The sequence below is a fragment of the Dermochelys coriacea genome, chromosome 14 (assembly GCF_009764565.3).
Source record: "Dermochelys coriacea isolate rDerCor1 chromosome 14, rDerCor1.pri.v4, whole genome shotgun sequence".
In the NCBI taxonomy this organism is placed as follows: domain Eukaryota; kingdom Metazoa; phylum Chordata; order Testudines; family Dermochelyidae; genus Dermochelys; species Dermochelys coriacea.
Genome location: NC_050081.1, coordinates 17,717,190 through 17,963,287, shown reverse-complemented (window position 1 = coordinate 17,963,287; position 246,098 = coordinate 17,717,190). Strand labels below are relative to the sequence as shown.

General features: G+C 44.1%; 1 protein-coding gene and 1 non-coding gene across 12 annotated transcripts; both read right to left on the bottom strand.

Moving 5' to 3' along the window:
* Positions 1-26,382: 26,382 nt before the first annotated feature.
* SEC14L1 (SEC14 like lipid binding 1) lies at positions 26,383-153,540 on the bottom strand. Of its 11 annotated transcripts, none has more exons than XM_043497623.1 (20): positions 153,382-153,540; positions 151,423-151,529; positions 145,252-145,319; positions 132,231-132,282; positions 94,190-94,281; positions 64,949-65,098; positions 64,719-64,850; positions 62,369-62,497; positions 61,888-62,122; positions 61,176-61,285; positions 60,177-60,366; positions 56,124-56,212; positions 54,831-54,901; positions 53,402-53,573; positions 52,948-53,082; positions 50,688-50,822; positions 49,067-49,318; positions 46,475-46,653; positions 45,743-45,844; positions 26,383-26,440 (listed from the first exon to the last, which is right to left on the bottom strand). In XM_043497623.1, exons 5-20 carry the CDS (start codon positions 94,250-94,252, stop codon positions 26,398-26,400), a joined length of 2,187 nt encoding a protein of 728 aa, XP_043353558.1. In that variant the 5' UTR covers positions 94,253-94,281; positions 132,231-132,282; positions 145,252-145,319; positions 151,423-151,529; positions 153,382-153,540; the 3' UTR covers positions 26,383-26,397. The 11 variants fall into 11 exon arrangements, with proteins under 11 accessions (XP_043353558.1, XP_043353557.1, XP_043353562.1 ...); XM_043497622.1 differs by lacking the exon at positions 153,382-153,540 and adding an exon at positions 151,668-151,954; XM_043497625.1 differs by lacking the exons at positions 26,383-26,440; positions 153,382-153,540 and adding exons at positions 129,702-129,869; positions 151,668-151,942 and having other exon boundaries at positions 43,130-45,844.
* On the bottom strand, positions 151,131-151,312 carry LOC119843423. The gene has a single exon (XR_005288949.1).
* Positions 153,541-246,098: the final 92,558 nt, after the last annotated feature.

The window sequence follows — 246,098 nt, the reverse complement described above, 5'->3', positions numbered from 1 at the left end:
ACCCTTGGATCTTACGAACAATGAAAAATCAATCAGGTTCTTAAAAGAAGAATTTTAATGAAAGAAAAGGTAAAAGAATCACCTCTGTAAAGTCAGGATGGTAAATACCTTACAGGGTAATCAGATTCAAAACACAGAGAATCCCTCTAGGCAAAACCTTAAGTTACAAAAAGACACAAAAACAGGAATATACATTCCATTCAGCACATCTTATTTTACCAGTCATTTACCAAAAGAAAATCTAATGCATTTCTAGCTAGATTACTTACTAACTTAACAGTTTCTGAGACTGCATTCCTGATCTGTTCCTGGCAAAAGCATCACACAGACACACAGACCCTTTGTTCCCCCCGCCTCCAGCTTTGAAAGTATCTTGTCTCCTCATTGATCATTTTGGTCAGATGCCAGCGAGGTTATCTTAGCTTCTTAACCCTTTACAGGTGAAAGCCTTTACCTTGCCTCTGGTCAGGAGGGATTTTATAGCACTGTATACAGAAAGGTGGTTACCCTTCCCTTTATTTTTATGACACTCCCACAGAAAAGTGTTGCTAACTCTTGCAATTTTATCGCAAATCTCACAGTAATTGGAGTCTTTCTTAAAGCGCCATCTCCTACACATCTTAAAATCTCATGGGTTTTTTAAGGCAAGGCCAGTCTCTTGATTTTGGGAGCCCTGACTCATGATATTTGAATGCTTGGGGTTGGTAACACTTGGATCCCTTTTGCTTGCTTGCTCAGCTGTGCCATGCTAGATTGCTGTTCCCCTGGCGGTTGTTACTTATGGGGCAGTCACTTGTTCATGCCGACCATTCACCTCTCCCGGTTGCAAGATAAAGAATGGTTAAGACCAGTGTCCATTTGATAGAGTTCCAATATGTGTGACCGTATCTGTCTAGAAATGTCCCTAAACTTCTCTTCTCCCAGCCACTGTCTGACTTACACTGGGCTGCAGTGTCCTCGTTAGCCTTTCGTGGTGTAATTCAAAACCCACTGGCTCTCTCCATGCAGTGGTGCATGGAGAATGGACCTTAGTGGCACACCAACAAAATCCCCAGTTAAACTGTGGCAAGCTCATACATTGCTTGGCTTCTAGCTAATCTGCAACCTAAAAATAAGGGTTGCATAACAGTCCTCAAAGGCAGCTCATTACATTCTTCTTAGCTTATTTATAGTCACTTGTAGGACTTCCTATTAAACCCAGACGATGCTTTGTCTCTTGAATTAGATACGTGCGCAGTGAAGCTGCTGCAGGTTTGCTGAATCTATTATGCTGCCACAAGAGACTCAAGGTGCGTGATCAAACCACAATAGCTCTATGGAAATTGGAGTACTGTAGGTTTTCATTCACAGATCTATTTTTATCACACACTCCTTGCACCTATTTAACTGCATAACACACATCTTTCTCCCTCAAAAAGGAAGTGTTTTGTATGCTACTGAGGTACTTCCACTTTGGACACGCATTTCATTCGGTATCACTTTAAATGGGATCTGTGACTATTTACACTAACTAGTTCATGTCCCATTTCAGTTTCAGAGGCTACTTACAGTAATGGAGTCCTTTCGCACCATAGCTACGGAAATGAATAAAGCAGTTTATGTGACAGTGGTATTTAATATTCTATATTCTAGTAGTGCCCTGAGGCCCTTATGAAGATTCAGGGCCCCATTTTACTGGATATTGTACAAACAACCACACCACACGATCCACTGTCTATAGCCAAGCTCTACGATACAACCGCATTTGCTCCAACTCCTCAGACAGAGACAAACACTTACAAGACCTCTATCAAGCATTCTTACAACTACAGTACCCACCTGCTGAAGTGCAGAAACAGATTGTCAGAGCCAGAAGAGTACCCAGAAGTTACCTACTACAGGACAGGCCCAACAAAGAAAATAACAGAACGCCACTAGCCATCACCTTCAGTCCCCAACTACAACCTCTCCAGCGCATCATCAAGGATCTACAACCTATCCTGAAGGACGACCCATCACTCTCACAGATCTTGGGAGACAGGCCAGTCCTTGCTTACAGACAGCCCCCATACCTGAAGCAAATACTCACCAGCAACCACACAACAAAAACACTAACCCAGGAACCCATCCTTGCAACAAAGCCCGTTGCCAACTGTGTCCACATATCTATTCAGGGACACCATCATAGGGCCTAATCACATCAGCCACTCTATCAGAGGCTTATTCACCTGCACGTCTACCAATGTGATATATGCCATCATGTGCCAGCAATGCCCCTCTGCCATGTACATTGGCCAAATTGGACAGTCTCTATGTAAAAGAATAAATGGACACAAATCAGACGTCAAGAATTATAACATTCAAAAACCAGTCGGAGAACATTTCAATCTCTCTGGTCACTCAATTACAGACCTGAGAGTGGCTATTCTTCAACAAAAAAACTTCAAAAACAGACTCCAACGAGAGACTGCTGAATAGGAATTAATTTGCAAACTGGATACCATTAAATTAGGCTTGAATAAAGTCTTTGAGTGGATGTGTCATTACACAAAGTAAAACTATTTCCCCATGTTTATTTCCCCCCCTACTGTTCCTCACACGTTCTTGTCAACTGCTGGAAATGGCCCACCCTGATTATCACTACAAAAGGTTTTTTCTCTCTCCTGCTGGTAATAGCTCACCTTACCTGATCACACTCGTTACAGTGTGTATGGTAACACCCACTGCTTCATGTTCTCTGTGTATATAAAATCTCCCCCCCCTGTATTTTCCACTGCATGCATCCAATGAAGTGATCTGTAGCTCACAAAAGCTTATGCTCAAATAAATTTGCTAGTCTCTAAGGTGCCACAAGTACTCCTTTTCTTTTTGTAGAACAACAGGGGCTCCTGCAGATCAGAAGAGAGAGATATTAATTAACTGAGCTGTGTCATGTCCTAGCCCCAGCCCTGTTCTGCTATGCAATGGATTGGCTCCTTGAACATATCTCCACAAATGTCAGTATTAACTGTCAGTTCAACCTCTTTTACCAACCTGGATTAATGCAGATGATTTCATCCTCTTTGGTCAGGATGCAAACGATCTCAAAGATGTACTAGAGAGCTTCTAGCACAAGGCAGCTCCCCTTGGACTTAAGAGCTTCTTGGGCAAAAACAAAAATCTAGAGTGCCAGTGCAGAAGTTTTGATAGACAAGATCTGTGCTTCTGGACAAACTGTGGAAGTGGTGGATGACTTCATTTATCTAGGCAGTAAACTGTCTTCAAACAGACACATCCAGCCAGACACCCTAAGAAGAATTAGTTTAGCAACCTCAGCTGTGAAGGACCTACCTAGGGTCTGGAGCCAAAAGAAGATGAAACTACATACAGAATACAGATGTATCTAATCTGTGTACTTCTGATCCTCTTCTATGGATTTGAAACGTGGATGTTGCTTAAACAAGATATCAGGAATCTGGAGGCATTTCATATGCATTGCCAGCAGCAACTACTGGGTATAAGATGATTTGATTTTATCAAAAGGGATGCATCCCTGAGAACAAGCCTCGAGAGGACTGAAGTTATCATTGGCCGCTGCCAGTTGGCCTCTTTTGGTCATGTTGCCTGCCTCAGAGAAAGAGCCCCCCACATTGAGCTCTGAAGATAAGATTTGAGGTCAGGAGGGGACACTGCCCAGTCACAAACTGGCAGTGGTGATACAGTTGCCCACTCTTAACCTAGCTGCGCCAGATAAGCAATAATCCTGTGGAGCTCTTAGACATCTGGAATAAAGCTGTGCAGTGTGGTCATGGACACTCAGCACTATGGACCTCTGCTGTCTAAGCATGTTGCTGTTGTTGTTGTTGTGGGGACTCCAGGGCTGGAACAGCAAGAAGTGCGTACCAAGTTAGGAAGAGCTATAACAGAGCTGTGAGTAAGAAATTGTGCTTGACTCAGTTAGGGCTTGACCCAAAGCTCACTGAAGTCAGTGGAAAGACTCCTATTGACTTCAGTTGGCTTTGGATCAGGTCCTTAGGCTTTTACTTTCTTAAGAAAGGTAATTGAAACCAACACAGCATAATACTAAATGTAGACCTGCAGCCCTAACAGATTTAATATAGGATTTTAATCAGGGTCTATCAACTGACAAGCTTACATTTTTCTCTGACAGTCACTGCAGCTAAAAGTGTGTTTGCTTCCACTAATCTCTCTAATATTGATTCATATTTTTGTCATCAGAACACAAAATCAGTTTTACTGCAACAGAAACTTTGAATTTAATATCAATTATCTATCCAAGGTGTTTCTGTAGTGTGCATCACCACTATAGCTAGGTAAGGAACAAGTTAGGTTAGAGCTGCAAAATTTTACCATTAAAAGACTTAGTTGTTTTACTCATAGCCTTTGCTTGTTCCAAGTAGCTCTGTTTTGTTGGGAGGGCAAGTGTACATGTGTAAATGTTCTGTTCTGTCAGGAAGGTTTTGGTTTAGAAGTGTGTACTGAAGACCGACAGCTTTGGCATAGTCTTCTCCTCAAGTAGTTCATGCCAAAGAGGAGTGCCCTTCACTGAGAAGTTTATTTCTGGCTTTTGCAAATTTCATTCTAGGCTTTGTTAGCTGCATTGTGTCAAAAAAGTACAACTGTCTCTCTGGGGCTGGTGGATGATGGTTGCATGCAAACAGTCTGGGTAGACTTGAAACCTCCTCAGTAGACTAGAGCTGGGACTAGCAAATCCCGTTAGACGCTGCAGGAGTTGGAATCTGGGTATGAACTGTAAAGGTCAGGCCAATCTTTTTTCGGCTGAAGGACACACCCAGTCCAACTGATTCAATAGTTTTAGTGTTACATAATTAGAAACAGCTCTTTGGGCTGATCAGATAGCTAATAAATACACCCCTAGGAAATAATTTGCCCTCTCTCTCCCTCTCTCTCTTTCTGTCAGCTGTAATTTTAACATTCACAGGAACTTTGTTCTCTGCTCCTCAGATGTCTCTCACCAGACTTTGATTAGCGTTAATGTGCATAGAACTCTAACCTTGGTTTTTGGTACAGGATTTCAGTGCCCCTAGCAAATCTGCCAAACTGTCCATTATTTATGTACAAGAGTTGAAATAATTCTGTGCATTTTGATGATGCCACTTATCTGAGGGTCTTGGGACACACTCAGCCATGCAGCAGCCACACAGGGTTAGGGGGGTGGAGGGATTGCTGTGCCTAGACTGCATGTACAGCATTTCCAAAATGTGGGACAGTAGTGGGAGTAGTTGTTGGATTGTTTTCAGTTTATCTGTATCTGTTTCATGTACCACCTGCTGGGTAATAAAGACAGGATGCCATATTTTGAAAATTAAAGTGGCTTTTTAGTAAGAGAAGTACCTACAGACATATTACTACAACTAGCATTCCAGCCATGTGCACACAGTCTGACTTTCTGCTGCCTCCTCCAAACTCTTCCCTCCTGCAAGTTGTGCTCTTCCTTCCAAGTTCCATACAAGTTCCTACAGCATCCACACTGGCACTAAACCAGTTTGAATTGAGCCCAGTGAATTTTAACCAGCTATTAAACCTGCTGAAAGGTAGTCTGTTCTAACTGGTTCTTAAGCCCTCTGTAGCTAGTGCAGGGCAAGTTTGTGTGTTAATGTCCTGCCAATGTGCTGAGGACTTAAGCTGGTTTAATTTTTCTAGTGTATACAAAGACCTCAATATAGCATAGTGTGTTCGTGACTCCCCTCTGTAATGGACGGCATTCAAATTAAGCACAAAATGGCAGCTGCCTCAATAGTGTCCTAGAAATGTAAAGGTGCAGGACACAGAAAACAGTTCATAAGTTACACAGCTACATATCTCACACTGCTCTATATGGATCTTCTGGCTAGTGATTACATGAAACACTGCCAGAATTCGGTACTATCTTTGGACCTGAGCCTCCAATCCTTTCACGCATGAATGAGGACTCCTGGCTCAGATCCTTTGAGTTTGTTCCTAATTAGACATTCTTGTCATTATTGGAGAGGATTTTCATTTTCTTTGCATTTTATTTTTCCACGGTTCTGCAAAAGTAAAAAAAACTTCACTGCCTGTAGGGGGAGAGGGGAGAGAGAGGCTAAGGATATATTTATTTCTGTCTGGCATATAGTAGAGCATTACATATCTTCAAAGTGAATTATTTATTGCAGCAGTTCCAACTCTATAGGCATAAATGAATTCTTGCAACAAACACAAACCCTGTAGTCAGAAAAAGAGGAGGAAGATTCTCTGAGGGGCAGGGTATCAAGTCCTCTTTCTCCTGCCAGCAGAACTGATCATGTTGATGGACGCCTCTTGTCACCATCAATTATTTAAACTACTACCCAGCACTGCTGCATTCATCCAGAAAACCAGAACATACGCAAACTCCTTCTTGTCCCTCCATGGCAGTACAAGGACCTTATGTGTGTGTAATGTAATTACCCAGACCTATTTTGGAACTTCCTTAGAAGTTCTGATTTGGTTTGAGTTTGGGTGATTAGCCAAGAGGAAGGGTAAGGAAAAGGAGCAATTTGTTTTGTGTGAACTGGTTCATCCATCCCCTACTGCAATCCCAGCCCCTTGCCTGCTGCTTTCACTGGAAAAGAGGGATGACGTTAACCTTGACTGAAAGCTGCTAGCAGCTTCATCTCTTTTATTCCAGTGCCTGAATTGATTGTAGTTGCAGCACTCTAGCATGGTGGGAGAGATGTGGCCTGTCAAGCTGGTCCCAAGCCAGCTAGGGCTTTATAGGTCAAAACACCTTTTAAATGCTATCAGGAGGCCAACAGGCCATCCATGCCAATCCAGAGCACTAGCGTCATTGCACACAGCAAGATAACCACCTGCCAAGTAGACTGTTGCCTTCTTTGCCAGGTTCAGTTTCCAGGTCGATTTTTAAATTGTAGTCCCATGTAGGGAACAGTACAGTAGCTTGCTCTCAAGGATACAAAGGCAGCAAAGCCCACATCTAAAAGAAACAGTCACAACCTTCTGGTAAGAGGAAGATGAGAAAAGTCTGTTCCAGCACTGCTGCTGTATGATTTTATGACAGCAGGTGGGTGTCCATTAAAGTCTAGATTCCAAAGTCTGGTGAACAAAGTGCAGGGAAACACTTGCAATTATAGGGGAAGCTATGGTCTCCACCATGGCTTTGAGCTGCTCCTTCCCTGTGCTACCAATATCATATCTGTGTCATTGGATTGAACCCCAGCCAGCTAATCCCCATCCATGCCTCGCACGGTAGGAGGTTAGTGGATTAGCAGTACATCTCCTGGACTAAACCTCAGGATGGAGGACAAAATCCATTTTCATTGTCAGGAAGTGAATCAAAAATCCTAGTGTGAAAGGATGGTGCATTAATCCTTTGCACCAATTTGTCACCTAAGCTCCACGCTACCGCCTTTGGGAGCATAAAACTAGCCTATGATGACAATCCTGCAGTTCTGACAAGTAATAAAGTGTCTGGATGTTGACAGGCAGAATAGCAACCATTACGCAAATTTATTTCTCTCCGCCCCATCCCCAGTTCTTCCTTTATTTGGGCAGCATGAGGGACCCTGGTATCCAAACCAAGCCATTTGAGACCATCTGTTCATTCTGAATCCCTGGAGCTGCTGGACCTTTGACTCATCCAGCTAGAGTTCTGGGGCAAACCCCAGGCATGAGGCATTCCATGTCTTGGACAAATGAGCTCCTAGGAAAAGCTGAAAAAAACCCTCATTTAATTGGTCTATGAGGAAAAGCAGCTAACTAGGCAATGCCACTGGCAAACTAGAGAGGGGCTATGGACACGTGCTAATAGTGCAGATGATCCTTCCCTGTAGTGTGGACAGAAGTGGACATGATGTGGCCTAGTGTTTGTAAAAAGAGGCTCCAGCAGACTACTGGAAGCTAGTTTATGAATATGCATGTTCTTTTCCCCAGGGGCTTGCTCTACAACACACTGGGGAAGGGAGCGGAAATCTGAAATCATCAATTTAAGGGCCAGGCTGAAAGTTTGACAGAATGAGAGGGGCAAGCTGCCGAAGTGGGGAAGGGCTGAGCAGAGATTAAAATAATTGGAGGAACAAAGAGCCTTCTCCAGTACAGGGGCATGAGAAGTGAGGAGAAGCTGAGAGATGCTGAAGGGCCAGCAGTGTTAGCGTGGGAGAGAAGGGATCCAGGGAGTAAAGAAACAGCAGGAACTGGAGAGTGCCAGACAAGCACCATTCGGAGCACAGTTCTAGCTAAGTGGTATGATTTCTGTGGCATACTCTAGGTAATATAGGATAGTAAAGCACATCCTGTCCCAAGCAATTCCGTGTCCTCTGTAAAACCATTAACTGGTTCCTTCAATAACCTCTCTTCTTGCTTCTCTCTCTTCAGTGTGCTGAAGACCCTTAGTGAAGAACAGCAGGGGTCATTTTAGCCCATTCCCCTGTCTTGCTGCCCTACATGTTCATAAGCTGGTGGAGTGACTCAGCGGCGGAGGACAAACCTTTTCTCCCAAGGCTAATGTCTTCATCTGGGGGCTCTGCCTAGTCCTGTGTATAGAGCATGAGCTTCCCAAAGGCTCTCTCCTAACCAGCCATGCTAAAAGCCCCTGAACACAGAGAGGGGGAAGCTGAACCAAAGTTAACCTCTTGCTGACTGGCCACAGTGCAGCGCGCCTGTGCCCTCTCTCCATATCACTTTCTATTGCCATGCTTGGGTTTGGGGACTTGAGGACTCCAATTTGATTCCATGTCTTGGTATCTCACCCCCGTGCTAGCGGAAGCTGGGAGCGCTACAGAGATGGCATGGTCATCGCTGGGGACAGAAGGGTGTGGCTCATCACACTGAATAGACACACCTCCAGCTAGTTAAAACAAAATACTGATGGGCTCAGAAGAGAGTCCCATACAATTCTCCTTAGCCTTAGACGGAAACAGAAATCTAGGGTATCAATTGTGGGCAAAATCATAACTGGCATGATGGGGTTTTGCCAGGAGCACAGACGAACTCTTAGCTGTAGGCAGAGAGCAACCTGGCCTGATTGCTGAAAAAGTGGCCAAGTACGTTTATAATTTCTTTGTGTTTTGCTCCTGAATAGCTCTTACCTCTGTGGTGTCTCAGTTCCTCTCACCTTCCTGGTAGCTATATGAGTTGTGACTGGAAACTCCCATCTGCTCACTGGGGCCTAGTGAGACAACAGCAAAAATTTGAGCACAGGGTCTATAAGGACATGTGGAAAACACCCACATCCTCTCTCTCTAGCCCAAGACTGGTTCATGTTGTCAGTCATTGCTGATGGTGCTAGTGACTCACAGAGCCTATTGTGGATAGCGTAGTGTCTCTCCATCCTGACGCTTTCCGGTCCAGCGCTCTCTCCACTAAGCTCCACAAGGAGATTTTGCAACAATCTTTGGGGGTTTTTTGAAGGACAAATAGACACTCAACTCTGTTGCTGCTTGCAGCGTGCTTGAGGCAGCAATAGAATCATGCCGGTGTGTCCTATTTTATCCTCGAAAAGAAGAGGAACATAGCCAGCTCATTAACGAGCTTATTAAAGTCTGTGATGAAACAGTCCATCCCATAACACTTTCTGGCTCAGGAATGTGGCATTGCTAAAGGGACTTGAAAAAAGAAGGAGTTTGATGGGAGCTAGTGATAGGTTAAGTGCTGGGATCCATTCCAAGCTAGGGTTTGGAGTATGGGTTGGGTTTAAGCCCTAACTAGGGCTAGAATTTAGGGAACTGTTGTGATAAAGACCTTGACCCCAAATAGCAAAGGTCTGGCCGAATCTGCTCGCTACCCTCTCAAAAGTCTCCCTTGACTGGATGCATTGTGGTCCAGTGGATAGGGTACTGCATCTGGAGTTAGGAGAGATGTTCTAGTCCCAGCCCTGGCACTGATTTGCTGTGGTATCTTGGCTAAGTCACTTAAGTTCTGTGCTTCCTTCTCCCTATATGTGAAATGATCTAATGAAACCTAGCCTTCCTTTGTGCAGGGTTTTGCAATTCTCTGAGGAAAAGGGGTCTATAAGCACTCAGTACTTTTATTGTAGGGAAATGTTATGAGGTCAGCTGTTTACATAAGATTTCTGCCATCCTGGGTCATTTAAAATGGGGTGATTCTGATCTCACTTGGGCATAAACTAAGAATGACTCTGCTGAAATTCTTGGAGTTTCACCAGTATTAAACCCAGCTGAGAGAATTTTACAGATGAGAAACTAAGACAGAGAGAAAATAAGTGACTTGCCCAAGAGTAGGAAACTGAACTGAGATGTCCCATGATCTAGACTAACCACTGGAACATCTTTCCTTTCAGATTGGAGCCCCTCTCTTTGCCCTATGAAATTCATAAGGAGTTCTGTTTATGAATCCTGCTTGTGTCATTTTCCCTAATTAATGTCGGGTGACTTCTTTCATTAAAAGTTTATTTTCTAAACTCAGACTCTGTGCTTGCAAGTGGGGAAGTATTGTCCCTCAGAGGGTTCCAGGGGCGGTGTGTAATTGTCCCAGGTTACTGGGTGAGAGCTCGAGCTGGTTCTGTGTTGTATTGATGGAAAGGAACCCCTAGATATTGAACCCTGACCTGGTTGCTGCCAGCTTCACCTGGCAGAAGGGTTACACTCGCATCCTCCAATCTCTGCTAGCCTGGGTGGGGGAGAAGGGACCTGGATCTAAGCTCAGGTTCTCACCTAGCTGCTTAAAATGCTGCTGACATTGAGCCACTGTCTGCTTGGGAAATCAGCATTCTAGGGGCTGATCCAAAACCCTCTGTAGGTAAAGGGAGCCTTTCCATTCACTTCTGTGGGGCCTTGAATTTGCCACTGGTGAGTGATACCCAGTAGGAGGCTTGAAGTCTTTAATTTATCCATGACAACGCATCCCCCTGCTTTTTCTGCCCTCCCGTTCTCCAGTGCATGGGAAGTAGCTAATCATCTCCCTGTGCCTTGGGGATGGGTTTCTAAAGGATAGGATGCTCATTGGTTGGCCTTTTCCCTGTGCCCAGACTTTGATAGGTTCCCGGATCTGTGTAGGCCATTGCTGTGCTGCCCCTTGTCCCATTCAGAAGGGTCCTTATTCCCCCCATCCATGCATAGTTCACCCAGCTCTAATGCAGAAGTGTTAGGCGCAGCATGCTCTCTATGTCTTGTAGCATCCAAATGCTGGCTGACATTCAGCTCCCCCCATTCTCAGCATGGAGCTGTGCAATCTCTTGGTGGCTTTGCATCATGAGTTTGGGGCAAATGCAACTTCATGTTGATTCCCTCATCTTCCATCTCAGCTTTACCTGTCCCTTAGTCCCAGCACCTCTGGGCTTGGCAGTTCATAGCCCTGGCATCCCTGCTTGCTGCATCAGATACACGACACTCAGCAGCCAAAGGAACATCCTGAGCCCCAGCACCTCTTCCATTACAAATTAAGTGTTGTCCCTCTCCTCCCCTCCCAGTTTACAGCAATTGCTTTCAACCCAGACATGCTCTAACCGCTGCTGCTAGAGAGTCACAATTGGCTGGGTTTGTTTGGTGGAAAAGAGGCTGGTTTACTCTGGGCCAGCTGTGAATGTGCCTGAGCAAAGAGGGATGCATCTTGACCTTTCCTAATGGCTCCTTCAGTGATATTTGCAGACTGCTATTCAGGGCCACTTGAGGATTTCTCAGCTTGATTAGCCTAGAAGATTCAAACTGATATAAGGAGAATTTAAAGAACATTTGAAAAATGCACATGCTGGCATTTTTTCTGTTCAGCTATTGCCGCTTTCCTTTCTACTCAATTCTGCTATTCTCTTTGTACCGCCTCGTGACACATGAACCACTGGAACTAGGAAATACACTGTCCAGCCATGACTGCTTGTGAGATATCGGACCTTTTAAGGCTGGGGTTTTCAAAGATAAAGCAGTTAGCTTTCGATCAGAGCTGGGCATCTATATTGCCTTTTTCCCACTCATTTAGCTTCTAATGTGATTTTAGTGGCTGCTGTCTTGTACTGTTAGAGAGAAACCAATTCTTTATACTGGTGTTCTCAACCTATTTACCATTCTGGGCTGCATATGCAGCAATTTGTGTTATGTGGGCTGCATCCACACAATATATATGCTACCTTTATGGCCCTGAGCATTTCACAAGGGCGGCAGCTGTGGGCTGATTGGGCCGCAGGCCATGGGTTGAGAACCATGCTTTATACCATCTGATTGCTGATGTAAGCAAGGATTAAATCAGTTTAAGTGCATCTACATTAGAAATTTGCATGTATTGAACTAATTTTTTCTAGTTAACTTGTGCAACTTATTTGCCGGTATTCCCTCTCCAGCGAACTGTGAGAAGCTGGACCCTCTGTTGCTACTGATGTCACACGCTGCTTCTGTTTGAATGTCCAAGAAGTGCGTAACAGTTCAGCAAAGAGGAAAGAAATACTGGATGGTGGTGGCGGGAAAGGTAGCGTAATCTGATTTTATCTTTGTGGTAATGCATCCATTTACCAGCTGGGCTAAAGGCCTTTAGGAAACACCCAAGGAAGGCATTTGTCAAGTGTTGACCTGAAAATGTATATGACTAAAAGTAGAGTCTTGTGCATGATGGCCAGCTGACTTAACCCACACATGGCGCTGTGCAATCTCTTGGTGGCTTTGCTTCATGAGGTTGGTGCAGATGCAATTTCACGTTGATTCAAACCTTTGATCTTCCACCTCAAATGGACCCCAAAACTCGGAGTGAAACAGAGTCAAAACTGCCCAGTTCGCCAGGATTTGAATTTAGATTATGTGAATGCACTAATCAGGATTCCCATTGACTTTGGTGGGAGCAGAGTTAGGCCACCATTGCGTGCTTTTGAAACCCCATCCGTATATTTTATTTTCTATAAAAGAGAGTGATTGAAATTTACTTGCCATGAATAAAGACCCTATCCCTAACTCAGGTGAGTAGTCCTTACTCAAACAAGTTGTCCAGATGAATCAGTGGGACTGACTACTCTTGTGAGTAAGCCTTGGCTGGATCAGCCTTTACGATTAACTGGCAATGATTTTTGAGAGCCTGTTTGGATGGAGACAAGAGTTAGGGACTGTTATGAGTATATACTGATATTGCAGTAAAGTTAGCTACTGTTCACTCTGTAACTCCTGTATTCTGGGACAGGAATAGGACATGATGCAGCTGCTCTGTTCAGCAGAAAAGGCAAGTATAGTTTTGGGCACAACACTTTAGGAAAGAGGTGGACAAATTGGAGAATGTCCAGAGGAGAGCAACGAAAATGGTAAGAGATTTAGAAAACATGACCTTTTGAGGAAAAGTTGAATGAAATGCATGTTTAGTTTAGAAGAAAAAAACCCTGAGGGGGCAACCTCTTAACAGTCTTCACATATGTAAAAGTTGTTATGATCAATTTACATCCACATCCCTGAGCAACATACTTGTATTGACCTAATCACCAGTGTAGAGAGCACTATGTCAACAGGAGGGCTTCTCCCATCAACATAGCTACCACCTCTCAGGGAGGGGAAGTACCTACACCAATCTCTTGGGAGAAGCTCTTCTGTTGGCTTAGGTAGAGTCTTCACTAAGCACTAGAGTGGCGCAGCTGCACCGGTGCAGTGCTGTAAGTGTAGACAAGCCCTGAATCGTATAATTTGTTTGTTTCACCTGAGACTTCAAAATGGGGATGCGGGGGATTAGCCAGAAGGCCTCAGCCAGAGGGCTGAGAATACCACCACTAGACTGACATGGGATGCTCCACTAGAAGGACCAGACTTGTGAGTGTGTGCTTGCCAAGTAATAGCCAAAGGGAGCACTCTGATGGGGACAGATCCTTGACTCCTGCCTACACCATTGCTACTTCTGGTGGAGGTGCACTGAAGCTAGATCAATGGTGGAGAAAGGGCTAGTTTAGATTCACCCATGACTCGGTTTAATAGAATCCTACTGAATGTGGCTGTGAAATGCAGGGGCAATACTTAGCAGTGGTACCTTGCAAAGCTACAGGTTTCTCCCTCCCTCCCTCCTATAGCAGCATCAGAAGCAAGTCAGGGTCAACTAACTGCCTGTGAAGGGAAAAAAAGAGATCACATGCAAGTGTAAATGATGTGGGACTGGTTGCTATGCACTTGTGAAAAGCCCTATCTCTTTCTGAGCCATGTGCACTGCTCCACAATAGCAATTAGCTGAATTTAGACCTCACTGTGGAAACATCTTGTCAGGACCAAAGAACACACAATATTTGTCCTCATAAATATAAATATATATATATATATAAAAAGTAAAGACTCTAATGAGGTGAAGCTTGAACTTCTGACCCATGCCGGCAAGAAGCACAATTCCTGCTGGAGCTGCCCAAGAGCACATGACTGCATTGATGGCTGATGCAGACTGTTTACTCAGGATCTACCACTCGCATCCTAAGGGCTGTAAAGGGGCAGCAAATGTCAAGCCCAAAGCTTCTGTATCAGGTTTCTTTTTTTTGTTTTGTTTTTTGGTTTAATGTTTTGGGTGAATGTGATTAATTATGGAGTTAGTGCTCAGGATAGTGAAGGGCTGAAGCCAGGCACAAGGAAAGCAGATCCTGTCTGTGCTTCTCGCTGTCCTCTGCATCTATGTTTCCACCTGGAATGTGTCGTGCTGCTGTTCCCTGGCACTCCTGAGAAGAGACTGACATCTGCACGCTGAATTGCCTGGTGGTTCATGAGGTGACTAATCGATTAAACAGAGCTTACTGTGCTTGAGACAAGTGCTGAATTTTCACCCCACATCCACAGAGGAGCAGGGTGCGGTAACCAGTCTGCTCTAGTTCACCTGCTGTTACCGTACACATCTGAGCCCGGGAATGATTTCCAAGGCACCCATTGTACTGCATGACATTTCAGAGGGCTGCAAGGGCCTTGTTTTGACCATCCATGGTATCCTGTTTATGCTGCTTTCCCAGATGTGCTGAAGGCCCATATAACACTGAGCAGACCCAGGAGGGAGCTAGGAGTTTCATCCTGGAAAGTGTTGAGGAGATGAGTGCTGTCCTTTCCTATTGCCCTCAGTGGGAGCTGGGGAGATGACTTCCCACAAAGTGCTCTAGCCCTGGCAGTATGATGAACTCTCTGCTAAGAATACTTTAACGGAAGTCCTGCTAGTTGAATTGCCTGAAGCTTTTTATAGCCCTCAAAGAGCTTGAGGCCCAGTCCCAACCAAGGTTGTGTGTGTGTGTGTTAAACACATGCTGGTCTCATCTGACAGGATGAGACATTCCACTAAGTGGCTACATTTTTCTCAGACTCTCTGAGCCAGATGATGGTGTATTGGTATGCTCTGACTGCTAAGCACTGCCCTGGTGACACAAAGAACCTGTAATGTACCAGTGAGCCTAGCCCTGTTTGGAGGACAGTTGAATGAATCAGTCCAGCCAGGTGTCTGGATTCATGCACAAACCGAATCTAGACTGGCAGCTTGTCCCATCCATGCCCTCCTCCTATCTGAATCATTAGCCCTTCAGAGACAGCACAAAAGCTAAGGCCTTGGGACAGACAAAACCAAAGGTTCTAGGGTCCTACTGGGTTTTAAATTAGCAGCCTGTGCTGCCTTTGCCACCTACTCTGCTCCCTTTCTCAGGCTCAGCTTGCTTTCAACTTCCATACCAGTCTATACTTCAGCACTTCAGAGCTGATGAATGTGGATGTAAGAGGGGAAGAGGGAATGTTCACAAGGCTAATTACATAGATGGGCTTTGACTTTCCTAACATCCCTTCTGTGGCATTTCTTCAAAGTCTGATCTTCCCATGGGTGAAAGGTACTATGGATAAAATTTTCAAAAATACCTAAGACACAATGAGATTTAGGCTCTGAAGCTACTTAAGCACTTTTGAAAATGTTACTCTTTGAGTAAGCGCAAAGTACTATTGTGTTTATATAGGCATTTGGTGTTATATACGGACATGTAGGCAAGATGAGTGTCATTTAGCATGTGGCAAATGTAGTCCATTGAAAGGCATATTTTGTTTCTGCCATTTTCACATGAGTGGGGTTTACTACATTTTCCAGAGAAAACAATGCCATGTTTGAACAGTCTTGTGCATCTAAGTTATAGTAATTGCACTACTGCCTGCATAGGGCTTCTGTTTGTCAGCGTTTATTAACTTCATTTTTCTGCATGTATTTTTAGCAATTTTAAATTTTATGTAGATGTCCAAATACTGGGTTTTACAAGGCTTTTGCTTTGTATATATTGTAATATATATTATATACATTACTAATTACAGTAATATATACTGTAATGAGTAGTCTCCTTGAAATGTTGCCTACTGCACTTAAATGTAGTACTGTTCCAATCAGCACTATGTTAAAGCACACTAGGGAACCTTTAGAGCATAGCAGCATGGTCTACACAGACCAATTAATATGCAATGTGTTAGCACAGATTAGTAATCACACATCCATAGTGCACGTTTCTGTTCCATATAGACATGCCCTTAGGTAAAAGTAACTGTTTTTGATATTTTTCTAATGTTTATTGGATAAACACTAATTTTTACTTTTTTTTATTTTATTTTATTGTATCAGGGGTGTTTTATCAGTGTTTGTCTGTTGAAACCTAAAATCAGAAGCCTTATCCATACAGACGAAAACCAGATGAAAAGTCCTAAACTTGGGATGGTTTATTGCTGATGATTGTGTGTTCCTGTGCATGAATTGTAACATGTAATTAGGCATGTACCCTCTCCTGTATGAATTACTTTTCTGAACAGTTTTGCTTTGTGAGGTAGAGGCAATGAAATGAATTTATTAAATCCTGTGTTAATTAACCTCTTCAGAGTTGAGCCATGTTGAGTCCCATGTATAGGACCTAGGTACACTATTATCAGTGCCTAAAGGGCAGGGTCCCATTATTCTGGGCACTATCTAAACATATAACAAAGAAATGGTCCCTGCCCTGAACAGCTTACAGTTGAAACCTATAAAATCCGGGACAACAGATGGATATGACAGACGGATGCGGGGGAAGAGCTAAAGAATGGTGAGACATCTATAAGCAGTATAATAAGCAGCAGCCACCGCGCACCAGCTGGGTAACTATTGACAAGTGTTTTGTAGACATCACTGAATAGGTGGGTTTTTGGGATAGATTTAAAGGAGGATAGTGTCATGGCAGTTTGTGTGGATTATTACAGAGGGCTCCTTCCATGCATAAGGGATGATGGCACAGGAAAAAGCATGATAGTGCTTATAGAAAATTTGACAAATGGGTAACCAAGGGCAGCATTATTCATGTATAATAATAAATGATGCTATCAGCCCTGCTTATATTCAGCTTGCCTGGCATTTTCTTTGGCAAACTTTAAACATTTGGGCTTCAGAGTAGCAGCCGTGTTAGTCTGTATTCGCAAAAAGAAAAGGAATATTTGTGGCACCTAAGAGACTAACAAATTTATTTGAGCATAAGCTTTTGTGAACTACAGCTCACTTCATCGGATGCATTCAGTGGAAAATACAGTGGGGAGATTTATATACATAGAGAACATGAAATAATGGGTGTTACCACACACACTGTAACCAGAGTGATCACTTAAGGTGAGCTATTACCAGCAGGAGAGCGGGGGGGCAGGGGGACTTTTGTAGTGATAATCAAGGTGGGCCATTTCCAGCAATTGACAAGAGGAACTGTCTGAGGAACGGTGGGGGGTGGAATAAACATGGGGAAATAGTTTTACTTTGTGTAATGACCCATCCACTCCCAATCTCTATTCAAGCCTAAGTTAATTGTATCCAGTTTGCAAATTAATTCCAATTCAGCAGTCTCTCATTGGAGTTTGTTTTTGAAGCTTTTTTGTTGAAGAATTGCAACTTTTAGGTCTGTAATCGAGTGACCAAAGAGATTGAAGTGTTCTCCAATTTGTTTTTGAATGTTATAATTCTTGACGTCTGATATGTGTCCATTTATTCTTTTACGTAGAGACTGTCCAGTTTGACCAATGTACATGGCAGAGAGGCATTGCTGGCACATGATGGCATATATCACATTGGAAGATGCGCAGGTGAACGAGCCTCTGATAGTGTGGCTGATGTGATTAGGCCCTATGATGGTGTCCCCGAATAGATATGTGGACACAGTTGGCAACGGGCTTTGTTGCAAGGATAGGTTCCTGGGTTAGTGGTTCTGTTATGTGGTTGCTGGTAAGTATTTGCTTCAGGTTGGGGGGCTGTCTGTAAGCAAGGACTGGCCTGTCTCCCAAGATCTGTGAGAGAAATTTTCCGTGCTAGGTGTCTGCCTCAGGCTGATTTTAATTTCAGAAAATTCTGGTGACCTTTTCTTTGAGAAGCTCTTGTACCACCAGGCATTGGATCAGGGACTTGAAATTTGGGGGGGTTGGTTTCCACCCCTGGTGCTGGGTTGTGCCTTTTGCTAATCCTGGGGTAATCCATCGAAATTTAACCAAGATACAAGCTTTTGAAAAATCACTTTGCACATGTTTAGCAGAGACTTGCTAGAACTTCACAGCTAAAAACTGAAATTCTGTCTCCACTGAGCAGGCCCCAGACTGGTGCTGCAGGGAGCTGAGCTGGACTTTCCCTACAATTGCAGCTCTGGGCTGTGGCGGGCCAGGGCCTGGACTGGGCACTGGAACTGAGAGCAGGGAATCCATCTCTCCTGTGCTCTCAATGCCATCCCCTCCGCTGTCCCAGACAGTGTGGAGGATGAAGCTGCCTGATCTGATTGCAGAGACCCCTGTCAGGGTGGGACAGGGAGCCTTGGGAGGAGACAGATGGGCTGGGACTTGATGGTGCTCACTTAATGAGCAGCTATTCAATATTGCATCCAATGAAATGAGCTGTAGCTCACGAAAGCTTATGCTCAAATAAATTTGTTAGTCTCGAAGTACTCCTTTTCTTTATTCAATATTCTGTTTTCTCCTCGTTGTTCAACATGTGGCCCCAGGCCTTATTTACTGCATGCCATTCAAAGCCTGCTCTTCCGTCAAATGCTTGACTTTTCAACCTTTTCCTCGGCCTTATGCTCAGCTCAGTTTGTCTGTCTGTTTGACTACATGTGTCAAGAGCAGAGAAGATGAGTTTGCAGTACTCACTCTGTGAGATCGTTAGGGCTGGGATGAGAGTTTTAGCTGTGTGCATGGAGAGGAAAGTACAGGAAGTGGGAAGACGCATGGATGTAGGGAGAGGGCTGAATCAAAAATGATCCCCAGGTTACAGGCCTGAGGGGTGTTGTCTACAGTAACTTAGGAAGAGGGAAGAGAGGAGGGTTGGGGAGAGAGCTCAAGAGCTCAGTTTTAGCCAGAGGAAAATGTTGAGTTAGCCACCCTTCCCCCCAACCAAATTGCTATGAGGACAGGTCTAGTGGGTAGAATGCTGGGACTCCAGAGACCTGGAGTTTATTCCCAGTTCTGTCAATAGTCTATTCCTCAGTTTCCCCATCTGTAAAATGGGGGTAATGACAGTGACCTCCTTTGTAAAGCGCTTTGAGATTACTAACAAAGAGCTCTCGATAAGAGCTAGGTGGCATAGGGATAGAGTGGAGGGGGATGGAGGTCCCATTAGAATGTGTCGATTTTTCTTTTGAAGAATTTGTGAGTTTCTGCTAGAAGAGGAAGAGAGGGGGCAGGAGGTGGGAAGCGTTAAAGGAGGAAACTGAAGGTGGCGGCCGGGCTGTTGTAGGGGGTGGGCATGCTGATTTACAGCCGACCCCCTGAGTTCAGCAGGGTGATCTTGGCCTTTCAAGGGCTTTCACACTGTTACTTGTCTGAGCCATTTTGGGGATCAGAGTCCTGCACTGAGAATGTTCTTCTAATAAATACCTGCCACCGTGCCCTCACCAAAAAAGCATGCTGCAAATTTGCATGATTTCAAGCACAAACCCTGTACTTGTCTTCCCATTTTAAAGATATGGTATAGTAACACCCAAATGCAGAGAGACTTCTGTGCATCTGTGGGGGCTCTAGAGTGTTAGAAGAACGGGTGATGAGATTTTCCAGCTGGGCAAAGGAATCCAAATGGTGCATTTCTTTTTTGCCTGCAAGTCTTTGCTTTCTTGACTTAGTGAATAACCTGAACAATTCCATTGCGAATACAGAAAGTTCTCAGAGCAAATTTCCAGCTCAAAGAAGATGAAATGAGAAATGTAGAAGTCTCCTAAAGAAATATTTCCTTAAAATCATGACTTTTTCGATAACTTAAGGAAATAGAAGGTGACTTTGAAATATTGCAGGATCAGGGCTAGTAGATAACATGTACAACTCATTCTCTAACCTCTTATTAAATCCCCAGAAAAAAACAAAGATTAATCAAGTTTCCCCATACGCTAGAGGAGGCACCCACTCCATGCTGTCTCTTTGTTTCTTCTTGCTTTGCTGTGTTCTCTTCTTCTTGATTGTCATTCAAGCTGAAAGTACGTGGCTACTCTTTCTAGAGCAGATCAGGATTTTTTTTGACAAAACAGCTTTTTGTCAGAAAATGCTGATTCATTGCAAGTGTCGATTTCGACAAAACATTCATCCAAAAGGTGTTTCAGGCCCAGGATGGAATTTCTGGAATGGGGGGTGGGGAGAATGGGATCCACAATAATGAATAACTTACTGGTTTGAGCACTCACCTGGTATGTGGCAGACCCAGTTTCAAATCACTGATTCGAATCAGACAGACCAGCGATTTGACCCCATCCTAGGTGAGTGCTGTAACCACTGGGCTCTTGGTTATTTTGGGATGGATCTCTCCCTTTTGCATGGTGTTTCACAAAACAGTTTGAAAGGTCTAGTTTTTATTCAGATGCAGAACAAACAAATGTTGAAACCTCTGATTTTTTTTAATGAAACAGAAATCTTGTTCTCCAGCCAGCCCCAGCTCTTTCCAAATGGAAAACACAACATTTAGACTAGAGCTTGCAAGGCACTACAGAAATGCCTATCATTACATCACGCTTTTAGAGTGGAGGTAGCCTCGGGGAGATAGCCTCTCATGTCACTTGTAGCACACAACTAGAAATGCAAAGTACAATGTTAGTCTTGCTCCAGCTTCCTTGTCCTGAGCTGCTGCTGTTCTGTAATATATTCCAGGGCCAACTCTTTTGCAGCCTCACTTAAACTCATAAACAGCTGTTGATAAATACCACTGTTGCTAATGCAGAGCAATTAACATTCAGGTCTGCTTTCCTCTAATGCAAATTTTTATAGCTTCTTTTCAGATGATACAAGCTCCAACTCTGCTTCCAAGGCAGCAGCAAGGGCTCTCCACGGAAAGCCTTCCTCTTTGATACTGAGTTATTGGCCAAGCACAAGCTCTTTGCACATTGCCATAGCAACTAGCAAATGCAGGTAGGCACTAGGATGAAAACGGGGGCAATCCTCCATGAATGACCAGTTTCTGTCTAGGTTGCTTTAGCATGATACCATCTCCTCTTCTCCACTGCCTGGCATCTTATGTCATTTTACCCTGCTGTTAGTAGGAATTAGCCATTCGTTTATGCAAGTTGGTAGCGTTTACACGCAGTTTTCACTGGCTACTTAAGTTGCAAGTCAGTAGCTAGGGCCCTGGACTAGGTACTGGGGAAACCTGGGTTCTATTCTTGGCTGTGCCACTGACTCACTTGGTGACCTTGGGCAAGTCACTTCCCTGCTTTGCCCCTTAGTTTCTCCAACTGCATAACTGGGATAAATGTATTAACTACAGCTGGTGGGAAAATGAGATTGAGAGGGTTCTACAGAACATTTAGATTGTTCACCTAAAACTGTTTTCGGTTTTCAGTTTTCCATTCTTGTAGGTCAATGGCGACAAGGGCGCGAGGGTCTGCCTGCATGGAGCACATTGTGGAGCTGAGGCCTTAGATTATAAGCTTCTCAAGGTAGGGACTCCATCTTCATGAGAGTTCAGCCAGCACATGGCATGATGGAGCTCTGATTTGGATTTGGGTCTCTAGGTGCTGCTGTGCTATAGATGTTTAATAATCAATCAAATGATCTATCAAACTGTGGAGCTGTCTCCCACAGGAACTGGTGGAAACCTCATAGTTCCAGCTGTTTTAGAACTAGACTGGACAAATGAAGAGAGCACAGCATGGAGAATGATCCAGTGTTGGTCTCAGGGCTAGGGTGCAGGCTAGATGCTCTACAGCTCTCCTCTCCCCTCTTCCTCTCTCACTAATAACTTTAGACTATAGCGAACTCTAAACTCCATCCACCTTTTGTATGTGATTCACCTGCTTTTAAAACAGCCCTCTCCAAAAAGACACTACTCTCCAAGGGCACGATGCTTCAAGAGCAAGTCACAACTCCACTGGAGATTGTAATATGAAGTGCCCTTTTGCATCACACTAGACAAAGCAATGGGGATGGGCAGGCCTCCCAGGCTGCCTATGCAGTGTATTTGTTTCAGTCACCTGGGAGCCTAGCTCACTTGCTGCTTTATCATCTCCAGAAGTATGTAACTCTCCCAGCTCTGTCAAAGCCAGGAGCATAGGTGACATGTTGCACTGGCCGTCAATATGAGGCACTTCACTTTTATGAGCTGGTTATCCCCAGCCCTCTGGAGAGAGAGAGAGAGAGAGAGAGAGAGAGAGAGAGAGAGAGAGACTGCTTTGGGCAGTGGGATAACTGCAGTGGTAATGGCTCATTCCATAATGAACATTTTGGGATGGGGAAATGAGGGTTTGATGGGCGGAGGACACCCATAGCTGGGTTAGGAAGAGGGTAACAGAGAGCACTGGGACAAGGACGAAACCTGTGGCTAATTAGAAAACGGGCAATAAAAGGCACAGGCTTAAGTCAAGGGAGGCCTGGATTTCCCTGCAGCCTGTGTACCTCAGGCTACTGAGCCCTGAGGCCTAGAGTCAGCAATAGAGGCCACTTGACCCTCTGTAGGAGATAACTAGAAAAGGGACCAAGTGCCCTAATTAGCCCCAAATGAAAACGGTGCCTCTTTTGCTTTCCCTGGAACAAAAGGCAAGGGGGTTAAGTTTTTCTTTTCTCTTCCAAAGATGACAAGGTTGCTTTTATTGTAACAGCCAATATTCTCTCCTCTTGTGACAAGCAGGGGACTCTCTGTGCACAGGGTGGGGGGACCACAGATGCTGTTGATGGCACCTGTTCACTAGGGCTGTCAGCTTATTACCAACTCCTCTCATGTAGGCTGTCTCAGAGCAGTCAGAAGGTAACCACTGACTTTTGATTACTACTGACCTCAGCTGGATTTGAACCCTAACCTAGAAGGGTTGCAATTACCGATGCCTGGAGCCATGCAGTCTCCTAGGAGAGACACTAGCTTCATTTGTTCTTGTCCATCTGATCCTTACTGATCAGGGTTCTTTGCCTGAAACAAAAACACTTTGCATGAAGTTAGAATCAGGGTGTGACTCTTTGACAGACATGCAATGGGCTGGGGCGTTTAGCATCCAAGGTGATCGGGTGCACAGTGTCTAGCCTGGAAGAATCATTGCCGATGCTGAATGAGTGCCAGCTCTATTTACTGCATATGCTCCGCAGTTGTAAGGTGTTTCAGCTGTGTCACTGTAACCCATAGCTGGTGTCATGCCTATACCTGATCCACAGAAGATATGAGTCTGTTACTGCTGGGAGCTAGTAGGTTGAGTCTGTTTTCATTGCAGAGTTAACTTGAGTTATCTACACTCAAATTACTGCTCTGGATTTAGCTGAGCTTGAGTGAGGCTATGTCTACACTTAAACGGCTGTGCCACCGTAGTGCTTCAGTGTTGTCACTCACTACAGTGACAGGAGAGGTTCTCCCGTTAGCGTAGGTAATACACCTCCCCAAGAATCAGTACAGTAGTTAGGCTGATGGAAGAATTCTTCCATCGACCTAGCGCTGTCTACATGGGGGGCTAGATCAGTTTAACCATGTCACTCAGCCGGGTGGATTTTTCACACTCCTGAGCGATGTAGCTGGGTTGATCTAACTTTTTAGTGTAGATCTGGCCTGTGTGTGTCCATATGGCAAAATGATACCTGAGCTGCTGTGTCAGCACTGGCTCTATGCTCACTTGTGTGTGGGCCTAAGATTTCTGGGAGGCAAAACCAATGGTTCTTTGCACTACAGTAAGCTGGGCCTCTCTATGAATTCTTTCCCATTGTTCATCTTTTCTGAGCCCATGGTGGAATGGTGGGGAAGCATTGGAAGACTAATGGCACTTGAAAGAAGCTAGGTTTCTAATGAGTTGTACTCACTACAGCTGCAGCCTATGTCCCCAGTGGGCCAGCCAACTTCTGTTAAACACACCATTACACTGGACTTATTGGGTTTTGTGTGTGGATGGGACTTGAGTTCTGGGCAACACTTGAGTTACAACTCAAGTTAACTTAGTGCTTTAGCTCAAGCTGTAGCATCTTATGCTATTGCTTTGAAGATCCTGATTTCAGTCTCAAGTGATCACTAAGACAATCGTCAATATAGCATTATGAGAACCAGAATGTTTCAACCCTTTAATTAGAAGCTTCCACTTGCTTCTATCATATTGTGTATCTGGTTGATATTTTCACTGGTAATTTAGTAACTATCCAGTCAGAAGGGAAAATGACTTGGTGATGGGGCTTTTCATCACGAAGTTGGAGGCAGGAAACTGGGAGCCAGAGCACCTGGGTTCTGTTGCTCAGATCTGCCACTGAACTACTTGTTACCGTGTATTGCATAACTTGCAGCATGAATTGAGGTGATGGGCATTAACAGAGGTCTAACAACTAGACCGCAATGTCTATGTTATCGATGCTGTGAATTCGTAGAAGACTCTAGCCACAGACTGTGGCTGACTTCTTTAGTCCGCTTTGAAAAACCTCAGCCTTGGGTTCCAGGATTCAAAACCCTTGTAGAATTTCTCTTATGCTCACAGGGGAATGAGGAGCTGGGGTGTGTCTGAGCAAGGAGCATCTTGGGAGTGTGGGGGGGAACATAATAAAAGTTCTAAAATTTGAAACCTGCCCTATCTCTTCTATCCTGTCTTTGCTGTCACTGTAGGACACAGGGAGAAGGCTACTTTATGATCCGGACAGTGGGTATAGGATTCCAAGAGGGTATTGTTGTGACTTGGAAACTTTAATGATTATTTTTATTGTTTGTATTACCATAGCACCTAGGAGCCCTTGTCACAGACTAGGATCTCATTTTGCTAGGCGCTGTACAAATACAGAACAAAGATCCCTGCCTAAAAAAATTATAAGCTAAGTATAAGGTAAGAGACAATAAATGGACAGATGGTGGAGTACAAGGAAACAATGAGACATTATTGATCAGCATGACAGGCAATGGTTCTTGAGTTCGACCCTGTACACCAATCTTCTTTCCACTGCTTATGCAATTTGCCCCCTCCCCTCAGGGGTTTTCAGGCTCTGATTGCAGACAGCAGTTGCCATATAGTCTGATCGCTGATGGCTGTTTAAAATCTGGGGTCTCTGGGGCAGAATGAAGGGAAAGTGTTGCCATTGTGTGTTATGCAATTATTACAGTCTCACCCATCAGAGACGACCTGGGCCTTATCACTAACACACACACACAGACACACACACGCACAATTGATTTTTTTCTAATCCTTTCCTTTTGTGCCCATTATCTTGTTTAAATATTGTTGTTCTTTTTCCTTTCCTGGAAACCACCAGGGCTCTGATAGCCCCTTGGGTGATTGCATAAAGGATTCTTGGCTCCTAGCTCTGTGCAGTATTCTTGCAAGGACAGGGAAAGCAGAATGTCTATGTGTTACTTGCTTGTGTGTTCATGTTGTGGTGTTCCTTCTTACCTCAATTCAGACCCCGCTGGCGATATTGGCCACTCCCTTGTTCTGCAATGGCTAGAGGATCAGCCGTAATGTGTTTAATTAAAAGCTGCCTTACCAGTGCTGCAGTACCAGATGTTAAGTGTTCAGTTCATGGTGCTTTAACCTAACCAAAATGAGTGTCCACACAGCATTTAACACTAAATGGATCTAAAAACTAATTTAAGTTAAACTGGTGCAACGTGTGTATGTAGACACAGCCTTTGGGTGTCATTTTCTTGGAGGGGCAGCAGATTTTGTCAGCATTTGGTTATTGATTGGTTCAATTTGGCAAAAACAGGACAGCTCTGGAAATCTGTCTGTCCTGCTGCTGCTTTGAATGTTTCTAATTCTTACAAACCACCCTGTGTTCCTAGGATCCTCATTTGGTTTAAGGGTGAGGCAAAGTAGCTATCAATGCATTGTCGGTGAGCTTGCACAGAACCAGGCGAGGTTTGTTTCTGCTCAGTTATGGTAGGGATGCATTTGGCCTGTTCTGTCCTGGCACACCGAGAATGGCTGCTGTCTCTTTTTGTCCTGCCAGCTGCACTTGATGCTCCATGGACATTCAGCTCCCTTCTCTTCACCCTCCAACCACAGAACGTGGGCTCCAGGGTTTGGGCTCAGAGCCGGCTCCCCAGACAGGGCTCTGCTCAGCTTCAATTAAGCTGTGCGCCTGTGGGCAGAATGTGTCACACTGAAGCTGCTTTCCACTGCTTTGATTTCAGCATTCAAGGTACAGGCCTGTGCTGTAGACCAGGAAGGAGGAAGGCTCTGAAACACACACAATGAAAGACATTCATTGTCTTTCTGCTTTGTTTTTCCTGTGGTGTGTGTTTGCTACGGGGAAGCCCCAGACATCGGGGATCAAAGTCTCGGATCCCCTGCTATAATAATTTGAAAGTTTGAGGGGTTGTTTTCTGTATATTCACAGGCAAAGTTGACTGATGCACCCATAGCCTCATACAATTGCAGTGAAGCATAGATGTTCACCTGCTAGCAAATACACTATGATAGTGTGGGCAACTGGCCAAACGGACTTTGAACAGAAATAGCAGGGAGCAGGGCAGGGGCGGATGGGGTGCATCCTAATTGTATCCGGCATCAGTGGGAGATTCACTTTAAACAGCCCCTGGCATTACATACCTGGCCTACAGACCACAGCTACAGCAATAAGAAAAGGAGTACTTGTGGCACCTTAGAGACTAACAAATTTATTTGAGCATAAGCTTTCGTGAACTACAGCTCACTTCATCCGATGAAGTGAGCTGTAGCTCATGAAAGCTTATGCTCAAATAAATTTGTTAGTCTCTATGGTGCCACAAGTACTCCTTTTCTTATTGCGAATACAGACTAACACGGCTGCTACTCTGAAACCTGTCAGCTACAGCAATGTCATTCTTCTCTTTCCATGGAGTGAGTCAGGCACCCCAGGACTCTGCCAAGCAAAATTGTATTTACATTGGTATCAGACTGCAGATCAGAAATTGATGTAGCCAAGCACAACACAGCCAGGGGAGGGGCAGCAGCCTTAATTGGCTCCTCATCAATTGCCCTGCACTTGAAGCTGTTTTTGAGAGTTGTCAAGTATCAGGGGGTAGCCGTGTTAGTCTGGATCCACAAAAACAACTAGGAGTCCGGTGGCACCTTAAAGACTAACAGATTTATTTGTTTTTTTACGAAAGCTTATGCCCAAATAAATCTGTTAGTCTTTAAGGGGCCACTGGACTCCTTGTTTTTGTTTTTGAGAGCACTCTGATGGCCGTTGGCAGGATGCACATCGGCAGGATGAACCCAGGGCTGCAGCACAGATCAGCTGTTAGCCTGTGGCTGCAGTCTGTCTACGATAGCATGCTCTGCCAGGCACACTTGTGCTTTGTGAGCATCCCTGACCCTCCAGGGAATCTAGTTTACATACACACACACACACACACACACACACACACACACACACACACACACCTCCCCCATAGAGGGCCCCTTCTCAGGGCAGGATTTATAATGAAGACTGATTGATTGCTGTGGAGAGCCACGGAGGTTACTGAAGATGGAATAAGCTGTCTCCCTGGAGGAGGACTGGGACAATAGATTTAGTAAGTCTTAATACTGCAAAGCTAAATTAATTTCTGGAGCGGTTTAAACAAAAGTGTGTGGATCTCAAGCAAATCTTCATCAGGGGCGAGAAGGGGAACTGAGCAGAAGGATCTTCCAGGAGCTGCCTGGTTCAGAAGGGCAGGGGATGGATGAGGTACATGTTGGTGACTTGGAAGGCTGGTCTGTTGAGGGGATTGGCTCTTGCTTTAAATACATTTATATAGTAATATATAAATTCTCACAGTGCCAAGAGCGAGCCTTGGAGAAGGGAGCCCTCTATTTATCCCCAGAAGAGGCACAGCATAGGTGCTGGCCATAGGAACATCCCGCTCTCAGCCCTACCCCTGGTTTAGAAGTGGTGCCTCCAGAGGCCAGAGTTGAGTTTATTTTCCAGGCCCATTCAGGCTCTGGCCCCTCTGCTGAGCCTGCTGGGAAGGGAGGACAGTTTGGCGATTTTCTGTGGTGTGAAGAGAAATGCCTCCCTTTTTAATGAAATGCCGCGGAGCCAGGGCCAGCTTAGTCTGTACTTTACGTGAGCTGTGAATTACCTGCATATAGCCTCTTTGTGCATGCCGTAACAAAGATAACTCCTGCAGTTTTAAACATGTCACCCTCACCCACCTCACTAATCCCGATGAGGCATGCACAGAGGGCCCTGGAGCGGAGTGTAGACCTGGTGAAACACTGAGGCTATGTCTCCACTGTGCCACAGTGCAGACTACAGGGGTGTGAATTGCAGAAAGCACCAAAAGGTTGTGCTTTAATTGTCCTGTGTGGATGCTGCTGACATGGACTAAAAGGTACTTAGTTTGGGTTAGCACTATGTTCTTTAAACAGGACTACATTAATGCGAACTAGGTACCTTTTAGCTCATGCTGGCAGCATCCACATACCACAGTTACACCGCAACATTTTAGTGTGCTCTAAATTCACACCCCCTAGGCTGCACTGAGACGAAGTGTAGACAAGCTCTGACTGATTTGTGTCCTCTAGAACAGCGGTTCTCAAACTGAGGTCTGCGGATCCAGGGGTCCGCGAGTCATGTGCGGGGCTGCTGTTCAGCCACGCACAGGAAGTGCTGGGAGGGAGCAGGAGGAGCGGGGATGGGGTGAGCTCAGGGGAGAGGGTGGAAAGAGGCAGGGGGGTGGAGTGGCAGCGGGAAGAGGTGGGGTGAGGTGGGGCCTTGGGGACAGGGCTGCCAACAGTCTAATCACACAAACCCAAACACCCTTGCCCTGCCCTCACTCTTTCTCCCAGGCCCGGCTCATTGCATCCCTCCTCCCTCCATCACTCGCTCTCTCCCACTCTCTTTCACTGGGCTGGGGCAGGGGGTTGGGGTGTGGGAGGGGGTGAGGGCGATGGTCGGGTGGCGCTTACCTCAGCGCAGCAGGGCTAAGGCAGGCTCCCTGCTGGCCCTGGCCCCGTGCTACTCCCGGAAGCAACTGGCACATCCCTGCGGCTCCTGTGGGGTAGGCAGGTGGCTCTGCGCTCTGCTCCTGCCTGCAGGCACCACCCACGCAGCTCCTATTGGCCTCAGTTCCTGGCCAATGGGAGCTGTGAAGTCAATGCTCGGGGTGGGGGCAGCGAGCAGAGACCCTCTACCACCCCCAGGGGCCAGAGGGACATGCCGGCTGCTTCTGGGAGCAGCGTGGGGCCAGGGCCAGGGCCAGGGCAGGCAGGGAGCCTGACTCAGCTCCACTGCGCCGCCAGACTTTTAGCACCTAAAATCTCCCGTTTTGGCTTCAGTAGCCTCCAGGAGATACAGCCTGATTCTGGGAGACTCCCGGTGAAATCGGGAGGGTTGGCAACCCTACATTGGGGAAAGGGGTGGAGTGAGTGTGGGGGCTGGGGCTGAGTGGGGGTCTGCAGCTTGCGGGTCTGCGAAAAATTTTAAATCAAAATGGTGGGGGTCCTCAGGTTGTTTAAAGTTTGAGAACTGCTGCTCTAGAAAATCAGCTTACCTTTTCAACTCTTATTCCAGTCCTGCCCCTTTCCACAGGATACTGCCAGCTGTGACTGATAATGCCAGTCAGCCTGTATGGTCCCTGTAGGAATGGATGCAATGGGATGGAAAGAAACACAAGAAACCAACTCCTCAACAAAATAAGAAGAGGAAGGGCTACAAAACAACAAGGATCACCTAGTTTAGGGAGAACAAAGAATGCAAAAACAGGACCTGAAGTGCAGGTCCTGGGGCAAAATGAAGGAACCAGAGGGGAACATTAAGCAGAAAACCTTGACAACTCCCATTGTTCCATGAGAGACAGTGGGCAGCCAGACAGTCAGGAAGCTCTGTGAAGGTTATGCAGAATGGCCAGTAACTTAGCAAGGCAGCCCTGCCTCTAATACCTAGAATGCTAGCTCCATCTAGTGTGTGCTTCGAACACCCGCCAATTGTCATGAGAATCCATGCACCCAGTTTCCTGCTCACTATGCTATTTGTAACTCAATTTACGTCACTGGAGTTATTCCTGACTTATAATCCCCAGTGTAAGCAGAAGAGAAACAGGTCCTAGTTCTTCTCCCCTAGATCTCAATTCTGTCAGCTAGGCTCTATTTTTCTGCTGGTAGTATTCATTATCATTCTATATCCTGTGTCTTTGGAGGGGAAAACATGGTGTTCAAGAAATGAAGCTGGTTCTAAGGACCAACCTGAAATATATGAGAAGACCCATAACACTTCCTGTTGCAGTCATTGCCTCTCGCATTTTCCTGTGGATGAAAAGTTTAGAGTGGAATTTTGCTACTGACATGTCTGCCTAAAGCCCCAGTGCAGCAGACGTCCTGCTATGCTATGGCTTCTTCCGTGCTGGGGAAGGAACACGGTCATGTTTTCAGGCTTTGAAGAGCTGGCTGCCATTTCTCAGCATGTCCAAACCAGGAGGTTTAATGCAGGCCACTCATCTGACAGGTGCCCTACTGTACTAAGGAGGGCAATTTCATTGCTTACTCTGGGAGTAGTAGGGTTGTTGCCATCTCTTGTGATCTTAGAGTCTCAAAATGGTTTCCTAAAGCCCCAGCTCCTGGAGCCGTGTGAATATGTGAGAATCTCAGTTTTCATTAAAAATAAAATAAAATAGAAGGAAGCTTCTATCCCTTGGGTTGCAGAGAGAAGTTTGGAAATGGAACCCAAGGGCACCCCAAAGACTCACAAGCCAGAAGATAGAGAGAACCCAGAATGTATTATTTTTTAAAAGCTCATGATTTTGGGGAGTCTGGCTAATTCCTGAATGCTTGGAAATATCAACTTTGCTTTGCCCACTCTTGAACTGAGGAAAAAGCAGGACTGGCAAACTGTTCTCATGCTGTCAAGCACAGTTCAGCATTGGCTGGCTGGTGCCAGAATAGACTAATGAGTGATTTCCAAAGGTGTAACAGTACCTAACTGCTCAGGCCCTAACTCCCATTGACCCTCAGTAGGAGTTGGGTGCCTAAATTCCCTTTGTGCCTTTGAAAAATCTTCCCCAGGTGTCCCAAATAGGGTTCTCCATCTCTAGCTGCAGCTTTTGAGAGACTCCTTCACCAGTGGACCCTTGGGGTCAGATGGAGTGAAGCTGCACTTGAATACACCAGCTCTGGAGTTAATGGAGTGCTGCTCCATCCCTCGCAGCTCTGAAACCCCTCCTTTTCCATAAATTAAACCCGGGTCTTGCTAGAACAACTTTACACTCCCTGCTTCAACTGCCTTCCCTTGTAATTTATGGCCTGCTCTAGCTCCCACTGAGGTTATTAGCAAAACTCCCATTGACTTCACTACAAGGCAGTCCAGGCCTACATCCCCTATGTTTATTCTGAGAAGCAGTTGACTCTTGTTTTTGTCCTCCCTTAGGTAGGGCCTTGGTTTGCTGATGTCCTTGCCAGCGTACACAATATCCCCTTCTCCACTTCATTGACTCCTTTCATGACATGCAAACATCTGTGAGGGTACCTCAAAGTTAGGGGCATGGGCAGGGACTGGGTGTTGTGTGTTTCAGGGCTCAGTTTAACACTTCAAGGAGATATTGACAAGATGTGATCAAGCCGTAGGGCTTCGGATGGTGAAAATAACATAAGAAAATCACATTGCTTGGTACTTTGGCCCCATCAATGGCTCCTTGAGGCATTAAAAGCACCCAGGATAAAACTAAATCCAAGCAAACTATGAGAATTGGGTTTACATCATATTCCCCAAGTATTCTTGAATCTGGGCTCCTGCTGGAAATGAATGCTTAGTTGCATGGTCTCCATGTTTCCTGTGGGATTCAGCTGACGTTCTCATATCCTTTCCTCCTAATTTAGGTCCTACTTCAGCTAGGCAATTAAGCGTATACTTAAAGTTAAACACTTGCTTTCTCGGAGTCAAGAGGGTTTAAGCATATATTTAAAGATAAGTGCCTGCTTACGTGCTTTGCTGAACCAGGGCCTTAGATTCTTCAGACCTTTTTCTCATCTTTATGTTGTTCCCTTCCCAAATCAGCTATCACCTGCTTGTTGTATGGTAATTGATATAGCAGCAAATGTTCCCAACCCAGGTCTAACAAGTGTTTTGTATACAGAGGAAGGATTATCCAATGGTTAGAGCATTAGCTGAGGATTGGGGAGACCTGGGTTCACGTCCATTTTCTGCCACAGACTTCCTGTGTGACTTTAAGCAAATCACTTACCCTCTCTGTGCTTCGATTACCCCTTAAAATATGAATAATAGCACTTCCCTGCCTTGTGGGGTGTTGCGAAGATAAACACATTGCTCAGATACTAAGGCAATGGGGACTATACAAGTACCTGAGATATTTGTGTACAATAAGAAGGCGGCTTGTCTTGTTTCAGATATTTCCTTTGTCCTCCTTGAAGAAAAGGAGTACTTGTGGCACCTTAGAGACTAACAAATTTATTTGAGCATAAGCTTTCGTGAGCTACAGCTCACTTCATCGGATCACGAAAGCTTATGCTCAAATAAATTTTAGTCTCTAAGGTGCCACAAGTACTCTTTTTCTTTTTGCGAATACAGACTAACACGGCTGCTACTCTGAAACCTGTCCTCCTTGAGTGGCTGCGGCCTGTACTTTCACCAGCACTGCTACTGAAAGTGTCAATGTTTCATGTATAATAGTTTATCTGGAAAAACTAAACCCTGGCCCGAGTAATTCAGCTGAGGGGGATGGCTGCTTCTGAATACTTCCTATGGCTGTGATTGTGCTACCCAGAGACGTTACCTCTGCATTCTCTTAATAAAGATTCGGAACACAGTACAGGTGTTGTGCCCATGCATGTATCTCTGCATTCTCTTAATAAAGCAGCATAAAACTTACACTACACAGCCCGTGAGCCAGAGGTGTCAAGAAAATATTGGTCTAAAGCATCACTAAAATGTTGATTGATTGCTTTCTGTTAATCTGACTCATTTTTAAAGCTAACACATTTATTTGATGCATCCGATGAAGTGAGCTGTAGCTCACGAAAGCTTATGCTCAAATAAATTTGTTAGTCTCTAAGGTGCCACAAGTACTCCTTTTCTTTTTGCGAATACAGACTAACACGGCTGCTATTCTGAAACCATTTTTAAAGCTAGGGCTGTTTGGTTAAGATCACTGTACTGGTGGTATTGAAGCAGCAGTTCCAAGATGTGACCAGAAGGGGGAGGGGTGGCAATGGGACAACTGAAAAAGGCATCTCTGCTGAACTACATTCAACAAGTCCCTCAAAAAAGCGTTTGGAGTATGCAGCATCTATACATGCGCACATCAGACGATTGACACGGAACCAGTGCAAGAAAAAGCATCGGATTCTTCCTCTCAGACCTGGCCATAATGACCCTTGCTTTTGTAACTTCTGGGTGTTTATTTTTTCTAGCAATGAAGCCACAAGCCCTTAAAAAATCCTGCTGGTACAAAATGCAATTGTTTGTCTGCTTTCTCCATGTATTTTAAGTCTAAGTGAACTTGATGCTTATGAAAGTGAGTCCTGGCAGCTAGGGCCAGAAATAGAAGGGGCAGGTTCTATGTAAGCCTCTCTCCTAGCAGTCTACCACTGTGCTCCGTCTTGATCTGTAATGCTTCGTGCTGTCCCAGGCTAGGACCTGTACCCACTTCTGCCCAGGACAGTGGATTCACCTTGTCCTCCCTTTCGGGGTACAGTTAACTGTCATTTCACAGTCAAAAGCACCCCAGGATCAGTGACTGACTAGGATCCACGTTAACTTCACTGGATTTCTTTCTGTGGAGGTTCAACCAGTCTCATGGGCTGATAGTGGAGTTCCCATCATTGCTGAGCAAGGCAATTTTTCCCTGGGGCGAGGTACAGAGAATGTCCAGCAAGGAATGTTGAGTTTCTGTGTCTCCTCCTTTGCAAAGCTTCTGTGATCCCCTTCATAAGGTCTTGGAAGGCCTTGAAATTATTGACATAGGATGGTGGTTGGGGTGTGGGGTGTGATACAAGGTTGCGGCTTGTTAGGAGATGCCCTTGTTATCCCTTGGCCATGTATATTGCTATGTGTTTATCCCCCGATGCTATTACTACTCAAAGTCCTGAACAAGTTGAAATAGGAGAAATTTGTAGCCATCCTCACAGCACCACTGTGGCCAAGGCAGGCTTGGATCCCAGAGCTGGTTCACACATCCCTGGAACTGGCTCATTCTGACAGCCGATCTCCTCCCCTAGGCGCTGGGATCCATCGCCAACCCCAGCTGCTCATCATTTTACCTCAAGGCCTAGCTCCTAGTTGGCTCTCTGGCCTAGAACAAGACTGCTCCCCAGAAGTCCAGCTCAATAGTAGGAAACCCACTATGAGGAAAAACAGCCTAGAGAAGTGGAAATGTTATCAGGTTTGGTGCGGCCACTGATCTATGTCTCCTCTCAGATATTCTTCCCTAGCTGGTGCTTGTGCCTCTCTAGGTTGCTCCTATGGAACAGGACCGAGAGTCAGTGGTTGCTGCTCTTGATGTGCTTTCTTATATGAGCCCTTTAGAGGGCACCATAGAGGGCACCCAAGTTCCAATAAGCCTACTGTGGCATGGCATATGGAAAGGGGACAAAACCCCATGGTTGTCCTTGCCAGGAGTATCTCCTGATTGGAGTTTCTTCCTCTCGGGGTCCATTTCAAGGGAGGGAGGCTGCAAAGGGAAGGTGGAGGAGCCTTGTATGGATATCTCAGAGTCAGATGAAGTATCATCTTCCTTGTCCATTGAAGGGACATGCAGTGCTGGTACCCGTGGTCATGTTGGTACAAGGGGCTGGTGAGGGGCTAGTAACCTGCTGAGGCTGAGATTTTGCAGGCGGATAAGTCAGTTCCGGAGGATAAGTTGGTATCTCTCAGGGGAGCTTGTTCAAAAGGTCTGTGCAGGCCCATTGACCATATCAGTACTGGAGGATGTTATCCTAGTAGAGTGGGATAAGACTGGAGGGTAAGAGGATTCTGGAAGTAAGGCAGCACTGGTGGGTGGGAGGATGGGGATGTCTCTTGGTAACCCTCAGCAAAGGTAACTCAGGATCCAAAGATTCAGGTGGAGAGGAGCCTGGGTGGTAGCAGGAAGTCTGGGGTCCTCAGGAGTCAGCACATCACAGGTACTTGAGATAGTGCTGAGGAGTAGCTGGGTGCTTTCTTCCATGTTCTCCAAGAAGACGATACCAATGATGATTTGGCCTTGTTCTTAGAAGAGTCCTTGTGCTTTGGAGGCACAAGTCCAGTGCCTATGTCAATGCCACTCAAGGTTGGTTACTGGATGTACATGGCAGCCCGGGTATGATCTTTTTAACTGGTGCCCAGGTCTCGGTACCAGAGGGAAGTAGATACCTCAGAGGTACCCACGCTGGGACATGAAGTCTCCTTACACCTACTCTTCCTTGGATTCTCATTCTGGAGAATGGGATCTCTTCTTTTTAGACAGTTTGGACAACTCTGAAGGCCCATGACTCTTTGCTTACTGAAGCAGGAATAGTCACTAAGACTCTCTGAGCAGTCAAAGCTGATTTATAGGGGGCTTGGACCACAGGGATCTTAGAGAATGCTCCATCACCAATAGATTTAGTCTGTCCCTCCTCCCTAAGTTTTCGAGATCTGCTTTTGAAACATGAGCAGACCTTACGCTTGGAAGGAATGTGAGTCTCTCCAATACAGGGGTTGCAGCTTGAATGCCTGTCCCTGAGGGGAGAAGACCTGTGGTAGGTCTGCCAGGGTTTGAAGCCTAGGATATGGGGCATAACCCATTAGGAGAGGCTGCAGATGGCGACCCGAAATAGAACAAAGGCTCAACCTGAGCACAATGATGAAGGGAAGGGGTGAATTCCATCCAAAGCAAAAAACTGATTTAATAGTGAAAAAATTAAAAAAAAAATTAAAAAATCATAAGAGAAAAAAGCAGCAAGCCTGTGCCTGTAACAGACAGTCTCAGGTTCCAGGCAGTTGAGAAGGAACTGGAGCGGGGGGGGGGGGGGGGTGATCCGCCCCTCCGTATCTACCTTCCTATCAGAGCATGAGGATTTGTAGGATGCAGGCACTGTCGTTGCCAATGAAAATCTCCAGGAGGGAGTGCTTGCATCCTGACATGGAGTTCCCATGGAGACAAGAGCTTGAAATAAAACAGAAGGAACTTGATTTAGCTGATCAGAGATCAGACTAAGTGACAATGTGATCGCAGTCAAGGAACGAAGTCTCTGATACCGCGGGGGGGGAGGGGGGTGTCACTGCCTTAGCAGATAAAGACAGAACAAGATCCCATAGCTGGAGCCTGCAGTCAGCAAAGTTCAAAGTGGAAAAAAGTTGCACATGTTTAACAGTGAGGGTAATTAGTCACGGGAACAGCTCCATCAGATAAATCTGTGACTGCAGTAGCACAGGCCTTCATTATACTTGCCCTAGGTCTAAGTAATAATGTTGGTTAGCCATCTCCTCTAGGCCAAGGCTGCAGTAAAAGGAGATTCAGTAGCTTAACCAGTGTATTTTAATAGCTTTATATCCTCTACCAAGTGATTTTCCTAGGTTCTTAAGCAGTGCAGTTACAGGGGTCAGATAAGAAGCTAGCTTGTTAGAAGTAATGGCTGAGATTCTCTGATAAGCAGGTCTTGTTAAGGTACCTTATAGCTCCCCTCCTCCCCCTGCACTAGTCACTCTGGAAAATCTTGGCCATTTTAAAAAAGGGACGTATTGATTGATGAAGCTTCTAGCTTGGCATTTTCTTGCTGCTGCCATTTGCCATGGCATTTATAACTGGTGTAGAGACTTCCTCTGCGTCTGTAGCAGAAGAATGCTCCTGGCTCCTAGCGAGTAGGTGGATGGGAGAGAAGCATCCTGTCCTCTTTCTACTAAGCCACTCCCTGTGATGTGTGTACTAAGCTGTGTTTACAGGAATGGCTTTCAGTCCCTCTTTGGATCAGACATTCGTCTTAGTTTTGAAGTGCTGTAAGCCAGGGCTCTGGCACTCAAAAGCCAGCCTGTGCATCAGCACAGCTGCTTAGGAAATGTGAGTGAGGAGAGGGGAAGCTCATTGCCCTAGTAGCAGGAGTCACAGCCCTCATACAAACATCTTACTCCAAAGCTCCTTTTGAAACATACGTGGAGATGAAAACTACAGCTGTAGAAAGTAGCAAACATAGAAAGGCAAGGCTGGAAGGGCGCCTGAGAGGTCAGCTAGACCATCCCTGGGTGCTGAGGCAGGGCCAAGAATACCTAGACAAGCACTAAGCGTAAGCAGCAAGCACATGTGAATAATGCAAAGTTTGTTGTCTTTGTGTCTCCCCCCCCCCCCCCGCCCCAACAAATTAATTACTTTTAAATGGGGAAATCTCGTCACTAGCTACGTTAATCGACTTCACTGAGCACCTGTATCCGCCCCTCATGATCGGAAAAAAAAAGGCTCCGTAGAGTCGGTTAAGTTAAAGCAAACAGGCATAGCAAACTCGGGAAGGGGCAAGATGGCTTCTCTCAGCCCGTTTTGCAAATGGAAGCAATGAACTGAATAATATCCAGTTACCTAGCTGTAGAGTACAGCCAGCAAGAGATCCGTGCCCAAACAAAGGGACATCGGTATGAGTGGAGGCTTAAATTAAATTCCTCTGGGATTTTTTTTCTCTCACAAAAGTGGGTCAGTCAGAATTAGGCTGCTGGCCTCAAGCCAAAATATGCACAGAAGATTAAAAGACTAAATCAAATCTAAACCACTGTGAAAATAAATGTTTGATTTTTTTTTTTTCTGATTAGTTTCACATGTGCCCTTTTCTGGCCTTCAGCTTTGCTGCAAATTCCAATTTGGGCAAGAGCTGATAAGAATTGTTACCCATATCAAGTTCTATCAAAGGTACTTGTAATGCCTGCAGCACTGTCATTGCAGAGCAGCTTGCAATCTCCGGTGAGGGAGGGCCATTTGACAGGTGAGGAAAAGTCCCGAATCAGGCACTTACATGCGTGCGAGACTCTGAGCTAAAGCAACTTGCCCGAGTTCACACAGGATGCCTGTAGGGAAATACAGACTTGAACCCAGCTAGCCCAAGTTCTAGATTAGAGTCTAACCCCTGGACAACCTTCTGCTCCAAAAATCTCTCAGTCACACCCATCCTTTATAAAACACTGCCTAGAGAAAGGATGGTCGCAGTCGTGCTCGGTCAAGGTCGGAGCTGACAGTGGGGGTGTTTTGGAATGCCTAAGGAACAGATTAGGGAAGTCCTTGCAACGTTACAGCCTCATCAGATTTATTTCTAATGCTAGCAGGTGTGTGGCTTAGTTACCCCCTAGACAGTGGGAGGGTCTGGTCCTGTCTCAGACAACCTGGCTCAGTGCACAAACCTGTTGAAATTGCCACGTTGTTACTGAACTTTCGTTAGCTGATGCTTGTTGGTCTGCCCAAGAATGTGCTACCCATAACAGTGGTCAAATATGGTTGCTAGCAATGTTTGACTGAGGGAGTTTGTTTATTGCTCAGAACAGCTGCAGCTTGGTTTCATAACATTATTCTACTGCCTTCCTATAGCATTGTGAAGAAACTCCAGGTCAGACAAGGCCAGATTAGACCTATGCAAGTAGTAGCCCTAAAGTGTGATGAGTCTGCTATCAATCAGTGAGCCCATGTGTAATATTAAGCCAATATTACTTCCAACCTACACGTGTGCATAATAGCACTAGAACAAATATCCCTTAAGAACTGTTGGGTTTAAAGGTAAGCCAGACCTTTGTATAATACACTTGTAAGAGCATGAACACTGTATGTGGGAAGTGATTGTGCATTGCCCGGGGCGGAGGGGGGGGGAGTGAAACAACCATTTACTATACACACCTAATGTGCAAACAATGAGCAGGAATACCCCAGCTGTTTGACTTTCCTTGGGCCGTGCACCATCCACGTTACAGCTTGCTGATGAAAACATCTTACTTGATTCATAACACAAGAACAAGGAAGCATTTAAAGGTGGCATATTCTAAACTGATAAAAGGAAATACTGTTTGTTAACTCATTGCCACAGGATGTTGTGATTAGCAAAATCTAACAAACTTAAGGGATAGTTAAGATTAACTGTTGTAACTAAGCTAATCTTAACAAATTTGAAAGGGCGGGATATGAATCCCTTTGCTTCAGGACTTAGAACCTGTCTTTGCCATGCAGGGCTCCTAACCTCGCATAGTTGTCACTTTATCCCACAGCTAGTGGGGAGGTGTTACGCTGAAGCATTTGCTGGGGGCTATTGTAAGAGCCCTTGTTTCCATAACCATGACCTTGCCATACTTGTAGCAAAAGCAGGCCTCACAAAGTTATTTGAAAGGGCTCAGTGGAAGAATTTTACTTTTACCATCAATTAGCCTTCATTGCTTTGTCATTAATAGCTGCAAAAATTCCAACTAAGAGTGCAATGAGGACAAACCCATGAGCTGGCGTTTGGGAATGTAATACAGCTGGTTGCTGGAGCCTGGGCAACTAGTGCCTGTGGCCTGATTTTAATGTGGAACATTACACGCAGACAAAAGCCAATGCTTTGGCAATAGTGGCTTTAAATGAAGGCGTGATTGTGCTGTGCACCAGCAGGTGACACCACAGTTGCAACAGGGAGCATAGCGAGCTGTTCGTTCAAGCTCCAAGCACAGTCACGCATACCCCCCTCCCCAAACAAGGCAGGTTATACCCAACAGCCCCCTCGCTCCCTTAAAGGATAGGGCTGCTGCACCAAATGGAGCTCAAGGCTGCCCCCCCTACCTCTTAAGATCAATCAGCAGGGCTCAGAACACTCAGTCTTGTACAGCACCAAGTATGTTGTTAGCACATTAGTAAACAGGCAATTCTCCATCTTGACATAAATCAGTCATCCTCTCCTGAGCCTTGTAATTATTGTGGGCTATAGCGCCCTGTTAAACAATGGGCCTGGCCTGTGCTCCATTTAAGAGGCTCTTGATGGGGGACTTTTGAGCACCCCTGTTATGGGAGATGGAATAGCAGGGTTCTAGGGCAGAGAGCCAGAGTCTGTCAAACCCCTTCTCCAGCATTTTCCATAAGCCAGGTCCATACATGGGTCCCATCTGGAAAAGGGTAGCCTGGGATTGTCCAGCATCAGGAGTCCACTATACCGCATAGGCCCAACTTTCAAAGCTGCTGAAGTCACTGCAGGGCCAGGTGCACAGCACCGCTGGCTGTCCCACAGGGTATGGTTACACACCATTCTGCACCTGAGCTCCAGCCCAAGTGGCAACTTCAGAGCTCTGTCTATACAGCTGCGGGCTTGCACAAACCCTGCGTCTCTCACCCTGGCCTGGGAGGTATGCTCCAAAATTCTGTGTGGCCATATCTAGAGTCAGTGAACATCTAGCTGTGTAGCAGGAGCAAGGGAAGCTGTTTCAGTTAAAGGGTGTTCAAGCTCCCCTACCCATTAGTTACACTAAGTAACTAAGCTTGTGGTTCAGCCTGAGCTGTGACTGGTATAAGTGGGAAATCAGGTGGCCTATAATGCTGACCAAGACAGTCGTAATTTTTATGATCATGTTGGTTTACAATTGTGAAAGGGATTAAGGGGAACCCATATGATGAAATTTCAGTTATAGCAGGATTATTAAAGCAACCTTTGCTTTGGGCAGACAGGTGAGGGTGTGTCTCTCTTTCCTGTTTTTTGAATGTGAACACTCAAGGGGAAACACAAGATCATAAGTAGACAGGATCACTCCCTTGTGGTTTCATGCACCAGGATGGGTAGCAGCTGTGTAAGACACAGTCTTGCACCAGAGTTTGTGAGATTTATGACCAGTATCACAGCCCCCCACCCTGCAATTTAGCACAACTCACTAAGTGCCTTCCACAACAACTGGAGCTTGAAGTGTTTTTAGGTTGTGCCAATACTGTCAAAGACTTTTGTACACGTGCGTGATCAGCAAAGAGGTAGTTCATACTTAGGCTTGCATGAAAATATTGGCCGCACTTTAAATAGGTCAGGCAGCTGTCTGTTTTTTACTAATAGAAATTCATAGCTCTTAAAGATGCTATTTAGAGGCTGTACAGGTTTGTATAAAAATCTGAATGACTGAAAATAAATGGACACTGGCGTCTATGACAATTCTTCACCAAAAAGGGGATTGTTTTTAAAACAATGTGGAGTTTCATGTTTATTAGTGACTTGATCTGTCAATGTACCAACATGTTTTCTTCTTCCAACTGTGCACCGAACTGGGGAAGCCTAGGTTACCTCTTGCTTATGCACTGCACAGGCAAAACTGGCTCAGCAATTTTGTGGCTGCACAGGCCAGCAAGGACTGCCACTTACTCTAATGCTAACATGGTGAGCCTTAGTTAAAAACATAGGCCTTCTCTGTACTTGAAGCATTTCAACACGCGTATGCATTTATATTGGTACAATGGTGCTTTATAGCACTCAAGGGGAACAACTGTACTGGTGTAAGTTACCTTTATATCGGAATAACCATTTTAGTGAAAACTCAAATCACATTCCTAATCAAACTTTTGGTAAAAATCTTAGACCAGCTCTAAGTTTACCACTTGGCTTACCTCCAGGTGGCAGGTAAGAGATATTCTTTGCTTTAGAATCTTTATTTAAGTTTACCTCAGCTTTTGCAAAAGACTTGTCATTACAACTGATGAATGACACAGTCTTCATAGGTCACTCGTGACAAAAACGTGCAGGGTGGTGAATGGAAGAAACTCCTATTACCGAACTTGTACAGGTAGCAAACAATTGAAGGTTTCAGAGTAGCAGCCGTGTTAGTCTGTATTCGCAAAAAGAAAGAGTACTTGTGGCACCTTGGAGACTAACAAATTTATTTGAGCATAAGCTTTCGTGAGCTACCAATGAAGTGAGCTGTAGCTCACAAAAGCTTATGCTCAAATAAATTTGTTAGTCTCTAAGGTGCCACAAACAATTTAAGTTTGTGATAAAATCAGCCGCAGTACTTAGTTTTGTTTCTTGAATGAACTCTGGCTCAAAGAAAGCCTTTTGTGAGCCACATCTATTACATCAAAAACCACAGACTATATTGCAATGCATTGGATCTGCTGATAGAGTAGCTACTGCTCCAAACCTGAATCAAACGATTTGGAAGCCATTTTCTCTCCAGTGAAAGCACAGAAGTGGTTTCTTTATATAGTGACAGATTTATTAGCACTGTTTTATAACATGATATCCAGCTTTAACCGTCATGGTTCCTCTTGGCTATTCACAAATGTGGGTAGTTTGCAATACCAGAGGAAAATGGGCTGTGGGGTAATTCCTCTGAGAAGCTGGTTCCTATCGCACCATGTGAATTTCCGTTTGGAAAAAAGTCAACCCCTTCTTTCCAATACACCTTGTCCTTGCTCTCTAGGTCCTATGCTCCGCTTGGAAAACCCCATTAGTTTGCAATGACCATGCCACATCTTGAAATAGGAAAGGTAAACCACAGCAAGAACTGAAGACTACTCTTTTTGGCAGGCCTGCAGTAGCACTGCAGAACCCCACTGGGAGACACTTAGACCCTTCAGCAGTTTCCACTGTACATTACAACTGATTCCAAAGATTGCAGTGGGTATAGAGTCTGAATTTTTTGTTTTTCAAACAGTTCACATTTATTATTGATAACAATAAAAAAATCTTTTAAAGACTGTTGTTTCTTATTACCAGCAGTGAGGTAATATGTTTACAAAACATTTACAGAATTTGATATGCAATTCATGAATATAGACAAGAGAACATGGAAAGGACATTTGTTACACAGGGGAGAAAAGCCAACAGAATGGTCAGTGTGTTGGCAGAAAAGAAGAACAGCAATATCACATGAAAAAGAGGAGACCAAGAGTTTTAAAATTAATCAGGTCTATTTCAAACTGCATAAGTAAGTCCTATTTGCCATAGCACTTCACTAAGAGGAAACTTTATCTTGCTTTTCTGGTATATTAACCCCTCAACTGTTTGTGCTATCATGTGCTTTGAGTTTTTAAAAGCTGTATTAGACTTTGAGAAAACCCTCAAGTGTCACTAATTAAAAAAAAAAAAAAAACAAAACCAAACAACCCAAGAGATCTTCAGCCTTGAAAAGTGGCTGTAACTCAAAGGTCTACAAAGCCAGACACCTCAGGGCAGTTGTGGATTGTTGAATGAAGCGGTTTCTTTACAGCTGTCAGCAAAATCGCCATCTGAGAGAGAGAGAGAGAGAGAGAGAGAGAGGGGACCATCTTCAAGGTAGAGCCCTTAGAACAGGGGAAGTGCCCTTTGGCAAGAGGTACAAATGTCACCAAGTGAGTTAATGGTATAGTGCTTTTTCTGGCATTAGCTCCATTGTGTCTGGGAACACTGGCTCCTGTGGATCAAGTATCAAACTACCTCTCTTCAGAGGAAATATCAGTAAGCAGGATTATAGGTGGTTTATACAGTATAGTCCATATACAGTACATACACTGGGTATGGACCTGTTTAACATCTGGGTGGTAGAGTCTGTTTGCCCCAGCACTAGTTTGCCAATATTCTTGGCTGCCAGTGAGAGAACCCCACCCTGCCTTGGATTTTAAAGCAAATTTTACCTACTGCAAGTTGAAGGTGCCTGATTGGGTTGATCAAGTGCAGTAGGGCATGTTTTTCAGCATAGTTAATCTGATTTATTAATACTGAGCTTTTTATCATCTTTGTTAGTCACACTCCAAGCTGACATTGGCTTGCAAGTGTTGTGCTTCACATGCTGCACATCAGTTTGTTTTTTCCACAAACTGGGATGTACAAATATTGTGCATTTTAAAATGTTTACTTGGAATTTCTCAGGGCTCAGCTTTTTTCTTAAATAAACGCTTAACACGCAATACTTCGGCAAATGTTTCCCCATGAGCAAAAACAAGGCTATTGCAGCCCTTGTAAGATCCTAACCAGCCAGCTATTAACGATTGTAGCAATACAGCAACGTACTCCAATTGGATGAACAATTTTGTTTTCTAGCAGGGGAAAGGCCTTCGACCAGTGGTCTAAGCAAGCAACTTGTGCTGGGTTCCAAGCTGTAATCTCTTGTACTGCAGTGCAATGCCAGGTGGCATATTAACATTCTGAATGCTATGTTTTTAGCTCACTTATCAAAAAAGTGTTTACTCAACATTTACATCTTCTGTGTGCCTTGGGGATTCAGTAGCTAATTGCTTTGGGGTAAAGAAGCTGAGCTAACATCAGGTAAGTCCCCAAGCAAGCAGGACAGCTTGGGACCTATGTATTAAAGCGGAAAAAGATAATCCAGACAAGAACTTCACCACTGGTGATTGCAACAATGAAAGCAGTAGCCTAGGCAGGATTAGATGTTTTTTATGGTGATAAAGATCCTACTGCCTTGTTTATGTTATTTACCACCCATGGAAGCTGTCAAGTTCTGCTTTTTACTAGTGTACATGAGGCCAGAAAGGAGAATTTGAGGAAGAGCAAGTGCAGGAAAGGTTAATTGCTGTAGCCACGCTGCCTCCTGACTGATTTAAGGAGCAAGCCTAATTCTGCTTTGAGGAATGTGTTCACCTACACTCCTAGCATAAAGCAAATCCCAGTAAAATGAGCGCTTGTAGAGTGTAACAGGTAAGTGCAGTGGGTAAAAGGTGACTCCAGAACGAAGTGAGAAATAAACCAAGAACCCAATCTGGACCAGCCTTTGGGTCATGGTGAGGGAGAGCCTGCTCTCTGCCTCTCTCCTCCCCACCATTAGTGCTTAAAAAATAAAGTTCAAGGAAAGGGCTACATTTGCTTTTAGCCCCTAAGAGTATGTCTACACAGGGATAAAAAACCCGCAACTGACCCAGATCAGTGGACTTGGCCTTGAGCCCAAGAGCTGGGACCCTCTGCCCTCCCAAGGTCCCAGAGCTCAGGCTCTAGCTCGAGTCCAAACATCTACCCAGCAATTTTTCAGTGTGAGAGCCTGAGCTAGCCACGGGTTTTTTATCTCCGTGAAGATGTATCCTAAATGTCCAGAGTTGGGTTGCCCCAACAATATGCTCATGCAGAAGGTATTAGTGTTAATGGCTTGCCCGCAACTCTGCTGTAATGACTTTCCATGTGCACAGGTCAATAGCTAGGAACTGCTTTCCTTGGTCTCTTAAACAGCAGTGCGAGTGAGTGGCAGTGGCAGGAGAGCTTGCAGCAGCTGGAAGATCACAGTCTATTCCATAATGTGGCAAGAAGGCAGGAGCCTAATGTTTGCTTTCTAATGCACTATGGAATATTTTTGGTAGGATTGTTTTTGCTTTACCATCTACAGGCAATTTTTTAAAAAAATAATTCTTAATCAGCACACTGATCACTCTTTTCTTTCCAAGAGAGCCCTTGTATTTTACAGTTAGGATTTGTGCAAGCACGCTTACAAAAATCTATGGCTGAGTTACGGGCTAGAGTTAAAGTTAAAGTTAAAGAGACTATCTGTCAGCTCTAACTTGAACAGAAACACAACGTTTAAAATTCAAACAGCTACTTTACTATCTATAAAAGGTTTTTGTTTTTTGCAAATGCCACTTGAATATGCTGTATTGCCGTCAGCTGCCAGAGATGAGGGTCCAGCCATGTCATCCATTTGCTTTTCATATGCTGTGGCACTACCTGGAAATCATGGAGCTGGAGTGGGAGTGGCTGGAAGAGGTTGTGGCAGCGCTGAGCTGGGAGAATCCACTGTGGCTTGATTCAAGGCTGGTCATAGATCCTCTGCAATGGGAGAGAAGTTTTAGGCTTCAGAAGAGAAGATTTAAGTTCTGCTATGCATCTTTAAGTGCTATTAACTACTCAACCTAAAGAGCTTTCTATAACCTTAGTGTCAGCATGCAGAGGCTCTCGTGTGTAACAAGAAAAAATACCATCTCTGGGCACCATAATTATATTTTCAGAGAAATACGATACACTTGATAGTGAGACTTAGAAGAAGTCTCAGCTAAGCATAGTACTGGCGCGTCCTTTAGTCTTAACTTGCATCAACTTTTAAGTAAGAATCCAGCAAGTCTGCTAAATCAAGTAGTGTTTTTGTGATATGGGTTAAGTCTTCAATAGCAACTAAGATGAGACCAACCAATTCACTTTCTTTTGTGGTGTAAGCTAGTTATTTTCCAGGGCTACCTTCTATTTATTCTCATCGGGCTTTATTTGCTTTATAGATTCTTTAAGTACAGTACAAGTCCACACAGCGTGCTTTCTAACCAAAGCAACTATAGCAAAGAATTTTGATTTTTCTTTAGTGGACTTGGCTTCTGGTATTTGTACCAAGGTATTATCAAGCCATAAAGCTAAAAGTAAGCTGGCCACAAAAAGAATGCTTGACACTGAGACCTTGACCAGACATACCTAAAATCTTCTGATCCTAGCACTTCTGTATAGTACATCACTTTGCACTTATGAGAGGAAACCTGTAGAGATGCCAATACATCATCCACACGAGGCAGGTTGGTTGTAGCACAGGCAGGCATGCTGTGAAATTTCCATTGAAGAATATAGAAACCAGGCCATCTGGTCACATGAGACCCCTGGAAGAAGCAACAACAAATGGAAATAAACTTAATACAATGTCAAGCATTTGCATGTTGGAGTGAAATTCATCGTTCAGACAGCAGGAGACTGCCAGCATGCAAGTGTTTTCAAATGCTGACATTGCAGCTCCTCTGCCAATTAATGTTACTGGCCAGCCAGACTTTCCTGATACAAGGGGCCAACAAAAGTTACATTAGAAATTACAAACAGACCTTCTCACCTCTCTACTGCTGAGGTGTTAAAAGTAAAACACAAGGAACTTAAAATCAAGACCTCAACTCTCACGAGGTAAATTACTTGGGACCATCATGATCTAGTCTGACCTCCTGCACATCACAGGCCACAGAATCTCACCCACACACTTCTGTAATAGGCCTATAGCCTCTGGCTCAGTTTCTGAAGTCCTCAAATCTTGATTTAAAGACTTCAAGTTACAGAGAATCAACCATTTACTCTAGTTCAAATCAGCATGTGACCCAGGCTGCAGAAGGCGGCGAACCCGCCCCCCCCCTTCCAATCTGACCTGGGGGGAAATTCCTTTCTGACCCCAAATATGGTCATCTGTTGGACGCTGAGCATGTGGGCAAGACCCACCAGCCAGACACCTGGAAAAGAATTCTCTGTAGTGATTCAGAGCCCTCGCCTTTGTCATCCCTGGCTGATAGAGATATTTGCTAACAGCAGTCACAGATGGGCCATATGCCATTGTCGGCTATATCATACCATCCCCTCCATAAGTCCCGTCTTAAACAAGTTAGGTTTTGCCCCAACTACTCCCCTTGGAAGGGTGTTCCACAATGTCTCTCCTCTGATGGTTAAAACCTAAAACTTATGGATGGCCAGTTTACATTCATTTGTTCTTGTGCCCACACTGACCCTTAACTTAAATAACTCCTCTCCCTCGCTGATGTATAGATAGCAATCGTATCTCCCCTCATCCTTCGTTTGGTTAAGCCAAACAAGCCAACCTACTTAACTCTCCTCTCATAAGGTAAATTTTCCATTTCTTGGATCATCCTAGTAGCCCTTCTCTGCACCTCTTTCAGTCTGAATTCACCTTTCTTAAACATGGGAGACCAGAATTGCGCACAGAATTCCAGATGAGGTCTCACCAGTGCCTCGTATAATGGTACTAACACTTCCCCATCTCTACTAGAAATACCTTGCCTGATGTATCCTAGCATTGGATTAGCCTTTTTTCATGGGTGCTTCACATTGGCAGTTCAAAGTCATCCTGTGATCAACCTATATGCCCAAGTCTTCTCCTGTCACATCCAGTTTAATGCAAAAAAAAATGTGTTGTTAGTCTCTAAGTGCATGACCCTGAACTTTGTACTATTAAATGTCATCCCATTTCTATTACTCCAATTTTCAAGGTTTTCCAAATCATCTTTTCTGATATTATGGTCCTCCTCCATACTGGTAAAAAGAAAAGGAGTACTTGTGGCACCTCAGAGACTAACAAATTTATTAGAGCATAAGCTTTCGTGAGCTACAGCTCACTTCATCGGATGCAGCCGATGAAGTGAGCTGTAGCTCACGAAAGCTTATGCTCTAATAAATTTGTTAGTCTCTGAGGTGCCACAAGTACTCCTTTTCTTTTTGCGAATACAAACTAACACGGCTGCTACTCTGAAAGCTCCATACTGGTATTATCTCCCACCTTTGTGTCATCTGCATATTTTATTTTAGTGAGCAGGTGTCTCTCAAAGCAGCGAAGCTAACCATCCCTGCAATGTTCCCACCTTACAGGCAAAATTGAGGCACAGAAGAGGTTAAGGCCAGTATTTTCCAAATTTGGACACCTCAAGTAAGGCAACTTGAATAAGAAGCCTGATTTTCAGAAGAAATCAACACCCACAGCTTCCAGTCAAAAGCAGCTGTGGGGGCCCCATACCTCTGAAATTCAGGCCACTTTGTTTAAGTACATAAATATAGCATTAGCAGCCTAAAGTTTGGACCCAAGTGTCACAGCCCAGGGGAGTCAGGAACAGAACCTCTGAGTCTGAATTTCCAGGCCCCATCTCTGATCAGAGAATACCTCAATCCCCCAATGCAGACACACATTGCTTGGCGATCCTCATTTCAGAAAGCAACACCATCAAGGCTGCTAGATGAAGGATGTGACTTACTGGCTGCTTTTGGATTCATGTGCATTTACGGTTTATATGTATTCCTTCAGTCTTGCTTGTCAGCTTGGTATATGGGATCAGCTACTAGGGAATAAATATCTACCCTTCCCTCTCCACAACCCCATCACAAGGATGCAAACAAACATGCCAGGCAGACAATGAGCCCAGTTGCTGATGGTCTGCATTGTTACAATAAGGCATCTGCTGGGACCAAAAGGTCAGATTTAGAAAGATAAAGCCTTGCTCTAACAGCATAATTAATTAATGATGATCTTACCTGCACACTCTCCCCTTCCTTGCAGATAAGTGGGGACTCCACCATACTGTAATCACGCCCTAACTGCCAGACTTTATCGATCAGCTGTACATTGTTCCCCCCAGGAGATGTAATGCTGTGAGTGCCCAGAGAGTCCTTTTTAGGAGGCTGTGGCACTCTCTTGGAGTGATAGATGTTAAAACCAATGTCACCTTTGCACACATCAAAATCCCATGTGATCACAGATGAGGCATCCACAATCTGAATGAAAATCTAGGGAGAGGAGAAGTGTTAGATTAGACAATAGTAATATAATCAGTAAAGGCTGAAATTCTTACCAGGAAAGAGAAGCTGCTGTAAGTGGGCTCTCGATTTATTTTGACTATTAAGAGTGCTCTAGAATAGATACAAATTAACTCTCATTTATCATCATATCACTTTCTTTGAGATCAGAACTGTGAGAGCTTTCATGAGCAGACAGAGCCTATCTTCTCTCTTTGTGGCCTTTATTGAAAGCCTAAGGTTTTTTTTCCTAAAGCTATGTACTCATAAGCAGAGAAACAGATATCCATGCTCCTCTTTCAGCAACAGGACTTTTGCGGAATGGGATCTTCAGTAACAAAAGCACTGATACCATCAGAGCCATCACATTTGCACTTGGTTAAGCAAGTCAAAAGTGCTTGTTTATGATGTACAGAAGGCCCCAAAATCATCTCCCCTCCTCCCATCACATTTTGAAAGCCTTCAAGAAAAGAACGTGCAGGATAACAAGTGAAATCTAATTGAAAGGGGAAGTGACTTATTCAGATCATTTTCGCATTGTTTTGATTAACTAGTATTTAAACACAAATGCTTGAACAAAATGCTAACGGAAAAACTCCTCTGTTGAAGATAAAACTACCCATACCCCTTCTATCAGGGTCTAAGAGACTGCATTCCACATGTCTGGGTCTTCCTAGAATGATTTTTTTCCTGTTTTGCCAGAAAGCGAAGTCTCAATCCTGATATTTCTACGGTTAAAGAGAGACTTTAAAACCTTTCTGGCTCATTTATACATATTAAATCACCAAGAGAGGGCACAAACAGCTGTTTTCTATTTGCAGTTCATATATTAAAAATATTAGTTCACTTAGTGAAACTCATTGCGATGCAAAGCTCAGGCTATCTAAAGTGCCTGGTTCTTTAAAGGTCTTGAAAGGAAATGGAGTAACTTGTTCAATTCCGAGTTTTTAAAATCTATATTACATGAAGGGGGAAAAAAGTCATCCCACTCATTAAGTGGATAGAGCCAGTAGCATTTTTATAAGCCAATAATAATGGTTCATGGGCTCTGGTCAGGGAATGCAATAGAGTAGCCAGTCAGCTTACCTCCTCCATACAAGAGACAGGGAGTCTTAAAAATACCAACACTTACTTCTTCACAAGTTACCAAGATCCTGATTTTGGCTTGCATTACTCATGGCTTCAAGGAGAGCTCAAAAGAAGCTTTTGAATTCTGAGTGTTTAGGGAGACCCAAATATCTGCTCTAAACCATTCAAACTGAGTGATCAGGTTCTAATCTGCTTTCATTTTATACAAGCAAAAAAAGACACAGGGTGCTAGACCAAGATGAAAGAAGAGGAGTGAAGACTGCAGTTGTACCTCGTGTGGAGCTCCCTTGAAGACGCTTGCAGACTGATAGATTGTTTCAGTCCACAGCTTTAAATCTTCATTTTCCAACTCTTCCGCAGTCCGGTACAGAGACTTCGGAACTAGTCCACCTTCTGGAACGTCACACTGGAGATTTAAAACAAAGCCATGAAAGCAATACAAATCTCCTCCTCCTCCCCCACGTTTCAGAATTTAACACATCCTTAAAGCCATGTTCCTCATACTGGCACACCCAGAAATAACTCCAATTCTGCAACAACACTGGAGAACACAGAGCTGGATAATATAGGAGCGTGACCCTACCTGAACTTGGCCATACAAACCATCTTACAGTTATCAAAGGTATTCTTCAATAAATTCACTACTAAAATTGGTCTATTTTTAATTCTTTGCTAATTTATAAGGATCATCATATCAGAAACAGGTAAAGACCTTGTATATGCAACAATGCGATATCAAAAACAGCTGTGCAGCTTCTATGTTTATTTATATTCTTAATCACTCAGATTTCATCCAGAATTAACCAGAACAAAGAAGAATATTGCACTGTTGTCTGCAACAGAAAGGAAGTGTTCAGCATTTTGATTTATCTTCTGGTAAGTCACTTTTGCTTATTTAAATAGTGGATTTTCCCAGGTTCATGAATGACTTGTAGTTTTAAAATTACATAGAGCAGACTCCCTTCAGTGAAAGCTCCTGCTACTGTAAGTATCAGCCAGTTGAATGTAAACACTCTGGTCCAAAATGCCTAGTACATGGTCTTTAAATGGATGACCAGAGCTGCTCAATAGAATTTCCATGAAAGGCAGAGGAGTAAGTTAATAACTATTTACAGGGATTTATAAAGTAAACCTAAAAAGGGAAATGCTTTTACACAACCGATTAATCAAATTCCAGCACTTACAAGTTATTGTGATATATTCTATAGAAAAAACGTTGGGAGAGAGAGCACCTATTAAACACAGCAGAATCCACGTAAAGACAAATGCACTGGCATGTGATATCAGATTGATATATTAAGAAAATCCAACCACATTTTTAGGAGAGATGTTAGAGCTATGAATACAAGTGATTCCCACAATCAAAAAGGAACAACACTGTTTTATGAAGCAAGCAAGGACTGAGAACTGATTTTTTGAGATTCAATACTTGGCTATGCTGGTAAACTGCTGACTTCCTATGTACGTGGCCTCAGTTTCTCCAGATATAAAATGGGAATAAATGCTTCCCTATCACACAGGATACCACAAGGCTTTAAGGACTATACATTGCTCTAAGTTCCCAGGGGAAGTTGTTATATTGAAAGGGTCCTGCTATTGCAATGGTGATTTGAAGAAGGGACAGGAGAGAAGGATAGCAGGACTGGATTCACGTTTCATGAGGCAAATTATGAGTAGGAGAGATCTGGAAACACTAAATTTGGTCTCATCTTTGTCCTCCACATTTCCCTCATGGAGTTGTGGCTCATGATTCAGTTCTGGTTTTCAAATACAGTCTCCAAAAATCTGGACTGGGGGCAGGGCAGGGGGTGGTGGGGCTCAGAGAGGACTATGACAAAATAGTGTTCAAGTACCATAACTGAGGAGTTTAACTTGAATCTTTATAGGTGATCTGAAATAAATTTTCTTAAAAATATGAAGCTAGAAAACCTAAGTCTTTAATATGCAGACAAATATTTTAATTTTAAAAAGACTTCAAAAACAAGTTCAGGCTTCTAAATGGTCAGTTTCTCAAGCAACAGTGGAGAATGTCACAAATGATGCAGAAACGAAGGATGTGTGATTCTTTGGTCTATGATATGCAGGAAGTCAGACCTTGTGATAATGGTCCCTTCTGGCCTTAACATATATGGATCTATGAACCTAAACAATGTGAGGAATGCATTTCTTCCCTGGGATAAGCAGTATGTGACACAGTGCTACTGCCTTGAACTTGAGTCTTGAGATGTAATGGGGGGGGGAAGACGGTTTTAAAATGCATTTATTTATAGGTGCAGGGTATTCTGTTAGTGATTTATGATCTGTTTTACAGAAACATTCTGTTTCTGTTTCTCTTTTCAAGGTGGATTGCAAAGGCTGCTACTAAAAAGAATCACTCCAACCTCAGAGTCATACAGAAGAACCAGCATGAAAATGCTTTATAGCAGAACGAGACCACACTTAAAGATTATACTTGGCAATCTTTGTTTTGGAGGGTGGGGGTTAATGTAAGAGGGAAACAAATCATTACATTCATAATTTAAAATTCCTACCATACACTCTCCACTAAGGAAATCTGGGATAATTTCTTTATCAATGTAATCCAGCAGCCCTCCAGGCCCTTGGTAGTCATTTCCTGCATAAATAAGGAATTTCTTTCTGGTGTTGTCATCAATGAATGGACTAACCTACAAACAAAGAAAAACAGAATTGGTCAGGTTCCCAGGTCCTTGAGTAACTTCAAAAGAATTATATTTTGTTTTATCCCGTGTTATGTAAAGTACACACAGTAAATGAGTTAAGTTATTCATTTGGCTAAACATTTTTCCTTTTAGGAATTTTTGTTCTAAATTCCATAAATAAAGTGTTTTATAAAAATGGAGTTTCCAGGAGGCAACATTTCCTGTTTATAGCACAGTGAACATCAGTTTTCAAGAGAGCATATACATGTAAAGTGCATACCAGTATCCCAAAGTAGATGTACAGATACTAGAAGCACCAACATACCAGTGTCCAGAGGACTGGAAATACTCTGGGCGCTCTCAGGATAAGAAGGCGACCCAATGTTTCAGGGTAATTGGCTTCAACCACTTCAATGATTCTTAGTAAGGCTTTGACACCAGGTCTCCATAAATGTCGCATATTCAAGCCCTCCAAATCCACCAGACAGGTCCAGGAGCTGTTAATTTTAAAAAGTTTTTTTAAGAATCCAATTGGAATCATATTTCATTATTCACACCACAGCATTTGATAGTTTGAGATGTGAGCACTCAGTTTTGTAACATAGATCTACAAGTTTTGGTTGGTTTTGCAGTTGCCACACTCTTCCTTCATTACACAGCTATAGCTCTCCCTCCCACATCATTGCCACAGTTTGTACTGCCTGTAGATGCAGGACATTGTAAGATCTTTGGAGCAGGACATTTTTCTTAACTATAAAGTGCCATACATGCTTATGACACTATGTATAACTATCACTGTGCTCATTCTCTGATATAGGGCAGGCACGTCACATCACCAAAGGATAGACAACCATTTCAATCTCCAGTTGAAGGTTCCTACTAGCAAACACAAGACACCCTCATAGTGCCTAATAAATCACTGCTGGGGGGTGGGGGGAATTGGGGGGGAAAAAGAGTACTGGTTCTACACTGGAAGTTTAATATTCAGCATGCATGTTTCCTAACACAAGCACATGTTTTAAAAATGCCACTGCACTTTAAGTCCGCATTTCAGAATTTAGGACTCATTTCAGGAAAACATTCCCTACACAGGACATAAATGTCAAGTCAGCAGGATTTAGTCACGTGTTTCAGTACTTTCTTAAAATCAGGCCCACATCAAGGGGTATGAATTCAGAGCTCATCTTTGTATATTCACAGCTATGTTGTACTGACTGATTCTAGGCCATTGGAATGACTCCCAAAAACGACACATGAATCACAGCATTTGTTTGTTTTTTAAATAAGTGGGTGTTATGTATTTCATTGCTGCCTCTTTCACATTTACCATGTAAGCATCCTTGGGCCACACAAGGCCATAGCAGTACACAGGAAACCCAAGTCTTACACTTGGCTTTTCACTCCTCAAGTCAGCTGGGACTGGGAGTTCTTTGCAATGAGAAGATGAGAAATGGGAGTGCCATACACTGGTAACCCTTTGGAGATTAAGAGGTGGAATCAATAGGCTCTGAAGAGAGTCAAATGCTTTATGACAGAAGGATGATGGCTTTATTATGAAGTCAAATATTGCAGTCATTCCAAATCCTGAATTCCTTTTTTGGAGCTGGTAAGAGATTTAGTGAGCAAATCCTATTCCAAACTGGAGCCTGAAAATAAAGCAACTTTGTAGCCAAACTGAAGAATACCTACATTGCTACATACAAATCCAGACCTCATGTTATTTCTGAAAAGTAATAAAAATTCTCATGTTTCACCTTATAGGCCTGCCAAATACTTTTGTATTCTCTTCACATCGCCTCAGTCCTTCTTCATTTATAGAAAGAACCTACACAAAAGAAAGAGAGTGTTGTTTTAGAGAATGTTCTAAAACTGTCGGTTTGTGGGACTGGGGAGAAAATGCAATCTTCAGAACCGGAGTCTTACAGCAACCCACACTAGCCTCAGACCAGTGTACAAGGACATCTAGTGAAGACATGCAACAGTGGATTTAGGAGTAGCATTGAGTGAAATATCTTTTAGGAGAGCTATAAGAATAAGATCACAAAACATACTACCATCCTGTTTTAGTGTTTGAATACTATGGTGAAGAATTCTGTACAAAATCTTAGGGTCCACCTTTTCCCTCAGGGGCAAATGAACATCAGAAAGGCATTCAGTATATTTTGTGGAGTAGGACACTTCTCTTTAGTTGATCAGTGTCAACAAATTCTTTATTTCTATGAAGACACCATTGTTTGTGCAGGATTTTCACTCTTAGGTCTCAGATTTTTTGGCATAAGAAACTCCCATAGCTCCTCCCTAAACCCCCACATTCTGCCATTTGAACCTTTGTTTAATTTCTGACTGAGTGGAAAGCAAAGACTCCCCTCAGAAAAATTAAGATAAATTACCAAAAAAGACTTGGGGAAAAAAAAAAAAACAACAAACAAAAAACACACATGGCCTAAAGTACATGGATATAGCATCACCAGAAAAAGTGTGCAACCATCAGAGGTGGGGGCTAGCTTGTGATCATGGCAATTACTGCTGTCAGTATGCTTCTTTAGAGCTTGCCTGTTCTGTACTATTTTGAAAGCTGGGTACATCAGCAGTGAGAATCCCACTGAATTCTTCAGAGAAACTGAATTACAGGCTAAACTAAATTACATTTTCCTTTAAAATAAATATTGCATCCAAGACTATGGGCGGGGTGTATTTTATAAATAAAAAATAAATAGGATACTCATACAATACCTAGGAATGCATTTCTCTGTGTACATGTGGAAGCTTAAGTTTCAAGCACTATACAAACGAGGTAAGAACCTATGATAATGTCTCAGCCCGGAACTATAGTAACTGTCATACAACTGACTTTCTGCCATCAGTCCGCAGTTTGAAAGAATATTAAAATGAACCATTCAGGGAGGTTTGATCTGTTCAAACTGAGAACAGATTGCTAAAGCTTACAGAAAAATATCTACTATGTGCTGATCATTCTGGTGTGGCAGGAAACTGCAACTTTAGAACAAATTTGTTAGCAATAAACAAGTCATTTCTTAAGCACTTACATATCGAAGCAAGGCTTCTTCCCCAAGAGCTCGCACTAAGCCTTTGGTATCCATCTGTCCCAACCTTAACACATACAGAGGGCGCCCATCTGAAGAGCAAGAGATTGTAAATTAGTATTCTGTTAAAGTTTTAAAACCAAGTCCGTGTCTTTATTGTCAAAAAGGTGTGTTTTTACAGTGAGATAGCTAACTCAATTTCGCTATCTTGCTGTAAAATTCTAGTGAAGACAAAGCAGTGTAGTTTTACTTTAATATAGCCAGTAGAGGTCAACCCCAAGTTGGGGAGTATAGTTTTGACCTACTAGCTACATTGAAATAAGAACTACCAGTGAATTGTTTGTACTAGTATTTTACAGTGAAATGGCTCATTTGAATTAGCTATCTCACTACAAAAACAAACCTTTGACAGTGAAGACAAAAACAAAGTGATTTTGATTAACTAAGACATTTAATTGTACTTGACAAGATTTGTGGACAAAATCTGCCCCCAGTCTAGCCAAGGGAAGGATAGACTTTTGGTCCAATATTTTTCCTGATATTACAGATCTCTGGTCAAGACTAGAGCCTTAAATCATTCTCTCACAAGGACACTACCCTGGATTTCCCCCAACAAGCCTTTAGAAAGATTACTGCATTAGAGTGAACAACAATACTGCAGAATCAACTCTCCGGATCAATGCTTTATTTGCAAAAATAATGGTGGGTACAATTTTGGGGCCTTTTAACAAACAGCTATTCCCCAAAATATTATGTGGAGCTGGCACACCCCCTCATAAATGCTGCTTAAGACTGATGAGGGCAAGTCTGTTCCAGAGACAAGTTTCAAATGGGATCCTTACATTCAAGGACTCGCCTCTTGTTTGTTGAGATTACTAAAACGTCTTCCATGATACATAACAGACTGAACAAGTACATGGGCTGATTTTTTGAGGACCATAACTGGCATTTTTGGCCTTTCACAACAGTATCTTAACAGAGCTGTTTATTAGGAATAACATGTGTTAAGCTTCTTTATGGGATGGATTTTTAACTCCGTCTTAATCTATTGGAGTATACAAGCATAAATTGCCGTCTCTGGCACTGCGACACACCATGACAGACAGTCTTGTTCCTAAGTGTTTTGATTCCAAAGCTGTCTGTTTAAAGGCTCTCCAAGAAAAAAAAGTCACCCTTCAATCAGACCACACCTAAGTTTTAAACATGTTCATTCCAGAGAAAAGGGTAAGTCAGCATGTCTCAGTAGCGTGCATGGAAGCCCATTTTGCCAAAAAGATCTTAATCTCAATGCTCAATATCATTTCCTTCTAACATTTGAAAAACCGATACCAATCTGCTATAAGAATCAAACGCAAACAATATTTTTAAGAGATAGACACCTGGGAGTCACAAACAGCAATTGCTGAAGTCAGTCTCCCTTTTAAATAGGTCTATGATTCTTCCCCTCCCAGTGTGAACCGACAGCCAATATAGCATGAAACACTTGGGAAGTATACGTAGCAAGAGAAGGTGTTTTTTCTGGGGGGGAAAGGATTCCGGGGGAGAGGGACAAGCTTTGACTATACTGTTCATTATGAAAGTTATGACCCCTTGATTCTTCTGAAGAGAAGCTTTGACCAACTAATGATCTTCCTGCTTTGTAGTTTTTATTTTTTAATGGAAGCACCTATACATTGACCCAATGTTCATTCTCTTTTCAAAGGGCAGTTTAAATTTTTGGCAGTTTGATTTAGCCAACCTAGGTTCATCTAAGCATTAGATGATACATGTCATCTTTATTTATGCAGGCTTTCCTGCAGGACATTATGGAGAGAGAAACTCTATTGAACCTTGCCCTTAAAAAGTTAATGTTAAATATCTAAACTGAAGAATGAATTTATCAGTTTGCTTAACAGATTCAAAAACCAAGACAAAAAAATAAGTTGTAGAACTAAAAACCCAAGCTGTTCAGTCTGCAGATACAGTAGTAGTGTCTTGGAGTATAAAGATTCTACATACTTATGGAGTTACACAGTTAAGTGTTAAAATAAAATTTTCACTTAAAGCAGAGATCACACATTCTTTTTGGAATGTACTATGCAGGTTTTAGAGCACTATAGAAGTTTTATACAAGAACTACAAAAACCCCTAACTCATAACAATTTATTAACCTACCCCACCCATATGATGCATGAGGGAAGGCTGTATAACTGGGAGTGTTTTGTTCTTAACCCTGCAGCCATATTTTATAACTCACTAGGGTTTTGTTATTTAACAGTTCTTTGCTTGAGGCTCTCATTAAAATAAGAACTACTCAAACGCATAGTGACAGGTTTCAGAGTAGCAGCCGTCTTAGTCTGTATTCGCAAAAAGAAAAGGAGTACTTGTGGCACCTTCGAGACTAACAAATTTATTAGAGCATAAGCTTTCGTGAGCTACAGCTCATCATAAAGCTTATGCTCTAATAAATTTGTTAGTCTCTAAGGTGCCACAAGTACTCTTTTTCAAATGCATAGGAGAACCACATTGAACGTATGAGTGTTTACAAATTTATGCTCAAGTAAAATGGATAGCTTTCATTCGTTTCCATCTATCTTAGAGAGCATGTTTCATAGCTGCTGCTCTCTGACTTGCCCGTGATTAGTGTTCTTAAAAAATGCCTTGACCTGAAGAAAGAGCTCTGTGTAAGCTCAAAAGTCTGACTCTTTCACCACCAGCAGTTGGTCCAATAAAAAGATATTATCTAAAGAATCCACTCAGCTGAAGTTTGGAACGCACTTTGTGTGTGCGAGAGGAAGGAGGGGAACTGGTAAGGAGAGATTTAAAAGTAACCTATCCCCAAGCTTTGAAGTGGTAACATTAACAGATTTCAAACTGAGAAACTCTGCAGTTTACATGTTGGCAAGAAAGCAAAAGGGATAAGACCAAGAGTTCAAAACACAAGACTGAAGACCCTCTGTCTCACCTCAGGAAAGTGGACATACTATAATCTATCAACAACCTTCAAATGTATCTGTTTCCTCCCTAGTTATTGGCGAGACCCTAGATGTATGGAAGAGGGAAACAGGAAACAAAGTCCCTCTCTTAAAAATCTAGGAACACATTCTCAATTTCCTTCCTAAAATCTGTACAACCCACAGCGTTGATGGAGAGCCATCCACGCACCCACCTCAGCGTTGCAGTGGTTAAGCCTACCTTCTCTCCCTCATGGCCACTATTAATGGTAGCCTGCTATTACTAGCTGCCTCCTGTACTATTTCATATGCTTACAGTAGCAGGAAGGGCTAAAGGGAGTAGTGCTGGGTAGCAGGTAAAGACTAATCAGAGCACAGAAGGCTTGCAGTCAGATTACTCCTTTTCCAAGATGGACAACTGGATAGAAACCCTCCCTCCAGTTACAGGTATGGTGAGGGAGAGGGATTCCACAACTTTTCAGCAAGACCCAGTGCATAGCAGGGGCAAGTTGGGTGGTGTCTTTCAACAGCTGGGTCTGAATCCTTAAGTTCTGGGGATGTCCCCATAACCCATTACACAGAATAAATAAGAAGCCGTTTTCTTCTTAATAAACCTGCTCTGTTTTGTGTTTGTAACATCACAATTCCTATCACTGAAACTGTGATGCCAACTATTGGCTACACCATAAGCAAGTGTCTGACAACAGAAATAAGCCGATTAAAAAGGTATGCTTATTTACATACATCTTTTAACCACCAACCACAGGAAAGTAATTAATACTCAACATTTTTATAGCCCCTTTCACCCAACTAACTCAGAGTGCTGTAAAATATGATTAATAACTCACAACAGCTCTGTTGAGTAGGTTTACCAATTTTACAAATGTCTCAGAAAAGTTAAGTGATTTGATCAAAATTACAGTCAGAGCTAGGAACAGGACCCAGGAGTCCTGTCAGTTTGCCTGCTCTCACTTGCAAACCACACTAACTTAACTGCACTTAAGTACAATGTAGTATGAAAGTAATACCCACACTCTCAAACCAGACATCTGGCAGGCGTTTAACAAAGTTATTTAATTCAGATTATAAAGTGCCCATCAGCATCTAGTAATATAAAACGTACCTTTGTCATGGTGATGCCAACCTCCTGCATAGTAATCTTGTAGTACTTGTGGAGGGTTCCAGGTTTCCAGAATATAGTCCACTTGGTGCTGTTTACGCCATGTTAGTGACTGGCAAAGAATCTCTCTGGCTTTGTCAATATTGAAGTCCCGGGCACGCAAGAATCGTAAAATATGTTCATCCTTTGGGATCTATTGGAAAATAATTACTGATGATTCAAATTTGAAACTTTATAACAGTCAATTTATATAAACTTGAATGCGACTGCACTACTAATTAAAGGAAGACAATTACAAACTTGTCAGACCACCACTTTAGGGATTTTTTTTTTCCTTTTTACAAAGACAGCAAAAAAAAGTAAGGAGAGAAAAGTGCCCCTTTGGTTAGCTTCATGGTTACAGAACTTGAAACACTCCCATGGGATAGATAAGTGCACTCTTTGCACAGTCACTGGGCCTTCTTAGTTTTTGAACTGATCCCATGACTTACTTATTTCTTGTTTCAAACTCTAAGTAGCAGAAAACTTCTGTTCAAGCATTTACTCTAGGATCCTCCCAAACACTCTGGAACAATGGGCAACCTGCTTTTAAGGTTATAAAAAGCCAGGATGATCACGCTTCCTTAATTCACCCCACGCAAATATCTGTGAGCTCTTAACATGTGAAAATTGGGACATTCTATATGTGGAACACAATGCTATTATATAATTTATGGTTAGATCCCTCTTGGTTATAAAACCCTTCTGCAACAGAGTATATTTCCACAGGAAATACAGAAGAGACTGGTTAAATTGTGTTTCAAAACTTTTAAAGTCTTATACAATTTCAAGACTGTTTCAAGAAATGGGGTCATTTTAATACAAGGCAGACTTGTGAAACTGCTTGGCTGTCAGTCCCTTGGGCTGGATTATTCACATTCTGCTTAATTCAGTCAAATTCATCTTGTGTATTGGGCACTTTTAGTCACCACTTTTAGCTTTCTGTGTTTCAGAGTTTCTTACTTTGCCCTTGTGCGTTTCCTGGAGCCACTGTCGAAGTCGGATGAGACAGCTTTCTTGCAATGGTGTCAAGTCACCCAGATACCGCTTGATGTAATCTGCATCGAGTTTGTCTGAAATGGTATTTACACATTATTACAGCAGTTACTAATTGCTAGGTCAATTAACAACCGATCTTGTGTGCAAATACTTGAAATGGAAGAACCCGTGTTCTTATTTCCAGTCAGTCCTGCTCGTATGTCAGCCTTAACTACATTCAGTTGAAGTAAAATGACAATGTCTGAACTGTTGGGTCTAAGAAAAAAAAGCTTTAGCTAATATTTTACAAGTGAGTTGCTTTTCCGCTACCAGTTTAAATCCATTTGCAATGGAATGGGGTTGATTTTTTGGTGAGCCCTCTACTTCCTTCCCTGGTAATCTAAACTATTGCTCTCGACCAATCCTTATTGTGATTTTATTTTTTTTTTTAAAATGCTGGCCTTTACTTGATCACAGGATCAGCTACCAGAACACTTATCCAGGACCCAGATAGATGAATGCTAAATGGGGGGCGCTCCCAGAACTGGTCAGCACCAACATGAATACTAATGAACCAGAAACTAATGTGAGGGTCCTCAGCAGAGAAGCAGAGCCTTGAATGCGTCTACAAGCATTTCAAATAATCTAGCTAAAAATGAGAAGTCAAACAGGTCATATAAAGGGATGCCAAATATACCATCAGGTGTTCCTGCTGTGGGCTCTGATGGGCTGCTGGAGGTGTTGAGCACTTCCTTATTGTTCAGTCCCTCCTTTGTGACAGCATCTGGTACGTTGATAGCATGGGAAACTGGCCGTGCTATGCGAGATGTGCTGTTCTCCAATTTATATGCAACAGGAGGAGTCCAACGAGGAACAAACGTCATCCCTTCTTCCTCCATCTGCTTCAGGTAATATTCTATTATTTCCTTTCCCTTTGAAACAAACATGTTTTAGCCAATACAATTTCCACTTAGATACAAACAGGACCTGTTTGGAAATGCAACAAAAGGCAGTCGGGCATCCCAAGAGAGACCCCACAGACCACTTTCTACACACTTCACAACACCCTGCTCTAAAAGCCACGTAGTTTAGTTTTCTCTGCACCAACCTGTTAAGTAGCAGCAGCTACATTTCACAATTTAAATCTAACTAGAGCCAGGTCACAATTGTGTGCTCACCTTTTTAATATTGCTGGTGTACTGTTTCATGGCAATCTTTTCCACTGTGCTTTCAAAGCCAAAGAAAGACTTGATGTCCAGACTTGCTGACTGTTCAAAACAGGTCCAATCTTCATTGTCAGGGTGAACCTATTGGTGGAGGACAGCAGAGACCACATGCTTTGATTACTCTTTGTTGTACATTTTCTCACAAGTATTTGCATAGTCAAAATTCCATATTTTTTAAGTTTGTTTTGTCAAGTGTCCTGTAAATGGAATGTGAAGCCTCTGGTCCCTTTGCAAAATGCAGATTGAAAAAGGTAAAGCTTAGTCAACAAGAAAAGAAACAACCTTCATATGTGTATGGTCTCTACAAAAGCCATCATGGCACATTTTCCCTTTTAACAACAACTAGGAGGAAAAACACTGTGCTCCAAGCTAGAGGTACAGGATCCGCACATTCACCAGATTTGCAATGCTTCCCTTTTGGATTATTTACTACCAACAATACTGCAACAGATTAGCATCATTTACTACCTAGATAGTGGCATCTTTTTTTTTTTTTTAAATCCAGAATAGTGTTTGTACGACTGAAAGGAATATGATCTCTATTCTGGTTACCAACCTGAACGAGCCAGTTTTTACAGACTGTAGAGAACATTAGACACTGTTCCCCCCTGCCCTTTCAAACTTCAAATACATTCCTGATTTTCTCCTCCTCTTATATCATAAGCAGCTGAGAGTGCTGGTAACTGGTTCTAGTCTACACTGCCACCCAAGAGAAAAGCAGCAGTCTGGCATCTCCACATCTGAAAGAGAAGTGTGTACGGATTCTCCAGCTTTGGTTCTCAGCTCAATGGCATAAAAAAAAAGTCAGAACAAGTCTGATTTATGAGAGAATTATGTCACTGGCCCTTTTAGTTTTTTCCCCTCCCATAACATACTGGAATTTATTTGTTGTGAGCATTATTTATATATTGGGTAATATCCCATGTTTGAAACCTATTAAGGTCATTTAGTCTAACCCTGGCTAGAACAGGATTATTCCCACACTTAATCCAGTTTAGTGCTTAATGTTTCAATAATGGGGCTTCCAACTCTTCCTTTGGAAGCTGTTTCATAATGAGTTGGTTATAAAACTGTGTTCCTTCTCATATTCATAGGGTGAGAAAACTGATGTTAAGTGGCTTGAACATCCTACACAAGCATAAAGCATGCTAATATAAAGCACAGAAGCATGCTAAAAGAATGTTTCTTTAGGTACATAGCTAAATCAATAACTGTTTTTAAAAAGAGACCAGGTCTCTTAAGAGATCTGATTTTTAAATTATACTTTTGACTTTACACTTAACCTATCTTTGTTACAAATACAGTACTACCCAAGACGAATATAAAAGAAAAATAAAGAAAAAGAGCTTCTCTATTTGAGCTTGATTACCTTGTGCATTTTTCTATAGCATGTTTCTCCTGTTTATATGGCACTTTCACATGGCAAGTGCAGAAAGAAAAATACTTTAAAAATTTTAAAAGTTGCAGTGAGACCCAGGGGCAGATGCAGTACTTGAAACTACTTTTAACTAATATTTTGAAGTTCACTAGATTTCAAAGTTTCCATCGTCCCTTTAAACATGCTCTGCATCCAGAAAGCACTCATTTACGGAAGTGCTACAATGTAAACGAGTGGCCGCATTTGCTAGTTTGGATTTGACCGCCAAGGTCCATTCCTAGCTTTATTCATACATTACAATTATTTGTGCTTTATTTCATTTGTCTTGTATCAGATTAGGAGTATTTTACAATCTATAAAGGAATTGTGAGCATGGCAATAACTAGCTCTCGGACTTCACTTTTTAAACAAATCCATCATTATGCTACCAATGCTTTGCACCAAAAAGCATGTCAGCATCTCAAACAGAAACAGATATGATAGAAAAAAATCTAGATTAAAATTACAATCTTGAACGCTTAAATTGTAGCACACTTGAGAATAATACACTTGTAGCACTGGCTAGTACTATGCAGAAAGTGACCAAGTGATGTGCAAGCTTCCCTTCAACACTTCTGCCAGGGCATCACCAATCGTGACTTGCCAAAACCCTGCTATTACAGACTTTGGCTTCTCACAAGCAGAGTCTATCAAATGTCTGTCTTTTGTAATGTGGAAATATGTCCAAATGACAAGAAACCAAATTTGCATCAGGGTTTTCACATGTATTGATTACTTTTAACACCAACAGCAACACCCATGGCACAGTAATAATTCTGATTTTTAGGAGGAGCCAAAAAATAATCCAACCTCCAGTTATGAGTGCTGAATGTCAATGTCAATCAAACCCAAATCTGTAGAACTGTTAGATTCTCTTTTACTCACTGTGTAACAGCAGTGCTCATTAATGATGACTCTGTTAGAAAAGGTTTCATTGTAGGCCTCTATGTGCAAAGTCCGATCTTGTCTGTTCAAGGAGTTCTTCTGGACAAAGTAAACATAATCTACTCCTGCAATCTGAGAAAGATTACCACAGATTTTGTTAAAGATTTCCATTTTTGTGGGTTGGTATCAAGAAAATTAGAATAAAATCTATTTTAAAATTGTTTAGTTACCTTTTTCAATAATCGTGGCGCATCTATATCCAGTTTACAACGTCTTTCGATCACATGGATAGCTCCATCCTCACTCTTGAATTCATTCACAGTGTCACTAGCTACAAACATTGGGATTAGAGGACATGTAGGAAATCTTCTTTCATATGCCTGCAAAGATGTATAGAGGAAGAAGAAAGAACAAAAGTTTAATCAAAAGTAATTCTATGGACTATACAGATTCTGTCACTCTTGTGGGCACTCTCTTCTCTGACACCGTTGTATTTACAAGCCATCGTCTTGATCTTATCCATTTGGTGGGAAAAGAAGGGGCCCCAGCATCTCCACTTTTTTGAAAGTACTACTATAGCTGACACTACTAAAACAGATTGCTTTCAAGACAGCAAGTTTCAGAGCAAACCAAGTATTAGAGCATTTCATGTATAGTCCTGTTTGAGATACATGGTACATTTGACCTAATCCAGGGGTTAATTTAAACAGTGCACAAGAAACTTCCCTCTCCCCTACCACCCACTTTTTTTTTTTTTTTTTTTTTTTTTTGAGGGAAGTGGATGACAATGTGCATTGACTATCCTCCCTTTAACAGGAACATATCTTAAAGAGACCCTTTTATCACAATACCACCCGAACACACAATGTGCTGAAGGATTAAAAAACCCATTGTGTAATTATCAGCATTTCACTGAGCTGTCTGGAGAGTTTCCAATGCATTGCCCAGAAGTGTACCCCGACTCCATGGTAAGGAACATCGTGGCAAACGCTCTCCAGGACGCAACAAAGCAGCAGATCGGCAGAGCACTCTCCAACCAAGATATCACCACCTTCCTGAGCGGTACCCTGGATGGCGAATTCAGACGGGACGGTGGCGACATCGCTTCACTGTGGTCCTGCGCTCGCAATGCCATGCGTCGCCTGGGGAAGTGCATCGGCCGCTGCTGGGAGTGGTGCGAGAAATGCCAGGAGCTGGGAGTCCTGGTGCTGCAGATCAGGTCCGATGACCCCACCATCGTCACCCCGAGCGCCAGGGACATGCTGGAGAGGACCCTGAAGGCAGCCATCCACTCACTGTACATGGAAACCCTGAAGCGTAAGCCAGACCAGGGTAAACCCTTTGAACTGACCATCAAGTGGGATGCCAGCAACCACTTCCTCGCCGGGGGCGGCTTCACCCATTTCGCTGACTGGCGGTTCATCCACCACGCCCGGCTCATCTGCGTCCCACTCAATGGAGGCGTCTGCCACGGGAAGCGAGACAAGCGTTGCAAGAAGTGCGGCTACTCCAACAAGACCCTGCCCCACGTCCTGTGCAACTGCAAGCCCCATTCCAGAGCCTGGCAGCTGCGCCACAATGCCATCCTGAACCGGCTGGTGAAAGCCATCGCACTGCACCTGGGGGAGGTCGCCGTGAACTGCACCATCCCCGGTACTGACAGCCAGTTGCGACCTGACGTGGTAGTCACCGATGAAGCCCAGAAAAAGATCATCCTTGTCGACGTCACGGTCTCCTTTGAGAGCAGGACCCCGGCCTTCCGTGAATCCCGAGCCCCCCCCCGGCCGACACCCTGAGAGCGAAGGGCTATGAGATGCAGATGATGTCCTGATCGTCGGAGCCCTGGGTGCTTGGGACCCCTGCAACGAGCATGTGCTGCGGACCTGTGGGATTGGTCAACACGACGCACGGCTCATGCGGCGCCTCATGGTCTCTGACACCATCCGATGGTCCAGGGACATCTACATCGAACATATCACCGGCCACCGACAGTACCAAGAGGTGTGAGCCAGTACGACATTGTGCATCGACTATGGGAAAGGGACTGAGAGACTTTCCATTGGACATATGAACTGGAACCATACAGTCACTGAAGATTAAATCCCACCAAATGAGGGTAAATCCATCCTCATCATCATATCCACTCATACTCCACACCTGAACATAGCCATTATATGAACATACCCCCATATCTCAGTGTCTGTACTTTGACCCGTTAATCTTTTACCCCCAATTGGGGAGATTGCAGATTATGTATTCCTTACGCCAGCTGTTCCTAAACCGAATTTCACATCCCTTGATAATCTGTACCTTATTCCCTGATAACCAGAAACTTCTATGCTTAAACTCTGTACCATTTTCTTTTTACTTTATCATCATCATCATAATAAAATTATTAAATCTGTTAAAGGTCTCAAAACCCACTCCTTACACTAACGGCTTTCCCTGAGTGCAAAGATTGCCATATCTCTAATGATTTCAGTGTGCCATTTATCAGTTTGTAATTATGTTTAAGAACATAGACACCACTGAAAAGTGTTACCCTAAGTCACTTAGGTGCTTTTGAAAATTTTATCCATAATACCTTCCATAACAGCATATAACTATTTACATACCAACAGTCCTGATTTAACTCAGATTATGGTCATGTGCTTATACTAATCTTGTAAATTTGAGCTGGACAGGAGCTTATTTTACAAGATAAATAATACGCCCTACAGATTAAGAAGGGTGCCCTTTAAACAAGGAAACACTAGCAGAGATATTTTCAATTTACATTTTTGTTGTTGATATGAAGCTTCTTGGACCACACTCCCTATGCAATATTTAATTTTTAACAGTATAATTTTAGATAGTTTTCCTTCCTCCCTCCCACATCTATATTTTCAGACTGTTGATTTTCATTTCCTGTTTGCTTTTGGAGTCAAAGCCTTGCTGACTTCAGAACTCTTTCCAAGACCCACCTATTTACCAATGCCCTGTTGCTCTAAGACCAGACATGACAATGAAACACTTACACAGATAAAGAAAACCTAAAAGCTTCTTAGGACCAGCAGAAACCACTACAGGCAATTCTATGCAGATGCAGACTACTATTTTAATAGGCTGAACTGCTCTAACACAGGGCTAAGAGGTAAGATGGGCAGCTGTTGCAAGATACATATATACATACATAAAGGGGAGAGGCAAGGGTTGAAAAGAACTCAGAAAAATTTAGAGAATGAAAAGATAGTGTAAAAAAAAACCCCACCAGTGTGTGCATACATCACAAAAAGGTTTTATGAATTAGAACAATCATGTAGTATTTTAAAATAATTTTTATAGCATCAAAACCAAAAAGCTAACACTATGTCTGACTACACTCCACTAGTTATCAAGCTTTTATTGTGTGCCCAGATGCTTTTTTCAGTTCATAGACTAGAAATAATCTAAGGGCTTAAAGAAATGCATAAAACAGAAGTGACAGAATGTTAGAGTTATGACTCTAAAACAACAGGCAGTACAGAAAATTCAAGCTAAGGGAGAAATAGACCAAGGATCCTTTCATCATGCCACAGTGGTTCTCAACTCTTGGAACACTTGTGGCCCAATCAGCACACAGCTGCGGCCCACATGACAGTTCAAGGGCCATATAATTAGTACATATATTGTGTGGACGCGGCCCACGTAACACAGAGAGATACACATGCAACTCACAATGGTAAATAGGTTGAGAACTACTGCCCTGGCATAACAAGTCCTTACCCGTACCTACTTGAGCCTGTTGCACCTTTGTACAGAAGACCCTATACATTTTACAGTTAGCTGTGAATCTCCTTGTTCTTGCCAAACAATACATCTCAGTGTTCTTTGTAATTGGTCATTAGTATGACAGGAAAAGCAAAGAGCTTCCAAAAGGAGCAAATTGATAAACATTTTTACCATCTTTTTGTATTGCTCCCTTTATACTTTCACATTTTTGTTTAAGAAATCTATACTGAAAATGATTTTCTACTTTCTCATCTCTTCAGTTTATTTTACATCATTATGTTTCACTAATTATTTTTAAAGCACTTTTACTTCAGGGCCATAAAAGGTTTTACTATCTCTGTTCATCTTGTGTTCTTCCAGCTACTCTTCTCTGAAGTCCCGTTTGCTACATCATGTTGATTAATTTCTCACCTCATCCCTCAAGATGCAACATTTCTTCCCTTTTGCACTGTGTGTTCAACATCAGAAAATTACAGTATTTTCTGCTTTGTTTTTACTGAATGGCAAACAAAGAGATTGGCTGATGAGTATTTGTTCTACTTTTACTGAGAATGAAAAGTAAACTGACTTTGTTCAATATGGAAAGGAACAGAATAATCAGCCGCCTGGAGTTAGCAAGCTGAGTGCTTAGAGGAACAGAACACTCACAGGCTTCAGACAGATTAACAGGAACAAAGGATACTTTCTTTTGTAAGGAATGTACAGACATACTACTGAGGATTGTCCTCAGTCATTTTTGTTTAGGCTTTTTAATCAGGTCATTTTTATTCCTTTAAATTACATTCAATATCCAATGTAGTCCTGCAATACATGGCCTAACAATACAGCCTTGTCTCAGGAACAAAGTCTTAATTAGCAAACCACACAAGATATTTATTGTTCTGATTTAAAACCAAAAAAGCAAGAGTTAAGGACTTGCATGTCATCTTTAGCTTGTGTCTTCTACACTGAAAGCCAGGCCGACCACCACCGCCAGAGAGATAGACCTGAAAATCTTGTATAAATCACAATTTAGTCTGAGACAAAAACCAGTAAAGGGACATCAGCATCTGATTGGGAGAAGATGCAACCTGGGAAGCATCTAGATCAGTGGTTCCCAAACTGGGGTTCATGAAATGTTACAGGGGGTTCTTGGGAAAAAAAATTCCCAAATGGTGGATAGAGCTGTCCCCAGGGACTCCAGGCAGTATGGGGCCAGCAGCCCGGAGCCCCTGGACTTCTAAGAGCTAAGCAGATCAAAGTAAACATATCTATCATACTGAAGAGATTTAAGCTTCAAGACTCCTTATAAGAAATGGAAAGGGAGGTGGATATTTTTTGCTGTTTTTAAAATTAAATAGGCAGCTAGTATTGTTTTTAAAATTATTACGAAGAACAAATTTAAGCTTTGTTGTAATGGGCGTTGTTTACCTGGACTGCTCAAGACCTGAATGCTTGTGTATGAGGAACTCTTGAGTTGGCTTCTTAAATACCTTCATGCTGTTTCACATCTGATACTCTTTGATGAAACATAGGAGCCTTGTCTTATAACAAGCTTATTCAAAGTGATACAAGCTACGAAAGTGAGATCTTGGAAGAGTGTTGCCATTTTCATAATATAATAAAAATACTGTAATAGTAAATAGTGTGTAATAAGCATGTCATAAAAACAAATTTTATATTTCCAAGATCACTGCTTTTATAATTTATACTCAGGTAAAGGAGAAAATCCTTGGAAATATTAATTTTTAGAAGGGGGTTCATGAGATTTGACATTTTAGTGAAAGTGGTTCACAGGTTGTTAAAGTTTGGGAACCACTGGTCTAGACGGTATAACTACACCAAAATCCAACCAAAAGGATCATCAAAAAATAGATCATGTTTAAAACAGGACACTAAGATTACAGAGCTTGGAAGCCACAAAGAAGGAAGGTACCATCAAAGCAGAACAGGAGAAAATAAGTCAGAAGTGTAGCCTTTTTATTTAAAATCTATTGGGTATCATTTTTCCAGCGTTTCACGGTGCTTTGAGACAGGTTTGTGTGCATACACACACACACGCGTACACACAGCCCCTCCATTATACTGCCTTTGTTTTCTTTATCAGAATAAATGCAGCATTAGAGAGCACAGTTAAGTTATACCCATCAGGTAGCAAATCAATCTTTTCTAATTAAATTTTAAGTTAGTTGTTGCACATTTTCTTGTCAGAATTTCACTTTACTGCATACTATATTTAAGGAACTGACTAATTGCTGATAAACTCAGTGTTTACAGTAATGATATTGGATGCATTAGAGAAGGTCTATTGCAAGAACTAAACACTATTACTTAAGGGTTAAATTTAGTCCACTGGAAGGGTTTGTCATTCTGATTCATCATCAATATGACAAAGTTACTTTTTTTTGTTACATAAACAATTGTCTTTATGTTCTGTATTCATAGGAAATATTCTCACAGAGATCCCTCAAGACTTTGTAACCAATATGGGGACCGACACTAAAAGCTTTCTAGCTTAAAAACAAACATACACCTACACATCCTTCAAAAAAAGTTCACGCCTAGAATTTTGTTGCTCACTGATTCTGTACTTTACAATTTCCTACTAGCCTCTGGAGAACATGCGTGTACTCTGACATATTAAGAGCTGGCACTGTATAGTTGAAACAAACATAATATGGAGAAGTAGCTTGAGCTTGAAATTTAATAGGCTTGCTATACAATCTTTTAAAAACTTTCCTAAAGCACATTAATGACAAGATACAAAATTTTGTGACAAGAATAATTTAGACCCAATTAAGCTGCCTCTTCCCCAAATACTTCCCTTACCAATTCACTTGTAGAGTACAGTCAAAGGGACTACATATACTTTACTTCCATCTTTGCTAGTATTTCAACTCTACTTAAAAACATAAATATGTTTCTAAGCAAGACTAGTTTTAAACACATACGAGTATTTTTCCAAATCCAGGGGAATGATTAAAAGTAAGAAATTTAAGAGGGCACCAGTGGCATGTGATAAACTGGGAGACATTATATTTTAAAAATACAAATTCTAACAAAACGTGTGGCTGCAACTCAAGAGGATCAGAGATGTGGTTCTCTTTTTGTTTAGATTTATAGTAGCAGCTGTGTTAGTCTGTATCTGCAAAAAGAACAGGAGTACTTGTGGCATCTTGGAGACTAACAAAGTTTTTCTCTCCTGCTGATAATAGCTCATCTTAATTAATTAGTCTCTTACAGTTTGTATGAGAACTTCCACCATGTGTGTGTATGTATCTAATTATATGTTCCATTCTATGCATCCGATGGAGTGCGCTGTAGCCCACGCAAGCCTATGCTCTAATCAATTTGTTAGTCTCTAAGGTGCCACAAGTACTCCTGTTCTTTTTGTTTAGAGCTTTTCAAAACCAGACCGGATATTAAATGAATGCTCTAAAAACCTCGAGAGGCTTTGTCATTTGCCGAGTCCAAAATGAAAGTGGCCCAGCCACAGCCACACAAATTAAATATGCTCTCAAATTATATTGTTCTCATATCATTTTCCCAATCCCTATCCTACAATCCATTTTATACAAGCCCTTTCATTAGTGGGTGTTCAAGTGTTTATGTGCTTACAGGAAGTCTGTGACAAAGTCCAAGAAGGTTCTTGCACTGTGCTCATCACCATGGTAGCTGTATGCTCTGAACGCTACTGTAATATCAGTATGGAAGTGAAACTAGGAAATTGACTGTTTTCTTCGAAATAAAACACAATATTTTAAGTTCACTCTGAACCAAAAGGGACTTATTTGGGCTCAGAAGGGGAGAGGGGCCTAAAACTGCCAGCTTAAGATGCACTTGCAACATACGACCGCACTTGTGAGTGCACATACAAAACCATTCATCATGTCATGTATTCTCACCCTCCGTGCCCATGCAATCTGTGAAGTATTTTTCTGGGACTCCGAGAGTTCACAACCCAGCAGGGCACTGTGGTAACCTGACAGATTGTATTCTATCACAGTCTGATCCTCCCTGCTCCCCTCTTTCTCCTTTCCACCCTTCAAATACTAACCATAAGGCTAAGAGATGAAGCTGAGAAAAACATTACTGTCCCACAGCAGACAGGCCAGGATGTTTCAGGCTCTCAGCACCCACCACACCAGTAAATATCAAAAAAGAAACAGACTTTTTTCAGATTAACCTACACAAAATAGCAAATTCCTTATCCTCCTTCACATGTTCTTGTTCACACTCACTTATTCTTTTCTCTACTGGTGACAAAATAGCAGTATTTGAAACCAGCAGCCATACTTATGTGAAGAACCATGGCATCGTATTACAATATTGAAAGACTATATAATTTCTGTATTCATAACCAGCTCTTTATTGGGAGGATACAGGAAGGAGATGGTAGGGAAAGGACATATCCCAATATACCTGGACGGACAGACTGGTTAAAACAAATGTCCACAGTGATTAGAAAGGAGTAGGTGAGTCAGGGCACCTTGCGGAAGAACAAAGTTTGTCTCCACTATATCAGGATTGGTTAATTCTTAGAGAAAGGAACACAGTTTGGGGCGAGCACTGACTCTGAAAGGACAAGCAATGATCTCCTTTGAAAACCATGTCTTGACAGGTACACCTCTGAATCTCTGCTACCATGTAAGAAACCTTGTCACTCAACCTTTAATCTTTTGAATTAACCTTTCTTGATCAGTACGAGAGTGGCTCTTCACAGCTGTTGCTTAGATGAAACAGGTTTAATTGTGGTTCACATCTGTATTTTCACCTTCTTAAACTTTCTTATTTAAATGAAATAATCCACTTTAATGACCTTGAGGGGAACAAATGCTGTCTGATTGTGGCTAAGAACCAAGAATTCTATACCCTCAGCGGAGGGAGAGAATACAGATGAGAAACACTTTGGGTAGCCAAGGTAAAAAAAATGAGGATTTTAACCTGTCCCAAGAAGTGTCACAGCAGGCTGATTTATAGCCATATAGTCATGGAACGACCGCTCAGATTTAAAGGTGCCAGGGCATTGTCATGTGGTGTTGCAATGGTATTTTATGTAAAAAAACCTGGATTTTAGGAATCCTTTCTGGCTGATTTTCTTACTAGAGACAGGAAAGAAATGTTATGACTTATTTTTGGCTTATAAAAGAGATACGTCAAGCCTTCTGTTATTGCAAATTTTTGCCAAAGAAAGTTTCTCTGACTAAACGAGGTCAAAATAAGTAGGAACAGAAATCTGATATCTACATTACATCTCCCATTTGGAGTCAGCACTTGCAGCAGAAAACAGTCACCAACAGATATGCGGCTGACAACTACAGCAAGATCACCAAGAGGCTTGTGACTCAACTCCTGTAGGAAATAGATTTTTCAAACGTATCAGATGTAAGCAATAGCCAAAACTGTATTGAAACAATAACTTAAAAAGGGAAGCCATAAAATCTATCACCACAAACTCTAATTTACAAGATAGATAAATTTCAAGAAGCCTCCATTAAGGATCAAGGAGAGGATATGGACAGCAAATGCCTTGACTGAAATCACAATATGAAATGGAACATGTGAAAATGCATTCTTTAAATGTGTTCCCTTTTACACATTTGCTCCAGTAGGAAGTCTCACTTCTAGTCACCAACTCCAAGGTGTTGGAAATGCATATTTTCCACAACATCTGAACACTTATGGCAAAATTCTGCCCTTACAAACTGGAGTTATGCTTGGGCTGGTTGTGAAGAGCAGAGGTATTGGCAGAGGATTAGATTTTAAAAACATACAGATGTCTCAGGGCAGGCATATGGTGGGATGCACATTGCTTATTCTTTAAAATAAAAAATAAATAACTAAAAGGATTAGCATAAGTCCCGGGCTAGTGCAAGATGCTGAATGCAACATAGGAGGGACCTGTCCACATCCCTTAACTGGTAGGCCACACAGCCCAACCCAAACCCCTTCGGTGCCACAATGCAATTATTGGCATTGTAGTTTGTCCTGCTTCTAGAACTCTCAATTACTACAGTAGATAGGAATTTTAGCCTGCTGCTGCACAAGGGGTTGAGAGATGGGCATGCTCCATTCACCCTCTTCCCGCACACTACAGGGCAGACCAGGGGTGGGCAAACTTTCTGGCCTGAGGGCCACATCAGGGTTCCAAAATTGTATGGAGGGCCAGGTAGGGAAGGCTGTGCCGCCCCAAACAGCCTGGCCCCGCCCCCTATCTACCGCTTCCCACTTCCAGCCCCCTGACTGCCCCCCTCAGAACTCCCGACCCATCCAACGCCCCCTGCTCCTTGTCCCCTGACCGCCCCCTCCTGGGACCCTGCCCTCTCTCCAACCCCCCCTTCTCCCCGTCTACCCCAATCCCTATCCAAACCCCCACCCCCTGACAGGCCCCTTGGGACTCCAACGTCTATCCAACCCCCCGTTCCCCATCCCCTGACCACCCCCCTCCCTCAAACCTCCGCCCCATCCAACCGCCCCCTGCTTCCTGACTACTCCCCCCCCCCGGACTCCCTGCTCCTTATCCAAATCCCCACTCCCTCCTGCTCAGAGCAGTATGTCTGGCAGCCAAGCGGCCTGGCCGGAGCCAGCCACACCACCGTGCTGCCCGGCAGGAGCTTGCAGCCCTGCCGCCCAGAGCACTGGCATCAAGACGAGCTGAGGCTGCGGGGGAGGGGGAATAGCAGGGAAGGGGCCGGGGGCTAGCCTCCCCTGCCGGGAGCTCAAAGGCTGGGCAGGACAGTCCCATGGGCTGGATGTGGCTCACGAGCTGTAGTTTGCCCACCTCTGGGACAGACCATAAGAATGGCCATAATGGGTCAGACCATCTAGCTCAGTGTCCTGTCTTCCAACAGTGGCCAATGCCAGGTGCCCCAGAAGGAATAAACAGAACAGATAATCAAGTGATCCATCCCGTCACCCATTCCCAGCTTCTGGCAAACAGAGGCTAGGGATACCATCCCTGCCCATCCTGGCTAATAGCCATTGATGGACCTATCCTCCATGAACTTATCTAGTTCTTTTTTGAACCCTGTTATAGTCTTGGCCTTCACAACATCCTCCAGCAAGGAGTTCCACAGGTTGACTGTGCGTTGTGCGAAAAAAATTCTTCCTTTTGTTTTAAATCTGCTGTCTATTAATTTCATTTGGTGACCCCTAGTTCTTGTAGTATGAGGAGTAAACACTTCCTTATTTACTTTCTCCACACCAGTCATGATTTATAGACCTCTATCACATCCCCCACTTAGTCATTTCTTTTTCAAGCTGAAAAGTCCCAGTTTTATTAATCGTTTCTCATATGGAAGCGATTCCATACCCCCTAATCATTTCTGTTGCCCTTTTCTGAACCTTTTTCCAATTCCAAAAAACTTTGGAGATGGGGCAACCACATCTGCATGCCAGCGTACCATGGATTTACAAAGAGGCAATATATTTTCTGTCTTATCTATCGTTTTCTTAATGATTCCCAACATTTTGTTCACTTTGACTGCCGCTGCACTTTGAGTGGATGTTTTCAGAAAATAGCCACAATGACTCCAAGATCTTTCGTGAGTGGTAACAGTTAATTTAGATGCTATCATTTTATATGTATAGTTGGGATTATGTTTTCCAATGTGCATTACTTTGCATTTATCAACACTGAATTTGGCCCTTACTATTTAACCGAGGTAAGATTTAAGATTTGTCTACCTGACAAAGGCGCTACAAAAGCACTAAGGCAAGAGATCCTATCTGCCTCATTTTAGAGGCTAAACATCTGTTTTATGTAAATATAAAATATACATGTAAATATACAAAACATTTCTGATCTACAACTTGATGATTACAGTATTATTAATGTATTTTGAGAGGTATATTAACAGAAGGAACAGATAGAAAGTGTGCTGCTCGTGCACCGAAGTCAGTGCCAGCATTCCTGAGTAGTTCGAACAGTCCAAATGCACTCTACTTCTTTAAACTTCAAGAATTTGAAATTTGCAATTTAATGCTTTCAACAAGGGATTCTCGACACACGAATGCCAATGGAAAATTTTGTATAATTATAAAAGTCAACGTATGGCAAAGTTTGCTTCATGATCTTTTTAATTTTTATACAGACAGTGCATATTTGCATTTCAACATAGCTGCATCTCAACTTAAGAGATGCGCACCCAGGAAGCACATAATTGTGAACAGAATCCTTTCAGTCACTCTGATAAAATGCTAATTCATGTGCAGGAGTGAGAATTATTAAAAATGTAATCCCAGATGCTCAAGCAACCATCTGCACCTGTTTTCCACTTACAAAATATTTTAAGGGGGTGGAGGGGAAGATTATGATCTTGGCCTTAACTATCAGCCTCAAGTCACAATAGAGAAGAAAATCCTCCCTTCCGCAGCATCCTCCAGAGATGGGATTAAATTCTAGTTTATGACAGTTGCTCAATCACTTAAGGCTTTGTCTACCTGGGAAAGTTTTACTAGTTATATGTACACCCCAGTATGAGCCCATGTGTTGACAAACTTTTCTATTTTAGTTTACGTCCCTTCGGAAGAAGGTTAAAGCTTAAAAAAAAACCCCACACTTACACCAAGATTTAAATTTATTTAAATATTTGAATTTAAACCAATAGTTATACTAGTGTAAACTAAGTATAATCTTGTGTGTGGACACACTTTTTCTGATATAATTTCCCCACAGAGAGAACCCATTTATCGCTCCTGGCCCATACCTTACCAAAATGGAGAAAATAATGCCATCCTTATTTTAAATTCAGTATTTCTTTACCTGTTGGGTTTGTACTGCTGATCACTGTTCCCTCTAAGATGTGCGCGTGCACACAGATCCTAAACCCAGTGTGCATGGCAAAACACCACTCGCACAAAAATTTGCACAGAAGAAATTTTTTGAGCACATGGCTTGTCAAAAATTAGAGGGAACATTGCTGCTGATATGGAGTTAAAGTTCTGCAGAATTTGGTAAAGTTTCCTATAGATTTCCAAAGGCCCTACTTAGATCTGATGAAATAACCCTACGAATATTACACCGGAACAGACAATACTTATTTGCTGTAAAAGACTGGATATCTGGCTTTGTAACGTGCTAAGTAGTTTGAAGCTTGAATTGCAGCCATCTTAGAGACTCATTAGGGAAGCACTCTGTCCCTGAGAGCTGAAAAATGTAACCAACTATGTCTGGAAGCAGTGAAAGCATCACCTAGTAACAATACAGAATAGTCTAATGTTCGTTACAACAGGTTCAATGCTTTCTACAGATCATGTGAACGATATTACATTAATAGCTTTAACTTGTTTGGCAGTGATGATATTCTTACAAACTTAGTTTCCATAGTGTTTCCTCACTACTGCTATGTACAGAGTGGGGGGGCAGGAGGGGAGGGTAGTGGGAGAGCAGGAGGGAATGCCAGATAGGTTGCAGGCTCACCCCCCACACCACCCGAGATCCCATAAAGCTCTAAATCCGATTTAACGTTTACTTTTGGATTATCATTCCATTTAATAATATTTTCATATACATGCAAACAGTAAAGCAATATTGTAGGACATCTAAATAAACAGGAAAATCAACTAACTTTTTAGAATAGAGACTGTACATTCATTGCTACACTGAACAAACTCAGCTTACCCCATTAAAGAAGGCATCAATAAAAACTTTTGGTATTTTATTTATAGATATTTCTATGACAATCATTGAACTAATTGCGATATCGGGATACATCTCAGAATACCAAATATCCATTTAATTCCTTCCCAACCTTCTGTCAATGTGAAAGAATTGGTTTAAATGTTAAGCTCCAAAATTCGTGGTAATAAATAACCGGTTCATCTGTGCAGCCAACTAATGGGATAATACCAATCACCTCTTTAAAATACAGCCTGCAAGGCTAGTACCACTACTGGAACAGGATTATAATTGGGATACAATTCCTTTTGGTTCCAGTTAAAGTTCTGCTTACATAATGTATTTTACCATTCTTCAGTTCAGACAATAACTGCAGGTTTCACTTGCACTTAACATTGCTGTGAAGCAAATCTCTTTTTATATAAGAAAGACTACTGAATTTATTTAGAGTACTGGAAAGTCTGTTCCTTTCTGATTCAGAATTATAGCAGTTTCCAGGGTTACAGTGTAGATTACATTTGGTTCTAAATATGTCACAAACAGATCAAATGCAGAATTAGGCATTTGAAATAGTTATCATACAACCTAATTCTTTTAAACTAGCTTTGAACCCTTCAGGTGTAATGCATTCAAATACCATATTTTATTATGTAACCACAAAGAACCATCTGGAATATGAAAATACATAAAAATAGACTGTCAAAAATAAAATCAAGATTAAGCCGATACAGTAGTGCCTATACTTCCCTGTGCCTTTTTTTTTTTTTTTTAAATAAAAAGCACCCTAGGAACACAATCTCTACACCAGATTAGACCACTTGACTATCAAATGAAGTATGTAACCTCCAGGAGTGGAAAATTCTAGATGAAGACTAAAAAACTCCATATTGCATTTAAAACAGTTGTGCAATACTGTACGGGGGCGGGGAAGAGTATCACCACACAAGAGAACCAGTACAACAGACTCACTATCTTAAGCTTTAGCATTATGATGAAGCTATAATTTCTTTTGTAAATTTAATTAAAATTACGTTTACGTTCCTATGGAATTTCCATCCACCTGCACTGAAATAGCATCTTTGTCATTCACCATCATGAAGGCAACAGGAAACCTATATAAACTTTCAATGAAATGGTTTTTCATGAGCTCCACAGATTTTAGGTCATATTTTGGAGAGAAGGGAAGGGAAATGGCATCTTATATCTCTAATAACTTTATGGCCTTTGGACCATATACTTCTTTGATCCACAAGCAGACTCCCCCCCCCCCCCCGAAAGCAGCAGGGGTTCCCCCAATCCAGGCACACAGTATGACCCTGTGATAATAAGAGCCACAATATTAAGTCAAGATATTATGCCCCAAATATGGTGTCTTGCAAGAGAGACACACCATTCTATGTAAACATTTCACAGGCAAATGGTTTACTGAAAAACCCATGAGAAATGCACATTAACTAGAATAAACTGAGTATACCAATCTCACTTTCTTTCATAAAAATTTAGATATTATCTTCTGCTGCAATCAAAATGTTAAACATAAGCCTAACCTCTATAATACAGTCAGTCAGTACCATATTTAATAAATTACTCTTACTGAAGGGGGGACAATTTATGCCCCCACTTCAAAAGTTTAGTTTAAATGTGCGTGAGATTAATCTGAGCCAATCCAGGCGTCAACAGTTCAGTTGCCACTCTCGGCAGAAAAGCCAAGGACTAAAAGGGTATCAAGTGAAGTATCCTCTCAACAAGCTAAATTTATGGAGCACCTTTCAACTTGAAATATCAAGGATTCCAATGTGCTGTAACAAACTTAGGGCTTATCTACACAGGAAAATTGACTGGCAATAGCTATAGCTAAATTATACACCGGTATAACTATGCCAGTGTAATTTCCTCATGCGGATACGATTCTAGCTTTTATTCCAGAATAGTGTGTCCACATGGGGAAGTTATGCCAGTATAGATATAGTGGTATAATTATTCTGATGTAGTATGCTGCTCAATTTCCCTGTATTAAAAAAAGCCCTTAAACACATAGGGATCGCTTCATTTACTATTGAAGATGCAACCATCTTTGCGGAGAAAAAACAGCAGCTTTTTGACAATTTATAGCAACAACATATAATAGTTTTAGATGGGAAGCAAATACCACTTTATCCAATATAACATTAGGGTGAATACAAGTAGGCAAAACAATTACGTGATATGGAATTTGACCAGAATATCAGGTCAGCATCCCATCTCTTAAACAACAACAGGCATGTTTCAGTATTACTTCAGTTGAAAGACACTGGTTTCTCCAAAACAAATGACATTTGTGATTAAGTAAATCTGAGTAAGCTGCTGCCTGTATAATACTTGCTTGGTGGATAGGAGTCTTCAGCCTCCAAGTCCATGAATGTTCCATCTTTACTGAATATTGACTTTCAGACCCCCCCCAAAAAAATAAATAAATAAAAAAGGCAGTCACTGTTGGGATCTTAGGAACACACCTGCATGCTTCAGACATACTCACAGTGCAAATAAGGACAATGCTCTGTAAGAATGTGGTTCAAACAATGTCTGTCTGTACAATAGCGCCCACCAGACAGAAGACTTAACTTGCCACCTTCACAAACTGTTAGATCCACATAACAAATGGCAATATTGTGATACTTGTGTTGTACTTAGATACTCTGTTCTTGTGTTTCTGGGTTCAGAGTACATCAAGCATGCGTGCACGTGTGCTGGGGACAGAATTTAGACCGAGCTGGTGCAACATAACACCTCTCAAATTGCTCTCTTGTTCATCAGAGTCTCAGCTTTCATTTAAGAGAAATAAATAAATCTCTAGCTGTTACATTTGTGTAAAAAAACAAAAAACAAACACACACACCACAACCTCCAAAATGTGAGCCGACTAAGTGATGCAACCAGGTTTACTAAGACAGCCTACAGAGAACTGAAGCAGTATCTTTGGGATGCTTGAACAGCTGCCTTTATCTCAGGGAAGTGTTAATGCAGATGCCTTAGTGACAAATTTCAATGCCAACCCCATTAGCTATTTTATTCTTCATGTATGAAAAAAAGAGGGAGGATCACAGATTTGTAGTTTATTGTGAGTGACATCTCATTTTGGTGCCACAATTGGGTGGTATTCAGGAGAGAACCGCCACTCTTTGTGCTCCTCCCCAAAATCAAGAAGCCTAAGGAACCTACATGAGCCCATGGGCATAATCAAGTTCCATCAAGCAAGAGCCAAGTGGAGTACACACAGTCATATCGTGAACATCTACATAATTTTTTGAGAGTGGCATCTCATTCTGGAGATTCATAAAGGCAGAGCTTATTTTGTAGACACAAGTTTGGAGAGTATACCATCTTTTCTTCCCTATGAATTCAACCTCCTGTTGGAGATTAAATGTGGGGGTACTGAGAGATAACAGCCACAGGATGTTGTGTTAGATGTGTAATAAGTTAACAATTCTTCCTTCAGGGCTGGTAGGGAAAGCATAACTCCAAATGGGATTGGTTAGAACGGAAGGAATGGCCCCATATGCTAGTTAGAAACTAACCTGGAAAAATTTGACAAGGGAGGACACTATTCTAAAACAGAGGCCTCAAAGATGGTCTTTGCAGCAACAGTGTAACTATTATTCCATAAAGGCAAAATTCAAGTCCATGGTGTTACCAATATTAGACTGAGATATGGTTTTGTTCATTTATCTTTTGTGTTTAAAAAAGCCTGAATCTGGACTGTAGCGAATTAGTGGACAAGCTCTACTAGTTTCTTGGGGCAGGAAACTGACTTCTGACCTTAAGGGTGGAGGATGTAATCGCTTTAGCACAAGGTTAAAAAAAAGAGGTTTCAGAGTCTAATCCCCAAAAAGATGTTGAGAGACAGCTGGCGTAGGCCAGTGAAGGCATCAAAAGGTTTGGAGGGTAGGACACTTAGGGAATACATAACTACTGAAAAATAAATCTGAGCAGTTCTGGAGCCCTTTCAAGTTATCTGCAGTTTTGTAAGCAATGCATAAACTTATGTAATATAGCAATGTGTTGTGAATTGCTGACATTCATCTTGCTAAGAAATTCACTGTGGCACTGTGATTATAATAAAATAATTATTTGTTTACAAGGTTAGCTTTGATATTTATCTCATCCTTTTCATTAAGCTAAGCTGTAAGCAACATGGATTGAGTGTTTTGTGATTTGAACCTGTATAGCCATGAAACTTTATTTTACAATTCAGCCATTATCCTACTGTGCGTCCATTGGGGATCTATTTTTGGAAGTGTCTACTGCTGCTAATTTAAAATTTTAAGTAGTTCTAAATTTGGATTTTCTAACAAATCTGTTTGATCTGCTATAATTAGAGGCACACTTTAAGAAAGGAAGATTCTTAAAACACACTTATCTGTCCCACATCTATTTTGGAATATATTAACTTTTGTATTACTTATTGGGACTGTATGTGAAAAGTTTAATCGTTTGTTAATTTGTTTTTGCCTACTTATTAAGACAGCTACAGGGTAGGTCTCAATGTGTTCCTTTTTAGGTAAATATTAAAACCATTTAACATCTCTGAATGCATCCGATGAAGTGAGCTGTAGCTCATGAATGCTCATGCTCAAATAAATTTGTTATCTCTAAGGTGCCACAAGTACTCCTTTTCTTTTTGCGAATACAGACTAACATGGCTGCTACTCTGAAACCTGTCATTTAACATGATTTGGCTCAGAGAGGTTAAGAGACTTACATTAGACATCAGAATCAGTCGCAGAGCTGAAAACAGAACAACAATTTCCCTCCCCCAGAAGAGGGCCAATGAGAGAAGAGTACAAAGTAATAAAATGAACTGCACTCACATTAGGTCTGAATTTAGCCCAGAGGCACACAGGCTTCTAGGTGCTATTGTAATACAAATAATTTTATATTATAAATAGTATAGTCAACCTACAGAATTTATTGTCAAAGGAGATATTCAAGACAAACAGTATGCTAGAGTTTAAAGAGGACTAGGAAACTGACCATTAGCCCCTTTAACTGCTGCCAGAAGCTCCAGGTAGAATTCAGCTACTTCAGCTGAATATACACGTTAAGTGTCACAAGGGGATTCAAATCTCATGTTGCAGTAGAATGCCCATGAGAATCCGGGAAGGAATCCTAACCCATCTCTCTCCAAATATGTCTTGCACTACACAGATGATTAGGCATATTATGGGATATTTATCAGGTTCCAGCTGCTGCCAAAGGCATGCCAGTAGACTAATGATGTGATCATGTGTAGCAACTATTATGTCACCAAAATTTGTCACCTTCCCCATGTACAAACAGGAAATATACCTACTGCAAAGCTTAATTGATTCAAAAGTGAAACTGTCAACAGTTCTTCAGCCCTTGGTTCTCTTTTAAAAACAGTGAATAAAACCACAAAGATTACATAAATAAAAACAGTTTTTTCCTCACCATGCCCACCCACACTGTGGAAGTGCAGACAGAGAAAGATGGGATCAATTTAGTCAAACTGCAAGAACAAACAAGTTCAAAAGAAACAGTCCACATTAAATTCTGTTCATTATGTCAATGTCTGTAGTATGCAGACCATGAAACAGAAATATGTAATTTCATGAATTCAGCATAGAGGGCTTTAGCCACAGGCCAATGAATTACACAGCAAAAATAGATTTTGTAAATTAAAAAGCAATACGATTTATAAAATGGCTGACAAGATGTCCTCTGAGAAGGATATTGGCAACTGTATTCCTGAACTGGACCAACGCTGATGCATTCACATTTTCCACTGAATGAAGAAAAATAAAGGACTTGGAAAAGAAAGTGCTCATGTCAGGAAACTAATCATTCCCCTCCTATTGTGGCCCAAACAAATGTAAACATTGCACTGCCGTTCCCACAGTTCTGAAAGATCTGAGGGGCCATTAACACAAGCACTTTTTTTAAAATCTTACAGAATTAAGATCTATTATTACTAAAACAAGGATATATTACAGCAGCAGCAGCAAGCAGTTCTGCAAATTACAAGCCACAGTCAAACCGAGAGGCCACTATGTTAAAGCAGGTTAGAAATTTATGTTTTCAAGCTGTTACATAACTTGATCTTATGTTCTGGGACAAAACAAAACACCACCACTGGATTAAAATGGAGTTAATTACTGCTAAATACTCTAAAAACTTAAGGGACACACACATTACAGGGATGTTGTAATTAACCAAAACCCAAGCATTAGAATCCCAAGAAGTTCCAAGTTAAGGCTGCTTAACAGAAATTTGAATGTGTTGTATTGAAATGCACATTTAAGACACCAAAACAGTCTTAATTCTAATCCGTAATGACAGATGTAGGGTATAATCATAACAATTAGAGAAAAAAGTTAACTCAGTTTAATACTTAACCTAATTTCATCAAATAAGTCAGTCTATAAAGTCATGAGCAGTATGGGGAAAGTTAATAGGGAAGCATTATTTACACGAGAATTATAGAACTGGAAGGGACCTCGAGAGGTCATCTAGTCCAGTCCTCTGCACTCATGGCAGGACTAAGTATTATCTAGACCATCCCTGACAGGTGTTTGTCCAACCTGCTCTTAAAAATCCCTGATGGAGAGTCCACAACCTCCCTAGGCAATTTATTCCAGTGCTTAACTACTCTGACAATTAGGAAGTTTTTCCTGATGTCCAACCGAAACCGCCCAGGAGTCATCCAATAAAAATAAATAGGCAGCAGATTTAAAAACAACAAAAGGAAGTACTTCACACAACACACAGTTAACCTGTGGAACTTGTTGCCATGGGACACTGTGGAGGTTCAAAAAAGAACTAGGTAAGTTCATGGAGGATGTGTCAATCAATGGCTAAACCATCCCCATATAGTCTGGGAGTCACTAAACCTCCAAATGCTAGAAGTGGGACTCGACGATAGGGGATGGATCACTTGAAATTGCCCTTATCTGTTCATTCCCTCTGAAGCATCTGGCACTGGCTGCTATTAGAGACAGGATACTGGGCTACGTGGACCATGGTTCTAACTCATTATGGCTGTTCTTATGTTAAAATAATTAATAAATTTGTAAATTCTCAGAAAATTCATTATGTATTTAGGACATCAATGCTGTAAATTTGGGAAGAATAGGGTTTATTCCCCCCCTCCACACACACACACACACACACACACAAATAAGATGTGGAATTCCACCTTTAAGGACAAAACGGAACTCAGCACTAACTATTGAGCTGCAACCCAGTGCTTCCTTAATACAGTAATCAGAAAATAACCTGAATTTGGATTGTGGGCCCTTCATTAAAAGTCCTTAGAGCTCCCTTCCAGCACCGTAATTTCCCCTTCCTCTTTCCCCTTTTCCATTATACTCTTCCCTTCTCCATAATCTTGTATGAATCTGGGAAAAAATGTTGAATTGTCTTAGAAGAATCCGAAAGTGCTTTATTAACATTCATTTATTAAGCCCCAAACACCCTTATAAGAAAAGTATTTATATACATTTTACAGAGAAGTAGGAAGTTAAGTAACTTTCCGAGACAGACTTTGGGCAATTGAGTGGCATAGCTAGGAAAAGAATCCAATCTCTCCTCCCACTTAACACAGACAACATTTCAAAAAAGAAAAGGAGTACTTGGGGCACCTTAGAGACCAACAAATTTGAGCATACAAAAGCTTATGCTCAAATAAATTTGTTAGTCTCTAAGATGCCATAAGTACTCCTTTTCTTTTTGCGGATACAGACTAACACGGCTGCTACTCTGAAACATTATCTCAATTTCTTAAAATGCCTATACAGCAAAATAAATTTTAGTGATTTTCTTTCTTAAATTTTAAACTATGTCGAATAGAGGATTGAAATACTGCTCCCCATTCCATACAACAAATCTCAGCTCAAATATTCTGTCCTCTACAGGCTCCCATTTCCAACTGACATCAATGAAGTTTCCATGGAAATGGAAAAGCAGAATTATCACAGTTGATCTGTACCATGCAGAACAGACAAAATAAATATCACCTTTAGGTTGTATCCTACTATTTCTAAGCAATCACAAACAAGAATTTGCCAATATAGCTTTAGATAGATGCTCATGGATCTCTCTACACAAACTTCAACTGTGCACTCAAAATATTTAACAAGACATCCCAACCTTTTCCCATAAAACTTGAATGCACCTAACACTTCTAAAGTGCTATCCTCAGATTAAATGACAATTGCCAAACTGCCCAGTTTATACTGTTCTAGACCACAATTACGAGATACCCTTTCGCATGTGGAGGTCTGGAGTGCTGGGTAATCCACTGTCAAAAGCAAAGCAGTCAGTTTTCCCGATGAGTTTAATTCTGAATTTTTGAGCTTCTAGGCAAATGCCATTTGGCTGATCAATGGGTCCTGCAACCACACTTTTGACATGTTCATAATCTAAACACCTTCAGAGGACTGAAATATTGAGAGTATTTTCAGATTAAAGTAATAGCACTGAGTTTCAATGAATTTTTTTTCTCTTGGTGGTAGTTCCTCCAAGTTTGGCAGGATGTTTTAGCTTTCAAAGTGTATTTTCAAAAATACAAAAAACAAATCCACCCAGAACTGGGTAGAAGCAGCTGATGAACAAAGGAACTGCAGCTGTCAGCTACAATAATACAGTCATGTGTTTCCCCACAAAAATAGAAAGCTATGGAAATGCTTAATAATGCCACAAACATGCAAACTACAGTAAGTCAATTTTTCCTTGTGCTTAACTTAATTCACATTTTTGTAACTGCTGTTCATTCTAAATAAGTTACATTCTAAAAACAAATAGCATGCTTTTTTAGACTTTTTTTTCTCCTTTGTGAAGCAAGAGACCATCAACAATGACACAAAACAACATAAGCTAAACTGGAAAAAGGCATTTTTACTCCACAATAGGACTGTCCACATGGGGAGTTACAACAGTATAATTCTACTAGTAAATTTCCTTGTGTAGTCAAGACCATAATTTTAATAAAAAAAAGTTACAGAAGAGATGGAGTTTGGGATTAAAAATAATTGAAAAAAATCACTGTATTATAAAGATTATAAACTGTTTTGAATAAAAGATAAGATACATACTAAGATTCTCCTCATTGTACAAACTTCCTGCATAGCAAGACAAATATATTTACTGGGAAGGAGGGATGGGAAGAACTTACATTCCATTAATTTCCAATTTCAAAAATGTTTAAAAAAAAGGAACCACACTATATGGATTTTAAACCTACTGTTACAAATTACACCCAAGGTTACTATGACAGACTGAAAAAATAGAGAAATAACCAATTCTCCAAACTCTATGTGCACTTGAAAGAACTTTATGTATGGCCATTTTCACTGTTTCCCTTTCATTATCAGTTAACCAATGTCCCTTATTTCAGTGGATCTTCCACATAGCAACAGGGAAAAGGAACATTAAAAAAAAGAAAATGTGATGAAGGCAACAAAAATTGGCATGGGATTTAGGGGCAGGTGTAGTACCCAAAGTTACTTTTCTTTAACAAATGAATTAAAAGTAACTAGATTTCAAGTTGACTGATATTCCTTTATAATGAAAGGAATGATTTGCTGACAAATCAGAAACAATTAAGAAAACTTCATACAATTCCAGATCTAGGAATTATATTTTAGTTCAATAATCTAAAAGACTAAACAGAGTAGATATGGAGAACTTTAACAGTGAAGTGTATTTATGCTTCATGAAAATTCTATTCCTCTTTTGTAATTCACTCATTTTAAACTCAGAACCTTATGGACAAAAGTCTTCACAGATCTGTTAAAAATAAACTAAGAAAAGCAGGCAAGTCATCTTGTCAGAAAATTCAAATGCACACATTTACTAAAATGTTGCAACTGAACCTTACTCTGTCTAGTTTTATGCTCAATGAATTTTAATGCACTTTGACTACTGCACTAAAATGGAGGAATTATAAATTTCTTTTTTTTTTGCTACAGCTACAATTTATCATCAGTTAAAAAGGATTTCATCTTCAAAGAAGCACCAAATGATCTTTGATTTCTGTTTTAAGAGAAACTAAAAATATTTAACAGTTAATGGGAATAGTAATTTAATTCTTTAAACTGAGTGACTGTGTAAGTAGTTTATGGACAGATTTTTCTGAAGTGCTCAGCACGCAGCAGCATCCAGTGTTCTCAATGGGAACTGATGGATACCAAGCACTTATGAAAATTTGTCCACTTTATGTAGATGCCTAAATAGGAGCACAGGTTTTTGAAAGTCTGTCTCCACTTGAAGGTGCTTAGTACTTTTGAAAAAAAACTAGCCCTTAATCCTCAATCCAGTTTTCTTAAAATCACAAATTCTTAAAAATATATACTTACAGTCAATATTAACACAGCATATGGTTTCAGAGTAGCAGCCGTGTTAGTCTGTATTCGCAAAAAGAAAAGGAGTACTTGTGGCACCTTAGAGACTAACAAATTTATTAGAGCATAAGCTTTCGTGAGCTACAGCTCACTATGGTGTAGGCCTGATACACACTAACTATGTGCAGCCACCAAATTAGGATATAAACTTCATTTCTAAAATGAAATTTGTAACTGTGGATGGAACATATTTATAGACAGAACGTAAGTGCAACAAACTTTCATCATATTTCTCTAAATACTCAACACCTTTGGTGCTGAAATCTGTAATATGGATTTCATTAAAACATGGTATATGCTTCCTTATGCACAAACTCATCTCTTGGAAGATTTGTTGAATGTCAAAGTGTGACCCTAAGAGCACCCCAATGCCAGAAGGCAAGGGGGTCCCCAGTATCTAGCAGTGACCCTCAGTTGGCCTGACCAGTTTAGTGTACCACCCCAACTTACTGTTATCATACACGATACCTTTTAGAACTGGCCAGCCTTGCTGAAAGAACAACCGGGGAGAGAAAAATACTTTGAACAAGAGACTAATTTTTTAAGTTAGGTTTTAGTCTTTGAAGCATGTTTTTACGTTTGTTTGCAACCATTTCTATCCGAATTCCTTCTACTTGGTATCACTTCAATGTCTTGTTTTTCCACACAACCATCTCAGTGTAGTGCTTCAAACTGAAAAGTAAAATCCTCAAAGTAACATGCTGGTGCTATGTACAGTCTCTTTAAAGTGAGCTTGACATGGTTTTGCGAGTGCTACAGTGAGATGGGCTGAGCACTGCACCCTGCAAGGAGTAACCAGGCTGGTGCAAGCCAGGGTGAGGTAAGTGTGCTGTAAGCAAGCTATTGGTGTATCAGGGCTCTGAGCCAAAGCTGCACAGCACAAAAGCATCCAAGATTACAGGGCAGGCAGTGACAACTCTAACTGGTCTCGGTAAACCCCAAAAGCACATCGCAAAGCAGCTGATTTTACAATGTTTGAGTTTAATTTCCAAAATAAATTTAAAGGAACTCTAACTCATTTCAGCCAGCCAGCATCACAGCTTATATTTTTCGGCTCAAGTGCTCATTTCTTAACCTCGTGTGCCAAGAGTAGTATGATATATATGAGGGACCCATCATTCTAATGTTGGCATTTTAAAGACTAAGCTGGGTGTTCAACAATGTGCATAACTTACATAAGAAAATTTAACTCTTCAACTTAAAGAGCTCTACAAAATGAGCATTAGAATTCTCAAAGGATTTTGAAAGCATATTCTTCTGGTTTCTTCTTCCATCTATCTAACCTTGGTAACACAAGAAAAGGCTGAGTAAACAGTAATTTCCCCCATTTCAGCTACTTTTAGCATTATGTAAACTGGGACATGAAAAGGAATCTTTAAGTCTATAATTTTCAGGAGTTAGCAAAGAGAAAACTTTAAAATAAAATGGCTGTAAATCTTTAAAAAGATATACTTTTAGAGCATGGTGGTACATTTAAAGCCTAATGCAATGCACAACAATGCAAATTCTGCCCCCAGAACAAGTAGCAGGACCAGGAACTACGAAGATATGCAGAGGAGCGGAGAGGAATCAAAGATTCACCAGAGAGACTAATTCTATCCCAATGGCTGGAGTACTTTACATGGAATTCTTATGCAGTCTCTCTCTATGGCCAGTCAAGACTGAGAGGATCCACAAGGTGCCCGACCTCCCCACAGCTTTACACTCCACCAGTTCTCTTCAGAGAGTGCCTCCAAGTCTGCAAGAAGAGGGAGCTGAATTTGCCCCGGACTGAATCCATTGCTATCCCCAGATATACATAAATTTCAAATGATGCTTTTCAGAATTTCCACAGAGAAGGTATGTGGGAGGGAGATATATCCCTTATACTTTTCCAGTTAGAGAAAACATTCATTCCTATTGCCATGATGAAGTATTTGCAACACAACAGTACTGGTGAGAGCTTGCCTTACCAATCCTGGGTCAGAGCAAAGTAGAATTTAGTTTTACTTTTCTTTCTTTGAATATGATTGTTTCAGGCACTTCAGCAGAAGCAGCAAAATTTGCCATGGTGTATCAGAACAACATAAAGGGGACCACAATTCTACTATCACAATATATAGGTATTTCTCATCACTTTCCATTATTTATTTGTAACCCAAGTAGGGAAGAATAGGAAGCGTGCAGTTTAAATGGTCCACCATGCAACAAAAGGACACTCATTCAGTTGGCTTCAGTGGAAAAGGGAAGTTCTAAGCGGCATCTCCATCCTAGAGCTGATATTAGGACTTGCTGTAACTAGTTTCAACTAGGAGGAGAGCTGTAGGCCTTTAGAGTATAGATATGTTTAGAGTCCTGGAGTGGGAATACAACTAAGACACTTTCTATAGTCCCGTCAGGGATTCAGGTACCAGTTAGCACCTCCTTCGGTCTCATCCTCCATTCCCAACCAGTCAATATGAACAAAACTGAGCTCAGTTTCATAGATGCCTTGCAAGAAAAATATGAAGGCTTTCAATATTCTCAGACAGCTTTCAGATACTGTTGGTAAGACAGCCCTTACAATAAAGATCACAGAGTTCCCATTATTTCCTCATTAAAACAATCTGCCACAGCAATAAATAGTATGCTGCCACACTGAAAAAGCTGTTCTGTTCTAGACACCTTTAATCACTTTATAATTTTGGGGGTGTTTCTTAGTCTCTTGCGATCAATGTCTCAAGTTCTATTCAGAGGGATTTATTTCCCCCCCCCCCCAAGAAGTATGAGAAGTCTGCAAGCCTAAAAAACGTATTTTTATACAGATGTAAAAAACTATTTCCTGAAGGGGTGCAATTTAAACTTGGCATGTACCATTATTTTGTCTGGAATGAGGAACAGTCTTGCTGCTACATTTAAAAGAAGTTTTGTTTTGAAACAGTTACCACCATTTGAAAGCTGGATAATGAGCATATGCAGTATGAAACGTTCATTTCAGCATAAAGTGGAATACGCTGTACATTCTCACTAGCATTATTTGGTCGTTCAAATAACCATTGATGGTGAACCCCACAGATTTTACCTCTGTGACAGAAACCAAGAAAATTTAGAGTTTGGCTCTAACTTACAAAAAGCCCTACTCACCATTTCCTGCAGTAATAACCCATCTTAACTACTGACTTTACCAGTTTTCCAATGATGTAAACACATTTAAAGCCAATGATATAATAATAAGGTACTGCAGGTATACAAGTATATTCTTAAAATGAATATATTGCAAGCAGAATTCCTGTGATAATAACTGCCCTATGAATGAAGTTCATGTTTGAAACAAATCAAGTATACAATCACTAGTCTACATCTGAAGTCATGCAAAGTATTTTGTTTAACTCACTATTTTGTATTGTATACATTCCTAGTCTATTAGTTCCGATTCTTTAGCTATTGTTATTTCAACTTTTTATATTATGGGTATTTTCTTCTCAAGAAAACAAAAGCTTAGATGACACAAGATCTTAGAGGATTTTTTGTTTAAAAAAAATACCAGCACGCTTCAGTTAAAAATATCTCCACAAACACAAAGTAGTTTTTCATTTGTTGCATCCGATGAAGTGAGCTGTAGCTCACGAAAGCTTATGCTCAAATAAATTTGTTAGTCTCTAAGGTGCCACAAGTCCTCCTTTTCTTTTTTGCGAATACAGACTAACACGGCTGCTACTCTGAAACAAAATTGTTTGAAAGCACAAAGCTAATTTTAACATGGCAGTTTTAATGATGTTAGCAAGGTATGATGAGAGGAATACATTTTTGGTAGTTGTTTTGACTTAAAGAGTTCCTGGCAGATATGTTAGAGGGAAATAAAAATACTCCCTCAACACAACAGAAATGTAACAACTCCTTAATTCAAATGGCAAAGTACACAGAGAATTTTCGCTGAAAAATCATCTCGTATATATAAATCTAAAACAGGAGCAAGTTTACTTAGTTACAAAAACACATGCAGTATTAAATAAGTAACTACTGAGTTTAATAGAATATTAGAAAACATATGATGAATAGCTGTAGTATTGCTTGTAAATAGCATTACAAGGTGCTGAGCATACACTGGTACCAATCAAAATGTATCAATACATAAACATGCAAAAATGAGGTCTTCAGTGGATTAAGATTGAGATAATATGCATTTTATTTAGATTTTATTTAGACTATTCTTTTTAGGACCAAAAAGGGAAGAAGTTGGTGTGACTGCTCTTCACATCCTTTTTCTATTTCATGAGAACTTGAACAACTGTGGTTTTGACTAAGTGTATACAGAAATATCAGATCTCTGTTATTTTTAAAATGGGAACCTAGATCAGGGTCACTCTTCAGTGCTGGTGGTTTTTGTTTGTAAGAAGTACACATAGATTAGTGACCATACACCTCATGGGCTTTGTTTAGTGTTGTAATAAATGGAGGGAGGGGAGGGGAGAAGCGAGAAATAGTTCCTTTTTATGGACACCCCAACATGCGGTGGTTGAGAGCCCTAAAAGTTCTAGCCTTCCCATTGGATCTTTTGACCAGGTGCCCACTCACTTCCTTTTACCCATGCATAGCAGTAAAACTTTTTAACCCTTTGCAGGTAGAGCAATTAAAAAACAGCTACTAAAAATATTTTTATAGCTACTGGCTGGCTGTCCATAAAAGGGAGCTACCCACCCCTCTTCATTTATCACAGGTGTTTTTGTTCACCTCTCTGGCCTTATTTTATACTCATATCCACAACCCTTCCCAATTAATTCAAAATAGAACTGTTAAAAATCAATACGGGGGAAAAAAGTATAGTGTCTGATTTTTTCAGTGGTGCTGATATCAATGGTAGCTGCAACTCTTCTGAAAAATCAAGCTGTTAATCCATAGTATACTTGTCTATCATACCAAATATAAGTGGTTAAGAACGAGGGGGGATTTGATAGCTGCTTTCAAACTACCTGAAAGGAGGTTCCAAAGAGGATGGCTCTAGACTGTTCTCACTGGTAGCAGATGACAGAACAAGGAGCAAAGGTCTCAAGTTGCAGTGGGGGAGGTTTAGGTTGGATATTAGGAAAAACTTTTTCACTAGGAGGGTGGTGAAGCACTGGAATGGGTTACCTAGAGAGGTGGTGGAATCTCCTTCCTTAGGGCTTTGTCAAGCCTGACCTTAAAAATCTCTGACTGGGATGATTTATTTGGGGATTGGTCCTGCTTTGAGCAGGGGGTTGGACTAGATGACCTCCTGAGGTCCCTTCCAGCCCTGATATTCTATGACTCTAAGTGAATACTTCTTGCCTACTGCTCTGACCACATCACCCTCTTCCACTAACAAATTTAATCTTCTCATCCTCAGTTTCAATGCTCTTCACAGCTCTTCCTCTATTGTCTGCTCATCCCCTATTGTGTTTCTTTGCCCCTCCAAAAATGCCAGCCTCAACAGTCCTTTCAACAGCTTGTCACACAAATACCTTTGTGCCTTCTTCCACCTGCAACAGCATAACTGACCAACACCTGCTCCTTCAGACCCACCTCTGCTGCAAACCCTAAAATAAATCTCCCAAAAATTATGGCAAGGCTTTGGCATTTCCTCTCCCTCCTACCACTTATAGTCTAAGAAGACAAGCAAAATACAAGTTCTTCAGGGCAGGTACTCTGTATTCTGTACAGAGCCTAGCAAAAGAAGCCCTGACCGCACATCAGCAATACAAGTAATAATATTCAAATAAGAAAATTACAGTTTAAGAAGTGATACTTACAGCCATAATTAACTCAAAGGGGTGTTTATACACCCGCACGGGGGATTGATATTTCTGCACCATGGTTTCAGATTAATAGGAACTATTCAGACCTGAAAAACAAATTTTTAAAGTGTCATTGTCACATGCGGGAGGGCAGTTTTACTGTTCAATGTTGTTAGTTTACAAGAGATTCCTTGCCCCATCTCCTCACGTACAGTATCCTACCTCAATCATGAAGATTGCAGTGGCAACAGAGTATTTAACACCAGCTAAAACTTTTCTGCTGAGTTTATAGCTGAAGTAAATTATACTGATGTGCCACCATAAAAATTTCTTTGCTTGCAATTAGTTTTTTGGGGGTTTTTTTTTGATCTCTCTCTCTCTCTCACACACACACACACATACACACACACACACACACACACACGTGTACTGTGACAGAAGTGCTACAGATGTTCATGAGTTTGTTATTAAGAGTGTAATATGCAAGTTCACTTACCACCCTACTATAGGGTCTGAGCAACTATGTATATTTAGACAGCATCTATATTTTAAGTGCTTCCAAAATGTTTAAAAAAAAAAGCAGCAAATTGGTATGTTCTCATTCTACCATTTTAGCAACATACTGTTGGGACATTTCAAAACCACTCATTCACAAATGAGTATTACAAGGAGTCTCATGACTATTGGCACATATTGTTAGATGCAAAAAGCTCTGTCCAGATTAGTCACACAGTCCCCTCCCATTGTACAAAACCCTGCAAAACTCACAATTCGTGGTATATTATTATACTCCCCCATTCGGACTCTCAGACTGCTGAAGGGATAATTTAAAACACTTAAGATACAAGGCCCTGAATTCCATTTTCTAATAACATGTAAAATCCCAAAACGTTTAAAAGATGCTTTTTTCTCTGAAATAATGTATTATGTGTAAATAGGATTAGAGTATCCTTCACTATTTTCAAGCATGAAAGGAATACAAAGTGCTGATGGACCAACTTGTTGATGAGGTGAAAAGGAAATAAGTAAACTATGGATATGTTTACACACACACACACACACACACACACACACACAAATTCACTGCAGGCATAAGCAGAAGCAAGTATGTCCACTTACACCAGCAATGAATTTGGTCCATCAAGTTCTTTCTTGAATGCATACTAATAAAAAATACTGGCATCGGTACCTTTGAATGAAAATATTGGCTGTCAGCCAGATTTAAGACATACAAGCAATGTTAACTTCTTTGAACAAACAGCCATATTTCTCATTAATACTAATATGCTCTTTCAGTGTCTATATTACTTCCACAAACTCTTCAACTTCAGATGAACAGTACAGTGGACAGAAGTCTCACTTAACAGAAACGCAAACAAATGCTAAAAAAAAAAAAAAAAAAGATTATCTGGCAAAAGATTCTATTCAAGTGACGAATTCATCCATCTACATTCATGCTCTGAATTTATTTTAAAATATCTGAAAGGGCAGTAATAAATAGTGTTAAATTTTTAATTCTTAATTAAAAATTACAAATCCACTTGCAGTGTAGAACTTCAGTACTGTTTTCCATTACAGATTGGAAATCTGTAGAATATATTCTTGCTTGGTAGTTGAATTGACTCAGTATACAGATTTAAAGGAAAAGGCAACAATTATAAAGCCATGGAGACTAGACACAAAACAGAGGTCTTCTAGACGTGAGCTAGGATAGTTCTTAGTCTGCTTTTAGAAGAATGAATGTGGCAGTCTAATGTACATAACAGGTCTCTAAGTAATACCTGCTAAAGTCTATGGAAAACAGTTTCCATAGAAAATAGCAAGATTTAACTAAATGATTAAAACATATAAAACTCATAGCCTCTCTACTCAAAATACCAAAGGAACATTAACAGTCTCTTCCAAGAATTTTTAAGTTATATGTTAAACTAACAAATATTTGGTAAGATTCTAAACCCGAGGAATACTGGGGAGAAAAAACCCTCATCTGAAACAAAAGACACCTTAAAGCTATTTGACAAATGATTGAAAGCTACAAAACCTAGATAACTGTAAAGAAAATGGACAGATGGGGAAGATTCTTTTCCCTCAAGAGAGACATTTAAGACAAATTTATCTAAAGTGTCTTTCTGGGCTTTATCAAAAGCACCTTACTGGAACAAAATGTACATACCAATCAACAGAAACATAAAATCTTCAAAACACAGCTGCTTTCCCACCAAACTACAAAACTCTCAAGACTAAGTTTTAGAGAAAGCTTGGAAAGATTTTCAAAGTAATAGTTTATCTGACATTTTAGTGCTTCTATCTACAGTGAAGAAGCTCTCTGGTCTCTAAAGTGAAGACAAGTATCATCTTTAAATTGGGGAAGGTGTCAATAGTCCCTGACCAGGGGGAGAAACGTATGCTTTCTCCAGATATGGATATATCCCCCCCACCCCCTTCCAGAAGCTGGGAGGGAACGGGGGAAGACAGAAAACTTGGGAGAGCTGGAGCTAGATAGAGAAAGCTGGAAGAAAAAAAGCTGCTTCTTTATAATGCCCAATGGTGGGGGGAGGAGGGAGCGAGCACCCAAAGCAGGGCATGAGAGGTAAAAAGAGAAGTACGGGAAGAAGTAGCAGAAGCAATCAGAAAAGACAGAGGGGGGAGGGAGGGGAAGAAGATTGTACCCTTTGTTTCCTCCCCTTCCTTTACAGGAAGGGGGTGTAAGCACAATAGAGCAATATGAAAGCATTAACAGAGAGCCGGGAACAAACAGGGACGCAGAGGGGGATTCGGGACATGAAAGAAAACTGGGGGAAGCAGCAAACGGATTCTAAGGAGAAGCTATGAGCGGGGGGGGGGGGGGAGGGCAGGAAATCTACAGGATGATGGGAAGAAAGTTAAAACACTACAGTGACTCAAGAAGGGGGAAGTAGTGTGAAGGGGGGTAAAGGAGTAAAAATAATGGACAGCAGGGAGGGAGGCCACTGAGAAAGCGGGGCCCTGGGAAAGTAAAAGGGGGTGAATAGGTTCTGGGAAGCAGGAAGAGGCAGGGTGCACAAATGTAGCGGTATGGGGCAGAGGTAGGGGTAAAAGGTGGAGAAGGGGGGGTACCAGGGCAGGGTGGAGAGGGGCGGGGTGAAGAGGGGTAGAGATAGGGATACAGGGTGGAGAGGGGCGGGGGTACCAGGGCAGGGTGGAGAAGTGGGGGGGGTACCAGGGCAGGGGGGAGGGGGCAGAGGCTGGAGAGGGGCGGGGTAGCGGGGCAGGGTGAAGAGGGGTAGAGATAGGGGCACAGGGTGGAGAGGGCGGGGGCACCGCTGCAAGGGGGAGGGGGCACAGGCTGGAGAAGGGCGGGGGTACCAGGGCAGGGTGGAGAGGGGCGGGGGGAAGAGGGGCGGGGGTACCAGGGCAGGGGGGAGAGGGGTAGAGATAGGGGCACAGGGTGGAGAGGGCGGGGGCGCCGCTGCAGGGGGGAGGGGGCACAGGCTGGAGAAGGGCGGGGGTACCAGGGCAGGGTGGAGAGGGGTAGAGATAGGGGCACAGGCTGGAGAAGTGGGGGGGTACCAGGGCAGGGTGGAGAGGGGCGGGGTGAAGAGGGGTAGAGATAGGGGCACAGGGTGGAGAGGGGCGGGGGTACCAGGGCAGGGTGGAGAGGGGCGGGGTGAAGAGGGGTAGAGATAGGGGCACAGGGTGGAGAGGGGCGGGGGTACCAGGGCAGGGGGGAGAGGGGTAGAGATAGGGGCACAGGGTGGAGAGGGCGGGGGCGCCGCTGCAGGGGGGAGGGGGCACAGGCTGGAGAAGGGCGGGGGTACCGGGGCAGGGTAGGGGCACAGATGTAGGAGAGCAGGGCCAGGGTAGGGGATGCAGGGGGCAGTGGAGGGGTCGGGGAGGCGGGGGGGGGATGCGAAGGGGGAGGGCGCGCCGCGGGGAACGGGGCTTTGGGGCGCCGGTCGGTGCCACCTACTCACCTCCTGTCACAAAGAGCGGCTGGGTTCTGGCCTCATGTCGGCTCCGGGCGCCGCCGCCGCCGCCGGCCGGTTCCGGGGAGGAGGCAGCGGCCGCCCGCTGTTACCAGTGACAGGGGAGAGGAGGGGCCTGGCCACCTGCCAACGCGTGCGCATGCACGGCCTGCAGACACGCAAACAGCACACTCCGTTAAGTATTGCGCGTGCGCAGCCTAGGCCCGTCTAGGCACAGCACGGGAGGCGCGTGCGCGGCTGAGGAGCCGGCTGTCCGATCCTGCGCATGCGCTGGTATGATTGGCGGAGGGAGGTCTCGCCCTCCTGCCCTCAGGCTGGCCGCATGTTTACTCAGCCCCAGCCTGCCCCTTTGCAGCCCCTGCCCATCATTAACCAGCACGGAACTACAGTAGGATGCATCCGCTGAAGTGAGCTGTAGCTCGCGAAAGCTTACGCTCAAATAAGCGTCAGGTTTCAGAGTAGCAGCCGTGTTAGTCTTTAAGGTGCCACAAGTCCTCCTCCTATTTTTACACTAGGAATAATAGCAATACAGTGGAGAGTGCCACCCCCAGCACAGACAAACTGCAGCAGGCACCTGCACTGAGGCTGGGAGGCCCCCGTGCTGCAGCTCGACAAGGAGTCTAGAGGGGGGTCAGGCAGGGGATCCTCCTAGGACAGTGACTCTGAACTTTCCAGACTCCTGTACCCCTTTCAGGAGTCTGATTGGTCTTGCGTACCTCCAAGTTTCATCTAAGGTTGCCGACTGTCTGATCGCACAAACCCAAACACCCTCGCCCTTCCCCTCCCCAAGCCCCTGCCCCTTCTCTGAGGCCCCACCTCCACTCACTCCAGCCTTCGCTGCTGGGCAGGGGGCTGGGGTGTGGCTTCTGGGCTGGGGCCGAGGGGTTCGGAGTGTAGGAGGGGGCTCTGGGCTGAGCCTGGGGCAGGGGGTTGGGGTGCAGGACGCGGTTCAGGGTGCAGGCTCAGAGGGAGTTTGGGTGCAGCAGGGGGCTCAAGGCTGGAGCAGGGGGTTGGAATGCAGGAGTGGGTGCAGGCTCTGGGAGGGAGTTTGAGTGCTGGAGGGGGCTGGGGCAGGGTGTGGGAAGGGGTTTGGGGTGCAGGCTCCAGCAGGGTGGCTTGTGGAAGTGGCTGCATATCTGAGGGCAGGTGGCTCTGCACGTTGCCCCAACCCCTGCCTGCATCATCGCCGCTGCTTCCTTGCAGGACTCAGGCCTAAGACATTATTTCAACTGAAAAATAAATTTATTAGTGTTAAACCCTGTCTCTTAGACCACCTAGCCATCCCCTCCTAGTATCTCCACTCATAATAAAATGAATCTGGAATAAAACTCTCCTCTGACTTTCAGTTTCCTGATGTTATCAACATAAAATTCTATGAAGGCTGGTTTGCCACCAATAGTAAATTGATTACAGAATGGATGCTCTCCCATTTATAGAGGGCACACATTGTTCACCCTTCCCCCCAATCACTCCAACAACACTCATCTTTCCCTGGCTTTGACTAGCTGTTCTATCTTTATTCAGCCAGCAATTACTGAGGCTGGGATGCTCTACAGATGTGGATCGCTGGGAGAGAGCTGTCTTACAAGTTTATAATGATAACCATATCATCTGTAACATGCCCAGAGCAAGAAATACAATTTGGTTTTCTGTAGTGGTTTTTCCACTCAAGGTATCCTAAAGTGCTTTACAATAATAACTTAGCAATTAGGGGCCAGATTCTGTGCATGCCCACTGGAATTCTATTATGGAATGGTTACATGACCTCCATGCTGTTCAAGGATCTTAATTTCCTCACTTTGGACATTCAAAAGCCTTTTTGACTAGCTTCCTTGTATTTTTGAAATCCCTCTTTCTAAAGTGCCACAGTAATATTTTTGGTACAATTCCTTCCCTGAGGACTTAATTATATTTTGATCACTATTAATTAGTGATTCAACTATAGTTATTTTTTGAACAAACCTGTGTGGTATTTAAGACCAAGTCAGTAATAGCCTCTCCTCTGCTGTTCTCTCATATTAGCTGTTACAAGAAGCAGTTATTTAAGGTGTTGAGAAACTGCTTCTCTAAACCTTTTCCTATTGTAGCATTTGACCAGTTTTATGTGCACAGAGGTGAAGTCACCCAGCAATACTGTGTTATTAGACTTAGTTGGCTTTTTGATTGTCCTCAGTATTGGTGTGCCCAATAAGGTTACCAACCCTCAAGGATTGGCCTGGAGTCTCCAGGTATTATAGAATAATCTTTAATTAAAGATTATGTCATGTGATGAAATCTCCAGGAATACATTCAACCAAAATTGGCAACCCTAGCACCCAATATCCTTTTCTTGATATGAAGGCCAGTAAAATAACCCTATTAATATATTTGTGTTCTTAGCACTTGGAAGCTGTATGGAGGCAAATTCCACTGTATGGTCCTCTTTACTCAGAAATTTTAGTTTATTAGATTCTGTATAATTTAAGTTCTAGTGCAATTTCCCCAATTCCAGAATACAAGCAATAAATCTTCACTAAAGTGGCTTAAAAAAAAAAAAGAACTAGGTTGTTTTTGGTGAAAAGGGAAGAAGTTATTAATGTATTCTTTAAGTGCTTACATTGTGTTTGGCAATGTACAAATAAAAAAAATATCAACAGTCCCTACACTGAAGACTATAGTTTAAACTACAGTTTAGGAAGACCGACACAAAGGAAGGACTCACTCCGTTTTTAAAAAAATATGATTAAAAATTAATATGATTTATAATTATTGTTGACTCACTGCTTATGGGCATCACAGAAGTGAGTATTTAGAAAGGATGTGAATTAAGAAACAGCAGACTGAAGTGTCTTATGAAAGGTTGTGAAGAAAGGTCTTTTTCATGTGTAAGAGGAGGAACGGGAAGATTGAAGCCTAGAGGATACAGATTGAAAGTACGACACAACAAATGTTTTCAGCAGTTAAGGGATGTGGCTTACTAGGCACAGAGGGAAGTTAAACCCTGTGTGGGTTATATAAGGTCACTCCCCATCACATGAATGTGTTTCTCAGACTACATTCTCCAGTGTTATGTATTCTGATTACACAACAGTTATTTACTCGGTTTTCAGGCAATATTCTCACTGGAGTCAATGGAATTGTTGACGTAGGATACATTATTAATAAATAATGGTTACCCTAAAGTGAAATTGATCAAGAGCAGTGTGCTGTGATTTTCTGGGCACATATAAAACAGCTTGTGTCCAAAATTAATCTTTTATTTAATTCCACAAAAGTTCATGGAGTTTCACCAGGGATGGACCTGGTCCTTGCCTTTCATTACAAATCACAGTCAGGGTAAAAATTCAATTATACTTTGCTAAACACTGAAGAGCAACTTCTGTCTTTGCTGCTGTTGTGTTAAAATAGCAAAAAAGAGGGAAGTTGTGAGTAATGCTCAGCAGGACAGATTACAGACAAATGCAAGTTCTGATTGCTAAATCCTAAATAAACTAAAATGCTACAAACTAAAGGATCTGATTTTGATCTCAGATATGCTGGTGTAAATCAAAAGTAACTGCAGGTAAGTCAGTGGAATAACTGATTTGCACTGATGTAACTGAGAACAGAATCCAGTTCTCAAGCCCCCCCCCCATCACAAAAAGGCCCCAATCCTGCACTCCTTTCTCAGGTAAAATGAGCATGATGATTGACAAACAATTAATAAGACATGGTCTGTGTCCAAGTGAACTAGCATTCTGGTTCACACGTGACAAAACAATTTAGACATAAAGGGTATACCTGCACTGCAATAGAGAGGTGTGATTGCAGCATGAGTGGCCATAGCTGAGCTAGCTTTGATTGAGCCCGCTTGCTAAAAATGGAGTGTAACCACAGCATGGGCAGCAGCACAGGATAGCTGCTAGCATACTGTCTCAGCCAGGACCCTGGGTATGTACTCAGGCAACAAGCCCATGCTGTTGCCACTACACTGCTATTTTTAGCAAGCTGATTCAAAGCTAGCTTGGGTATGCCTCCTTGTGCTGCAATCATCCGTCCTGACTGCAGCGTAGACATACCCTACAAGTGCATGCTGTGATGGGATGATCTGGAGGAGGTGTATGAATTTTTAAAGACTTAATGGAAGAAGTGAGTTTTGGGAGAGGATTGGAAAGAGAGAGTGCTAACGTAGCACTTTTCATGTGGAGATCTTAAAGTACTGTACAAAGGCAGGGAAGGTATTTATTATCTCCATTTTACAGAGGAGGAAATTGAGGCCCATAAAATGTTACACTTAAGGTCACACAATGAATCTGTGGCAGAGCCAAGACAAGAACCCAGCTCATTTGAGATTTAAGCTGGTCACTGATCCATTGAATCACGCTGCTAACTAGTAGCTCATTGAACACTTCAACTACAGTAACATTTATCCAGCACTCACATGACTGAGAACTGGGCCAATATTAGTCTTAGAGAAACTTGCGCCCTGGAGCCTTAGGTCTCGGTGTCCTCAGTCACTAACAGTTGGGAATAGGCTTTTTGCTTTTGCTCTCAAATTACTTACAGGAAAATTGATTCAGAAGCTGGGAGCTAGCCAGTTAGGCTCAGCTGCCAGCACTCTGACTCCATTGACCTACGTCACAGCACAGATGCCAATAGCATGCTAAGATTTACGCAAACCAGTATTGGCATATAGGACCAAGTTCTGATTCATGAAATGTATGAATCAGGATAAGCATGTGACCACAGTGAGTGTAACAAATCTTTTCCATTTATGCAGTGCCTCCTATATGGAATTTAAAGTCAGTACCCATAACAAACAGGGCTAGAGCAGCAGGAAGGGATCTGCTGGCATCGTAAATAATGAAAACCGGATGAGAAGGGAATTAGCGCATATTCTTGGTTAAGCCTCAGATCTGAAAAAGAAAAGGAGTACTTGTGCCACCTTAGAGACTGACAAATTTATTTCAGCATAAGCTTTCTTGAGCTACAGCTCACTTCATTGGATGTATTCAGTGGAAAATACAGTGGGGAGATTTATGTACACAGAGAACATGAAACAATGGGTGTTATCATACACACTGTAAGCCATCACCTTCAGCCCCCAACTAAAACCTCTCCAACGCATCAAGGATCTACAACCTATCCTGAAGGACGACCCATCACTCTCACAGATCTTGGGAGACAGGCCAGTCCTTGCTGACAGACAGCCCCCCAACCTGAAGCAAATACTCACCAGCAACCACACACCGCACAGCAGAACCACTAACCCAGGAACCTATCCTTGCAACAAAGCCCGTTGCCAACTCTGTCCACATATCTATTCAGGGGACACTATCATAGGGCCTAATCACATCAGCCACACTATCACACTATTTTTTCCACCAAATGCATCCGATGAAGTGAGCTGTAGCTCACGAAAGCTTATGCTCTAATAAATTTGTTAGTCTCTAAGGTGCCACAAGTACTCCTTTTCTTTTTGCGAATACAGACTAACACAGCTGCTACTCTGAAAACTATCAGAGGCTCGTTCACCTGCGCATCTACCTATGTGATATATGCCATCATGTGCCAGCAATGCCCCTCTGCCATGTACATTGGTCAAACTGGACAGTCTCTACGTAAAAGAATAAATGGACACAAATCAGACGTCAAGAATTATAATATTCAAAAACCAGTCGGAGAACACTTCAATCTCTCTAGTCACTCGATTAGAGACCTAAGAGTGGCTACCCTTCAACAAAAAAACCTCCAAAAACAGACTCCAACAAGAGACTGCTGAATTGGAATTAATTTGCAAACTGGATACAATTAACTTAGGCTTGAATAGAGACTGGAAGTGGATGTGTCATTACTCAAAGTAAAACTCTTTCCCCATGTTATTTCCCCCACTCCCCACTGTTCCTCAGACATTCTTGTCAACTGCTGGAAATGGCCCACCTTGATTATCACTACAAAAGATTTTCTTCCTCCCCCCTCCCCTCCTGCTGGTAATAGCTCATCTTAAGTGATCACTCTCCTTACAGTGTGTATGATAACACCCATTGTTTCATGTTCTCTGTGTATATAAATCATCTCCCCACTGTATTTTCCACTGAATACATCCAATGAAGTGAGCTGTAGCTCACGAAAGCTTATGCTCAAATAAATTGGTTAGTCTCTAAGGTGCCACAAGTACTCCTTTTCTTTTTGCGAATACAGACCAACACAGCTGCTACTCTGAAACCTGTCATCAGATCTGACATTCACTGTCTCACCCATCTGTGAGAACACTCAGGAGGCTGATAGCACAGACTTCATGGAGAAATTAACCTCAGCAGCATCTGTGACACAATCAATATGATTTCATCCCACAATTATCCATGTAAGACACTGGAGCAAGTCTGCTTTGCAGTGTGAAGGGAAAGAGTCACTGAGTTTGTGATGCAAAAGGGGCACGATTTTTCACTTATATAGGGATTTTAATATTGGTGCAGGATGCCACACTGGCAGTAACTGCCAAAAACACAGCGGCATGTCTCAGAGCCAGGATCAACTGATTTGCTGGATTTCAGAGCCTAGATTCCAGCTCAGGCAGGAACAGCTATACTGCTATTTTAGCCCTGCAGCACAAGCCTGAGTCATCTGTCCCAGGATATGACACTCGCTGCCATAGGGTTTCTTTCTGCAATGTAGATGTATTTTCAGAATCTGACTCTGATCTCTCTTATATCACTGGTTTCAGAGTAGCAGCCGTGTTAGTCTGTATTCGCAAAAAGAAAAGGAGTACTCGTGGCACCTTAGAGACTAACAAATTTATTTGAGCATAAGCATTCATGAGCAACAGCTCACTTCATCGGATGCATCCGATGAAGCTCACGAAAGCTTATGCTCAAATAAATTTGTTAGTCTCTTATATCACTGTAACTCAGGAGTTGCTCCATTCAAATCAATGCAATTACACCAGCACCAAGCTATTGTAACTGAGAAGAGAATCAGGCTCTGATTTCCCATATTTAACCAAAAGCAGGTAGGGCCAGATTTTCAAGGATCTTTAGGTGCCTAAAGAGGCAGGAAGGTGCCTAGTGGGGTTTTCAAAAGCGCATAGAATCATAGAATCATAGAATATCAGGGTTGGAAGGGACCCCAGAAGGTCATCTAGTCCAACCCCCTGCTCAAAGCAGGACCAAGTCCCAGTTAAATCATCCCAGCTAGGGCTTTGTCAAGCCTGACCTTAAAAACCTCTAAGGAAGGAGATTCTACCACCTCCCTAGGTAACGCATTCCAGTGTTTCACCACCCTCTTAGTGAAAAAGTTTTTCCTAATATCCAATCTAAACCTCCCCCATTGCAACTTGAGACCATTACTCCTCGTTCTGTCATCTGCTACCATTGAGAACAGTCTAGAGCCATCCTCTTTGAAACCCCCTTTCAGGTAGTTGAAAGCAGCTATCAAATCCCCCCTCATTCTTCTCTTCTGCAGACTAAACAATCCCAGCTCCCTCAGCCTCTCCTCATAAGTCATGTGCTCTAGACCCCTAATAATTTTCGTTGCCCTTCGTTGTACTCTTTCCAATTTATCCACATCCTTCCTGTAGTGTGGGGCCCAAAACTGGACACAGTACTCCAGATGAGGCCTCACCAGTGTCGAATAGAGGGGAACGATCACGTCCCTCGATCTGCTCGCTATGCCCCTACTTATACAACCCAAAATGCCATTGGCCTTCTTGGCAACAAGGGCACACTGCTGACTCATATCCAGCTTCTCGTCCACTGTCACCCCTAGGTCTTTTTCCGCAGAACTGCTGCCGAGCCATTCGGTCCCTAGTCTGTAGCGGTGCATTGGATTCTTCCATCCTAAGTGCAGGACCCTGCATTTATCCCTATTGAACCTCATTAGATTTCTTTTGGCCCAATCCTCCAATTTGTCTAGGTCCTTCTGTATCCTATCCCTCCCCTCCAGCGTATCTACCACTCCTCCCAGTTTAGTATCATCCGCAAATTTGCTGAGAGTGCAATCCACACCATCCTCCAGATAAATAAACATAAACAGGGTAGGTGCCTACATCCTATTGATTTGAATGGGACATAGGCACTTAACTTTCTTAGGTGCTTTTGAACCTACCTGCACCAACAGAGACCTAAATGCCTTTGAAAAATCCAGCCAGTAGTTCCTTGGAAGGGACTTCATAAATTTCCCCTAAAATTCCCCTGCTCCACCAATGTGCATCTGTATTGAACTGGAGGGACACAGTCTAAGGGACAGAAGTTAGTTCACTTTCTGTGAGAGTTAGTTCTTGGCATCTATACTGAGACTGCTAAGAAAGGTGTCAGTTAGTGCCAGGCTTGATGGTGGGTTAATGATGTGAGAGTGCTGTCCCTGGAAACTTCTCTCAGCTATCCAAGTCAGTTCACATACATGAATGAACAGCCATCAGATGACAAAAAGTGACTTGGATGACAACTGGTTACCTAGAGGTGAAATGCCAATTACTAGTCACTGGGCCATCCAGTCCTCAGTTCAGATAGTGACTCAGGGTTGCCTTTGTCTAATAAACTAACAAATTATATTTGTCAGTCATTTGAAAAACATGCTTCTTGATTAAGTGGTTCTGAAAATGCAAAGCTCAACTAAAATCATTTCAAAATAAATCTAAAAGGCTGTTTGACATCCATCTTAGTAACTGGGTTTGCAGGTATGGAAAGGAAGAAGTTAATGGGATTACATGCGGACATAAGGGCCAATGCTAGGGGGAGCACATTGCTGGATCAGGCCCTTATGGCCCAATCCAAACACCCACTGAAGTCAATAGAAAGACTCCCATGGACTTCAATTGGCATTAAATCAGGCTCTGAGGTTGTAAGCTATTCAGGGTGTAGATATCATCCCTATTTGCCTGTAAAGTGTCATGTATTTTTATAATAGCATAGACATAGTAATAAACAATCCCATCGCATTAATAGAATAAATAATGTGCAATACTAAAAATTACCTGTAACATCCAGCTATTTGACGGTCAGCTTCTTTGCATGTAGATCCCAATCCACCTCCCCTTAAAGTCAATGGGAACTTTTTCATTGACTTCCAAGGAGCTAGACTGAGCCTGTAGAGGTTGTCTACTCTTGTGTGGGCACAGTTATACTGCTGTAAAGGTGTTTATAACTGCATAGCTTATTCCCATACAAGAAGGGAAATAGGTTATACCAGTAGAAGGCACGTTTATACTGGTATAATTGTATCCATGCTAGGAGTTGCCTCTGTATAAATATTTCATTTTTTAAAAAATTCATACTCTGAATCAAAAGTTATGCAGGTAAATATAGTTAGAGGAATGCTGTGTGTAGACCAGGCCTTTGTTAGCAACTTTCATCCAACAATCTCTTTAGAGACATAAGTTTCACGATGCTATTCCCAAGCCACTGGAAATAAATGCTCCTAGTTTGTGATCAGCAGAACTGTTCATATTAATTCTAGTCTTGTACCCAAGGCAATCCCATTTTTTTATATACACGCTCAGTCTGCTTTAATTTGTCTTTATTAGGTAGAGGAAACCTCATTGTGCTCCATAGCAGTGCCTGCATTTTAGAGACTAAACAAAGAAAACAATGCATCCGATGAAGTGAGCTGTAGCTCACGAAAGCTTATGCTCTAATAAATTTGTTAGTCTCTAAGGTGCCACAAGTACTCCTTTTCTTTATGACACAGTAAGAATGTAACAGAAGCAGAAGCCTGAATAGAAAGCATAATTTGAGGCAGATGTTCATCCCATTTAATTTTTTCCATTGCAGACTCAATGAGTTTAATGTTAATAAAAGGGGCTACACAGAGGACACTGGAAACTGTATTTCTCTCTTCACCCACAGATCTGATACAGCATGGGAAGCAGCTCTGTAAATTTGTCCACACCCACCACAGCAACATTCCTCAGCTTTGACCTAGAGAGATCATAGCCCAGATTCTTTGCTTGTGTAACTATTTTGATTACCGTGCCACATAATAGAAACTACCATTGCAATTTGGCCTCCTTACTGGTCAAAGATTGAACACTCATCTCCAGAGAAATGAGGACAAAGTAAGTGTTGACATAACTCCATTGAAGTTACACCCACAGAAAACTTGGCTCCATTTCTCTAGAGACAAGAGAGAATATATTTAGCAAGTATGGCCCATTTGGTCCTTGGTCTCTCTATTGTGGCTGTCAACAAAGGGTCCAATTTTCTGGAGGTTTTTATTATGTTCATACCTGTAAGCTAGGAACTGGAATGTGACCAAAGGCTCTTAAGCAAAGTAAGCAATCATGGGATAAGGCAGATAGTCCTCTCATTGATCAGTAACTGGTTTAAAAAGATAGGAAACAAATGGTAGGAATAAATGGCCAGTTTTTACAATGGAGAGAAGTAAATGGCAGGATCCCCCAAGGATCTGTACTGGGGACCAGCACTGTTCCACATTTCATAAATGATCTGGAACAGGTGGTGAATAGTAAGGTGGCAAAGTTTGCAGACAATACTAAATTATTCAAGCTAGTTAAGTCCAAAGCTGACTGTGAAGAGTTACAAAAGCTCTCACAAAACTGGGTGGCTGGACAAGAAAATAGGAGATGAAATTCAATACTGATAAATGTAAAGTAATACAAATTGAAAAACATAATCCCAACTACACATAAAAAATGATGGGTTCTGAAATAGCTGTTCCCACTCAAGAAAGAGATCTTGGAGTCATTGTGGATAGTTCTCTGAAAACATCTACTCGGTGTGCAGTGACAGTCAACAAAGCTAACAGAAGGCTAGGAAGCATCAAGAAAGGGATAGATAATAAGACAGAAAATATCATAATGTCACTATATAAATCCACGGTACACCCACATGTTGAATACTGCATGCAGTTCTGGTTGCTCTTGTCACAGTGTCTGAAATGGCTCATGGTTGAGAGTACCAACCTCAGGGCAGACTTTCAAAAAGCAGTGCAGACACCCCAAACTGATTGTGAGTTCTATAATTAATTTTCACCCACCCAGTAACAAATGTGAACTCCTGGATTACTTTAACAGTCTTACCATGGAATCACAGACAGTCCCCTTGCACACTCCAGTGTATCTTGCCACCCAGACAATTTGGACTATGTGATATATATATACACACAAAAAATCACAAAATATTCCATTTACTTCCAATCCCAGGGGTCCGGCCACTTCCCCCAGATCAATTTGTACCCTAGATCACACACGAAAACAATGCTTGTAGCCAATCCTGTAATAAACTAACTACATTTTTATTAGGAAAAACGAATAGCAGCATTATTTACAGGTTAAAGAAAGCATATCTAACACAAATGAGTTTCAGTCTGTAACTCAAAAGGTGACAGATGTAGAAATCTGTCAGTTCAAAATGCCTTTCAGAGCTAACCCATGCAAAGCAGCATGGGGATCTCTTTGCTTATGTTTAGAGAATCGTTGCCCCTCAAAGTCCAGACAGCATGAAAGAGACTCCGTTTCTCCTTGTCAGGGGTTTTTATCCCCTCCACTGGAGGGTCCAAATTGATTAGATGAGTTCATGTGTAGGTCTCTCCTTCCTGGAGGGAGTTAGGAATGCAATCAGCAGGGCCTCTGTCCTTTGATGGGTTTCAGAGTAGCAGCCGTGTTAGTCTGTATTCGCAAAAAGAAAAGGAGTACTTGTGGCACCTTAGAGACTAACAAATTTATTAGAGCATAAGCTTTCGTGAGCTACAGCTCACTTCATCGGATGCATTTGGTGGAAAATGAGCTGTAGCTCACGAAAGCTTATGCTCTAATAAATTTGTTAGTCTCTAAGGTGCCACAAGTACTCCTTTTCTTTTGTCCTTTGATGCTACACAATACCCCATCTTGTATGCAGGATGAGCACTTTACTTTAATTAATGCTTCTTTTCCTGTTTGGTGAGTTACCCAATTACAGAGGTTTACAATGCAAATACTCAATGTAACTTTATACCTGGACTATAGAAGTTATAAGTGAGATCAATACATGCAGCCTCCTACAAGCATTATAAAAAAAAACCCCTAAAAACATTCTTATCGTAAGATCTAATATCTATTTTGATGATACTAGCACATAGGGTAAGCAAGACAGGTTATCAGCTATGCATTTGTAAATGTTCAGTGAGGCGTGGGGCCTTGCCATAAGCTGGCACCTGGTCCTCCAGTGTCACAATCCCAACTCCTAAAAAAATTGGAAAAGGTACAGAGAAGAGCAACAAAAATGACTAGAGGTATGGAACAGCTTCCATATGAGGAGAGATTAAAAAGACTGGCACTGTTCAGCTTAGAAAAGAGATGACTAAGGGAGGATATGATAGAGATCTATAAAATGATGAATGCTGGGGAGAATGTGAATAAGGAAGTGTTATTTACCCCTTCACATAACACAAGAACTAGGGGATAGCCAATGAAATTAATAAGCAGAGCAGGTTTAAAACAATCTAAAGGAAGTATTTCTTCACACAATGCACAGTCAACCTGTGGAACTTGTTGCCAGGGGATGTTGTGAAGGCCAAGACTATAAGTGGGTTCAAAAAAGATTTATGCAAGTTCTTCAATGGCTATTAGCCAAGATGGCCAGGGATGCAACTGCATGCTCTAGGTATCCCTAAACCTCTGACTGCCAGAAGCTGGGACTTGACAACAGAGGATGGACCATGGATTGTTGACCTATTCTGATCATTCCCTCTGAAGTTTTTGCCACTGGCCACTGTCAGAAACAGGATACTGGGCTAGATGGACCATGGGTCTAACCCTGTATGGCCATTCTTATAAATTCTTAGGCAGATGCAGAAAGCCATGATGGGCTCGTGCTGGTAATCTGAGACCCGGATCCAGATCCAAACCCTTCCAATATTTATGGTTGTTTGGACCTACCACAACCATGATACAAAATCCCACCTGACTTGACTCGAGTGTATGTGTGTCTTAAACAAAACATGATCTACTGTTCTCAGAATGGTAGAATATTCTTAGAAGTGCCTTAAAAACTGGATAAGTATGACATAGGGAGTCTTGCGTTTTATAAGGCCCCCCACCCCAATCTAAAGATTCCACTTACACAGTTTTAATATAAACCCTTCCCTGTTACTGCATTGCTAAATTTTTGATTTTTCAAGACACAAATTTTGGTTTGCTAACTGCAAAAAGTTGGTGCAATGTACCATGCGAATCATATCATGGATATGATCAGATTTATATGGACAAAAGATGCCCAATGGCCTTTTTACATTTCATTTGAAAAGGCTAAAAATAACTACCGAAATCACATTCCTTTTATTCTTGCAGGAGCCATAAGCATCTCCTCAGCCAGTTCCTATTCATCTGCACTTTTATATGCAAAATAGGGTGACAGAGGTTCCAAGGGTCAGTAATTAGTCTCCATACCCAGCAGCTGCAAATGAAACAGCTGTAGGTGTTATTCTTTGAGGTTATTAATCAACTCCACGGGGGGAAAAAAAACCAACAGAAAAGGTTGAGAGCTGGCAAACTGCACCCTATAGTCACATTACAAGGACTTGAGTAGGGGAGATAAAATAAAAGAGAACAGAGTATCCTAAATCGGATTAGTTATAGCAATCTCTCCAAAGCTAAATATAGAAAAAATCCTCCCCCATCTTTAGTCCTGTTGGCAGAGATTAGACAGCCTAAGGAAAGAGATGCACGCTATACTAAAGAGATCACATTTTTGAAGAAAATTGCTGCTTTGATTATATTTTGGTATGTTACACTTAGGGAGACATTTTTAGCCAGGTTACAGCATGGAAGGCGGTTGGAGAGGGGCATAAATGAGTGCACCTGCAGTGAATTCTGAGCACACACAGTAGTAGTTAGACTGAACTAACTACTTGATTTGAGTCACGTCACAGACAGAAGGATAGGTTTCAGAGTAGCAGCCGTGTTAGTCTGTATGCGCAAAAAGAAAATAAGAAGAGTGGCTATTCTTCAACAAAAAAACTTCAAAAACAGACTCCAACAAGAGACTGCTGAATTGGAATTAATTTGCAAACTGGATACAATTAACTTAGGCTTGAATAGAGACTGGGAATGGATGAGTCATTACACAAAGTAAAACTATTTCCTCTACGATATAACCGCATTTGCTCCAACCCCTCAGACAGAGACAAACAAGATCTCTATCATGCATTCCTACAACTACAATACCCACCTGCTGAAGTGAAGAAACAGATTGACAGAGCCAGAAGAGTACCCAGAAGTCACCTGCTACAGGACAGGCCCAACAAAGAAAATAACAGAACGCCACTAGCCATCACCTTCAGCCCCCAACTAAAACCTCTCCAACGCATCATCAAGGATCTACAACCTATCCTGAAGGACGACCCATCACTCTCACAGATCTTGGGAGACAGGCCAGTCCTTGCTTACAGACAGCCCCCCAATTTGAAGCAAATACTCACCAGCAACCACACACCACACAACAGAACCACTAACCCAGGAACCTATCCTTGCAACAAAGCCCGTTGCCAACTCTGTCCACATATCTATTCAGGGGATACCATCATAGGGCCTAATCACATCAGCCATACCATCAGAGGCTCGTTCACCTGCGCATCTACCAATGTGATATATGCCATCATGTGCCAGCAATGCCCCTCTGCCATGTACATTGGCCAAACTGGACAGTCTCTACGTAAAAGAATGAATGGACACAAATCAGACGTCAAGAATTATAACATTCAAAAACTAGTTGGAGAACACTTCAATCTCTCTGGTCACTCGATTACAGACCTAAGAGTGGCTATCCTTCAACAAAAAAGCTTCAAAAACAGACTCCAACGAGAGACTGCTGAATTGGAATTAATTTGCAAACTGGATACAATTAACTTAGGCTTGAATAGAGACTGGGAATGGATGAGTCATTACACAAAGTAAAACTATTTCCCCTTGTTATTTCTCCCCCCCACCCCACCCCCCACTGTTCCTCAGATCTTGTTAACTGCTGGAATTAGCCTACCTTGCTTGTTACCATGAAAGGTTTTCCTCCTTTCCCCCCCCTGCTGCTGGTGATGGCTTATCTTAAGTGATCACTCTCCTTACAGTGTGTATGATCACAGGTTTCAGAGTAGCAGCCGTGTTAGTCTGTATTCGCAAAAAGAAAAGGAGTACTTGTGGCACCTTAGAGACTAACAAATTTATTAGAGCATAAGCTTTCGTGAGCTACAGCTCACTTCATCGGATGCATTTGGTGGAAAAAACAGAGGAGAGATTTATATACACACACACAGAGAACATGAAACAATGGGTTATCATACACACTGTAAGGAGAGTGATCACTTAAGATAAGCCATCACCAACAGCGGGGGGGGGGGGGAGGAGGAAAACCTTTCATGGTGACAAGCAGGTAGGCTAATTCCAGCAGTTAACAAGAATATCAGAGGAACAGTGGGGGGTGGGGTGGGAGGGAGAAATACCATGGGGAAATAGTTTTACTTTGTGTAATGACTCATCCATTCCCAGTCTCTATTCAAGCCTAAGTTAATTGTATCCAGTTTGCAAATTAATTCCAATTCAGCAGTCTCTCGTTGGAGTCTGTTTTTGAAGCTTTTTTGTTGAAGTATAGCCACTCTTAGGTCTGTGATCGAGTGACCAGAGAGATTGAAGTGTTCTCCAACTGGTTTTTGAATGTTATAATTCTTGACGTCTGATTTGTGTCCATTCATTCTTTTACGTAGAGACTGTCCAGTTTGGCCAATGTACATGGCAGAGGGGCATTGCTGGCACATGATGGCATATATCACATTGGTAGATGCACAGGTGAACGAGCCTCTGATGGTGTGGCTGATGTGATTAGGCCCTATGATGGTATCCCCTGAATAGATATGTGGACAGAGTTGGCAACGGGCTTTGTTGCAAGGATAGGTTCCTGGGTTAGTGGTTCTGTTGTGTGGTGTGTGGTTGCTGGTGAGTATTTGCTTCAGATTGGGGGGCTGTCTGTAAGCAAGGACTGGTCTGTCTCCCAAGATCTGAGAGAGCGATGGCTCGTCCTTCAGGATAGGTTGTAGATCCTTGATGATGCGTTGGAGGGGTTTTAGTTGGGGGCTGAAGGTGATGGCTAGTGGCGTTCTGTTGTTTTCTTTGTTGGGCCTGTCCTGTAGTAGGTGACTTCTGGGTACTCTTCTGGCTCTGTCAATCTGTTTCTTCACTTCAGCAGGTGGGTACTGTAGTTGTAGGAATGCATGATAGAGATCTTGTAGGTGTTTGTCTCTGTCTGAGGGGTTGGAGCAAGCGCTACGATATAACCGCATTTGCTCCAACCCCTCAGACAGAGACAAACACCTACAAGATCTCTATCATGCATTCCTACAACTACAGTACCCACCTGCTGAAGTGAAGAAACAGATTGACAGAGCCAGAAGAGTACCCAGAAGTCACCTACTACAGGACAGGCCCAACAAAGAAAACAACAGAACGCCACTAGCCATCACCTTCAGCCCCCAACTAAAACCCCTCCAACGCATCATCAAGGATCTACAACCTATCCTGAAGGACGAGCCATCGCTCTCTCAGATCTTGGGAGACAGACCAGTCCTTGCTTACAGACAGCCCCCCAATCTGAAGCAAATACTCACCAGCAACCACACACCACACAACAGAACCACTAACCCAGGAACCTATCCTTGCAACAAAGCCCGTTGCCAACTCTGTCCACATATCTATTCAGGGGATACCATCATAGGGCCTAATCACATCAGCCACACCATCAGAGGCTCGTTCACCTGTGCATCTACCAATGTGATATATGCCATCATGTGCCAGCAATGCCCCTCTGCCATGTACATTGGCCAAACTGGACAGTCTCTACGTAAAAGAATGAATGGACACAAATCAGACGTCAAGAATTATAACATTCAAAAACCAGTTGGAGAACACTTCAATCTCTCTGGTCACTCGATCACAGACCTAAGAGTGGCTATACTTCAACAAAAAAGCTTCAAAAACAGACTCCAACGAGAGACTGCTGAATTGGAATTAATTTGCAAACTGGATACAATTAACTTAGGCTTGAATAGAGACTGGGAATGGATGAGTCATTACACAAAGTAAAACTATTTCCCCATGGTATTTCTCCCTCCCACCCCACCCCCCACTGTTCCTCTGATATTCTTGTTAACTGCTGGAATTAGCCTACCTGCTTGTCACCATGAAAGGTTTTCCTCCTTCCCCCCCCCCCCCCCCCCCCCCCGCTGTTGGTGATGGCTTATCTTAAGTGATCACTCTCCTTACAGTGTGTATGATAAACCCATTGTTTCATGTTCTCTGTGTGTGTGTATATAAATCTCTCCTCTGTTTTTTCCACCAAATGCATCCGATGAAGTGAGCTGTAGCTCACGAAAGCTTATGCTCTAATAAATTTGTTAGTCTCTAAGGTGCCACAAGTACTCCTTTTCTTTTAGTGTGTATGATAAACCCATTGTTTCATGTTCTCTGTGTGTGTATATAAATCTCCCTTCTGTTTTTTCCACCAAATGCATCCGATGAAGTGAGCTGTAGCTCACGAAAGCTTATGCTCTAATAAATTTGTTAGTCTCTAAGGTGCCACAAGTACTTCTTTTCTTTTTGCGAATACAGACTAACACGGCTGCTACTCTGAAACCTCTCCTTACAGTGTATAAGATAACACCCATTGTTTCATGTTCTCTGTGTATATAAATCATCTCCCCACTGTATTTTCCACTGAATGCATCCGATGAAGTGAGCTGTAGCTCACGAAAGCTTATGCCCAAATAAATTTGTTAGTCTCTAAGGTGCCACAAGTCCTCTCTAAAAAGAAAAGGAGAAGGATGGGATCCCAGAGCCTGCACAATAGCCTGGTCCCAGGCAGGCTAAAATCCCAGAGCCTATACACTCATCACAGGAGGATATGCAAATGCATCCGATGAAGTGAGCTGTAGCTCACGAAAGCTTATGCTCTAATAAATTTGTTAGTCTCTAAGGTGCCAAACGTACTCCTTTTCTTTTTGCGAATACAGACTAACACGGCTGCTACTCTGAAACACAGGAGGATAGGATCCCATAGCCGAAACAGCAGCCAGGTCACAGACGGGAATAGAATCCCTGAGCCAACAAAATTACAGGTAGAAGGGAAAGGAACCATTTGTCTTCATTTAAAGAGAGTGTAATGCACTGTCCCACTTCTAGAACCAAGATGTAAATGAGCCAAACAGCCTCATCCGTCTTCTGCATTTTCTGCAATCAAAGTTGTTTTGCCAGGCAGGAGTATTCTCATTGGAAACACTCTAAGCACTGGTTTCAGAGTAGCAGCCGTGTTAGTCTGTATTCGCAAAAAGAAAAGGAGTACTTGTGGCACCTTAGAGACTAACAAATTTATTAGAGCATAAGCTTTCGTGAGCTACAGCTCACTTCATCGGATGCATTTGGTGGAAAAAACAGAGGAGAGATTTATATACACACACACAGAGAACATGAAACAATGGGTTTATCATACACACTGTAAGGAGAGTGATCACTTACTCTAAGCACTGAGCACCTTTTGTGAGACCCCTCCCATCTGGGCACAGTGTCCCCAGAGGTTAAGCGGTACAAACAGGACTTTCCTAGCCTCAGACCTTCTGAGACTGGAGGTAGGACATGGGAGTAGAAACAAAGGGTGCTCTTTGTGGCTAGCAAGACAAAGCCACCAGACAGCTAGAGATTAAACTGTGCAAGCTATCCTGGTAACATAAGGTTATACTGGGTACCCCTCTGGCAAACATCCAGCCAAAAGGAAATTATTGCAAGCTTGCATCAAATAATAAAACAATAATAACCGTGTTAGAGGCAAGGGAAGAATAAAAAAACTAGTAAAACTGCTCAGATTTATGGAAAATTAATTTAACCATTGTCTGGGCACTTGCAGGCTCCATATCAGTGTATTAGTTTAACACAGACACATATGGCAGCAGCGCCATCTCTTTATTCAAGTGCTGGTTTCCTCCTTTGCTTATGAAAATTAATCATCATAATATTGGTAAGGCAAAACAGTGCCTCTTATAGTCCAATCACATGGGACTTTACTGGGGGAAGGAGAAGGCCAATTTACCTCCAAGGGGAGCCATGTTATCCCATCTGCATTTATTTTGCCTTTAATTTGTAACTCCTTTCAGAAGGATACACATGGGGGAGGGGACAGCAGCCCAGGTTTGCTGCATCTGAGGCTCCTTTGTGCAAGGAGTCAGAGAAGCCAAATAAAACTCACATTAGGCTTCTGAATCAGGAGATGAGACAGTCAGTACAAAAAGCTGCTGCTTTGGTATTTTCCCTTTGATTTGGCCTTGAAAATTCTCTCATGAAAACTTACTAGCCCCACCATAAATCTGCTAGTCTGTCCTTCATGATGAGACTGAAGCAATTAATGGCATTTTATTCACTTCTGGAAATTATTGGCCCCAGCTGAGTAGAATTTTGCAAGGCTGTATGTAATTTGTGCTCAGAGACCAGTCACACCAACAAACTTATTTAGAGAACAAAGTTTTCATGGCAGGGACTGTCTTATTTTGCATTTGTAATAACCCTAGCACAATGGGGTTCCAGGTTAGATCAGGGCCTGTTGATGCTACTTTAATATAAATAATCATTTGTATATGTAAGCAGGCTCATCTGCCAAGCATATATCAGGACTGGGATAGGAAACACGTTATCCCCAACCCAACTGTGCCAGAGAGGGATATCAGTTATAAGAAGGATGCCTAGGACAAAGAGAGGTTGAATTCTCCAAGTGGGGAGGTCTTTATAATAGATGTGGATATATTCCACTGTTTAGAATGACAGGTTTCAGAGTAGCAGCCGTGTTAGTCTGTATTCGCAAAAAGAAAAGGAGTACTTGTAGCACCTTAGAGACTAACAAATTTATTAGAGCATAAGCTTTCGTGAGCTACAGCTCACTTCATCGGATGCATTTGGTGGAAATACCAAATGCATCCGATGAAGTGAGCTGTAGCTCACGAAAGCTTATGCTCTAATAAATTTGTTAGTCTCTAAGGTGCCACAAGTACTCCTTTTCTTTTTACTGTTTAGAATTTAAGGGGAGGCAGAGCGTACCCAAGAAGTCTACTACCCAAGAAGTTTACTACCTGAAAGGGGGTTTCAAAGAGGATGGCTCTAGACTGTTCTCAATGGTAGCAGATGACAGAACGAGGAGTAATGGTCTCAAGTTGCAATGGGGGAGGTTTAGATTGGATATTAGGAAAAACTTTTTCACTAAGAGGGTGGTGAAACACTGGAATGCGTTACCTAGGGAGGTGGTAGAATCTCCTTCCTTAGAGGTTTTTAAGGTCAGGCTTGACAAAGCCCTAGCTGGGATGATTTAACTGGGACTTGGTCCTGCTTTGAGCAGGGGGTTGGACTAGATGACCTTCTGGGGTCCCTTCCAACCCTGATATTCTATGATTCTATGATTCTATGATTCTAAGTCACAGCATAAAAGGAACCAGGGTGTTATGTTCAACAACCCAGACTGGAAAGGGTAGTCCTCATATGATCCCCAGCTGTGAGATTAGGAAGCGGGAGGTGTCATAAACCAGTCCAGTCATGCTCTCAGGGTGGATACTGCTCTGTTGTGATTGGATCCAACTGCTGAATCCTATGTGCTTTTATGCCCCCTTGGATCTGTGTAGTGACTGGTCACTGTCCCTAGCTCTGGGTCTCTTGGGCACTCCCAGGTACAGACCCTCTGTCTGGCATCCTTTCTGGGTAGTGGAACCCTACAGTCCAGCGACTTAGAACCAGTACAGACCTCCCAAGCCCCACAGTTGTTTAGAGATGTTTCCCCTCAAGTCCAGCTGGCTGTGGGAGCTCTGGTTTTCTAGTTACACTCTTCAGGAACCACATGACTGTAAAGCAAGGTGTGCAGGCTTATCATAGAAATTCTCATTCAAAGTTTACTCTTTAAAAAAGCACAAGAGAAAAGTACAGCTCTATGGAAAACACCAAACTCCCCAACACATCCCCCTCAGCCTGAGCTCACCACCCCTGTGAGTTTGACCGAGCTCTCCCTGCCTTCTTGGAAGTTCTTGGTTTCCTGCACATGGTGAGGGACAGGCCTCCCTTGCTTAGAAACATACCCCTTTTAACACTGAGGGGAGATTGATATACACACACAGAGAACATGAAACAATGGGTTTATCATACACACTGTAAGGAGAAAGAAAAGGAGTACTTGTGGCACCTTAGAGACTAACAAATTTATTAGAGCATAAGCTTTATGCATCCGATGAAGTGAGCTGTAGCTCACGAAAGCTTATGCTCTAATAAATTTGTTAGTCTCTAAGGTGCCACAAGTACTCCTTTTCTTTTTGTGAATACAGACTAACACGGCTGCTACTCTGAAAACTGTAAGGAGAGTGATCACTTAAGATAAGCCATCACCAGCAGCGGGGGGGGGGGGGGGGGAGGAAAACCTTTCATGGTGACAAGCAAAGTAGGCTATTTCCAGCAGTTAACAAGAATATCTGAGAAGTAAAACTATTTCCCCATGTTATTTCTCCCCCCCACCCCACCCCCTATTGTTCCTCAGATATTCTTGTTAACTGCTGGAAATAGCCTACCTTGCTTGTCACCATGAAAGGTTTTCCTCCTTCCCCCCCTGCTGCTGGTGATGGCTTATCTTAAGTGATCACTCTCCTTACAGTGTGTATGATAAACCCATTGTTGCATGTTCTCTGTGTGTGTATATCAATCTCCCCTCTGTATTTTCCACCAAATGCATCCGATGAAGTGAGCTGTAGCTCACGAAAGCTTATGCTCTAATAAATCTGTTAGTCTCTAAGGTGCCACAAGTACTCCTTTCCTTTTGCGAATACAGACTAACACGGCTGCTACTCTGAAACCTTTTAACACTGACTCTGTCCTCTCTTTTCCTATATGCTGCAAGCTGGGGAAGGTCTAGGCTCCAGCTCCTACCTCCCCCATCTATTTCTGTGACGAGAGAGACATACAAAGCCAATGGCCCTGCTGGCAGAAAACCCACTAGAGGGAAGAGCTGTTCAGTGCTGATGGTCCTTGCTTGCTCTGTCTTAATATCTCTGTCTCATGTCTGTCTACTAAGTGTTGAGCTTCTGTTCATGGATGCTCTAATCCAGGGGTCTCGAACACGCGGCCCACGGAGTTATTTGCTGCAGCCTGCCAAGTTCCCCGCCCCGCCCCACCACATTATTTCTTGTGGCCGCCAAGCTCCCCTCACCCGCCGCCCCTCGTCCCAACTCCTCAGCCTATCTCCAGGCGATTCCTGCCGCCAAACAGCGCTTTCCAGGGGAAGAGGCGGAGAAGAGGCAGGGCAGGGCAGAGATTTGGGGAAGGGTTGGAATAGGGCAGGGAGGGGCAGAGCTGGGGTGGGGACTTTGGGGAAGGGGTTGGAATGGGGGTGGGGAAGGGGTGGGAAGAGGCAGGACAGGTGCAGGGCCTCATGGAAGAGATGGAGTGGGGGCGGCGCTGGGGTGGGGGCTTTTGTATCTTCATATGAAAAGGTGTCAGTGATGTGGCCCTCAAGCCAATGTACTAGTCCTCATGTGGCCCTTGTGGTGATTTGAGTTTGAAATCCCTGCTCTAATCCATAGGGAAGATCACAATCATTCCCAAAAGAAAATAGAATTTCTAGTTTGACACAGACGTATCTCCTAACTGTCACAGGAGTCTCATTGGTCAGTGCACTGGATGGTTCCAGGACCTTTCCCTTTCAAATCGAGAGTTCAAACCCAGCCTAGGTCAGTAGTAACAGAAAGCAGTCATCCTCTTTGGAGGCAGTGTAAAATGTGGGTCCCACAACTCCTCTCAGTGCACAGGTATGCACAGCATAAAAACCACACCCTCGCTGATAGTATCAGCAGGGAATCCAAAGACTGAATGGGACCTTCTCATGCCTGGAGCTGGGTCCAGGACAGTGATGAGACACACTGACAGGCAGCAAGGCATTGTGCTACTAGGGCCCGTGCTTTACCCGCTCTGAGAATGGGGCACTTTGAGTGGGTTTACTTCTGGTGAGAGGTGTCACGCTGATAGCCTAGAGCTTGGGCCAATATTTCCACAAGCAGCCTCTGACTTGAGGGATCTCCATTTTTGGATACCCAACATGAGGCACCCTGCTGAACACCCACCATTCCAGTTAAAGTCAGTGGGAACTATGGGCATTCAGCGCTTCTGGAAATCTGGCCCAAGGAGGTGTCTTGAGCTGGGTGCTCAAAAACAGAGGCACCCAAAAATCAGAGGCTGCTTCTGAAAATGTGGGCCTAGATCTAGATTAAAAAAGTGCAGACTGAATGCTGCCAAAGCTGGCAGAGGTCACAGAAAGGTGTAGGCACCAGTGGATCAAGACTGAGCCCTATGCTTCCTAGGTTGAGAGGCTAGAAGTGATGTAGAGAGGTACAGTATGGTGGGGGTCCTTTGGGCTGGGGAGAGGCAAAAGAAGCTTTTTGCAGGGCTGTGCGGCACCCCTTGTGGCCAGCACTCAGAGCTGCGTGACCAGGCAGCTGCCACGAGCTGTGGCCACCTCTCCCATGTCCCTGTAACACTAGGCCAGAGAGAGGGGGAGGGCAACTTGGATAGGAGAGAAAAGTGTCTCAAGCTAGGTGAAGATGATCACAAGCTACATTTACCTTTGTGGCTGTTGTATCAGAGTCTATCTATCAGAGCCAGTGAGATGGCTCAACTCCTCTATTTCACAGCGCAATTGGTAAACAAATCATGCATTTTTACTGGGAGGAGGAAAAAAACCCCACCACACAACCATCTCCGAACAAACAAGCTCCAATAGTAGTGTGCTGTGTTGTGCCAAGGGAAGCATTCATAAAGCATATGGGCTTAGCCAGAAAAGTGAAATTACAGAGTGCCTTGTTCCTGGCAGGCACACAAATCCACTTTCTAATGAAGTTTACAGCTAGAAGAATTTAGGTCACTACTCGGAAGCAATCAGTTTATTCCAGGCAGCTCTTTAAATATTTTAAGAAATCACTGTCAAATTCTGATCACATCTCAGTGAAAAGGCTAAACTTGCTGGTTTAGCAGATTTCATAGGCTGAGTTGAAAAACCGTTTTTTCTTAAAGTTCCCTCCTAACACTGCAGTGGGGCAAATAAAACCGGGCCCCTCCTGCCGTGTAATCCTGGCAGCGTGTTATACAAATGACCCAAATGTAGCCTATGTCGTTCTGTCCCATATCTGGCTCAGTCTTCCCAGGCCCCAAACAAAACTGTCTTTCCCCTATGGGATGAGAGACGTGGGAGACTTACACTAATAGGCTGAGGTTGCCCAAACTTCATGGAGTTCAGAAATACAATTCTGTAACAGCTGGATTTTATTACTGCTGAATGAAGATACTATCTACAGCCAGATCTGCATTCTAAAATCACAGGAGCAACTAAAAACAACTTCTTAGCATAGGTTGATCCTTAACTAAAGGTTGAACTAAATTGTACTGATACCTTGAGCAGGGGTTGACTGCATCACAAACAAGGCAAGAGGCTATGGTGCAAGCACAGGTCACACACTGTGTTTCTCCTCCCCTGCGCAGACTCCTGAATGATTTTTATTGTTGCTTAGCTGAGCAGACTCTTTGCTAGATGGACTGTCAGGCTTTCAGCAGCCCAAGCATTGGGGGCCATTCTGCCTGTTCCTTAGGGATATTTTGAAGTGGTTGCAATAGTGAGCTATCTGTGAGGGTTGACCTTTAGTGTATGTTTCACCATACAGTCAAATGCTATGGGCATGTGCATTGTATTTGGATACAGATTTTGAATGCAAATTCAGTGCTGTCACAAAGCTCATGGCAAGGCGCCAGGGCCACGGCAGACACTTCAAAAAGATGCCCTCACTGTCCTTGCAACTGAAATAGCAAGAGCTTTTTTAATGCTATTGAAGTTGATGCACAGGGATCTGGAGGCACAGAACTCTGCTGCTCTTTAGTCACAAATGTAGGCAGGTAGGCCAGCATGCAGCAGCAGAGCTAAGTTGAAGTGGTCGAATGCCCAATGTGGGAATGATGGCAGGACTAAGCCCTTGTGGTTCACATGGGAGCCCCACTATACATCAGACCCACAGTTTTAGCAGCTGACACCCAACCTTTGAGTACCCTTCCCAGCTAGGCACCACTGATGCTGTTTGCTCTGAGTATCTGTAAAGCTGGCCATAGCTTCCATGCGGTTTGTATAAGCAACGTATTGATTAGACAAGGAGAAAATTGGCCTTTCAATTCCTATTATCCTGGTGAAGTGAGACAGATCCCATGGGGTTCCGCTCACAAAATGCAACAGCCCTGCCTGCTCCTATCATCTTCCTCACTGTAGAAGATATTAAAGCATGGTACAAGCTTGGCACTTGTCAGTATCTTCAGATACAGGTAAGGGCCCATTTCTGCAGTCCTATCGTTGTGTGTATGTGTTCTCTCTATGGTTTTGTATGTGCACGTAGATCCCTACTGTAGCCTGTACACATGTGAGATCCTCATAGTTGTATGCACCCCTCCATAGGATATGTCTACACTTGGAGCTAGGGGTGTGAGTCCCAGCTTGCATAGACAAACTCACATCAGCTTGCTAAAAATGATGGGGTAGCTAGAAGGGAGGTAGCTCGAGTATGTCTGCACATGCTGGGACTCACCCTTAGCTCCAAGTGTAGACAGACCCATAGTAGAGTTAGGTGGAGGGATAGCACTGGTAATTTCTACCAGGACACTTTTTAAATACCTGACACTCAGCCCATTTGAAAGGGAAACATTGCTACTCACAGATATATTTACAAGGCCCTTCATTTTCAAGTTTTATTTTGTTTAAAATTTCCCAGGGATTTATCAGTGTTTATTGCAAAACTTAGAAAATGGGCACACAAAAAAATCAGTGTAAAAAATTAAACTTCAGTTTTCTGGGTTAATAGGGGAGGATGGGAGGACAGAATAAAAGCAACAGACAGAAAAGTAAGAATATTGAAAGTAAAAGCAGACCTCTGAGGGAAAAGAAGTCATCTCTGACCAGGGTAATTTCTCAGTAATCGCTCCCCTCAGCTGATGGTGAAATTTTACCAAGTAACTCTGGAAAAATTCACAGAACTGCTTTCCTGCTCCTAAGCACTATACTTGTACTGATACTATCTATTTTATGATCAGTGGCATTAGCCCATCCCCTGGCTGCAGAGCTGCTCACTGCCTGCCACCTAGAATGCTGCTCAGTGTAAGTATTTTCATTACAAAAAGAACAGGAGTACTTGTGGCACTGTTCTTTTTGCAGATACAGACTAACACGGCTGCAACTCTGACACCCATTTTCATTACAGTTAGCAGAAGGCGCTACTGAAAGGCTCCTATTTATTGTAGTATCGGGAGGCAAATAGGGGAGTTTAGTAGACAAAGAGGGGTGTATGTGGAGGCATCATTCATATCCAGGTCTCCAGGGCCATTCCCTGATTTGGGAGGCCCTCTAGGAGAAGTTGTTGTTTAAAGGACCCATCTAGCTCTCTGTTCACACGCAGCAGGACATTCCTCTCCACTGCCTCCCAGCCACTGAGGCTAGGAGACCTGACAGCTGGAGGCTAAAGTTTCCAAAGACTTGTGGGAGGATTGTGGGTGGCTGAAGCTAGTGTCATAACACCAGGGCTGGGGCTCTGATTGGTAGGCTGGGCAGAGTCTACCCAGCCATTAGTATTTGATTTGGCAGTTTCTTTACTTGAAAAATAGAAATGTTTTGCCTGAACCAGAGGCTGGTGGTTCCCAAACTTTTTGGGCAACTAAGTCAATTTGCCAGAACAGGGGCCAAACTTACCTGACATGAATTGGTGCAGCTCTAGTGTCTTCCTACCTCTGGCTCCAGTGAATGTATTCAAGACGGTCAGTCAGTTCCTGCCATCTCCATTGTCTATGCACTTCTTGCCATTATGACAGCAACGCACTTCAGCCTATGGCAGGCACCACTGAATGGGAGGTGGGCAGCACTGCCACACCAGGGCCAAGCACAGAGGCTCATTAAAGCAGCAGGGTGGGAAGTTTAGAGTACCAGCCACTAAAGGCTGAATCCCCAGAGCAGGGATTGGGAACTCTGTGCTCCAGAAGCTCTGTGCTTCTCTATGGGAAAAGTCTCAAGCTTGTAACATTTATTTTAATTGGCTGCATTCAAATCCAGGAAAAGTTAACAGGTCTCCCATATGGCTAGTGTTCAGCAGCCATTAAAGTAGGTAGGGGCAGTGGGAGAAAAGGGTGAAGGCAAGCTGCCCATTAGCGGTTTACATGAATGGAAGGGGCTGCAGCCCACAATCTTCACCTCTTAATTCCTATGCAAATCAGAGTGGCAGGTACATAAATTTCCTCTTCCTCCAGTGCAAAGTTTGGCAGTTTGCATACTGCAATCACAGGATTGTCAGTTACCCCCAGGTCATCTGATTCGAGCCCCAGCTCCATTAGTGACAGATCCTGGCACCCTAGTCACATGCTGCAGTACCTTACTCCACAAGAGATGTCACTTATGGGACCCAGGAATAGGATGAAACTTCACCTGAGGGTGGCACAATCTGATTATAATGATTAATTACTTGGGACCCCATCCATAATTTAGAGCCTCACTGTGCTAGGCACTGTACAAACACAGAACAAAAAGACAACCTCCACGCTGAAGAGCTGACAATCTAAGTATAAAATGAGAAACCCGGTGGATACAGCAGATGAGGCAGGGGAGCACAGGGAAACAATGAGATCATAATTTCAGCACGATAAGCAGCACTCACAGCACATCAGTGACTTAACCTTCATTGAGATGCTTGTGGGCATCACAGTAGAGGCAAGTCTGAAGGAGGACAATGAAGTGACCTTGGGGATTGTGGCCCCTGCAGTACCCCTTCGTGATCTATCAGGGCACAACGCACCCAGCTGCACATCTCTGTGAGCAACAAGATAGCATTGGTTTGGGTCTCCAGCCCAGACACACTTCAGTTAGGGTTGCCAACTTTCTAATTGCACAAAACTGAAAACCCTTGCCCCGTCCCTTCCTCTGAGGCCCTGCCCCCACTCACTCCACCCCCTTTCCTCTATTGCTCACTATTCCCCACCCTCACTCACTTTCACTGGGCTGGGTAGGGCAGGGGGTTGAGAAGGGTTGAGGGCTCCAGCTGCCAGTGCGGGCACCGGGTGGGGCCAGAAATGAGGGGCTCAGGGTGAAGGAGGAGGCTCTGGGCTGGGGTGCAAGAGGGGCTGAGGGCTCCAGCTGGAGGTGCGGGCTTTGGGGTGGATCTGGGGACGAGGGGTTTGGAGCGTGGGAGGGGGCTCAGGGCTGAAGTGCAGGAAGGGGTTTGGAGTCTGGGAGAGAGTTAGGGTGTGGAAAGGGGTTCTGATCTGGGGTAGGGGGTTCATGGTGCGGGCTCCACCTGTCAGCGCTTACCTCAAGCAGCTCCTGGTTGGCGGTGCAGAGGGGCTAAGGCAGGCTCCCTGCCTGCCCTGACTCCGTGCTGCTCTTGGAAGTGAGCAGCATGTCCAGGCCCTAGGTGGCTCTGTGCAGTGTACACCACCTCCACAGGCACCACCTCCACAGCTTCCATTGCCTGTGGTTCCCGGCCAATGGGAGCTGTGGAGCTGGCGCTTGAGGCAGGGAGGCACACTCAAGGTGCGGAGCTTCTCTGGCCCCTGCACCATGTTTCCAGGAGCTGTGCGGAGCCCCACTGGGCCAATTAGACTTTTAATTGCCTGGTCAGTGGTGCTGACAGGAGCTACCAGGTTCCCTTTTCGACCGGGCGTTCCATTCAAAAACTGGGCACCTGGCAACCCTAGCTTCAGTCCTGTCCCTTTTGAGGTGCTAGGGTCCAAGAGTAATCAGGAAACAAACAAACATAAAAGTCCAACAACTCAAAAGTGTATAATTCAATGAACCCTCAAGTGGGACCTCACCCTTCTAGTTAAGCACTGGAATAAATTGCCTAGGGAGGTTAGGGAATCTCCATCACTGGAGATATTTAAGACCAGTTTAGGCCAACACCTGGCACAGATGGTCTAGACTCTAGATAATACCTAGTCCTGCCTTGAGTCCAGAAAACTGGACTAGATGACCTCTCGAGATTCCTTCCAGTCCTACTCTTCTATGATTCTATTCAGGGCTTGGCTTCACAACAGTCTGTACCTCAGCCCCCCTACAAAACCTCAGGGTCTGGCCATTTGTCTAAAGTAGGGCCAAGATTTCACCCCATGCTCATCAGTGAGAGAGCTTGGTTTAGTGAATTGAACATGGAGCTGCGAGTCAGGGACTGCTGGCTTTTAACTTCAGCTCTGCCACTGCATGACCTTGGTCATGTTATTTAACCTCTCTCTACTTGATTTCTCCAGCTATACAATGGTGATGAGGTTTAGCTCACTGGTGTGAGGTGAGGCTTAATTTATGTTTTCATAGTATATGAAGAATGGAAAGTGCTCAGTATTAAATGGCAAAGGAAGAGAGATCTGACATTTCCTCCCCTCCTTCCCCCTGCATGCATGAAGGAAAGAGCCCTAATTCATACATTTTTCCCCAGCGCCTGGCAGCTCAACATAGCGTCACAAGCAATATGCCAAGTGTTCTACTTAGCTTGCTGCAGCTTGAGGATGATTAACAGGAGATGGTTATTTTTTTCTTGTTTTAGTCCTGGGGGGATTGCCTTGTCACTCAAACTGTTGTACAGCACACAGATTAAGTCCTGAACAGTGCACAAAGCATATGTTAACAGCTGCAGCTAGGTATAGAGAACATACATTAGAACATGTATAGCAGAGAGGTTTCTCCTTGTTCCAGATGATGTATTCAGAAAGGTTCTTTTTTAGAGATGGTTGTAAACCTGAATTGCCATTATATGGGAAACCCTAACATTAAGAAAAATTCCAAATTAGGACAAAAAAGCAGAAATTTCCAAATTTCCTATTAAATGAAAATTATGCCAAATTTTAATTCAGGAGGATTGAATGTGTCATTTTGATAGGGTCACATTATTTTGCTTCAATGTTATCATTTTGATTCATTTAGTTTTGACTTGTATCATTAACATTTAAATATATTAAATGTAATAAGCATCATGCATTAATATTAAATATATACTATAGTAAAATACATTTAAATAAAAGTCAAAGCTAAATGAATCAAAATGATAAAGTTGAAACAAAACATTTAGACAACATCAAAACAAAATGAGAAAGTCAAAATGATGTTTTGCCATTGAAGATTTTGTTCAAATGTACACATTGCCAGCAAAATATTTGTATTTCGATTAAATCGCTTTTTTCAATGGAAAATGGTTCCATCTTTTAGTTTTTTAAGCCAGCTCTAGATTTTCAATTAAAATGGCATTTCTGGCCTAATTGGTGGATAGGCTCTATTCTACCATTCAAAGGGACCTAGATTTGATACTATGCAGAAAACCAAGATTTGATTTCCCCATGCACATCCCTGACTCCATAGATTGTGAATCAATCACTGTGGTATCTGGGTATTTGAGTACATTGGGTGTATGTGACAGGCTGATAGAGGGGAAACTGAGGCACAGCAGTGCACCTAGGTGGGGAGTGTACAGTGACCATGTGACATACCCCCAATCCTCATCTGGCAGGAAGATTGCTCTGACCCCAGCGTGGTAAGTGACGGAAAATGAGTAGCAATAGAGGTACAGAGGTCCCCCAGATAGGAAGAAAAGGAATTTCTAGCTCATTGCCCAATGTTGAGAGTAAGAGTGGGTAGCTTTAAACACAAACATGCAGTAGGCTAGATCAAATAGACTTCCCAATGGGGGAGGGTTAGCTTTTCTACTTTAAATGTTATTCACCCTTGTGGGCCTAGGGAACAATTTAGACAGGTCAGGCTCCTGGAAACGATAGCTCTCTCTCTCTTCCATCCCACCCCACGTTGGCCAAGTACAATGGTGACAGTTCTCCCCAGTACAGCATGGTTTCAAAGTGTCTGTCAGATCTCCTCTCACCAATTGAGTAGCATTTTCAACAAGCTGCCGAATCTACCTCCCTCCCACTCTTTGAATGTCACAGCATTCTCACAAGGTGTCAGAATTATGGCTCAGGATTTTTTCAGCACACTGTGCTTTTGCCAAGAACTTATTTCCTCTGCAGGCAAATAACAGAATGCACGTTATGTAACATCCTTACTTCACAAAGCCCCAGCTGAACGGTGACCCTGCAGGGTCCTTGTTGGAATCTATACCATGAGCAAGGGCAAGGGAAAAGTTGCAACTGGGCAAGATTATGATTTAGGATGCTATTTAGTAACATTTATACACACAACTATTAAAAAGGTCATCTATCCCTTACCATAGCCATTCCTTGGCAATCCTTAAGAATGCTTATTAGTGAGCTAGTAAATATTCTGGGGCAGGGACCATCTCTTCTTGTTGCATCACAATGGGGCCTCAATCCCTGATGGGGCTTGCAGAACAACACTACCACAAACCAATACTAATAGATCACTCCTGTAACCCCAGCTTCCCTTCACCTGTTAACATCTACACAATAATCCAGCAATACAAGATAGACATAAGGGATGAAATCCTGGTCCCACTGAAGTCAGTGGGAGTTATCTTCAGTGGGGCCAATATTTCACCAAATATCTAAGATTTCCCACCACAGTATTCGTATTCTCTCACAGCTGAAGAAGTAAATAGACCTTGCAATGCATGAAAAAGCTGAGCTGGAAATTCGGCTCTCAAAGTCAGCTCTGTGACAGAGCTCTGGGTTGTCTGCAGCATCCTCTGAGAAGCTTGAAAGTCTCCCCTTCTACAGGATTGATTATTGTCCTTTTCCACTTAGCAAACATTGGTTAGCTTGCTGTAGTCTGAAAGGAGATGGATTTGGCGTCTTTGGTTTAACAATTTATGTGGGGCCTTATCACACCCCAATCCATCTTTCTGTGCATAAGCAGAGCTCATGTGTGGTGAAAGCATGCATCCATTGTTATTAGGGTGACAAAATATCCCATTTTTAAAGGGACAGTCCTGTATTTAAGCCCTCCTGCAGGTGTCTCAACTTTTTCTTAAAAATGGGCAAAAATTGTCCCATATTTTGTATCTTTCTCCCCCACCACCCCATCCCCCATCAGTACTTGCAGGTCCTGCTGCTGGCCAGATCCCTGCTTGCCAGCCACCCACCATTTCTTTTAACAGGGGCTCAGCCAACTTGATGTTAAGCAGAACTATGTAGTACAAACATTCAAATTGATTGCCACTGAACTCACTTGAATATGAGTAATTTTACCAGGTGTCCTGTATTCAGCATAGGGAAATATGGTCACTCTAATTGTTACTATATGCTCAGCAAGAGGAGCACAGACTGTCATAATGAACCTGTGGCTACATCTCTCCAATTAAATGTGGGTTTTTTTCCCTTTAGAAAAAAGTTATTCTAGAAAATTAGGATCCTATTGCATGAGCTGAATGTCAGTATTTGACAAACTGATGTCCCTTTTAAAAGAAACATGCTAGCGTGCTGTCCAAGTGGACTTGACTGGTGAGTTGTAAATTCCATTTGGGGGTTTACCTTTGAAATGCCAATCCTTGTACTTATTAGCATTATCATAACATGAATGTGATAGCACATGCTAGGTCATCTGGGTAGCAGGAGGAATCAGTTGCTGCTCAGACAAGGGAGTGTTTCCTGAAATAATCATGTGTGTATTCAAAAGATACTGTTAGTAGTTCTTACTTAGCAGTATTATCCCTGCTAGCTGGGCATCTCTGCAATGACAATGGTTTTGTCTTCACTTCAAAAATAGGTGTGCACGCGCATTGGGAAGGGGAGGGGGGTTATAGTGAGACAACTACATGCGTTTGCTCTCCAACTATAAAATCCTATTGGAGATAAGGCACCTGTAGTTTTTAGCATGAGGTAGCTAGGCAAACTCAGCACTATACCCTCTTCCCATAGTTGACTTTGTCTGGTTTCCTCATGATAAAAACTACATTAGCTATGCTGCTGTAGACAATTTTTTGGCAGTGAAGACAAAGCTAGTGATGGCCGGTCTTCACTAGGAAAAAAGGGGATATTCTTGAGTTAGCTAACTCCCATTAATACCCTAGTGAAAGTAAGGAAGTTTGTAGTTCTCACACAACTCAGCAGATCGAATTAAAACCCACAGGGGGAGCTTAGTCTTTTAACCAGACATGCTAACTCACATGAAAGTTACAAACTGCCTTGTCTTCACTAGGAGTTTACCTTGAGTTAAGAACACACCTCTTCTCCTAGTGAAGCCATAGCTGATAAACAGCTATAATAGTAGCTATCTGGTCAGGAGGCCAAGTGGGGGGGGGCACTAAATGGGTTAACATGGTAACGTTTAGTGTTCTGGGTTCAAATCCTATCTTAGATTACAAAAGAAAATAAGTTTGATAACCTGATTCTAGTCTCCTACCCAAAGTCATAGTGCATGATTAACAGACCCTGTTCCAGGGATACCTATGACCAGAATGGCAAAAGGGCAGAAATCAAAATTGTCAACAGCGCTGTGCAAGGACACCGAACTAAAATAACAAGGAGTGCTATGAAGACCCAAAGATAATTAGCAGAGGTGTGAGCAGCCCCAAGACTGAAATAGCATCGAGAACACTGGCAAGTGAGCAGGGACCAAAATAGAAGGCTTTGTATGTTACATTTGTGAAGAGAGAGTGCTGTGTGTCACCCTACAATTAGATAAACAGGACAAAAAAAACTATCAGTGCATACTCCCTCTACGTATGACTGATTAGAACTAGTTCTGCCCATTTGGTGTTCATGAAATGGAGTGACTGGAAGTCAGGACCAGAATCCATATTTATAAATACATGACCTATGAACACATTGCCTCTGCTACTTTCAGGACAAGCTAAAAGCCTGTATTCCCCAAAGATCTTTGCAACTGTAACTGGGACCATAACCTGCCAAAGAATAACATTCCTTCCAACAAGAGGCCCTTTCTGTAACAAAGCACACTTCCTCTTGGGCTCTCAGTCAGCACGTGGAATTAGTCCAAACAGATAACTCACTGCTCTGGAGACTCATATACTAATGAGACAAACTATTCCTACCCACTCAGGAAGGAACGTCTTGCTGCAAACTGAACAAACAAGTGCATAGCTCGCCTTATCAAAGTACACAGAACTTGTGGTTATAAGGAGGCTCCTTTAAACAATTAGTTGTATTTTAACAGTAGTGTTTTACTTACAATATGAAGAACCACCAAAGTGGCTGAGTGTTGACCTGGTAGATGGCTGGCACTGCAGAGAAAGAGATGGAGCATGTCTATAACACAGTGATTTATAGAAGCTTTAAGCGCTCCACTCAGACACAGTAAATGCTACAGGACCACATGTGAATGACAGGCAGAGTTCTCCTACTGAAAAGCATTTGACTTGCACTGAACCTAATGGAAGATTTGTGCTGGTCTCTGAGGGGTGAATTTAGCCCTAGGATTTGAAAGATTAATTTACATAATACAGGCAGACTATATAGCTTGTAATTATAAAGGTTAGAGAGGAAATCAGAACAGTGGCAGCAGGCATGGCATGCCAAGCTCCAAATGTGGATTGGGGGCTGGAGGAGGAGAAGAAGAATAGTGTGAATTGGAAAAAAAGAAGGGGAAGCAAGTGGACAGAAATAAGGAGTGATGGTGGCAGCTACAATAAGATGTGGTGCAAGGGGAGCCAGGGATGGTGAGGTAAAGGCAGCAGCCAATCCAAAGAGGTTTGGAGTGACTGCATTAGACCCCATCAGGATCAGCTGCCAGCTTTCAGACAACTTTTAAAACAGTCCCCCACTTTTTTCTCTCAAAAAAATCTCAGCTACAAGGCATTCTGCATGAAACGTGGAGTATTTAACTCTACGCCAAACCAGGGACACCGGGAAAAAGGAACAAAAAGCTTTAGCGGAGACCTTAGTCCCAATCCACAGCTGCAGCTGAGGCATGTACAGCTCCACTAGGGGTAAGGGAAGAGATTTGGCTACAGTGGGCAATGGAGCAGGCCCTGTCTTCACATTCTCATGATCCTGGACCAGCTGTGCAATGGGCTGATTCCCTGCCACAATTAACAACCCGTGGGTTTGTCTAAGTCATGTATCCAATGGCCCCAAGGAACACCAGCCCTGTCCTCCTTTCCCCCAGGTACATGAAGGGGCTTGGCATGGGAGCAGTCGCACTGTCTCACCACAGCAGCTAAGGATTCCCTTCCCTCAAGGTGGTCCTCCAGGAGCAAGCTATGCTGGCCTTAGGGCTGCTTAGAGCCACACAAAGTAACCCCTCAGATAGCCAGGGCCCTATGTTGAAAATGGGGGAGGAATTTGTTTTTTCAGCCAGTGATCAAGGGAGGCTTTGTCTAGATTCACCCTGAGGTTTCCTTTCCTGTCTAAGCCCTTCATATTTGAACTGTCTCAAGGCAAAATGTAGGAGTTGGACTGGTTCTGTGTGACCTATCCCGACCTTGGAGCAGGCTGTTAGGTACACCTGGTTGATCAGAGTCAATCCTCCCTCCGCCCAGCCTCTCTAAATAATAATCACTAAGGAGGATAGGACATTTCTTGTTCCCAGGCTGCTACTGCAAGAACTGTCCACGGAAGTTTATTTCTAACCCAGGACAAGGCAGCTCTGGCCAATATAAAATAAACTGAATATTAGAATAAGCCCAAGGGCTGTTCTGACTTGAGTGAGCATTTTAGTTATTCAGTACAAAACTTTTTCAAAATTGGAGCTGTAGAATTTCCAATCTGTCACATGAGAGAGACCCACAGATGCTAATACTTGCTTATCCTGACGTATGTGAGGCTAGCTGATACAGCACGCCTCTCCTGTAGTTCTCCAAGCACTCTATAAACATGGGAAAGCCCCTCATTTTCACTGTGCAGATGGGAAAACTAAGGCACCAAGGCTAGGGATATGTCTTCACTGAAGCTAGCTCAGGTTCTTATGTGGATGTTGCTCCACTCCCCCATCCACACACAAAGCTCTCTCATCCAAGTTATGTGTTTTTTTCAAGCTGGCCTGGCTGGGGATGTGGGTTAGATTAGAGCATGGATTCCACTTGTGCTGGTAATCCATCCTACTTGCAGCACGGATGCAAGAAGTTGGCACCAGACTAGCACTTGGGAGACAAGGGTTCTGTCAACTGCAATGCTGGGAACAGAACCCTGGTCTCCCAAGTGTCAGTCTGGTGCCAACTTCCTTTGAACTGCATGGCTGGGGGAAGTGAAGGGAAGAGGAGTAGATATAGTCACCCGATTTACCACAGGCTTTTATTCCAAGTGACATTTGCAACTTGGTTTCCCTTCAGTTAAAAAGTCAGTAAGGAGAACCACAGCCAAAGGGAGTGCTTACAGCTGGAGTGCTTAGAGCTAGTCAGGGAAGAAAATTATGTGATGGATTAATACATTTACTTTGTGTTAATTGTATGAGATTGCCCAGCAGAACAATTTAAGAATAAAATACACATCTCTAATACCAACATTGAGTGGCTTGCGTGTTTGGATACCCTTTTAGTCTTGGCAATAAAATGTAATCTGTGATTTTAAAGGCCCTCAGCAGCTACCAGTTAGATGAAAATAAAGTGGGCAATTGATAAGCAAATCTGGGTATATCCCTTCACATAGCAGACCATGAAAGAGTGGAGCCTATTATATAGCTGAAGCAGGCAGAGAGGAGAAAACTTAGGGTTAGCACTGTTCTCTACTTCAAACAGACTTAAGTCAGTTCCACAACGTGCAAGGATCACTTCTTCTGGAAAACAAGTTAGATATTTAACTAAGTTCTGCAAATTACACAGCCCCGAGTAAACAATTGACCCATTTTTCACAAGTAAGTTCTGCTCTCTTAGAATTAAGGATGTTTACAATCACTAATTTAGTTACTGCAATTTTACGTCAATACATAAAACAGGCCTCTGCACATTGATTGCATGGAAGTCCTGATATCCTGAAGATATCCATTTTAGGCAAAATGGGCTGTCTACAGCAATACATCTAGCATAACTAAGTAATTCAGACATTGTATTGTATTGACAGCAGAAGTGTTAAGAGATCAGCCTGGGCAAGTCACATCTGCTCTTGGCAAGTACACCAGTATGACCATTAGAAGATAGCGAGCATCTTCTGTCAGATGCCTGTGCAAGAGCACTATCTGTTAAGCGCACACAACAGCAGCTACTAACGATTTATGCCACGGCATGGTAAGAAAATTTGAATTTTGATCTTGTAAAATGTTAATATTCCTTGCCTACAAGCCAAGTATCATTCAGAAAGAAACATTTTTCCCCCCTTTGAATAAAATCTACAAGAACCCATTCCAGATTCCTTACAGACAAACTGAGTAGGCCTAAGGCCCTGAACCTGCAACCTGATCCATATGGGCAGATCTTGCCAACACATAACGTCCCACTGATTTCAGTGAGGCTCTGCATGGCCCACCTGCCCCAAACAAGGCCTTACATGATCTGAGGGGTAAATATACCATTGCCAACAGAAATGACTTAAGTAAGGTTCAACTCAGAGCTTCTAGAATACAAGCTCCAAACCAGAGTCAGCTCTAGGTTTTGCAGACTATGCAAAGCCAAGAGTGGGTCCCCAGCCAGGTGGGTTGAGATTAGTGTGGAGATAGTGAGTTCTATAGCAGCACAGAATTGGGGTTCAGGGCACATTTCATTGTGGGCTCCAGCTGATCTCTCAAAGTAGTTGGGTGCTACCAAGAGGCTGTTGCTAGGGAAAGGAAAATGCTGACAAAATGAGACTGAAGCAAGGGCCACTAAGCAGCCACATACTTAGTACATGCATTAGGCTGCCCCTGCTGCAGGTAGGGAGCAGTGAAGACAAGTTACAGTATAACTAAACAATGGAACAAACATGTTAATCTTCAAGTTCACCAAGCGGTACAATGTGAAAAATAACTCAATGAGTTAGCCATCTATTTCATAATAGAGTGGCAACACATTTGAGTTAGTATGGCATGAAGCACAGTAGCATCACTCCCCCCCGAGGTTTATTCCAATTACAAGACTGACCAGCATGTACTGGCAGAGTGAGGCATAAAGTCTCTTCAGCATTGCCTAAGGTAGAGAATTTTGGCATTGTGATCCCCTCCGGAATGCTTGTTTTACACAAATGCTTATGCATAGGGCCCTACCAAATTCACAGTCCATTTTGGTCAATTTCACGGTCATAGGAGTTTACAAATCATAAATTTAATGCTTTCAGCTATTTAAATCTGAAATTTCATGATATTGTAATTGTAGGAATCTTGACCCAAAAAGGAGTTGTGGGGTGGTCTCAAGGTTTTTGGGTGGGGGGGTTGCGGTACTGCTACCCTTACCTATGTGCTGTTGCTGGTGGCAGCTCTGCCTTTATAGCTGGGCAGCTGGAGTGTGCTGGCTGCTGGCCGGGAGCCCAGCTCTGAAGGCAGAGCCACTGCCAGCAGCAGCACAGAAGGATGGCATGGTATGGTATTGCCACCCTTCCTTCTGCACTGCTGCCTGCAGAGCTGGGCCTTCCATCAGCAGCCACCATTCTCCTGCTGCCCAGCTCTGAAGGCAGCAGCGCAGAAGGAAGAGTGGCATGGTATGGTATTGCCATCCTTACTTCTGTCCTGTTGCTGCTGGCAAGGCACTGCCTTCAGAACTGAGCAGCCGGAGAGCGGCGGCTGTTGGCTAGATAGCAGCGCAGAAGTAAGAGTGGCAATACTGTGACCTCCCTAAAATAACCTTACAACCCCCCTGCAACTCCCTTTTGGGTCAGGACTCCAAATGTGAGAAACACTGGTCTCCCTCATGAAGTCCATATAGTATAGAGTAAAAGCACACAAAAGGCATGTTTCATGGCCATGAATTTGGTAGGGCCCTACTTATGCATTGTTGCAGGCATTTACATCTTCATTGTCATGACCCTTGCTCTAGGCAAAGCTAAATAGGTTGCGCAGAGACACAGCGACTTCCAATACAATGCCACTGTAGACAGAAAGTGCTAGTGTGACTGCTGCAATTGGCCCTCCAAGTGCAGTCCCAGTGTCCCACAATGCTCCTGCCTATCCAGCAATGACCAATCTTACAGCTTAGAAGCACTGCTTCAGATACCTGTCAAGTCATTCACTTAGTAACTCTCACATGGTGGGCGGGAGGAGAGTGGTAAAAGGGGAGGGGAGAGCAACCAAGTTGGTACTCAGCTACTTTCTACTCTGCCTCTTCCCTGATCCCACATTCAAAGAGCCAGAGCAGCAGAGGACAAGAGAGAAAATACAGCTTTAAAATTTTGCTTTATGGAAGCTTCTTTTGGAAGTGTCACAAGGATCCACCTGAAAACACAGAGAGAAAGCATTCAGAAGTCACTGCATACACACGCAACACTGCGTTACACTGCAGTTTGCCTGCCATGGCTGTCCATTTGTTGCCTCAGCAGGGCTACCCTAAATGTAAATGCAGTGTTGAATGTACACATGCAGTGCTCAGCAATTAATTTCTCTTCTTTGTCTGTGTGCGTGCAGGTGAATCACTAGGGGTAATAGATTTGGAGCAATATTCTAACTGCATAGCAGCGTGTGAACTATGGCAGTCAGTCTGTTGCCTCAGCATAACTCTCACACTGCTACACAGAATGCTACTCCCGACCTTTTATCTTCTAGTAATGCACCTGAAAACACAAAGGAGAGAAATTGTTTGGCAGCAACTGCATGCAGACTCAACACTGCATTTAGGAGGATTGCTATGGCAGTCCATTTGTTGCCTCAGCATATCTCGCACAATGCTATGCGGTCAGAATACTGCTCCCAACCTATTCGCTAGTAATTCCATGTGCCTTGCAATAGTGTCCAGCACTCGTTTGTGTTGTCCCCAATCCAGGAACAAATATTGCCTAGGGCCCACTGCATTAGATAAGGGAACTGACTGGGCACTATCAATAGGCCTGGAAGGACATCCTCATTCCAACGCAGACCATTCCCATCTGTAGATCAAGAGGGGAACACAAGAGAACAGTTAGTTCAGCAACAAACCACACACAACAGGGTATGATCCAAAGAGAAGAAATCAATTCAAAATAATCAGCCTCCTTGTTCCCTCAAGTTGCAACACCCAAGTTGCTCATCGTAATACCATCCAATCCTCTGGGTTGTCCATTGAGTGACTCTCCTTTATAGCATCTGCAAGTACTAGGGCATAGCCCCTTCCTCTCACAATTGGTGCATGGATCCTTGAGCAGGACAGAGTCATTTGAAGTTGGAGTCAGACTGCTGCAGCGGCACAGGAGCTAGCAAACAGAGCTCTAAACAGGGGAGTTTGAGTGGGAGTTCTGTTGGAGGAGAAGGTAGTTGTACTTGGTTTTGTATTTTTAGTATTTGTGTGTGTGTAGGGGCTTTGTGCTGGGAGAGCAGCTGAGCCCTGCTTAGGGGGTGGGGCTTCTGATTAGGGGTCCTATAAAGGTAGCCTGCCAGTCAGGCAGCAGCAAAGACAGCTGCAGCAGCACAGGAGCTAGCAAACAGAGCTCTAAACAGGGGAGTTTGGATTGTGGTGCTTGTTTGGGGTTTGCTTTTGCTGGGGGTGGTCTTTTTGGTGTGGCTTGTGTTTCCCAGATTAACAGGATTTAGGTGGGAAGGCGATGACAGATATGGAGGCAGCTGTGGGAGTGACTCCTGTAGTGGAAGACACATTGAGGATGACCGGATGTACATGATCCTGGAGGGGGGAACCGGTAAGAGTTTTTTCTGCATGAAATGCTGTCTGATAGAGCTGATGGAGGAAAAGATCCGAGGTTTGGAGATGCAGGTGGAAAGTCTCGTTAAGTTTAGGAAGGGGTTTGAGCAGATGATGGAGCAAAGATATGAGGTATCTGAAGAGAAAAGCTCAGACTCACAGATGGAAGCAGGACTGGGGAATTTTGAGGGGAGACTGGGTGAGGAAAGTGGTCAGTGGAAACATGTGACTAAAAGAACCAGGCAGAGGAAAAGATGGGCTAGTGAAGAAGAAATAGAGCTTAGGAATAGGTTTGCAGAGTTGGAAAATGAAGAAGGGGCTCAGCAGGTACTTGTTGAAGGGTAAGGGAGAAGAGAGGCTAGTCCTATAGGAAAAGCGGAAGAGTCAAGAGAGACTACACCAAATATGAGCCCCAGGAGGATACAGGATGGGTTGAAGAAGATTATAAGGGAAAATAGGAATGGAAAGAACTTGCAGCCAGAGGGAACAGGGGAGAGACTGGAGAATAGCACCGTCACCAGGAAAAGGCAGGTCTATGTGATCGGGGACTCTTTATTGAGAATAGACAGGCCTGTAACTAGAGCTGATCCAGAGAATAGAAGGGTGTGCAGTCTTCCGGGTGCTAAGATACGGGATGTAGACCTGAGGTTGAAAAGGATCCTAAAGGGAGCGGGAAAGAATCCCCTAATTATCCTTCATGTGGGAACACATGATACGGCTAGATTCTCGCTGGAAAGTATTAAGGGGGACTATGCTAGGCTGGGGAAGACGCTTAAGGAAATTGAGGCTCAGGTGATCTTTAGCGGGATCCTTCCTGTTCCTAGAGAAGGGCAACAAAGATTGACAAGATTATGACTGTCAACAGATGGCTTAGGCAGTGGTGCTATAAGGAGGGCTTTGGGATGTATGGCCACTGGGAGGCATTCACAGACAGAGCACAGTTCTCTCAGGATGGACTTCATCTGAGTAGGGAAGGAAATAGACTTCTAGGATCGAGGCTGGCACAACTGATAAAGAGAGCTTTAAACTAGGAATTAGGGGGAGATGGATGGGAGATGTCGAGGAAATCTCCACGCCAGATTTTAGCATTGAGAGGGAAGAAGACGAAGTAAGAAAGGATACAGCCATGGGTAGGAGAATGTATATAAGGAGCGAGGGTGGTGTGGATACTAGTCTAATAGGTTATACTGGCTGTAGAATGACTGTGCCTAATAGGGTACAAAATGTGAGCAAGGCCAAACAGCAAAAATTAAGATGTTTATACACCAATGCGAGGAGCATAGGTAACAAAATGGAGGAACTAGAGCTACTGGTGCAGGAAGTGAAACCAGATATTATAGGGATAACAGAAACATGGTGGAATAGTAGTCACGACTGGACTACAGGTATTGAAGGGTATGTGCTGTTTAGGAAAGACAAACAAAGGTAAAGGGGGTGGAGTAGCATTGTATATCAATAAGAAGCGATGCAATGGATAAGACAGTCCGTCTGGGCAAAAATTACATTGGGGAAGAAAACTAGTAAAGCCTCTCCTACAATAGTGCTTGATGTGCTATAGACCTCCGGGATCTAATTTGGATATGGATAGAGCCCTTTTTAATGTCTTTAATAAAGTAAATACTAATGGAAATTGCGTGATCATGGGAGACTTTAACTTCCCAGATATAGACTGGAGGACCAGTGCTAGTAATAATAATAATAATAGGGCTCAGATTTTCCTAGATGCGATAGCTGATGGATTCCTTCAAGTAGTTGCTGAACCGACTAGAGGGGATGCCATTTTAGATTTAATTTTGGTGAGTAGCGAGGACCTCATAGAAGAAATGGTTGTAGGGGACAATCTTGGCTCAAGTGATCATGAGCTAATTCAGTTCAAACTAAATGGAAGGATTAACAAAAATAAATCTGCAACTAGGGTTTTTGATTTCAAAAGGGCTGACTTTCAAAAATTAAGGCAATTAGTTAGGGAAGTGGATTGGACTGAAGAATTTATGGATCTAAAGGTAGAGGAGGCCTGGGATTACTTTAAATCAAAGCTGCAGAAGCTATCAGAAGCCTGTATCCCAAGAAAGGGGAAAAAATTCATAGGAAGGAGTTGTAGACCAAGCTGGATGAGCAAGCATCTTAGAGAGGTGATTAAGAAGAAGCAGAAAGCATACAGGGAGTGGAAGATGGGAGGGATCAGCAAGGAAAGCTACCTAATTGAGGTCAGAACAGGTAGGGATAAAGTGAGACAGGCTAAAAGTCGAGTAGAGTTGGACCTTGCAAAGGGAATTAAAACCAATAGTAAAAGGTTCTATAGCCATATAAATAAGAAGAAAACTAAGAAAGAAGAAGTGGGGCCGCTTAACACTGAGGATGGAGTGGAGGTTAAAGATAATCTAGGCATGGCCCAATATCTAAACAAATACTTTGTCTCAGTCTTTAATAAGGCTAAAGAGGATCTTGGGGATAATGGTAGCATGACAAATGGGAATGAGGATATAGAGGTAGATATTACCATATCTGAGGTAGAAGCAAAACTGAAACAGCTTAATGGGACTAAATCGGGGGGCCCAGATAATCTTCATCCAAGAATATTAAAGGAATTGGCACCTGAAATTGCAAGCCCATTAGCAAGAATTTTTAATGAATCTGTAAACTCAGGAGTAGTACCGAATGATTGGAGAATTGCTAATATAGTTCCTATTTTTAAGAAAGGAAAAAAAAAGTGATCCGGGTAACTACAGGCCAGTTAGTTTGACATCTGTAGTATGCAAGGTCCTGGAAAAAATTTTGAAGGAGAAATTAGTTAAGGACATTGAAGTCAATGGTAAATGGGACAAAATACAACATGGTTTTACAAAAGGTAGATCGTGCCAAACCAACCTAATCTCCTTTTTTGAAAAGGTAACAGAATTTTTAGATAAAGGAAATGCAGTGGATCTAATTTACCTAGATTTCAGTAAGGCATTTGATATCATGCCACATGGGGAATTAGTTAAATTGGAGAAGATGGGGATCAATATGAACATCAAAAGGTGGATAAGGAATTGGTTAAAGGGGAGACTGCAACGGGTCCTACTGAAAGGCGAACTGTCAGGTTGGAGGGAGGTTACCAGTAGAGTTCCTCAGGGATCAGTTTTGGGACCAATCTTATTTAATCTTTTTATTACTGACCTTGGCACAAAAAGTGGGAGTGTGCTAATAAAGTTTGCAGATAATACAAAGCTGGGAGGTATTGCCAATTCGGAGAAGGATTGGGATATTATACAGGAGGATCTGGATGACCTTGTAAACTGGAGTAATAGTAATAGGATGAAATTTAATAGTGAGAAGTGTAAGGTTATACATTTAGGGATTAATAAGAATTTTAGTTATAAGTTGGGTACGCATCAATTAGAAGTAACGGAAGAGGAGAAGGACCTTGGAGTATTGGTTGATCATAGGATGACTATGAGCTGCCAATATGATATGGCTGTGAAAAAAGCTAATGCGGTTTTGGGATGCATCAGGAGAGGCATTTCCAGTAGGGATAAGGAGGTTTTAGTACCATTATACAAGGCACTGGTGAGACCTCACCTAGAATACTGTGTGCAGTTCTGGTCTCCCATGTTTAAAAAGGATGAATTCAAACTGGAGCAGGTACAGAGAAGGACTACTAGGATGATCCGAGGAATGGAAAACTTGTCTTATGAAAGGAGACTTAAGGAGCTTGGCTTGTTTAGCCTAACTAAAAGAAGGTTGAGGGGAGATATGATTGCTCTCTATAAATATATCAGAGGGATAAATACAGGAGAGGGAGAGGAATTATTTAAGCTCAGCACCAATGTGGACACAAGAACAAATGGGTATAAACTGGCCACCAGGAAGTTTAGACTTGAAATTAGACGAAGGTTTCTAACCATCAGAGGAGTGAAGTTTTGGAATAGCCTCCCAAGGGAAGCAGTGGGGGCAAAAGATCTGTCTGGTTTTAAGATTCTACTCAATAAGTTTATGGAGGAGATGGTATGATGGGATAATGTGATTTTGGTAAGTAATTGATCTTTAAATATTCAGGGTAAATAGGCCAAATCCCCTGAGATGGGATATTAGATGGATGGGATCTGAGTTACCCAGGAAAGAATTTTCTGTAGTATCTGGCTGGTGAATCTTGCCCATATGCTCAGGGTTTAGCTGATTGCCATATTTGGGGTCAGGAAGGAATTTTCCTCCAGGGCAGATTGGAGAGGCCCTGGAGGTTTTTGGCCTTCCTCTGTAGCATGGGGCATGGTTGACTTGAGGGAGGCTTCTCTGCTCCTTGAAGTCTTTGAACCATGATTTAAGGACTTCAATAGCTCAGACATGGGTGAGGTTTTTCATAGGAGTGGGTGGGTGAGATTCTGTGGCCTGCGCTGTGCAGGAGGTCAGACTAGATGATCAGAATGGTCCCTTCTGACCTTAGTATCTATGGAGATGGAAGCACAGAACAGATGCAAATATACAGTATACCCAGTGATGAGCTGCCAAAATCTTAACCACCGGTTCCCTCCTCACCCCATGAGGGGGTCGTGGCCCCCCCCACCCGCCCCGAACCCTTGCCCCATCCACCCCCTCCTGTCCCGAGTGCCCCCAGAACTGAGCAGGAGGGTTTTGTGGGCCACCATAGTGGGTGCCCACTGCACCCTGCCCCTAAGAGCCAGAGGGACCTGCCAGGGGGCAAGGTGGGGAGTCCCGGCAGTGCTTACCTGGGGCAGCTCTCAGGAAGCATCCAGCATGTCGCTCTGGCTCCTAGGGGCGGGGGAACGTAGCTGGGGAGGGGGGGAGCAGTTGCTCCCCCCACTGATCACTGGAGCACCCACGGGGAGAATTTGGTGGGGCAGAGAACCCACTGGCAGCTCCCCACCCTGCGCCCAGTCCCAGGTCACCTCCGCTCCGCCTCCGCCCCAGAACGCACTGCCCAGCTCTGCTTCTCTGCCCCCCAGGCTTCCCATGAATCAGCTGTTCACAGCCGGGGTGGGGGTGGCTGAGAAGCAAGTGGCGGCTTCGAGCTCAGGCCCAGGGAAGCGGAGGTGAGCTGGGGCGGGGAGCGGTTCCCCTGTGCGTGCACCCCCCTGCTGCGGCGGCAGCAGTTACCTGCTGCAGCGGGGGCAGCCCTCCTCACGCCCTGCCCCAGCTCGCCTCCACCTCCCTGGGCCTGAGCACAAAGCTGCTGCTTGCTTCTCAGCCCCCCACCCCCACCCGGCTTCCTGTGCAAACAGCTGATTCGCAGGAAGCTGGGGGGAGACAGAAGCAGAACAGGGCAGCACATTCAGGGGAGGAGGCAGAGTGAAGGTGAGCTGAGGCTGGGGAGCTGCCAGTGGGTGCTGTGCACCCATCAAATTTTCCCCGTGGGTGCTCCAGCCCCGGAGCACCCACAGAGTTGACACCTAAGGTGCCACTTTTGGCCAGTTAAATTTTAGAAGCCCTTTTAGACCGGTTGTCCTGCGAGCGAACCAGTTCCAGCTCACCACTGAGTATACCCATCCCAAGTACCACAATTAATAGCACTTGCAGAGAGTATTATACAGGAATGCAAGGCACTGAATATACCCAGAACAGATGGGCTAGCATGGAGTCATTGCATTGTTGAGACTTGCACCACAGCAGTTCTCTAGCATAGACAAGGCCTTAGACCAACTTCCCATGCCAAGTGTGAAGGATGGGCCTCTTACATTTGGTCTGGAACGATAGTACTAGCTACATGCTGCAGATTTAGTAGGCTATTACCCTCAATATAGGGTAAGTCTCCTGATGGCAACATTTTACACAGCAGTGTAAATTAAAATTAGTAGTCAGCAGGCACTACTGGGTGTTTCTCCATCAATAAATGAGTACAACAGACCCTCTTCCTACACTGTTTGCTTAATACTAGCTCCTAAATGCAGCAGTGTATTGTCATGTGCATTTCATTTTCAGTTCAGCTGGCCCCTTACATAATCTGCATTCATCGTGGACAAAAGCCAATTAAGATAGAGAATTCTTTAACTGGAAAGTACTCCCAACCCAACTCACCTCATTGCATGTGTTTCTCATTAAAAGTTTTGGGATCTGCACTGTTTAATTGTAATTCAGCCATTTAACATACCTTTACACCCTCTAGTGGAGAAAATGAGAAGTAGCCACGTCAAGAATATATTCTCAAAGCGAGCTGTAGCTCATGCTCAAATTTGTTAGTTTCTAAGGTGCCACAAGTACTCCTTTTCTATTTGCGAATATGGACTAACACGGCTGCTACTCTGAAACCTGTCATTCTTGAAGTATTCCTCAAGGACAGCAAGGTTTGAATTACTTCTACAAATTCTCAAAGCACCACATCACAGCTAGGAAGTGTCCCATTTGCCACGAGTAAACTACTTCCCAAAAGTTAGCACTGCCAGAAGTGCGGAAGAAACTTGCAGAGCTGAGGACCTCTTTTGGCTTGTGCATGTTATATGGCAGGAATTTAACAAGAGTTAGTGATCTTCTTTGAAGGTTAGATTTTATTCATCTGTTTAGGCAAAGCCACATTCTACAAGTTAGACTACATACAGGGATAGTCAAGCTGAAGTGATGGCATCCTGCTCCTTTATTATGGTGTAATCTTCCAGTCAAGTCATCTGGAAAGAAATAATCAGGACACATAAGTACAAGAACACAGTACAAAAGGCTTGACCTACAGCCAGGTCAGAGCTGTGCAGAGTGCAATACGAGCAGCTAAGCAAACTTAGAAAGTACATTCATTTTAGGGTAACATTTGTAAGTCACTGTGATTGCTTAATGAGGCTGATGCAGAATTCACTGAAAGCCTTATATGCAGATGCTCTAAAGGTTCCGTTGTGAAAGATATTGATGCAGGATTTAAAAGAGTGGGGACCTGCTCTTTGGACAAGTGCAAAGGGAGCAAGTTTCTCAGGAGATGAAGGTCTGATGAGCAGTTGACCACATTTACAGAAGACCTCGAAGACTGCAAGCAAGTACTCCCCATACCAAAATGGCCCATTCGTTTACCACTCTGTAAACAAAGGTGGCCTAGTAACTCTCAGCCTACCTGCCACAAATACAGAATGCCTGGCTCAAGCTGATGCTAGCCTAGACGAGTGCCAAAGCATGGTTGAACTCAAGCAATTTCAAGGCGAAGGTACAAATGCACCCTTCCCTTACTTTGGTTGAAGAGAAGGATTTCTGGATTTTGACAAGGTCAGATATCCAGGCACAATACTACTGAAACTTTATATATACTAAACTGCCTACCTGCAAGTATTTTATTCATGTTAAAATATCTTATGCTAGTAACTGGCAAGTGAGATTTTACATTAACAGATGGAGAAATTTTATATCAAGTTACAATAAGATAATCTAAAAGTGACAGCAATCTCCTTACCAAATGCCTTCCTCTTCCCTGCTGCTGTGTATGCACACAGGTTATTTTAAAGTTGCTGACTTTAATATTTTTGTACATGTTGGTCTCCAAATTAAATATTTACTTTGGCTTACAAAGAAGAAAAAGCTACAAGAAAACAAACCTCTCAACAGCAGCCACTAAACAACAACTTTTATAAGTAGTTGTACTACATTGTATGCTGGGTGGAGGAAAAAATGTCTTACAAGTCTTGTTTCTTATGCAGTACTTTATCTTGCCTAATACCCTTTAAACATTTAACCAGTTGTAACTTCACTTTGGAAATGAAGTGTGCGCCAAAGCTTATGAGGTCTTCTGCTAGTTTAGAATCCAAACCTTCCCACAACCTTATCAAATGTTGAAAGTGTGTCTGATTATAAAGACACACTTAAATAAATGTTTTTATTGCCGTTAGTGATAAACAGATCCACTTTATTCAGGACTCAGGCTGCTTGATCTATACTTTTCTGTACAAGTGAACAGAACAAGGAGTAATGATCTCAAATTGCAATGTGAAAGATTTAGGTTGGATATTAGGAAACGCTTTTTCATTAGGAGGGTAGTGAAGCACTTGAATGCCTTATCTAGGGAGGTGGTGGAATCTCCTTCCTTTGAGATTTTTAAGGTCAGGCTTGACAAAGCCCTTGCTGGGATGGTTTAGTTGGGGATTGGTCCTGCTTTGAGCAGGGGGTTGGACTGGATGACCTCCTGAGGTCCCTTCCAACCCTGATATTCTATGATTCATATTGGTTTGTACACCAGGGAAGAGCAGCATTTGCCAGCTCAAAGGAAAGAGCCTTTTAGAGCAAGAAAACTGAACAGAGCATGTTAATCCATATAATACAGAGGTGGGCAAACTACAGCCCGTGGGCCATGTCTGGCCCGTGGGACTGTCCTGCCCTACCCCCGAGCTCCCGGCTGGTGAGGCTAGCCCCTGGCCCCTCTCCCACAGCCTCAGTGCACCGTGCCGCCAGCGCTCTAACCCGCTGCTCCTACCGGGCAGCACGGGGGTGTGGCTAGCTCTGGCATGGTAAAGGGGCAGGGAGCCCCAGGAGGGCAGTCAGGGGACAGGGAGGCGTTGGAGGTCTGGGGAGGTGGGGGGGGGGGGGGGGGCGGGTGGTTGGTCAGGGGACAAGGAGCGGAGGGGCTGGATGGGTTGGGGATTCTGAGGGGGGCAGTCGGGGGGTGGGAAGTGGGAGGGGACCAGGTTGTTTGGGGAGGCACAGCCTTCCCTAGCCAACCCTCCATATAGTTTTGCAACCCCGATGTGGCCCTCAAGCCAAAAAATTTGCCCACCCTTGATATAATAGCAGACAAGTGAAGAGTTCACTAACTGCTGTCCAAGATTCCATTACACTGCCCTCTCCTGGTCAACTGGAAGCCTACAATCTTGTACTTTATTAGCCCTAATTTGTGTTTAATTCCAGTGCTTGCAACTAAAGTTCTGGATAGACATTTTTAGCTACTTCTGAATAAATAGTTACCCAGGAGGCATCAGCCAGTTTCTAAATCAGCAGAATTTTATCTTTACACCATGGAGCACATAGATAAGAGAGAGCCCAGCTGTTAGTCAGGGACACTGTCATAAATTAATCACAGTACATTTAAGAGAGTCAAACCATTTTGCAGTTAGATGTTTCTATATTTTAGGAGTATCATTTAATTTTAGATTAACTAGAACTTAGTTGCAGACTTGCTAGAGACAAAGCTGAGAGCACTGGAGCATCACCTGCAGATTAGGGTGGGATTTGTGCTCCTAGATCATTTAGGCACTTTTGAAAATCCTCCTGTGCTTCAGCTATTCAGAACTGCAATACACATGCCTGATGACTCATTAATTAAGAAGTTATTTGAGGGATAACACTTTTCTCCTGGTCTCCACTGGACAGTGATGTCAGATGGATGTGTCAGGTCTCATCACTATTATAGTCACAACAGGAGATACAGTATTTGTTTAGAACATTAAACTTATACCTGGTTGTACATTCTGATTAATACCAGACTCCCCAAACCCCCAGGTTATTTAAAAGAAAAAGAAAAGAGGGACAGATAGCCAAAGAGTGATTTTGTAGTATTTGCTGAAACTTCGCTATGAATCTCAGTGAAAAAGCGGATAGATTAAGCCAGCTGCTTTCTTGATTTATTTTAGGAAAATACGACAAGCGCTGGGTATTCAAGTTAGCAGTTACTTTGCAGTAGATCCATTTTATTTTACTGCAATCTGGAAGAGTATCCATTTACTTGCTTTTTTGGATGTACTCTGTATACATTACTTGATTTGTGGCAAGTGCCAGATAAGTTACATTAGGATTATCAATATTACATTATGATGAAAAAAAGACCACTTATCATTCAGTCTTAACATGGTTTTGAGATGTTCCTAAAGATTCATAATTTAATGCCTGGAAAGGGAAGGTAATTCTCCTTGTTACAGCACTGCCAAGAGGCCACTTGACACTTCTTCACCTGGAGAAACCAGTGGTCCTGAATTCTCCTCCTATTTCAATAAAATGGTTGCCTCTAATTAATGCCACCTTCTGTTGGGGGAGAACTACTATTTTATTAACTTGTGATTCATAGATACTAAGGTCAGAAGGGACCATTCTGATCATCTAGTCCGACCTCCTGCACAGCGCAGGCCACAGAATGTCACCCACCCACTCCTATGAAAAACCACACCCATGTCTGAGCTATTGAAGTCCTTAAATCATGGTTCAAAACTTCAAGGAGCAGAGAAGCCTCCCTCCAGTCAACCATGCCCCATGCTACAGAGGAAGGCAAAAAAACCTCCAGGGCCTCTCCAATCTGCCCTGGAGAAAAATTCCTTCCCGACCCCAAATATGGCAATCAGCTAAACCCTGAGCACATGGGCAAGATGTGATGGGGCAGTTGTTGCAGCAACTGACTGTTCAAAGGGCTCAAAGGCCTGCTTTAGTCAAAGTAATGAGACACCTCTAAGCCACCAAGATTCCAACAAGTACAAAGATTGTGTCAGCCAGCAACCAACAGGGTCAAACTGATACCCTAGAATGATTAAGGAACACGCAATCTTGCTTCCCAACCCAGACTCTGCTGGGTTTCTATCACCACCCTCAAGGGGAACCAAGTGTCTAGTAGCAATTAAGCCTTGAGAAAGCAGCAGGAGTTTCCTTTAAGGGAGTACTGACAAGCCTAACTTTTGGCACCTATGTGGGCTCTGCCTCTCTGAGAGGATTTTAATACCCAGTTCACCAAATCTACAGACACCTGTTAATTTGTTACATGTTTTTTGCACCTGTGTTGTATATAAATATATACCTATAATAAACAGAGTTATCCCTGGTCACCTCCATGTGTGGACACTCATTCTGGAACAGGAAGGCCTTGTTCCCATTTAGCTTAATTCACAGTGGTTAAACTAAAGAGAAGCAAGGGACTCTTGTTCTGGAATAAGAATGTTCACACATGCAGCTGGTCAGGAACAACGACTGCACTTTAGGTTCACATTCTGTCTTCATCTGCATTAACTTTCAAGGGTGGACAAGCCTTACATCTCCCTGGTTGTTCCACTATGTGGCTAAAGAGCAGTCTCAAGTGAAAAGATGTAGCATCACTGTGCAGGTCAGTTAATGGAAGGGTAGGAGGTTAGCTGGAACTTTAACTCTCATGACTGAGGTTCTACTGGGTTTTCCTTCTGCTAGTCAATTGCAATAGTGGATGTTTTACATTAACCTTACCCAGGATTCAGTGAAGACTTTGAGATGTTAAACCAGGAGACCAAAGGCCTCCCAGTTGGCCTTCGGGTGTCCCCAAGGAGGCACATTCCCTTTTTAGGGTCATGTCCTCTAACAGCATATGAGAAGCAGTGTCGTTAACCCTTTTTCCTGGCTCTCGCTTTCAAAGTGTGTGGTTCTCATGCCAAAGATAATCATCCACACTAGGGCACTCAACAGCTACTCTGACTATTCAAATCCCTCCTTAAAGCACTCTTCCCTCATGAAACCTTCAATGATGACCCAACAAATTGATTTAAAAAAAAAATTAGAAATCAGGCCTTCATTCAGTAAACTGGGATATTGTCTGTCTGCTTATAAGTGCCCCCTCCTCCCCTTGAGGCAGGGACCTTGTTTTTGTCTAGGTACTGTACAGGGTTAATCATATTATTGACTCTCAAAAAGCCACTGTTCTGCTTATTATGCTGGCTATAATGGAGTAGAAGGAAAGGGAGTTAGGTTCTATTTATACTGGCAAAGGAACAATGCAAGCTGCACTGTTTTAAAATATGGTTCATACTAACACTGTTATAGAGTCAACATAGGCTGGGCTGGAAGTATTCTGGAAACACTACACTAACTGAATGACTAGCAGGGGAAGTATGAACTTCCACACAAACCATGGTAAATCATCAGGCTCCAGCATTATATTCCTATTGAGACACATGCGGACAATTCACAGCACCCATATCTATTGTCTGCAGATCCACTTAAGATGTTAACACACAGGGATATAATCAGAAAGTAAAATGCTTATTTTTTAAATTAAATCTTAAATTTAAGATAAATAGCCAGGGATTAAATTCTACGTGGGAGAATCTAAATCCACAGATTTCTATTGGTACTTGGAAATCAGCAGTGTTAAAGAAAAATGAAAAATGCGATCTATAAAAATTAAATTTGATTATTAAATCTTTAGCGCTTGTCAGGCAATGACTTTCAGCTTGGTGTTAGGTCCCATTACATATAACCTCTCTGAGAGTTTTAAAATTCAGAACAGAGATTAATACTGAATAAAGAAGAACTGTGACTATGTAAACCATACATTTTTCCTTGACTTAAACTGGAAAGATTTTGTATGCAGTAAGAAAAGGAGGACTTGTGGCACCTTAGAGACTAACAAATTTATTAGAGCATAAGCTTTCGTGAGCTACAGCTCACTTCTGAGCTGTAGCTCACGAAAGCTTATGCTCTAATAAATTTGTTAGTCTCTAAGGTGCCACAAGTACTCCTTTTCTTTTTGTGAATACAGACTAACACGGCTGCTACTCTGAAACCTTTGTATGCAGTATCATACATGACCACCAAAATGCTGCAAGAATGCTCACACCTGCTACTGCACAGGGCAAACTCTAGAAAGGAGTATGCATAGGATTATTCTAGGGCAAGAGATCAGGCTGGCTGGTACAAGGCTGTGTCACCAAGGGCCCAGCCACACAGCAGCCTTTTCCCAGACCCTGTGCTTTCTACAAAGCCTGCCAAACTCCTGTGCTTCTGTACAATTGCCTCTTGCCAAGGAAAGAACAGCAAATCCTAAATCAAACTTTAATTAAATGGTTAAACAGTTACCTCACATCAGTAGCACCACCAGAAATGGATTTATTGCACCTTAGCCCCAGTACAATTCAAGATGGAGGTGGAAATTATTCCTTCATTTAGGCAATGGAGAATAAACCCTGGGAAGAAATTTGGAGACACATGATCAGAGACCAAAACCAGAATAGCAGAGAGAAAGAGTCAGTCACAGTAGGTAGACAATTAACCTCTCTCATTGCCTGTGAGGGCAAGTCAGCCTTCATCTCCACTCTACTTACCAAAATGCCTCATTCCATCTGTGCTACAAAAACCACCATGCTGCAGGCATTAGGGCACAACATGGCATCCACTGATTCTGTAACCCAGCTAAACCCCTGAAAGATAGATAAGGGCCAACATACCCTATCAACAGAAGCTGAGTAATATAGGGGGCCAGTGGCTCAGTGAGATCCAGAGCCTAGACTTAGAATAAGGCATCCCTGCTTCCTACTCCCATCCCTCTTGCTGACCCCCATATCACACACTCGTGTGCATTTCCTCCAATCCCCCTCTCTACACCCCCAACCCCCTTCTCTGCCCCCACAATTCACCCTCCCCACATACACCCCACCCTCTCACTGGCCGCCACTATTCACTGTCCCCAGATACACCTCATCCCCCTTGCTTCACCCACTACACCCAAACCCCCTCACTAGTCCCACTATTCACCTTCCCTACATTACATTTCAATCCCCCTCTACCCACACTACACCCCCCCAACCTCCCTTAGCTGGCCTCCACTATACACCCTCCCCACACACAGCCCATCTCCCTTGCTTCACCCACTACACCCAAACTCCCCTCACTAGTCCCACTATTCACCCTCTCCACATATACCCCATGCCCCTTGATGGCCCACACTACACCCCACACCACACTCACTAGCTCCCATTATTTACCCTCCCACATACCTCAACCCCCCCCCTGCCCACAGTTCTCCCTGCAACCTCCCTTGCTGGCTCCCATTATTTACCCTCCCACATACACCCCATCCCTGCCCACACTACCTCCTGCAACCTCCTTCACTAACCCTCATTATTTACCCTCCCCACATACACACCATTACTCTCTCTGCCACAGTTCTCCGGCAACCTCCCTTGCTGGCTCTCATTATTTACCCTCCCACATACAGCCCAACCTGACTCGCTGGTCCCCACTACACTCCCCAATCTCACTCCCTGGCTCCCATTATCCACCCTCCCCACCCCTCGCTGGTCTCTACTATTCATCCTCCCCACATACACCCCATCCCCCTTGCTTCACCCCATACACCCAAACCCCCTCACTAGCCCCACTATTCACCCTCCCCACAACACCCTCACTAGCCCCCACGATTTGCTCCCCCACATACACACTCCACCCCCCTTCTCTGCCCACACTTCCCCCTGCAACCTCCCTTCCTGGCCTCCCATGATTTACCCTCCCCCCCCCCCCCACACACACCCCACCCCCCTTCTCTGCCCACACTTCCCCCCGCAACCTCCCTTCCCGGCCCCCCATGATTTACCCTCCCCCCCCACACACATCCCACCCCCCTTCTCTGCCCACACTTCCCCCTGCAACCTCCCTTCCCGGCCCCCCATGATTTACCCTCCCCCCCCACACACACCCCCACCCCCCTTCTCTGCCCGCACTTCCCCCCGCAACCTCCCTTCCCGGCCCCCCATGATTTACCCTCCCCCCCACACACACACACCCCCCACCCCCCTTCTCTGCCCGCACTTCCCCCTGCAACCTCCCTTCCCGGCCCCCCATGATTTACCCTCCCCCCCCACACACACCCCCACCCCCCTTCTCTGCCCGCACTTCCCCCCGCAACCTCCCTTCCCGGCCCCCCATGATTTACCCTCCCCCCCACACACACACACCCCACCCCCCTTCTCTGCCCACATTTCCCCCCGCAACCTCCCTTCCCGGCCCCCAGTCCCCACTGCACCCCCCCATCTCACTCACTGGCTCCCATTATCCACCCTCCCCACATACACCCCCCCCCCCCGCTGGCCTCCACTGGCGGCGCCGGGGAGAAGGAGGCCGGGGGCTCCAGGCCCCCCGCCAGCGACCCGTCCGCCGTGTGGGCTCGCGCGGCCGCAAACGAAAGGCCGAGGCGAGGAAGCCATAGAGAAGGCGGAGCCGGCGGCTAGAAGGGTGCTGCTGAGGAAGTTGCCCGAAAGCGTTAACCAAGAGCGGCCCGCGGAAATTGCGGGCCTCCCGGCCGCCTTAAACCGCCCGCAACAGCTCCAACCCCGGCCGGGCGGCGCCAAGGTTACCTTGGGCCCCGCGGGACGCGTGACCCCGGCGCTGGGCCCAGCCCCTAGGCGGGAAGCTGCGGGGCGGGGGCGGGGGCGCCCTACCGGACTGGACGTAGGACCCAGTATCGAGGGGAGGCGGGGTGAGCCTGGCGGTCAGCCCCAGGGGTAGCGCCCCCCCCCAGGCCCTGGACAACCCCAGAATTTCAAGGGCTGGAAGTGGGGTGAAGCAAGGGGCACCCCGCGCCCCCATAACACAGCGGGGGGAGGGCAGCCTGGAGTAGCGCTGCGAGCTGGGCCTAGGGGATGGAGCTAGGGGTGTGGAGCTGCAGCAGCACCCCCCTGGTTTGAAGGGGTTTCCATTATCCAGGGTTTACAGTTTGGCTCAATCGCTTTCAGCACCCCCTCTATATAAATTGTCCCATGGAGCAGGGTGGGACCGGCCCCACGGCTCCTGGCTTCGCCTCCCACCTCTGGAAGGGGGATGGGACCTTGGACAAGTCACTTCTGCTCCCTGCTGCAGTTTCCCCACCTGGAGTAGGAGGATAATATTATGGCCATCTTATCTATGACTATCACAAGGCTACATCCTGAGGCTATCCGGAGATTTCCAGTAACAGCCAGCGTAAGAATTCAGACCCTCCTGCTCCAAAAGGACATCCACTTAGTGGTACAGGGCCTATGACACAGCTGAGATGTTCTGGGTGTACACAGTAGAGGGCAGTAGTGCAGTTATTAGACAGCTTGCTATAACATCTTCCTACCCACCCATCTCCCAAGGGTGTTACGGGACAATACATTAATAATTGTAAACAGTTACAATACTTTGCATTTCAATGACACTTTCCCTTGTAGCAGCCAAGTAAATTATAAACTTTATTACTGCCCTCTGATTGTACCATGCACGCCTGCTGCTTTATAGTATAACACTGCATCAAATTCACCCTTGACGCAACTCCACTGAAGTCATGAAAATTACACCAATGGTGAGTTTGGCCACTTCCTATAACTAATAGCAACTTTGATGAATGAGTCTGACTGCAAAGTATTAATGTTGAACGCATTTTTAGACTTTTCCCTCTAAATTAATTTATGACCTGAGGTCAAACACAAGAAGCTTTAGCCCCGAAGGTACGTTTCTGCTGCAGTAAGCTTAAACCTACCTATAGACCTCAGAGATTTATGCCATTGAGTTCAGTGGGAGTAGGAGAAGGCCCTTAAACTGACCATTCTAGCTCAGCATTAACTATTTAGCTGAAATTCTGTGCTGTGCTTCCTGTATGTGCTGCACAAGGATACGGGGAACAAAGGTGGCTTTAAGTTAACTTGGAACACTCCCAATTCCAGCTCCTATGGGGGCCAAAATGATCCCCAGTGTAACTTAGATCAACCCTGGAGGTTGCCTGTGGCTTGCAGTGCAAGCCAGAATGGCCACAGAAGCATGTACTACAGCACTGCCCCGGGAACATCTCTTATGCTGGGATTTGTGGGAAGCCCATATTGTGGCCCTACATGGTGCCTAGGATGATCCAGGTAATTATAGGTCTGTCAGTCTGACATCAATCCTGGGCAAGAAAATGGAGTGGCTAATACGGGACTTAATAAAGAATTAAAGGAGGGTAATATAATACATGCCAATCAACATGGGTTTATGGAAATTAGATCCTGTCAAATTAACTTGATATATTTTTTGGTGAGATTGCAAATTTGGTTGATAAAAGTAATGGTGTTTCTGTAATATACGTAGACCTCTTTAAGGTATTTGACTGGGACCACTTTTTTGATTAAAAAATTACACTAATATTAAATTAGAATCATAGAATCATAGAATATCAGGGTTGGAAGGGACCCCAGAAGGTCATCTAGTCCAACCCCCTGCTCAAAGCAGGACCAAGTCCCAGTTAAATCATCCCAGCTAGGGCTTTGTCAAGTCTGACCTTAAAAACCTCTAAGGAAGGAGATTCTACCACCTCCCTAGGTAACGCATTCCAGTGTTTCACCACCCTCTTAGTGAAAAAGTTTTTCCTAATATCCAATCTAAACCTTCCCCATTGCAACTTGAGACCATTACTCCTCGTTCTGTCATCTGCTACCATTGAGAACAGTCTAGAGCCATCCTCTTTGAAACCCCCTTTCAGGTAGTTGAAAGCAGCTATCAAATCCCCCCTCATTCTTCTCTTCTGCAGACTAAACAATCCCAGCTCCCTCAGCCTCTCCTCATAAGTCATGTGCTCTAGACCCCTAATCATTTTCGTTGCCCTTCGTTGTACTCTTTCCAATTTATCCACATCCTTCCTGTAGTGTGGGGCCCAAAACTGGACACAGTACTCCAGATGAGGCCTCACCAGTGTCGAATAGAGGGGAACGATCACGTCCCTCGATCTGCTCGCTATGCCCCTACTTATACAACCCAAAATGCCATTGGCCTTCTTGGCAACAAGGGCACACTGCTGACTCATATCCAGCTTCTCGTCCACTGTCACCCCTAGGTCCTTTTCCGCAGAACTGCTGCCGAGCCATTCGGTCCCTAGTCTGTAGCGGTGCATTGGATTCTTCCATCCTAAGTGCAGGACCCTGCATTTATCCTTATTGAACCTCATTAGATTTCTTTTGGCCCAATCCTCCAATTTGTCTAGGTCCTTCTGTATCCTATCCCTCCCCTCCAGCGTATCTACCACTCCTCCCAGTTTGGTATCATCCGCAAATTTGCTGAGAGTGCAATCCACACCATCCTCCAGATCATTTATGAAGATATTGAACAAAACGGGCCCCAGGACCGACCCCTGGGGCACTCCACTTGACACCGGCTGCCAACTAGACATGGAGCCATTGATCACTACCCGTTGAGCCCGTCAATCTAGCCAGCTTTCTACCCACCTTATAGTGCATTCATCCAGCCCATACTTCCTTAACTTGCTGACAAGAATGCTGTGGGAGACCGTGTCAAAAGCTTTGCTAAAGTCAAGAAACAATACATCCACTGCTTTCCCTTCATCCACAGAACCAGTAATCTCATCATAAAAGGCGATTAGATTAGTCAGGCATGACCTTCCCTTGGTGAATCCATGCTGACTGTTCCTGATCACTTTCCTCTCCTCTAAGTGCTTCAGGATTGATTCTTTGAGGACCTGCTCCATGATTTTTCCAGGGACTGAGGTTAGGCTGACCGGCCTGTAGTTCCCAGGATCCTCCTTCTTCCCTTTTTTAAAGATGGGCACTACATTAGCCTTTTTCCAGTCATCCGGGACTTCCCCCGTTCGCCACGAGTTTTCAAAGATAATGGCCAAGGGCTCTGCAATCACAGCCGCCAATTCCTTCAGCACTCTCGGATGCAATTCGTCCGGCCCCATGGACTTGTGCACGTCCAGCTTTTCTAAATAGTCCCTAACCACCTCTATCTCTACAGAGGGCTGGCCATCTCTTCCCCATTTTGTGTTGCCCAGCACAGCAGTCTGGGAGCTGACCTTGTTAGTGAAAACAGAGGCAAAAAAAGCATTGAGTACATTAGCTTTTTCCACATCCTCTGTCACTAGCTTGCCTCCCTCATTCAGTAAGGGGCCCACACTTTCCTTGGCTTTCTTCTTGTTGCCAACATACCTGAAGAAACCCTTCTTGTTACTCTTGACATCTCTTGCTAGCTGCAGCTCCAGGTGCGATTTGGCCCTCCTGATATCTTTCCTACATGCCCGAGCAATATTTTTATACTCTTCCCTGGTCATATGTCCAAGCTTCCACTTCTTGTAAGCTTCTTTTTTATGTTTAAGATCCGCTAGGATTTCACCATTAAGCCAAGCTGGTCGCCTGCCATATTTACTATTCTTTCGAGTCATCGGGATGGTTTGTCCCTGTAACCTCAACAGGGATTCCTTGAAATACAGCCAGCTCTCCTGGACTCCCTTCCCTTTCATGTTAGTCCCCCAGGGGATCCTGGCCATCTGTTCCCTGAGGGAGTCAAAGTCTGCTTTCCTGAAGTCCAGGGTCCGTATCCTGCTGCTTACCTTTCTTCCCTGCGTCAGGATCCTGAACTCAACCAACTCATGGTCACTGCCTCCCAGATTCCCATCCACTTTTGCTTCCCCCACTAATTCTACCCGGTTTTGTGAGCAGCAGGTCAAGAAAAGCGCTCCCCCTAGTTGGCTCCCCTAGCACTTGCACCAGGAAATTGTCCCCTACGCTTTCCAAAAACTTCCTGGATTGTCTATGCACCGCTGTATTGCTCTCCCAGCAGATATCAGGAAAATTAAAGTCACCCATGAGAATCAGGGCATGCGATCTAGTAGCTTCCGTGAGTTGCCGGAAGAAAGCCTCATCCACCTCATCCCCCTGGTCCGGTGGTCTATAGCAGACTCCCACCATGACATCACTCTTGTTGCACACACTTCTAAACTTAATCCAGAGACACTCAGGTTTTTCCACAGTTTCGTACCGGAGCTCTGAGCAGTCATACTGCTCCCTTACATACAGTGCTACTCCCCCACCTTTTCTGCCCTGCCTGTCCTTCCTGAACAGTTTATAACCATATTAACATAAGAATATAAAAATGGCCATACTGGGTCAGACCAATAGTCCATTTAGCCCAGTATCCTGTCTTCTGACAGTGGCGAATGCCACATGATTCAAAGGAAACTAACAGAACAGGGCAATTATCTGGTGATCCATTCCCTGTCATCCCATTCCAGCATTACGGTACACATTAAATTGAGTAAAAGCTGGTAACTGATAAATCTCAAAATGTAAGTGTGAGTGGGGAATCATCATCAAGCTAGTGTTTTTCTAGTGGGGTCCCACAGGGATCAGTTCTTAGTCCTCATGCTATTTAACATTTTTATCAGTGACCTGGCAGAAAACAAAATCATGACTGATAAAGTTTACCGATGACACCAAAATTGGGGGAGTGCTAAATAAGGAAGAGGACAGGTCACTGGTACAAAGCGATCTGAATCACTTGGTAAATTGGGCACAAGCAAACAATATGCATTGCAATATAATTAAATGTAGATGTATGCATCTAGGAACATAGAACATAAGCCATACTTACCACGTGGTGGGGGACTCACACACTGGAAAGCAATGGCTCTGCAAAAGGTTTGGGGGCACAGTGAGCTGCTGTGGCCAAAAGGGCTAATGAGATTTTGGGATGCATATATGGTAATCTTGAATCGGAAGAGACAGGTTATTTTACCTCTATATTTGGCATTGGTGTGACTGCTGCTGGAATACTATGTCCAGTTCTGGTGTCAACAATTCAAGAAGGATGTTGATAAAGTGCAGAGGGTTCAGAGAAGAGCCATGAGAATTGCTAAAGGATTAGAAAGTGTGTCTTATTGTGATAGACTTCGGAGCTTAATCTATTTAGTTTAACAAAGAAAAGGCTAAGGGGTGACTTGATAAAAGTCTGTAAATACCTACATGGGGAACAAATAATGATAATACGCTCTTCAATAGAAGAGAGACATGTATAATAATGCAATGGCTGGAAGTTGAAGCTAGATAAATTCAGATTAGAAATAATGTGTACATTTTTAACAGTAAGAGTAATTAACACTGAGCAGTTTAATCAATGGTGGGGGTGGATTCTCCATCACTTGTCAATTTTTAAATCAAGATGGGATTTTTTCTAAAAGGTATGATGCAGGAATTACTTTGGGGAAGTTCGATGGTCTGTGTTACACAGGAGGTCAGACTAGGTGATTACAGTTGTCCCTTCTGGCCTTGGAATCCATGAATCTATGAGTAAATCTTCCTTGGACCCTGCAGGCTGTTAATGGTCCCATATGCTTCTGCAGTCATATTTGGGTTTGCAATGGAGGGGTGGGAGGAATCCACCTTCATAACTATAGAGTTGTTACTGACATGTTGTCTGTGATCTCTCTGGTCCACAGTGCATTATTCTGTTGGAGGCAGGCTGTAAAAGATACATCCCTTGTAGTCTAGGAATTACAAAAATAATTCAGAAATTCCAGATACCCAGAGTTATATACAGAAAATTCTGCCATGCTGTTTTGAGCAGATGACACCTGCAGTGAAGTTCTGTGTTTATTCTGATTTATAATTGAGACTAAGTGATGGATCTACCTAATTCATAAGGTTCTTTATTATGAATTAATACTTCTTAATTATGTTGTAACTTTGCCAAAAATTGTCTGATTAAGACCAGAAATTATCCCCTAAATGTTATGAGTGTTATATCATGCTTTAGCCATGCAGTCCCCATCAATTAATGAGTCAGTGACTTAAGACCCCATGCTGTGCTTTGGTCATTAAATTAACCCCCCAAACTACTCTTCTGATTTTCAGAGGTATTGAACACCTATAACTCCAATTAAAGACAATGACATCGGTTGATGCTCAGCACTTCCAAAAATTCAGCCCTCTAATTGAGAACACTCATATTAAAGTGTAGGATAAGCAATTTCATATTTCTAAGCAGTCATCACAATTCAACTCCCAACTCAAGCATTACATTAGAAGGCAAAGGAATAGAAGAAGTGAGTCAATTCACATATCTTGGCAATAACATCTAAGCAAATGGTGATGTCCACAAAGAAATGATGTCATGAATTGGCATAGTGCCAGCTGCATTCACCAACATAAACAAGTTTTGGTCATTGAACATCTGCAACCTACGGACCAAAGTATGAATCTTTAATTCAAATGTTACTTTCATTTTAACATCTGGATGTGAAAGCTGGAAATCAACCAAAGGTACAGACAGATGTCTAAATGCCTTTGAAAGGATGCCTCAGAAAAATACTAGAATTAAATGGAATTAATTTATAACAGAGTCAACAATCCTTACCGCTGAAGTTATCCAGAAAAGAAGGTGGAAAAATTTGGGACATATCTTAAGAATAAAGCCAGACCATCTGCCACAGCAGGCGTGCCATTTGGCAGCTGCAGGAACATGCAAGCAGAGCCAAAAAAAAAGAATGCCTCCTCCAAATTCTAGAAAGGGAAAACTTATGGGACTTCACAACGTAGAGGACATGCAAAGAGCAGCCCAGGATAGGCAGGGATGGCTGGGTCTTGTCCATTCCCTTAAATGAACCCTGTAGGCACCTAAACTCACTAAGCATCTATGTTTTCAGGATAAGAGTTCCTGCAGTGCCTGTTTTTGCCTCTGGCCATATGCACTGCTGCCTCAGTTTAGATATCTAGACACTTATCTCCCACCCAAGCCTCAGAGCAATTCACAAACCAGGGAAAGAAGGGCAGCAAAACACCTAAGTGATGTATAGGGCCCAAACTGGTATGCTCAGAAGCCACCTACTGGATTGGGTCCCATTCAAAATCAGGCTGCTGGCAGCAACAGTAGTGCAGCCCACCTTCTAACTCAGTGGTTAGAGTACTCACTTGGGATATGGGAGATCCAGGTTCAATTACCCCCTTTCTATAAGGGGGAAGGAAAGATTTGAACAGAGGTCTCTAACTTCTTAGGGAAGTGCTCTAACCACTGAGCTATGGGATATTCTGATGTGGGACTCCCTCAATCTTTCCTGCTGAAGCTGGTCTACTATGGGTAAATAATGAAAAAGTGATTGGAGGAGGGATCTCCCACTTTTCAGGTGAATGCTGTAACCAGTAGGCTTAAAGGTGAGGTGAGCACCACCCCCATCTCCTCCTCCTCTGGCCGTTTGGTATGGAGTGAGGCAGGTTCCTAACTCATTCTCACAATAAACTGCTTAGGCACCTAAGTCACCTGACTTCAGCAGACAGGTTCTCATTGGTGGTAACTAATAGAGATAGGCGCCTCCCTGCAGCCTGGACTTAGGTGCCGATCTCTCTTCCATTGGCTAGCTTAGGTGGCTCCCCACTTATCATGCTAGCTTTTGTGGATCCTATTCCTAGGCACCTAACTCAGACTTTGTGGATGATGGTGTGTGCCTGTGATTTTCTATGCCCCTAAATGTTAGGTGTGACACAACGCAGCATTACAATACCTAAGTCCCTTTGTGGATCTAGGCCTAACTGTTCCCCCAAACCAGCTTCCTCACTCCAAAGGACTGCTTCACAGCTTTCATCCACTTTCCCTGGAAACATGCAACAGGGTAACTCTGGACTTAAAGGGCCAGTGCCCCATTAGAGTCACACAATAACCTCGCCTTAGTTAGAAAATTACACTGTTGCGCTGGTGAGACTGAAGCAGGGCAAGTTGCAATGATGCAGTGCATTTAAACCAGCCAGCCTGGTTTGGGTGCAGTATTGCTCTGGGTCCAGACATTGCACTCCTTGGCAAATACTGCAGCAGTGCTGTTATCTGTGTATCACTTCCACACTTCATGGCACAACTCTTTAAGGCAAAAGTGAGATCATGCAAAGTATTGTGGATGCCCATTGTAATCCTAGCAGTCAATTTTATGTAACCACATTAGGAATTGCTACCATTTCCAAAATTGGTCGCAAAATGAAGGACATGGTGGAGAATCAGAGTTCCCTCTTTGCTTAAACAGTGACATTTCTGAGTCATTGCGTGAGACAGAGGCAGAGCTAGTAAAAGACTCAGAAATCCTTTCTCCCAATGCTGTGTTTCAACCCCTATACACAACACCGTGCACCCACCTGCCATGTCATTAGTACTGAAAGATATATTCTAATGCAGAGCTCTTCTTCAGGTCTGTGTAAGCTCAAAGCTTGTCTCCCTCTAACTAACAGAAGTTGGCCCAATAAAAGCTTACTTCACCCACCTTGTCTCTCTGATATCCTGGGACCAACACAGCTACAACAACACTGCACATGCTCATGCATTCATAATGAGGAAAAGGAAGAAAGTGACCTTGGCCAACAGGTTAAAAAAAAAACAGTCACTATTAGTTTATTCCACAATTTAGAAAAAGCAGTTTACACTGCACATCTCCCCTCTGGGGTTAGCTTCTTTCTTTGTTTCAAAATCCGTGTCAGGAATCTAAAAGGGAGGAATATCTTTAAGCTGTTATATATTTTGACGTGCACAGAAGATCAATAGGCTTGGGGTCTGTTGGATCAGTGAGTGGGAAGCCAGTTTCAGACCTCTCCACCAAGCTCTCTTCTCTCTATCTTTCCAGGTCAGCACAGAGCTTTAAAATACATTTTTTGCAACAAACCTCCACATGTTTGGAGTTTGGGTTTAGCTCACAGAAGAGTCCAGAGGGTCAGAAACTTTGCTGAAGTGTCTCTGAATTATCTGAACCTCCCAACTCTGCATGATTGGATTGGGACTTTCATGAGAACAAGGTTTATGGGCTAGTCAAAAGCCAAACGTGAAAAAAAAAAGTGAAGATTTCAAGCCCTCAAACTGATTTGGTTATAGAAATGGGTAAAGGTTCTGGATGGAGCGTTCTTTTATCCAAACCTGTTCATTTATCCCTAGTTAGTGCATGTTGACATGCTGTTCTTGGATACAGCTCTTCAGGACAGGGACCTCTCCTAATGCACTGGAAGGAGTATTAGTCTTGTTACAAATTGTGATGGTACCAAGGCACAGACTTCTCATGCAGATTTTAAACACCCCAAAGTTTGGGGCTGCTTGAATCAAGGGTTTTGTTCTACCTATTATAAAGAAACAGACCATTTACAATATTCAGATTTCAAACAGCCACATAGGCTAGACATGTTCAGACAGATGATTTTATTTCAGGTCTATCTCTACTTAAAAGGGTACATATATGAGAGTTTCAGTCTTTAGAGCAGGAGCACCTTGCACTTATTTAAAAATTAATAAAAAAACATGCAATTTAGTTCAATCCCCATGACATTTGAGGCTTGTTCTAATGTTTTGTCCAGTCTAGCTTGAAATGGCTCCAGGGATAGGGCTTCCTGCATTCCCATTTAGAGACAATCCCACAGTCCAACTTCTCTCAAGAAGTTTTCCCTTTATATTCAGCCTGCATTCCCCTCTTCTTAACTTCATTCCATTTGATATATAATGGCCCTGATAAATAACATTCCATTTTCAGCAAATGCCTCAGAAGTACCAATATTCCCCTCCCTAGTAACCCATGCCAAGAAGCCAACATACAAAAATGTCTAAGGTACCTAACATGTTTCATTCCATTTGCTCTATTAACCCCATCTGCATCTTCTCCAGATACAAACATGCTTCCCAGCTGTTTTAAATTCCCCTGATGAATATTCATGAGACAGACAGACCTTCTGCTTTCATCCTCCCACACATGTGAACAATTAATCATGCTCCGCCTGCTGCCCAGCCTAAGGGATGAGAAGAGTATTTACTTGAGACAGCTGAGCCTCTTGAATGGTGAAGTACACTGTATGTACAGCTTTGGGGATTTATATTCACTGCTAATTATCTGAAGTTCCTGCAACTTCAGTGACTCTTAGTGAAATCTGCCCTCCGCCCCTCTCCCATATTTTACCACAGGCAGTATCTGTTAACATTACCCAGAGGGGTTGCCTCAGTGCAAGCTCTGATTAACGAAACCATCACCCACCCACACAAAAGATGCAGTGAAATCAGTGTCAAGGTCTGACTTAAACCCAGAGGAGCCAGCAAAATGAGGATTCAGGATAAAAATTCAGTTTTATCCTCCAGCCTTAACTCATATTCCACTGTGCTTGTCTTATCACATGTGAGAAGCGGTTCAGAATGAATGACTGTATTGATTCCCATTAACATTCACAGAACAATAAAGGAATAAATACATACAAATGAAAAAAATCCAGTATTTTCTTCTACAGTTGGGGGAATGGGAGAACATTTTAATTGGTTGCTGTAAGTATCATCATATTGGGTTTTATTTTACTCTGGAAAATACTCAGCTACACCTGCTTATCCATCATCCTGGTAAGAGCCTGAACAGAATCACTTATCATTCAACAGCTAACCACACTTTTAATTAGAATGGCCTTTTCTTTGTTACTTACAGATACCTAAGGTGGTTACAGTAGCCTGTTAAAAGAGCCCCTTGATTGACATAAGTAAGGGTTTTGTCATTTATTCAATGCTGGGGTGGGGGGGGGGTGTCACAGGGGGTTACGGACTTGGCAAAAAAAAATTTTAATTAAAAATCAAGCCAGGTTTCTGAGGGGTGCGTTTCAAGCCCTGTCTGACCAAAGCTACTGCTTGCAAATTATGACAGAGGAACCCAGCACTTTTTTTAGACCACAGTAAGCACTGCATTTTCACCAATAGGATTAGGCCTGATATGGATATTGGGAGGAGGAACTAGACTGACCAATGAAGATCATGATTAGGGGTGGGTTCCTCTGACTGGCCCAGAAGCCATTAGCTGATTGTTAGAAAAATAAAATGTATAAAATAATAACACCTTTAAATTCAACACACACAATTCTCAGGCATGCCAAAGTAGGTATGTGGCTTCTAGCAGTATAACACATCACAGGCCTCTGAGTATAGGGGATAAAAGCCACACACAATAAGGGTTATTTGCTTATTCACTTGCCTTACAAAATTCATGAGCAAATTAAAATAGAACCAGCCACTTCTCTAGAGCCCTTAACAGAGGATCTCCATGTGCTTTACAGACATTAAATTAACCTCACAACACCCCCTGAGATTGGTAAATATTCTCCACATTTTACAGATGGGGGAACTGAGGCAGAGCTTACAGTCAAAATATTCAACCTGAGAGCCTAAAGTCAGACTCCTAAATCCTAGTTAAGCTCCTAAATAAAAGTTTGGCCTGAATGTTCAAGGTGGTGGCTACTTGTAGCTCCCATTGAATGCAGTGGGTTTTAGACTGGGCAGTGAGTGTAGCAGGGGAAACATGCTGTATCTTTCCCAGGAGTGATATAATGGTTGCCTGGAAGCTACATGAGGAATCCTGTCTGAGTCAGCCAGAATTTCTCCTCAGGATTGCAGCTGCAGTGCAGCCCAGTTAGTTTACCATGCACCCAACCTAGCATGTAGCTAGTGGGGATCTGTAGGTCATTTGCATGAGCTTGTGGTATTCTGGTCAGTTCTGCAGCTTTTGGCAGGGGCACTGTTTATCCACACTGTTACCGGCTTCAGTAGGAGTCCAAAGCTTTCTGCTGAATGGCTTGTGTCCTACTCCTTTCCCCTCCCAATGAAGCTGGGATCTCTGACTTTGTGCAGTCAGACAGAATGGCTGGTATTTTCTTCTCTATAGAGTTTCCCATCGTGTGTGTGTGTTTGGTTGTTTTTTCAAGGGAAAGATGATTAAACACACACACATCCCGCAAATTTTAGGGAGGGAAAGAAAGAAACCAGAAAATGTATTTAAAAATGAAACTGAATTACACAATAAATTGCACAAAAGTAAAGTAGTAATCTCCCAGTACATAGTTTGTGCAAATAATAGTCTCCCTCAGCTGACAATATTAATAGAATCTACTCCAATACTTTCCATTTTCTGTAAGATGCACTAAAAAAGGTCAGTATTCATTTGGCCTAGACAAAACTTGTTCAGTCTGGGAACATGTGAAAGGAGACACTAGGGAACTAGAGGTTTTCTACCAGTGGGGTAAATGGGAACCTGCTTAATGGAGGAGGAATTTACCTTTGGTGTAACCTTTAATGCAGAGCTGGGTAGCAGGCTTTGGGGAACAGCAGGGAGCAATCTAAACTGCTTTCCTCTGCCCCTTTTTTTTATTACTTCTAGGGGTGAATTATATCATTGTGGCCCTAAAATTGCCAGGAATAGATTTGGGGAAGGAGTGGGAGGATTATTTTTCTGTCAAAATAGAAAAAATATGATATGATCTTTTTTTATAAAACAACTTCCATATTCTGACAAACTGTATTGTTTTTTTTTTTAATTTATGCCTCAGAAGGAGACATCCACAGCTATTAAATCAATATATATGGAGGATTCACAGATTGATTTCACTAGCACCTAAACCCCCCAGATACATTAATATGAAATAAATCAATATCTGTATCTACTTTTCTATCTACTGTTTTTTATGGGCCAGATTCTTATATCTCTCCTCATGCTGAATGGTACATGACTCCCATTGACTTTGGCAGGTCCACTTGTAGAGTAATATGGTCCTTTGCAGCATGTATAAAGATATCACAATCAAAGTTCCCTTCAAGGTATTTCAGTATAACTAGTTTACAACAAAAGAAGACTCTTAACAATATACATGCAATAGTTCTTGTACCAATGGCTGATTAAAAATGAATAAGCATTTACTCTTATTTCTGCCATAATACCATCCAGTAGACTTTTTATGAAATATATGTAAAAATTACACACAAAAACTAGGTTAAAAGCACATTATTAAGGTTACAAAGTCAAGCGCTCAAAAATAAGGAAATTACAGAATTCAGGTTCTTCTCCTCACCCCAACCCACCACATGGGTATGCCTCATTCAATGCACAGGATGGAAGGTACTTGCTTAATGAGTTGCTATTCAATATTTAGTTTTTTCTTCATTCTTCAATGTGTGGCCCTATTCCTGATTTACTGCACACTATTCAAACCCTACTCTGAAGACAGAATTGTTAATTTCCTCATGAGTTTTCTATGGCACTTATCATTATAACATCTGAGTGCTTCACAAATATTAATTAATGTATTTTCACAATGCCATGTCAGGTGAAGGGGCAGTATTATTTTCATTTTACAGATGGGGAACTGAGGCACAGAGAAATTGAGGTTAAAAGTGTCTACTAATGTTGTGTGCCCAAACTGAGTCCCTATGACTGATTTTTCAGAGCACTTTATATGTTCAAAGCACAGCTCCCATTGACTTCAGTTGCAGCTGTGAGTGCTCAGCACTTCTGCCTATCAGACCCTAGAGTCTGAAGTCAGGCACCCAGAAAAGGGGGAACATACCATTAGTGATACCTGTGAAAAGTGTGGTTTAAGTGACTTGCCCATCATCACACAGGATGTGGCAGAGGCATGGATAGAATCCAGTTTTCCAGGGCAGCATTAAAGGGCCTTAACCATGCATAGGCAAGCTCAATTCTAGCATTTCCTAACTTTTGAGTGCTTGACTTTGTAACCTCAATAATATTCTTCTAATGTTGATTTTTTAAAGTGTAATTTCCTAGATTAAAAAAAATAAGAAACTGGAAACACAGATATTCCATCATATGGTATCGCATTGACACTTACATGGGTCATCAGCACAGCTGGAACTTTTAGAGCCACAACACAGACCTATGCCACTTGAAATGATGGAGTAACTGATAGTATTAGTAAGTTTCAGAGTAACAGCCGTGTTAGTCTGTATTCGCAAAAAGAAAAGGAGTACTTGTGGCACCTTAGAGACTAACAAATTTTATTAATCTTTCCCTGTTTGCTGTAGAAATTTGTTAGTCTCTAAGGTTCCACAAGTACTCCTTTCTTATTAGTAAGTTGTCATCCTCTGTGTGGATGAGCAACAGAGGGGGATGAAACATTTTGCCTGTGGATTTCACAGATAGTTGCTGACAGCAGAGAAATGGTGACACTGAGGAATCTTGGGTTCCATTCCAGATGTTGGAGGGAAGTGTTCTCTAGTGGGCACAGACTCTTCTGCTCATCCCTCCAACCTGTCCTTGTCAAGTTCTGTTTCATCCCCACAACTCGTTCCTACAGGGTTCATTGCTTCGTGTTCCCCTCTGGTTCCCTGATTTTTAGCCTTTGACCTAACTTCTGTTCCTGTTTTCTCCTTCATTGTCCCACATACTCACTGGCCTGGGCCTAGAGATTCCCACCCCTACCTGAGAGTTTTGGGTAGGACTAGTACCAACAAAGAGTACACCTTGTTCCTTCTCCCAGTCCCTCCTTCTCCTCACCTAGCCAGTTCCTATCTCCTTTCCCATAATGTCCTGGTCTCACTGTGCTGAAATACACCCCTGTATTCACACCCTACACACCACTTTATTATTCTTTGTAAAAAATATGCCTTGTAAGGTATCATCCGAAAACTAATAACTTGCTGGTCAATAATATCATGGTGAAATGTATGTAGCAACATTGTATGTGAAGTTATGAACTAAACTGAAATCATGACTGAGGTGTGTAAGCCTGGGGAGTGGGTAAACCTGTTTCTCAAAGACAAAGGACAAGCTGATGCCTCTAGCAAGGGTTTATCAAAGCTGATGGGCAATCACATATCAAATGACCATTCTTGGGCAAGGAAGGGGCTCAGAAACAAACAGATCTTAGCAAACAATAACATGGAACCTCTTTCCCTGCCAGACTCTTTGTCTCCATCCCCACAACAGGAATGAACTTTATCTAGGGGTAACCCTCAGGAAAATGCAGTTCAAAGGGTGACTGAACTATAAAAGTGAGGGGCAAAATCACACCTCCTGGCCCTCAAGTTATCGCTCCCTAACCATCTCATTCTGTCACCTAAGAAAACAAAAGAAACAGCCTATTGACTTTGGGAGCAGACCCTGACCTGAAACTTGAAACCCCTCAGGAGGCAGTTATTAGCCTGCCCCCAGGGGAAGCTTCTTCCAGACCCCCATTTAGATACTGATCTCCCTATACCCGGAAGCATGAGGGCTTATATACCTTCCCAACCTGTTTTTTGGTTTTGTGTGTGTGTGTTTCTTTAACTCCTTGATATTATAACTCTGGGTATTCTTATCCATATAATGTCCAATCCTTTTTTAAAATCCTGTGGCACTCTTGACCTTAATTATACCATGTGGCAAACAATTTTACCTTAAGGGCACCCCAGATCAGCAGGTACTTCTGAAAAGTTGGGCATTAATCTTTTATTTCCATTTTATTTAGTCCTTCTTAATAGTGGCCACAAGAGGCTCCTCACAGAGTAAAAAAGAGCCTGCAAATATGCGACTTGCCATTCAGCAGCCTTGTCTACTGTGCTGAAGAGTGTTTTTCGGTCACATCAGATTAGCTCAATTGAAAACTGCTTTTAACACTGTTGTTATAATTAAGCCTACAACTGTACACTAACAGTGAGCTCAACTGTAAAGAATGTGAAAGTTTGTAAGATGCCAGAATAACCTAGCACAGCAAATGTTGATGGGTTTGAGAAAAGATACAGACGGGAGGACAGACTAAATAAGTCCAAAGAAAGAGCCTACTGATATAACTCAAGAGCTGTGTTAAGATCATGCCTGGTATATAACAAAAATGTGGAACCAGAAATCAGGGAACCAAAATTGGGGTGTCAGAAACTAGGCCCTACTTGGTGGACAAAATATGAGGGGATGGGCTGTCCTGTTCACCATTCCCTGGATGGGTCCTTAAAGAAAAGACCTTGGAAGAAAAACGGACTATAGGAGCAGGCTTCACCATCCTAGCTGCCATCCCCACAACCCCTAGGAGGTCTAGACCTTCTTCATCCTAATCTTGAGAGATGTCCTGACTAGACAGGGCCAGAGCAGCAAAGATAAAAATTGATGATTTTTTGAAGAAGGAAATAATCAGATTTTTTATTTAAATTGGGTTTTTTTTTATTTTGTTATTTAAATTATGTTTTTCTTTTTAAAAATAAACCTGTTTAAAATGAAATCTGAATTGAATACAAAATATGTTATGGACTATATTTATTATTATCTCTCTAAACATTTAAATAAAAAGAAAATATGCTGAATCCATGAGCCTCTATCAGAAACTTTGAGTTAAGACTGCTTTTCTATATAAAGAAGATGTTTTCCTCTGATTCTAACTTTTGAGGTCAAGCTTTATAAATATGACCACAATAGATCAGCCTAAGTAATTTAGGAGACTTTCTCATTTTCAAGAGACTTAAGCAAGACTAGAAACTTAAGATCCAGTTACTTTCATTTGGGCACATTTGAAAAATTTCCCAGGATTTGCCTGAATAATTCTATTTAATTCACTGACTACAGTTAAGCCCTCTGTTTAATAAATAATTTAGATGGAAAATATGAACATGTATTGGATACATCAGCTTCTCCTATCAAAACACTTATGTTGTTTTGTTAATAAAAATAAATTTTATATGTGGTTTTGTGTTTAATTAAATTCCAGTTACCATTCTAATGCATCTTGACACAAATCATGCGCCCAAAGTTAATTATCTAGTAAATAAGCAATGTCATTCATTATTTTCTGGCATACTAACAATGTATAATTAATACGAATCTGAAATATTAAGCTATATAATGCTTAATAAATGTATATAGTTATCATGTACCCTCCTGGATGGCAAAAAGATGCACCAAATCTAGTGTAATGGCTCTATTTAGTTGTAAATAACATATTGACACGGTTATATCAACCAATGAGGATGCACCTCTCTTTAGAAAATAACTGAAGTACAAATGGAACATGATGAAAATCAATTATTAAACTGAAGCTTTCCACGTGGTGATTTAAAGAACTCAACCTGGGCAGAGAGAGGGACCAGACGACATCACCGCTACCAGTATCAGCTGAATCCCAAAGACAACCTGGAATGAAACAGGATAGGACTTTAACAACAACAGCAACCGCTCTAGCCCATCACAACAACTTTTTTCTATTCCCAATAGGCAGTTATCACCATCTTTGATACCATGAAAGTCAAACAAAGGGGGTTTCTTTCTAACAAACTCTCTCCAGCTAAAGAGAAAGGGAATAAAGGAAGTTGTTAAATTGAAAGCCGTATTTAATACTTTGTTTTTCAAATGCTTTAACTATTTTTCCTTCTTTCAGTATTTTTAACAAAAGTTAAAGGATTTTGAATGGTGTGTTTGCCACGTACTAAGCAGGTTGACTGTCTCTGCATACCAAACCCCAGACCTGTTTAACATTGTCTAATGATGGACAGTGACTGGGTTATGTTAACCTCTTAGCCCATATCAGTATTACATTAAATTAAACAACAACACAGGGATAGACAGTTTCAAGCATTGAGATGGTTGTGTAGTATAGCTGTATGTGCATGGGTGTTAAAGCCTTTTTTTTTTTTTTTTTTGCTAAGTTAAGCTAAATCGGTTTGAAAACCACACATTTCCTCAAAAAGAAAAGGAGGCCTTGTGGCACCTTAGAGACTAACAAATTTATTTGAGCATAAGCTTTCGTGAGCTACAGCTCACTTCATCAGATATATGCAGTAGAAAATACAGTGGGGGAGTTTTTATACACAGAGAACATGAAACAACCACACATTTCCTATCCTTGTAGACTAGTCAGAGAGGGGAACAAGTATGAGTGAAAGACATAGGTGACTAAGGCGTTGTCTACCTACGCAGCTTTTTAGCGGACACGTCTGGGCCATACAGCCGGTTGCCACTAAAAGGCGCACAGTGTAGCTGCCTGTTTGTCGGCAGGAGAGTACTCTCCCACGACAAAAAACCTCCACCCCCCACGGAGCGGCCGGTGGCTTGTCAGCAGGAGAGTGGTCCTGCCAACAAAGCGCTGTTCACACGGTGCTTTCTCGTCAGTAAAGTTTTGTTGTTCAGGGGTGTGTGTGTTTTTTTACAACCCTGCATGACAAAAGTTTTGCCGACGAAGTTCCAGTGTAGACAAGCCTAACAGCACCACAAGACTTCCATGAAGTTTTCACCAGAAACATAATGTAAAGCCATTTGCATTTGATGGTGTCTTTTGACATCAGCAGACAATGTCACTAATCAGTAAGAAGAAGAAGAAAGCACAGCTGGCATTATTTCCAAAAGACAATCAAGGCAGCCATGGACAATATGAGCAGGGTTTGTGCAAGGACTTGCAGCACATACATCCTCCACAAGTGAAAATCACATGTGGAGGTAGGCTGTGGAGCTAGGCTGTGGAAGGCAGCCTGCCATTCTGTCTAGATAAAAATTCCTGGGGTCACTCATCTCAAAGATGTGCCAAGGTCCTGCAGGGACAAACAGCAAGCCAAGGAAATTGTAAAACAAATGTAGCAAACAATGTAACCTACCCCACCTGTTTCGTCCATCCTTCTCTCTCTCTCTCTTACACACACACAACCCCTTCTATCTTTCTTCTATCTGTATGGATTCTACACCACCTGGTGTTGACCTAATTGTCTAAACCATGCCCTGGTGCCTTCATTTTTCATTAGCATAACACTGTCAAGGCTGCAGCAGCTTTAAATCTTACGTATCTCATTTGTACAGCTCACCTCCACCCACATGGCTGATGGCAGGGAATGGTTCTGAAAACAAACAGAATTTTTAAATAGAAGAAAACATCATCTCTCTGAGATTTATATGTTCGATCAAACATAAGCCTGAATTCTCTCTCTCTCTTTTTTTTTTTTGTGGGGAGCAGATAATAGGTAGATTATCTAACCATCTGTTTTGTTACACGCTTCTTGGCTTGGCAGCTTATTTGTTGCTATTAAATCACGTTCATCTCGACTGACATTTAAAGGACCATTCTATGATTACTGTCACAGTCTAATACATGGATTCTGAAACCAATCTCCTTGCCCCCGATGATGGATTCACCTGTTTATGTCATTGTAATTTGTTTTTTCTTCTGCTGCACATGCTGTGCTCTAGCTAAATGCTTTTACTGTCAAAGGCAGTTTTCTAAAGGACCCACCAGGCAGAGCTAAGTTGTAACTGAACGGCTCTGGGGCAAATTGGAGCTGCCCTCTCTTTCAACAGCTTTAGCAAAATAAAATAAACCAGAACTCTTTGAAAGCCTAATTGCATTTTGGAACCACCTTTCCTCCCCCTTTCCGAGTCACTGTCAAAATACAGCGTTAAACACGATACACCGGGATATTGCAAATCAGTGGCTACATGCATACACATAGCGCTTAACCATCCATGTGCAGAACACAGAATAGAACTCATGACCCTCTGTTCTCCAAACAAAATACACCCTTGAGTGCAGGAGACTCAACCCTAGCTCTTTCAGCCTCACCGGTATGAGACTCCTACTCTTCTGTTGACCAGATAGAGTGGGCAACATAACCACAAACATTTGAGGCAGTCTGATTGCAATGAACAGTTTGGCAGCATAGAGAGCACTACGGGGTGCTTATATAGATATATAAATAGTAATTGAACAATGAATTCACACTACTTTTGCTTGTTGGGTAATGTTGATTGCCAATTTGGATACTGAACCACCTGAGGTCTGAGTATACTGCTTGTATAGCATCTTGATGTCAGAACCCTATCCTGTAAGCAGGCATTCCCACCCTGCTCCAATACAGAATATACCATGAGTAATTTCCAAACTTACATCTCTCCTCTCTTTCCTTATTGTTAACTTAAATAACAGGCATAAACCTCCTGCCAGAGCTTGGCTGTTTTAGGATTACTCATGATAGCATCTCTTATTCCTAATTCCTTCTGCCTCAGAAAGCGAATCAAAACTTCTATAAACTGGCTGGTGCTAACCCACTTAGCTTGGCTGCCAGAGTGAATCAGCAGGAGGAAGACCCTGTGTAGGACCTAAGAACCCGACGCCAGCATGAGTCAGCAGAGCAGCACTGTGTATGTGGGGTCAAGAATCTGACACCAGGCTGTCTCAGCTGGTGTCCACACAATCTTCCAGGGGGAAAAATGGTTAGACGAGATTGGCAACTCTGGAGGCTAACAAAATCACCTCTAAAATTCTAGCCTAGAACCATCCCTACTTCATCTTGGAGGAGAATAACCATTTTTTTAAAAAATTAATCATCTGTGGATGGCGAAGTAATAACGGTCAGTTCATAGGCTTTTGTGGAAGGCTGCAGGGCTTTTGTTATTGTCTTTATGAAAGGATTGTGGGTCAGCCTTGAGGATGGCTATCAACTGCAGGAATATGACAGGAATCTAGGTCAGAAATGACCTTGAGACACTCTCTAATAATCCTTCTCATCCAACGATCTTAAAGTGCTTCGACAAAGAAGGGTAAGTATCATTATCCCTTCATACATTGGAGAAATCAAGGCACAGAGTGATTACATGACTGCTAAGGTCACCCCAATTAATTAATAGTATAAACCATAGACCTCCTGGCTTTCAGGCCAATGCCCTGTGGAGATTGAGGGAGTTATTTGCAGTATTTTTTATAAAATCACATGCCCCCAGGTTACCGTGTGCTATTCTGTCTGAATATGCCAGAGTTAAATCAAAGGGTTGTTAAACTACCGGAGCAGGAATGCAGAACAAGGACCTAGATAAGTGTCCTGAAGAAACAAAAGGGAAGCTGTTTCGGGGAATCCCCCCTATTTGACTCCATCCAGCTAAGATCAGTTACTCTTTCAAGGTTAAGCCTAGGATCAAAGAGGGTCCTTAACTGTAAAGATGCTGGCCTCAGGTAAGGAGGGGGCACTGCCCAGGCAATGTCACTGGGGGCTGATGGGCAGGCAAGAGACAGAGAGAACAATGCTGCAAGCCGGCCAATCTGCTTCTCCCAGCCAGGATGGGGTTACCTGGGTTGAGGGGAATGTACAAATGCTTGCAAGGAAAGATTAAGGCTTAGGTAAGGGAAACAGGCTTCACTTAGACTGTAAGCTCTTTGGGCAGGAGTGGGATTGTCTTTTTGTTCTGTGTTTGTGCAGTGCCTTGCACAAGGGGATCCTGGTCCAGGACTGGGGCTCAAAGTGCTATGATAAACAATAACTAACTAAGTAGAACTAGGTCTCTGTGTTTATACTTTTGCTCTGTATCTTCAGGTGGAAGAATCAATAGTGCTTGTTTGAAGAGCTGTTGTGTAACTGCAAATTCTATGTTGCCACAGGGTCCCAAAAGGAAATGCTTGGGTGCCAAACCCTGTTGGGTCTGTCAGGCTAACACAGTGGGAACGGAGATCCAGCCTAAGAATGGTTTGGACGCATGGTTTCACCAAGAGTGAGGTGCAGGAAGCAGGCCTGACACCTGAGGATTACACTGAGAGGGCAAAGGGGGTCTAAAGGACTGGCTTGTGCAGTAACCCATGACACCTGTTCACTGGAACACACTGCTATTTTACAGCAAGGCCAGCTTGATGGTAACTTCCTCAAAGGGGTGCTTATGGTTCAAATCAATGTGAGTGCCAGTTGTGTTAACCTGTGCTACCCCTGGGTCCGTTCTCCATTACCCTGCACCTCATTTCATCATGTACCACAGCGCAAATCTGAATGGTAGCATTTTAGATTCTCCATTCCCTGCACCAGTACAAGGTGAATACAACCCTTAGTGTGCAGGCGCTTTCCAATTTCAAAGTAGATGACCTGCCATCAGATCCCACTTGTCTGTTTCTCTCCTCAGAGTACTAGCCACAGGCTGCCTATATCTCAGTCTTGATTCGTGAGCGCCATTTGCTCCCAGCTGGCAGGGCAACACCTTAGGGGAGCTTTAGAGCAAGCTTGCTGTGTATGAGGTTCGGTTCTTACGGCATTGGAGCAATAGTAATGAAGGGCCAAATTCAACTCTGTCAACTGGGGCACCAACTTGCATTAGCTTGGGAGTTTCTCACCTTACCCTCCTGCTAAATTAGGTGCTAAGAACCCATTGGTCCTTAGGGAAAATCAGCTGAGTTCAATGAGAGCTTAACCCACTTGAACATTGGGGCCAAATATTTGGACTATTGCGAAGGAACCCATCATCAATACTGTCAAATGAACTCACTCAGCCAGTGAAAACTCCAGCTGAGAAGCACTACACACCAGGACACATTCTCTCGGCAAATGTACCTTGAGGAGGCTAGCAGCTTTGGAAGCTATTTTTTTTTCATCAGATTAACTCTTTCAGGAGGGTGGGGAAGTGTGTGCAGGATCTCAGTCCCCAGGAATTTGGGTCTTCTGGGAAGCTGCAGGTCAATGAGGCTCTGCAGTTTTGGATTGAAAGGAGTAAGATCACCCCAAAAGCACAAGTCTGTTAGTGAGAGAGTAGAAGGGAGAGCCTGAGAGGACAGTGTGAGAGTAGAGTGAGCGTTTCCATGTGTATGGGCACCATGGGACTGTTATTAGCTGCTGCCACAGCTCTGGCTTGGACTGAGCTGAGACATGGTTGAGTCCACATAGCAATTAAGCACCAGACAAAGCTAAAATATGCTTGCAGCTGCGAGCTGAGGTAAGTGTATGTCTGAAGGGCAAGGAGCACACAAGACTCTGCTGGGCATCACTCCAGCTGCGTTTCCAGTTCAGCCACCTTGTCCCTTCAAGCAGCCTCATGCTATTCGGAAGTTATTAGCTTGTCTTGTTATTGGAAACACGTCCCCACATTTGCTCTGGGGAGCACAGACTGTCACTTCAGAGAGCAGGCGCAAAGCCGCCAAGTCCGCCTGGACTGCAACCTGCAGTCAATCCTCTTTAGCCAAATCCTGCAATCCCATTCAAGTCCCTTTGTTCAAAGCCACTCTGCTGTTGCCTCTTGCAAGCCACTCGCATCACACTGAGATGATCTAGTTCTTCAAGAGCCATTTCAGGAAAACAAAATGTGCATTTGAAAGCAGATTCCTAGAAGCCTAATAGAGACAGGCAGAGAAAAGCCCCCAGGCTGTCTCCTCGGCAGTTAACACTACACTAATCTTAGGCTAACGTCAGACAGATCCACTCTATTTGGCTAACAAGGGCAAAACTTAGCAATGCCCTTTGCCGTGAAGAAAGATCCCTTTGCAATTTGGGAGGTGGTGGGATTCACAGATCAGCCACCACTTGGAGACCTGCGATCAAATCACTTTGAGAGCGCATGTGAAACTAATTTTAACTGTTGCAACATGTCCCTAGTGGGCACTGCAGCAGCCCAGGAGAGGAAGAGCACTAGAGGAGCAGGAGTGATGCTGGTGCGGAGGGAGGACGAGGAGAATCAGCAGAGCTTTGTGGGGATGAAGGATTAGAAGAGCAAGGATAGCTGGAGGTCAGGTCTGAAGTGGATCAACAGAGCTATGTGGGGTTGCAAGGCTGGAATAGGCCGGGGGTGCTGCAGCTCAGGACTGGGGTGCATTGGCAGAGTCACATGGAGAGGCCATGCCGTGGTCCATGCTAGTAGTTATTCGCTTTCTGTTTTCTCGCTTTCAGTGTTCATGAATTAAATAGATTAATGATTTCTTGCGTTCAAACTAGGGCTGTTGATTAATCACAGTTAATGCACGCGATTAACTCAAAATTAATCACGATTAAAAAAATTAATACTCACAGTTTTAATCACATGGTTAAACAATAGAATACCAACTGAAATTTATTAACTATTTTGTATGTTTTTCTACATTTTCATATATATTGTATTCTGTGTTGTATTTGAAATCAAAGTGTATATTATTTTTTGTTATAAACATCTGCACTGTAAAAATGATAAACAAAATAAATTGTATTTTTCAATTCACCTCATACAAATATGTAGTGCAATCTTTTTGTCGTGAAAGTGCAACTTACAAATGTATTCTTTTTGTTACGTAACTGCACTCAAAAACAAAACAATGTAAAATTTCAGAGCCTACAAGTCCACTCAGTCCTACTTCTGGTTCAGCCAATCACTAAGACAAACAAGTTTGTTTACATTTACAGGAGATATTGCTGCCCCCTACTTATTTACAATGTCACCAGAAAGTGAGAACAGGCATTCGCATGGCGCTTTTGTAGCCGGCACTGCAAGGTATTTACATGCCAGATACGCTAAATATTCGTATGCCCCTTCATGCTTCAGCCACCATTCTAGAGGACATGCTTCCATGCTGATGACGCTCATTAAAAAAATGTTAATTAAATATGTGGCTGAACTCCTTGGGGGAGAATTGTATGTCCCCTGCTCTGTTTTACCTGCATTCTACCGTATATTTCATGTTATAGCCCTGGTCTACACTAGGCATTGAGGTCGAATTTAGTAGTGTTAAATCGATGTAACCCTGCATCCATCCACATGACGAAGCCCTTTTTTTTGACTTAAAATCGATTTCCTTACTCCACCCCTGACAAGGGGATTAGCGCTGAAATCGGTTTTGCTGGGTCGAATTTGGGGTACTGTGGATGCAATTAGATGGTATTGGTCTCCGGGAGCTATCCCAGAGTGCTCCATTCTGACCGCTCTGGACAGCACTCTCAACTCAGATGCACTGAGCAGATAGACAGGAAAAGGCCCGCGAACTTTTGAATTTCAATTTCCTGTTTGGCCAGTGTGGCAAGCTGAAGGTGACCATGCAGAGCTCATCAGCAGAGGTGACCATGATGGAGTCCCAGAATCGCAAAAGAGCTCCAGCATGGACCAAACGGGAGGTACGGGATCTGATCGCTGTATGGGAGAGGAATCTGTGCTATCAGAACTAAGTTCCAGTTTTCGAAATGCCTAAACATTTGTGAAAATCTCCCAGGGCATGAAGGACAGAGGCCATAACAGGGACCCGAAGCAGTGCCGTGTGAAACTGAAGGAGCTGAGGCAAGCCTACCAGAAAACCAGAGAGGTAAACGGCCACTCCGGGTCAGAGCCCCAAACATGCCACTTCTATGATGAGCTGCATGCCATTTTAGGGGGTTCAGCCACCACTACCACCAGCTGTGTTGTTTGACTCCTTCAATGGAGATGGAGGCAACACAGAAGCAGGTTTTGGGGACGAGGAAGACGATGATGATGAGGCTGTAGATAGCTCACAGCAAACAAGCGGAGAAACCAGTTTTCCCCACAGCCAGGAACTGTTTCTCACCTTGGACTGGAGCCAGTACCCCCCGAACCCACCCAAGGCTGCCTCCCGGACACACATGTGGAGCAGGGACCTCTGGTGAGTGTACCTTTTAAAATACTATAAAAGGTTTAAATGTTTAATAATGAATTTGCCCTGGCATTCGTGGCTCTCCTGGAATACTCCCAAAGCCTTTGCAAAAGGTTTCTGGGGAGGGCAGCCTTATTCCCCACCATGGTAGGACACTTTACCACTCCAGGCCAGTAGCACGTACTCGGGAATCATTGTAGAACAAAGCATTGCAGTGTATGTTTGCTGGTGTTCAAACAACATCCATTCTTTATTTCTCTGTGTTAGCCTCAGGAGAGTGAGATCATTCATGGTCACCTGGTTGAAATAGGGTGCTTTTCTTAAGGGGACATTCAGAGGTGCCCGTTCCTGCTGGGCTGTTTGCCTATGGCTGAACAGAAATGTTCTCCGCTGTTAGCCATGCGGGGGGGAGGGGGGGAGAAATGTGACCTTGTAACGAAAGCACATGTGCTATGTATGTAATGTTAACTGCAAGGTTTACCGTGAAAGAGTGTACCCATTGTTCTATAAAATGTGTCTTTTCAAATACCACTGTCCCTTTTATTTTTCTCCACCAGCTGCATGTGTTTCAAGGATCACAGGATCTTTTCCTTCCCAGAAGCTAGCGAAGATTAGAAGGCAAAAAAAAACGCACTCGCGATGAAATGTTCTCTGAGCTCATGCTGTCCTCCTGCACTGACAGAGCACAGACGAATGCATGGAGGCAGACACAGTCAGAGTGCAGGAAAGCACAAAATGACCGGGAGGCGAGGTGGGGGGCTGAAGAGAGGGCTGAAGCTGAAAGGTGGCGGCAGCGTGATGAGAGGAGGCAGTATTCAATGCTCAGGCTGCTGGAGGATCAAACTAATATGCTCCAGCGTATGGTTGAGCTGCAGGAAAGGCAGCAGGAGCACAGACCGCTGCTACAGCCCCTGTGTAACCAACCGCCCTCCTCCCCAAGTTCCATAGCCTCCTCACCCAGACGCCCAAGTACGCGTTGGGGGGGCCTCCGGCCACCAGCCACTCCACCCCAGAGGATTGCCCGAGTAACAGAAGGCTGTCATTCAATAAGTTTTAAACTTTTAAAGTGCTGTGTGGCCTTGTCCTTCCCTCCTCCACCACCCCTCCTGGGCTACCTTGGTAATTATCCCCCTATTTGTGTGATGAATTAATAAAGAATGCATGAATGTGAAGCAACAATGACTTTATTGCCTCTGCAAGCGCTGATTGAAGGGATGTGGGGAGGGTGGTTAGCTTACAGGGAAGTAGAGTGAACTAAGGGGCGGGGGATTTCATCAAGGAGAAACAAACAGAACTTTCACACCGTAGCCTGGCCAGTCATGAAACTGGTTTTCAAAGCTTCTCTAATGTGCACCACACCCTCCTGTGCTCTTCTAACCGCCCTGGTGTCTGGCTGTGCGTAACCAGCAGCCAGGCGATTTGCCTCAACCTCCCACCCCGCCATAAAGGTCTCCCCCTTACTCTCACAGATATTGTGGAGCGCACAGCAAGTAGTATTAACAGTGGGAATATTGGTTTCACTGAGGTCTAACCGAGTCAGTAAACTGTGCCAGCACGCTTTTAAACGTCCAAATGCACATTCTACCCATTCTGCACTTGCTCAGCCTGTAGTTGAACAGCTCCTGACTACTGTCCAGGCTGCCGATGTATGGCTTCATGAGCCATGGCATTAAGGGGTAGGCTGGGTCTCCAAGGATAACTATAGGCATTTCAACATCCCCAACGGTTATTTTCTGGTCTGGGAAGAAAGTCCCTTCCTGCAACTTTTGAAACAGACCAGAGTTCCTGAAGATGCGAGCGTCGTGTACCTTTCCCAGCCATCCCACGTTGATGTTGGTGAAACGTCCCTTGTGATCCATCAGTGCTTGCAGCACTATTGAAAAGTACCCCTTGCGGTTTATGTACTTGCTGGCTTGGTGCTCTGGTGCCAAGATAGGGATATGGGTTCCGTCTATGGCCACACCACAGTTAGGGAATCTCATTGCAGCAAAGCCATCAACTATGACCTGCACATTTCCCAGGGTCACTACCCTTGATATCAGCAGATTTTTGATTGCGTTGGCTACTTGCATCACAGCAGCCCCCACAGTAGATTTGCCCACTCCAAATTGATTCCCGACTGACCGGTAGCTGTCTGGCATTGCAAGCTTCCACAGGGCTATTGCCACTCGCTTCTCAACTGTGAGGGCTGCTCTCATCTTGGTATTCTTGCACCTCAGGGCAGGGGAAAGCAAGTCACAAAGTTCCATGAAAGTGCCCTTACGCATGCGAAAATTTCGCAGCCACTGGGAATCGTCCCAGACCTGCAGCACTATGTGGTCCCACCAGTCTGTGCTTGTTTCCCAAGCCCAGAATCAGCGTTCCACCGCATGAACCTGCCCCATTAGCACCATGATGCCCACATTGGCAGGGCCCGTGCTTTGAGAGAAGTCTGTGTCCATGTACTCATCACTCTCGTCACCGCGCTGATGTCGCCTACTCGCTCGGTTTTGCTTTGCCAGGTTCTGATGCTGCATATACTGCTGGATAATGCGTGTGGTTTTAATGTGCTCCTAATTGCCAAAGTGATCTGAGCGGGCTCCATGCTTGCCGTGGTATGGGGTCTGCACAGAAAAAAGGCGTGGAACGATTGTCTGCTGTTGCCCTGACGGAGGGAGGGGCGACTGACAACATGGCTTACAGGGTTGGTTTATAGGGAATTAAAATCAACATGGGGTGGCTTTGCGAGAAACTGAATGGCTGCCTCAAGGATAGAACGCAAAACCTCAAGGATAGAACTCAAAACTGGGTTTAGCAGGCCGTTGATTTCACAGAGGGAGGGAGGAGAAAATGAATACAAAACAAATCTGGTCTATTTCTTGTTTTGAGCCACTTCATCTATCTTTATACATCATGCTGGCAGCAGATTGTGCAGTATGACCGCTTGCCATCGTCACCTCCTGGGTGCTCGGCAGAAGAGGGTGCAGTATGACTACTGGCCATCGTCTTCTGCTAGCTGCAAATTAAAAGACAGTGCACTGCCGGTAGGACTCAATCGCCATGAGACAAAACAAGGGAAATGACCTGGCTGAGTCACTCCCATGTTTGCCCAGGCGCCCGGTTAAAAGAGCACCCAGGACTATGTTGATGACGGCTACCAGTCATACTGCACTGTCTGCTGCCAAAAGGCAATAAACTGCTGCTGTGTAGCAACGCAGTACCATGTCCGCCAGCACCCAGGAGACATACGGTGACGGTTAGCTGAGCAGACTCCATGCTTGCCGTGGTATGATGTCTGCACAGGTAACTCAAGAAAAAGGTGCAAAACGATTGTCTGCCCTTGCTTTTATGGAGGGAGGGAGGGAACGGGGCCTGACGATATGTACCCAGAACCACCCGCGACAATGTTTTAGCCCCATCAGGCACTGGGATTTTTACCCAAAATTCAAATGGGTGATGGAGACTGCGGGAACTGTGGGATAGCTACCCACAGTGCAAAGCTCCGGAAGTCGACTGTTGCCTCGGTACTGTGGACACAGTCCGCCGACTACATGCACTTAGAGCATTTGTGGGGGGACACACACTCGACTGTATAAAAACGCTTTCTACAAAACCAACTTCTATAAATTCAACTTAATTTCTTAGTAGACATACCCGCAGTCTCCAATGATGACCCACCTCATGATGTTCATTTTAAGAACACTTTCACTTCAGATTTGACAAAACAAAGAAGATGCCAATGTGAGATTTCTAAAGATAGCTACAGCCTTTGAGCCAAGCTTTAAGAATCTGAAGTGCCTTTTAAAATCTGAGAGGGATGAGGTGTGGAGCATGCTTTCAGAAATCTTAAAGGAGCAACATTCCGAAGTGGAAACTACAGAAACTGAACCACCAAAAAGAAAATCAACCTTCTGCTGGTGGCATCTGACTCAGATAATGAAAATGAACATGCATCAATCCACATTGCTTTGGATTGTTTTGTGCAGAAACTGTCATCAGCATGGATGCTTGTCCTCTGGAATGGTGGTTGAAGCATGAAGGGACATATGAATCTTTAGCGCATCTGGCACATAAATCTTTGCGACACCAGCTACAACAGTGCCATGAGAACACCTGTTCTCACTTTCAGATGACACTGTAAACAAGAAGCGGGCAACATTATCTCCTGCAAATGTAAACAAACTTGTTTGCCTGAGCGATTGGCTGAATAAGAAATAGGACTGAGTGGACATGCAGGCTCTAAAGTTTTACATTGTTTAATTTTTGAGTGCAGTTATTATTTTGTACATAATTCTACATTTGTAAATTCAACTTTCACGATAAAGAGATTGCACTACAGTACTTGTATTAGGTGAATTGAAAAATACTATTTTTATTTTTTTACAGTGCAAATATTTGTAATAAAAAATAAATATAAAGGGAGCACTGTACACTTTGTATTGTGTTGTAACTGAAATCAATATTTTTGAAAATGTAGAAAACATCCAAACTATTTAAATAAATGGTATTCTATTATTGTTTACAAGTGCGATTCATCGCACGATTAATTGCAATTAATTTTTAATTACTTGACAGCCCTCGTTCAAATGACTAATCCTGCATATTGCAGCTGTGTCACATAGGGGGTACCAGTTACTCCCTCCCAGGCAGCACACTGTACACTAACCCTCCCAGCAGAATCTCCTAGGGAACCATAGGCGTGGTTTGACTTCTATATTTGGGGGAGTGGCTGCATTCAGGCCAATGAGGCTGCACATGTGGGCAAGACCCACCAGGCAGATACCTGGGAAAGAATATCTGACAGCAGCATTGTATCTAATTCCTATACCAAGAAAGAAAGAAAATTAAATAAATATTAGAGCCACTCAGCTCTAATACTAACATGTTCTGACATCTTGTGGCAAGTCACTTATGACACTGGTTAGGTTTAAACATTATAATGTATATTCTTACTCAGATACTCTTACTAAGGCTATGGCTACACTACGAGGCTTTTAGCGACACGGCTGTGCCGCTACAGCCGTGCTGCTAAAAGACCTGCAGTATAGCTGCTGTTTGTTGGCATGAGAGAGCTCTCCTGCCAACAAAAGACTTCCATTCCCCACGAGCGGCCGCGACTTTGTCGACGGGAGAGCTTTGCTGCCAATAAAGCACTGTTCACACTGGAGCTTTTTGTCGGTAAAACTTTGTTGTTGTGTGTGTGTGTGTGTTTTTTAAAACCCCTGAACAACAAAATTTTGCTGATGAAGTGCCAGTATATACAAATCCTAAAGTCCGAAGGGACCACCGTGATCATCTAGTCTGACCTCCTGCACCTTGCAGGTCACAGAACCTCAACCACTCACTCCTGTAATAGACCCCTAACCTCTGGCTGAGTTACTGAAGTCCTCAAATCATGGTTTAAAGACTTAAAGTTACAGAAAATTCACCATTTACACTAGTTTAAACCTGAAAGTGACCCCATGCCCCATGCTGCAGAAGAAGGTGAAAACCCCAGAGTCTCTGCCAATCTGACCTGGAAAAAATTCCTTTCTGACCCCAAATATGACGATCAGCTAGACCCTGAGCATGTGGGCAAGACCCACCAGGCAGATATCTGGGAAAGAATTCTCTGTAGTAATTCAGAACCCTCCCCATCTAGTGGATGTCCCATCTCCAGCCATTGGGGATTTTTGCTACAGGCAGTCGCTGATAGGCCACACATCATTGTAGGAAGTCTCATCATACCACCCCTCCATAAACTTATCAAGCTCAGTCTTGAAGCCAGTGAGATTTTTTGCCCCCAACTGCTCCCTTGGGAGGCTGCTCCAGAACTTCACTCCTCTGATGGTTAGAAACCTTCGTCTAATTTCAAGTTTAAACTTGTTGATGGCCAGTTTATATCCATTTGTTATAGGGTTCACACTGATTCTTAACTTAAATACTCCTCACCCTTCCTCATATTTATCCTTCTGATGTATTTATTCAGAGTAATCATATCTCCCCCCAGCCTTCTATTGGTTAGACTAAACAAGCCAAGCTCTTTGAGTCTCTTCTCATAAGAAAAGTTTTCCATTCCTCAGATCATCCTAGTAGCCCTTCTCTGCACCCTCCCATGCCTTTCCCCCACAAACTTCACCCCCAGGAAGTGTTATACCTCTTGTCACTGTTTATCCTGTTTTATATAACTGCAGACGTTCTTATTAGCAAAATTAATGTTTAATCCTTCTTTGAATCCTAATAAACATTTAGTTCAATGATAACTTGTAGATTGTTTCCCAGGTTCATGACATGTGTTAAATTACATGTTTGACCAGTTTTAAATCTGTTGCCTTTTGACTTCAATAGATATGTGAAGTGGAATAGAGTGAGTGAGTGAGAGAGTGTGTGTGTGAGAGTGAGAGATCCTGAGATGAATGAAGAACAAGTAAAGTTGCTCAGGGTCAAGGGATGAGAGTGTGATACTGTCATACGTAGGAAGCGTCCCTGAAGTTTCAATGCCACACGTAAATGATTGGGCATTAAATGCTGGAGCTGTGTCATGGTTTTGATATCGAGGAGTCATGAACGAATTTGATTTCATTAGTGTTTCTGGGTGTCTGAGAAACTACATAGGCCCAAATCAGCTGACCTGCTCGCTAAAACAAAGCAGCTAGATTTGGTGCTTGTGGGAATATAGCCGGGAACAACGGAGCTGCTACATAGTTGCTACCACGGACCTAAGACTGATGGCCATCACTCGTACTGGAGGGCCATTTCTGGTACCCTGGATCACCCAGCCACACCTTCACTCTTCTTCTGGCCTGGTCTGGTCTATCCCCAGACCTCACTGTGAGGGGAGAGCCCCTCCAAAGCTAGTCTGCATGGTGCAAAGGGGTTGCAAAGCCCAGAATTCCCATCGATCTCCAACACTATGGAACTGAACTATTCTGCTACATCTGAGTCAAGGGTCATCTGACTCACAACTTCTATTACATACCTAGTACATGTACATCCAAAGCAATGCCAAAGGGCACTTGCTCATCTAGGATGTCTCCTGCGGTGTGCCTCTCAATAGGGTGCAGCCAATTTACATCACAAATATCCTATGTAAATGTCAAAATCAGCCACAACCATATTTTATTTTCTCTGCAAACTTCAACTGCATCATTTTGACTCTTCCTAACTTTCCACTGTAAACAGCTGGGGTCTGACACTCCAGAGGATATGGTCTCTCCTCATCCCCAGAGCCCTGCGCTTGCAGAGAGCTGAATATCAATCTTACTTAGGAATGCTAGGCACTATTTCATTTTCTCTAGATGAAATTAGCAGCAGCCACTCCACTCCAGTGCCCATTTCAACTCAGTCCAGATGGAGGGAGGGAGATGAACAGCTTTCGGGTTTGGAGAGAGAAGGAGCCTGTGGAGCAATTGCAAAAAAATAGCAAAGCAAACCTAAAAGTGTCCCGTGTTTGGGTTCAGTGCAACTAACGAGCCTCAATGTTTTACAGAATCCCACAATTAATATTCATAACTCAGCTATTCTCATCCTCTCACAGATGGGTAACTGAGGCAGCAAACTGTCAAACATCTTCCACAAAGGTACATTGGTGTAATTCCCAGCACAGGCAGACGTGTACATGCTAGCTCTGATTGAGCTAGGATGCTCAAAATAGCAGCCTGGCCAAGGAGAACAAGGTCTGAGGTATGTATTCCAGTGGCTAGCCCGAGCCACTATCCATTGCACCATTTTTAGTGTGCCAGCTCAATCCGAGCTGGTGCATGTACGTCTACCTGAGCCAGAAATCGCACCTCCCAACTGCGGTGTAGATGTACCCCCAGATACATAGTGAGCCAGTGGATGAGAATTCAGGAGCTCTGAATTATGAGTCCCATGCATGTGTTTCTGGACTATGAGGCTTTTGGATTTTGGCCTGGAGAGTTTCTGGGGAAATCTCCCAAGAACAGCTTATCTCGCAAGGCATTTTTGCAGATCCTGGCTGGGAAAGAAGTTTCAAACTCTGATGACACTTACACTGTGGAGTAACTCAATTTACTTCAACGAGAGCAGAATTTGGCCTCCTATCTGAACAATTCAGAACCTTAAAGCTCCATTTTTAGTCTGATTCTACAAAGACAGGGTGGTAATTGGGAGCAGTGGGGAAACTGTTTGATTAGCTGGTTCATCCTCTGGTTTGGCAGAGAGCATCAGTTAAATGCCTGCTTACTTCTGCTTTGTGAGAACAACATAAACCACTTAAATACACATACCAGACAGACTGATCTGTAAGTGTTTATGAACTGAATGTTTGATTTATCTTTATCATTCCTGAGTATCTTACAGTGCCATTTATTTTTTAATGGTAAATTAAAGTGGAGGGGCTAGGCTTTTAAAAACAGAAATTAATATCCCAACAACCCTTCTACCATAATATCTATAATTTACAGAATGAAATCACCCAGCTTGGCTATAGGTACTAAGTTTTTCTCCTATTTCCCTTGGTACCTTCTAATTACTGCTGCATAAAGGGGAAATGAAATATGGACTTTGCAGGAGAGATGCTCAAGTCAATGAAAGATAGTTTTTAAATTAAAAGTCCAGTTTTATGGCTCTCATAAAATTTCTTTTTCTTCAGATTAGACTCAGTCATTCTCATCAGACTCATAATTTATCTATTGTGTTTGCAATCTCATGCTGAAGGGCCCTGTGAGTTTTAATCTTACTATCTCTGTGTTTTACCAGTGTAGTATTGCAATAGCTAGGGTAGAAGCAAGCCGACCCTAAGAGCAGCGCTCTGATCCCTCATGAAATATTCGAGGATACGAATCGTTTAGCACAATCTTATCTAATACAATGACAAAACTTTTGCCTTTCAGAAGCACTTTTATTCCTGCGGCTCATAGATTATCTCCAACAGGGGAGGACTGTATCAGAGACTGGGAAATCACCCAATCTTTTCTTCAGTTCTCTGGTAGAATTTAAATGAAGGAGCTCCTTCACGTGCCCTGCAGCACATCACTGCATGGGTCACATTTGCCCTAACCATACAAGTCTCTAGGCCTCACTTGGCTTTGCTAGAACATCTGTGATTACACATGCAGCAAGTGTGGAGTCTCGCTCTCGCCAGTGATCAACAGGCTTTGTGAACAGCGTTATTTTGTTCCACTGAGCACGTTGCAGAGGTCGACCACATATGGCTCCATGCAGCGCTTAAGTCCTCATTTCATCTGGCTTAAACGGGGAATTGAACTCCAGATCTCATAGCTGCTCATCTCTCACAGAAGCAAAAACAAATGAGAGGGAGCATGGATGGCCACTCTGGACAATTTTGGCCTAACTAGCTGCAGCCCACTTCATCACTCGGTATGCCTCAGTTTCTCAGTGTACAGCAGGGGGATACTTACCTGCCTCCCTAGCAAGGTATTGTGAAGCTGAGTTGGTTCATGTTAGTAAAGCGCTTTTGATGGTACACGCTGCTCTACTAAGCTACATTGACAAGATCTGCTCACACTTACACCTGTGCCAACCTAGTGCGGTGCAAGACAGTTACGCAAAAGTAGCAGATCTGGTCTACTGGTCAGCAATGGCTCCACAATTCTTGTACAGTCCTGCCTCATTCTAGAGGGTCCCTTCAGGGTCATATACAGGAACCTGATCTCTCCTGCACGTCTCCTCTTCTCCCCTTGAGGCTCTGCCATGACAGAGAGGAAGGAGAGGGAGCAGAGTATGGACACTCATAGTGCTCTCACTCCACTGAGTCCCAGCCTAGGGTTCTACGCTTGGGGGCTTCGCATGGGTTCTCAACCTCCAAAATTAGCATGATGGGGGGCAGGATATGAACCACTGCTCCCAGAGTGACCTTACCAATACTGCAGTCACTCTCCCCAGCTCCAGACAGCAGCCCTCGCTTCCTGGTGCAACCCATATGCCTTTCCCTTGGGCTCCTTGTTCTTTTAAATAGTCTCTCCACTTGGTAGCACGCCGTGTAGCTGCTTAGGAGTGAGGCCTCCCTGCCCCAGTAGTGCCCCGTGCCTCACTCTGGTTTAGCATTGTGACAAGAGTAAAAATAATAAAATAAAATAAAAAAGAACGTGGCCCCTGTGCTCCAGCTCTGTGGGAAGACTCTGTGTTCTGTGGCAGGAGGTGCTCAGATACTACAGTATTTAATGTAGCACACATGCCTTCATAGACAGATGTTATACCACATTCTTTGGAACAAAGCTGCTCTAACTCATATCACAACTCTGCAATAATGACCATATTTTACGCATTTGTCTGGTGCCTTTTGGCAATGGACGAGACAAAGTGCATACATGCAGAGGCCCTGAGCCTTGGGACTGGTCAATGGGGGCAGGGGCAACAGCGATTCACCCAAAGTTGCATTTCCCCCAGTCCTGGGGCCAGCTTGGGGCTGATTTGGCCCCTGGAATAACTCTGGGAAGCCTCAGTTTTGCTCTAAATTGTCTGCTGGTTAGTAATGACACTCCAGGGGTCATACAGCAGGTGGGGATTGCTGGAGCACTTCCTTGCTCTGACCAGGCCCACTCCTGAGCCACCACCCAACATGTTTCCTGCACAGGCTCTGCACCACTTAGGGGTTCCCCTGCAATGGATTGGCACAAAACCGCCTCAGGGGCCCTGTTATAGTCCATTGTACATAAATATAGAAAGATTGACTGCCCACCACCAAATAAATGCGGAGCACTTCTGGGTGAAACATGACCTTTCTAACAACACACAGCAACACTCCAATACATGATGTGAATACTCATACAGTTGACACTGAAGCATCACATTACATATGCCAGCTCGATAGCCTTTGCTTTCATTTAAACAATTTACCTGTAATTACTTAGGATTCTTGATGGCCAGAGTGACGCTAATGCTAGACTGGGTTACGTGCAGTCCTTTGATTTCTCAGATAAGTTTGGGGGTTGGTGTCCCTTATCAAACCAGATAAAATGAAGGAACAATAAGAAAAGAAGCTTTCACTCCCAGAGTGCAGTAATCTCCACATCGAACATTGTTAAAATGTTTTTTTTCTTTTAGTGAAGGAAAACAAGTCGATTAAAAAGAAAATGTAACATGACAGCCTTTGGGTTCCACAAGCTCTGTTTATCAGAGTTCAAAGGAAAGGGGGAGAGAAAGCCTTGATGCTTTAGATCAAGGCATATTTGAGCTTTGAAGATTATATCAGTTAGGGATGAATTAGAACACAAATACAATAATTAGCACTGAGAATTATTGCAAATACCTGTGGAAATGGGAGGAACAGATTGCCTGAATGCTGACAAAACACACCAAGTGCAAGAAGCCATTTTGATATTTACATAGGACCTACATTGTAGTCATTCAGCACCTCAAACAGCTCCCCAACTCTTCCTAGGCAGGGAGTAGGTTTGGAAGACACACAGGCATGCTCCAGTAAGGGCGTGACCCTTTGTGCCAAACCACGTTTACATTCCACACACTATGTTCACATTGTCAGTGTGAATGTGTCACATTTGAACTGCACCACAGGTTGGAATTGGGTTTATCACTGGAAAACACTCAGTCATTTGCATTTATTATGAAACTTTAATACGCCCATTGGAGTCAGTTCCCAGAAAGGGATATGGATGGTATAACACTGAGACCCCCCACTCGCTGGAATCCTGCACTAAACCTAAAGATGAATGTGTCATGAAGCTGGAGATAAGATAAAAGAACAAAATTCCACCACAAGAGTTTAGGAAGACATCTTAAGCTTATCTTTTTGTGCTTCTGTCAACTGCAGATTGCAGGCTTTTTTTAGTTCCAGCAGCAATTAAAAAGGAAGAGGGTATGAAAATGCAGCCTGTATGTAAAACATGAGCCTTGGATAAATACCATGGATACGTTATCTCATTAAAAAGTATTTAATTTGAAGGTTAAACATGTATGGGTTTTACGATTCTAGCATTCGACTGCAGTAAAGAATGGAAATACGTTTGCCAATTACTACTGATTCTTGCATACTTGTCCAACTGTTTCCCCTTTCGTTAGCCTGAAATGTTTGTGCGGAGCCACTTAGCTTCGCTCTTCCTCTATATTTAATTTGCTTGAAAATCAGCCTCATAGATCAGGAGTCTTTAAATCAACATATCATTAACGGGATGTATTGGCATGCAAAGCACCCGGGAGCCATTTAGCTTGGCACAGCAACGATTCATTTAACCCACAGGGTAGGACTTGACCACCAGGTGCTGTTTGGGGCTGTTCTCCTCCTCCCACAAATAGTCTGGTTTAATCACTGAAAGGTAGCCGCTGATGAGAGGTTAAAGCAGAGAGTGGAGTGGAGTGAAACCAGCTGTTTTGGGTTCATGGGGCTGTGGTGAACCCAGTTCTTTTGAGAGTTTTTAGGTTTACATGAATGCAAGTAAAACTAGTGTAAGTGCTGCTAGAGTAAATGCTAAACCCTACCAAGCCCTTGGAACATCCTTTGCCCATTGGATTGGCTTTTGAAAGGTGCCAAGCACTGCCCTAACTCTGCTCCCACTGAACTCATTGACACAGTTAGGCCAACACTGAGTGCTTGTGCAAATTCCACCCCATACCACCTCCCAGAGAATGAGTGGTTGGTAGCTTGGAATTCCCTCCTAAGCTCTCCCAGAGCAGCCAGCTGGCTTCTTTTCTCTATCTGCAGTCTTCGGTGGCTAGCAGGTGAATTCACTGCCTCTCCCCCCGATCCATCCATCATTAAAATCTTTTGGGGCAGGTGTTTCCTGACTGCCCACCAGCTAGCAGACAGGGGACTGGGAATGCTCCTCTGGTCCTGCTGATCTCTCTATGTAATTCTGCAGCCTGGTGCTCTGCGCAGTAATGAAAACTGTCCTATCGAAAGGAGTCTGGGCAGGAGAGGGGCTGTTGGGCAACTAGACCCTCAGAGACTATTTAAAGTAGGAGAAACACTGAGGTTTCTAGGGGAAGCCAAGAAGAAAGGAGTCTTTCAGGCTGGCCCAATGCAGCCATGAGGTTTGCATGCATCTCAGCAAGAGATTTGTACAGATTTTGATGAGTTCAGAGTTTGCATATGTGAAATTTTCATACAGTCCTGCCCAAGTCTTCCCCGACCTGTTCCCAGATCTACACTGACTCACTGACTGACCTTAGCCTAGTCTTTCACCCGTCCATGCCTCAGTCCATCCTTTTAGAAAATAGGCCTAGTAATGTTTGTCAACCTCAGGAAATGTTTGCGAATTTGCTTAGAGCTCCTCAGAGGAAAGGTGAGTGCTGCAGAAGTGCAAAGGAGAGTTAAGAAGGTCAGGACTTGAGTCTTCCTCTCCCAAGTGAGTGGAACTCAGTTCTGTGCAGAGGCCAACACATAACTCCCACTTGAATTTCAGTGGGAGTCATATGGTGCATTGGCCACAGCAGGTAGGAGGGGAATTTTCAGAAGCTCTCAGCGCTGGCCTAGCTCTGTTCTCCCGAAAGCCTATGGAAGTGTTTGAATTCAATGGGACCAGCTAGGCTAACGCTTAGTGCTTTTTGAAGTCCTATCCTTGACATCCACCAACTCAGAATCATGGTTTCTCTGCCTCTTTAATTGTTTAATTTTGTTTTATTTAATGTATTTATTTATGTTTCTTTCAGAGGCTTTTAAAAATGTTCATTTCTCTTTTTAGCTCTAGAGAAGAGATGGCCAGGCCATTGTGCGGTTACTGCTATTGCTCGAAGTCCTGATAGATCTTATAGCCTGGTGAAACAACTGCCGTTCCAGCAGATAAATAAGAGGTAAACATCTTCCCACCCCCACATAACACAGACACACACTAGCCAGTCTGCAATAACAATTTTCAGCAGAAAAAGAGAGGGCAAGATTCCTATCAAATAATTTGTTGCCATGTGAGTAACTTTTAACAACATATACTGGAGGCTGCTTTAGACTCAATGTTTCAGTCACGGAGGGAAATTCTGAGCGGCACAGATAAAGATTTGCAATGAAACTATGTTTCCACCATGGAGTACGTAACTAGATTTGGCATCTTCCCACTTGGAGTAAAATTTGCCCCCATATGCAGAAGGCTGGCACCTGGCCTTGATCTATAGGAGACTCAAGAGTTGCCTTGGCTGCAGCTGGTATAAATCAGCATAGCTCCATTGACTTCAGTGGAGCAACATCAATTTACACCCACTGGGGATCTGCCCCATTGGCATCAATGGAGCTAGGCAGATTCATCCCAGCTAAAGGTCAGTCCAGCCCATGTGCAGACACAATCCTCAACTCCCTGTAATGGTTCTGTAGTTAGAAATATCCATAGATATACTGGGCATTCTTTGTGTCTATCTTTACCCTTCTTTGTTTCTTTTGTCCTTTGTAGTTAGTTTTCACCTCTGATCAGAGGCAGCACCAGGGCTAATGGCTTGGCACTGAGTTTTGCTAAGATTTTTTATTTCATGTGGAGATGTGAAAGATGTAAGGAACCTTCCTGATGAATTTCTAAGAGTCCATACTTCTAAAAACGCCATTTTAGTGAGCTCTCTAGGGGGCTCACTGAGCTGAGCGCCCGCAGCTGGGGAAAGTACCTCATTATATTTAAAACATTTGAATGTATTCCACCTTTCCCTTAACACCTGGCCTTTAAGTGATTCCTGTTGACTTCATCAGACCTGCTAATGTTTGGTTCATTTTTCTCAGGACAAGAGATAATAAGGGGTGAAAGAGATGGATCAAATAGTTGTGTGAACTTGAGCACGTCCTATGACCACTCCATGCCTCAATTTCCCCATCTGTAAAACGGAGATACAGACACTTAGCTTCATGTGTAGTGCTGTGAGCTGTATGGATGAAAAACCCCTCTCCAGGTAAGAGCTAAGTTCTGATATTAAACTGCTGAGCCAAACACCTGAGCCATGTTGTAGCTCCCAGGAAGTCAGCGGTGACTGAAGTCAATGGAACATTTAACTGTGTTGGTAGGTTATGTAGGTGTATACATGCTGGATTTCTTTCTTTCTGGCTTCATAGAGTAACATTCAGAGCTGGGAGAGTTTATCTGGTTGTAGAAAACAAAATTTACCCCTATGCAGAGGGCCTACTACACGTCACTGAAATCCACTCAAGCCCTATTTCAAGGGCCTAAATGGGACTTCAGTGGTGCACAGATCTCAGGTGGTCTCTCTGCCCAAGGATGAATTACATGCCCTATGAGCATCATGTATAGTAGTTGTGACCATATTCCTTTGACAAAGGCTGGAAAACATTTCATCTCAGACCCTGGAAATTGCACGCTCCCGCCTCATGGAGCACCGCTGTAATATCGCTAGTCTTTCTTGTTGCCACTAGATGTCACTGAAGACTAGAGATGAGGCAGTACGGAGCTTTGCTGGCTGTGCCCTTGGAACAGTGATGGGAGGAACCGTGAGGACTGAAATGCAAAGAAGAGGAGAAGCTCCATTACATGGACTGGAAATTCCACTGTCTTGCTGCTCAGTCTGCAGCCTGTAATAATAATAATAATATTAACATCACTCTCGCCTCTTGCATTCAAACGTCTGAGCACTCTCTTTTCAAGTCTAACATTATTTTATTTCTCTGCTTTTTCCAGTATCACTATCTCATCTCCAGGTGCCTTCACATTAACAATTTAGAAACAAAGATGATTAAGCTTCACATTTCCTCTCTGAGGAAAGGAAGTATCACTATCCCCATTTCATAGGTGGGGCAGCTGAAGCATGGAGAGGCTAAGTAGTCTGCCCAGGGTCACCCAATAAGTCAGTGGCACAGTTAGGAAGAGACCCCAGGAGTCCTGATTTCTAGTCCCTTGCTCTAACCACTAGATGACACTACATCCCCTCAGAGGCAAAGGTGACTGCCCTGTGATTGGCTTGGAGTTAAGCCCTACCTTCTCTTAATGGTTATAGGGTGGCACTGAGCTTTGTCTGGGAGCCACAAAGACACATATTTAAACATTGCAATAGAGGAACTGTCATAGTGAACCAGACCCAAGGTCCCTCCAGTCCAGTATCCTGTCTCTGACATTGAGCAGCACCAGATGCTTCAGAGGAAGGCATAAGAACCCCGCAGTAAGGCAGATGTGGGATAACCTGTCCTCATCAAAGTCTCATCCTGGTCTATTACAGTTAGAGGTTGGCTTAAGCCCTGAAGCAGAAGGTTTAATGACTCTTCCAAAATTTGTTATTAATAATAGCTCCAGATATTCTTGTAATCTATAGAAATGTCCAATCTCTTTCTGAATCTTGTTAAATCCTTGACCTCACCAACTTCCTGTGGCAATGAGTTCCACAGTCTAGTTATGCATTGTATGAGAAAGTATTTCTTTTTTCAGTTTCAAATTTGCCAGCTTTAAATGTCACTGAAAGCCCCTGTTCACGTTATAAGCTGGGGAGAACAGAAGATCCTGATCAACTTCCTTTAAACCATTTGTTATTTTATGTCCTTTTATTATGTCCTTTCTTATTCAGCTCCTTTCGAAGGTCACACAGCATGAATAGCTTATGATTTCAATGGCAGTTGGGCACCTAAATACATTTGAGGAGTTGGGCTTTAGTGATGATGGGAGGGTCCCAGAGCTTGGGCTACAGCCTGAGCCTGAACGTCTACACCGCCCCTTAACACGAGCCCCGCGAGTCTGAGTAAGCTGGCATGGGCCAGCCATGGGTTCAGTGTAGACATATGCTCTGAAGTCAGTAGTTCCCAGGTCTGAAAAGAGAAGTTGTGTTTTCTGAGTTTGCTGTTTGCATTGTCTTTGATGTGTCCTACCTATTTTCTATCCTGGCTGCCAAGCACCTCAGTGGATTTCTCACTTAACAGTACTAAGTAGCAGTAGCATGTAGCAGCCTCAGACAGGCCTTAGAGGAAGGCAGTAGCAGCATTAGGTGTGGGGGGGGCTGGGGACCTGGACTTCAACTGGGCCCTGCTAATAGCAGCAGTGCTAATGTTCTGGATGGCTCAGGGAGCACATCCTGTGTGCGGAGATCCACATTAACAGAAGGCAGGGCTACTAGCATAGATCCGCTGGGATAACAGATGCAGCCTCTCTTTGAGGGCAGGTAACATTTTAACAGGAGTTGTGATGCCCAATCTATTCTGTGTATCAAGTGGCTGTCCAACAGGTATCCTGTCACTGTTAAAGTGCATTGCCTTGCATGTCCTTTGGGGTGGAGAAGGAGCGTGAAGTGATCTGAGCTCTCCTAACTGTGGGCAACGCTTATATACCTTTGCGCCCAACCATCTCAAAGTGCTTTACAAAGGTGGATAACTGGGGGAGACAGAGGCACAGAGAGTTGCAATGACTTGCCCAAGACTACCCAGTGAGTCCGTGTCAGAACAGGGGACAGAACCCAAGACTTCTACCCAGTCCTGGGACCTGTGAGGCACTCTTGTGGTCCTGTTGTTCCCTATAGGAAGGAGGGCTAGTAGACAAGGCACTGGAATGGGACTCAGGGGTAAGGCTCTGTGAAAAATCGCAATTTCATGGACTGTGTGGAAATAGTGAAATGCCGTGGCTTCCGCAATACCCATTAAAGCGGGAGGAGGCGGCACTGTAGCCGGCGCCGCTCCAGGTGGAACATGAGCAGCCATGGTCTCAGCAGAGAAGCAGAAGTAGGCATCTGCGTGTGCTGGTCTGGTGCTTGGTGTAACTTGTAGCTCGCAGCAGCATCGTGTCAGAGAAGCCAATGGGGAGGTCTTGGTTGCCAGTGTTATGCAGTAGTGATTTTTCGGTGACTACACTCTTGTGCATATTCCATGCAATTTGCTACTTAATCTGTGACACTGCTGTGAATTTTCTAAAAAAAAAATCTGTGATTTTCCCAGGGCCTTACTGATGAGACCTGCATTCATGAGTGGCTCAGCCACAGACTTCCTATGTGATCTTAAGCAAGTCCTTCAATCTACTCTGTGCCTCAGTTCCCCCCTGTAAAATGGAGATTATACATTCTTGCCTCACAGGAGTGGGGTGAGGATCAATTCCATTATCGATGGTGAGGCACTCCGATACTATGGAGATGAAGGCTATATAAGTACCTAAAGAGATTACAGCACATTTTAGCACTCCCATTGAAGGCATGAGTTCATCTCCAAAGTGAACATGGGCTCATCACAAAACAGTTCTCACACGACATGTGAGTGTTGGGGTCAGGTGGCTCTCTCCTTTAATAGAGGTTTTAGGCTGAAGTCTCTTGTGGTTAGAGGTGGATTGGAAATGATTTTCCCATTTGGTGAGAATTTTCAAAAAAAAAAAGAATTCTGTCCCAAATTGGGACAAACCCACAAAATCTTGAAAATTTTCGCAACCTGAAAATCTGAAAATTTTCTGGATGAGGTAATTGAAATGTTTCATTTTTGACCTTTAAAATGTTTTATTTTTTACTATAAATTAACCTAAATTTCAAAACAAAGTTGTTTCAAAATTAAAAAGGGAACTCTTCGTTTATAAAATGTTGAATGGCCCCATTTAAACAATTTCAAAACTTTTGTTCTCAAATTTCTTTTTTCAAAATGGGAAATTCAGTGAAACCGACCTTTCCCGCGAACAGTTTTGGTTTCAACAAATCAGCATTTTCCGAAGCAAAACATTTCGTTGAAAAATTTCCAACCAGTCATAGTTGTGGAAGCTGCAGATCCAGAAGTTAAGCCAGTGTAATGGCCACCATTCTCCTGTCAACACGACAAGCAAGTAAGCAAGTACTGGGTGTTCCATTTTTCTCTACCATCACTGATCACCAGTACGCAACTGCTAAGTATTTTAACATTACTGGACTATGAAAAGTGCTATTTTAAAACCAAATTCTATTCTATTCTCATACTGCAAAGAGCTGCAGATGAACAGCCATGAGTCTACTTTACTGACACCCATAAATCAACTTGAAAGTTGACATTGTTTAAAATATATTTGATTTGAACTGCAAAATATATTTTTAATGCTCTATTTGCCCAAGGCATTCTTGCAGAAAAAAGCGTGCCTTGCACATACCAGGGACAGATCTAGATTGGCTTGATGGGCTGGAATAATTTATAACCGCATGAGGCAGTCTCAGGCAGAATGCTCTGTCAGATTTCCAAATAATTTTAACTCTCATGCTCAGAGAGTGTGAGAACCACAGAGCACAGCTGAGCAGCTCTGGAGTCCAGGCTGTCAAGGAACAGGCAGGAACCAGGAAGCTTTGCCATCTGTGTGTTAAAAGGAAAATATTCTTGGGGCTCCTGTATGCAACTCAATAAATGGTATTTGTAGTTTATTAAGTACCATTTACAGCAGGAGTATCCTGTGTTCTCTAGCTGTGATTACTCTTACATGACGTAGCAGAGCCTCAGCCCAATTAGTTTAAAGAAACTTGTCTTCTTCAGAAGCGATGAGCTTTTGTTATTAAGTTTAGAGGACTGTTCCACGGTCCTGATACAATACTACTTAGAATCTCTTTTTACAAAGGAAGGGAAGGCTCATTATGCCCATTTTTCAAGTGGGGGAAACTGAGGCACAGAGCAGGGTAATGACTTGCCCAAGCTCATGTAGCAAGGCAGTGGAAAAGCTAGGAATAGAACCCTGGTCTCCTAGTGCTCATTCCCAGGTTCTATCCCCAGCTCACACAGATTTGACCCAGTAGATTTGTAATTTGGTTCACTGAGCTTCTTTAAATAAATGTGGAATTAGATTTTCCCTCACCCTACCATGCTGATTTAGTGTGTGTGAAATAGGAATCCTAGGCTTACATATTACAGTGACGAGACAGAACGTTATTCTTTATACATGCAGGCAGTGTAGCTGCCTAACTTCTCACGCCCTCATCAGAGGAAAGTAAGTGAAATGAAAGAAGCCAGGAGAATCTCTTTCATTCCCCATGTGTGTTTTTGCCTTGGTCTAACTTACCATGTTTCATTAAGCTTCTGGGAATTGATGCTGAACTTGGGGAACTGACACACAACAGTGATATTTGCTGATCACACTGAACGATAGACCTGTCCAGTTCAAGAGAGGCGCAGTTCATCTGGACTGCTCTGCCAATGCATCTCATCCCTGATTCCCACAGCCCTGCTGCCTTCTTAATCCTCACCTGCAAACACCACCTACCATTTCACTTCAACATCACTACACACCATAGTGGAAATTCAGAAGACCCCTTTTATTTATCTCTATTGGGTCCTACCTCAGCACCAATAGCCCCTGGAACCACTATATCAATAGACCTGTTGTTCTCCTTCAAAACCTAAATGCTCGCCAAGCCCAGCAGAAAATGGCTGAAAAATTTCAACTTGAATTTACACTATGCCTGGACTGTGCACGCCAACAATGCTTGGAGTCCTCTGGGGCAAGGGCACTCAAATTTTGCCAGCCCAGGGCCACAGTGTCCCTACTTGTATTTGAGGGGATTGAACATAGTGCCAGTGACATTCACTATTGGCTGCAGGAGGTCTCCTGGCCTGCACCTCATGTTAAAGAGGAGGACAGCAGCTGGACACTGTTAACCTATCAGAAGCACTTCGGACATCCATCAAACTTATTTCTACTTGTGTCCCTAAGGTGAGTTTGGAGCCCACGTTTCTGTAAGGAAAAAACTAGTCCACCAGCCCGCTGCAATACTCACTAATCGTGGAACAGAAATTTGGAGTTCTGATGATCCAATGGGACAAAATCTCTTGCTATGGGATAGATGTGAAGACAAGGGAATAAACCCTGACACTCTTGTGATACATCCCCAGGGACATCTCTGCATAATGTGCTGTGGCTTCCCTATGTGCCTGGAGGGAGAACTCGGGTCCTTCTTTTCCAAAAGCACAGCCGGCAGGAGAATTCTGGTTAGCTTCAACAGCATAAAACCCTATGACACACATTTGAACATGTCTGATGGCATCCAGCAGGGGGCATTGGTGCACAGACATGCTATCAGATACAATAATATAGGACAGCCATGATTTGTTAAGTAGTAAACACACTGTGAGCAAAAGCACAGTCTTCCTCATGTTATAATTGCAATAACCCTAAGAAGAAGGGAAAAGGAAGTGTTCAGAAACTGATTAAAGAAACGCTGTCATCACTGTATAATAGATTCCCATGGGATATTGGAAGGAGAGGAAGGGTATGAAGCCCATTAAAGTTGGGGAAGAGGGGTTGAATTCAAGTTAATTTCATGCAAGGAAACTACTGTTAAAGCTTTTGAAGAGAATTAAAAGCTTAGATAGTACAAATAAGCCTTCAGTTATTGGATTAACAGTACAGAAACAGAGGTAATGACTGATAGAACTCTTTTTTATTCTTGTCATTCAGGGCAATGAAGTGTCAAAACAGTTTGGGTGCTTTCCAAGAAACCACTGATTTTGTGACTACTATTGCTTTTATTCTTGGATAGAAGATTTAAAAAAAAAAAAGCTCTTGTGTGTAGAGAAATCCTTTTCAGACAATATTGCACAAAGAAATATAGCCAGCAAATGACAAAAACTCCATTAAGGGGCTGGCAAACTATGGAAGTAAAAAGAGTCACAGTTCTATGATGGGTATGATATTTTTAGGGCCAAAAAGGGTTTTAAGAAATAGATCTAGACAATGGATAAACGTACAGTAAACAATATTGTACTTCGCTCCTATATAGTGCCTGTCATTTGATATTCTCAGAGTTTTATAAGTGCTCATCAACCAAGCCTATGAATATCTTTGTCAGATAGGTTGCTATTATTATAGGTGGAGAAGTGAAGAATGGGAAGATAAGGGACACAATTTTCATACATGGGTACCTAAAATTAGGCACTTAAATGACTGGCCTGCTTTTCAAAACTTCTGAGCACTACTGAATTAAAGAGAAGCTTGGTTAGGTCCCTAAGTATAGATATAGATGCTTAACTTTAGGCATCCAAGCTTTAAACTTTTGACTACATGACTTACCCAACGTCACTGATCTGCAGAGCCATGAAGAGAACCCAGGAAACCCAAATCATACATCCATGCTCTAAGTACTGGAGCATTTACTACTTTAAGTCACTGCTGCATTTTGTAGTAGGGCATCACATTGGAAAATTTCAACTCCTGCTAGTCAGGGCTCAAACCAATAACTATTAAAGAGGCAAGGCTGTAATTGGCCTGTAGATTTATTAATCATGTGTGAAGAATTACACTACCCAGCAGGCAGGAATGGCTTTTATCTCTGTTTGTTGGGACCCCTCACTGCCTAAAAGTAATCAAGGTAGCCATCTCTAGAGCTGAATTAATACATACATAAATGATAATTTATCTGTCAAATTTAATCTCTTTTTCTGCTCATGGAATATCCACAGGGTCACAATTTCTATAGGGTTATTTGCTGTTCAATTAATTTTCCTGTGAATGTTTTTGAACTCTATGGATTGATCACAAAGTGAATCTCTATACTGTAATGTAAGCCCAGGGTTATTAGAACTTGTGTTAGCAGACCCTAGATTTGTTGAGATATGGCTTGAGTATCTACACTCATTTGTAACCCTAGATTAGGAACTTTTAAACCTTGGGTCCCAACCTGGGGCTTCTGGACAACCACCCCGTATACCAGACTTCCTAGCACCAACCCAACATGTGGCTGCTGTAGCCCTTTGTTAGTGGTGTAGGGTGGGAAAACTTGACTGTCCACCAACCTTGACCATCTAGAGGACAAAGAAAGTCACCCATGGGATTGAGGAATACTTTTGTCAGACTCCCAGAGTATGAAATCCAGTGGAATTGTGGAGTCACGGGACGCTGAGTCCAAACCCTGATTTAGTGTGATGTGCGTGTAGAGGAAAGGGAGGATTGGCTTGAGTTCGACCCCTGGTTTTATGTTGAAGTGTAGATATACTCGAAGAGTACTCTATCCGCTAACTGGGTTGTGTTGCTTAGCTGTGATTGGCCCAATAAGTCACATGGTATTGTTTCTGTGCTCAGGTTGAAGACGGGCACAGACAATTCTGGAGTGAATTCTTGAATGAGCAAATCTAAAATTCAATTTTTGCAAATGTGTGTGTATATAACTCTAATGTTCCTCTTGGCAGAGAGGAGTCAGGACTCCTTGTAGTGAATGTAAAGGGGATCCTTACTGAGGCTGCTGGACACAGACAGACCCTATGGTTCTCTCAGGCTTTTTAGCTCCCAGACTAAATAAATACAGCCTGCATTACATACAGGCTGTTGTAAATCTTGGTCCAGTTTAAGCAAGGGGCTGCCGACTACAGTATCGCTACTCTGAAAGTCACTCTCAGCAAACATTCATGCCAGTGCAGGAATGGTCACAGAAAGCAAACCCAGAAAGGGCACATATGGGGCCAGAGCAGATTAATTATAAACTGCGAGTGAATATTTGCAGAAAACTATTTGCAATGTTTACTCAGCATCACCCAGCAAAATCCTGAAACCACAGCTACTCCACAGCAATGTATAATGGCTAATGATCAGTTATTGCTGATCCAGCGGTCCCCCTGGCAAGCCTTTTCATCATCTCCTATTGTGCCAACCCTCAGCCCCTCTTCCACTCTAGAACATTTTCTGTTTTCTTCTATCCCCACTCCAGTCTTGGCAGATTGTGACACTCTCCTGTGCATAGAGGAGGCTGAAGTTAGGCCAAGGAGCTAATCTAGAGCATCCGGATCCCTGATGCTGTCTCACATAGGAATCAGGTAGCATGGGGACTCCAGTTCTTGTAGGAGGTTAGTACTGAAGGTTCAGGTGAAGCAGCCATCATTGCCATTGTCCATGCTTTTTACAGACATACATACTAATGGCTTGATTTGCAGAGGTGCGAGGCATTTGTTTGCCCCTTGAAATCAAAGGGAGGGGCAGGTGCTCAGCACCTTTGATTTTCAAGAGACTTTGGCAGCTTTTGACACAGATAGAATCAGAACCAACATTCACCCCATGAACCGAAGAGAGACAGAGAGGATAAGACCCATCAGCTGGAAAGGTCACAAAAACAGCATCCGAATGCACAGATAATTATATGAATGCAGAGTGCATGAGTCGTCTCACCAGCACCCAGAAGTGCTGCACTGATGGCAGATAAAATGGCCTCAAAGAGCTTTATGCTATTAGTGTTCCATTGCTGAAGCGGAAAGTAAGAGAAATCAACCAATTTTCTTCTTTCAGAGACAGAGAAACCGGAAACTAGTATGGGGAGGAAGCTGAGATGTCTTTTTCTCAGATTTCTGAAGAAAAAATCCAGCTGAGAGAGTGCACCCATACATAAGTGCGTGAGAGAGAGATTGTGGGAAAGGGGGCAAGGAAGAGAGGAGGAGAAACTGGAACCTGGCAATCCCTACTCCCTTCTCCGCTGGTAATGAAACACTTATAGCCGGCAGTACTCATTCCAATTTAATCTAATATAAATAGATGTCAGTACCAGGCATATTCACTGCATGGGGACTGTGAGCAAAGCACATGACTACATCTACTTCTCTTCCTCACCACTGCCATGGGATCTGATTGCAGGGTGGTTCATGTGCGATCATTTCCAGCCCAGGCTTTCAGAGCTGAAGGATTTGATGTTTCTGTGGTTAGTTAGCCTCTCCACCTAAAGGGGATCTCTACTCCAGGGGAGCGTTTGGGAGCAAAGGCAGGGAAGTAGCTGACGGATGCCTCTTTACTCAGTCACAGACAACCGAGCCAAGGCAGAGTCCATGCTGGGCTGGTACTACCCATGCTGACGCCTGCACTGTGCTATCTTCGTTGCTGTTGTTACCTGCACTAGCTGGATTCAAGCTAGCGCAGGTAGGCTAGTCCATGCCCAGCTGCTGCTTTGTAGACAGGCTCTTAGAGAGGAAGGTTTGTCCAATAGTTAGGTACTGGACTTGGACTCAGGTTCAAATCCCTGCTCAGTCACAAATTCCCTGTGTGATCTTGGGCAAGTCACTTAGTGTCTCCATGCCTCAGTTCCCCATCTGTACCATGGGGATAACAGCACTGCCCTGCCTCACAGGGGTGTTGTGAGGTCCTCATGTAGTATGACAAGAGTTTATATAAATACCCAGATAGAAAGACACCGGTTCAAGCCTGACCCCAACGTGGTAAAAGAACTAGAAGGCCTTTTTCATCTCTTTGGTGGCCACCCACAGGAAATGACTTGGGGAGGGGGAGAGAAATCTCAGTTCACTCTGGAGGAGAGTGTACTTCACAAATGCCAACCTTGCTAGCAGTCTCAAGAAGGATGCCAAGGACTGCATGGGCTACGGAGACTGAACAACTCTCTCTCCCTTAGCAGCAGTTTTTCCGAGCCGCAGCAGAGATCCATGGGCAGAGCGCAGCGTCTATGGGAAGCTTTCACTGCTGCTGACCATATTGCACCTACCCTCTGATTGGAGGACTTCAATCACTATGGATACCCTGTGGGCACCTCTCCCTAGAGCCGCCCTGGTCAGTGCCATTTTTAAAGCCTCATGCCTTAATTCATTAGTTGCTGAAATGCTGAACGCGGAGCCAGACTATCTGCTGTGGCTGGTGCTGTGGAAACACAAAGCCACTGGATTCCTCTGCTGCTATTCAGACTGACAATTTCTTTCCCTTTAAGATCCCCAGCGTTTAGTGTATTGTGCTGCCTGGCACAGGAGGGTTCATTTACACTTTTAACAGCAAGTGTTTCATTCCCCCCCCCCCCCTTTTGGTGTTATTAAGGTTTGTATTAAACTCATTGATGGGAGTGGAGCAAAGACAGGAAATGGGGGGGGGGCAGATCGCCATACCAGTTCAGACTGGTGCTGTGCCCTGAACTCGCCCGTCAAGACTGTTCAAGATCCTATGCATTTCCTGCAAGAGTAGGTGAGTTAAATGTCAGGTTGTGGCTAAATTCCAATGTGGGTAGCTAGTGTCTCACTGTCTAAATCTCTCCAGCTGTTTCTACTGGCTACGGTATTCTTCTTCACTTCCTGTCCTCAGTGGCTGCGCAATGTTGCTGTTAAATACCTGCTGTTTTCCACCTCAGAGGTGGCTGCATTTCAAAGAGGGCACACAAAACGAATGTGTCAATGAAAGATAATGAAGACATAGTGCTCACAGGCTGTGTTCCTGCCATCCCCTCATTGCTCTGCTTGGTCAGTACAGGCCTTTCCCTCATCCTTCAACTCTTACTTTTGTCTTTTTAGATGGCAAACTCTTTGGCGCTGACACTAGATCATCTTATATGTTTGTACAGCGCCTAGCACAATGGGGTCTGGTTGCTGACTGGGGCCAACAGATATAATAAATTAATAATTAATCAATGACCCTTCTCTCTATAGGGTCCAATCCAGCAGACACTTACTCTCATGAGTTATCTTTACTCACACGAGAAAGGATTTGCAGGGCCAGGCCACAGAGTATAAATCAGGATACTGAGTTTATTAAAATGCATGTGAATTGTTCTGCGTGAGCCACCAGTGAATTATATTATACAGGGAATAAAGGGGCATGTGTGACCCACAGGTCAGTGTATTACATGTCTCCCTCTGTGCTTGATTCACTGAGGATATGAGTCTGTTTCAGCCACAGCTATATAGCCCATCCCTCTAGCTCAAGCTGAGATTTGTACTTTCAGCTCTCGAATGCCCCAGTTCCCTGGTATGGTGGCCATCACACAAGCTTCAAACTATAATTAGCACTTGCCTATAATAACATTTTCCTCTTCATGTCAGCACCTCTGTAGCCCCACCCTTCGATCACTAAGAAACTGCTCCCCACGATGGGCATGCTACATCCATCCAAGAACAATAAGGGCCATCATCCTGTACCAGTGAAGGGTGGGTACAAGATCAGGCCCTTGATCAAATGCCCTCTGTGTCCTGTCAAGGCCACATCTTTGGTTTCCAAAAAATGTCAGCACTGAACAATGCCAGGCATCTCCCACCCCACCCCCAATCACTAGAGAGCAAAATTGCCAGCTCAGGGAAATGAGGAACTTGAGCAGACTGCTTCTGCAGAATCCCCACTTCTCCCTGCCGAGGAACTTCTCCCAAGTAGATGAGCATGCTGGCTCTGCAGCCTTCCGGGTGCTTTCTGGCCAAGGGAGCAGGAGACTGTGGGCCTTTGCATCTCAATCAGTCATTTGCAGAGAGGGAGGAAAACTACTCTGCTCACACTGGTGTGCTTCTTTGCTGTGTTAGGGTAGAGCTTAGGGATCCTTCTCAAGGCCCCACTGCACCAGGCATTGCACAGGTGACTATACACCATGCAAAGCAGAGAAGAGTCAGGCCCAGGGAACAGGAACATAGAGTTGCTATACTGGATTAGACCCCAGGGACCAGCACCAGATGAAAGTGCAAGAAACCCTGCCCAGAGAAAGCTACCCGGCTTGACCCCAATAGTCAGAGGTTGGCTAATGCCAACCATTCTAATTTGGGCTCTGCTGTGTGGCCTAAGTTTTATCTCAATAGTTTTTAAGGGTTTCACTTTTCCTTAGATTTGTGTATAAAAAAAAAGGCAAAGAGAAAAACAAACAAGTTTCCTTCCTTCAGACATTGTTGTTTCAATTGATGCTGTGGTGCTTTGGGATGCTTGAAGGACTTCTGAAGTATGTCAAGCCTCAGGATTGCTTGATGTGCCCTGGAAAGCTGGGATATAGCCTGGAACTTAGATGCAAGAAGAATTGTGTGTATTGCCCTGGTTCCTGGGTGTGTCCGCTTTTATCTTGAGTATGTTAAAATATGGCTTTTCCCATAGCTTCATTAGGCACTGTTTGCACAGTACCTTCAAAAGGTAAAGCACTTTTCTTAACAGCAGATGGCTCCAGCCTGTTGTCAGTGTGTACTCTGAGGCATTCATACTCAAAGATTTGACATGATCCATTGTAACAGCACCTGCCAGGTGTCCCAACGTGCCATAATCACTGAACAACATTGACAGTTACATGCTACTCTAGTTATCTATGCAATGTGTAGTTAGACTATAACTATGAGGAAATACAGTTCATCTGCAGTAGCTCATCTTTAATGTCAGTGGGACAGGGACAGCCTATAGTAATGACCTAAAGAAGTCGCCCTCTGATACGTTCAGTGGCCTTTGTGAAGTAGATTGGTGGACTCAGCCTAGTTCGTAATGTACAAACACATCCATTGCTAAAAATTACCATCACAATTAGCTCCCTTGAAGGATGGCCTTAGAAGAGCAGCCAAGTATGTAACGGGAATTGAGACTGAACTCTCACTCCTAGAGAAGATCTGTAAGCTGCTGGACCAGCTCACCTGCCACCGCCTCAAATAACACTCCCAACAGCCAGTGGGATTTCAGTCTCTCTCTCCATAATTGAGTTTTATTTCTCCAAATCAAAATAGTTCAGCCTAGAGCAAACCAGATCTCTCTAGCTACCCCATAGGTTCCTACAGAAGCCTACCTACTCCCTGCAGGTCTCACTCTCAAGTGAGTGGATCATCAATCCTTTATCTAAGGACTGGGTGGCCTGGAGATTATCATCTGATCTCCAGCCTCAGACTCATCACTTAGGAGGCAGCTAATTAATCACAGGTGGGACTAAGCCCAACTTCCTTAAAGGTCCATCCCACCCTATACTAAGGACCCTCCAGGGCCGGGCAGGGCAGCCTAGACTAGCCTGGGGACAGCTGGCTATGCGGCTGCCTGTGCTGTACTGTATTTGTTAAGGGGATGAGTAAAGGACTCCTCTCTCCAGGGGACAGGAGTGTCAATTCTGCACCTTTCACTAGCACTATGTTTACTTAAAATAAATGCCAAGTGACAGAGCTGCCTGAGAAATAGCTTATTTTTCCCTGTGAAAATTTTTGAAGATTTAAAAAAAAAATCTATTTGCTGTGAAAAACGTCAGGTTTTTGTTGAAAAATTAACTATTTTTGGACAAAAATCTGAATATTTTAATCAAAAATTATTTTCCCCACATTTATCAAAAATCATTTTTGATAAGATGGTTAAAAAAAATGTCAAGCAGCTCCACTAAGGAGCAGCTCAATGCAATTGTCTTGTGATACAACGAGCACTGTGAGGATTGAATCACTGTGGGAGAGTTAATACATGTCTGTCTTCACTGAACTCAGTGTGTGGGTGAAGAATGAGAACAGAGAATGAGAAATCAGACAACATAATTGAACATGATACATAGTCTGTCATTATCAGATCATGGGCAATGTTCATGAGACAAACCTCATCTGCCTTATTCATGACCAGACTCAATTCTGCTTTGGTTTACACTGGGGTGTTATTTTCTGAGTAAATCAGTGGAGTTACTCTGTATGTACATCAGTATAACTGAGGTCAGAGTGTGGCTTTCAGCCCATGTGGGACAGTTTGGGATGGTACATTCCCTGTTGGCCAGTCCCAGGCTAGTCCTGGGATGGAGTTTAATCCCAGTAGGTCAGATACTTTCATGGTTTAAAAGAGACCTCTTGGTAAAGTAGTATCTCAACATCTGTTCTCAGCTCAGGTACTAATTAACTGATGCTGTATCCCTTGCCTTTGTGGGGAAAAAAAAGGCAAATATTACATAGTTAAAGGGACAATGTTGAGATTGGTAGTGTGACAAAGCTCTGTCCTTGCCTCCGTGGGTCCCACTTTTCCTGGCGGATTTCGCTAGCCTCAGAGGCTCATTGTGACCCTCCATGTAACCCTTCTTTCTCTAGAGACAAGGGTCACAGCCTACTGAGCCATTTTCATCATAAGCCAGCAAGGGAGGTGAGGAGAAGTTATCCTTCCTTGCACAGTCTCTGTTGTCTCCCACTCTCAGTGATTAAACAGGGGGCAAAGGTGGGGGAGGGGGAGCCCGGGCCCACCCTCTACTCCGGGCTCCAGCCCAGGGACCCTAATAGTATCTGACCTTTTAGAAACATGACATGTACAATTCCCTGGGCTACTTCCCCCACAGCAGACCTCACTTCCTCAAGCTCCACTTCACCCTTACCTCAGGGCCTCCTTCCTTGTGCCCGATATGGTGTGTACTACTCAGCCTCTCCAACAGCACAACTTCCTCCCACAGCTCCTGACATGCACAACCACCTGACTAACTGGAAGGCTTTTAACTAGTTTAAGACAGCCCCCTTCAGGTGTCCCAATCAACATAGCCTTCTCCCTGCCTTCTGGAAAGTTCTTAATTGGCCCCAGGTGTCTTAATTGACCTGGAGCAGCTGCCATTTCACTTAACCTGGTAACAGGGATTTGTTTAGCCTGGAGCGAATCTCTCTCTCTCCCTCCCTCCCCCCCCCCCCCCATGACTCTTCCATAGCCTTCTACCTTGGAGGGAGGTGGGAAGCTGCTACTCCTGCTGCTAGGCCCTAAGCTCTCCCTGCTGCTCCAGCTGCTCCCCTGGCGGGCCAGACACCCCCTGATCTCTGCTACCTGGTTGCTGGACCCCCCACTCTTGGGTGCTGCTACTGCTCCAACTGCAGCCCCGATGTGGGGGGGACTGCTAGCCCACTCCCCAGAGAGGAGGAGTGAGGGACCCCAGCTACTGCTGTTGTGGACACCACCACCATCACCATCACCTGAGAGGGGTCCTTTCTGCCTGCCTGGACCACCACCTGGAGTTCCTGGAGCTGCTGCTGCGGAGTCTGTTGCCTGGAGCTGCTGAAGCCCTGAGGAGGAGAAGAGGACCATCTACCAGTGGGGGAGCACCTAGAGACTTTGCAGACCACCGTGGAGGGGGCCTAAGACTGAGTAATTTTCAAACTGTGCTCTTGTGGTGGGGGTCTTGACTGTGTTTCCAGGGACACAGGGGGTGTGGCGTGGAGCTGCCCCCCGATCCATCTGTGTGTCCCCCCCCAACCCCCACCACTACTACCACCACCGCTGCCCCCTCCACCACCCCCACTGGCTGTATACCATCTGCCTCAGCTCCTGCCTCTGGACTCAGCTGCTTGCTTGGCTTGCCACGCCCTATTTCCACCCTTTGGGCCAGAAGCAGCAGCCAGCCTAAAAAGACTTGTGCAAGCGCACGTGGGTGCACGTGTCCCCCCCCGACTGCCTACCCCCCAGCTTTGCCCTTTACTACCTGCCCCCTTTGCCACTTGTAGCTTTGCCCCCCCCTTTGCCCCAGCCCCCCTTACTAGCTTCAGTTTGTTTGCCTGCCCCGCCCTTTTCCTCCTGCAGCCTTTGTTTGTTTGCCCCACCCCAGCCTCTGAAGCTAGCCCCTTGGTTTCCCTGTTCTACCTCCAGACCGCTTAGCCCCTTGCTCCGTGTGCCCATGCCCCCTCCCATGCGCTTGTGCAACTCCCCATTTTAGTTTCAACCCTTTTCACTGCACCCCAAATGTTGTATCCCCCCCTCCCCTAGTGCACCAAGAGGAGGCAGAATTCCACCTTGTGTCAGTGACTGACCCCTAACCCTGATTGCCCCTTGTTCAGCCCACCCCTTTTGGCGCCCTCCTCCCCTGCCTGCAGCCTAGCGGGGAGGAGTGGTCGACCTGCTTCCCCTCTCCCCTCCTCCTTCTGGTGTCTCCCCTTCCCTCCCTGCTCATGATGGCGGGGGATGAGAGGGGTGGGGCCCCTACAGCAACCCGAGCTGCCCCTCCCCCGCCTGCCCCTCCGTCACCCCCCCAAGCTTCTACCTCCGCTGCCGAATCATCTGCCACCGCCCCCGCTGGGGCACCAGCAGCAACGGGCATTGGGGTGACCTCCACTGCTGCCACGTCTCTCCCTCCCTCAGATTCGGGGGGAGCCCCCCAGCCAGCGGGAAGGGCCAGGGGAAGAAGAAGGGGAAGGGCCCCGCTAAGAAGACCAGGCCCTCCATGGCAGGGGCTGCCCCCAATGCCCCGGCCCCACCGCTGGCTGGGGCGTCCCTCCCCGCTGTTCCCTCCACCAGCTCTGCGGGTGTCCCTCCCCCGGCCCCCAGAGCATATGCCCAGGTGGCAGCAGCCCCCCGCGCCTGCCGCTACATCATCTCTCCTGCCCACCGCCTCCGCTACCATCTATAGTGGCCGGGGCCCCTTTCCCACCATGACCAGGAAGCACGGCGTCTGTTGCCTCCTGGTGCCCGCCTCGCCCCACGTGGAGACCTATGTGCGGGCGTTGGCGAGGGTGGTGGGGCCCACGGCCATTGTGGGGGCCTCCAAAATGTATGGCAAGGTCGTCTTCTTCTTAACATCGGAGGCCGCCACCCAGGAGGCGGTGGAGAAGGGCCTGGCGGTGGGGGGCGTTTTTGTCCCCTTAGAGCCGCTAGAGGACTTGGGCGTCCGCCTGGTCCTGACCTCTGTCCCTCCCTTTCTCCCCAATGCCGCCCTGTTACCCGCCCTCTCTACCTTGGGAAAGCCCATCTCTGTCATCAGCCCTCTCCCGTTGGGCTGCAAAGACCCCGCCCTCCGTCACGTCCTCTCGTTCCGCCGGCAAGTGCAGGTTAACTGCCGCCAGCGGCGCGTGACGGAGAGGCGCTGGAGGGGTCCTTCCTAGTCCCCTACCAGAGGGCCCGTTACCGGGTGCATTACTCCACGGGGGAGGCCCGGAGCTACCTCTGCCGAGCGATGGGGCATGTCCAGAGGGACTGCCCCCTGGCCTGGCAAGGAGGGGCATCTGGGACCCCCGAGCTCCCACAGGGCACCAGTCCCGTCATCGCCGGCACCCCTGGCTGCCCGGCACCTGAAACCACCCCTCCTCCTTCCCAGTCCACCATTGCTCCCACTCGGGCCCATGGGGCACCTCCCCAACTATGCCCAGATGAGCAGGAGAGCCCCGCCCCCGCTGCTTGCAATCTGGCGGGCACTGTGGAGGAGGGTGCGGCAGGGACACTGCCGGGCATGGGAGAGGGCCCGCCCCAAGGGGAATCTTCCCTCCCTTGTGCTGCCCCACCATTACCCCCTCGAGTCCCTCAGCCATCGCCTCTGCCCCCTGACACAACCCCTGCTAGCCAGCCCCCGGATGATGCCATGGAGGGCTGGGCCCTAGTCCAGGGGAAGCGGGGCAAGCGGAAGGCTCGAGCTCCGCTCCTCCCATCTGACGCGGAGGCCCCCTGGAAGACCAGGAAGGGGGGCACCGATGCCGAGCCTTCCGCTCTACCCACGGGTGTGTTCCATCCACTAGAGCCGGCTGGGGAAGACATGGCAGCACTGGAAGGTGGTATCTCCCCTCCACGGGAGTCCCTCTCCTCCAAGGCCCCCGAGGCTCCATCTGAAACCTCAGTGCACCCCGAGGCAACAGTCGCGTCAGGTGGCAGCGGGGAGAATCCCAGGGTGGCGGAAACTGATCTCCCATCAATATACGAGGAGATCGAGGCCCTGGGTCTGACCCCGGTCATCCAGGGGGAGGACGACCCTATGCCAGTGGGCTTCGATATAGGCGACTTCACTCCAGCCCCCATTTCCCCATGCTCCCTCCCCCTAACCATTGCTTCCGCTCCCACCTCCGAGGGGCCCCTGGACTCCTCCATCAACCCGGCTCCAGATGGCACCCCACTGAGGGCCGCCAAACCTGTTGAGGCGACGGCCAGTGCCACGCGGCCGGGACCTGAGCCACCAGGGGCACCCATCGTTGGTGAGGAGCATTTGACCTCCTTCCCGGGAGAGGGCACTACAGGAGAGAGTCCACCTCCTGATGCCATGGCTGCCAAATCCACAATAGAGCCTGCGCCCGGCATCACTGAGAGCCCTCTCCCCACCCAGACTCTCACCTCTACCCCTGCCCCTGCCCTTATCCCGTCCACCTCCCGAGATGTTATTGCCACCCCTGGGACTGTCTCCTTCCCCTTTCCAACAGATGACTCCCAGGGAGTGGCCTTTGTGTTTACCCGTCCCGACCCACCAGGGGCAGCTATTCTCCCTCCGCCGCCCCCTATCGCCCCAGCATTCAGGTCAACCCATCAAGAGCCCCGTCGGGGGTCCGCACCCTGTCTACCCGTCTTGGTGGGCCATGGGGCTGTACCAAGGGCTCCGTCGGGGAGTAACCAGACCGTAACCCCCCATGCGCTGTGAGAGGAGTTGCAGGAGTTTCTAGAAGACGTCCGTGGCTCCTGCAACAAAGTACAGCTTGCCCTCCAACGATGGGGGGACTTTAATCAAATCCTCTGGGCCACAAGGGCCCTCATGGGGGAGAGTAAAAGGACCGGGAGGCAGGGCGCCGCGGCCTACCAGCGGGTCTGCCTCTTCCGTGACTCCTTACTCACCTACGGGGTGGGTCACGGACTGCTTTGCGGCCCGCCGGGAGACACGAGCATCCCTGCTGGCGAGGATCCCCCCCCAGCCCTCCTCATGGCACCCTTTACCATCGCAACATTGAACACTTGTGGCTGTAGGATGGGTCTCCGCAGGTCCCAGGTGCTCTCCTTCCTTCGGGAGGGGAGGTACTCTGTGGTTTTCCTGCAGGAGACCCATACGGATCCGACCGCCAAAGACAGCTGGCGGCTGGATTGGGGGGACAGGGTCTACTTTAGCCACCTCACAGTTCGTACGGCTGGAGTGGCAACCCTGTTCTCCTCCGACCTACGGCCCGAGGTGCTGGGGATCGCCGAGGCTGTGCCGAGTCACCTGCTGCACCTCCGGGTCCACATGGAGGGGCTCGTAGTCAACCTCGTCAACATCTATGCCCCAGCAGCGAGCCCGGAGCGGCTGCAATTCTATCAGCAGGTGTCCGCCTTCCTCGGCACCTTGGATCCTCAGGAGTGCCTGGTCCTGGGAGGGGACTTTAACATCACCCTTTAGGAGCGGGACCGCTTGGAGACCGAGCAGAGCCTGGCCGCCATCGCTGTCCTCCAGGAGATAGTCGAACACCACTCCCTGGTGGACGTCTGGTGCGACCACCAACACCCGGATGACACTTCCACGTTCACCTTTGTCCGGGTGGAGGCCCATTGGTCGGGCCACTCCCGGCTGGATCGCATTTATTTATCACACTTTCATCTTTCACAAGCCCACTCCTCCAGCATCCGGCCGGCCCCTTTTTCTGACTATTATATAGCCACCGTGACAGCCTCCCTCTGCGCGGAGAGGCCGGGGCCGGCCTATTCGCATTTTAACAACAGCTTGCTGGAGGATGCGGGCTTCGTGGCGTCCTTCCGGGAGTTCTGGCTGGCCTGGCGAGGGCAGCGGCGTGCCTTTCCCTCGGCGCGGTGGTGGTGGGACCTAGGGAAGGTGCGCGCCCAGCTCTTCTGCCATGATTACACCCGGGGCGCCAGCCGACGGAGGGATGCGGCGATAGAGCAGTTGGAACGGGAGGTCTTAGAGCTGGAAAGGCATCTAGCTGCCAGCCCCGAAGATCCACCCCTCTGCGGAGCGTGCCGGGAGAAGTGGGAGGAGCCCCGGACCGTCGAGGACCATCAGGCCTGGGGTGCCTTTGTTCGATCCCGCATCCGTCTCCTTCGGGAGATGGATCGCGGCTCCCGCTTCTTCTACGCCCTGGAGAAAAAGAGGGGGGCTAAAAAACATGTCATCTGCCTACTGGCAGAAGATGGCACCCCCCTCACGGATCCGGTGGAGATGTGCGGGAGGGCGAGAGCCTTCTACGCAAGCCTTTTCTCCCCGGATCCGACCAATCCTAACGCTTGCAGAGTGCTGTGGGAGGAACTCCTGACGGTCAGCGTGGGCGACCGAGACCGGCTAGAGCTGCCTCTCACTCTGGCCGAGTTCTCGGAAGCCCTCCGTCGCATGCCCACCAATAAATCTCCGGGCATAGACGGGCTGACCATGGAGTTCTACCGCGTGTTCTGGGGCGTCCTGGGCCCAGACCTAGTCACCGTCTGGGCGAGTCTTTGCAGAGCGGGGTCCTCCCTCTTTCGTGCAGGCGAGCCATGCTGGCCTTATTGCCGAAGAAGGGGGACCTCCACGATTTACGAAATTGGCATCCCGTCTCGCTCCTCAGCACGGACTACAAGGTCGTAGCAAAAGCCATCTCGCTGCGGCTAGGGTCCGTGCTGGCGGACGTGGTCCACCCAGACCAGACCTACACCGTCCTGGGCCGCAGCATCTTCGACAACCTATATCTGGTCCGGGACCTATTGGAACTTGGGTGTAGGGATGGTCTGTCGTTCGCCCTCCTGTCCTTAGATCAGGAGAAGGCGTCCTACAGGGTGGATCACGGGTATCTCCTGAGCACTCTGCAAGCGTTTGGCTTCGGACCCAGATTTGTGAGTTTTCTCCGGGTGCTGTATGCCTCCGCAGAGTGTTTGTTTGGTCAGGCTCAACTGGACCCTGACCAAACCGGTCAGCTTTGGGCGAGGAGTACGGCAGGGGTGCCCCCTCTCGGGCCAGCTGTACGCTCTGGCAATTGAGCCCTTCCTCTGTCTCCTCCAAAGGAGGTTGACAGGGTTGGTGCTGTGGGAGACGGAGCTGCGGCTGGTCCTGTCGTCGTACGCTGACAACGTGCTCCTCATGGTCCAGGACCCGGGCGACTTGGCGCGGGTGGAGGTTTGCCAGGCCATCTATTCGGCAGCCTCCTCCGTGCGGGTCAACTGGGTCAAGAGCTCTGGCTTGGTGGTAGGGGACTGGCCGCAGGCGAGCTCCCTCCCACCCATGCTTCAGGCCATCCGGTGGAGCACGGGTCCGCTGCTCTATCTCGGCATTTACCTTTCTGCCACGCATCCCTCTCTGCCGGAGAACTGGCAGAATTTAGAGGGCAGGGTGATAGAGCGGCTTCGGAAATGGATAGGACTACTCCGGTGCCTCTACTTTCGAGGGAGAGCACTGGTGCTTAATCAACTAGTCCTGTCCATGCTCTACCGGCTCAACACCCTGGTCCCGGCCCCGGGTTTCCTGGCCAACCTCCGGACATCGATTCTGGAGTTCTTTTGGTCAGGACTGCACTGGGTCCCTGCAGGGGTTCTCCATCTACCTCTGGAGGAGGGAGGGCAGGGCCTAAAATGTCTGCTTACTCAGGTCCATGTCTTCTGCCTCCAGACCCTGCAGAGGCTCCTTTATGGTGCAGGTAGTCTGGCATGGAGCATACTAGCGCACGCCTTCCTGCGCCGATTCCGAGGGCTCCGATACGACCGGCAGCTCCTTTATCTCCATCCGAGAGGTCTTCCGCGAGACCTCTCCGGGCTGCCGGTCTTCTACCAGGACCTCCTCCGGACCTGGAAACTCTTTTCAACGATCAGGTCCGTGGCAGCCACCGAGGGGGCAGATCTCCTCGCGGAGCCCCTGCTACACAACCCCCAGCTCCATTTGCAGGTGGCGGAGTCCCGCTCGGTGCGCCAGAGGTTGATCCTTGCAGAGGTCACAAGAGTCGGAGACCTCCTAGACTATGACCGGGGAGACTAGCTGGATTCCCTGACGCTCGCTCAGCGCATGGGGCTTTCCAGACCTTGTACTCCCTGGCGCATACTTCAGGAGGTGAAGGCCGCTTTGCCGCCCACTGCTCGGGTTCATCTCGACCGGGTCCTGCACACCCCACCCACTCGCTACCCCAGGCCCGCCGGACCTTTTAATTGGACCCCTGCCCCGTGGACCCAACCAACCCCTTCACCCCTTCACTGGAAGCTGGCTGCACGAGATGCAGCCGGTCTGCTTTCAAACCGCGCCAAGAAAACATCCCTACACGCTCGTGCTCCACACCCTTCACGCCCTCACCCTCGTGTCCCGCCCCAATACAAAATGGCGGGACCTCCTGCCACCTTTGGAGGGTGAGGAGCCCCGGTGGGCAGCCTATATTCCACCTTAGTCCCAAGGCCCGCCGGGGATGTCAGTTGGCGGCTCCTTCACGGAGCCGTGAGCACGGGCGTGTACTTGGCGCAGTTCACTTCAATCCCAGACACCTGCCCCTTTTGCGGCGTGAGGGATACCCTGGCACATGTATACTTGGAGTGTGCCAGGCTGCAGCCCCTATTCCGGCTTCTCACCAATATTTTATTACGTTTTTGGTTGCACTTCTCCCCTCACCTTCTCATTTATGCACTCCCTATCCGTGGCCCCACAAAGTCACGGGATCTCCTGGTCAACCTCCTCCTGGCCCTAGCTAAAATGGCCATCTATAAAACCAGAGTGAGGAGGTTGGCCGATGGAGTCTCCTGTGACTGTGGGGCCTATTTCCTATCCTCGGTCCATTCACGTATCCGGGCAGAGTTCCTCTGGGCGGCGTCCTCTGTCTCCCTTGATGCCTTTGAGGAGCAGTGGGCCTGTCCGGGGTTCTCTGCTCAGTGTCCCCGTCCCGTTCCCTTCGTTTGACCCTTTGACCGCACTCCTGTCCCTGTTATTTCATTAGTTGTCCCCGGGAATTTTTTGGGTATCTAGGTCCTGTGGATCCCCCTTTTAGGCTGGGGGGGATCCTTTAGCGGTGGACGGGCTTCGCCCACCCACTTCCCAGATCCCAATCAGACTACTTTTCTATAGCCATCTGGCCTTGCCCTGTCACAGTAGACTCTGCATCTGATCATATATTCCTTTATCTGCAAAGTCCATGCAGTTCCTTGAATGGCTTTTACTCCCTAAATTAAGCTTTTACCTATTTTTAAGTCTTTTTATCTCAATTTTACTCATGTTTTTAACTCAAAACTCCAGTTTGTTTTTATTAAATAAATAATAATAAAAAAGTCCATGCCAATGACCCTGAATCCCCAAGGGACCCTATAGGGTCTAAACTGGGCCAGTTGATCTTTAAAGTTCTTAATGGTATTGCCCTTGCTCTGTTTAAGATCCTCCTCCTGAGCCTTGTCCGTTTGTATTACAGAACCTTTTGAAGGAAATTCCACCCCCAAGTTTGCTCGGGAGGTGATTAGGCCTTTGCTGTGGGTCCTTACATGGCCCCTAGTACTGTAGTGTCTGAGGTTCTCCTAGACATGAATGAATTTATCCTCATAACAGCCCTGGGAGGCAGGGGAGTGCTATCCCCATTTCACAGATGGGAACTGAGTCATACAGGGAGAGATTTTCAAAGCACCTAATGGGACTTGTGCTCCTAAATCCCTTAGGTGCTTTTGAAAATCCACCTCCAGATAAAATAAGCAATTTGTCCACCATGCCACAAGACGTCTATGGCAAAATTGGGAATCAAACTACAGACCAGTGATTTAAGCCCAGAGTGGAGAAGCAGAGTATGCCTCTCCTTAATCTCAGCTCTTAACCCACTTGTCAACACCTCAACACCATCTCAAAGTATTTCTTTATTAGTCTCACTGGTTTAGCTATTTTCCACAGCTAGATCCCTTTCCACACAGTGTAAAATTCCCCTTCTTTATTCCCACCCTCCCCGTCCCCCAGTTTTCTGCAAGTTGTTTTTACTGTAATTTTTCAAATGTATTAATCATGTTTGAATTGTACAATATTCCCAGCTCTTTGGGGGGAAAGAAATAGTGCTTTTTAAAAGGCACTCACCAAATTCTGCTTTCCAGTGTAAATCTAGAGTAACTTCTCTTCCAGTGGGGTAACTCCATATTTACACCAGGGCATAATTTGTCCTGCCATATACATGCATGTGTTCAACAAGTATTACAGTCCATACATATGCACCTTATGCAGTCATTTATACCAGTGCACAGTAAGTGTAAGGCAGTTAAAACACAAGAGTGGGACAGAGGCGATATGGGTTCAATTTCTGGCTCTGCTATGGACATTCTATGGTGTTCTTGATCAAGTCACTTAGAGCCAGATTTTAAAGGTATTTAGGCACCTAACTCCCACTGATTTCAAGGGGAGTTAGGCACCTAAATACCTTTAAAGATCTCCCTTTTAATCTCTCTGTGCTTCAGTTCCCCATCTGTGATGTGGGGATAATACTACTTCCTTTCTCCTACCCTGTCTTGTTCACTTAGGCCTGGTCTACACTTTGGGGGGAGGGGAAGAGAGATCGATCTAAGTTACGCAACTTCAGCTATGTGAAAAGTGTAGCTGAAGTCGACGTACTTAGATCTACTTACCGTGGTGTCTTCACTGCGTTAAGTCGACGGCTGACGCTCTCCCATCGACTCTGCCTGTGTCTCTCGCCCTAGTGGAGTACCAGAATCGATGGGAGAGTGCTTGGCAGTCCATTTATCCCATCTAGACTAGACTAGATGTGATAAATCAACCCCCTCTGGATCGATCGTTGCCCGCCGATCCAGCAGGTAATGTAAACAAGCCCTTAAACTGTAAGCTCTCCAGGGTAGAGCCTGTCCCAGCTTATATGTTTGTAAAGCACCTAGCACAACAGGCCATCTTTTGGGGGGGTGGGATAGAGAGGGGTGGCCCTAGGCGCTACTGAAATATAATTAAAATAATAACTAGTCTGACTCAGTAGCATTTTATGTCCAGTTTACCCCACATAAGTGATTGAATGAGGCAAAGCTGAACTAGACCTAGTGTCTGTCTCCCAGTGCTCATGAACCAACAATAAGCCATTATAGATGAGATAAAGAAAATAGTCCCATGTATCAGATTTTAGTTTGATGCTCCGAAAGTTTTATGCTCCTTTATTGTGAAGGAAAAAAAGAGAGAGGATTTTTTTTTAAACTAATGGTGAAAAAAATCCTCCTTGACCATGTCCTTCCTTTTAATTAAAAGCTGTGTAATTTTCACCAAAACCACTAGTCCTGATTAGCTCCAACTGATTAGTTTTTCATGCTGCCTTTTACTTGTCAGTCATTGGCCTTTGGCAAGGAGGGTCAGCTAGTTTACAGCCTGTTACAACCAGCTGAATTAAAAAAAAAACACAGTAACAGTTGCGCTAACAGGTGGACAGTAGCTATGAGGCTGGCTTGCCTTGGGAAGCACTTGTGTATGAGAGAGCCCAGACGCTCATTTTTTTCTGATCTAATATGTTTTAACCAGGGCATGGTTCTCAACATATAATAGTGAAGGGAAAGATCCACGATCATAAGGGAAAAACAATGAGAAACCAGACAGAGAGAAAAATGCCCATAATAAAGTTTCGCTAATAAAAGATATGATGGGGTAACAAATGTAATCTTTCCTGTGCTGCCCTTGCGGTTCCAGAAGCCATCCATTACTTTAAAGTGCTGGATGATAAAAAAAAAAAAAAACCACTACTGAGTAGTTTTGGCTGGTGCCTGTGTCATTGTGTCTAGTTTAGTGCATTGAGGTTGGGCTCCTTGTACTATCTGAACAGTTATTGAAGGGCTGGAATGCCTGGCAGGGGCTGGGATTTTTTCTAACCATTCAAAGTTAGCTAATGTGCAGACAGATTTAGTTAAGTTATTGCTGCCCTTCACAAGCCTGGAATAAGCAAGCTCACCCTCTCGCTCTCCGGTGGGATTCAGAAAGGTTCCATGTGTTTTCTCAACATTTCCTCTGAACTTCCTTCAGGCCAGGTGCTTTTCATTTTTATTCAAACCTGTTATGGCTCTTTTTTAACTGGACATATAAGCAGTTGATGACATGCCTCTCTGAGCAGGAAAATGAGTCAGTGAGCCTAGGTGGAATTTAAACAGCTTTGCCGTGGGCTTTGTCTTCAGCCACAGACCTGTATGTGTTTGGAAGCAAAGATGCACAGAGTAGGTGCTGTTCGTAATTATTATCCCCAACTCCCCTATTTTAAAAGTTTGTCATCCAGCTAGGAAAGAGAAAAAAAGAACAGCCCAGTGGTTAGGGCATGACCCTAGGACTTAGGAGACCAGGGTTTAAAACCCTACTCCATCACAGACTGTCTGTGTAACCTTGGGTAAGTCATATAGGTCCTCAGCAGTATTTAGGGTCCTAACTTCAACTTATTTCAGTAGACATTAGGACCTAAAGATCTTTGTGGATCTGTGCCTCAGTTTCCCCATCTGTAAAATGGGGATACTAATGCTTTCCTACCTCAAAGAAGCGTTGTGAAGATAAATACTTTAAAAAGATTGTGAGGTGCTCAGATACTACAGTAACAGGCCCCACCAAACTACCTAAACTAGGCAGACAAAAACTGAGACAATACGGCAGAATCCCTTGTAGCAGAAGAGAGGCAGGACTGGGTTGCAATGAATATAAAATGAGATTCTGTACTCTGCCTGCTGAACACAAATGAGACCCGCAATGGGTCCTAGCTCCTAGACTGACTAACACAGCCCATGCTGCCTTCTTTTACGGGGGATGAAGTCCTGGCCCATCTGAAGTTGATGGCAAAACTCACATTGACTTCAGTGGGGCCAAGATTTCACCTGGAGTCTCCTTAAGCCCTGGCCTGAACCTTCATAGGAGTCTGTTAACTACACTACAAATACCACCACTTGTACACCACAGCTAATGAACAATTAAATGGGACCATTTCCAAATATTTCATAGGCTGAAGCTTGGTTGCACAAGCTAGTGAATACAGGGTACAGTCACAGAAACCAATTAGCTCATGAATGATTTATGTACAGGATAAAGTGCTAAATCCCATAGATAATTTATTAGCAATGAGCTAATTCAAATGGCTCTAATCTTTATAGAGTACATTTTCAGCTGCATCCTGAGGTTATTGCTGATGGTTGCATCACAGAGATGGCTACAAACATAAACTTCCGTAACTCCTGTATGGTTTAAGGAGCTTTGTTCTTAAACCAAACCAACCAATATAATGAATAGGTCTTAAAATCAATTGGGATTTTCTTTTCACTTCTACAAGTGCGATCTATTCCAGGGACAAAAACAGAGCTGTTTGGAATGAGGATAGCAACAGCTACTCAATGCAGGGCTGCTATCAAGATGGAAACAAAAACAAATTGATGTTATTTACACCCCCACCCCTCTTAGTTATTGAGGATGACACTAAACGCATGAATGGAAAGCCAGAGTTGTTTTTTTTTATTTTGTATCTTTCACATTCTTTGCACAGCCCATGTGTCTAGGTAAACCTAACACTGCTACACAGATTGAAGTTGGAAGATTAGAGCAATCAAATCCATTTCCAGAGGATACATTTAATGGGGCAGGTTTTGCTTTAAACCTAAGTACGCGACTGGGGATTCATTACCAAAACCCATTTGTTTTCCATTGGTTTTTAATGGGAAGAGAGATGGGTTTTGAATAATTAAAAGGCAACTCTTCTGTCTGTCTGCATGTCAATGGGGAAGCTAATGCCATAACATAGATATGCCTGCTTACCCTGAGAGCTGGGCTTTTTTTGTGCTCAGAAATGAAGATACTCTGCTGACACTTGCAGGGTAATAGAAGTGACAATAGATGGTCTTCCCAGACAAGTGGCAAGGCCAAGAAAGCAGGATTCCTTGGGGTATGAACGAAAGGTGACATTAAATCAAGAAGAACAAATGTAATTTTAAGACGATGTGAGTGATTCTCTCTTTCTCCAAGTTATTGCTGCTGTTGTTGTCTGTGTTCATCATAATTGTAGTTATTTTAAGGGAAAATGTCTGAGCAGTAGTGCCGAGGCAGGTTTTGCTACAGGCTCTTTGCCATCTGCTGCGGGTGATAAATGGGGACTCCCTGTTCTCTTGCTGAGTTCCTCAGGGGGATCTAGGACAAGCATTTGGAGATGCTACCAATTTCTTCAAGCTCTCAGTCTTTACTCAGGCAGAGAGCAGAATGGACCTGGAGGATGGGCATATTCTGGGCACCTTATAGCTCCTTTCATATGGAGTACCACATGCAATCCTCTGATCACTGTGTGTTCTGTGTCCCCCTGTGCTCAGTCTACAGAGGACGCGTCTCTGTTACAGCTACACCTGCAGAGCTTGGCTCTTTAGCTAAGAACTAAAGACAAATGCCTTTGGGGTGGAGGTTGCTGGTTCAATTCCTAGTGCTGGCCAAGGTAGAGACCATCACAGAGACACACTACTTCCCAGACCTTCTCCCCACTGCCTACTGCCAAAGGGCCAGATCCAATGCTCCTTAAAGTCAAGAGAAGGCCTCCGGCTGACTTTAATGGGTATGGCATCAGGCCCCTGCCAGCATGCTCTCAGGAGAGGCTGCAGGCCTAAACACTGTGTCAAGCCAGCACATTACCCTGCTGAGGCTGTCATGCACCTGTAATAGCATGAAACATCCCCACACTGCAGTGTTCCAGAGAGCCCAGCTGCTGTGAGAGTATGATAGGCTGGGGGGAAGGGGGAGGGAGAAGGAGTACTTCTATACCCTCTTGCTGCCTAGCACACTTACACAGGCTTTTTGTCTGTGTTTATGACATTTATGAAAGGGGTAAAGTGAGGCACAGAGAAGTTAAGTGACTTGCCCAAGGTTACACCACAAGTCAGTGGTAGAACCAAGGAAGGAACCCAGGAATCCCGACTCTCAGTCTCGTGTTTTAGACACTGCTTTAAAAGCTTTTTTAATACTATGGATACAGGACTATCCTGGATTCGTGGGATCACAAGCTAAGATCAAGTTAAATGAGTGATGCTGATAATACATTACAAAATGGACTTTGGGGGAAAAATAACCCACACTTTGGAAGGGTATTAGTTGTTTTTTCCAAATTCAGTTTTATTACAACTCCCTCTCTAAAAGTCAGAGCTAGCTCAGATAGATTTGATACTGAAATCCTTTCCACTTTAAAGAGGAGTGGGGTCAGATGACTACAAATTTGCTTCAGTTAATTAAAAAAAAAGCATACAAAAGCTTTGAAGTAATTTATGAGCATTTATTCATTTTGTCTCAGAGTGGTCTCTGTGGAAATGCGAAATTTAGCTACTGTATGTAACTTTCTCTCTGCATTGACTGGAAATAGAAAGAACAAGTAGATTTTGTTAAATTAATTATCAACATTGATTTTACCATGAGATGATACCTTCACTAACTTTGAAGAATCTTGGGTAGTCAGGCTTGGAAAATTGAGCTACTGGTTTCTGTAAAGTAGAATTTCTAGGCCCCCCTGCCGATACATTTTAAATGTTAATTTGCAGGCTCAAAAGGAATTGGGTGATTTGTCATTATATTTTCCTCCTGAGACATAGCTATACATTTCCTTGTTAATTGATTCTCATATTTAGACTCAGTTATAGGAAAAGTAATTTAGGGAATCTGAGTTAAAATTAATGGCAGACAAGCTGAAACTTTAGATGAAACATCATTAGGCTATCAAAAGCTACCAAACTTTCTCCCTCTCTCTAGTAACTTTAATTTTCTTGATCCATTATAAATCAATGTATTGAAAAATAGCTGCTAAGCTATGACACTGCACTTCTCTTGGTATCTTTGATTGCACAATGGAGGCTAAAGCAGGGTGGATAAGGGTGAGAAAGTATTTGCAAACATTCATTTGAATTCACTTCCCCTTAGAGATTCAAGTGCACACAGAGAGTAAAATTCACCCCTCCTCAGAAGGCCATCAGAACGTCTGTGCACACTTTGGGGGGTTAGTTAAGATTCAAAGGAGAATCAGCCTTGGGTTCTCTGTACAGGAATGAAAGTTACCTAGAAAGAGAAAGTGTCAAAGAATTGTGCGAATATGTTTCTCACAAGTAGTCACACTGGAAAGGTTTGTGTGGCCATCTTTCATGTGCTTTGGGTTTTATTAGAGTTATTTATGTTGCAACAGCACCTCACCAAGATTGGGGCCTCATTATCCTAGGCGCTGTACAAAGGCATTGAAAGAGACAATCCTTTTGCCAAGGAACTTACAGTCTAAGTTGGCAAGGCAGACAAAGGGATGGGAGGCAAAACAGAGGCCCCAAGCAGTAACATGACTTGCCTAAGGTTGCACAGCTAGTCAGTGGCAGAGCTGGGACTGGAACCTAGGTCTCATGAATCCCAGTCCAACGCTTTATCAATTGGACAGAACAGCCTTTCCTTTATTGCTAGTCTTTTAGCCAAATCTTCCATAAACCATAGCAATCAGGTGACAAATCACACACCTTCTGCCTTGCCCCTCCTTCCCTCATTCAGTCATGGGCCTGCCAATGTATTCACAAATATTTGGGTGCAGCAGCAGTCGTAACAGTTTACGAGCAACCTATTGGCTGAGACAGATGTACCAAGAGCCCACTTGTTAAACAGAGTATCTCACCTTCAGCACAGGCTGCATGAACTCTGGCAGATTTTCCGTGAGATTGTATAGTGGTGGGGGAAGATGTGCATTCCCTAGCCCTATGTTGAACCTCCCATGCCTACCCTGGCCTACCCTTTCTCAGCAAGACAGAATGGTCTCCGCACAGTGAGACTCAGACAGGTGATGTTATAGTTAGGTGACTCCCCCCAGCATGAGGTATGGGGGAAGTCTCCATGGAGGGACCTATAATGGCCTAGTGGTCTGGCAGATGCCTGCACCATAGGAGATGACTTATACAAATACCTTGACATTTTAAAATGCATGCAGTATAAATGCAGCTGCTTCCCTGAACAAAACAAGCAACTGGGCTGAGCTGCAATACCAGCAGCACCAGAGAGACACAATGCAATTCAGTTACAGCAACGAGTGCAGAGAAGTTTAAAGGATAATTCTGTTTCGGCCCCTTTGCACAGTTAGCCTCAATTTGTGACACCTTTCCATGAACAAAAATTAAGCATCACAATGGAGGGACCGTTCATGTTACTAGTGTTAAATGGAAAACTTTGTGAAACGGACAGTTTAGTGAATATTTCCTCACTGAAATCAGCTCTCAGAGGGGCTCTAGCCTCTCCACAGATGGGTGAATTCACAACTATGTAAAGGCAGAGAAATTGGGCTTTATGACAACTAAACGTTCAGGCAAAAAGCACGGCACCCTATGACATTTAGTTCTGCAGCAGTTACTCTTTCCTATAGGTAAGTCTCGCAAGCCTCACGGAAAGAAGTCAGTTCTCACTCAAGCATAAGGAAAAATCCATCAGTTTGCAGCACTGGGGCCTGATCTAGCAGTTGTCATAATTCATGGAATGACTTTGGTAGAAGCTGGATCAAGCCCATAATTAAAAAATATACTAGTATTGAAATGTTCCAGATACAGGCATTAAGCCTGATCCTGCAGCCCCTACTTACTTATCCTTTGACTGCAAAGGGGCAATTCATGTGAGTAAAGGTTGCAGGCCTGGCCCTTAACATTCCTTACACTGTGCTGAAATAGGATCTGCCCTCTGCAAGTCAGAGAGTTCCTGTGGGAGACTTCACAGGAACTCTTAGGCCAAGCTTTCAAAACCAGGCATTTAACTCATGCCCAAACTCAAAATGTGTGTGTGAGGCATCAGCAAGTGAAATGCATTCACAAAGTATGCAATGCACATGCAGAATGGATAATGGCTTCTGCTTTTTGAGCATGCAGTTATCGGTTTGACATCTGTATCAGCATAGTTTACATATGCAATTAGCTGCAAGTTGCACACCTTCTTTGGAAACTTTGCACCTTTCAGATGCAATGTTCTCTGTTTACATGCAAATGTCTTGGGTAACAAAGAATAAGGGAAAGGACAGAGCAAAATTGTTCCAAATCAGAACATTTTTCAAAGTTCGCAAGGAGGCACTCACAGCTGGATAAATTACAGGGCACAAGTTACACTTTTGTTTGCAAAGTAATCACAGACTTCAGCTGATAATAGCAACATCACATGCTTATGTTGATTACTTGATAAATGCACTTAACATGTGCTCTCTTCCAATCTGTTGAGAGGTCCTTCTCTGTAGGAACATCTGCAGCACCTGGGACCTAACTATGTCTCCCAGTGCATCTTAGGCAGATGGCTATAATACAGTGTAGCATTTGATAGTATTTTGCATCTGCAGAACACTGCAGTAACTAGTTAACATTAATTAAGTCATTGTCACAACACTCCTGTGAGGTAGGTTAACATGACATCTATTTCACAGATGGAGAAACTGAGGCAGAGAACTGGAGGGATTGGCCTAAAGCCTCAAAGTTAGTAGCAGCTCTAGGATTGGGCCTCAGAACCATCTCACTCCCACACTCATTGCTTCAGAAGAGGGGAGCCCTGACATCATGGTGATGGGTGCATTACAAATCAGATGGGGGACAGCGCTGCCTCAAACTGTACATGTCAACAAATCTCTCACTCTAGGGAGCCATTATGGGAATTCCAACCATATAGAACAACTGTCTTGTTATTTTTATTGTGTTAAAATGGGGACACGTAAGACAATTGAAATACAAAATGTAGAAATGCAATGAGACAACCGTGGTTGACTGAACTGTCTGAACTTCAGACTGAAGGCTATCCAGCTAGCTTGACATTTAATCCCAAAACAGGCATCTGTGTGAACTGGATGGATTGTTGGCAAATAGCTTCTGTGTGTTTCTAGGTGCAGGGATGCCAGGTCTCTGGCCATCTGTGCTGTGTTCAGCTGATAGCTGAATAATATAGGTTTCAGAGTAGCAGCCGTGTGCTCTAATAAATTTGTTAGTCTCTAAGGTGCCACAAGTACTGAATAATATATTGGCTTTTGATCTTGATACATATGGGGAGTGTGCTCATCCTAATAGAAATAACAATTAAATACCTACAGATGGTTATGACAGACCTTGAAGGACCGCTAACCCCACTGTCATAGAGATGTTCAGCAATACCGAAGCAAAACAGCATTTGACCCTAAAAAGGGCTCCCTGCCTCACTCAAGCAAACCAGCAGGAAGAGATGTTCTATATTTCTTTTCTCTGTTATTGCTAGGAAATCCAGATATGAACAGAAGTTTCCAGCCCTCTGTCTCATTGACACAAAGGCCCCTTCCGTTTGCAGTGCTTTGGCAGGATAAAAGGGCCTTAAAGTCAATGCAAATGTAATTCACGCCCACTTTAAAGCCCCTTCACACTGCCAAAGTGTTGGTAAAGAGACCTTACTGTAAAAGAAGCTGCCCTTTCTTCTTTAGAACAAGCCTCTTCCTGCCTGGTGCAGCTCTATAGCTGTAGGGGAAAAAATCGTGAAAATGTCATAAAACAAAAAGGTCCTGAATTTAGGTACAAGACAGTATGTAAAATATAAAATTGACAGTGAGAGGAGAATTCGGCCCAGTCTGTGTGTTATGGCATTGGTAGATGCAATATATGCTTGTGGTCTTTCCCCCCATGAGAAAAAGACAGGCTCCCTGAATCTCAGGCCATCAGTGACCAGTCACAGGTGCAGCCATACCAGTTCAAACCTCTAGCGTAAACGTGCTAAACAGCCAGAAGTCACGATTTACACCAGTTCAGTTTTGCACCTACTGGAAACTGGGGTAAGCTGCATCATTGCAAATTGCAGCCTAGACTGCCGAAGATAGGAGTGTATACTGGTCCAGTGATGCTGGAGCATGATGGCTGAAATCAGGGCAAATCCACAATACAGACACAGCCCCCAGCCTTTCTGCCTGCACCCAGATCTGTGCCCACAGAGAGAATGGCATCTCAATCTTAATCTTGGGTGTGTCTGTTTATTTGTTGAAAGTCTTTTCATTACATCTTGTAAAACAAGTAAATAAATAAATAAAATGCCTGTCTGCTAAATATATTTTACTTTAAGGCCATTTTAATATTGGCTGGAAAAAGTATATATCTTCCTCATCACTCTCCTATGGCTCCAGATGCAGTTAATTTTTTTTTTTTTTATAAATTAACTTGCACAATGTCACACTACATTACTCCACCTTGGAATATTTTTATTCTGATCTTTGCATGGCTGACAAATGGAATGATGCTTGGATTTTCTCTGGGGATATTTTACCCATAATGTAACTTATTAAAATACAGCTGACTGCAGAAGAAATAGCACTTTTTCACTGGGACCTGGGTTATCCAGTGAAACACACGGATAATGAATAATGGTTTATAGCAAAACTGATAATGTAGCAGCTATTATCCTGACTGGCTCTGTGGCTTTATTTAATCACTGTAAATTGCTGTACGAGGTGCCATTTTCCACCAGATCTTCTCCACAAAGGGGGGACATTTTTGAAAGGGAAACTATATAAGGTCTGACTTTTTTTTAAATAACTTATGGCCTGGCTTCCAGAGGTATAACTCAACAACTATGGAAATAGTTGACCTTTTTTTTTTTTTTAATCTCAATAGCTCTTTGCTCCATGCACCATGTGCCTTTGTGCTATGCCACATGCTAGACCTCAGTTACATAGCACGGCATCCAATTATTCAACAGAGCAGCACTGAATTATTCAGAAAGCAGAGAATTATAGATGCCTAGACTCTAAGGCCACAAGGAACCATTATAATCCTTGTCTAGTCTGATGATTTCTGGTATACACAGCCCATAGAATTTCATCCCATAATTCCTGAATCAAGCCCGATAAATTGTGGTTGAACTAGCTCATATCTTTTAGAAAGAGACATCCAATCTTGATGAAAAGGCCCTAGGTGATGAAGAATGCCCCAGAAAGGGCAAATATATAACCACTGCATGTTGTGATTGGCATTGTAACAGAGGAATGGAGCTGTCCGATACCACCATGAAGGGCTTTTAGAAACAGGTGGGTGGTACACAGAGACTACCTGACATTTTCTAATCTTTCAGCAATGGGAAAAAACTTCACTAAGAGAGAAGAACCAATTCAAAAAGTCAATTTCTTTTCATGCCATATGTATGAACCGAATAAGAAACTGCAGACATTCTCTCTGTGTAGGGACTTATGCGGCCCCCATTACTGCAGTACCTGAGCCTGTAACAGTCCTCACTCGGGGTTTGGTTGGGAAGCATGGCCTAGTGGTCAAGGCTACACCCCGTGGCCAGCAGGTAGAGGAGGTTGGTAGAGGAACCCAGGCCCTCCCACCCACTAGGCTCCGACCCAGATCCCTTTGGGCTACCAATGGTCTGGCAATCCAGGCTGCTTCAGGTTGCCCTCCTTGGACCACTTCCTATCTGCCCCGCTCCCTCTGGGTCAGCTTAGTCCAAAGCTTTCCTCTGCTGGGGAGTCTAAATCAAGAAAATAAGAGGGGATTACCAATGTCCAGGATCCACATGAGGGAGAGAGAAGAATACTTCCCTCTCTGATTGTTTCTAGGGTGGGTCCTCCCTTCCCTCAGGGCAGTTGTGTCAGAGGCTTCAGCCTTCCCTCTGCTCAGTGCCCCTGGAACTGTGGGCTGCAGATCTGCTCTCTTCCAGGTCTGCCCCCAACGTGCTGTTTCCCTGTCTTTTCATTCCTTCACCAGTTGGAGCATTTGCTGCAGGTGTGGCAAGGCAGGGTTGGCGGGACCCAAAATAATCTATTAACCCCTTGTTGCACAGTGTGGGGTTCTTGTATACCCTGTCACAGAGCCCCTCACAAACATTAATACATACACCCTCACAGAAACAAGTCCGAGGCAGGGAAGCTTTATCCTCATTTCACAGAGGGCAAAGTGAGACATAGAGGGATTAAGGGCCTGATTTTTAATGGTATTTAGGAACCTAAAGATGCAGATAGGAGCCTAGTGGGATTTGCAATTGGATTTAGATGCCTGGGCACTTTTGAAAATCCCATTAGGTGCCTATCTGCATCTCTAGGCACCTATAGACCTTTAAACATCTGGGCCTAAGTGACTTGCTCCAGGTCACGCAGGGAGACTGTGGCTGAGCTGGGAAGCAAACCTAACACAGACCTCCAAGCCCCAGGCCATTGCCGTAACCACAAGACCATCCTTCTTCTAACTGGAGGCTTGCGACGGGTGGTGGTTGAAGGGAGTGGGGGGTGGTTAAAGCAGTTCCAATGAGGCTGATGATGACTGGGGCTCAACTTCAGAAATCCCCACTTAGGAAGGGGAGGTGGGGGAGAGCTCACGTTTGCTACTGATGTTTTTCTTTATCATGCCATGTTTCAGAGATTTGTTGATTCTAAGGCCAGAAGGGACCACTTTGATCATCTAGTCTGGCCTCCTGTATAACACAGGCCACAGAACTTTCCCCACATAATTCCTAGAGCAGGTCTTTTAGAAAAACAGCCAGTCTTGATTTTAAAATGGTCAGTGATGGAGGAGAATCCACCACGACCCTTGGTAAATTGTCCCAATGGTTAATTACTCTCATGGTTAAAAACTGATACCGGGTTTCCAGCCTAAATTTGCCTAGCTTCAACTTCCAGCCACTGGCTCGTTAGACCTTTCTCTGCTAGATGGAAGAGCCCATCGTTAAATATTTGTTCCCTGCATAGGCACTTACAGACGGCAATCAAGTCACCCCTTAACCTTCTCTTTATGATGCTAAATAGGTTGAGGGAGAGGTGGAATGGGTGATAGTCTACAGCAGCAAGGCATAGGAGGTCTGTATGGCATTGGCAGCTGTTGCCCCTTGTGCTCCTCCCCACAACCATACAAGTACTGCGGTCTCTTCCATCACTAGTTTCCCCTGCTCTACCTACTCATGGATCCTAAGGCCAGAAGAGACCATTATGATCATCTAATCCGACCTTCTGCAGAACGGAGGCCACAGAATTTCACCCAGTGATTCCTGCACCAAGCCCACTTCCTAACGACTCCTTTATCTCGCTGAAGCCTTCTTTCTTGGGTAGCTCCTGAAACTTGTAGGAGGCATGATCCATGCCTGTGCAATAGCTGGGATTAGTGGCTGATATGTGGCATTCTGAGCACCTGCTTCTGTATCCCAAGGCAGGCTCTGGGAATGCCACAGCACCTACCACAATGGGGCCCTGATCTTGGTTGGGACCTCTAGCTGCTTCTGTAATACCAAAAATAAACTTCAACGGTATGCATGCATGCGTGTGCATGTATCCATCCTTAGGTCATCTCCACCATGCTATTGCCCCCCCCTGCGGGAGAGGAGCCCATCTTCATCTTCCTTCCAACCTAGGGATGGGTTTATGTTGCTTTACCTTTTCAAGGCTCTTTTCAAAGAGCCATGGAGTTTAAGGCCACAAGGGCAACAACAATTATTACGGGTCTGGAACAGCTTCCGTATGAAGAGAGATTAATGAGATTGGCACTTTTCAGATGAGAAAAGAGATGACTAAGGGGGGGATATGATAGAGGTCTATAAATCATGATGGGTGTGGAGAAAGTAAATAAGTATTATTTACTCCTTCTCATAATACAAGAACCAAATGAAATTAATAGGCAGCAGGTTTAAAACAAACAATAGGAAGTATTTCTTCACACAACACACAGTCAACCTGTGGAACTATCTGCCAGAGGATGTTGTGAAGGCCAAGACTACAACAAGGTTCAAAAAATAACTAGATACATTCATGGAGGGGAGGTCTATCAATGGCTATTAGCCTGGATGGGAAGGGATGCTGTCCCTAGCCTCTATTTGCCAGAAGCTGCGAATGGGTGACAGGGGATCGATCACATGATGATTACCTGTTCTGCTCATTCCTTCTGGGACACCTGGTGTTGGCCAGTGTTGGAAGAAAGGATCGTGGGCTAGATGGACCTTTGGTCTGGCCCAGTATGGCCTTTCTTATGATCATCTAGCCTGACCTTCTGGATATCACAGGTCATTGAATTAATACCAAACTACCTCTCTATGGAGCCCACTAACTTGAGTTTGACAAAATAATTTGTGTTTGGCTAAAGCATCTCTTCTAGAGAGTCAGCCAGTCTTAATCTGAAAACAGTAAGAGATAGAGAATCTACCATTTCCCTTGGTAGTTGTTTCCAAAGGTTAATCACCCTTCGCTGTTAACAAATTATGCCTTATTTCTAATTTGAGTTTGTCTGGCTTCAGCAGCCAGCCATTGAGTCTTGTTCTGCCTTTCTCCGCTAAGTTAAAAAGCCTTTACATACCTGGTCTTTTCTCCCCATGAAGATACTGATACACTGTAATCAAGTCACCTCTCAATCTTCTTTTTGATGAGCTAAACTGATTGAGCTCCTTAAATCTCTCACTGTAACACATTTTTCCAGCCCTCAATCATGTGTGGCACTTCTCTGAATCCTCTCCAATTTTTTGACATACTTTTAAATATAGGTTTCAGAATAGCAGCCATGTTAGTCTGTATTTGCAAAAAGAAAAGGAGTATTTGTGGCACCTTAGAGACTAACAAATTTATTTGAGCATAAGCTTTCGTGAGCTACAGCTCACTTCATCAGATGCAATGAAAATAGGGACACCAGAATAGTCAGCAGTATTCCAGAGTCTTGTCTCCTCCAATGTAAACTGCTGGGTGGCTCCACCAGCCAGGAAAAGGAAATAAAGCTCCAGGCATCGGTGCCCTTTCCTCAAGGCTTGCTTTATTGTCCGCAAACCAACTGAAAACCAATAGCACAATTCCCATAGACTTCCCTTACTTTAACCATCCAGTAGGGAGAGGATAGCCACCATGAGTAGCAGTGTGACAGGCAGAGACCAGTTCACTCCTTCTGGCCTGCAGTGCCCTTACCTTGTCACAACAAGGTAAGCTCAACCAGGAAAAGCACAGCTTTCATCGTCTGCACTAATGGAATGTCTCTTCACTACACAGTTAACTTGATTCTTATTCCAGTGGTGATCCTTACCATCCCTAACCCAAATCTGGGTACGTATACACGGGGATAAAAGGCATGCCTAGAAATTGCTGTGTAAACTTTTGGGTTCAGGCTGTAGTCCTAGCAGGGCCGTCTCTATGGAGGTGTGGGGCCCACGTGGAAGTGACAAATCCGTCACTTCCGGGACCGACCCATCACTTCCAGGACCGATCACACTGGCCCTTGGGGCCCCCCAATGCATGGGGCCCAGAGCGGTCGCCCCGATTTGCCATACCCAAGGGACAGCTCTGAGTCCTGCAAGCGTGGAGGGACCTAGAGCTCAGGCTCCAGCCCAAGCCCAAAACATCTACACAGCAATTTTTCAGACCTCAAACCCAAGCCCTGTGAGCCAGAGTCATCTGACCCGGGCCGCTGCAGGTTTCTTATTCCATGCAGACATACCTTTTAAGGCTGAAACTGAGGCTAATCTCCAATGCAGACAAACCATAGGAACAGACAATCCCTGCACAAAGAATCTTTCAGCCTAAAAAAGGCAAGATACATAAAGGCTATGAAAAAGGATGTTGTGTGTCAAGTATTTTACTAGGATGAGAAAATATATAAACATAAGCAGACCAGATTCACCAGTACACACTAGCTGCTTTACACTTCAAAGAACCCAGAAAGCTATGTAAACCATCCAGCTAGGTCGGGCTTTCACCTGCTTTGGGTCGTCGAAGCAGCATAAGGCAGATGGAGGGAACCTGGCCCAAATATGTATATCTTGTCAATGTGAAGCAATTATTACTGCACAGAAGTAAGCCATAAAATGCATTGTTATTATTTCAATGGTAATAAGAAGAATGAAGCCTGAATAGATTTCCTACCTCTAACCCAAGCAAATATTAACAAGAGACAATCAAAATAAAAACAAACAATACCCCAATAACCCACAGTGCAGCCAATGGGAGAAAAGGAAATCTGCTCGAGTTTTTTAGGCCTAGTCTACACCCAGTTTGGTCTACACCCTAGTGTGGACCTGGCTATACTGGTATAAAGGTACATTATGTTGATACATTTTATTCCTCTTCCTTTACTCGAATAAGCTATACCAACATAAACCCATTTATACCAGTATAACTGTGTTCACACAGGAAGGGTTTTACAGCTTTAACTATACAAGCCCTAAGAGAATCACGTGACAGATGTTGGTCATGTTCCTTGACGCAGTTATGGCAGATGCTCAGATACTATGGCTACGAGAGCAGTATAAGTACCGGAATAGAACAGGGGCAGAAAGGGCCGAACTGGATTGACTCAATTTTTACTTAAATGTAGAAAATATTATGGGAGTCTGGGGTTTAAGGATGATAAATCCAACCCCTCCCCCACCCAAATAGTAGTACACAGACAGCTATGATGTAAAAGACTTAACTAACCCTTCCCTCAAATCTTTAGGCCAGGCCTGCACAAAGTAGTGTGAACATGAGACAAACCCAGAGTACAATCCATACTAAACAGTAGCTGCATCACCCCGCCCTCTAATCTGGGGTGCCCTTTCCAATACTTGCTGGTGTCACCTCCAGTCTGGACTGCTCCAAAACAGCCTCCAGCTTGCAAGTCACTCCCAGCTATGTCTCTGTGTGTGCTGCAGCCAGCCAACCACACCTTGGCACTTACCAGCCAGCCTGGGTTATATTGCAGGATGACCCCAACATACCCCCAGTCTTAGATTTCCCCCAGAAATATAGGTCTTGTACTGCCCAGCCCTTTCCTAGACATTACAAGTTCATCTAACGTTCATATTTCTTTAATAGAAATAATATGCACACACCTGGTTACCCCAAATGGAGTTTCACAGACACTTCAATTTAACTGCAGAGAGATTTTAAGGGAGTACAACTAATGAGGCATACAAATCAGAAATCGTTACTAGAAAAATAAAGATAAAATGCACTGGTGCCTAACTTAAACTATGTTAAATTCAAAGCAAAGTTCTCTCACCATATGCTCTCAGCAGTCTTACTGACAAAACTTCTTAGGCCAGGACCCTTTCTCCAGTTGAATGGCTGCTTCCTTTGTCCCTTCTGGTGCTGTGAATCGATGGACAGAGAAAGAGGGATGCCTTGAGGTGTTTGTCCCTCATTTTTGTAGTGTCAGCCCCCCTCTTGGAAAACATTTCCAGTGTAGAGTGACCATATTTCCCAAACGGAAAAATGGGACACCACGTGGGGCTAGATTGAGGTGCTCCCCACATCCCTGCACAAGGCTGGGGCTGGTGTCGCTGCTCGCCCAAGCCCTGCCTGCCCCCTCCTCCCCTGCAAGGCTCACTGCTCCATCAACCCCTTCCACTCTCCCTGTGCAGAGCTGGCATCGCTGCTCACTCCCCCCGCATGTTCCTCTGCACACCACTCTTTTGGCAAAACTGGGCATTTGTCCTGTTTGCTCTTGCCAACTGATCAAGGATGTTGCCTGCTGCTTTTCCTCACTTGTTTGAGATTTCCTTGTCTATCCTTCCTGCTTGATTTCTCTATTTGCTGATTCAATGCAAATTAAGCAGAGCACACATTCCTTTGTTTGGGACAGACCTGTTTGCCAAACTCAGTTTGGAACATGTATTAAGAACATCACACAGTGGAATCTTGTAATTCTACATACAATGTTGCCACATGCATTTTATCATGACAATATTGACCAGCAAATTATGAGTTTTCAAATGATACCTCAACAAGGCATACTTTGTACAAAGATTACTATAATAGTGTGTAAGATTGGACACGGGTACATTCTGTCACACAACACAATGGCTAGGAAGTGGTTATGCTTTGGGAATGGAAAGCAGCATAAAATTATTGTGCTGGTCTAGGCAGAAATGCTAAGGACTACCCAGAGAGCTCCTAAATTCAGCTAGAGCAGGATTTTAGGCAGACTGGATGGAAATATGGCAATATCCTACCTTTGGGAGAGCCTATTGGAATTGTATGAAATGCAAAGATTACGTTTTATTGTGCCTGGATGATCAAAGGACTATATTGAACAATGTGACCGACAAGAACGAACTTTGGGGACAATGCATGTGAAGTAGATTTCCTGAGAAGTATCTGGTGGGGAGGGGATGCAAATCTCACTCCCACCTACCTCTGGTTATGCAAAACCCACAGTCCTTTTAAGCTGTGCCCTGAGGGGAGGGTGATTTCCTGCTGAGAGGGACTGAGGGTCCCAAGATCGGCCCCAGCTCTATAAAGGAGTGGCTATCAGATTCATGGGGGTGCTTTTTCTGAGCTAACAGCTGTTATGAATTTGTAACCACAACACACAAAACAATGGAGTTTGAGCACAGATCGCGTGCCAGACCCATTGCTGGAGCTAGGGTGATCTCTGGTAAACTTATTAGCATGTGTTTGGGTTCTCTATGGTTTTAATGGTTTCTCTGTGATGCTTTTACATTCAGAATTAATGTGCTTGCCTAGAAAGGAGCGTGTGGTAACTTCTAATTGTGGGCATTAAATTACTGATAGCCTCTTAGGAGAAAGAAAAACTGGCATCCTTAAGCAGTTTGACTTGCTGGGGAGCTTGCAGCATAGGCATGGAACTGCGCAGCCTGGAAATACCCTGGTTAGGAGGGAGGGAGATGCGGATCTCCATCCAGAGAGGTGACAGCTGGGGAGCCATAAACCTGGACCACAGAGTGGGAAATACAGGTGCAATGGCCCTGAAATGTGACAGCAGCTCCTTCAAGTTTCCCTTTCTCCCTACAGGTGTTGCAGCCTATTTTGCTGCCAATGGGCTACAAATGCCAATTCAGCCCAAGCAGAGAAGCTCAGCAGAGACCCTACTCCTGAGAGAAGGTCCAGGCTGGCTGCCATGCTGCTGATTTTTATTTGGAAAATTTCTGGTGTCTCTCTAAGGCAGCACCATTCAAGTGGGCACCCTGCTGAACTCAGTCTTTTGGGGAAAACGTGGAGGAAGGAGAAGGGAGGGAAGAATGTTAGGGATGGTTGGTCACTCAAGTGCTGGGCTTAACTGCATACACTGGGATTTGCATAGTGATCTGCAGGGCACCCCCACTGGCTTGATAAATGGGGTACTACTGCACGCGTGAATATAGCCCATGTGGCCAGAACAGTGAAGGAGGGGGAAAAAGGAGGGAAGAGGGAAAGAGACTAAAAAATAAGCAAGAAGAAGAAGAGAGACTGAACAGCACTGACTGTAACCATCTTTTAGCTTTAGGAAGCTATTTTCTATGTCCTCACTACAGACAGCAAAATATCTCCAATTATTCCATTTTTACCCATACCTGCTGCTGACAGAGGCCAATTAGGAGCCTCCTCACAGCTAATCTCAGCCAACAAACCCTGTCTGCTTTTCATTACGCTGATCTCCCCCTGAGTTGTCTTTTTGCTTTTTCCTCCTGAGAAAAATGCAGGTAGCAGATTGTTTGCTGCAGAGATGCCTTTCCTTTCTTCCCAAGAGTTCTCTGCCATGCCTGTTATCATTTCGTTCTTTCGCTGGAGATTACGTTTAGCCTCTGCAAATTTAATCTAAGATGTAGGAGCAGCAATTGTCAATCTAAGCGCAGCTGGGCCCAATTCGCCCCTGTCTTGCATATTGTGGAGTCATTTACACTTGTGCCAAGTGGGTGTACAATACTACCAAATTAGAATGCTCTGTGCTTACACAGATGGTTGAATTCCACACTCATTTGGTTCAGGTGTAAAGGACTGTTTAAGGTGCAAGGTAGTGGAGAATCAGCCTCCATAGCCTATTCGTACCCATCCTGGCTTTCCATCATAGCTATTTGGAGAGTGAGGTTACTTAGTTTTTACTGATAACAATGAAGAGAAGCAGATGGCACACAGCCTCATTTTCCACAGCTAACTTAACCCTGGAAATAAGCGGCAGAAGGACAAATTTTGTTTTCATTGTTCAGCTGTTTAGAAAAGAGCATGGAGTCAGAAGGCAAATATAATAGAGGTGGGAAAAAAGTCTCACATGCCATCAGATCAAAGATGAAAACAGATCTGGAAACTCCAGTCAAAGCAGGAGTTACATCATTTTTCATGCGCACAGCAAGGAGCCAAATCTCAATGTGTTTAGAGACTTCAAACTGACTCTAACACAGCACCAAATGCATCCGATGAAGTGAGCGGTAGCTCACGAAAGCTTATGCTCTAATAAATTTGTTAGTCTCTAAGGTGCCACAAGTACTCCTTTTCTTTTTACAGTGCTATGTGCAGCTGGGAACCAGGAATTCCTGGGTTCTATTCCTAACTCTGCCACTGACTTTAGTGCATCTGATGAAGTAAGCTGTAGCTCACGAAAGCTTATGCTCAATAAATTTGTTAGTCTCTAAGGTGCCACAAGTACTCCTTTCTTTTTGCGAATACAGACTAACACAGCTGCTACTCTGAAACCTGACTTTAGTGTGTGATTGTGGGCATGCCATTTAAACGTTGTGCCTCAAATTCCCCATCAGTACCATATGGATAACAATTCCTGACAGAGGTGCTGTGAGGCTTAATGTTTAGAAAGTACAGTGACAGTTTCTGATGCGAGGTGCTAATGGAAGTGAAAACTCGTTATTTTGCTGTTTGGAAGATTATAAATGAAATGGATTTGATAGAAACAAGTTTCTGGCACGAGAGCTGAATCGGAAAATATCTTATGGGCTGTGATATGCTTTATGGATGAAGGGCTGGGCCTCTCAGAGCCATATTCTGCCTTAATTTACACCCTCTTCAAAATCAGCTGAAGTGAAAAGGTCCATGGAATCTTGGATTCAGGATGTAAATAAGGTGGTGTCTTGTAAAGACATTTTAATACTATAAAACTTGTGCAATATAGTTTTTCTAGGATATCATCGTCTCAGGTGTTCTATAAATATCTGGCGACTATGAGCCAGAGTGACCAGTATGCTCCACAGCACTGGGCCACTCTGATGACGCAAAGTAGCTATGAACCCAACTCCACTGGCTCAAAGCAGCTGGTACACACTGCTGAACCTGGACATAGGCATTTTTCCATAGGTGTTCCGGTACTTGCATTATTGTTTTAAGCCAGGATGCCACATAAGTAGCTTCTCTTTTAGCAAAAGTCATTAGTTCCCTTTAGCCACATAACAGTGGATTCAACCTTGTTGAAGCTGAAGTCAGAGATACTGGGCTCAATGCTTTTCCCATGTGTTTAAGATCCATTCAGCATGGGGTCTAACGGGGGCAGGTTAGGGCTGTTGATTCTGTGCTGGCTCAGTCCCAGCGAGGGTCAGAGCAACCTAAGGGCTGCTCTATCTTATGTTATGAGCATAAGGTTTCTAAAGGACCTTATGCTAACTGAGGATCTGCACAGTGTAGAAAAGCTCTGCCATATACCCATCACCTGCAGCATGCTCTTGCCATGCGCCCCAGCACCCCACTTATGATGGGAGTGGGAAAACTGGTGCATGAGCCAGCTTTATACAGCCTGGCGTTCTTCTTCTCCAGGGGAATTCTCTACTGGCCATTTATGGCCAGAATCTTTGTACTGCCTAAATGCTAGAAAGGGACAGAGACATAACAGAGAATCTGGCCCACTCTCTTACTAAACACTTGGTCCCTATTTATTTCTCAGCTCAGCGTTTTGTTTTATTTCTAGAACTGCCTTGCCAAACCGATGGGGCTTTGTATGTACTGTGTATCTGTCCAGCCTCAGAACCTCTGACCAGTGAGATTCAATTTTGTATCCGGATATTGGTTTTTTCAAACAAGTCCATTTACATAACCTAACCTGTACCCATTAAGAGAATAAGGAGCAACATCAAGCATTTACTGCAGATGACCAAAGATGTTTGGCAAATGGATACTGGAAAAGTATGTTTGCATCAAAGATCTCATGAGGAAGGCTTAGACATTTCCCTTCATTTTAGCCAATATAAACAGTCCTCTACCTAGTCGGTAGGCTGGAGGCTGACACATTTTATATGGACCATAAGAAGAGTGCCCTTCTGGAAAGAATCTGGCCCTAGATCTTGTTAACTGCAGGATCACAAGTATGTACACTGCAGATTGTATAATACCCGGCATTACTTACAATATTGATGTCTGAATAAAATAAGCTTTAATGTGATCATAGTATCACAAGTCTTCCTTTGAGCTCATTCAGAATATTTGTTCTTTCCTTATGAGGAGCCTAATCCTGCTCCCATTGAAGCGGTTTGCAAAACTCCCATTGGCTTCAAAGGAGCAGACCTAGGCCCTATGAGCTCAGTACATCTGTGTCCAGCATGGAACCAGATTTTGGAAAATCTTGCTTTAAGTGTCACAGTGTGAGCTGCTGGGAGTCAAGCACTTTTGAGAATCTGGCCCTGAGTGCTTTTGGAACTCTGACCCACGGTGGCTATCTGGCTATTACTGAATCATCCACTATCTAACTGCTTGCAAATATTACAGCCCCTTCACTGTGTTTGGTAATTTACCACCAAACAAAGGATGGAAGCTGCACTACTTTTGATAATCTGGTTCCTAAGGGAGGTTTTGATTAAATGACCATTTCTATTGTAGTAGAAACTAGGACCCCACTAAGCACACTGGTGTACGAGGCACTGTACAAACAAAGACAGTTCCTTCCCCAGAGATCTCCTGATGTAGGGTTTAGACCATACACAACAGGTAAATAGACATCAATAAAATTGAAGGCTTCAAACTGGTTAAGTAGAAGTCTCTATAGATCAGATACCACACTCCTGACTCAGGCAGAAGTCATCTGGGGCAAGATGCGGAGGAATCAAGTCTCATTTGTGTATGTTTGTGCCTCATGCTGAGATCCTTAGAAGTGCAGAATATTATTTATCAATATTTTCCAATATCCTCTAAGGTGTATCTTTCTGAAGATTTCTGCATGAGGGTTTGTTAAGTGACTTCAAGTGAAAAAAAAATCAGCCATTCAGCAACACAAATTTCCCCGGAGGCCTCTGTTATTAATCATCATCTTGCCAGTTTGAGTGATTTATCCTTCATGTTCCTGGCTTGGCGTGCACTTTGCCAATTATTGCTCCCATTGTTGCTCCTGTCTCAATAACTAGCTCTTGTGGCTCAGGCAGAGGGGACGTTGTGCTTGTTCCTTTTGTTAGGGACACTATTTCCCTCAATAAACCAATCAATAAACTGCGTGAAACTCTGCCTTCTGCAGAGAGTAACCCAGGCAAAGGGCTGCTGATCGGCATTCAGCTAAGAGGGTTGTCTTATTGACTGCATGCAGGCTGGGTAGTTGCCAGACTGACTTCTATAAGTAATTAAAGGGGGCAGGATGCACTTTTTTCTCTTCGTATGGACTTTGTCAACTTTCTGCCTAATGACTTCTTCTGCTTCATTCCAGCAAGATTTCCTCCCTTCTTTGTCTCAGCTTCTCTTTCCTATTATGCTTACATGGTAAGAAAAAAAATCATTTGATTCCACAGGGAAGCAAGGTGGAGTTCTCTTTCTCTCCTTTGGGTCCCTGAAGATCCTCATTTGACTCTCCTGCCTACAAAGTCAAGGGCTTCTGGGAGATGGGAAGCACATAGCACAGCTCCTGCCTTTCTTAGGAGGAATGGGAGGTATCACTGCTGTGTTCCTTCAGAGTAGTGTCCCACAGTCATATGGCCAACCCCATGCATTTGCACACACAAAAAAGTCATAAGTTATAATTGGCTAAAAGATAGAGATTTAAAAAAACAACCCAATTAATTTGGTGTCTTTGCTTTCTGGTTTCTAACCCTTTAGGCCACACTTGGGTCACATTTTCAAGCTTTTTCTCACCTAATCACAAGACTCCAGGAGGTGGGGCATTAAGTAAAACATCAAATAATACCAGGTTCATGATAAATTGCGAGAGTTGGCAACAATGCATATGGGAGACTCTCAGAAAGCACAGCCTTAATGTATTACTACTCCCCAAAGCAGAGAACAAGCTTATTAAATCATAATTTGGGGTTGATCAAACGAGAAGTATTTATCCAGCACTGCATCCCCCTAGCTAGGCTCCATCTAGAACACGAGACAAGGAAATATTAACATGATGAAGGAACAAAGCAACTAGAGCTTGCGAGAATCTGGCAGAGAAAAGAGTAGAGCCCACTAAGTCAGCTGTGGACAATGGAAGGTGGATCTAAATGACCAAATTCACCACTTAGATTCTCAGTGTGATGGGTGCCATAGAAGTACCAAAGCTAGGCAGACTTCTGGGAATTCAGACAAAAGGAACCTGGAGCCAAACTACCTCATTTTGTTTTTCAGAACCAAATCCTGATGGACAAAGCTTCCCAAGCCAAATCCACCTGCAGTTCCCCCCCCTCCCCATTTCTTAACACTGTGCCTGGCAAGAGTATACTTTATAGACATTAGCAGCTGATTCTGCTCAGTCAAAACCACCACTGACTTCAACCTAATTGTACCTTACCCAACCCTAGAGAATAGGGATCCTTCACCTACTACTGAAATGCACCCACCTATGAGGAAAACCAGAGCAGCATGCTAAATATAGCAGTGTAGCCACAGTGGCATAGACATGCGGCTCAGGCTAACTACCCAGGTAGAATCCCTTCTGAAATCCTAGGTATGAATTTGGGTGGCTAGCCCAAGCTGTAGCCCATGCCTCTGTAACTACCCGGCTATTTTTAGCAGGCTAGCTCCATCAAAATGCAGGTATGGCTATCCACCTGCAGTGTAGACATACCCAAAGTGGATGGGGCCAGATCTGAAAGGAACCAGTCTTGAGGACTCAGATGACACAACACATGTGCAAGTCAGCTATTTGCAGGCAGTGTGTCTCTGCCTCCTGCCTGTATCACCACCATCACCGCTCACACTCATAACAAACCCAATCTCTCTGAAGCTTGTAACTCAGACAGAAATCTCACTCTCCGCCACTGTCTAGCTTTTGCTGGCTTGTGACCTTTCATTCTACTACACCTGACATGTACTATATGGAATGAGGCTGAGTGTGTTTCAGACACAGAGGAAGCAGGGTACTTCATATATGAAAGGCAATATTTTTAAGGAAGCACCCGCTATCTTTGGGGAAGGATTTATTTATTATTCTCTAGACAATCTTGTTCACACACAGACACAGCTTGATATTCTCTGGAAGCAAAAAAGCATATGTTGAGGGAGAAAAAAAGTTCCATTCAACACATGCTGATATTGAAGGGCACAAAGCATGCGTGACCATTCCCCCCCATAAGAAAGTCACAAGCTGCCTGTAATACAGCAAGGAATGGAAGCACTCAGCTCCTATTGATTTCAGGTAGAGTTGTGGGGCCCCTGTGCCACGTGACCAGGATGTAGGCAGTTGTGCCTAGTGATTACCACAGGAGCTGGAAGCCAGCAATTGGAGCCTAGGGTCAGAACTGGAGCCAGATGCCACAGCCAAGGATCACAGCCAAAGTTAGGAATCAGAGCCAAGGGTCACAACCAGGTCAGTGAGGCAAGACAGAGGTAAGGCTGGGATCAAGGCAGGAGCAGGGGTGGCACAAGGCTGGGAACAAGCAGACACAGAAGCACCATCGAATCGTGGAAGTCAACGAATGGCTACGCAGGTGGTGTCGGAGAGAAGGCTTTGGATTCTTTGACCATGGGATGGTGTTCCAAGAAGGAGGAGTGGTAGGCAGAGACGGGCTCCACCTAACGAAGAGAGGGAAGAGCATCTTCGCAAGCAGGCTGGCTAACTAGTGAGGAGGGCTTTAAACTAGGTTCACCAGGGGAAGGAGACCAAACCCCTGAGGTAAGTGGGGAAGTGGAATACTGGGAGGAAGCACGAGCAGGAGCGCGTGAGCAGGCAGGGCTCCTGCCTCATACTGAGAAAGAGGGACGATCAGCGAGTTATCTCAAGTGCCTATAGACAAATGCAAGAAGCCTGGGAAACAAGCTGGGAGAACTGGAAGTCCTGGCACAGTCAAGGAATTATGATGTGACTGGAATAACAAAGACTTGGTGGGATAACTCACATGACTGGAGTACTGTCATGGATGGATATAAACTGTTCAGGAAGGACAGGCAGGGCAGAAAAGGTGGGGGAGTTGCATTGTATGTAAGGGAGCAGTATGACTGCTCAGAGTTCAAGCATGAAACTGAAGAAAAACCTGAGAGTCTCTGGATTAAGTTTAGAAGTGTGAGCAACAAGAGTGATGTCATGGTGGGAGTCTGCTATAGACCACCGGACTAGGGGGATGAAGTGGACAAGGCTTTCTTCCGGCAACTCACGGAAGTTACTAGACCACAGGCCCTGGTTCTCATGGGAGACTTCAATCACCCTCATATCTGCTGGAGAGTAATACAGCAGTGCACAGACAATCCAGGAAGTTTTTGGAAAGTGTAGGGGACAATTTCCTGGTGCAAGTGCTGGAGGAACCAACTAGGGGCAGAGCTCTTCTTGACCTGCTTCTCACAAACTGGGAAGAATTAGTAGGGGAAGCAAAAGTGGATGTGAACCTGGGAGGCAGTGACCATGAGATGTTCAAGTTCAGGATCCTGACACAGGGAAGAAAGGAGAGCAGCAGAATACTGACCCTGGACTTCAGAAAAGCAGACTGACTCCCTCAGGGAGCTGATGGGCAGGATCCCCTGGGAGAACAACATGAGGGGGAAAGGAATCCAGGAGAGTTGGCTGTATTTTAAAGAATCCTTATTGAGGTTACAGGGACCAACCATCCCGATGTGTAGAAAGAATAGTAAATATGGCAGGCAACCAGCTTGGCTTAACAGTGAAATCCTTGCTGATCTTAAACACAAAAAAGAAGCTTACAAGAAGTGGAAGATTGGACAAATGACCAGGGAAGAGTATAAAATATTGCTCGGGCATGCAGGAGTGAAATCAGGAAGGCCAAATCACACCTGGAGTTGCAGCTAGCAAGAAATGTTAAGAGTAACAAGAAGGGTTTCTTCAGGTATCTTAGCAACAAGAAGAAAGTCAAGGAAAGTGTGGGCCCCTTACTGAATGAGGGAGGCAACCTAGTGATAGAGGATAGGGGAAAAGCTAATGTACTCAATGCTTTTTTTGCCTCTGTCTTCATGAACAAGGTCAGCTCCCAGACTGCTGCACTGGGCAGCACAGCATGGGGAGGAGGTGACCAGCTCTCTGTGGAGAAAGAAGTGGTTCGGGACTATTTAGAAAAGCTGGACGAGCACAAGTCCAAGGGGCCGGATGCGCTGCATCCGAAAGTGCTAAAGGAGTTGGCATATGTGATTGCAGAGCCATTGGCCATTATCTTTGAAAACTCATGGCGATCGGGGGAAGTCCCAGACGACTGGAAAAAGGCTAATGTAGTGCCCATCTTTAAAAAGGGAAGAAGGAGGATCCTGGGAACTACAGGCCAGTCAGCCTCACCTCAGTCCCTGGAAAAATCATGGAGCAGGTCCTCAAGGAATCAATTTTGAAGCACTTAGAGGAGAGGAAAGTAATCAGGAACAGTCAGCATGGATTCACCAAGGGCAAGTCATGCCTGCTTAATCTAATTGCCTTCTATGACGAGATAACTGGCTCTGTGGATGAGGGGTAAGCAGTGGACATATTGTTCCTTGACTTTAGCAAAGCTTTTGACACGGTCTTCCACAGTATTCTTGCCAGCAAGTTAAAGAAGTATGGGCTGGATGAATGAACTATAAGGTGGATAGAAAGTTGGCTAGATTGTCGGGCTCAATGGGTAGTGATCAATGGCTCCATATCTAGTTGGCAGCCAGTATCAAGCGGAGTGCCCCAAGGGTCGGTCCTCGGGCCGGTTTTGTTCAATATCTTCATAAATGATCTGGAGGATGGTGTGGATTGCACCCTCAGCAAGTTTGCAGATGACACTAAACTGGGAGGAGAGGTAGATACGCTGCAGGGTAGGGATAGGATACAGAGGGCCCTAGACAATTTAGAGGATTGGGCCAAAAGAAATCTGATGAGGTTCAACAAGGACAAGTGTGGAGTCCTGCACTTAGGACGGAAGAATCCCATGCACCGCTACAGACTAGGGACCGAATGGCTCGGCGGCAGTTCTGTAGAAAAGGACCTCGGGGTTACAGTGGATGAGAAGCTGGATATGAGTCAACAGTGTGCCCTTGTTGCCAAGAAGGCC

Bases quoted from the DNA above. Each gene is read 5' to 3' on its own strand.
- SEC14L1 (XM_043497623.1), bottom strand. From the start codon at position 94,252: ATGGTGCAGAAATATCAATCCCCCGTGCGGGTGTATAAACACCCCTTT. The intron at 56,213-60,176 runs GTACGTTTTATA...CTTGCTCTTCAG, and splicing joins TTGGCATCACCATGACAAAG to ATGGGCGCCCTCTGTATGTG. The intron at 49,319-50,687 runs GTACAACTGCAG...TCCTCTCCCTAG, and splicing joins TCAAGGGAGCTCCACACGAG to ATTTTCATTCAGATTGTGGA.